Source organism: Podarcis liolepis, assembly GCF_965112155.1.
Source record: "Podarcis liolepis genome assembly, chromosome: 2".
Taxonomy (NCBI): Eukaryota; Metazoa; Chordata; class Lepidosauria; order Squamata; family Lacertidae; genus Podarcis; species Podarcis liolepis.
The window spans coordinates 42,873,735-43,156,600 of NC_139555.1; the positions used below are offsets into that span (position 1 = coordinate 42,873,735).

General features: G+C 45.4%; 12 protein-coding genes and 3 long non-coding RNA genes across 40 annotated transcripts in view; 9 read left to right on the plus strand and 6 right to left on the minus strand.

Annotated features, from left to right (window-relative positions):
- The first annotated feature begins 2,287 nt into the window (after positions 1–2,287).
- On the plus strand, positions 2,288–8,591 carry LOC310700342 (uncharacterized protein). Its single transcript, XM_083489649.1, has 7 exons — positions 2,288–2,996; positions 3,547–3,663; positions 4,277–4,402; positions 5,502–5,579; positions 5,680–5,825; positions 5,978–6,087; positions 6,773–8,591. The coding sequence occupies exons 1-7, from the start codon at positions 2,879–2,881 to the stop codon at positions 6,939–6,941; spliced, it is 864 nt and encodes a 287-aa protein (XP_083345775.1). The 5' UTR covers positions 2,288–2,878; the 3' UTR covers positions 6,942–8,591.
- A 2,029-nt stretch (positions 8,592–10,620) lies between these two features.
- OR10X1 (olfactory receptor family 10 subfamily X member 1) lies at positions 10,621–13,589 on the plus strand. Of its 3 annotated transcripts, none has more exons than XM_083490664.1 (2): positions 10,621–11,104; positions 12,352–13,589. In XM_083490664.1, the coding sequence occupies exon 2, from the start codon at positions 12,368–12,370 to the stop codon at positions 13,307–13,309; it is 942 nt and encodes a 313-aa protein (XP_083346790.1). In that variant the 5' UTR covers positions 10,621–11,104; positions 12,352–12,367; the 3' UTR covers positions 13,310–13,589. The 3 variants fall into 3 exon arrangements, with proteins under 3 accessions (XP_083346790.1, XP_083346791.1, XP_083346792.1); XM_083490665.1 differs by having other exon boundaries at positions 10,625–10,667; XM_083490666.1 differs by lacking the exon at positions 10,621–11,104 and adding an exon at positions 11,212–11,238.
- Positions 13,590–13,769: 180 nt separating this feature from the next.
- Positions 13,770–22,408, minus strand: LOC310700793 (low affinity immunoglobulin epsilon Fc receptor-like). 4 transcript variants are annotated; one of them, XR_014522822.1, is made up of 6 exons: positions 22,258–22,408; positions 19,709–19,831; positions 18,219–18,364; positions 17,537–17,668; positions 15,398–15,507; positions 13,770–14,429 (listed from the first exon to the last, which is right to left on the minus strand). XR_014522822.1 is itself a non-coding variant. In XM_083490667.1 (5 exons), the coding sequence occupies exons 1-5, from the start codon at positions 22,352–22,354 to the stop codon at positions 14,249–14,251; spliced, it is 657 nt and encodes a 218-aa protein (XP_083346793.1). In that variant the 5' UTR covers positions 22,355–22,408; the 3' UTR covers positions 13,770–14,248. The 4 variants fall into 4 exon arrangements, 3 of the variants coding, with proteins under 3 accessions (XP_083346793.1, XP_083346794.1, XP_083346795.1); XM_083490667.1 differs by lacking the exon at positions 17,537–17,668; XM_083490668.1 differs by lacking the exons at positions 17,537–17,668; positions 22,258–22,408 and adding an exon at positions 21,695–22,238.
- Positions 22,409–30,657: 8,249 nt separating this feature from the next.
- On the minus strand, positions 30,658–48,106 carry LOC310700301 (C-type lectin domain family 4 member G-like). Its single transcript, XM_083489564.1, has 9 exons — positions 47,882–48,106; positions 42,832–42,954; positions 41,291–41,353; positions 39,661–39,714; positions 38,574–38,636; positions 37,806–37,895; positions 35,609–35,760; positions 33,267–33,373; positions 30,658–32,708 (listed from the first exon to the last, which is right to left on the minus strand). Exons 1-9 carry the CDS (start codon positions 47,970–47,972, stop codon positions 32,570–32,572), a joined length of 882 nt encoding a protein of 293 aa, XP_083345690.1. The 5' UTR covers positions 47,973–48,106; the 3' UTR covers positions 30,658–32,569.
- Positions 48,107–51,009: 2,903 nt separating this feature from the next.
- LOC310700300 (uncharacterized protein) lies at positions 51,010–68,593 on the plus strand. Its single transcript, XM_083489563.1, has 8 exons — positions 51,010–51,290; positions 60,736–61,006; positions 61,407–61,499; positions 62,117–62,251; positions 63,424–63,648; positions 64,024–64,175; positions 65,660–65,766; positions 66,784–68,593. Exons 2-8 carry the CDS (start codon positions 60,901–60,903, stop codon positions 66,923–66,925), a joined length of 960 nt encoding a protein of 319 aa, XP_083345689.1. The 5' UTR covers positions 51,010–51,290; positions 60,736–60,900; the 3' UTR covers positions 66,926–68,593.
- A 1,603-nt stretch (positions 68,594–70,196) lies between these two features.
- On the plus strand, positions 70,197–74,512 carry NDUFB7 (NADH:ubiquinone oxidoreductase subunit B7). Its single transcript, XM_083489550.1, has 3 exons — positions 70,197–70,386; positions 73,529–73,697; positions 74,314–74,512. The coding sequence occupies exons 1-3, from the start codon at positions 70,272–70,274 to the stop codon at positions 74,417–74,419; spliced, it is 390 nt and encodes a 129-aa protein (XP_083345676.1). The 5' UTR covers positions 70,197–70,271; the 3' UTR covers positions 74,420–74,512.
- Positions 74,513–76,311: 1,799 nt separating this feature from the next.
- On the minus strand, positions 76,312–113,583 carry TECR (trans-2,3-enoyl-CoA reductase). Of its 2 annotated transcripts, XM_083489555.1 has the most exons (13): positions 113,399–113,583; positions 97,732–97,782; positions 84,693–84,744; positions 84,061–84,105; positions 83,509–83,612; positions 83,299–83,414; positions 82,540–82,645; positions 82,195–82,267; positions 81,742–81,785; positions 80,542–80,599; positions 78,891–78,979; positions 78,415–78,460; positions 76,312–77,950 (listed from the first exon to the last, which is right to left on the minus strand). In XM_083489555.1, the coding sequence occupies exons 1-13, from the start codon at positions 113,411–113,413 to the stop codon at positions 77,823–77,825; spliced, it is 927 nt and encodes a 308-aa protein (XP_083345681.1). In that variant the 5' UTR covers positions 113,414–113,583; the 3' UTR covers positions 76,312–77,822. The 2 variants fall into 2 exon arrangements, with proteins under 2 accessions (XP_083345681.1, XP_083345680.1); XM_083489554.1 differs by lacking the exon at positions 113,399–113,583 and having other exon boundaries at positions 97,732–97,908.
- DNAJB1 (DnaJ heat shock protein family (Hsp40) member B1) lies at positions 101,924–137,767 on the plus strand. The gene is made up of 7 exons (XM_083489556.1): positions 101,924–102,244; positions 103,207–103,305; positions 123,232–123,300; positions 127,601–129,365; positions 129,843–133,952; positions 135,925–136,493; positions 137,139–137,767. Exons 5-7 carry the CDS (start codon positions 133,742–133,744, stop codon positions 137,367–137,369), a joined length of 1,011 nt encoding a protein of 336 aa, XP_083345682.1. The 5' UTR covers positions 101,924–102,244; positions 103,207–103,305; positions 123,232–123,300; positions 127,601–129,365; positions 129,843–133,741; the 3' UTR covers positions 137,370–137,767.
- LOC310700304 lies at positions 110,511–113,361 on the minus strand. The gene is made up of 3 exons (XR_014522560.1): positions 113,094–113,361; positions 112,693–112,793; positions 110,511–112,661 (listed from the first exon to the last, which is right to left on the minus strand). It is a non-coding gene; the product is annotated as an uncharacterized lncRNA (long non-coding RNA).
- Positions 137,768–143,240: 5,473 nt separating the features above from the next.
- Positions 143,241–172,646, plus strand: GIPC1 (GIPC PDZ domain containing family member 1). 4 transcript variants are annotated; one of them, XM_083489560.1, is made up of 8 exons: positions 143,482–143,681; positions 144,443–144,534; positions 151,524–151,859; positions 152,153–152,338; positions 156,203–156,383; positions 169,565–169,677; positions 170,276–170,357; positions 170,604–172,646. In XM_083489560.1, exons 3-8 carry the CDS (start codon positions 151,575–151,577, stop codon positions 170,753–170,755), a joined length of 999 nt encoding a protein of 332 aa, XP_083345686.1. In that variant the 5' UTR covers positions 143,482–143,681; positions 144,443–144,534; positions 151,524–151,574; the 3' UTR covers positions 170,756–172,646. The 4 variants fall into 4 exon arrangements, with proteins under 4 accessions (XP_083345685.1, XP_083345683.1, XP_083345686.1 ...); XM_083489558.1 differs by lacking the exon at positions 144,443–144,534 and adding an exon at positions 145,352–145,456; XM_083489559.1 differs by lacking the exons at positions 143,482–143,681; positions 144,443–144,534 and adding an exon at positions 143,241–143,390.
- A 21,447-nt stretch (positions 172,647–194,093) lies between these two features.
- On the plus strand, positions 194,094–215,632 carry PTGER1 (prostaglandin E receptor 1). Of its 9 annotated transcripts, XM_083490760.1 has the most exons (8): positions 194,094–194,864; positions 196,236–196,351; positions 200,300–200,410; positions 203,202–203,271; positions 204,079–204,239; positions 206,399–206,683; positions 212,129–212,984; positions 213,780–215,632. In XM_083490760.1, the coding sequence occupies exons 7-8, from the start codon at positions 212,157–212,159 to the stop codon at positions 214,062–214,064; spliced, it is 1,113 nt and encodes a 370-aa protein (XP_083346886.1). In that variant the 5' UTR covers positions 194,094–194,864; positions 196,236–196,351; positions 200,300–200,410; positions 203,202–203,271; positions 204,079–204,239; positions 206,399–206,683; positions 212,129–212,156; the 3' UTR covers positions 214,065–215,632. The 9 variants fall into 9 exon arrangements, with proteins under 9 accessions (XP_083346886.1, XP_083346887.1, XP_083346890.1 ...); XM_083490761.1 differs by lacking the exon at positions 204,079–204,239; XM_083490764.1 differs by lacking the exons at positions 203,202–203,271; positions 204,079–204,239.
- A 433-nt stretch (positions 215,633–216,065) lies between these two features.
- LOC310700832 (transitional endoplasmic reticulum ATPase-like) lies at positions 216,066–234,739 on the minus strand. Of its 3 annotated transcripts, none has more exons than XM_083490756.1 (18): positions 234,600–234,739; positions 231,338–231,449; positions 229,847–230,019; positions 229,277–229,419; positions 227,531–227,661; positions 226,893–227,024; positions 225,869–225,971; positions 225,409–225,542; positions 223,870–224,005; positions 223,394–223,506; positions 222,414–222,578; positions 221,644–221,766; positions 221,268–221,480; positions 220,191–220,369; positions 218,494–218,623; positions 218,104–218,262; positions 217,709–217,860; positions 216,066–216,849 (listed from the first exon to the last, which is right to left on the minus strand). In XM_083490756.1, exons 3-18 carry the CDS (start codon positions 230,011–230,013, stop codon positions 216,744–216,746), a joined length of 2,286 nt encoding a protein of 761 aa, XP_083346882.1. In that variant the 5' UTR covers positions 230,014–230,019; positions 231,338–231,449; positions 234,600–234,739; the 3' UTR covers positions 216,066–216,743. The 3 variants fall into 3 exon arrangements, with proteins under 3 accessions (XP_083346882.1, XP_083346880.1, XP_083346881.1); XM_083490754.1 differs by lacking the exon at positions 234,600–234,739 and adding an exon at positions 233,784–234,109; XM_083490755.1 differs by lacking the exon at positions 234,600–234,739 and adding an exon at positions 233,540–233,963.
- Positions 234,740–234,757: 18 nt separating this feature from the next.
- Positions 234,758–237,645, plus strand: LOC310700834. The gene is made up of 2 exons (XR_014522864.1): positions 234,758–234,882; positions 236,665–237,645. It is a non-coding gene; the product is annotated as an uncharacterized lncRNA (long non-coding RNA).
- A 7,882-nt stretch (positions 237,646–245,527) lies between these two features.
- The window catches only part of PKN1 (protein kinase N1), a 68,569-nt gene continuing 31,230 nt past the window's right edge, over positions 245,528–282,866 (plus strand). Inside the window, exon 1 of one of the 7 annotated variants that reach the window (XM_083490780.1) lies at positions 245,528–246,387. In XM_083490780.1, the coding sequence (XP_083346906.1) occupies positions 246,367–246,387 (21 nt within the window). In that variant the 5' untranslated portion in view covers positions 245,528–246,366. Of the gene's footprint in view, positions 246,388–249,411; positions 249,461–275,172; positions 275,279–280,763; positions 282,085–282,866 lie in introns of those variants that run through there. The other 6 variants (XM_083490781.1, XM_083490782.1, XM_083490776.1 and 3 more) reach the window with 6 other exon arrangements.
- LOC310700846 lies at positions 245,948–251,388 on the minus strand. The gene is made up of 3 exons (XR_014522870.1): positions 250,086–251,388; positions 247,276–249,993; positions 245,948–247,123 (listed from the first exon to the last, which is right to left on the minus strand). It is a non-coding gene; the product is annotated as an uncharacterized lncRNA (long non-coding RNA).

The following is a 282,866-nucleotide window of genomic DNA, read 5'->3' on the forward strand; positions in this document are numbered from 1 at the left end:
AAGAGCAGGTACAGATAACAGGCAACAATGTATCTCCGGCACAATGTAGCACTCCAGCTCCGCCTGCAAAAAAGAAACATAAATATTTGCAACGTTAGAAACTGGCTTTTGGGCTCCATTAGCAAACGTAACAGTTGTCCCAGCTGAAACAGCCCTGCAGTTCCGCAGCCCCCCAGCAGGTGGCGTTCCAATCAGGTGATGACTGGCACCGGAATCCACCACCCACTGCAACATTCTGTCCTTGCTGGAGTTGTTCTTTAGCGTTGCCATGGCAACAAACGTCCCGCTGCCCCTGTCCTTGGCAGCCTCCGTAACCGCAACTCCTTCCGTTGCCCTGAAGACTGGACTTATCTCAGCGTTCCCAGACAGCTCTGCAGCCGTTATCTCCCTCTGCAGCAGATGGCTGGCCTTGAAGCCTCTAGCTCTGTCCGGCTTCCCAGGCTTCGGCTTACGACGCAAAAAACTCTTGGCAGCCTTTGGAAAAAGAGGCTTCTCTGAGCTTTTACTGCTCACTGTCCCCCCACTTCTCACAGGGCTCCCAGGACGCTTTCCTGCACCCCCTCTGATGGGTAAAGGGCTCCCAGCAGCTTGCCTCTTTCCAGGCTCCTCACGCAGACATAGTGCAGCAACCACGCAGCTTTTAGACTCTGCAAAACTGGCAGCAACAGCAGCAGTGGCAATAGTCCCTTTGCCCCCCTCCGGGGCCTCCCAGCTTTTCCCAGCTGTGCACCGGCTCTCACGAAGGTGGTCAGCGCCATCTTGCCTTTCCTGTTCTGATGCAGCCATCTCCCGACCCTTGCTTCCGCCTCCAGCCTCACAAGCTTCCTGGAGCGCTAGCCAAGCGGCCTCTGGCTTCCTGGCACCCAGAACAATAGGCTTCAGATCAGCAGCCACGTTCTCAGCCAAAAACGCAAGCACACGCTTCTCAGCTTCATGTTGGCCTGCAACCGTCCCAGCTGCCTTAGACATCGGCTGGACCATTTCCCACAGCCTGGCTCCGACTAAGGACAACTCTGCTAAATAGCTCCACTCCAGCCACGTTTGGCTGGTCAACTTCGCACATGGCAGCTTAAGCTCAAAGCCATGTTCCTGGGACTGAGCCATTTCCTCCCTCGGGGTAAGCGTACTCACGACTGGCATCAGCTTCCTCCGGCTCCCGGCAGATTGGCCTCTCCTCCCAGTGAGCTCCTCTCAGCCTCAGAAAGCTCTAGCTGGCCCCAGCGTCTTCTCAGCTGGCTTTCCCCCACACGTGGGACGTTCCTGCAACAGCTTCAAAGCGTCGGCCAAGAGGTCCAAGAGGGCCAAACATGGAGTCCGGCACTCTTCCGTTGCACAGCTTGCAAACTGTCTGTGCCGATCCAAACGTCCTTCCTCCGCCTTGGCCGGTTAGCAGAGCGATCACAGCGGTTAGAAGCAATTGCAGTGTGTGGGTAATAATTCAGAACAAACACAAGGCGTTCCTTATCTTCTTAGCCTTTAATCATGTAGTATAACAGCATAAATCAGCCCAGCGAAACCTCGCACATTCTTCCTCTCGCATAGCTTACGAGACACAGACAGACTGAAACACTCAGAGTAAACCACTCCCGTAAAAGTCTGTGACCACGCCTCAGGAATGTGAGACGTCACTCAGAACTCTTTAACCCTGTGAGTTCTGAAACCCTTAACAGAATCTAACTGAGTTTTAATGTGCTTTGTAGCAATCGGCCTATCTCTGCGAGGAGAGAGGAAGAATCTCTTCCCCAAACTTCTATTTCCAACATCACATCTTAGTATGCCATTTAAATATAAGCAGATGGTGCCATGCACACATCTAAAAGGTAGGGATTCCAATAGTCAAGAGGTCACCACAGAGAAGGCTCTGTTGCATACCACTGTCCCAGAGAGCACCCCAAAATTACAAACTTACCCTTTCTAGAGGAGTGCCCATCCCAATACACAAGGAGGCTCACTTCCTAGACTCAACAACTTGGCACACACATTTATCTTCCTCTTCCAACAAGCTTTATCCAAGTTTTCATCTGTATTAAAACTATTTAAACTACTTGTATGTATGCAATTGTTTTTCATTGTTTTATAGATGAAGCTGTTTTTTCCTGTTTCCTGTTTTGTGGTTGCAATTGTTTTATAACTGCATGTATTAATTTTGAAAACCACCCTGACACCTAGCAGAAGAGAGATCTGATAAATAAAATGGACCTCTGTCTTGTCTGGATTTGATTTCAGTTTATAGGACCACCCACCCCACCCCCCACCCCACCCCACACCCAGCCCATTGTTGAACAAATGGGTGACAAAATGGAGCCCTGTGGGACACTGTGGATAATTTCTCAATGTAAATCAATAAGATAAAAAAACAAATACTTAAAAATAACAACAGCAAGGAAAATAATACAGATGAAATTACTTTTCCAGAAAAATGCTGTGCACAGATGGAGTCTTGCTAGTGTTAGGGCAAATGAAAATTTTGGCAGATACCTGGGTGATCAACCTTCTTTCAGACACCTCCAGACATTTCTTATGATAATTTGAACCTTTGTTTTGCGGTCCCTTTCTTTTCTCAAATAACATGAAGCCTGATCACTTGCTCTTTCATTAAGAGCCCACTCATAGTTGTCTGAACCTTTTGTAACGAATCAGCTTCAGTCTCTTTCACAGTTCAGCCATAATTAGCTAGGACCATCCCATCCTGCTTTGCTACATTCAGCCATGACAGTTGCACTCCCCTTCCTGAGCATTAGGAGTGGGGCAAGCGCCTGACATTTCTGTGGTTTGTTAGACAGAAAGGAAGCTGATAGTGATAGACAGCAAGCACAAGCATCCGGTTACTGAGCTTAGCTGCTCTGAGAGGCATTCGAGGAGAAGAATCAAACCCATCATGGATGACGGCTATCAGAATGAAGACTATTGGAATGAAGATTACCAGAATGACATTCTTTCAGACAAATTTTCTCAGAATGCTGAAGTTTCCTCAGAGTCAGAACCTGGAAGTGCAGGTAAATCAGGGTGGCAGTGGAAGGAAGCAGGAAGGGAGGAGAACGGGAAATTCTCAAAAGGCTGTTCTAGTTCTGCTGCTGTTGTGTCCACATCACATATAAAACACACAATTCCCTATGTGAGTGATCTAACAAGGTTATCATTCCTAACTGTAATTCTCCTCTATACTCATGACTCCTCTATACTCTAGTAATTCTCCTCTATACTCTATACTCATTAGGACTAGATCATGCTGCCACAGTTATCCAGTCTTGGGAGGCTGTTTAGTAAGATTGCAATAAACAGTCACAGTTGCTGCAGCAGTTGCAGCATGGTCACATTAACATGTTAGCCTCTTACTTGCTATCAGCACAAGCATTCTTAATATTTACATTTGCTAATAAGCTTCTTTTGCCCCAGTTTTGGCTCTTTGATATATTATTCCACAATGAGTGACACAGCTGGACGTGCCCACTTCCAGTGGGTAGAAAGACCATGAAATCTGGAAAGTCACAACGGAGAGCCAAGTAGGTAATCTCTTTAAAAAAACAACACCTTTTCTGTCTCTAGAATCAGTGGTTTTGGACCAGCAGGGATATGAGAATGCTGCACAGGAATATGAGTACATCGGGTTTTCTGGCGTCCGGCTGAGAAGGCTACCAGAGAAGGGAGAGGAAAGAGAACCAGGTGAAAAGAGTTAACATACTTCCACAAATGGCACAAATAAATGTTTTTAGTCTCTCTATTGTACTGCAGTCTGAAGAGGAGCACAAATAATATCCCCCTTCCTCATTAGACTTTAAAAAGCCTTTGTTGCCCAATTCAGACACCAGTTACACTTTCCATCTACTTCCCTGTCCCGCTTTGGGCTCTGATGTATTGGAGGACCACATGAACATTGTTGTTGTTCTCATTCCTTCCGTTTCCAAAATTCAGAGGAGTCTCATGTAGCTAAAATGGCACCGTCCACACACAAGAGGGAGGTATCAGAAGCTTTGGGGAAACCTCAAGGTTTTCCAGAAGGACAAAAAATATTTTGAAACCCAGAATGAGCATGCTCAGTAGGCATGGAACGCTTGCTGTACTTTGGCAGGGGGGAAGAGGGAAACCTGGATGGAAGGGAGACTAGCCAATCCCTCTTCCCTGTGAATCCTGGGAATTGTAGCTCTCTGAAGAGAACCCTTAACAAATCAAAGAGGCCATGATTCTCTGAGGGAAGCCTTCTTTATTCTCAATAGTCCTGCTCCTGAAATCCTGTGGTCCTCCTTGAGCTTCCAGGTTTATTCTTCTTTATTTGCAGCACTGTTTACATCTGAGGATGGCAAGTGGGGACCCTTTGGCAGGAAACCCTTCATGATCTTCTCAGTTCTGTTGCTCTGCTCCTTAATCATAACAACAGCTACTCTCATAATGGCATGTCTTAGATGTAAGTTCAGATCTGAAGAAGGTAAAATCTTCTGGATATTACTTCTGTGTAGTTCCACCTGCCCCACCCCACCCCCAGAAGTACATAGTGCTGAAGGAGGAAGTAGAGAGAGCGACACTCTGTCCCATTTCTTCTTTCAGCTCTATGTATTCAGCTCTATGTATTCCTCTTTCAGTTTATATGTATTGTTGCACACCACTCCAATCTCCGAGAAGTGCCTGGATTCCAGGGGTTTCAGATGTTTCCTTCTGGAAATGAGGCACAGCAGAGACTGTGGTGTCTTTATGATGTATTTACCCATATATGCAACCTGAGCCTATGATGGAGGGGTTCACAGTATCAACACCCCCAAAAGTTCTTGCTTCTCCCATAGTTGCAGCCTTGGATTGAAGCAGAAATCAACTATGGCCCACTCTCTGCCTTTCCAGCCTGCAGCTTTTTCTCCAGCTTCTAGTTCACATCGCAGCAAACTCTGCCCTCAAACTCAGGCTTTGCCCTTCTATCTATCTGAGAGCTGAAGGAGGAGCCCTCCCATTTGCCATTGGACACAGAGCCCTCTTTCCTTTATTCTCTTAATGGCCCATCACCTTTCTTTTGTTATCTGAATGGCCCCTCACCCAGGCAGTTAGCCTGACTTGATTAAATTCTAACATTTGCTGGATCCAGTGAATGAAGAGGTCTGGCAACCACAAACTAATAACATTGCTTTTCAAGGCTCAAATCAGCAGCTGAAAAGAAAGAAAACTGACAAGAGAGAATATGAGGGAAAGGAGGAGCAGTTTGAGAGACTAGGGGGAGGAAAATGGAGTCCCTGTGAGGAGGCAGGGTGAGAACAAAGACAGAGATCAAGAGGGACACACAGAGAGGAGGGGATGGAATGCTGGAGCAAGAGAGATGAGAAGTTTCTCTCTCTCTCTCTCTCTCTCTCTCTCTCACACACACACACACACACACACACACACACACGAACTGGTAAAAGAGATCCTCTTGGAATTACATGTTTTTTTCACATATCTCCCCAGCACACACAGCCAAAGTCAAATCACAGATCACATCTTTCTCCGTTAACTGAACCCAGATTTTTATGGTTCGCCCTTAGGTGATGATATTTCACACACACACCATCTGGATAAGGCAAAGGGACTGGTTTTGAAATGTGTGTTTATTGGCAATTATGGTAGTGTATGACTCCAGGCACAATAACATCCTTTGACCAGCAAAACATCTAAGATATATTAATGCTGGGTAGCATTAATCAACATTTCCATATATTGCAGGCTTTCCAAAGTGTGCAGATGACTGGTATAAGTTTCAGGAAAAATGCTACTACTATTCCACAGAAAAAATGCAACAGAATACAGCTAGAAGTTTCTGCCAAGCCCTAGGTGCAGATCTAATAGTGATTGACAGTGAAAATGAACAGGTAATTCTATCTAAGGAATAAATAAAATATAATTGAGTGTGTTACTTTCACTAATATATTCATTTCTGTGAACACTTGCCTAATATGTGCAATTTTGCAAATATTATATGGCTAGAGAACTGCAAATTCATGTTATTTTCATTTTCTATGAGGACTTTCTGAAAGATGAACTGCCGATAAGCAAGAACACTTGGATTGGACTGACTTACATAGAGGCTGAAAGAAAGTGGATGTGGCAAGACTTCAAAAATCATTCCTACACGTGAGTAGCATTATTGAGTTGAAAATTCTCTACCATATCATAGCACTGATTTGCAATGACTCCTTGTCCACCCCTGTTTACTATGTGCATTAGCTACAGTTAGATCTGCTCCCTAGTGCTTATAGTGCATTAGCAACGTCTCTCCCCTCCAAACTTGACAGCTAAAGCTGAACCATTTTCCTCCTCTGAGTACCTCTCCTCTTAGAATATGGTAGCAGATCTTCCCAAACTCTCGAAAGGTCAGATTCATGTACTTTTCCATACAGCAGTCAGAAAACACAGGTTGTAAACCTGGGCTTTGTTTCAGTGGTGAAAGTTTCTAAATTATTGGTATAGGAACACAAGAATGGCTTGTAGGATCAATCAGCTCAGACCTCTTTACACACTGAGTTTCTCAGATAAACTGGAGGGGAACAGCAATGGGCTTGATTCCCTCCTTACCAAAGTGAGGGAGAATGACCTAGCTAAGCCTGACAGGGCAGCTTTCTCTCTGTCTGTGGAATTAACTCATTCATGCATTAATTAGACTTAAGCATGTTGGTTATATGAGACTAGTTATCCCACACAAAAAAGTTGAGGCCAGCATCTGCTTACCACCCCTGCTCCCAAGTTCATGATCCTGCCCCATATACTGGATTCCCCTGATAGCATGCAATTCAGACAAATTTGTGTTTCTCATTTTCAGAAACTGGGATGGAAGGACAGAACCAATCAGTTCCCGATGCTGTGTGATTTTGGACCCCAAGTATGAACTAAAATGGAAGAACACAGAGTGCCTAAGACGCTTTGGCTTCATTTGTGAAAAGAGCAGGCACATTGCCTGTGCCCTGCAGTCCCCATTCTTACCTCATTGAAACTTGGCTAATTTGTGTGCGTGTACAAGCAGAATTGATTCATAGGAGTGTTTTTTTTAAAGGTTGCAAGAACTTTCAGGGTTAGAACAATGTCTTTCTGGTCCTCTAGAGACTGTGAGTCAAAAGCCAGTCAGGAAATAAGCCTGGCTGAATGTACGTGGTGTCATGGGGAGGAACGAAGCACATGGGTTTCCCTCAGCATCTCCCTCTCCATGCCTCTGCCCTGGTTTTTGGAGCTAGCAGTGACCAGTTTGATGCCACCAGCAAGGCTCTCCCTGCTATCTGTCTCCAAGATCTGTATTCCGAAGTATACCTCCCCTAAACACGGCTGTCCAATTTAATGGTTATGCCTGGTCAAACTGGGCCCGTGCACAGGTATTTCTTTACATTTTATTATCATTAAAGGAATACCCAGGAAGGGTGCGAGAGCCAAATCCTACCAGCATATTCCACAATAGGCAAAACAGACATCCTTCTGTGATGAATGCAGATTCCTGCAAAAGACCCCCATTGGATCTGTCACTGGTAAAGAAAAGCCAGTCTAGGAAATCTTCTTGCCTGCTCTCCTCCCTCCCTCCCTCCTATCCTATGCTCGCAGCTTTCAGCAGAGGGTGGCTTTCTGAATAAGCCATGATGTCACCTAAGCATTTTGCAAATATTAAAAACCTCGGAGAAGGTTCAAAAAGGCTTCCCCCCTCCTTGAGCTTTGAAATGGAAAAGATTCTGTCCAGTTTCAGGTAGCTTAAATAATGTTGTCGGCTCCTGTGGAGGCAGCTAGCGGAGGGAAGAATCAGCTCCATTTCCCTTCACTCTGAATTTATGTTTACATATTGTAGCTTTCAGTTCCTGTCCATATTCATTCAATACAAATCTGCTGTTGTGTAAAACATCTGTATTAAAAACATTTTAAGCAAGCAACTGTAGCAGGAAACCGCCCCCCCAATCATTCAGTTTCTACAAACTTCACACACACTCACACACTACATACACTACGCTTCTGTTATAAATTCATAGAAAATCAACCATACATCGGATTTGCACTGTTCCACTTTTATTTTACTCCATGAAGGAAAGACTACAAAATGGGGAAGGTTTGATACAGGCCACCATAATCCCTTGAGCATACCAGCACATCCACAGGAGCCCTGCCCAGTTGCTATGCCAACCCTGATGGTCTCAGACAGAAGACCATCAACAACACAACCGACTGCATACACGAGTGGATTCAACATGGACTATAACAAAAGAACAGTGATTGGATTCCCCCTCAGGGGGCAGGAAACTAAAACTACCTTTTGTCTTCTGAAAATGACTCATGGGGAGGGGGAGAAGGGAACCAGCCAGGTGACAGGACACTCAGGTTACCACCACCACCCCTCCCTCAACCCCTCCTTTCTGTGATGTAGGCATGATGTTTCTTGGGGTGGGCTTGACCTACAGGATGGGAATTTCAAAAGTTTTTATAAGGCCTTACACACCATTTTTCTGTGTCTTTCCTCTCTCCTGCAAGTGAGGGGAGCACCCTGTTGCAACAGTTCAATAAAGGCCAAGCCTACAGGCTGCTGATTTGCTCCAATTTACTCTGGTTGGTGTCTTTACTTTTTGTCCAAGGGAGCCCTCGGATTTTTCCGGTAACACAATTAAAAGACTGATTTAAGACCTGCAAATGTGCTTACATTCCCATGTCTCCTAAGTCCCAATTCCGGTATTAGTATTACTACTAGTAGTAGTAGTACTAGTAGTAATACTAATACTAATAATACTAATTACCCCTAAACATATTGTGAATCTAAGTTTGACCTCATTAAGAGCAGTATTTCAATATGAGCAGGAAAATGAGAGTACCCCTAAACATTTTTTTTTAGAAAAAAGCACTAGTAAAATGTAGTCATTTAAAACACATGGCTTGTCCTTCTACAGTTAATGTGTATGTATTTTTCAGATGTTTGGGCGTGCCTGACAGTATCAGACCATCTAGTCTAGCATCCTGTTTTGAACTGAAGCCTATTTTATCCGTCTCCAGCATCTATAATAGATAAACTATCTCTCAGCATTTAGTTTCCATTTACCGGTAGCTGTCATGGCTTGCAACTGTTGGTAGAATTGTCCTCCATTAACTACATGCTGGAGCAGATGACTATGTATTAGTTTGCAATCAGGCCATGGTACTTCATTCTGTGTTCACAACACTTCATTACCTATTAATTTTTGCATTTTACGTGACACAACATAAAAGCCACTTCAGGAAATTTAGTGGAACTTAATGCAAGTTTAGTGTTCATTTCCATGTTGTCTCTAGAAAAAATTCATTGCAACCCCATTTACTCAGAAAATTGCAGGAGTTTTGCACTGCAATTTCACGTGATGACATTTGGGGCCGTATCCTGGCATATAGTCCTTTCCCACTACATATCATGGCTGTGGAGTTTCTGTGATTGGTCTGTGGCTACATTCACAACAGGGCTAATGTTCTGAAAGCCAATCCTTGACTTGTTAACCATGTAACCATTGGACAACTCCCTTTCCCAGCCAGCTGCTGTTCCTATTAGCTCTTGCCCTTTAACCTTAGGAAAATATTGCTTGAGTCTTCTGTTAAACAATAAATCTTACTATTTACCAACTCTTAATTAGTGTTTTTGCAGCTTGATTGTATTCTGTAATTTGTATGGTCAGTATGACCTTTGCTCCCAGCCTGTAATTTCCTTTTACAACTTTGAGAAACGTGTCTCCTGCTACTGCTATAAATCAGGGGGGCCCTGTTCAAGAGGATAAACAACTGCCAAAGCACCCAGCCAGCTGCTTTATGCCTGGCATGAAACACACAAGCATCTGCAAATACATCTTTAAGCTCATTTTAAAATACAGGTCTTGATCAGATGCCTCACAAGGTCTCTTCCAACTGCACTATTCTATGATTCTGTAAAAACAACAACACCTCAGACAACTGTTTATGTGGTCTACAAAAGAATCTCAACTAAATTTTATAGATATTTAAAGAGTGTAGCCATATTAGTCTCTTGCAGCAAAAACAGCCCGACTCTTTTGGTGCATTTCGCAAAGTGGGCTTGAGTCAGCAGCAGTTCTGGACCATTTTTATTCTTGAAAGGTTAGTCCTTAAGAAGGATTCAAGAAGTGAACCAAGCATGGCTCAATGGACAGACAGGATCCAAAAACATAGAGTGCTTTTTCATATCTCAGCTATGCATGTAAGAAATAGCTGTGCGTGTAGATGAAGAAATATGACTAATTAGAAATATGACTAATTAGTATTTTTTTAAACTAAAAAACATTGGCCCATTGAGTTTCTGAAACTTGAACTTAATTTTGTTTTTCTGGAGTAAATAACAAATGATGAAATATCTGATATGCTTTCCTTTACTAAACATCTCCTGAGCCAAATTAGTGTAATTTCCCCACAGGCCTCGCTCTCCACGAATGTCTCTTGGATCTTGACACTGAATCCCCACAACCTGTGAACAGGGTTAAGCTACCTTTCTCTTTTAGTTTTTGGAATGGAATGTTAAACTTATTGCATAGTTAGGGGATGACATGTTCTCCACCCATTCCTTTGCAACAGGACCACAGATTTCAGTGGAAATTGTGGCAAGACGTTTTGGTCCTTACTTGAGTTTACTCTCTCTCTCTCTTTTTTGGTTTGTTTTGTTTGGCCAGTTGTAGTTTCCTCCTTCTCTTTTTCTTTTTGCAGCTCCAGATCAGAAACGGAAGGTAAGCCGCCTGTTATTGGGATCATTCTGACAATCAGAAAGTGTGCTTTGTTTGAGAACTCATTTAAGCCATTGGCTTAGTTTTCAAACAATGTTTCAGGGAACTCCAACATTCTTTAGGGTTCTTCAATGAGATCAACAGAGATGGCAACCAAGCATCCTTGAACTTTTCACTTGTTTCCATCACTACTGATCTTCTCTCACATTCTGGAGTGCCAAAGCATTATTGCATGACCTCTAATGGTGCTGAATTACCTGGGAAACTAGCTGTTGACCAGCTCAGGTATATGGCAATGTCCTTAAATATATATATCATTTTTTGCCTTCTTGATCCACACAGCGGTGTGCAGTTGGAAAGTATATAAATTTCAACCACTGCAGTTAGTGGAAGTGATCTGGGAATGGAGAAGAATGCCTCAGGCGATGAACTTAATAGAGGTATGGTGCCGGAGAGGAAAGGGGCAGTGTCACTCTCCTCAACAAACCTACTGCAGTTAGATCTCACCAACCCTCTGTCCAGGTTGGGTGGTATTCAACTAAGTAAGCTTCTGCCCACTTTGAGTGATATTCAAGTAAGTATTACCCCACTGAAATTATGAAACAACCTAAGTTAGGTGCTCTGAATAGAACTTAGTTAAATACCATCCTTTATATAGTAAAAGTGTGGACCCGTAAATGATAGGCGCTCCTTGAATCAAAAATGCATTTGAACACTTAGCCACTAAACTAATTGCTTCAGAATAAAATCCAAACTGCAATTGCAGCTAGTTTTTCCATGTATTTTTATGGAGGGCCAGTTTTGTGCAAATAGGCAGAGAAAACTAAAAATGCTTTGATCCTGGCAAAGAAATTAAGCTTGCAGAAAGAAGCATCATTTAAATCCTTGGAGTCAGACAAGATGCTAGGTAGATCTGTCTTTTAATCCTTTTCTTTGAGCCAGTCGGTTATTGTTTTTTATTATTATTATTAATTGAATTTATATACCGCCCTATATCTGGAGGTCTCAGGGCAGTTGACAGGTGTAGACAATCATAAGACAGATGAACCAATTGTAAAATGGATGAAGTCAGAACTTTTGAAGGTTGGGCCCTGCGGTACATATTTTGCTGGTAAAAAAGGCAAAGAGGTTATAATTGGTTTATTAAACTTTGTAATTATTAAACTATAATATATCAGATGGTTAAGAAGGGATTCTGACGCAATCTAGGTGTACTCATAGGTAAAGGCAAAGGGACCCCTGACCATTAGGTCCAGTCGTGACCGACTCTGGGGTTGCGGCGCTCATCTCGCTTTATTGGCAGAGGGAGCCGGTGTACAGCTTCCGGGTCATGTGGCCAGCATGACTAAGCCATTTCTGGTGAACCAGAGCAGCGCACGGAAACACCGTTTACCTTCCCGCCGGAGTGGTACCTATTTATCTACTTGCACTTTGACGTGCTTTCGAACTGCTAGGTTGGCAGGAGCAGGGACTGTGCAACGGGAACTCACCCCATCGCAGGGATTCGAATCGCCGACCTTCTGATCGGCAAGTCCTAGGCTCTGTGGTTTAACCCACAGCGCCACCCGCATCCTGGTACGCTCATAGTGATCTTTTAATAACTAGTAACAATGTGAAAGATCCATGCTGCTCATTGTCCATAAGAGTGAGCCTTGTGTTTGGTAACTGTGATCTTCTTCTTTCTAAGGTGCTGGTACAACACAATGAAGAAGAATCACACACAAGTGACAGAATTTATCCTGCTTGGGTTCTCTGTGCCTCCAGAGGTACAGATTGCATTTTTCATCCTGTTCCTGCTCATGTACCTCCTAACCCTGATAGGAAATCTGCTGATAATGTCCGTTGTTTATTCTGAACGGAGCCTCCATTTTCCCATGTACATCTTCCTCTTTGCTTTGTCTTGCTCTGAAACCTGTTACAGTTTAGTCATTGTCCCCAAAATGCTGGTTGATTTGCTAGCAAAAGTCAGAACAATCTCTTTTGCAGGGTGCGCTGCACAAATGTTTCTTTTCCTTGGACTGGGTGCAACAAACTGTCTCATTCTTACATGTATGGGCTATGATCGGTACCTAGCAATATGCCACCCCTTGCGCTATCCTGTCCTTATGAATATGCGGGTAATTCTTTGGTTCATAGTCATTTCCTGGATTGCGGGATTCCTCATATCTCTAAGTGAGGCTGCTCAGATCCTTAGGTTGCCCTTTTGTGGCCCCAATGCCATCCGGCACTTCTTTTGTCACATGAGGGCAGTGGTTAGGTTAGCCTGCACTGCCGACAATACAACTGAAGTGTCTATCTCTACTATTGGCATGCTGGGTTTGGCTGGCAGCCTTCTGTTCATCATGTTGACTTACATCTTAATTCTCTCCACCATCCTGCGCATCCCCTCCACGGAGGGCCGCCAGAAAGCTTTCTCCACCTGTGCCGCCCACCTCATTGTGGTAAGTGTGCACTATACATTTGCCTCCATCATTTATTTCAAATCGAGCTCAGCTGACACATTAGAGGATGACACACTGATTTCCATACCCTACACCATAATTACTCCATTTCTCAGTCCCATTATCTTTACTTTGAGAAACAAAGAGATCAAGGTTGCGGTAAGGAAGGTAATCACTAAAAAGGTACTTTCCCAAAAGATATGAATACAATAAATTCAAACAAATTCCATTCAAACCAAATTGCATTTGTGGTTGTTTCAGTGTATCACTAGGTTGTGTAGCGAATGTCTTCATGTTAGAGGATAGCCCAAAGGGTATGAGTCCTGGGTCTTTCATATTTGACCCTGGGTGCCCTGCCTAATCCTCTTCTTGGCTTATTGGGTGGCTGGTGGCCTTACAAAGTAGAGTACTGGTGAGATCCCACTCACACACCATCTTAAATTTCCCAGAGGAATCTATCCATATAAATCATCATATGAAAATTTTATAAAAGTTTCTATGATGGGCCTGTGGTCTGAGTCTGTCCATTGTTCTCTATCGCTAACACTTTGTTCTTAAGTTATAAATTGTCATATAAGAAGAAAACAAAAGCAATGTATTCTCAAAAGAGTTGAAATTATTGGAAAATATTTACAATAACAAGTCATAAAGAAGCGCTTAAGATAACATCCTGCTATTTATTGGCTAATGAACATCTGTAGAGGGTTCAAACCCCATGACCTTAATACAGACCAGATGAAATACACTTGAATTTCCTGATAAGTGTTCATTCAGCAAGTTCATGATGAAGTTCCCCTCCTTTGGTTCATGAATAGCCACCTTGAGGTCTGTGTTGGGGTGTCCTGGAAGTCTGCTAGTTTCAGAGTATGGCCCTTTCTGATGTGACTCATTTTTCCTTTGGGGCAAAGTCACACCTATGTAGGAGATCATGGCTGTGTGGGCTCCATGTTTGTGTCTCTGTTGTGTGGCCTGTTGTTGCTGCAATAATAGATGGCTGTGTGTTTTGGAGTACCCTTCTGGAAGGAGTCTCATGAGTGGGCACACACCCACACCAGATCCAGAGCAATAAACTGATCTAGAGCATCTGTGCATAGCATTCTGTAACTGACTGAGGATGTACACCAATACCAAACAGAAGATTGTTCAGTGAGAACTATGAAAAGCCTGCCAGACACAGGCAAGCTGCATGCTCTTTTCACAAATAAACAGACTGGTGGAGTTGCACGAGCCATTACGCCACTTATGGTTCTCTCCTTTATTCATGACAACACAGTCTTTTGGATTACGGCCAGCTTTGCTAGTCGGTTCAGAAGGCCCCCATCGTCTGAAAAAGAAAAAGAAAAGCAAACATTTGCCTGGTGATGAACTTGCCAAACTGTCAGTTCTCACTCGCCTCCTTCTTTCTAGTCACGTGTGGTTACTCTTCACATGCTCATCTCCTTCCCCACCCACCGAGAAATGCCCTTTGCCCCTTCGGTGCCATTTCTGATGCTTTTCTTTCAGGTGCTGATTTTGATTTAGTATTTGCATGCTGCTCTCCCAACAACAAAGCTGAACAACGAAGTACACGGGACCGTATTTCCATCCATAGAACCAGAGCTAAAAAACATAGTGGCATATCAGTCAAGTAGAAAACAAACCGTTCAATGAAGAGTTAATGCAGTTCAATACAAACTCATTAATAATAATACTAATAATAATTTACCAGAAATGTTTGCTGAGATAGGAAAGGGGCTGTTTCCTTACCCAGTGCAACAGCACAATCCAGGCAGCAGCTTTTTTTTATAATTTCTGCCGCAAACTAAGGCAAGCCAGCTGGTCTCACTCAGCTCTGGACAGAGCACAAGCAATCCCTTGCAAACTTTGCTGCCACTACTATAACCAGTGACATTACCGAAGTTGGAGTCCAAGCTCACCTCCATACCCCAACAATGTTGTAGCATGTGGCTGGGAGACCAGGGGAGCTGAGCTTTTTGGGGTCAAGGAGGATGAGTCCTCACTTTCTGAAGTCTTGTGATGAGATACTGAATTCCATAACAAGGCATCGTGTGACACGGTTCCGGGGGTTGGAGGGGGAGGCGAGAAACAGAGGGAGTGATGTGAATTCTGACTGAATGCTTTCTTTTGGCCACTTACTAAAAACCCGGATGTGCTGCTACCCCAACACAGATAGAAACAGTAATGCACATGGCAGTTTTCAGCTCAAAACTGCCCATTTAACATGGTTAGCCAGCTGTGCTTTTGAAACATCATGAGAGATCTGAGATAAATCGACTGAAAAGCAACACTCACGTGTAAGAGGCAGTTGTGCCATCCACCCACTTCCATGCCATTTCTGTTGTCATGTATCTTAAGCCAATCCACTGTGAGGTCTTCTTTTTCATGTTATAAACGAGGAAATCCTAGAAAAAGATAGAGAATTGATGGATTTTCTCCTCACCCGGTCCTCAGTGTTCCCAGCAGTGGGACTGGGGACCGCACCCCACGTTTATTTGTACAAATGTGAGTAAATCATATGCACAAATATGAGTAAATCATGTTCACATAGCTAAGAAGTAGAGCACACACTTAGCACGCTGAGGGGTGGGCAAACCTCTGCCTTCTTGTTTTTCTTGTCCTTTCAGGCCTCACATGGACAACTTAAAACGTAGCTAGGTTGTTCTTTTTCGCGACTGAAATTGAAGATGGTTTGGATGGGGTGTGTGTGTGTGGATACATTGACACGTGGTGCTTCATAAGAAACAACAAGATAGATATGAATTTTTTCTAACATCACGTGCTCACTGCTTCCCAAACTGAATACAAAGCAAACAGGAATGTGCTCACACAGCCAGAGATTTCTTGTCTCCAAGCCCCAACTTTGGGACAGGGAATTTTAACTCTTGCGAAACGGTTACCGTATTTTTCCATCTATAAAACGCCCCCATGTATAATACTTCCCACCCCCATTTGGGGGGACTCAGTTTTAAGAAAATGAGGGGAGATGGCCCAAAGTTATTGAGCCTCTCACCCCACACAGCTGCGGGCAGGCAACACTGCCTAGATCATTTCCCGCACGCAGTGGCATCAGGGGAAGTTGCTCTCCTGCCAAAGAGCTGGCTGGCGGTGCACAGCTTCTCCCCCCCCCAACACAGCTGTTTGCAGGAACCCCCCCCCCCAGATTGCTCCCCACTCGCTCCAGGATCGGGGGAAGCCACACTCCAGCCAGCAATGTGCCACTCCCCCCCCCCGCCCAACATGCCACTATCCATGTATTGGACAATCCCAGGTTTTTTACATGATTTTAGAGTCAAAAAACCTTTTCCAATACATGGAAAAAACTGAATCTTCTTGCAACAATTTAGAACATAGAAAGCTGACATTAGAAGAACATCTTTATTTACTTCTTTTATATATTTATTGAATCCACATCCCGCCTTCCTCCTGAAGCAGCCCAGGGTGGCAAACACAACAACATTTCAAAAACTAAACAGGCAAACAAAGCATTCTAAAAATAATTACAATTGAAAACATCTAAAAGCAGTTACAGGTAGAAACATTGCTAAAGACCTCATTCCCTCCAGTGCTCCCAGGGTTGCCTTTTACGTTATGTCTTTTTATGACTGTGGATTTAAGCCGACAGCTTTAAATGTTCTGTTGTGCTACCATTTACTGGTTGGTTTTGTGATCATTTTTCTTTTGCCACTGGAATAAACAAGAAACAAAGGCCTTTGGGGGGCAGGTGGAAACAAGCAGTACAATTTTGGAGGTCCTGCTTTAGCTTTTTGCCGCTTCGCAGGTAAGATTCACCTTCTGTTGTGTGGGCAGGACGGTCCCTCCCCTTACCTGGCCAATACCCTGGCAATGCCTCCCCAGGCGGCACTGGGCAATTGGCTGAGGTAGGCGGAGACCTCCAGGTATCCAGCCTGGGGAGGATGAAGCCAGCCCGAACTACCAGGAGTCAGACTGGGATCCAGGGGGCTGTGCGCAACCATGCAAAAGGCACCCCCATTTAATGTGGGGAGTGGTCATTAGGAAGTATGCAAGGAGCAGCTTACTTGTACTGCAGACTCTCCAGAAGCACATCTGGGAGAGACCTCAGCTTGAGAGACCTCAAAGAGCCTCTGCCAGGAGGACCAAAGACACCTCCATAGGAGGCATTTTTGTTTCGTTTGTTTACATTTGATATAAAAGAACCAAAGTACAAGTTTGGCCCATGTGAAGAGTGTCTTAGGGGTGTGACACTGCTTTCTTATTGAACTTTCTTTACTGCAATAAACTTTTGTTCGATCATAATGAAAAACAAATTGTTATAGATTTGTGGAGGGGGACCTCTTCTAAACCCTAGAAATTAATAAATGGTAGGAATTTGATTATTTAGAGTACTGAAGGGAAGATTGCAAGCCAGTGGGGGAAAACAGGCTAAGCTTCCTTTCCAAGGCAGCTCTTCACCTGGGCATTAAACATGACAAAAGTTGTTGATGGCTCAAAACGGATTCTTGGGCTTGGGCACACAGAGGTTGCCATGGTGATGGGGTGTGTGCTTAAGGTGTCAGGAAAGGAGAGTCTTCAGAGCAAGGTGAGCTGGGAAGGAGAAGGGGAAGAAAAAAGAGTGAGTTCCATCTTGGGCAGGCTGGCTGAAGACTGGCTGGGAGAGATGTCTTTGACTCCTGTGTTGCACTGGCTCTGGGAAACAAGTCCTGCTTGAGATCACCATGTTGTAAGATTGGGACTCCCAACATGCAGACTGAAGGTGTAAGTAGGTGAATAAACTATATTTCTTAAAGTCTCTGCCATTTCTCAATTCTCCAAAGGAACACAGACCCTGGGTGGGTGCCAGGAACTCCTTGGAATCTTGTTACCACTCGGGGGTCGCACCCAACTTTTTTAGCAATATAAAAGAGACAATTTCATTTGAGAAGAAAGTAAAATTAATTGGAATAGCTGTTATTCGGGGTTCCCCAAGCTGATCTTTAACTACACCTTTCCATGAGGTTATACCTAGCAGGTGTTTTTGTGTGCTGCCCTCCTTATTGTTCTGATTGGGAAGATTCAAGGTAGGTTGCAATCATAACATTCCTGGTAGCAGAAGAGGAGCTTCTTGTGCAAGATGTCCATCACAGGGAAAACTCACCTGTTCCTTTTCACTATCTATAATCACCAGATCTGCACTCAGGTCTTGGCAGGTGCTCCTGGCCTTTTCCCAAAAGACTTGTTTTCTGGAGTAGTAGTAGCATTTGTCCTGGAATTCATGCCATTTGAATGCACATATTGGAAAGCCTGCAATACACAGATTTGAGAAATAATGCAGCACAGAATGAATGCCTCTTTGTTTACAGGATGTTTTTGTGACTGGCACCACATACCACTACAGACGGACACTTAGCAAATGCACACATGTGGCCTGTAGGTCTTTTCTGTTTATCCATATTGTAGTGCACAATGCCTCCACCAGTGTCTTCCCCATTGGTAGTGTGGCCTCTAGACTATTACTGGACTGGCAAAAAAAACTCTTTAGCATTCTGACTGATGCTAATTGATTCATACAGTAGCTTGAGCATTACATAACATTAGAACATAAGAAGAGCCTGCTGGACCAATGGCCCATCTAGTCCAGTGCTCTATTCTCACAGTGGCCAACCAGATGTCTTTAGAAAACCCACAAACAGGATTGGAGCACAAGAGTAGCCTCCCTGCTGTCCTGCGGTTTTGAGCAACTGTAGAGGCAGATAAGAGCCATCATGCTAAGCAGCCATTGATAGCTTTGTCCTCCATGAATTTGTCCAATCCTCTTTTAAAGCCATCCAAGTTGGGGGCCACCATTGCCTCCACTGGGCGCGAATGCCATGGTTAAACTATGTGCTACATGAAGTACTTTTTTCTTCTCTCTGTCCTGAAACCTCCACGATTCCACTTCATTGGATATCCGGGAGTTCTAGGGTTATAAGAAAGGGAGAACAATTTTTCTCTACACACTTCGTCCATGCCATGCATAATACTATGAATGTCTATCATGTGACCACTCGCTTGCCTTTTCTCTAAGCTAAAAAGTCCCAAGCGCTGCAGCCTTTCCGCAGAGGGGAGTCACTCCATCCTCTTGATCATTTTGGTTGCCCTTTTCTGAACTTTTTCCAACTCTAAAGCATCGGAATCCAGGCTCAACATATGCACGTGTGCTTGCCGGTCCTTGCCAGTTTTTGACATAGCAGGATGGGAGCTTGTTTCCTCCATGGCTCTTCTTCAAGAACAGAACTGGTGAGCAGAGCTCAGTCCTCTTGGAAAGGCACCATCAAGTTTAAGAGATCACTGTAACCAACCACAGGCCTTCAGTATTAGGGCTCCTATACAGTACAGTGAATGCCTGGGTACAATTTCAGCAGCTAAGTCACGCCTTGCCACAAGTCTGCAGAGGTCTGAAAATCTATGAAACCCTAAGGGACAGGAGTTTTAATATTGAAAGGAAGGCCAGACCATGTCACGTTCTTTTCTGCAACTTCTGTAAGACTTAGTCAGTGAACCCACAAACATAAACCCAGCGGATCCAGCCCTGGAGCAGTCATTGCCCATGGCCTGCTATGGAGGATGCAGACTCAAGCTAGCAATTAGCTTCAAACCTGGACTTACATCTGAGAAATGCAATCACAAAGGCAGCATTTGCCATTATCAGGGAAAAGATTGTCAGAAGGTAGATTACGAAAAAGGTTATCCTGTGGCGGTCCCATTTGCCAAAACTGGATGCAAACAGAGCTAGAAAGAAATGAGAAGACATTCACAAAAGTTACTGCAGGAACAGCTTGTTTCAATTGCCAGGCTACTAGGCAAGGGAAAGGCATCTGTACAGTATCTGGGAGATTATCAATAGGATTATCAATAGGAACACATGCAGCTCCTTTCCAATCATTCCCATATGATCAGTTTCTAAAATAATGTTGGTTGGCTTATTGTGCAAATGTATTTAACAGAGGCGTGTGTTGTTTTTTTAAAAAAGAAAGGCTTGGAAGCTGAAGCTAACCCACAAACCAACATCTATCTCATTCACATATCAACAGCATTGCTTTAAAAGTTAAAATAAAATATGTCCCCTTGGTAAAGAACAAAAGGTTCTGTACCTACAGTTATTCATTGTCAGAAGGATGGCTTTGGATTCTAAGTTTACATTGTGAGAGGAGGTTTCATGGCTGCCTTGTGCAGGAGGAAGGAGAGAGAGCAGAAGGAAGGAGTGGAGCTTAGGTGGTTAATGGGAAACCACAAAGTGGATTTTCCCTGACTGTCTGTTAGTGTCATCCCTGCCCTCTACAGACTGGGGGCATGCAAGCTTACTGATACCCACTACTATATTCCATATAGACCAGAGTTTGCCAGCTTCTGGGGGCCAGTGGACACATTTGGAATTTTGAGAATGTGCCGTGGGTAAGTAAGGTGGAACAACACAAAATGGCCACCATAGGGTGGGGCAGTATACAAAATGGTTCCATGTCTTTAAAAAAGAGCAGAAAAAGAGAAAGAAACACAAAAATGGTGCAGGCCCATCAATGGAAGAAAGGCACCTACACCAGCCACCACCATCCTTGCTCACAGAGAAAAGTTATTTGCACTTCGGCTCAGAATAGAAGGGAGAGAGGGTGTCCATCCTATCACCCAATGAAATGTGGGCATGTTTTAAGGGAGTGTGTTCAGTGTAGGAGAGGCCAAGCCAGTGCAAACAGTATCTTATGAATCGTGGATTTCTGAGGGGATATTCACTGACAAATTTCACAAGCCCTGTAGAAGACACTGTGCGTGCCATGCCGTCAAACCCTGAGACAGACAATAGTGCAGATCCTACCATTTCCAGATCTGCATTGTGCACATTCGAATATGAACGGTGGTCATGCAACTCTAATGCTCCTGGGCCATAATTTCCAAGGGCAACATATGTGATGCTCCTTGAAAGGGCAGCCCATATTCTATGTTTTTCTGTCATTAACATTTTGATCTTGAGGGATGGGTAGAAGGTAGACTGGGGTCTACTGTTGGCTCTGTTTGTTATTTGCATTAGATTGGCAAAGGGCTTCTGATTCCCAATTGTTTAACAAAAGCAAACACACACACACACACACACACACACACACACACACACACACACACGAAGACACAACCTTCAAATTAGGCAGGTAACTGAGGAGGACAGAGAGTGGATTTTTGTGGGATAGGAATATGTGCTCAGTTATACCACCTTGAAAACAAATACCTGGGCTGAGCATGTACTCATCCTGTTTCCAGATCATCTGGAATTCAATTGAATTCCCACCTGCAAAATAGTCTGGAAGTGGTCTAAGTATATGTCTGTCCCCAACATAGGTTTTACTCCTGTCTTCAATTGGTATGTCTTAGGGCTGAAATCTGCCCTCTCCTGTTTAGGAACACAAGAACAAGGAGGGAGGGAATTGCCTTTATCAATAAGTTAATACTCACCACATTTCTGAGGAGCATAAGTCAACTTAAAAACTGTTGTTTTCAGTATTGCACACTCCATTAGACATGTTTACATTTTTTTTTAACATGTAAGAGGCAGATCATCTTAATATAATTATATAATCTTAATATATAATTATAATCTATATTTCTCACCTTGCTCTATTTCCAGTTCTTTCTCTGGTAGTTTTATCATCAGCATGTCCTTGTCTACAATGTAGTCATAGCCCTGGTTGTTATTGTCATATACAATGGTCGCTCTCCCTCCGTCGCACCTCACATATTTTATCGAGTTTTTATTTTTAGTTAATGCACCTATGGAGGCATTCTTCCAAACACAGACCCATTTTTCTTGAGAGATGTTACTAGATCTCCCTCCCTTTAATTTTGTACAAGCTGTTCTTGAGCTGGCTAGCACCTTGGTATCAAGATCTGTTCCTCCATGCAGCCTTGGACAGAGCTACTTGGCGAGGCCACCTAAAGGTGAGGCAGAGCCCAGAAGGAAGGAAGCAGTAGCCACCCTTACATTACTCAACTTGACAATTGTACATGCTGGGAACTGTCAGGGGACCTACACAAATATTTTGAGGCTAAGGTGTTGCTAAAGCTTATGCTTTGGGAATGTAGAGTCTGTTCCTTTGAGCACATGATCAGCTCAGGAGAAATGAGGAAGCCACGGAACTGAAATTAGGGGAAAGGAAGCCAATGTCAATGTTTACCTGTTCCTCCATGTTTTGAGGACATTTCCGAAGCATGGGACAGTTTCTCTGAAACAATTTCATTCTGATACTCTTCATTCTCATAGCCGTCATCCATGGTGGCCTCAAATCTTCTTCTGTAATGGTTTCCAAAGTAATCGGCAACCGGATACTTCTGCTTTCTTTCTATCACTATCAGCTTCCTCTATGTAATAAACCACAGGAAAGCCAGGCACCCTGATGCTTGACTAATGCCTCACTGCTCAAGGGTGGGGGGAATATATATTATTGTTAACTAGATAAGCCACTGGGAAAGTGCCATTCTCGCAGTCAAATCACCACCTCAGGAAAGGGGCAAGGGATAGCCCTTCCCTAGCTAAGGATGGCTGAACTGCTTAGTTGTGTACAGTCTAACTGTGTATGTGTACATTTGTGAATGGAATTGTTGCAGAGACAAAGAGCTAAAGCCTTCTTTTGCCATTAACAGTCCTGAGCGAGCTGCCCCCTCAAAAGATGGGTACACATATTTCTTTAATAAGAAAAAAAGACAGCTATGCAGTGGCAAAGTACATGACAAGCATCATCACTGTAGGAGGCAGTAGGCCCTATGAGGGGACATATTGTTTAGTTATTATCCTTCCTTGCTTACGTAAGTGAGATCAGCAGAGTACCATCATTTGCAGCTTAAACTTGGAAACTAAGACAAGGTTGATTAAACCTTCTATAAACAATAATCCAGGATGCTTTAAACAGATTGGGTTTTCCTGCTATTACACTTTCTCCTCCTTAACACAAACTCACATTAGAGTTGTTGTTTTTTAATATTTATTTATACAACAAGAAAAACACACACACAAAAACACAAATACCAAATTACACACAAATTACAAAAATAACCATAGACACACAATTTTCTTGACAAACAATAAAACATCTATTGGTCTTAACACTAAAAACCCAACTTCCTGTCTATTCCATATTTCAAATTCATATTACTTATTGCCAATACACATTTTTTTCCTAATTAAACTTATTCTCAATAAATCTAATTTCTTCTATCTACCTAGCAACTATTACTGAAGTTCCTCGAATGCTGCAACATAATTTAAACTACTATATTTATTTTTCAGATATTCTTTGAAAACCTCCCATTTAGAAACAAATTCCTGATATTCTTTATTTTTTCTGATAAACCATCTAATTCGGCATATTCTGTCAGCTTTTGGGTCCAATCTTGTATAGAGGGGATTTCATTACTTTTCCATTTTGCTGCGATCAAAACTCTTGCTGCTGCCGTCGCATATAAAAAGATACCCTTCCTCTTTTGTGGAATATCCAAATCTGTTATTCCCAGGAGGTAGGCCTCTGGTTTTTTATTGAAAGAGATCTTTAGCATTTTTTGCAGTTCTGCATGTATACTCTCCCAGAATACCTGTATTTTCCTACATATCCACCAAATATGGTAGAATGTTCCTGAGTCTCCGCATCTCCAACAATTACTTGACACATTTTTATACATTTTTGAAAGTTTCCATGGTGTTAGATACCATCGATGTTGTATTTTTTGAAAGTTCTCTCTAATCGTGTAACAGTTTGTGAATTTCCAATTGATCTTCCATAAATTTTCCCATTAGGCCATGGTTATTGAATGGCCAAAATCCTGGGACCACCTCACCATTGCCACTGTTACCTCCTCCTCCTTGACTGTCCAGTCAAGAAGGAGTCGGTAAGTTTTGGAAAGAGTTTTTCTTTTAGAATTTACAAGATCAGATTCGAATCGGGAAATTTCTGTTGAGAACCCCTTTTGTTTGTCAGATTTAAATTTTTCAAATAACTGATGGTATTGGAACCAGTGTGAAATGTGTTCTCTTATTTCCTCAAAGTTTTTTTAATTTTATTTGGTTATCTTCATTTTTTAGAAGTATTTTATATGTTGGCCAGCTTTCCTGAGTATTTTTCCGTTTTACTCCTATAGCTTCTACTGGAGAAGTCCACCACGGGACTTTAGGCTCCATCAGGTCTTTATATTTTTCCCATACAGCAAAGAGTGACTTTCTTATTATATGGTTGGTAAAATTTTTATGAATTTTCACTTTTCCATATATTAGATAGGCGTGCCATCCCCAACGGTTGTCAAAACCTTCCAGGTCCAGGAGGTCCGGATCCTGCAACGTGCACCAATCTTTTAGCCAGGTGAAACAGGCTGCCTCGTATTAAAGTTTTAGGTCGGGTAGGGAAAAGCCTCCTCTCTCTTTTATGTCTATTAAGATCAGGTGTTTAACCCTAGGTTTCTTCCCTTCCCACAGGAATTTGGATATTTCTCTTTGCCATATCTTGAGTCAACCTGCTTCACCCAGTATTGGAATCATTTGAAATAAAAAGATTAATTTTCGAAGCACATTCATCTTTATAATGGAAATCTTACCCAGAAATGTTAATTTTAGTTTACTCCAGGTACCAAGTTTTTTCTAATCTCTAACCAAGTTTTGGTGTAATTATCCTGAAATAAGTTTATGTTCTTGGGGGTGATCCAAATACCCAAGTATTTCGCTTTTGAAGAGATTTTCAGGCCCAATATTTTTTCTAAGTCGTCCTTTTCTTCTGTGGTTACATTTTTAACAAGCATTTTTGGTTTTGTTATATTCAGCTTAAAGCCTGCCACTTCTCCAAATTCTTTAATCAGTTCCAGCACTCTTTTCAGACTTTCTTTAGGGTTTTCAGTCATAACAAGTAAATCGTCTGTGAAAGCTTTAATTTTATATGTTTTGTTTCCCAGAGTGATGCCTTTAACAAGCTGATCCTTTCTTATCTGATTGTTCAAGACTTCCATCACCAAGATAAATATCAGTGGAGACAGTGGACAGCCCTGTCTGGTTCCCTTGTTTATTTTGCACTCCTCAGTAATTCTTCCGTTGATTATCAATTTTGCATATTGTTCCGAATAGATGGTATTTATTCCTTTACAAATATTTTCTCCCAGTCCGATTTCTTCCATTAATTTTTTCATAAACTTCCAGGACACGTTATCAAAAGCTTTTTCAGCGTCCACCAGCATAATAGCTGCTGGTTTATCAATTTTAATATCCAAATATTCTAATACATTAATCACACATCTAATATTGGACTGCATAAATCATCCGGGAAGAAATCCGGTTTGATCTTTATGAATTATCTCTTTCAGCACCATTTTTAATCTATTTGCAAGAATGTCTGCGAATATCTTGTAATCGTTATTTAGCAGTGCAATGGGTCTGTAACTGGCCATGTTTGAAGCATCTGTTCCCTGTTTATGGATAAGAGTAATAAAGCTGTCCTTCCAGGTTTTCGGAAGCTTTCCATTTGTCAGAATATTAGGTCTTTCGTGGGAAGAAATAAAGCGTGTTCTAACTTTTTATCGTAATTAGCTGGAAGACCATCTACGCCCGGTGTCTTTCCTAATTTTGATCTCTGTATAGCTTGTTGCACCTTCATAGTTGTTATTGGTGAGTTCAAGATTTCAGTTTTTTCCTTAGGTATTATTGGTAGTTTATTTTTGCCCAAATAATCAATTATTTTTTCTAGAGTCTCTGGACCTTCTTTATATAGTTTTCCGAAAAAACTAGCAAAGTTTTTACTAATTTTCTTTGGTTCTTGAATCCATTTGTCTTCAATTTTAATTTTATTGATAATTCTATCTTCCTTTTTCTTCTTTAATTGCCAGGCCAGAAGTTTGCCAGGTTTATTTGCAAACTCAAAATTTCTATGTCTCAACCATTTTATCTTCCATTCTATCTCTTCATTTATTATCATGGAGAATTGCATCTGTAAAATTTTTATACTTTGCTTAATTAGTTCATCATCTGGTTTTTGGAAAAGGATCCTTTCCTTTTTTCTAATTTCCTCCCAGATCTCCATTTTCTTCTTCTCCTTTATTTTCCTTTGGAATGTGTTTTATTGTATAAAGAAGCCTCTTATGATGGCTTTACCTGCGTCCCAAACCGTCTCTAGATCTACTCCTTGATTTAAATTGAACTTAAAATATTCTTCTAAGATTTGCTTGGCCTTCTGTACAATTTTTTTCATCGTTTAGCATACTCTCATTAAGTCGCCACCTTTTAACCTTTTCTTCTTTTCCTTTAAAGTTAACCCAGACCGCGCTGTGATCTAAAATTGTCCTTGGATGGATTTCTGCTTTTGTAATATTATTTAATAAATCCTTTGTTGTCCAGATCACGACGATTCGTCCCGCCGATTTATGTGGTTCTGAATAATGTGTAAATTCTTTCTCTGTTGGATTCTTAAACCTCCAAGCGTCGAACAAATTCAGGAGTTTTATTAATTGGGAAAATGTAGTTGGGAGTTTTTTCTGCCTCTTTTCTTTCTTCTTTATTGTTCTGTCCATGTTTGGCTTGACTACTCCATTAAAATCTCCTAATAATATAATTTCCCCCCTAAATATTCTATGACTTTTTCTTCCAGGAATTGATAGAATTCGGATTTTCTTTCATTTGGTGCATAAATTCCAATAACTATCACTTTTTCATTATTGATCTTAACCTCTATAATCATTGTTCGGCCTTTTTCATCATTGTAAAGCAGTTTTGGCTCCAGCTGAGGTTTTACATAGATTACCACCCCTCTCTTGCAATAAACTCAAGCCCCAATCTCTTATTTATTAATACTCTTTTATGTTTTTCCACTACATGAGTTTCTTGCAGACAGATTAGATCATATTTTTGCTTAACCAGAATATGTTCCACCTTGTTCCTTTTTGATTTTTCATTTAAACCATTTATGTTCCAAGTAATAAATTTATAATCCATATTTTATTTCTTATGAACAGGTTAAAATAATAATAAAAAATTACACATTCAAGGTCTCAGTATACATTTAATAAATTCCCTTCTTAGATCTGTCTCCTAACTCTCAACTGTTTGTTCAGTTTCCTCTGATTCTCCCAACAATTGCCTTTTTCCTCCAAGGTCTTTCCGGTACTTTCTCCAGAACTTGTCCGCATCTAATGCCAACAAGCACTTTCTACGTTTCCCTTTAAAGAAAAAGGAGATGCCTTCAGGGTACTCCCACCTATAGTCCACTGCCTTTGCCTTTAGTGCCTCGGCCAGAGGTCTATAAGCTTCTCTCTTTTTTATCAACCGATTTGGAATAATCTTGTGGACAATAATATCATTTCCTTCCTTCCTTCCTTCCGATTGGAATTTCTTCTTGTTACTAGCTTGTAAAATTCTATTTCTGAAATCCATAGAGTTAAAAGAGACTAAACAATCAGCCGGCCAGTTGTTTGCTTTTGCTACATTAGATTTGACTCTGAATGCTTTTTCTATTTTTTGTGCTACTTCTGCTTCTTCTAGGTCTAACCAAGCTGCTAGCTCTTTTGAGAATTTTTTCTCAGTTATTTCCTCTGCGTCCTCTGTTAGTCCTCTGAATCTTAGGGTATTCTCCCTTCTCTGCATTTGCAACATCGCAATAGAGTCCAAAGTTGAATCCTGCTGTGCTTTCAGATCTGCTGTTTCTTTCCTTATCTTACCGCATTCCCTTTTCAACTCTCTATTATCATTTTGTAATTTTTTCTGAGCTTCCTCTAGGTTCTGTGTTTTACCTTTAAGGTCTAGCACTATTTTCATCAGATTTGAATTTTTTTGTACTAAATTGTTGACCTGGGTTGATAACTCAGCTGCTATTTTCACATTTTCATCTATTTTAACTCCCATTGAAATAAGTTTTTCTTCTGTTGCTTTTGCCTTTAGAGTTTAAAGTGCTAAACAGCTTAGCCCCCAAATGTCTAAAAGGCCATCTCCTTCTCTACACCCTTTATTGGGTCTTAAGATCAGTAGAAGGGGCCTGGATTGTGATTTGTTTTTAACTGTTTTTAACATTTTGTTTTAAGTGCTGTGACCCACCCTGGGACCTTAGGGTGAGGGAAGATAAGAAATAAATTATTATCAGTACAGTAGTATTATTACTGAAGAAGAAGAAAGAGTTCTGCCAAGCAAGCTGTGCACTGAGTTTAGTGAATGGGGACTAGTTGTGGCGTGTAGGGATTTCTCATTGTTTTGAGGTTTCTCTTAGGCCCTTCTGTGTATACAGCATACTGTCCCACTGCCTTGTCTCTGCTTTACACTTTGCTCACTGTTAAGGGAGCTCATTGTGTCATCAACACAGGGAATTGTGGGATTTTGTCTGCTGGGAATGTTTGTTTGGATCTAGTTTTTTTTAATGACACCCCAGGGATTCACACCCAAGGGGTTCTGTAACAAGCAAATGATGCTCAAAGAGGCAAAATACCCTTGTGGTGGCTTGTTTGCAACTTTCCTAACTGCACATTATTATTTCTGCCCAACTTTTTTGAATAGCTTCCAGTGCAGCTTGTTAAGCCACAAGTCAAGAACCGCCAAACTGCAGCACCTTGTCAATTTTGTTTGCTAGTTTGCTTTAGCAAATGCCAAACCTGATTTCTTCACAATCCGACTCAAGGCTTCCCATTCCCCTTTTGGACAAAGCCACTTCCGACATAAGGAGGAGGTGGGGTTTCGGGCTTCATGCCCCCAATCTTGCGCGCGGAGGCTGTTTCCAGCCGCAGCGCAATCAGGGGAATCCTCGGGCCGCGTCATCCCCCGAGCCAGCCAATCGTCTGGCTCGGGGTGTGTGGTTTGCCTCACTTAAGGCAAGCGCGGCCCCGGGATCTCCCTCTTTTAATGGTTGGTCGCTGTTAAGGGGCCTGGTAGGAATTTTTTCCACTTGGTAAATTGGCACCAGCCATTTGGTTTTTCACCTACCTCGTAGCAAATCGTCACAACTCCTTTGGTTTTGGCGGTTAGGCATTGGTAGTGGTATTGTTATGCAGATGGAGGGAGGGAGTGCCATCACCTCCCTCGTTTACTGAAGGGTAGTCCGGTAAAGGATTCTGCGGGGCATTGCCTCCTCCGAAGGCTATGGAGGTCAGGGCCTAAAGCGTGCCCCCGAGCCGTGACCCCGGGGGAGTACCTAGTTGATGTGCATCAGCAGCGCTCCCCCTGCTGGTGTTAACCCTTCCCGGTCTTCATGCAAACAGGCTGAAGCTGGATAGTCTGATAGGACCAGTGCCTAAGCCAATACTGCTCTTACCTGTAACCAATAAAGTTGTGGCCAATTTTAGCCCATTAACCTAATTCAATGTTGTCACGTGTCTTTATTTCCATTGGGGGGAGGCGGGAACTCACCACGCAAACATCCAGTATATCTGGATGTACATGGTGACCAAACTAGATGAGATGTAGGGAAATATGTGGAGATGGGAGAGGGGTTGTTAACTCTTTGCCCCAGGCCCAGTTAGGGATGTAAGCAGGCACTGTTTTCCATCCTGCCCTGAATTCATCACATGCATCACTGGTTCCGTTTCACTGCAGTTCACCTTCCACCCAAAACTATGTTATTCATTTCACCGTCCACTGTGGTGAAATTACATTATTCCACCTCATTCATTTCAATGCAGAGGAAACACAATGGAAACGGAGGAAAAAGCATACTCCATATCATTTGTAGACTGAAAACAACAACAGCAAATACCAATTGTATTCCCTGGATTGACTTCCATTCCAGAATGGGATCCATAAGTGAACATCAGCAATTTCTGTTCCTGTTTTCATTTTTGTTAGAATTCTCCAACACTCCTAGTCCCAATTCCACATGATCCCAAATCTATGGTGAGTTACCTACAGTGCACCTACAGTTTTCCAATGAATGGGCAATCAGTAGAGGGCCAGAGAGATAACAAACTTTCTTCACCCTACACACACACACACACACACACACACACACACACACAAAAGGAAAAGTGGTCAGGAGTTCCAGTTTGCCTCTCAGAGGAGAGTAAAGCCAGGTGAAGCAGAAATGAGGCAATCATAAGATGTGGGCATATTGTGGAACAGCACAAATGGGGGCTCTTGTAGATTTTAAAAACCACGATTTAGGATAACAGTCATAGCCGATTGCCCAAACTATATCCAAACAGAATTGCCCCTTGCTGAGCATGGCTTTGTCATTTCCTATGTCCATCTGCCAACAGCTGTCACCTTGACCCTCCATGCTGCAGTTTCGGTTCAGCAAAACACTCATTGGACACCCATTGAACATCATTGAAATTAAAGCCCAAGAAGGGCCTCAAATGTGCATTTGAATTGAGGATATACAGGCACACACACCCTCCCGATTTGCATGAGGGTTGTGTCCCTGGGCACCGCACATAGGCCTGCCCTGGTCTACCCCATTCTCCCCCCCCCCCCCCATTTCCCCATTTCCCAGGTCTAAAATGACCTGCCATGCGCCAATCAAATGCATAAAATGGCCGCTGCCTGTCCCACCTGTGCAACATTATCCATGACAGTTCTTTATTTTGATTTTTTATTTGAATTTATAGCAACCTCTGTCTTAGAGATTCAAAGCATGTAAACACATTAGTCACTTTTTATTTTATTTTATACAGGACCATTTGTACAAACCGTTGAGCAACGTTAGACCTCTTTGTGGTCCAACCACAGAAACCAAATGCCAGCTGAAAAAGAAGGAACTTAGTTTCCTCTAAGAAAGCCTCAGATTTGAGTTTGGTGAAGCATCAAAGGAGATTTCATAACTGCCGAAGAACACTTGCGCACTTGAGTGCTCCTGAACCTTGCTTTCCCACAATCCACAGCAAATGAAAGAATAGAGAATTACAAAGATCCTCATCTACTATTATACATAAGTTAAAACCCATTTTGCAAAGGCTAGTGGCAACATCAACTGGAGGATTATTTATTACAAATCCATTGCATTTTATTATTTTCTAGCAATCCTGGTGGGAGAATTACAAATAGCCTTCTATTTGCTCCTATAGGCTCTCCTGTTTACTGTAATGTCAGTTTCTGTTCCCATGGAATGAGGAGCTTTAAATACTAAGTTTTGCACACATAGAGATGAATGGATGGATGGATAGATGGATGGATGAGGAGCTATGGCCCTTCTTCCACTGCTTGTCACCCCCACCAAACTGCAGCTTGTTTTTTGTTTTGTTCTGTTTCATTTTTTGTTTTGTTTTTTGTTTTTAACATGTAGGCTTCCTTCTCTTCATGGCAACAGCAGCCATGGAGGACATTGCCTAGAGAAGGTAGCCTAAATTTTAAAACACTGGCTTTCTTTTCTTGGTGGCAGCCATGGGTTAAAGTCAGAAAAAACATGAAAGTAGTTTATTGTAGTACCATTTCACTATTTTAAAGAGAAAAGCAAACAAACGAAGAACAAAACAAGAGAAAGATCCAATAATTAAAGGGATCTTTCCTCTTGCAGGAACAGAAACTGACATGAAGAGAGAGATTACTCAAGGGGCAGTTAACAAGCTATTCTTCGTTAACCTAGTAGTTGGCATCAACAGAAGGCAATAAAAAGGGACTAGTGTGCAAATTAAAAGTGTTTAAAGACGCAGATGCCTTGTAATACCTTAAATAAATTTTCATGTCCACACCTTGTATTTTATTGTAAAAATTAAAATTAAGGGCTAGTGTGGCAACAACCCAGAAGATAAAGTTTTTTAAAAAAAGCAAAAGGATCTGAAATCTTAGAAGAGCATCATAAGAGCTTCATGAGGGAATTCAGATTTTAAAACCTAGGAAAATAGAGAAAAAGATCTGCTAGCAATGAAATAATAAAAATGTAGGGATCAAATAGACCTCTCTGGAGGCATGGGCGTAGCCAGGATTTTTGTTAGAGGGTCAGGACTTTTGTTAGTGTAGGGAAGAACCAATGTGATTGGTCAGTTAGTTAAGTATTTCTATTGTTTTATTTGATCTAGAGGGGGCAGCTGTCCCCCATCCCCCACCCCCTGGCTCATGCCTGGAAATGCCACTCCCAAGAAGGCCCTGTCTCAGATATCATCCTCTCCTTTTCATATGCTGGGGGGGGGGGAGAACTTGCTAAATTATTGGGCTTTTCAATGAATGTTTCATTAGGTTTTGAATTTGTGAATGTGAGAACTAGGTTAATCTAGCATGTTATTATAGAAGGAAGAGGGGCTAGGATGGAAGACAAGAACTCTGGCTTTTATCCCCAGCTATTTTCCCAGTTTTTATTCCCAGGGAAGACAGTGAGTTCTAGTGGGTTATGGACAAGAGCTAAAAATCGTATGGCGAGTCCTAGCTTTCTGCTGACTCACTGATGTAATACTGGCTGGATTTCATCACCTCAGTTTTAATGAACCGGTACTGGCGATTGCTACGCCCACCCATTAGCCAGAAGTGACTGTTGGAAGGTCTGTGAGAATGAAGAGCAGAGCGAGGGAGTCATGATGATTGGCTCATGTCGAGTTCTCTTCCTGCTGGCCACACAGCTAGCAGCTCCATGGCTTTTCACAGATCCATCCATCTACGTCGTTCCCACATGGAATATCATTCCACCAGCCTCTAGGTGTCATCTCAACACAGTCCTCCCCCTGGCCATAATTGTTCGGCTCCCCTGCACCCCACTTGCTGCATATGGAAATATAACAAATAAACAAATGGCAGAGTTAATCAGTTCTAGTGAGATAGATTCTTAGACCTTAGCGAACCCTCCCTGATGCCCAGCAGTGAATGACCAAGCCCCCTTGGATCAAAGAAGAGAAGAAATGTGTCATCTTGTGTTTGGAGACTTTATGCTAGCCTCTTACTGGTCCCAGTTAGTCTTTGACGAGTTTTTAATGAAAACCAGTGTAGCCTCGCTAGCTGAATTTCTGACCCTGACTCCCAGCAGGGAGACCCACACAGGGAATAGTTCTTTCAATGGGATGTCAATGTGTCCACCTTCCAAAAGCAGCCTGTCAGCAAACTCCTTCACCCATAGGCACAGAAGTAGCTAGAACTCAGCTATACAGCTGCAAATAAAATGTTTTAAGTGTATTTTAAGTGCAATATACAATGTGACACTAAATGGAGATGGTGAGCCTTATGGAAAAAATTTTTTAAAGCATTTTCAGAATGGTTTTTATATGTGTGTAGATTCCACCCAGGTTGGGTTTAAAAATGGAATAAAGTTGATGCTAGACTTACGTATAAGTTACAGTACTTCTATCCACCCAGGTAAATTTGTTTTCTGTTTCAATGTCTTGGAGACCAATCCAGTAGTATTTTTCTTTTAGGTGTAATCTGAGAAAACTCTGAAACACAAACCACATTTAATTCTCGGAGTTGAAATGTACAATATGGAATATACATCCTACCACAACTAGTAACACAGTGTTCTCTCAAAATGTAAGGCTGAGATGCAACATCAAGCTCACACTGCCAGAAACATGACTGACTACACGCCTCTGTATCAAACACAAGCTTTACAGGTACAAAGGCCCATGTTCAATGCCTCATTTAAAAAGCTTAAAGATACTGTGTAACTAACAGTGCTGGGAACTACCTCTCCTTGAAATCTTAATGAATCACTGCAACATAAACGTTTTAAGAAACACCAAAAGAGGGCAAATCCTCCCACAAAACAACAACAACAACAACAAGCCCAGTGACGTTCAAGCACCAAAATCACAGCAAGTTGGGTGCCAGCTGCGAAAGAAAAATTCAAAGTTGGTGAGCGGGATAGTGACTTGGCCTGCCTGAGCCTTTAAAAGCTTACAGTATCCCAGCGGAAGGCACGGCTGGATGGCTGTCTGAAGAGCAGCACCCCTGTGAAGAGGCAAGGATATACCGCAACATTTTGTTGTGAGTCCTACTTGTGTGTATGTAAAAGCCAGTTCTGAGTGTTCCATCCTACTCTTTACTTACATTTATTCAATGACATCTGGGATATAGCTGAGATTGGCAAAATCTATCACTCACCCTAAGCATAGGGCTCACCAGAAGTAGGTGGGTAGGTTTAGCCTCCCTCAGCATCCCCGAGTTGCCATTTTTGTATATGGGGAAAATAAAAGCACAGCATTTGGAGATTGCTATGGTATAAGAAAAACCCACCCTCTTTCCCAAACACTGGCCAGCAGATAGACTTCTTGCACAGGGCGCAGTATGCTTTTGTGTGCAGAGACGCACTGCAGCTCCAGGGGGCCTTAAATATATGGCTCACATCTCTTGACATCCTCCCTAGTTGCCATAATGATGGACCATTTGATCATATGCAATAAGAGGTAACACTCAAGTAAGCCCCTAAGGAAGAATAGCGTTGACATCACAAACAGTATCCAAGAGGTCCCCCGACACTTAATTTATCACATTCTACACAGCAATCACAACACTCTCAGTGGGAAATACCACAACCTCTCAGGAACAAAATGCACTTGGCTCAAGAGCCAAGATGTCCCTTGCCACAAAAGGATGGAAGATGTGTGGATTGTGCTTGATAAATGGGAAACAGTTGTTCATGTACTGATGTGAAGCAGCTGGACTTTACTGTCCTGAAGTGTCTGAATATTGGATGGGAACGCGTATGTTTACTTGTATATAGTGTATGTCTAGCTTGTATGTCTTGTTGCAACTTATTTGGGGAGTCTAAGGTTAACATAAAGTCCTAGCAAATGCCACTGAGGCATCGGCCATGGCATATGCACAGGCAGAAAATTTAAAAGGTCTATATCAGTAAGTTATTTAAATCAAAGTGATCTCAGCATAATAACAGGTGTTTTGAAGCCTGAGGTGGAGGCTTCAGTGAACAAAGAACTATTCATGAGTAGGGATTCTACATTTTATGGTTTGCGGAAACCAGGGAGAGAGGATTAAGTTTACTCAGTTGTGGGTTGTTTTTATCCCAAAGGGAATACTTTGGGTTTCTGTATTATTTTCTTATTATACCTTTTCCTTATAACTCCTTAATTTTCTTTCATTTTAGTCCACATCTGCACCATACATTTAAAGCAGTAACTTGTTAGAAGACCCCTGTTCCGCTCACAGAATTGCAATACCCAGCAATTCCTGGGTAGAAGGATTTATTGTTATACCACTCTGGGAACTGAAGTCCTCCTGAGGCAAATAGGAGGTCTCCTAACTCACAGCACCCTTGGCAAACTATAGCTCCCATGATTCTTTGCAGGAAGCCATGGTTGTTTAAAGTTGTATGCTGCTGCTTTATATGTACAGTATAGTGTGGATGTGGCTGAAGCAAGTGCTTTTTTCCCTTAAACATTGTGGTCTCAACTTAATGTAAACACCCTGACACCTAAATGCCTTAACCTCCCTCTAGATAAAGAGGCTTCAGAGAGACCCCAGGGAACTTTTGGAGGCTATTTGGTAAGGGGCAGCCTTGCAAACAGGTACTCAAGTACCTCAAACATGGAAAGGATGGGTGCAAGCAAAAGAGCAGACACTGTTGTGCCCTGGTCTCCTCCTCCTCAGATGCCAAGGGACCCAGAGAGTGGCTAGGATGGGGCTGTCACAATTCCACAAAAACCTTGAATTACCTGCTCTTCGTCATCATTGATAACAACCAAAAGGGCACGTTCATCCTCACACGCCTTCCTGGCATGAGACCAAGGTCCAGGCTTTACTTGAAAACTGTAGCATGATCCTTTGTTGAACAACCAGCCATTTGGACAAACTTGGCAGGTTGAAACTATAATGTAATAGCAGAGACATTAAAACAACCAGATCACAAACAGAACACCCTTCTACGGATGTTTATGTTCCTTATTAGCAGTGCTGCCAAAAATTGTAATCGCACAGTCCATACTACATCCTTCCTAACTCTGATCCATCAAAATCGTAGAACTGTTTGTATTTGTAATTAAAATTGAGATTTATTATCAGTCCTTTTCTCTTTTCTGCACCTTTGCAGCTTATGTGGTTAAAACATGCTCAGATGATGCTTCCTTTAATTACTCAAAGAAAAGAAAAATTAATTTGTCTGCATATGCTCAGAATACTTTTACTAGAACTCTGTAATGCTTTGCCATAGGAACCTTTCCATTTAAGTTTGGATACAAAACTATGGAACAACAATCACATTGAAAGAATCTGACATGTTAATTTGTATCCACCACATTAATTTGTGTTACGACCAATCAGAGGATGGGTCATGCCCAATTCTGAATCACAACAGGGTCACTTTGTCCCTCACTAATTACTGTACTTTTCGCTCCATAACACACATTTTTTTTCCTCCTAGAAAGAAAGGGGAAATGTCTGTGCGTGTTATGGAGCGAATGCCTACGGGTGGCGGGGGGGATCTGCTGCAGTCGTGAGCAGAGGATCCATGGTTCCCCTTCCTTCCCTCCTCCGTGGCTCGCTTTGAAACAGCAAAGCGGGAGAAGAGCCGCTGAGTGGGGAGAGCCTGCTAAATAGCAGGAAAGATTTTCAGCTCGCTAAGCCGGGGGGGGGGGAGGGAGAGAAGCAGAGCCTGCTTGCTTTAAAGGAGCAAAGCGGGAGAGGAGAGGAGCCTTCTCCCCTTAAACCCCTCTTCTGCATTATTAGCAGCATCCTTCTCCACCCACCCCACACGTGCTCCTTGTCCCTTGAGTGCTTTTCCTTCCTTCCCCACTTAAAACGTGGTTACAAAGCACAGATCCACATGGATCCTCAGGATTTTTGCACTGGGTCACCCCAAATTCACCATCAGATCACATAGCATGTCCATGGCTACAGTTTGCACCAAAAAAATCATGTTGCCTGGGGCCGCAGTGGTGCAAAAACGTGGTTACAAACATGGATCCACATGGATCCTCAGGATTTTTGCATTGGGCTACCCCAAACTCACCGTCAGATCACATGTCTGTGGCCACAGCATGAACCACAAAAATCATACATCCACTGTTTCATTTAGAATTTTTTTTTCTTGTTTTCCTCCTCTAAAAACTACGTGCGTGTTATGGTCGGGAGCGTGTTATAGAGCGAAAAGTACTGTATCATCACATCATATGGGTCCCAAGGCCAATATGATCTTTCTGTCCCTGGTTTTCCACAGCATAGGAGTGAGCACTGTATCTGAAGGAGTAAGACATTGGAAGTCCTTCCACCAGCTCCCAGGGATCTATTATCTCCCTAAGCCACTAGTTTTTCCTTTGTGGCCATCTTGCACATTCCCTTCTGTTGCGCTGCTTTTCTCTGTCTCAGTGCCCTCCTTGCTCTTCTTGCTTTCTTTCTCAGTCTCTATGCCCACTTTCTTACCTCTGGCTGTGTACACATCATACATTCAAAGCACATAATGTCCCTCAAATAATCCTGAGAACTGTAGCTTACACCTCGCAGAGCTACTATTCCCAGCACCCTTATCATATGACAGTTCCCAGAATTCTTTGGGAGATGTCAAGTGGTTTACATGTGTGGTGTGTACACAGCCTCTCCCTCTATCCTCCTGTTGCCTGCAGTCACGTTCACGTCTTTGCCTTGATTCTTCCCCTCTTCCCCTTCTATCAGTGTTTCTTTCTGGCTCCACCCTGCTTTAGACTCCCTTCTGGCTGTGTTTCAGTTTTTCTCACATCTCTCCTCACTTGCCCACCGTGGGACCACCTGTTGCTCCTTCACCTCCACTGCCTTTATTAGGCTGCAGATTGGGCATCTCCGCATCTTCTGAAGTGTTGCTCTGTCCAGCCCACAGCAGTCTGCCCCGCTTGCCTCCCTGACTTACATTAGCTCAGGGGCAGAAGAAGTCTCGTGTCTTACCATTAATCTTCAGTAGTGCATTCTCTATCTTATCAATTTCAGCCAAGGAACGGCTGCTGTCTCTAGATAGTTCACGCAGCTTTTCATTCCCTAGGGGGAAAAGATTAGAAAGGGGAGTTAAATGAGAGGTGAATTTGGTCTGGAAAAGGAAAAGTTGTAGAAACAGTCATTCAGAAAGAATGATCATTGAGAAGTATGGCAAGTAGAGCTCAGGTTACTGACTTGACACAGGGAAAACACCATAAATTTAAGTAGGAGAAATTCAAACTCTGTAAGAACTCCTGCTTTTGAGATTCCCTAAGGGTAGGGATGTCAGAGAATTCTGATGATAAATGAAATAAGAGCAGAAATTGCCAATATTTACTACTTATTCATCCCATGTCCCGAATGGCAACCAATCCAGCAAATACAACTGGCACTCTTGTTGTTTCTTTCAGTCTGCAGACAATATGTAAATGATTACACCCAGCCTCCTGCATTTGGTTTGTGTTTACTTTACACTAAAAATAATAGTGGGGAATAATGCAATGGTAATGTCACTTACATAATTTACATGATTACTTAAATTATGAAAAGTACATAATGTTGCCTAGTGGACATCGGGACAAGTAATATAGCTTTTGGCAGAAAATGAACTGCAGTGGAACAGAAGCAGTGCTGTGTGCAAGGAATACAGCATGGAATCGAAAATGTTGCTTTCTTATATCCCTGCCTGAAGACAGTTCCACCCATTCCCTTCTTTTCCCGGCAGAAACAAAGAATACTTACCATTCTTCTGTGACTCCTCATATTTAGCTTCCAGTGTCTTCAGGGCCTTACTTAGCTCAGATTCTAAAAGAAAGCCACAGATAACAGCTACTTTCCAATCTCTGCATTTGGCAAAAGGGTACTGTTAAGTTCTCTACACTTTCCTGAGAAAGAAGTCCTATAGAATTGAGTTCAATCACATAAGAAAATATTGGGAAATTACTGTATCTTTTTCGGGACGCGGGTTGCACTGTGGGTAAAACCTCAGCGCCTAGGACTTTTGCTGATCGCATGGTCGGTGGTTCGAATCCCCGCGGCGGGGTGCTGCCGTTGCTCGGTCCCAGCGCCTGCCAACCTAGCAGTTCGAAAGCACCCTCGGGTGCAAGTAGATAAATAGGGACCGCTTACCAGCGGGAAGGTAAACGGTGTTTCCGTGTGTGGCTCTGGCTCGCCAGAGCAGCTTCGTCATGCTGGCCACGTGACCTGGAAGTGTCTGCGGACAGCGCTGGCTCTCGGCCTCTTAAGTGAGATGAGCGCACAACTCTAGAGTCTGTCAAGACTGGTCGGTATGGGCAGGGGTACCTTTACCTTACTGTATCTTTGTAAGCAGAACTGATATTACAAATATATGAAAAGAGCCTAGTGGAAGCAAATCAACTGCTGAAGCAAGCAGCACAACCATTGTCCCTTCTTCAGGTCACCCAAAGCAACAGCATCAATGCCTCTGTCTGTCCCAAACTCAGCAAGGTCAGCAACTCTCTCCAACATACATCCCTGCAGAACCCTGATTTCAGATACCACCTTACAAGCGAATTTCCCAGACAGCAAAACTATCAAACTTAAGAAACACATATTAAGGTAGCATTAGCTTCTGCTGAGAAAAATATTTTTATGAGTTATGTTAGGGATTTATACCATGCCCTTCAGGAAATTTCACCAATTATCTCTAACTATCAAGCAATCAGTCTAATGAAGGATGGTCACCTGACATCCGTAACAGTACTTAGTGAGGATTGGAGGAAGGAAAGTCAGTAGCAACTAGAGACTGTTGAGAAGAGAGGGAGAAAATAGGAACACCAGCAGGGGTGACAGCCAAGTCAATGCATACCAGATGAAGAGTGACTAGAATGAATCTCCTCTAGCCGTTTCTCCATCTTGGAGCCTAGAAAAGACAGAATTCAGTTACTCAGGAGGCACTCATTCAGTTTCTATGTGCTGAGCAACATGGCCATGCTTCTGAGTTGAACAGTTCTTCTGGGGTATCAGGAGGTACATAGGAGGAACATGCAGGTTTTTTGAAGAGGTGAGAAGTTTCGATTTGTCAAAAGGATCAGAGAGTAAAAGAGATCTGCTTCTCTAGTAATACATTCTTAGGAGATCCAGACTACCTGAGTTCAAGGTGGGCAGAGTAGCGCAGAAGGCCTAACTAACTTGCCTCCTCTGTGCATTATGAGTTCCTAGTACCTTGCATGACCATGGTACACTGCTCTTATGCCAATGCACTCTTTTGTCAATGAAGTCAACTAGCAAAGACCATAAGGTATGAAGCACTCTGCAGGCTTTAGATGGAGTGCAAGGACTGGAAGTACTAAAACTGCTCCCGTTCCGGCTGATTCACACAGGTGCATGTGCATCGCTCAGTGACTGGTTGCGGATGAACATACTAACTGCCTCCATTGACAGAGGCATTGTGTCTGAAGTGAAGGGCAATTGCATTAAAACTCCACCTCTGATGTTTCCTAGAGTATTTGTTTCACACAAGCAAGTTGCCACTTGACGTTGCAGTTTGGGTGTGATGAGCCTGCATGCATGAATGCGCCCACTGAGATGTCCAGAAGGGCTCAGCTTAGAAAAAGTTTTGTTGCTCCACTTAGAAATTCCTTTTTAAGACAGCGCCCCCCCCCCCAAATGAACATTAATATAGTCCTCCCCTCACAGAAAGGGTCATAACCTTTTATTATGGATAACATTTTTACTGCTATCTCTCCCTACCCCCGCCCAATACAATTTTGTATTGGGAGTTTGTCAAGTTCTACTTCATTATTGATAGACTGAATTACGGTACCGTATTTTTCGCTCTATAAGACGCACCAGACCACAAGACGCACTTAGTTTTTGGAGGAGGAAAACAAGAAAAAAAATATTCTGAATCTCAGAAGCCAGAACAGCAAGAGGGATCGCTGCGCAGGGAAAGCAGCAATCCCTCTTGCTGTTCTGGCTTCTGGGATAGCTGCGCAGCCTGCATTCGCTCCATAAGACGCACACACATTTCCCCTTACTTTTTAGGAGGTAAAAAGTGAGTCTTATAGAGCAAAAAATACAGTAATTAAAGAATGAAGTGGGGTACGGGGGTGTTCTGAAAAACCATAACTGTGGAAAGTAAAACCTTAGGTTTCAAATACAGAGGAACTAAAGTAATAATTGTGGGTTGTATCCAATGTGAATTCTACTCAGAGTAGACCCTATGAAATTAATGGGCATGACTCACTTATAACCTCTGGTCTCCATGGGTCTGAATAGGACTGAATGCTATGCAAGCCTGAATTTTAGAACCCCTTACCTATTTCCTCTCCTTCAGCCATTCCATCCTGAACGTGTTTTATCTGGATGGCTAGAGAGCCAACTGTACGTACAAGTCATTATAGCCGCCGCCCCCTTTAAAAGCTGACTCCTAGATATAGGGGTAGGAATGAGACAGAAGCAATTAACCATTTGAAAAAGCGAAACTGAATGGTTACCGTTTGTTATCACCGTGGACTGATTGGCACGCAGCTGTTCTAGTTGCGTGGACATCTCCAAATCTGAAACAATACGAAGGTCTGGTCACTGTCATTGAACCTAAGGAGTTTATAGAAAGAGCAGTCTTTATCGTCACTTAGGCACAGCCAGCATTACCATTTAGCAACGGTAGGTGGCTATTTCCTGGAGAAGATAGGAAAGACCACACTGCTTGGGGACTTTTCTTTTTCAAAAAGAGATTGCTCCCAACTAGTGCTAGTAAATAGACATTTATTGTAGAGTGGAGTATACTGAGCACATTCCAACTGATTGTCTTCTTCAGGAACAAGCCAGTTTTCTGGCGAGATCTTACCAGAAGCTGCCACCACACTACCCTGGTGGCAGCAGGTGTGGGCAGGGCAGCCTCACAGCGCCACCCTGCAAGTTTCCGCTGCCTGAGGTGGTTGCTTCAGTCTGCCTTATGGCCGGGCCAGCCCTGATGATACAAATATTGGGCGTATTTGATAGCATAATAAACTTCTGGTTTCTAGCACCAGTTTAAAGTCATCTCTGTTTCTGGTGTGTGGTTTTTTCATGGTGCTGGGGAGAGGTCAGAGGGCTTGGTGGGGAGGCTCAGCCAACTGGAAACTCCTCATCCTTGTCATAAACAAAAGAGAGAGTTCATTCACCACACCTCAGTTACATTAGGAGGTTATCAGGTTCATCAATGAAGCAACACTTTGCCTCACAAAAGTCCTGCTTCCTGGACCTCTGAAGAGCAATATCTCCTATGCATGCTTCAGGATGTTTTGGGCATATCAGTGCATAAGCAGCTTTCCCTTACATCAAACTGATCAACAGTTTTCAGTCAAGGATTTAAAAAGTAAGCATTTTTTTAAAATTGCAATGTTTCCACAATGTTCTAACAAACATTAAAGGTAAAGGGACCCCTGACAGTTAAGTCCAGTCGCGAACGACTCTGGGGTTGCGGCGCTCATCTCGCTTTAACAAACATTACTGAAACACTATAATTTAGGGGTTTGGTTTCCATGATTTGGGAATATTTTGAAAGTAAAATTCAAGGGAGAGTGTGGTTCTAAATAGTAACCCAAACATATTTTGACAATCAGGAGATAAATTCAATGATTTTAAAAGTGCTCCAGGGCAAGGGCTTTCTAACTGTGGCCCGCAGGCCAAATGAGGTCCATATGCTTAATTCAGGTGGTCTGTGGCATGTTTGTGAAGAACACTTACAATTTGAATTCTCTGGAATTCAATCTGTAATATAGTAAAATACAATTAAAAATCATACAGCATCTAGTACTGTGTATTACAATGGCCACAAAAGGTGGAACAGTCATCTAGTGGTCCACCAAGAACTCCGACAATCTTCAAGTGGCCTGTGACCAGGGGGAGAGTTTGGGAACCACTGTTGCAAACTCTAGTTTATCCCACTACTGCTCTCTGTGCTCTCCCTGCCTCCTTCCCCCCCCAACCCTCGGCCTGGCCTGTCTTTCAGACTTCACATAAACAAAGCAGTCATTGACTGCAGAATTCATACTTTTTGAAATCAAAACAGCAGAGATTATGGTCCACAGCAGAAATGAGGCAGCAGTCACAATGAAAAGGACGGATATGGATGTTTCGTTTGAACCACACCTGCAATGTTGCAGCAGGAAACCACCTGTGGACAGCAAAAACACATCATGTGAATTATTTGTGGTGGTGGGAAGTGAAAATTCATAAGGGTGGAGCTAGGCAGGGCAGTTTGCTGCCTGAGGCAAGGGACAAAATGGCACCACCACCTGACTGAGAAAGCAGTGATAAAATATGCAGGCAAGGACAAAGGGTATTGGAAACACAATGTGATAGCAAATGCTCCTAAATAGTCACACAGTCACAGGCTGTTTATGTGAATCCAAAGTTTACTGCATTTTGGGTGGCCCAACACGCTGAATGATGAATGAGAGTCCCTTATATTTTTCTGGAAGTCCTGTGAGAAATTCAATGGTGTCCCTGACCATCCCTCACAAGTCCTAATACTTTCCTTGGAGACGCTTTATGCATCTTTTCAAACATCAAATTCTCTCCAGGAGTAACTTCTCTGGTAAAGTACTTCACTTCTGGAAGACGGGCATTCTGACTTTTCTAAAACGGCACTGCTCAGTCCGACAGATTTAGCTATGCTGTGTTCCATTTCACACTGATTATCTCTTTCAAACTTCTGAGGTGGGGAAACATTGGCAATGGCCGCTAATCTTTGAGCAATACATTTACAGCCCACAGTGCTGCTGGTCAAATATTAAACAAGAGCAACAGAAATCTACCATTGTTACATTTCACTGTCAGATTACAGTTCTTTCATTTGTACTTCTGCAGCTCTTCAGCCTAGCTCCTTCTAACTTCCTTGTAAACAGTATTTCTGAGCCGCAGAAGATGCAGGTGCACACAAGGCCTAATTCTACATGCCTAACCAGGGGGAGGGGGGGGAATGAGTTCTTGGTTTTTGAATAGCACGAGTTAGTACTAAACCAGTTATACACATCTGGTTTCACTGAGCCACAAATAGCTATCTTGCTTCAAGCACAAAATGCTGCTGTGAATATAAGGTCAAGGGAAGCTGCCTCACACTGGGGTCAGGCTCTTTGGGATACTGTAGACTACTCAGAGAATCTACAATATTGGGCAGCATATAAATATCTTAAATGAGACTGTCAGGCTGTGTGCACATTATACCTGTAATGAAGCTATACCTTCAAAGCATATCTGTAGCACATTCTTTCCCTCAAAGAATTCTGGGTACTGTAGTTTACCCCCAAACAGAGTTACAAATCCCAGCAACCCTTAAGAAATGGCAGTGCCCAGAATTCTTTGAGAGAAAGAATGTGCTTTAAATATACACTACATACACAGTCAAAGTCCCTCTCCCCAGGAAAAAAAAGTCTGGAGATCTTCAGTTTGAAGGTGAGGTGAGTAGGATGAGGCAAGGATATAGATGTCAAATAGATCATTCTCAGCACCTTCATCAAACTTCAATTCCCAGTGTGCACCACATTCAGCACCCTCCTAAATCTTGTTGATTCCAGTCAAAGAGCTTCCTTCTGCCTGTCCTCTGGCCCTTTCCCCCAAGCTGTTGAAATCAGGAAGCAGCTGTTTCCCCCCACAACATGAAACTCTCTCTCTAGGAGCAAAACTGCAAAAGGAAGGGAAGAGCAGGAAGCCAGCTGTGCACCCAGCGACTGGCTCATGCAATAGCCAGGCCTCTGCCTCTGTGAGCCATTGCGCAAGGAACTGCCATCCGGGTGCAATCACAAGATACTGCTGTGGGCAGAGGAAAACAGGAAGCAGCCTTGAGGTCTAGTCCAGCATCATCTAGCACCCAGGAGCATTCCTGGGTCCTGGCAGAGGTTGTTTTCCCCATCGCCTGCAAACAGATCCTTTAAAAGAAGGATACAGTGGTACCTCGCAAGACGAAAAACACGCAAGACGAAAGAGTTTTCCGTTTTTTGAGTTGTTCCGCAAGACGAATTTCCCTATGGGCTTGCTTCGCAAGACGAAATGTCTTGCGAGTTCTTGCGAGTTTGTTTCCTTTTTCTTAAAGCCGCTAAGCCGTTAATAGCCGCTAAGCCGTTAATAGCCGCTAAGCCGCTAATAGCTGCTAAGCCGCTAATAGCTGTGCTTCGCAAGACGAAAAAACTGCAAGACGAAGAGACTCGCGGAACGGATTAATTTCATCTTGCGAGGCACCACTGTACTAGAAATGGTCCACTGAGCCATGGTGCCTCCCTCATACGACCATCCTCTAGAATTCAGCAGTTCTCAACCTGTGGGTCCCCATATGTTGTTGGACTACAACTCCCATCATCCCTGAGCTCTGGCCTTGCTAGCTAGGGGCGATGGATGTTGTAGTTCAACAATATATAGGGACCCACAGGTTGAGAAAGGCTGCTCTAGATGCTCAGCCAGCCTCTGGTACACCCTTTGCTGGTCATAGATAGCTCAGTTGGTAGAGCATGAGACTCCTAATCTCAGTGTTGTGGGTTAGAGCCCCACGTTGAGCAAAAGATTCCTGCAATGCAAGGGGTTGGACTAGATGAACCTCGTGGTCCCTTCCAACTCTACAATTCTATGCTTTATATGCTTCCAGTGCTTTTTTTCTTTTAAAAAAAACATTTAGGGATACTCTCATTTTGACTCAAGAAAATCACCATTTTATAGTTCATTTTATAGTTCAGGTGCTGTGCCTGAAAAAAAAGCACCTTTGGGGGGGGGAGGAAGAACTGTGGTGTGAAATCACGCAAGATCACAGCAACCAAAATGGCCGCCATGCTCCCGCAATAAAAAACGGGAAGATGGCGGCCTGGATTTTGGCTTCAAAATGTTAGCGGCTATGATATGCCATACATTTAAAGCCCATTTGAAGTCCATGGCTCCTCCCTCAAAGAATCCTAGGAACCATTAGTTTACCCACACAGAGCAACAATTCCCAACACTCTTAACAAACTACAGATACCAGAATTCTTTGGCGAAGGCCCTGTGACTGAAATGTATGCTATGTGTACAGTCCTTCCTTCTAGCAAGGTTAGAGGCTTAATTTAAAAGACAAAGAAAGTTCAGAGTCTTGGCCCGTTGCAGGCACCGTTACGAATCCAGCCATCCCCATGGGCACTAAGCTGGTGTCTGAACTATCCTACAAATGGTGGCTCACATTATTTAATGTTCTTCCATACTAATAAATAAATAACCCCCCCCCCCCCAAGGAGAACTCAGCCACATGAATCCCTTCTGCAGTCTGAAGATGCACAAGTTTACCACCACAAGGAGAACGAGGCCAACATGGAGAAGATAGAATCAAGGTTTGTAAAGCACTTTGAAGAACTGGTTTTTTAGCTGCAGCTACGTAATGCAAGCTCCAGGTGCCCTTGACAGGTGCATGCCCTCCAGAGGGATTTACATGCATGCCAGGGAGTGGGTGCATGCACCAGAGGTGGTTGGGCACGTCGGGGAGCAGAGCGTGGAAGTGGCACCCCAGTGGCACCCCAACCTTCGCTGCCGGCACCACCGGAGTGACCCCGCCCCTCCATGGAGCCAAGCTGGGCCATTCTGCACCACCTGCCTGCCTGCACAGGAGGGAGTCCAACCAGTCGACATGGCACTTTAGGTGCTCCTCTCTATGAGCATTGCTTTCTCCAATGTCAGGAGAGAAGCACCGGGCCAGACTGAGCTGGAGACGCCTGCCGGGGGCATCTGCTTCATGCCCCCTCAAAAATCCATGCCTGGGGCCACAGATTGCTGCCACCCCAAAGAATGCACCCCTGTTTAGCTGAGGATTTCTCAGACCATGAATGCCCACTCTCACAGCATGGGCAGCTTGCAAGTGGCTATTTGGACGCTTATACAGTGGCATCTCGGGTTACATATGCTTCAGGTTACTTACGCTTCAGGTTACAGACTCCGCTAACCCAGAAATATTACCATGTCGGCTACGCCTATATTAAAGGATAATATCAGCTGAAAGAAGGTACACGTCAGACCACATTGGTCACCTAGAGAAGGAAAAGCACAGGTCCAGGAGGTTTTGCCATTGCAACCCATTATTCAGCTCTAAATCAGGATAAACATCATTCCACAGAAAACCCACTTGACTTTGCTCTGATCCAGAGGTAAACAGTGGGTTCCCCCCTGGGGAAAGTGGTGGGTCAAGTGGTTGAGCCCCAAGTCAACCCTAAGTCATGGAGATGCAATCATTGCTCACTCAACCATTTTAGCCAAAACTGTTGGATTTGAAACTGGTCTGTAATTCCCACTGTAATTCCCACTGGAATTACACCACTGTAATTCCCAAAATCACCAAGCTGAGAGGGGGCTTCTTCAGTAAAGGTGTAACTACTGCCCCTCTCAAAACAGATTTCTTGCAATGTCCTTCTTGCAGAGAAGCACTGACCACAACTAAGATAAAATCTGAATAATTTGTCCTGCAAGAGAAAACTATAATTCTAAATTTTTGGAGCTGGTTGGCTAGAGGTACTGATACTGATTTTGGAGGCTGAACTTGCTTGGGAACTAGTAGTACCTGATGGCTTTATTTCGTGTGTGCATCCACCTTCTGCTTATTATCTTCATAAAAGCTAACATCATAAATAACTATCTGCCTCTTACCTGCTTGGCCCATCTGTTTTAAATTGTGGCATGGGGGGGAGCTGGTTGGTGGACATGCAACTCCCCCCAATGCCACTGTGGGTGGCACACACTCTAGGGAGCGTTTCCCGCTCACAGCAGTGTCGGGGTGGGTGTGTGCAACTCTCCCCGACGCCGCTGTGGGCAGCGGACACTCTAGGGAGCATTTCCCACCTGCAGCAACGTGGGGGGGGGAGCAGCTGCCCACTTTGCCAGCCCCCAGCAACAACCCTGCTGGGGCAATGGCACGCGTGCCCACAGAGAGGGCTCTGAGTGCCCACTCTGGCATGTGTGCCATAGGTTCACCACCACTGCTATAGAGGCTGGCAGTCACTTCCTCTCTATCTCCAACAAATCAATCCCTTTCCCCAAAAAGTCAGGTTTTTAATCAGAGTGGTGATGATTCCTGAGCCCATTCTGCAGCTGGTAATCACCTGATTTTCTTGATGAGAAGCTTTCCATTTTCTCGTTGATTTCCAGGTTCTCGGGTTCTTCGCACCTCCTGTAGATTCCACCTTGTGCCATCCCCTGTTGGTCTCTGTCTCAATCTCTGCTGTTGGCTACTTTAATACCATCTAAGATTTTGTTGACTTTTCTCAGGAAAGGAAATGCATGTATGCAACCACCCTTCCTCTTTTTACTTCTCTTGGCTGTCACTTCTGCATTGAAATTCTTGGAAATCTTCATGTAAGGATCTGCACTGTAAGGCACTGATTCACAGGGCATCCTCAGAAATGATGGTTAAGCTCATCCATTGTAAGTGATGCCAACCCAATATTGTCCTGAACAACTCCTGCAGCTAAAGAGGCCTGTCTATAAAGATCCTCCAGCCACTGGTATTCCGTAGGGATGGTGATCCTATAGTTGGGGACTGGCATGCTGATTCAGACACCTACAAACCACAGGCAGATGACGACTGTAGGCGTGTCCATTCTGATTATTGCTAGTCCAAAATGCTCCAGCAGTATCTACAACAAGAGGGGAACCTTTGGCTCCCTGACGTTGCATGACTTTAACTCCCATCATTCCCAGCCAACAAGACCAATGGTCAGGGTTGGTGGGAGTTACAACCTCCATAACCTGAAGGCCATAAGGAAGTCACCTGGTGTCATGGTTTTCTTGCCTTTGGGGATGCGGGTGAGGACTCTGGAGCAGAAAGGGAATGGACCTCAAGGCCAGCCCCAGAAATACATTGTCAGGAGCTGGAGTCACGGGTCCAGCAATAAAACAAAGAAACCAAAATAGCCTAGTGATCACAGCAACTCTTCCCAGTAGGTCTTGTCCCAATGAAGCAGTTGTGAGGACTGAGGGTCCTCCCCTTCCCACCGCTCTCTAAGGCTCCGCTCCCGAGTCCTTCCCCATCAGCCTAAGACTCTGTTGTCTTGTCTCTTGTTGCTCTTCCCTCTTTATTTCTCTGCGTGGTCTGGGAGACCAGGGGGAGGGGAGTTGGTCGCAGCAGGAGAGAGAAACTAGGGAGTTTCTTCAGCAGCCTGCCCCCACTCTGCCTCTTGATCCTGCCCAGCTTCTGCCTCTGCTTCTGGGCTGCTCTCTGCTACAGCCTCTTCCTGCTCACTAACCCTGCTACCTCTTCAGTTTCTGACACCTTCTTCTCCCAGTCTGCCTCCTCTTCTTCCTCTGACCTCTTATCATCATCCCACCACCAATCCCCTGGCTCTGAGCTTCCTTCCCATCAGGGTTCCTTTGGGAGCTCCCCAGCTGGTGATACCTCCCACCCCTTCTCTACATCCAGACAGTCCATGACACATATGCAGTCTTGGATTCCATCTGACCTTAAACATCATCACACCAAGTCTCTTTGATCCATTGTACTCTTAATGGCCCATCGCTCAGGCTATCGTCTCACATAGGAAACTAGCCTGGTTTAAGCAGCTTTGAACCATGCTAATTCCAGGGATTACGTGTCTAGCACACAATTTAGCACCCCAAGCCTTAATTAAATGCTAACACATGTTAGGTCCAGAGATTATAGTGGTCTAGCACCCACAAGCTCATAACAGTTAGCAGTGGGTTTTCCCAGGGGGAAGTGGCTGGGCAAATGGAAATGTAGTTTTGGCAGATTAACATGTCCCAGCCTAAGGATGTAGCATCCTTGGATTCTGAGGACCCCAGTGCTGAACAGCCAATCAGAGGTCCCCGTGTTCTTCAGTAGGAGGTTACTGGAGAAGGCTGGGCTCCTCCAAGTGAAGCAGCATCTTGCAGCGCAGCACCTAATCAGCCAGATATACCCCTGTTGGTTACCAGGTATACAGGAGGTATTCAATTCAGTTTGCATTTAAATGCAAACCAACCTGATTTGCACTTTTCAAAACAATATGTAAACCAAAACACAGGAATACTTAAAAAGTTCACACTGCTCTGAATTTTGCAGTGCAGATCTCCAGCCAAGTAATATGTACTAATATATATATGTACATACACTAGACTAAGGTGTGCATAAAAAATGCATGTGTTGGTGAAAATAACAGGCAATGGTGCATTATATTATAGAAAATGGCTTTGCAAAAAAAGTATATTAGACTAAATTGCACACAAGAATGTGTATATTAGGTGAAATTTGTGCTAAAATGCTGGTGATTTTCATGAGGGCTTTAAAAAAGTAAATCACTAACTAATGTGGAAATATGGTGGATTGAATTTAAAATTATAAAAATGAGAAACTGAGAAACCAAAATTGATAGATTTGCCCATCCACTCACCCATTTGACCTTACATAGATCTCCTTCATATAAGGGGGATCTTGATAGGCCCACAATTGTTCCCAGCATGGAGGAGCAGTGCTTTGGGTGTCTGGGAGGCCTTCTCACTCTTGCCAAATGGCTTTTCAGTGGGAGCTGCAGCATTTGCCCTCATGGCCTGTATCTCATGTGCCTTGAACAACCAAGGGGCTTTATGTGTCCTCCTTAGGTAATATTTCCATTGAGGCATTTCGTATTTTGCTTCACTAGAGAGGTAACAAATGGCAAAAAGACTATTTTTGTGTGATGGTGCTCTGTTTATGGAATTCCCACTCCAGACTGGATCCACCTGACACCTTCATTGTTAAGCTTTGATATACATAGCTGTAGGTTTTATCTGTCACCAAATTTGGGTTTTGTTTTAGTTACTACGCAGCATAACACAATGCGCAGCATAACACAATGATTGTGAAAGTATACAATGTCAATGGATGCTTTCATTATCATACTGTATGTGCTGAAAAGCTGTTCAGTTGGGGGGGGGGAGAGAAGACTATATATTCTGAAAATATTTTTTTCTTTACGCTTTCACACCTTGTCCTGCTGTCCTTCACATTCTTTCCAATTTGGTGAACGTGAAGCTCTCAGGACACGTTTTTTCTCAAAGATCCACTGTGTCGTGTGAGTCACTGTTGTCAAAGAGGGATTTGGAGGAAAAGAGGTTGTGAAACGAATGTGGGCAGGCTGTTTGCCAAAAATGTACGCGCCTCTCAGATTTCTTAATAAAAGGCATTTTAATTCTTTAGAAAAGTCTGACACAGACTTGAGTCTGATACTTTCTTCGCTTCCTGCCTCTAGGCAGAAAAGCATGGATCTGAACAACTTTGAAGCCTCACCTACACATTACACACAAATGTATGTTCGTGTTCATTCCTTGGTTTGTTTCGTTTAAAGAAAAACAACTTTGGAAGAAGGGAATTCAGAGTGGAGAAGCACCAAGGGTGCTCAAATCTTTTCCTCCTGCTGCTTTTCAGATCACCTCAGCAGTGGCTGTTCCTCCTCTAGCCTTCAAAATGTGAGTTCCATTTGGAAACCACATAAATAAAAGCCACTGGAATTGGAACAGCCAATGGCTGATGAGGAAAGGGTAAGCACCCTCAACTGCTTCTCTATGACAAATGCCTTCATGATCTGTCTAATGTTTCTTTAGAGACTTGCCTCTGAGCACATCCAACTTCTTATGACACAGGTAGTCCTAGGATAGAGGAATCTCTTCAGTAAAAGGTCTGTAAAGGTTTCCCTAGGGAGTTGCACAAAGAAGTCAGTGCCCCATGGTATAGTCTGAAGGCACATGAGACCACCACTTTGCTAAAGCCGCCAAGAAGGTCTGGGTCTGGTCAGTTCCTGGATGCATAACTGCCTGCAAGCAACTTGTATGGTGCCTTAAGCTCTGTGGCAGTACTCTCCTTTCAAAACTATGCCGCCAAGGCAGGGAATACAAGCTTTCACTGAGGTGGCGGCGATGGGACATCGTGCTGGGGGCGGGGTGGGGTGGGGCGCAAAAGATCAGGAGCACACAGGCGATCACTGTTTGTAATCCCGTGATCAACCTGGAGCACCCAAGCGATCTACCTGCCGATCACAGTCAACCGGTTGAAGATGTCTGCGCTAGGCCTTTTAGATTTAAATCTGTGGTGTCGATTTTCATTGTTCTGTTCTTCATATACTTGTTATTTCAAAGTACATTTTATTGATTTTATGGTTTGTATTCTTCCTTCATTAGTAGCTGCTCTGGGATTTTTGATATGGAAGGGCAGGGTGGAAATTTTGTTTAAAGCAAAAGAAAAGCAGCATTAGTTTTGGTTAGCCCTGAGGAGATGACACAGCAGGACTCCATCTGTGATATCCTGAATCACGACACCACAACTTCTCTTTTTGCTCTTCTGTTCGTGTCAGCATTCCATTTCCTGGGCTGGAGATAGAAAACGTTTTTAAGAGAGTTGGGAAAGGCCTTCCATTTCACTGGTCCACATGAAAATTTAGCTCACATTTTAAAAATAACAGAGCAGTAACATTTGTGCTCAAATTAAACAGAGAGATAGTTCCCCGCCATGCACACACCTTTTTGTGATGGTTCTTTTTGCGGGTTGCCATATTTCAAACAGTGAAAATCCAGAAAGAAAAGTTGTTAAGCTTCTTTGGGCAAAATCACACAAAAAAATATGCCATTTTTGAGCTATTTTTATAAAGAAATGGCCCCAGGAAAGTTTGCCATTATACACTTTTAGGCTCCAGGCAAAAATGTTCCTTTTTAACCAGGCCTTTGGTTGACTTGATTGACATCCTATGCCCTTTTAAAATGTGGCTTTGGGGGAAGTTATTGGGTTATTTTTTATTTTTTTTATTATATATCTTGTGGTTTTATATTTTGATTTTGTTCTGTGAACCGGCCTGAGACCTCTGGGTATAAGGGCAGTATATTTATCAAATAAATAAATAAATAAATAACGGCACTGCCGACATGGGCTGCCATACATCTGGATTTTCTCAGACATTTTCCCTGATTTCTGCTCAGACACTGCTAGAGACAGCTGGATTCTTTATATGTCCGGGAAATTCTGGACTTATGGCAACCCTATTTTTGCCATTGTTTTTAAAGATACTGTTTTTAAAGATGAGGTGAGACCTTTAACACACACAGGGCACTGGAATACCAAAGCAATCTGTATGTTTTGTAATGACAGCAAGGACACTCAGGGGCGATCATGTCAGTGACTATGTGTCAGCAGAGAAATTTCCCAGAGCATCAGATTCCATCAGTCTCCAAAGACGGACCAACTCAAGGGTTCCCTACTCTTGCAGAGGGGAGTAGCTATATCCAGCCCAAACCTCATCAGGGAATGGTTCATCTGTGAGAACGAACTCACAGTGAATCCACCTATCAATGGAGTATTACCAGTCCACTCTGAGGTGAAGATCAGGGAAAAGGGATCCCTGATTACATGTGTTGAACTGCTGATGTACTGAGACATCCGCATGGAGGTTGTGAAGTCCCATCAAATCCCATCCACTAATGTGGATGGGAAACATTGCGAGTAATTCAATGCTGGAATCTTCTGATTGTTCCATCAGTGCAAACACATCAGATCTGATGTGCTGATGAATATGTAAATGATATTGTATAAAAATGGGAGTAAGCATATGATAGTATGTATGGTGTTAGATGTGTGGGTAAGTATATTAGGTGACTGGGGGCAAGTGTGGAAATCTAGGTCACCTCCAGCATCTTTGTGCTGAAGCCTCAGTGACAACTGGAGAGGCCTCCTCAGGGCCCTCACAAAAGATTAAACTGTAAAGTGAGGTTTGAGAAAGTTAAAACCCTTGACACTGAGCTAAGTGAGGAGCTTTTAATGAACAGCATGTACTGGACCACACTAGATATACTGGTCTCAGAGATTATCCCTTCCAAACAACAAACCTAGAAGGTGCTTATGGAAGGTGCAGTTGAGATCCTGATAGCTGAGGTAAAGTTTTCTTGGAGTGGAAAGAAGGAAGCTATGAAGTTAGTTGCACATCGAGGCCTCGCACCCCCTCCTTTGATGAATAAAAACATGTGGACACCAGTATTTTAGGTTAATGGGCAAAAAAGGCCACAACTTTTATTGGTTACAGAATGTGAGTGGTGTTGGCTTTAGGCACTGGACCCAAAACGACTATATCTGACTCCTGCCTGCCATGCAGGAAGTCTCACAAGGGTTAACTACCTGTAGGGGGAACCCTGTTGATGTACATCACCTCAGAGCTCCCCTGGGGTCACTGGAAAGGTCATGCCACGGCCCTAGCCACCACCCAGGCTTTGGACAGTAACCATGACCCCAGGATTCCTTTAACGGAACACCCTTAAAGGGGAGGGGCAGGTGATAGCCACAACCTCCCCTCTCATAAACCAAGCTTTTCCAGTGCCTAACCGCCAAATCTTACAAAGTTGTGATGATTTGCTACAAGGTAGGTGAAAACCAAGTGGCTGGTGCCAGTTTGCCAAGTGGAAAAAGTCTACCAGGCCCCTCAACGGCACCCAACCAAGGTCCAAAGCACAAGAAGGAGCTCCCGGCTGTGCAGCCGCTTAAATGCGACAAGCCATGCACCCAGCCAGCCAGATTGGCCTGCTGCAGACATGACACATGCCGGGACTCCCCTGTGACACGGGGGCCCAGACACTGCTTAGGGCAGGAAGCGCAAGGCCTGTGCGCAACCCCACCCATCCCTGAAGATGAGCAGCTTTGTAAACTCTGATCAAGATGAGCCAAAAATTTTAGGCAATGATGGGAGCAGGAGAGAAGGTCAAAGCTGCAGAGGCAAACCTGGACACAGTATTCCAGGTACAGTCTGAAGAAAGCAAAATAAAGCAGTACTCTTACTTCCCTTGATCTGGACACTATACTTCTGTTGATGCAGCCTGGAACAGCATTACCGTAGCTTTTTTTTTTACTGCTGCATTACTTACGTTGAGCTTGTGGTCTACTAAGACCCCTAGATCCTTTTCACAGGTGTCCCACATCTTATATTTGTGCTGCTGGTTCTTCCTAAGTGTAGAACCTTACATTTGTCCGTGTTGAAATTTGTTAAGTCGTGGGTTGACATAGCAGCCGGCACAGCGATTTCTTCAAGTAGCTCTTTATTATGGTAAACTGGAATAGAACTGCCTGCGAACAGCTCAGCCGGCCTGTATTTATAGGCAGCCGGCTGTCAACATTGTAACCACAACAGCCCAGAGTTCCCGCCTAAAATAACAGACGCGGACCTGAGTGAAAACTATCTACAGACCTGAGTGAAAACTATATACAGTATCCCCCTGTTGGCCCAGGGTGAAAGTACACTACATAACACCCCTCCCCACCGAGATAAGGCGTTAGTTACAATCGTAATGGTTTCCTTATATACAGCACTACGCGTAATGGTTCAATTAAGCACAAAAGCATATCGGTTACATTTCCCATACTTAGACCAACAGTGATACCTGTCCAACAACATAGTCCTTTAAATAAGTTGGGCGCTTGGAAACTCTGCCAGACCGCCGGGGACTGGTAGCCAAGTCCGGAGGGCCACACAGTTCTCGCTGAGGCTGTGGTGCGACCCTAGGTGGTGTTGGAACCAACTCCCCTGGATCCGCTGCTGTGGGTGGAGCCTCCGCAAGTGGAGTGGTCTGAGTCTGTTCTGAAACGGCTTGGTTCGGCTCCACGCTGGCAGCTTGCGAGGGAGGTGTAGGTGGGGCCTCGCCATCTGTACGTGTCTCTTCTGGAGCCGCAAGCGCAGTTGGGGGCACCTCGGTAGTGTCCAAGTCCCCAACCCTGCGCCTAAGCTGGTCTATGTGCCGTCGCCACAAGCGTCCGTCTTCGAGTGCCACCTGGTACGAGCGAGGTCCAGTGACTCCCACTACTGTGGCTGGCACCCAAGGGATGTCCCCCACATAGTTCCGGGCAAAGACCTGGTTTCCTGGGACAAATGACCGTGGTGCGTTGGCACAGCCTGGGGGTTCAGCCACGGCAAAGTCTGGGTGTAGCCGGTCGAGCGGTGACCTGAGGCGGCGGCCCATAAGCAGTTCAGCAGGACTCCTCCCTGTGGCCGTATGAGGGGTGATGTGTTGCACGAACAAGTATTCGGCAACCCGCTCATGCCAGTCTCCCCGGTCCAGGCGCGCCAGTGCCTCTTTTGTCGAGCGCACCATTCTTTCCGCTTGCCCGTTGCTGGATGGATGAAAGGGTGCCGTTAGGGCATGGCGGATGCCCAGTCCCAAAAGATACCGCTCAAACGTGCCTGACGTGAACTGCGGTCCGTTGTCAGAGACAAGGACATCAGGACACCCATGCGTTGCAAACAGGCCTCGCAGCACCCGGATGACAGCTTCGGTAGTGGTGGAGGGCATCAGGGCGACCTCCAGCCATTTGGAATAGGCGTCCACCACTACCATAAAGGTCCGGCCGTGAAAGGGGCCAGCCAGATCGATGTGCACCCTCGACCAGGGTGTCTTTGGCGTCTCCCAGGTGTGTCCCTTAGCTGCCGGTGGTGCAGGCCTCGACTCCTGGCACGCTTGACAGGCGGACACCCAGGCAGTGATGGCATCGTCCATCTTAGGCCACCAGACGTAACACCGAGCCAACGCCTTCATTTTGACAATTCCCGGGTGGCCAACGTGCAGAGCCTCCAGGACGCGCTGACGGAGTCCCTGGGGAATCACGACGTGGTCTCCCCACAGCAGGCAGCCGCGATGAGCTGAGAGTTCATGTTGTCTGGTTGCGAAGGGCTGAAACTCCGATGCAAAAGGCCCTTGTGGCCACCCCCTCCACACCCAGTTGAGCACCCGGCTGATGGTGCGATCCTGGGCAGATGCGGAGGCCACAGTGGCAGCCGATACAGGCGCTGCCGGAAGATCCTCAATCAGAAGGAGCGATGAAGCTGGAGCCGGGTCTTCCACAAATGCTGGAAGAGGGCAACGGCTGAGGGCGTCGGCATGGCCCATCGATTTCCCCGGGCGATGGATGAGCCGGTAGTGGTAGGCAGCCAGGAAAACAGTCCATCGCAGCATGCGTGGTGAGAGGACCGGTGGAGTTGGACGATCACCGGCGAGGAGGCCCAGGAGTGGCTTGTGGTCAGTGATGAGGTCAAAAGTCCTGCCATAGAGGTATTCATGGAACCTCTTCACTCCAGCCACAAGTGCCAATGCCTCCTTGTCGAGCTGGCTGTAATTCCGTTCCGTCGGAGATAGTGTCCTGGAAAAGTAGGCGAGCGGTGCTTCTCTTCCATCTGGAAAACGGTGACTAAGGACAGCACCAATGCCAAAAGGTGAGGCGTCGCAGGCAAGGACCAGCGGCCTGGATTCACTGTACTGTACCAGCACACTGTCTGAAGAAAGGAGAGCCTTGACCGCGTTGAAGGCCGCCGTCTCCCGATGACCCCAGGCCCAAGGCGTCTTAGTGCTAAGGAGTCGGTGAAGAGGCTCAGCCACTGTGGCTTTGTGGGGCAGGAACATGTTATAAAAGTTCAGCAGCCCCAGGAATGCCTGCAACTCCGTTTTGTTCTTTGGGGTGGGGGCCTGCTGGATAGCGCGGATCTTGGATGTGGTTGGATGAAGACCGGAGGCATCGATAAGATAGCCCAGGAACTCTACCTGTGGAACGGCGATCTGGCACTTGTCCCTCTTTACCTTGAGCCCGGCCTCCTGGAACCTGGTCAGCACGGCACGGAGGCGCTCGAACAGCTGCTGGTGTGAGTCTGCAGACACCAAGACGTCATCAAAATATGGTACCACGCCCGGAAGCCCTTGCAGGAGACGCTCCATAAGGCTTTGGAAGATGCCAGGAGCCACACTCACCCCGAACTGCAACCGGCGGCAACGGAAAGCCCCCCGGTGGGTGACGATCGTCTGGGCTTCAGCAGTGGCATCATCGACTGGCAGTTGTTGATAGGCTTGGGCAAGGTCCAGCTTAGCGAAGACCTTACCCTCACCCAGGGAATGCAGCAGGTGTTGGACAACAGGAACCGGATAAGCGTGCTGCTGAAGTGCCTTGTTGATCGTGCACTTGTAGTCAGCGCAGATTCTCACCGACCCATCTGGCTTGACAGGCGTGACGATGGGGGTTTCCCACTTTGCGTGGTCAACCGGCTCCAAAACTCCTTGGGCGATCAGTTTGTCCAGTTGTTCGTCCACCTTAGCCTTGAGAGCAAAGGGAACCCGGCGTGGCTTTAGCTTGATGGGGGCGACTTGTGGATCAAGGCTAAAGGAGATGGGCGTACCTGTATATTGGCCCAAGGTGCCGTCAAAAACCTCGGCAAAGTCTTTGACCAGACCCTCAGTCTCTGCGTTAGAGATGCAGTTGATGCCGGTGACTTCCAGGCCGAGGGCATCAAACCAGTCTAGCCCTAGGAGGCTTGGCCGCTGACCTTCGACCACCACCAACCGGAGCAGGCCCGAAAAATCCTTGAAGGCGATCCGGAACCGGCCAACGCCTACCACGGGAATGTCGTTTCCCTGGTAGTCTCTCAGGTGTACGCGGTGAGAGTCGAGTTGCCTTTTGGACACTCTGGGTACCAGTCTTTTGATGGTGCTCCATGACACGATGGACAGGGCAGACCCGGTGTCGATCTCCATGTCACATGGAGCTCCTTCAATGACCACCGTGACGTTCAGCTTGCGTCGCGTAGGCGAGTCGGTTTGGCCAATCGTGGTTCCAGACGGGCAGCGGCAGTTGGTGAGAGCGAAACAACTTTCCTTGGCAGACTGGAGTGAAGACTTGGACTTGCGAGTCGATGAAGGGGGGGTGTCAGACGGAGCCGATCGGCAGACCTTAGCGATGTGGCCCCTTCTGGAACACTTCCTACAGATGGCGTCTCTGAATCGACACTTGGCACGGGAATGGTTGCCTCCGCAGCCAGCACATTCCGGTTGGCCCTTGGACTTCTGTTGGAACTTCCTGCGCTCCCGCTTTGTCTGGTGCACGTCATCGTCTTCACTGGAGGATGCCTCCTCACTGCTGGCCTCTTCATGATGCACCGGAACTGGCTCCCTAGCAAGACGCGGGCTGCTGGACTTGCGGATCTCCTGGGCGGAGCGTTCAGCAGCTTCTGAGGCCACAGCCTCCTCAATGGCTTTCTGTAGCGTGAGGTCTGGCTTGGCTAGGAGACGCCGTTGCAGATGGATGTCCCGGACCCCGCAGACGATTCGATCCATCAGGGCATCGTCTAAGTCTCGGAACTCACAGTGCATTGCAGCCTGTCGCAGGGCGGTGGTGTAGTTGTTGATTGACTCCCCCTCTGCCTGGTTCCGGTGGTAGAACGCATGGCGGGCAGCAATCTTGGACGGCTTTGGTGCGTAGTGGTTGCGGAGCTTCTCTTGGATCGTGTCCCATGGTGTTGCCTGGACTGCTTCAGGCGCAACCAACGCTCGGGCCGTCTCAAACACCTCAGGCCCACAGAGGCTGAGGAATAGGCCCCGCTTCCGCTCCTGTGATACTTCTGTCAGCTCGTTGGCTTGGAGGTAGCAGTCGAACCGAGCGAGGTAGGAGTCCCATGATTCAGAGGCTGGCGCAAAAGGCGGTAGAGGCACAAGTGAAGCCATGATTCCGATGCCGGCGTGAAGGGCGAGGGATGGAACACAGTGCTCTAGCCAGAACAGTCAGCTCTGAATTGGTTCTGCCCAGTGATTTCGCTCAGTGATTTTGCTCTGTGATTCAGCTCAGTGATTCAGCTCAGTTCAGAGGCTGGCCGCATCTGGCTGTGCTCTGATGTCCATCCATCCCACCTTCGTCGCCAGTGTTAAGTCGTGGGTTGACATAGCAGCCGGCACAGCGATTTCTTCAAGTAGCTCTTTATTATGGTAAACTGGAATAGAACTGCCTGCGAACAGCTCAGCCGGCCTGTATTTATAGGCAGCCGGCTGTCAACATTGTAACCACAACAGCCCAGAGTTCCCGCCTAAAATAACAGACGCGGACCTGAGTGAAAACTATCTACAGACCTGAGTGAAAACTATATACAGTATCCCCCTGTTGGCCCAGGGTGAAAGTACACTACATAACAAAATTAATCTTGTAAGGGACCAGTTCGCCAATCTGTTAAGGTCATCTTGAATCCCAATTTTGTCCTCCCAGTTTGATGTCATCTGTAAATTTGATGAGCATCCCTTCAATTCTTTCATCCAAGTCATTTATAAATGATGACGAGGAACCATTAATGAGCACTTTTTGGATTCATTCAGTCAACCAGCTACAAATCCACCTAAGTTACCTTGTCCAGTCCACATTTTACCAGCTTTTCTGCAAGAATATCATGGGGGATAATTAGGCATGGTATGTTTGAAGAAGAGTGGTTTCCCTTTTTTACGTTTATTAATAAAGGCCTGTACTTTTTTAAACCACAAGGAACTCAGAAATAATTTGGGAAGAACTTGATGAACTGAAAAGCTGGCTATGCAACTTCCTGTTCAGGAAGCCACAGGATGAAATGTGACTCTTGAGTGGGGTTCACATCATACATTTAAAGCATAGTTGGTTGATTGGCACCCGTCTGTCTCGGGGCGCAATGGAAAAGTGTACCTTCAGGGGTGAAGTCAAACCAGTCGTGGCTTCCCCCAAAGACTCTTGAGAGCTCTGGCTTGTTAAGACCCCTCTTCCTCTCCTAGGGCTACAGTTCTCACAGTGGCTTAACAATCACTGCCTCTTTGCAGGGAACTCTGGGAACTGTAGCTCTGGAAGGCAAATAGAGATTTACTAACAACCCTTAGCACCTTTAACAAACAACTCCCAGAATTCTTTGGGGGAAGAAGCCGTGACTGTTTAAAGTGGCATAAAAGTACTTTAAATGTGTGGTGTGAATGTGGCCTAGATTGCTTTCTACTCCTACACTTCATGGAGAACTATGTATTGTTTAGTCACTGTTGTTTTTTATTATCATAAATAAAATTACAATAAATAAAATAAATGTTAATGGACTGCTATTGCTTATCTTAGGTTCTATGTTCTATGTTTCAATATTTATATATGACTAGAAGTATGTTTATTAATAAAAATAGAAAATTAACTCTCACTAATTTTGCTCAGGTGTAACCCAAACACAGCTGATGTTCCCTTATATACCAAGATATTGAATCTGCCACAAACCATTTTAAAAGGAAGAGAAACCAAAGAAAATAGATGAAATGAAACCTGAGAGCAGGAGGAAGATTTGTATTTCAAGTGAGCATCTCACTTTCTTCAGTGTAGACCATGTATGATGACACAGGAGTATCAAGCAGAGGAGAAGATCTCCAGCTGTATGGGTCTTGCCGTCCCCTACCCCAACAACCCGTAAGGAAAACTGGAATTGTAGAAGGTATTTTTTTTTGCTAAAATATGGTCAGCAGGGGAGCAAGAGAGGTGCTATGTATTATTAAGTTACTCCTTCCACCCACCCATGCCTTCTGGGATAGAAGTGTCTCAAGCTTAGCAAATGGACAGTTGAGGTTTGCTTTAAAGCATAAGCTGCTGGACTAAAGTTAATTAGATAAACTTGGGATGTGTTTTGGGGTGGGGGGAAGCGACAGCCCACCTTCTGAAGCATGGGTGGAGAGGCGAAGAAGAAATAGGCGTGGACTCAGATTCAAGAGCAGCAAAAAAAAAAATTGTGGGAAGCAGAGCTCACCTGCTACAACTGGGAAGAGGAGCGTACCAGCTCCCGTTGATATCCGTATTGGTACATTCCAAAAGTTAACTCTGTCCACCCCCCTGTCTAGACGAATATGAAGACTTTGACAAAGAGAGCGACTATGACAGCATCTCGGTGCCTCAGGAAATGGAGGAGCCAAAGGCACTGCCTGAACCACCAGGTATGAGAAGAACGGACCCTTGCTTGCTTCAGTGTTGCTGCCCTCTGTTGGCTATTATGCATAAGGGAAGACTGGGATGGCAGCTATGCGTACACTGTGGCCTTGTAACAGTGGCCTTGTTAATTATAGCTAACCATAGTTTATAAGCCATGGTTAATAGGGCTGCCATATTTCAAAAAGTGAAAATTCGGACACTAACTTCTTCTTTTTTTGCAAAATTGCAAATAAATATGACAACACTGCTGACATGGGTTGCCATACTTCTGGATTTTCCTAGACATTTTGCTGATTTCCACCGGGACACTGCTTCCGGTTGCAGTATTCCAGATATGTCTGTGAAATTCCAGACGTATGGCAACCCTACTGGTTAACATATTGCAGACAATCACTCAGACCATGCCTTTTTTGTATCCACAGCATAGCTTATATCACCCTTACAATTACCCCAGCTTCTCCACAGCTCCAGCATGCTATCCTGAATGCCTTTGCGGCACCCTTACACTGGCAATGCCTCACCATGGCAGCAGCCTGCTTGCTATTGGTTTCTCTTTTTTCCTGAAGTTGCCATTCTGAGCTGTTTCAAATCTCTCCCTCCCTCTTTCTCTCTCTCCACCCAGCCACAGCTCAATGCACCTTAACTCTAGCCCGATGGACCTTAACTCCAGCCCAATGGAAAGGCTGTTGGAGAAACTGCCTGGTTCTGCTCCTGGCTCTTGTGGGTCTCCTGATCGGCATCATTCTCCTTGTACAGCGTGAGTGCAAGAAGTAGGAGGGGTGTTCATGTGTGTCAAGACACACTGTGGAGCACCCCAGCTTCAAGAGATAAAAGCAGTGAGGGACTGGGACTCAAAAGGGAAAGAAGATTTATATGTACACGTATATGGTGTACTGTGGTGCTGCAGCAAGGAAGGAAAGGAAGGGCTGCGTACAAACAAATGAGCTTCATGGCTCTCTGTGGTTTGGCTGGCATCTCCCAAGACTGTCATCTTCGCAAGTTTCAGATCTCAGTAATTACACTGGAAAGTTGTGGGGGGGGGGGGTAGGTCAATCCCTTTGGCTGAGCCTTGGTAAGTGCAAGGCCAGTCACAGTACCATTGGAGGGGCTCTGTGCCTCACAGAACCCAGCAGTCCCACTCCCAAGTCAGAGAGTGTGACCAACAGAGGGAAATGGGGAATTCCTGACTGAATCCACTGTATTCTGTCACAGGCTGTGGCTATAGGGCGAGCTGCGTGGGCAGGGCTGGGCTCTTCACATATATTCTAGCTCCCCACCTTGAATATTTAGCTTTCATTTGAAAAGAAGCATCTAGTATTTTTACTACAGAAGTTATAAGGAAGGCCATGCATGCAGTATGCTACTTAAATGTTCAGGAAGAAGTGAACTGGGAAGACGTAAACTGGCCTGTGAATGCAAAGGCACTGGGATAACTGACCCATATTTTTCTCTCTCTAAAATATGAAATTACATTTCATTTTATTGGTATTTAATACAGTGGTACCTCAGGTTACAAACACCTCAGGTGTTTGTAATACTTTGGGTTACAAACTCCGCTAACCTGGAAGTAGTACCTCGGTTTAAGAACTTTGCCCCAGGATGAGAACAGAAATTACGCGGTGGCGGCGGCGTGGCAGCAGAGGGAGGCCCCCTTAGCTAAAGTGGGACCTCAGGTTAAGAACGGTTTCAGGTTAAGAACAGACCTCAGGAATGAATTAAGCTCATAACCCGAGGTACCACTGTAATGTTAAATAACTTTACACATATTGGCTTTGCATTCCTGTTGTTCTGTAATGATCCCTTCCCTGTATGCTTAGGTTCCTTCCCCATAAAATGTCTGACTGAAGACCTGCCTCTGGAGGAAACAGCAACAATGGGATGGGGCTCCAGGGTGGCTCATGCAATGATGCCCATCTCTTGCCCTTCTAGATGCTGCCATCTTCTCTGAGCTTGGGAAGCTGAATACCAGCTGCCCACAGGAAAGCTGTGATGTTTCAATCATCCCTCTAACAGCTGACAAATTGAAGACCGCTTTTCTGAAAGAACTTAAAGCTTTAGAAGAAAGTAATTACAAGAGGAGTGAAACAACTGATAGAAGAGTGGAGGAACAAATATCTAAATTGGATGGAAAAATAAATGCATTGGAAAATAGAGGTATGTGCGAGAGGAACAAGATGTAAGCAACTGATATAGAAAAGCAAAAAGCATCACTGAACAGAATTTATCCACGGAAACCTCTGGTCAAATCTATTTGACAAACTGGGGCTCTATGCAGGGATAGTAGAGGGGGGAACATCCCAACCTCCATGTTTTAGACCACATTATGACAGTTCCTAACCCTGAGATGTGTCTTGCCATCTTAGTGGTTCTAATCCCAAATAGCGATGTATAAAGAGACATCCTATCTTTGTTGCAATCAGAACTGTTTCTGTTCTGCTACAGTTCAGCTTGCACTCCAGTTAATCAATCTTCCCTTTACTGCCACTATTCTTATTGATAGTTTCCATATAAAACTTTTCCCTCTTTCAGAAATCTGCAGGAGGACTGACCCTTTATCCTGGCATGAGTTTCTAGGAAGTTGCTACTACTACTCAGAAGACGAAAAACAATGGGAAGATGCCAGAAAATTCTGCATTACTATCAGTTCCCACCTGGTCATTATTAACAGCAAGCGTGAGCAGGTCTGAGCAGCACCTTTGGTCGTAAGGCGCATTTGCTCTGTTCATTCATAAAACTGTCTTTTGCTTGGCCCTGTAATTATACTCTATCCAAACCAGATTTTCCTAAGAATTCAAGCAGCTTCCAGTTCCTAGCTGTTGCTTTCCTGGACCTAGGCAATATATGGGTAGAGAAGAGGATAGGGAAACCTAAGAAAATACATCACCACTCTGGTAATTCATTTTTAATTTTTAAAATCAGCTAACATATTGTCATACATATATAAGTTCTGAGTGGGCAGGTTTTACAGGTCTTGCACTTATTCTGTCTGTCACGGTCCAGTCTATGGGTCAGAGTCCTGGCAGAGGACGTCAGGACCGGAGGCAAAATGGCGGGGTGGGAGCAGGAATGAGAGTCCAGAAACCAGGGGTCCGAGGGTCAGGAAGCAGGGAGTCACAAAGTCAAGGGTCCAAGGGTCGAGAAGCTGAGGTCCGAGGATCAGGAAACAAGGACTCAAGAAGCTGAGGTCCGAGGATCAGGAAGCAAGAAACCGAATGCAGCAAGGCAGGAAACAAGTTGCTGTGGCAAAGAGCCAAAGGGAAATGCTGACCTTATATCCCTTCCTGGCTCTTGCGACCAGGTGCAGTGAGTTACCAAGCGGTCTCACCTGTGCGGCCGCACCTTGCCTCTCCAGAACAAACTTAGGAAGGCCCCAGTCTTGTGAAGCCCTACTGGTCACAGGGCCTAGCTCCTGCATGCACTCCTGACACTATCTGTGTACTGCTATCTGTTTATATCCCACCTTCCCTCCAAGTAGCCTAAGGCCACATAGATGTTTCTCTCCCCTACCCACCCACAAATTGATAGCATCATCCTCTGCAGGGAGCACAAATGGAGGCAAAAGGCCAGTCATTCAGGGTGCCTCCAGATGGTCCCTATTTTGTGGGAGAGATTCAAGTATACACCAGAAATTTAGGTGTGCACCATTAAGGTTGATTAAAGCCCTTTGTCACCCTAGTGCAACAAATCCACCCTAGTGCAAGAAAAAACAGGCTTTTGTAGTTCTCAAAGAGAATGTGTAGGCCCTACAAACCAGAATAAATGCTGAATAAAGACTAGACATAGCCTAATCTCCATGTAAGCTGTGTGCAAGCAAATCATGAATGCTCAGTAAACTGGTCATGTGGAGGAGACCCTCGGGCCATCAGTGACAATCCTTAGAACAAACAGGAATATGCAAGTATAGGCATAGAATCATAGAAATTTAGACTTGAAATGGACCACTAGGATCATCAAGTCCAACCCCCTGCAATACAGGAACCTTTTCGCCCAACGAGGGTCTCGAACCCATGACCGAGTGACAGGATTGGGGTGGCGGAATTCTTGAGCAATCATTCAGGCCAATCTCCTGAATGCATTTTTATCACAGCAACATATTGCAGCTAGGCAGACTATGGATTTCATGTGCTACAGCATTTGTGAAGGTGCTACATGTTTTTCTTCCTAGAATTTTGTGGTTACAAAAATAAAGCTCACCTCGGTCTGGATTGGCATAAGTGATGCAGTGAACGAGGGAGCGTGGCAGTGGGTTGATGGAACAGCACCAACAGAAAGGTATGTGGATGATACCTATCTCTTCTTTCTGGACCCCTTACAGGGAAAAGGCAGGGGGCAGAACGGTGTCAGGAATTCCCAGGAGCCACATAGCCATTCCTCTTTTACCCTGCAGCCTCCTGCGCCCCTGAAAGCTTCTCAAGGGGGTTCATGGGGTGTGGGGCAGGGGAATAACAATGTGGAATGCAGCTCAGGGGACTGTTGTGGGAAGAGAGGATTGCATAACCCTGGCCAGAGCAACATCCCACATTGTTTATTACTCTGGAGCAGCTTTTCTGGGAGGCAGAAGGATGGAGAGGAAAGAAACTTTCTTTCTGTTATGCTCCTTCCATAGGATTCAATCCCTTGACTTGATCTAGTGGAGCAGCTCAAGCAGCTGAATCAACTATTCTAGCTGCTTTCCTAGATACAGGGCTCATCCAGACTTTTGTGCTGTGTTTCTAGGCACAGGTCTGGGCTATAAAGCTCTGGGTCCAAAAGTCTTGCTTGTTTGTTCTTTGTTCTGGCGCTTTCCCTGAGGAAACCCACATTTTACCGCTGAATTGGAGCAAACGGCAAGCAGGTTTTTATCAGTTTGCCGTTTGCCCCAATTCAGAGGTAAAACGTGGGTTGTCCCAGAGACTGACACCCCTCCCCCGTGCTCAGACACAGAGCTTTCAAGTGTGAAGCTGAAATATGGCATGAAAGGAAGTCTGAAAGAGCTGCAGTTTCAGGTTAAGAACGGACCTCCAGAACGAATTAAGTTCTTAACCCGAGGTACCACTGTACATGGTTATCATTCACTGCCACTTTGAGGCATTACCCCTCCTCCTGTTTTTTCACTCTCCCATGTCATCCCTCCCTTTTTGACCAGCTTTGTATAGTATATTTGCTCTCCAGAGCACAACGAGGTGTGATTTGTGATCAGGCGGTCCCCAACTTTGGTTCCCTACAAACGTAGAAGGCATCCACATAATTCAGCAAGTCTCTTCTGCAGTGATTTCACAATTCTGTACTAACTGTGCTTCTCTGTTACAGATTCTGGAGGCAAGGAGAGCCCAACAATAATGATGGTGTGGAAAATTGTGCTGTCCTTTATAAGGAGGGTAATTGGAATGACATTGACTGTAATTTAAAAGTCCACTTTGTCTGTGAGAAGCCAACAGGTTGCAATTGCTAAAAAAAAATAAAAATGAAGAAGGAGATCTTTCTATATGGGATCCTTGACACAAGCTTCAAGGAGTTCACATCTCTTGAATATAGCTGGATATTCCCTAAATGACCAAAGCTTTGTGGATGTTTGGGACCATCATTAGTGTGGCATGTGTTGTCTAGATGTCTTTGGGCAACAGCCACCTCCAACCATTGTCCAAATACATGGAACTCTTGGCTAACCTATCAAATGAAAATGGTTGCAAGCCCTCAGTTAGGGTGTTCCACAGCAGGGTTGTCTTAACACTATGCAAAGGTGTTCCCACCTTGGCTGCAGATGAATTAGGAGTGACTAAAAGCATCCAACTGGGATGAAGCTGATTTAAGAAACAACACATTAGGATGTGTTCGCCATCCCATTTACTGCGGCACTCACTTCATTTCCAGTGCTGGGTTTTAAATCCATTTTAACACAATGTTATCCAACATGCATATGTATCTTGTACTTTGTTACAGTTTGAAGCATTGTTTCCTAAAGCAGCTTCACACTGATTGGAGTGCTGTTCTGAGGGTTCGCCCAACTTCCAGAGCCAATATCAGAGGGGCACAAGAGGGGAGGAGGGGAAACCCCATTGCACACATGGAAGTCCTTGCACAGGGCAAGGACAAGACCCTTAGGTGAATACCTCCTCTGGTAAGAAAGTACAGGAAACATAAGCACTTGGATAATGTTATATGAACACAGATAAATACCGGTAACTTAGCACTGGAAATGCAGTGAGTGCACCATAAACGGGAGTGTGAAAACAGGCTTAGTTTGCAGTTATGTCTTTCACAAACAAACTGTTCAGTCTGCTTTATATCATCCCTTCCTGAGAAGATAGCTTTCCCTGTTCTACCTATTGTACCTATTGTTCTTTTCAGGGTCCTACCTGCTACCTTGCTAGCATATGGGTAAAAGCACCAGGGATGGACTTACTAAATGTATAATAGCAATTGCAGTTCTTGTGGTCACATCCACACCATAGCACTCATTTACCACTCCCCACAGAAGTATGGGAGCTGTAGTTTGTTAAACTTTCTGGAAACTCCTAATTAATCTCTTCACCCTTAACAAACTACAGTTCCCAGGATTCTTTGGGGGAAGCCATGGTGTTAAAGTGGTATTGTATGTAGAATTCCTTATCATTGTTTATAATCCTCAGAACCTTTTCAACAGTACAGTTTCTAAGTGAGTGCTTTCCCACTTTATTCCTGGGCCATTGGGCTCTAACCTTATCTTCCAATTTGTACCCCACAAATCCCATCCAATTTGTGTTAATCTGCAAATTTGTGGAATGCTTTCCACTCAAAATTCTTATTCCTAAAAATAGCAAAACCACCCACAAAGCCTCGCTGAAGCACTCCTCCCAATTGATCACTCAAGTAAGCACCTACCTGGAGATAGTCCCAGGAGTTTGTTCTAGCCCACATTAGAATAGGTCATCCAAAGGACATGTAAGTGGTCCTTTTAATCTAGTGCATAACTGGCAGCATTATAACAATGTCTGAAGCAGCTGTGATGCTAATCCGAGGTATCAACTCTTTCTTAAAGTCTTTGATGTCCTATATAACCTATATCTAGGAGTGTGTCTCACTTATTTTGAGCATTATGTTCAGAGTTTGATGTCAAAATTAAAAATCACAATGGGGAAAATCTGAGTTTTTGGAGTCTTTTTTAGAACTGCTTACAGGGATCACCAGCCTCTTTGAACTGATGGGTACACAAGACACCCAAGCACACTCAACAATCTATTCTAACAGATTCCTTCAAAATCAATTTTCAGCCCTTCAGCCTACTGATTCAATCTATTCATTCAAGTCAAATTTCAGCTGGGGGAGGGGACCCTGTGAGTATCAGGAAATGTCTCAGTAGACACTGAGCGTGCCAGTACTGTGTTGGTAACTCCTAGTGTAGCACTATCTAAGAGTATACAAGCAGGGCTCCTGTATTCAGAGCTTGTGGCTGAGGTAGATTAAAGAAAAGTTAGTATCAAAGACATAAGCCCCTACTCTAACTTGGGCCTTACTTCATGCATTTAAAAAAAATGTTTTGAACATTTAAAAATGCAGCCAGCCTGCACACATTGCATCAGTATGCAATGGTGTGATTGACCTGCTGGGAGGAGGTCTGCCCCCCCCCCATTAAAAGTAAAATGACTTTTGCTGCAAACTGAGAGGCACAGGGGATTCCCCCCCTTCAAATCCAAACTGGATTCCAACCTCACCTCTGCCCTACAATGTTAACATTGGACCACATTGCAGAGCTGCTATATGCTACTGTACTCTTATCTGCAAAATCCTTCAAACTGCATTGGGAATATAACAGTGAACTACACTTCCAGGATTGTTTACTACTTTCCCAGCCCTACTGCAGTGTGAGGACAAAAGTAATGGATGGCATTGCTGAGGTGTTTGCTGTGTTGCACTGAGTTAATTATAATACATGTTAAAATGACTACAGTTCCAAAACTACTTTTTAAAATCTAAGGTGTTAAGTTCCACATTTTGCAGCACAATATACTCCCAGCTGAAAATGTTAAAAGCAGAGGCATGCGTTTTGGCTACTCTTCCCACTGTAATGGCTGTAGAGCTAGAAAAAAATTAGACATGTATATATAAGTCTCCAGTTTTTTTTTATTTGGGATCGCCATTTTACACGGGGGAGGGGCATACTATGTCTGCCACAAAGATTAAAAAAGAAAAAAACTCAGCACCACATGCCTTGAAATTCTAGCTTCAGCCCAATTCCCAATCTACAGTAGAAGTGTAACCACTGGACTCCATTATACGGTTGTTGCAAACTAGACTTTCGCATAACCCTCAGTTTGCAATAGTCACTTGGGAGGTTCCTATCTCCAAGCCACAGCTTGCAATTGCTGCAATATGGCGGTATTGTGCGGCGTTTTCTGCATTGGGATTTGCAATAGCGAGGCGGATGTTGGAAAACCATTTTTTAAAAAAGTTCCACACGCTAGCAAGAAATAAGTTTAGAAGAGAAATAAAACCGCCCTCTTTGGTGGTACATCATTCATTCACTGGACAGCATGCTGGTGTCCAGCAACAGCCACGTTTTAAAAGTGTGGTTTTTCTCCATTTATTTTTCAGGTCAGCTGCCCAGGAATATTTTAAAATGGCGCCTCACGCAGAACCAGGAAATGGCATCATCAGAGACGATGCTTCTCTCTAACCGTTTCGTAGCTCTGCGACAGCGGCATGCATTTGTTACCGGAAGCCTTTTTTTAAAGGGGGTTTACTTCCGCTTCCGGAATGGTGGAAAGGCGGGGCGGGAAATAGCGAGAGCAACCTCAGGAGGCGGGTTGGAGGCGGCCAAGATGGGGGCTCATCTGGCTCGGCGGTATTTATGGGACGCGGAGGTGGAGCCGGACCCGGTCAAGATGCCCACCTTCGACCCCCACTTCGGCTTCCCCGAGGAGCGCAAAGAACGCGGTGAGCCGAGCTGAGCTGAGCGGGGAGGGAGGGAAGGAGACGGGGAAGGCGAAGGTCACCCAGCGCTTGGCTCCGCCTCTTCCCGGAGCCTTCGCCTGGCGCAGCCCTCAAGCCCAGCCTGGCCCCCCAGGCAGGCCTCGCCACCGCACTGCGAGGTAGGTTCTCTCTCCCGGGGTGGGTGCGGGTGCGAGGGCCGGCCCAGGAGCCAAGGGGAGGCGACCCCCTCGGGCGGCAGAAGATCCGGAGTGACGCTGGACACAGACACCCTTTCCCGAGCTGGGCTCTCTCTGCTTATCTGCCAGCATCGCCGGAGAGCCACGTTTGAGGCAGTGTTATTTAAGGACAGCTGTTTGTCGCGTTGCCATGGTTTAAATCAGGCATAGGCAAACTCCGGCCCTCCAGATGTTTGGGACTACAATTCCCGTCATCCCTGGCCACTGGTCCTGTTAGCTAGGGATGGTGGGAATTGTAGTCGCAAACATCTGGAGGGCCGGAGTTTGCCTATGCCTGGTTTAAATCCTTCCTTTTCTCACTCTTGCATGAGAACACTTTCACAGAGACATCCATTACAGGGCATTATGTAAAAATGCTTTGGGTTGAAAGGTGTTGCACAACTGTAAAATATAGTAATAATCCAGAGGTGGCTGTGAAGCTCGCCGGATGATCCCGGGCTAGTGCCTACCTCCAGGGTGGTTGCGAGGATGAAAATGAAGGGGGCATGTTTGCCTCCTGGAATAAAAAATAAAAAAGCTTTGCTTAGTGCTTTGCTTACGAAATTGCTTAGATCTGTTCTGACTTAGGATGCTATAGTTGATAGCAGGCCCGGTGGGTATAACTTTGGCCCCTGCTTGTTCAGTGTTAATGGATACTTTTCATTTTGTACAGCCTCCTGAGGATGTGGACGTGAGAAATGTGAGAGGTACCACGTGTGTGCTAGATCCGATACCCTTCTGGGCCGCTTTGCTGGGATAGGACTGTTCATTCCTGGAGGGGTGAACTCAGAAGTTGGTGTTGGGGGACCTCAGTTCCACGCATTAGCTGCAGGCCTGTGGTGCCCCTTGGGTTCTGTTCTGTCTCCCATGCTATTTAACAATTATATGAAACTGCTGGGAGAGTTTGTCTATAGAGCAGGGGTGTCAAACTCAAATTCATCGGGGGGCCACATCAGCAGTTTGGTCACCCTCCAAGGGCCGGTTGTATCTGTAGGACTTTATCAAAGTTATTTTTCCTTAGGCACTGGTGTGTGTTGTCTTGAACCTATACACTATTTAATATACCTATTCCAGTACGATTTTAAATAAGAATAGAAGAAGAAATAATAATGATTTTTTAAAAAGATGACGAGATGGGCTTCCAGGCAGACTGGAGCTCCAACGGGGAGGAGACAGGAGCCTGTCCCAACAGAGCAGAGCAGAAGCAAATCTTGCCTCCCCCCGCCCTGCCGCCGCACTCAGGAGTCGGAGGATACGGAGCTGCAGTTTGGACAGCAGCAGTTTCTTCCTTGCAAGGGAGCCCCAGCGGCACTGCGGGCGCGGGTGGCCAGGATGTCCTGCTGGGGCCCCGAGCTGCTGCAGTTGCTCCTGGGGAGGGGGCTATCCACCAAGTCCTCCGGCCCGGAGAAAGCCGATGTGTTGGCGTGGGGAGGGGGGCGGTGTTTCGTAGCCAGGCTCCCGCAGCCAAGTTGCTGGCAGGCTCCCACTTTGCTCCAGCCGCCCAGATGCTGGCGCGGTCCTCTTCGGGGTGGGAGGCGCCCCTGCTTTGCGGTGTGGCACACCGCCCGCCCGCCCGGCTCCCTCCACCCCACTCTGCGCAGCTGAACCGGCAGCAGCTTCGCCTCTCCCAGCCCAGCCAGGGCGCGCCGCCTGCGGCAAGACCTGCGCCGGGTCCCCACTCTCCACTTGCCTCCGCGTTCCCTTCCCTGCCTGCCAGCCCCGCCCACCAGGGCGACCCCAGCCAGCCCCGCCGCCCGCGCCCCCGGCCATCTCCTCGCCAGCTGCAGCGCCGCAGTGGCCTCTTCTTGCGGCCCGAGCGAGCGGCGTCCCAAGCGTGGCTCTCGCTCCCTGCCCTCGCTGCCAGCCTCCGCAGCTCCCTCAGGCTCCAAAAGTTGCCACGCACGCGACCCGCCCCCTCGAGCAGCCGCGCCTGGGAGGCTCCGAGGGGTGGAGGCAGCCGGCTCCGAGCTCGGCTTCGCAGGACCGCCTCCTCCGCAGCGAGCCCCGGACTGCACCGAGCGAGCAGAAAGCCTCTTTGCCCGGCCCGCGAGGCAGGCGAAAGTTGAGGGACCAGCCGGTAGGCAGGGCCGACGGGGTGCGTCGATTGGAGCCCTGTCTGCAAGCAGGCAGGGAAGGCTTCCTCGCCCTTGATGCCACGGGCCACATGACGAGGTCTGGCGGGCCGGATTCGGCCCGCGGGCCTTGTGTTTGACACCCATGCTATAGAGTTTCGGGGTTTGGTGTCTGCAGCATGCTGATGACACTCAGCTCTATTTCTCCTTTTCAGCTAAATCCAGGGAAGCTTCTTTGGTTCAAAACCATCATCTGTCATTAGTAATGGATTGGATGAAAGTGAACAAATTGAAAGTTAATCCCAACAAGGCAGAGGTGCTCGTGGTCGGTTAGAAGGCAGACCAGGCAATAGGGATTCAGCCTTTGTTGGATGTGGTAACACTTCTGAAGTCACAGCTTTGCAATTTGGACTTCGCCTGGGCTCAGCCCCGAGCACAGATGTTCAGGTTTCTGCAGTGGCCAGAGTGCATTCGTACAGTTAGAGCTAGTGTGCGATCTGCGCCTGGTCCTTGAGATGTCTGATTTGAGGGTGACTGTGTTGTCTCTACAGAAAGGTCATGCATTTGTTTAAAATATGCTTAAATAAGATTTAAGGCACAGCTCTAAGTGCAGGGCAGGAACTCTGAATTCTTTCACTGGTATTGACTAGCTAGGATTACTGTGAGGATGTAGCACTTGGATTTATACTGGAATGGTCTATCAACTTTAATAGCTAATCTAATTTGCAGATCAGGTTTCCAAAGGCCATAAGCCACTACAGAGGTTTCAAACGAGTTGATGACAGTTGATCAGGTTGACCCTGCCTGGATCCTGACCTCACTTTTGTTCATTTTATCCCCTTCCATTTTCCCATGCAGTGATGATAGCAACAGAGCAGCAGATGAATGAAGCTCAGCTTCCTCTTGACATGCGAGACTATTGTGCACACTACTTCCTTAAGTGGGCGAAGTGCAAACGTGACAAATTTCCAAATATCTTTGCGTGCAAACACGAGCGTCATGACTGGGATTACTGTGAGCACCTGGAGTAAGTCAGAGCTATGCCTCCCTTCCTGTAAATCAGCCTTCCAAGTTAGCTTGTTGCTAACACTCCTGTATCACTTTTTCTCTGTCCACCATAAGAATTTAGCAAGACTAACAGGTAGCATATGGGCAGGGGAAGTTATTGTGTCACAACCCCTTCAGTGGTGTGGGTAAGGTGAACTCTTATATACCGATCTGTTAACTATTCTTCCTTAATGCTGAGTGAGCTTTGATTTGGCTTTTTGAGTTCCTTCACTCAAAGCATCTCACCAGTCTTTATACAAGTCTTTCCAGGTTCAAGAGACTTCTAAACTGGCAAATATTTTTGACAGTATTCTCTCCTGATAGGAAAGCTAAATAGAATGTAGGGTATCTCACTGATCCCATATCAGCAGATGACAACTTGGGGAAAGGTGCATTAGGTAGATATCCATATACATGCTACAGATGTCTCTGCAGAATAGAAGAATGTTCAAGTGGGGAGGGAGAAAACTTTTATGAGGGATTCAAGCCAGCTAGTATCTTTTGGCCTGGAAACCACAGAATGCGAGGGTGGGTTGGGGGGGGGGAAGAAGTATCGGTTGCTCTGACCTGACCTGCACTTGTGTGCTTTCCTGTAGCTATGTCATGCGCATGAAAGAATTTGAACGGGAGAGGCGCTTGCTGGCTCGGAAGAAGCGCATTGAACAAAAGGCAAAAGCGGCGGCGGCAGCATCAGCATCCTAGCTGGCTTTGGTGTGCCTCCTGGCTCCTTCAACAAGAGGATTGCAGAATCCACTAGGTCTGTTATGTTGAAAACAATAAAGACATTATCCTGTGGTTCTGTCTAAAACAATCACTGTGCGGTTCCTGAGATGAAATGGATTGCAGTTGAACATTTAGAGCTAATGAAGACTTCTTAGCCTTCAAGAAGCCTCTCTTATATAAAAAATCCCCACCCCTGCCCCTCAAGTCTCTTCTGTAGTTGGTATTTTAAAGGAAGGGGTGGTAATGTCCCTTTTGTGGGTTGCTGGAAGTATTAACTAGTATTGTATTAAAGCGCAGAGAGACAGACAAAGACAAAATACCAACCATTACGTGTTTTAGCTGCCAGTCTTGACTGTGCAGACAGCCGTTTTCACTTCTCACTCTTTTCCTGAATGCAGTTGTGGGGGGTAGGTCTCCACTGCATAAACTTTGTTTATTTTTGCCTAGTAATGACGACAACTTCTTTTAGGTGTCTTGTTCTACATACAGTCATAAAGAGCTACTGCTCCTCCAGTGTGACAGGAGGTGGGCAGGGATCAAAGGGAGCCAGTATCTGTGGGGCAGGGTGTGAATTTACCTACACCTGGGAGGAGCTGGTAGGTCCCAGGCCAACCTAGAGAAGTCAGACTTTGTGGCACCGATACTGTATCAAACTTTCCCCAGCCAGCTGCTGCACTCCAAATGTTTTGAACTACAACTATCCCCAGCCATTTGCCATGCTGTCTGCTGGGAGTTGAAGTCCAGGGCAACTGGAAGTCACCAAGTTACGGTTCAGGCTATAATGGATTCTGGTTGAAATGTGGATAGAGTTTCCTCTGGCTCAGCTGAAGTGCAGGTGGGAAATCTGTAATCCTCCAAATGTTGCCAGACTCCAGTAATTCCTACCTGTTGTCCAGCAAACTTCTGTAGGACCACAGGCATCTTATAACTGTAGCTTACGACCCTCACCCTAGCTGGGGAAATGAGAAAGATGACTGCCCCAAAAGCCACACTTCCAATGCCACCTGCTTAGTGCAGGAATCTATAGCAGGAAGCATTTGCCCTCTGGTATTTTAGGGTAGATTTAGCAAACAGAATTGTGAACAAGTTCTCAACTTTTTTGTTGTTGCTGCTGAAACAACACTTCGGGAGTTCTAAATTGTAATCAGCTTTCAAAATACAACTCTTTTCCAAGTAGCTCAGAATTTAAAGAGTACAAACTTGTTTCTCTCATAAAATCCTGTTTCTAGTGTCCTTGTGTCACTAGACAAAATGCACTTTGCTCTAATTTGAGAAAATACTTGCATATTTTCACCTTAACCTCAAATAGTGTTTAATGTTTAGTAAAGTAATACTAAATCAAAATATATACTGTTTGTGTGTGGCCTGAGAAACCTTTTTTTAAAAAAAGGATTAGATATGTTCATGGAAGATCCAGGAACACTGGTTGGCCACAGTTGCTGAAACGGTACCTGTTAACAGATGCTAGAGGCAAGAAAGCAGGGATGTTCCATATGCTTGTGAGCTTCCAAAATCACATTGCTAATTTTTTTTCCTGACTCGGCAAGCCAACTGTGACTATTTAACTACTAAATGTGATGCCCAAGTGGTGAATACACTTTCTAGAAATTCCATTGGTTAATTTATAATTCCAACCCTTTGACCTATATTGAATTTTAGCAAGCTGTAGGAGTGCAGTTGCCATTTCAAGGTTAGCTTCTGATTTTAAACAACTTGTCTCCTTTGGTGGCAGGATAATCCAATATGATTTGAAGCTCTGTTCTTCCTTTTTGCTAGGCTTGCCTTGCACACAACCCTCCAGCGGGTGACGCAAGGTTCCATTCCTTCTGTGTTTAATTCCATGGCACCCTACAAAGAAAAACCTACTACAGTCCATTGGATGGATTAGTTTTATTTCTGTAAATCGAAGAAGGAAGATAGTTCCATATGAAACAGACCATAACAAGTCAGTGGCTCATTTTAACAGCTGCCATGGAGCCTAGCAGGTTTCCAGTATGTCACTGCTCACATGCAGCATAAACTAAGACTATTGCAAACTTTCAACCTGATCCTAGGCATGTTTATTTGGAAGTAAGTTCCACTGAGTTGAATGGGGCTCGCTTCCAAATAAGCGTACGTAGAATTGCAACCTTAGTGACATTAAGACTAACCAGGAAAGGAGAAGTAAATTCCTCTCAGGGAAGCTGTCAAAATTTCTGTAATGTTGAATTTCCCCCAAAGTAAAATTAAAAGCCTTTCCTTCCTTCTTTAGGGACTACAAATAGCTACAAGCTATTGAAGTATTCCCCCTCCCCAAATAACTTCAGTGCAGCTGTTTTCCCTTGCAGAAGGTTCCAAAAGCAGCTCTGATACCACTTACACAAACAGGAGTGGGCCTAAAGTCCAGGAAAAAATTGTAGCATGACTGAGAACAAAATATATAGCAGCCTTGTTTTTCATACCCTCATTTCAAGGCTCTGCCAGCTGTTCAAGATGAAACCTACCATCCTAAACAGTTCATGCTTAGCATATTGGGTCAGGAAGGAGGTGCTGGCTTGCACTGTAGATGGTACTAAAGTGCTACAGCTGCTCCCCAGTCACACCTGATCTGTCCCCTTTGCTTCATAGCAGCAGTTTCTGCAAACACTTCCCCATAGCACCTTGCTACCTGCCCTGTGTGTCTAGAATTAACATCCTCTGCATTGGAAGAGAAGAACACAATTTGGCTGCTCAGAGCATACTTATCAGCCTCCAGGAACTGGCATTTATTTTTTGACCAAGAGCCTGGAGATGAAGACAGCCTCGCCTGTATCGGTCTCATGCCCTTCAGAAAGGTACTACTAGCTTTTAGAATGGGGAAGCATCCCAGAAAGAGCACAGAAGATTTATGCTATGCCAGTATTTGGCACTTGAGGGCTCACTTAGTCAAGGAGAATGCACAAAGCTGAGCTAGGAGACTTAACTCCTAAATTGTATTGATGAACCATAGAGCTGAGGAGACCTCTCCTAAAGTACTATGTGGAGCAAAAAGTATTCAGTTTAGGCCAGGCTCCAGCTGCCTAGATTTAGCTTTCGGCACCTGCTCCTGCAGACTTAGGGCTCAGTCACTGCTTCGTTCTCTTTAAAATTGGATCGTTCCCTTCGCTGTAGCTTTTGACTTAATGGGCGCTTGGTAGGGAAGGCTGCTCCCAGCCTCAGAAAGGCTTTGGAATGGGATATGGTCAAAGATTCTGTAGGGAGGGACAGTAACTTACAAAAGGAAGGAAATCCCTACAGCTTCCCTCAGATTACAGTGTAGACAGCAAGAGAAAATCTCATTTTAGACTCCAATAACACTCGCTCACAAGGTAAAAAACAAAAACAGAACTATCGGCCCAGACAAAAGAAGGCAGAGGCTTCCAGCTCAAAGCAGGAAAGGGACAATGGGGGAACGCAGTGGTGGGTAATCCCGGAACTCCTTTAGGTAACTTCGGTGTTTCCCCTTTGCCCAGATGGTCATTTGGATGAATCCAACCAAGGAAAACAGAGCCACTATTGACAAGGGAAGAGAGAGTTGCATGTCATTAGGCATCTACACAGATCTCTATAATTTCCATGCCCCAAACGCCTGTAAACACACATTGGCATAAGTAACTACTCAAGCTGATGGGAAATTACAGGCAACAAACATGCCCCATGGGTACGTTCAAGCTGGACTTTCAAGCCACTCTACAACAATCTAGGATTTTTGAGACAGCAAGACCTGTCTTGGACTACATTATCTAGAACAGTTATGGGACCATGCAGGCCTGCAACATCTGGAGGGTCAGAGCATGCATCATCCAAGACTGCTGGGGCTGATGGGAGTCCAAAAACATTTCCACATCCCTGACCAAGAACTGGAGGGAGGCTTGCAGGCAACCAACCAACCAACCCTGATTCATAACCCTACTGTTATCCCCTGCAAACCATTATTTAAGACCTGACGTCTTTGTTCAGAGCAGACTAGGACTTACCTGGAAGGCACTGAGTCATAATGGCAAAGCCAATCCAGGATCCCACCTGGAAGAGAAGAACACCAGCTCAGGATTGTGGCACGCAAGGTGGGTAAGACCCTTCAGCGCAACTGACCCTTCACAACAACCTAAATTAAAAAACAACAACCCAGTAGCCTTTTGGCTTGGGGGGGCACAGTGACTGGGCCCACAATAAACAAATTTTGTGTTGAGTTCCCCCACCTTTCCCCCCAGAAAAAAAGCAATGGTATAGAATGTTAATCAGCCAAAGGCCTGGATGAAGAATGTTTCTGCCTGGTGCCTAAAGGTGCATAATGAAGGCACTAGCCAAACCTCACTGGGGAGAGCATTCCACAAATGGGGAGACACTTCAGAAAAGGCCCATACATGTGAAAACATGTTCAGAACAAGACACATGAGGCACCTTCCAGATTCAAGACGCTCTAATCTGCTGTGGAGTTCTATCCTGTTCTCACCTCGTAGGTGTAATTAGGGCAGGAGACAAGCAAGAAAAGCCATGTGAAGGGGTTCTTGGTAGGAAATGGGATCTTCCTGGCTTTAGAACCTAGGGGGAGAATTAAGAGTTTGATTCATTTCATAAAGACGGCAATATACACATACACCCTTTTAAATGGTACTATTTTCTGTACTTAAAGGCACTTTGTCTCTAGTATAGCAGGGAGCTTTTTGGTGGAACCAACTTGCACAGCAAGAACATCATTCTGCCTCCTTCTCACAGTTTTTCTCCAAGAAAAACTGCCACCGCCGCCACCATCCTCAGCTCCATCCTAGCTTGAGGCATCTGCAGACACCACTGCATGGGGTCCTGCTTATCCAACTATGCATTTCACCAGGCAGAGAGTTGAGCCAGGGACACCAAGCTACTACAACTCAATTGAGAGCTGCTTTGGCACAGCCCGCCTATGGCAAGCGGCATGTAAATAAACTTCATTTGGCACCTCTCTCAGACATTATGTTCTGTCTGAAGCCCACAGAATAAGCTTACAAAAATACAGTCACTAACAAGATCTGTCAAGGTGTTTCTGGTCTAAGATCTTCTGCAGCAAAACCCCAGTTGGACTATGTGTATATGTGTGTATGCCTAGACACACAGAATCCAGAATGCCAAAAAGTATTGATGCTACATAAAGACATATGTGGCCTCCACAACCCCAGCAAAAGTGAGAGAGCACGTGTGCAGGTGTATGCATGCATGCATGAGATTGAAAGGAGGAAGAGAGGAGAGTACAGTGGTACTTTGGGTTACAAACACTTTGGGTTACAGACTCCGCTAACACAGAAGTAGTACCTCGGGTTAAGAACTTTACCTCAGGATGAGAACAGAAATCACGTGCTGGCGGCAGCAGGAGGCCCCATTAGCTAAAGTGGTACCTCAGGTTAAGAACGGTTTCAGGTTACGAACGGACCTCTAGAACGAATTAAGTTCTTAACCAGAGGTACCACTGTACTTTAATAAAAGGCACAGAAGCAAGGTTCTAACCAACATAACTCCTTGTTCCTCTTGGTTGTTCCTCATAGGAACATAAGGAAAGCCCTGCGGGATCAAGTCAGTGGCCTATCTAGTCCAGCATCCTGTTCCTACAGGGTTCATAGCCGCCAATAACCTTATCCTGCATGAATTTGTCTAATCCTCTTCTAAGGGCATCTAAGTCAGCAGCCACCACTGCCTCTTAAGGGAGCCAATTCCATAGCTTATGCACTGTGCAAAGTAGTATTTTCTTTCGTCTCTCTTCCACCCGTATCTGCATCTATCCTAACCTCTTTAACTCAATGTCCTTCTGCTTTCCTGCTCAACTCTTTTTCTCAAAGGTTATTCGAAACACAGCGTAGTCTCTGCAAAACCCACCAATGTTGGACAAATGAATCATGCACATTTACACAGGCCCTAAGTTCGCTGTTCATAGTGTTTTCAGGACTGTTCAAATCTCAGCAATACTTTCCCTTTGTTGAAGAGCAATTGCACAGGGTTTCACCAGATCTGGGCTGCCAGTACCTTATGGTACGTGTCCCTTCAGCCAAACAGCCTTAAGACAGACCCATAGTAGGTCCTTGCCATGCACCTATACTAGCTAGGGAGGCACTCCAAAAGGCTCCCCCTGTACTCACCAGCAGGGCGCAGGTTCCGTAGAGCAATATGAATTGAGAAGTTTCCCAGCTGGCAGAACTACAAGAGGAAACAGTCAGTTTCAACATAGGCATGTGAAGAGACCAAGCACTGACCTCTCACAGGTCCCTGCCCCCCCCATCACAAGTGACATTTCTGCCTGTGAGGACACATTTTTGCAAAAATCTTAGGAATCGGCTTGAAGGGATCCTGCTCCCTCAGTGCAGGATATCCTCTTCCTCCATAAACGCACAGCCACTTTTTTTTTGTACCACTGTTTCATATTTTCCAGAGCTGAGCCCTAGAAATGTGCACCAGTAAGCAAGTGCTCAAATCAAGGAAGTCGGGATTAAGATGCACAACCCCCTAGACCCATTTCCTACTGCAGCCTCTGCTAGCCTGATGCCTTCCAGGAGTTTTGGTCTACACCTCCCATCAGCCCCAGGGATGTAGTTCAAAACAACTGGAGGGCACCAAGTTGGCAAAGGCTGTCCTACTGTAACTAAGTCAAAGCATGGGCAACTGAAGTCACTCTTCCCCATTTATCCTGGCACCATTTCCATTCCCTTCCTCTTTTTGTTCCCCCTCGTGGATATTTTTAGATTGTAAGCCCCATTGGGGAAGCAACCTGCCCTCTCATTCTCTGGCAAGTGCCGTGTGAGCAGACGGTGTTAACATCAACAACCAGAAGGTGGCAGCTTGGTTTTAAACACAATAGCACCCATAGGAAAATGAGGAACTAGTCTTTATCTTCATCAGCCCAGGCACTAGTTATCAAGACCTCATTTTTTCCAGTCACCACTGGCAATCTTAGTCCTCACCCATACAGCAGAGTTCTGACCTAGTTACTGATCCAATCTCACCCCACTCCCCTCAAAGCTCTTTTTACCCCCATGACTCCACAGTGCAACACCAGCTTTCTGTTACGTGGGGGGAATCATTTCAGTTCATGAAAAATCCAGCACTTATTCAGCACTGAAAATCCCCACTCTGCATAGGGCCTGGTCTCACAACGTAAACGGCTGTGTTTCTGTAGAAATTATCTCCTCTACTTTACACGTTTGCCTCTGCGTGACTGAGCTTTCACCCCAAGTTCACCTCTAGCCTCATGCCCCATGGCTCCTGCCCCATTTTCTAACACATACATATTTATCTACTTCAATTCCACATGGGGCTATTACACTCCATCCTTAAGTTCTTACCAGAAAAATGATAAGTGCCAGTTTCACTTGTTCATGTCCATATGCTGAAGGGATGACAAAACAGAAAATGTTAGGGCAGAGAGTGTGACTGGCTCAAGGTCATCTGGTGAATTTAACAGCTGAGGGGGGAATCTGAACCTCGACTACCCCAGTCTTTTTGCATTTCCTGGACACAAGAGTCACATACAGTCATGATCATACACCTATTAATATGTCAAGTTGGCCAATTAGCACCTAACTGAGTCTGCAGGACATTATCTCCCATGCCAAGAGCTGACAGTGAGTTGTGTGAACACAGCCTGAGACTTCCTCCCAGACATTCTCCTGCTAAATTACAAGGCAAGAAAGATAAACCCCATTAATATCCATCTGCTTTAAAAACCATTAGGGATCCTTGTCCAGCACTAACCACCAAAATCTCCTCCCCAGCTTCCTTTTCGTTTTTTGGCTCACCTGGTGGAGTATACAACGGGTGATTGATGTAGTATGCCATCCAGGCAGCAAAACCCCAATAGTAAGTACAGTTCTGGAGAGAAAGAAACAAACACATTAAGAAACAGTTATCCAGTGAAGTTGTAGCAAAATGGAGATGTGCTGAATATGCCAACTTCACAGCCTGGGAAAGGCTCAAGCAGAGGAGGAAGCCAGACCCCGCCCTCTCATTCCTAGGAAAATGCCTAATACCGTTTACTTCTTGAAAACCACAGTAAGGAATTCTGAGGGTTGCCCTCCACAGCTGTCTTATTGCTTGCCCCTTCCTGATCCTCCTCCTTTAGCCTCATTCCCAGCACCACTCACCTTAAAGATGTTACGTAAGGGCATTGTCCCATGGGAGAACCTATGGACAAAGAGGGTCTCCAAGAGGCGCTTGACGTAGTGGAAAGAGTGGCAGATGCAGGCCAGGCTGGAAAGGAGAAACAGAGCAGGCAGAATAAGAGGCTACTGTAGCAGTGAACTCTAGTAGAGAAATGCAAAAGACCCTTCTGCCCCATTTCAAGAGCAAGACCAGTGAACACAGTTATAACCAGTTCTCTGAAGTCCTCCTGCAATTCTGCTTTGAGCTTCCACATTCTGGGCTTCCTTGATCAGAAGGATTACTTGGAGACCTTTGTGGAAGTCTTCCTTAAATTTGCTGCAGCAAATGGTTTAAACTAGCAAAGTTGGGTCAACTGACCTAAAAAAAATTGAACTAAAATCCTGCCAGAAGAACCAATACTTAAGGAAGCTATGGAACACTGTAATATCCCATCTACACCCAACAGCCACAGATAATCCTTTTATTTCCTGCCAGCTCAAACCCTGTTTCCAGAAATGCTGACAATAGTGCAGGGAATCTAGGACAGATTTTAAGGATTAAGAGTTCCTTTGTGTATCCTGTTCTTGAGACAGGGTGAGAGGGAGGCGGGTGGGGGGGGGGAGGGATGGGACACATATTCTACTCATTGACCTGGTGTGGGCTCAGATCACAGCAAAACTAGTGCGTAGTATTCCAATACAAGCTAAACACACAGAAAAATGGCCTGTAGGTACTTTGTACCTTGGCCTGTAGGTACTTACTGTACAACAGAATACTTGCTGGAGGTGAAGTCATACTTATGGCCGTAGATGAAGGGCACCCGGAAATAGAAGAGCAAGTAAATGAGCAGGGGCCCAGCATACTCCGTGAGGAAGACCTAAAATGAAGAAGGCAGGATGAGGGAAGGGGAGAAAAACCAAGGGCATGGGAAGGCCGTGTGGTTGTTGTGGGGAAGGAAGAGGTGCACTTACGGTCACCCAGCTGATTTGTGCTCCCAGGTCTCGAAAATACAGCGTTGCTGTGGTGCCCACCGGCAAGTTCTGAAGGATGTCTTCATCCTTTAGGGACTTCCCCTCTGAAAGAAAGGAGGAATCACAATACAGCTGCCATGGACACCTTGGCTGGGATACCAAACTGAAGTGGCTACTTCATTGGTCACACGTCTGAGAAGCTCTGGCTGCCTAATATTCAGAGAGGGGAAGCCATGACCAAGGAGGGGCAGCGAGGCTCCAAGGGAGATGATGGATGCTTTAATTATGTCCTCACCAAACCCATGAATCTGGATGTCCAAGAAATGACAGCTTCTTGCAGAATTATATAGCCTTTCATGTATGCCCCTCATAAGAATTCCCAAGGCCAGAAATTCCTGTGTCTGTTGCATCCTCTGGTCAAAGACTCGGTAACTCTTATCAGTATAGTCTACCAGCCCCACTTCCTTCCCCCATAACTTCCTAGCTAAGACAATCTGCCTGCAAAATTGAGGCATGAAAAATATCAGAAGACTTTGTAATATACCAACTTACTGGGATCCAGTCGCAGAGACTGCCGAGCTGGATACCACTGAGGATCTGCAAAGAGAAAAAGGGGAAAGAAAGCTGCACATTGCTTCATCTGGCTCAGCGCTGTGTATGTACACTGACTGGCCCTGCCTTCTCAGGGTTTCAGAAAGGAGACTTATTCCTGACTGGAGAAAGTTCCTCCATTTTCCGCAGCAGGTAAAATAGTCTATTTTTTACTGCTACTTTGTTGTATTTTGTATGCTGCTGTTGCTTAGCTGCCTTACAGCACCATCGGAAATACAACAAATCAAGAAACAAGCCAACATGGGTAAAAGCAAAGAGCTTCCTTTCTCCAAAGTCCACAGAGATAAAAATGGAAGTTCAGAATCAGAACCTCCAGAAGTTGTTTTCAATTACAGGGAAAACGCATGACAATAGAAGTTTTGGGGATATATTATTAAAATGGCATGACGAGGGTGTCAGGAGGCAAGCTTTACTCATGAAGCAAGCAGCTCAGCACTTTCAACGCTCCCTCCCTCCAAGGGCCAGTCCTACTGCAGGAGTGAGGAAACGACAAGGGGCAAAACCAATAAAAGGTCTGCTTTGATATGTGTGTTCAGGCAGGAGTCACAGAAGGATACATGCGCCATACATACGGGACTTAGTGAAGAGGTTCTTTATCTCTATTACGGTGGCATTGGGCTCAACCTGAAAAGAAAGCAGAGGAAGGAAATCAGGGAACCAGAGCACAACATCGTATATGATTAAAGAGTGAATAAAGCCCATCTATCTAAGCACCTTCTACCCAGGGAACAAGGCCAGGAGAATACAGCCTCAGGCAGAGCAGTCCTATACTTGCATCTTAAGTGGGTGGAACAGCTTATGTTTTACATGCTTGAGGAAACTGGTTTGATTCCAGGGTACAACCTCACCAGTGTTAGACAGATGGAAAAGGGATAGAAAAGCTAGGAGCCATGTGGCTCCTGGGTCCTGAGTTGTGGATGCCAAAAATATGTCTAGTCGCCAGGAGGGGTGTGTCAGCAACACTTTTAAGTTATTATTTTGATAAGCATGAACTACTACGCAATTCACATAAGTGACATATTGTTAATATCACATTTTTAACAGAAATGTAAATACATGTTTAATTTGCTGTTTTCAATAAAAATATTGGTACCAAACCTCCGTTTTCAAAACACACTACGCTTTATTGTTAAACTCCTTAACATATTGCCTATCCTTAACATATACTTCAAGGCTTCAAAGCACGTACATTTCAGTAATCCTCGAGTGTCAACCAGGCATGAAAAATTACACCCAGACTTTTTGAGGTGTTTGCACCCTGGCAATTTTGAACCCTGAACCTCACACTAGGAAAGAGAGAAGCTTTCCACCCAGGGACACCTGAGTCAATCAAGAGAAGTGTTGCATGCAGCACCAGACCCTTAATTCAAAAAACTGTTTCAACAGAATCTCAGTCCCTCACTTCACAGAAGCGGCAACAGCAGCAACCTGGTCATTATACAGCCATTTCTGGCCATAAAAGACTAGGTCTGCATTCTCTTTGCCAGCAAATCTGCTTTCCCACATGATATATCTAGCCACTGGAAGCCTTACATCACCTTGACAATGGAAGTAAAAGTGAGCTGTCTCTGTCCTACATCTGTGCACACGTGTGTACGCGCACACACACACACTTCGCTTCCAGCAATGGAGATGTTGCAGGAAGAAGCCATTGGACTGTCCCTCAGACAGCTGATGTGTGAGCTTGAGAGCACCCAACTCAGCTTTCAAATTAAAGCAAGAGAAATGTATGAGGATTCCAGAGCAGTTGCCAAGCATGGATCAGCACCTCCAGAAGCTTCAAAAAGCAACACAACCTGGGAAGCGACGCTCAGGTCTTGGGTTACGTCTAAGTAAGCAGCATGAGCTGGGACTCAGACAGTCTGAACTCTCTTTGTAGCAGGTTGTTCTCAGTGCTGGCTGTCACTTCTTAGGGAGCCGCCTCCTCTTGCTTTTGCCCCAACAATATTAATTATCTACGGAGACTTGTAAGGTGGTCTGCCACTTGCCTTGTGAAGAAGGTCCACAGAGAGGAGAGCAGAGCAGTAGAAGATAGCACTGTAACAGAAGTGGCCACAGAGACAGACATAGGAGGGGCCTCCCCAATCGGCAGACTAAGCCAATCCTGTCTAATAAAATGTATACAGAGTGTACGTGTTTCTCTCTTTGTGTTGTCACTTGTTTTGCACAGAGGATAAGCCTTTTCCAGCCACTTTCAGGCCCCCTTTTCTTTTCTTTTTTTCTTTTTAAAATAATTTTTATTAACCGACCAATCAAATCAAATCAAATCACATCACATAAATTCCGAATTACAAAGCCGAATTTTAAATTTTTGTTGGGGTGACCCATATTTCAAGTTCCGAAGGGGGATTCCGATCATCTTCTTGCTGCTGCGTTAATATCCACAAATCTGTCCAAATAATGTTCATAATTCTATCCAGTCTTATCTTGCTGTTTCCACATCTCATCTTGTTCGTATATGTCAGGGCTGCCGCCCAGTCCCAGCTCACATAGGACCAAGTCAGCCAGCGTTCAGTTTCAAAGAGTCTTTATTGGATTACAGGTTCCATTTCCAAACTGCAACGTGCAGCCCTACTTCTTCTAGGTCAGAACGACGAAGACCCGTCTGAGTCTCCACCTCTAGCGCACCAGCTTAATACCCTAGCCTTGCTCCACCTCCTGCGCCTTTCCTTCCGTCTCTGGGTCCTTCTGCCCCCCTGGGTCTCTCCTTTCCTACTCTCTTCTGACGCGGACCCCCCTGACCCTTCCGCCTCCTTGCGGCGGGCTTTGGGACTCGGTTCACTCTCTGGGCTGCTGGCTGCGCCAGCTTCCGTTACATTTGAACTTGGCGCGCGCGCCCAACTCTCCACTTTCCTCTTGATCGTTTCCTCGCTCCCCGAGGTGGGCGTGACTACTCCTGACTCATGCCCTCCCTCCTTCTGAAAGTCTCCAGAGCCCGATATCTGGTCCCCTTTCTCCCCGCTGCTCCCGGCTGGGAACGTGGGTCCCGATCTCCAACTGCTGCTTTCTGATCCCTCTCTGGACCCTTCTTCCTGGGGTGTCCCCCTGCTCTCCCCCCTTGCTCTGGCTGCTGGCGCTCCCTTCTGGGAATCCTCGGACTCGCTAGACAGGCTCGGTGATCTCGGGTCGTCATCCCCACTCATCCTTCCTTCGTATTCCTCCCCCTCGCTCTCTGTCTCCTCCCTTCTCTGCGTCTCTGCTCCTGAACCCCTGACATCCATCCCCCCCTCGAAGCCCCCCCTTCCCCCCTCCCCGCTTTCAAGGGTGGTTGGTGGGTGCTCCGTCATCACGGGAGTGAATGTCGGATACAGTTCGCTCCCCGTTGCTGGCCGCCAACTGAAGACCTCCGAGTCTTCCTCCCCGCGTTCGTCAACAGTGGTCTCCTCCGCCTCCATCTCGGTGCCGCCGTGCTCGAAACCAAGGTCCTCCCCGCAAACGTCCATGTCCGTCTCTGCGTCTGTCGCTGGACCTGGTGTCTCCTGCCACTTCCGGCGCCACTGCTCCTCTGGCCGATCGTCCCACCAATACGAGTTGTCGGACGCCGAACCCTCCGGTGACCCCTCTGGGGAACGTGTGCGCGGTGCGGGTTCCCCTTCCGAGTCGAAGCCATGGAACGTGCTGGAGGAAAGCGTGGGCGTGAACAACCAGTCGTCGAAGAAGCCCGCTGGCATAGGTCTGTGTGGGAAAAGGGCATGAAACTCATCCTTGAGCAGGGGTTCCTCCAAGGCGTAGTCCGGCACCCAGCTATTAGTACTGGCCCGGGTGCCCTCCCTTGCTAGTAGATATTCTACTCCGTCTTCCCCCCATCTGGAGTCCAAAATCTCCGTGACTTCGTTGATGGGGTCCTGCTGTGGCAATCTTCCCACCTCCGTCCGCTCTGGAGACTGACTCGGTGCCGTTCCTGGTTCCTGGAACCTGTGCGGTGCCCTGTAGGGAGTGAGCACCGACCTGTGGAACACCGGATGCATCCTGGAACCCTCTGGTAGCACCAGCCGGAAAGCCACCGGGTTGATCTGCGCTTCGACTCGGTATGGACCGAGTTGCTTGTGCCCTAGCTTCCTCTTGGCTAACGATCGGGTCGGCACCGCGTGGGCTGCCAACCAGACCCAGTCTCCCACTCGGATCTCCTCGCCAACTCGCCTGTGCTTGTCAGCTTGGACCTTGTATGCGTGCTTCGCCAGCTCCAGCTGCCGTCTGAGTTGATCGTGGACCTCTTGCAACTCAGATGCGAAAGCGTCCGCCGTCTGTGGTTCCCCTTCCCCCACTCTGTCCAGTCCCGGGAAGGTTCTGGGATTCCTCCCATTGTTGGCGAAGAACGGCGTCACCCCTGTGGATACGTGTTTCGTGTTGTTGTAGGCGAATTCGGCGAGCGGCAGGTAATCCACCCACGTCGCCGGCTGTTGATTGGCATAGCATCTCAGGTACTGCTGCATGATGGCATTGACCCTCTCCGCTTGCCCGTTGGTCTGCGGGTGCCTTGCCGATGTCAGGTTGATCTTGACGTTCAGGAAGCCCATCAGCTTTTGCCAGAAATTCGAGATGAACTGGCGTCCGCGGTCGGACAGTATAGACCGTGGCAGCCCGTGCACTTTGAACACGTGATCTATGAACAATTTGGCTGTTTGTTCTGCCGTGGCCACCTTCGCACACGGTATGAAATGTGCCATCTTGGTGAACAAGTCCACCACCACTAGTACAGCTGTCTTGCCTCTCGAGCTGGGTAGATCCGTGACAAAGTCCAGGGCCACCCTCTCCCATGGTTCAAACGGCGTTTGCAGCGGTTCCAGCAGTCCCGCCGGTGGTTTGTGCACCGCCTTGGCCCTCTGGCAGGTGTCGCACCTCGCGACGTAGTCCGCGACTTCCCCCCTCAGTCTGGGCCACCAAAAGTCTCTTGCGACCAATTCCACCGTTTTTTCTGTGCCAAAGTGCCCGGCCGTGGGTGCGTCGTGCAGCTGCTGCAGTACCCGGGCGCGAAGTTCGTCTCCCGGCACGTAGACGGCCCCTTTACGTAAGAGCAAGCCGTCTCGTATCTGGAACTCGTCGCCCTTCGCCGTGCCCTTGTGCACCTCTGCCATCTTCGCCTGCGCGAATGAGTCGTCCGTCAACGCCCTTCGCACCGCATCCAGGTCTACTGTGGCTGAAGCGCACGCCCACGCTGTTGGCGCGAAGATGTGCATGGCCGCCGCTGGCGTCGCCTCTTCGAGGTACTGCGGTTTTCGGGACAGGGCATCCGCCATGATGATGGTGTCGCCCGGGACGTACTCAATTCGGAAATTGAAGTCAGCAAAGAACTCCGCCCAACGGATCTGCCTCTGGTTCAGGAACCGAGCCGTGCGCCAGTGCTCCAGATTCTTGTGGTCCGTGCAGACCTGCACCGTGTGCTTGGCGCCGATCAGGAAGTGCCTCCACGCCTTGAAAGCTGCATGAATGGCAAGCAGCTCCCTATCCCAGATGGTGTAGTTCTGCTCCGACTTGCTGAGCTTTCTGGAGTAGAACGCCCCCGGCCTCCAGACCCCCTGCGGGTCCTTCTGCAGCAGTACCGCTCCCACTGCTCTATCGGACGCGTCTGTCTCCACCCTCAGCGGTCTGCTGGGGTCGATATGCAGCAGTTGCTCTTCCGACGCGAAGAGACGCTTGAGTGTCTGAAAGGACCGCTCCGCCTGCTCCGTCCAGATGAATTTCTTTTTCTTGGAGCTTAGCGTGTCCGTAATAGCTGCCGTCTGCATCGCGAACCCCTTGATGAACTTGCGATAGAAATTGGCAAATCCGACAAACCTCTGGACCTCTTTCCGGTTGCGCGGGCTCTTCCAATCCAACACCGCACGAACCTTGGCGCTGTCCATGGCTAGCCCCTTGTCCGACAGCTTGTAACCCAAGAAATCCACCTCCGTCGTGTCGAACTGGCACTTCTCCAGTTTGGCGTACAGTCTATGCTGCTGCAGCCTCTTCAGCACCTCCCGAACGTCCTGGTCGTGTGCTTGCTGCGAGTCAGAGAATATCAGGATGTCATCCAGAAAGCAGACGTAACTTCTTGTAGAGGAGTCCCGCCGACACGTGATGCATAAAAGCTTGAAAAACGTGGGAGCCATTTTGCAATCCAAAAGGCATAACTCTATATTCGTAGGTGCCCAGAGGCGTGAACATGGCTGTCTTCCACTCATCGCCCTCCCTCATACGGATGAGATTGTACGCTCCTCGCAGGTCCAACTTGGTGAACACGCGTCCCTTGCGCACCGTCGCCAGCAGGTCGTCAATCCTGGGCATAGGGAAATCGGAGGGCTTGGTCATTCTGTTTAAGAGGCGGTAATCCACGACCAATCTTTTTTGGGGCGTGTCCTTTTTCTTCACGAAGAAAACAGGACTGCCCCCTACTGCGCTGGACTCCCGGATGAAACCGCGCTGCAAATTGTGATCGATGAACTGTTTGAGTTCCTGTAGTTCGTCCTCAGACATGGAATATAGCTTCCCCTTCGGCAGCGTCGCCCCTGGCAGGAGGTCAATCTTGCAGTCATATTGCCTGTGCGGTGGTAGCTTGTCTGCCTCTTTCTCGCAGAAGACCTCCAGAAAGTCCGCGTATTTGTGGGGAACTGCTTGCAACGTTCCCAACTGCAGTTGTGAGTCCTCCTCCTCCCCCTCCTGCCTGGGCAGGATGCAGTGTTCTGCGCAGTAAGAGGAGCCGAAGATCAGCTGTCTCTGGTACCAAGCCAGCGTTGGACTGTGCCTGTCCAGCCAACTCATGCCCAACACAATGGGCGTGTCCGACAGTCGGGTGACATTAAAACTGATGACTTCCCTGTGGTTACCAAGTTGCATCACCATTGGTGGCGTCTGCTTCACCACCTGCCCCCCTAGCAACTCTCTGCCATCCACTGTGACGACTTGCAGGGGCAGAGTGGCAGGCAGCAGCTTTATAGCGTGCTGCTCCACAAAATCCTGTGCTATAAAGTCTGCGTTGCTTCCAGAATCCACAGAAAGCGGCACTTCGATGGTGACTCCATTGGGTAGCTGGAGAGACGCTGTGAGTTGCACTACTGGTTTGGGTGGGAGGGGGTCCGTGGGTTGCAATATCGCTGGGGACTGCTTCACTGATGCGTCTGGCTGGGCCCCAGTGCCTCTGTCTCCAGCCAGACATCGTCGTTTCCCTGCTGGGCTTCGCTGCATTGTGTGGCCACTTTCACCGTTGCGGAGGCTGCAGTGTGCTTGGAGCTCCTCTGGGGACACTCTTTCGCCAAGTGTTGAGGGCTCTCGCATATGTAACACTTCCTGGTCCCTCTAGGAGGTTTAGTCTTGACTGCTGTCGGTGCAGAGGCTCTGCTAGCTGACTGAGCCCTGGCGCCTCCCACTTCCATAGGTTCCACTCCCCCTCCTGGCGGAGGTGTGGATTGCGCACGCGCTGCTTCCCTTGGAACGAAAGAGAAACTTCTCGCTGCTTCGCGCCCTCCACGTCCTTCATCTCTGCACCATGGACGTTCTTCCAGCCTCACCCCCACAGTCAGCGCCCTTTGGACCACCTCCTGCGTGCTTCGGGGCCTCTCCCCCCTCGCAATTTCATCCTTCACAGCAGAGCTGAGACCCTCCCAGAACAGGTCCCTGACTGGGGGCGAGTCCCGGTCCCATTCCAATGCACTGACCAGCGCAAAAAAGCGGGCGTGGTACTGTCGGACGCTCGCCCTCCCTTGTTTCAGTCCATGAATCTCCCGTCGGGCAAGATCCACATCAATGGTAGACAAAAAACATGCATCCATCGCTTTGATAAAGGCATCTGCACTCTGAAGCGCCGGATCTTTATCCCTCCACAAATTGTGCAGCCACGCCTTCGCATCCCCATGCAAATGGGACAGTATAAACCCCACTTTCTCTTGCTCATCTCTAAAGTCTTTTGCCAGCAGTTGCAGTGCGCACATCACATCTGCTCGAAAGTTGGGGTACTGTTGTAAATTCCCATCGAAGTGAGCCACCAGCCCTCCTGCTCTCCGTGCCAACCCAACCCCCTCCGGTCTGGGTCCTGGCTGCCCATGCTTAACCCATGCTTCAAACCTGGCGTGGAGATCTCGGTAGGCGGCTGCCACATCCTCCTCCCTTTTCTTGGATGCCAGTACCTCCGCATTCAATTGGGTAACTGCCTGTTGCAGCGCTGAAACTTTCTCTGCTTCCGTCATCTTTGCCAACCGTCGTGAGCTTGCTCCCACACACCGATCCCCTCCTCCACCTGCTTCTGTCTCCGCTGCGAGGTATCAGGTGTCAGAAGCTTGTGAGACGGGTCTTACTGTCAGGGCTGCCGCCCAGTCCCAGCTCACATAGGACCAAGTCAGCCAGCGTTCAGTTTCAAAGAGTCTTTATTGGATTACAGGTTCCATTTCCAAACTGCAACGTGCAGCCCTACTTCTTCTAGGTCAGAACGACGAAGACCCGTCTGAGTCTCCGCCTCTAGCGCACCAGCTTAATACCCTAGCCTTGCTCCACCTCCTGCGCCTTTCCTTCCGTCTCTGGGTCCTTCTGCCCCCCTGGGTCTCTCCTTTCCTACTCTCTTCTGACGCGGACCCCCCTGACCCTTCCGCCTCCTTGCGGCGGGCTTTGGGACTCGGTTCACTCTCTGGGCTGCTGGCTGCGCCAGCTTCCGTTACATTTGAACTTGGCGCGCGCGCCCAACTCTCCACTTTCCTCTTGATCGTTTCCTCGCTCCCCGAGGTGGGCGTGACTACTCCTGACTCATGCCCTCCCTCCTTCTGAAAGTCTCCAGAGCCCGATATCTGGTCCCCTTTCTCCCCGCTGCTCCCGGCTGGGAACGTGGGTCCCGATCTCCAACTGCTGCTTTCTGATCCCTCTCTGGACCCTTCTTCCTGGGGTGTCCCCCTGCTCTCCCCCCTTGCTCTGGCTGCTGGCGCTCCCTTCTGGGAATCCTCGGACTCGCTAGACAGGCTCGGTGATCTCGGGTCGTCATCCCCACTCATCCTTCCTTCGTATTCCTCCCCCTCGCTCTCTGTCTCCTCCCTTCTCTGCGTCTCTGCTCCTGAACCCCTGACAGTATATTTTTCTTTTTTTCTTTATGATATCTTCTGATAATCTCCTTAAGCAAGTAAACACCAATTATAATCCTGTGTGAATTTTTCCGTTCGTCCAATCATCATGTCAAGATGGTTTCCATATATCATCACTTTCATAAATAACAGCACTCTTTCCATCATTAATCTCGCAAGTCTGTCGCATTTTAGTCCCACTGAGGAGGATCACCCACAATATGAAAACAGACCTTTCCTCCTCCCAGACATAAGTTTTTCGACGGAACTTGCCAAGATGGCGACGATATTTTTTTGCTGCGTCATTCCAAAGCTCTTATGCTTTCCACGGTCTTCTTAGATGCAAGTTTTTCCCCCCTCCCCCATCCAGTCCCGTTGCTGAACATACCAAGCGTTAGTGTGTCTTCTCATGATTTATTCTTGTTCCTCCGACCCGTCTTGTTTATCAGAGATCTCTTCAGTTAGCAGTCTTTACTCCCCCTTCTTCCTTGAAATATGTGCATTAGCTTCCTCCTAATTGTTTCTTTTGAAGTTCCTGCAGCTAGGGGCGCGGATCAGAGACAGAGTCCAGGAGCACCGAAATCCACACAAGGGCTTTCTGCCTAGTGCCCCCACCCCCACAAAATTCGGGGGTGGTATAGGGCACAGCAGGCAAGGGCAGTCCCCCCCCCACACCCTTGGGGGGGCTGGGAGGCTGTTTACTCCCATCACAGCCTCTTAATTACCTCGCGTGGGTCGGAGAGATGTTATTGTCAGCCATCTTCCGATGCACCCATAGTGGCCACCCCCCAGGCCCCCTTTTCTTTAGCTTTGTTACACAGCTTTGATAGCAGCTTATTGGCTAGCACCTGTGACATCATTTCTGATATGAGGCAGCTTCAGCTAGAGGGATGTAATCACACTGAGAATTTCTGCAAAGGCTTAGAACCAAGAAGTGGAGCTTGCATCAAACCAGGGAATGAAACTTCTTCCCGCCTTACAGTTCCCTAAACTGACCCCATTGTGTCTTTACAAAAGGGGACACAAGGATTCAGTGAGTGCCCTAGTCCTGAGAGTATTTCCAAATTCAAAAGCTCCAGATGTCACAGTAAGAATTATGTTGCAGAAATTCACCGAACACATGAACGAGGAATGGCTTTTACAATCTTTTGTTTATAATAAGCCCAAAATTCCAGTCCACATGTGCAACAAAGTGCATATAAGCTTACAGCTGGCAGTATAGAGACCCCTGCAATTTCCTCGTGTTCTTTCCCTCTGTCCCAGAAGGAATCTCACACTCAGCTCAAAACAAACACAGTGTTCCTCTTTCCTTCCTTGTGCAGAAAGCCTCCTAGTATGCAAGGAATTGAGAGAGGTGAAGGAGGAGATGATGACATTTCAGAAGGGCGTGTCCACCATCATAGCCAATCCAAGCAGGTGCTGGTGTAGGGTGTCTATGGCAGCTGAAGTCCAACTCCCAGTGGGGAGGTATGGTTCTCTTCTGCCTTACAAGGCCGATTCTCAGAGCCAGCACAACTATGCAAGAACTTAACAAATGCCCTAGGGGCTATGAAAACTGACCTGTTAAAGCACTAGTAAGGTTAACAGCAGTAGCTGTTTAGACTGGTTTGGAGAATGGCAGGACAGGAGGCTACAGCCAGTGTGGCTGACTACAAGCCAGCCAACCCAAGAGCTTGGATGGGATTAATTGGATCCAGTCTAATGAAATTTACAAGTCAGCTATGCAATATGATCCTTCTTGCATGACAGACACTTAGCACATCAGTGATCATTTTATAGGCCTCTATGGCCATAACAGACCGCTCTGCTGTCGATTCTTACAGTACATTATGTGGCCCAAATAGATGGGTGCAGGCATTCTGCAGCAGAGATTTCTGGAGACCCAACACTGGAGTCCTGTCATTCAGCAATCAAAGCAAGAAGCAGCCCAAACTGCTGCATCTTGAACAGCAGCCCAAACCCATTGGTAAATGAGGCAATACTTAGGGGGGTAGTCATGGCTGCTGCTAGGTGCCACATTAACCAGGGGTGGGCAACCTGTTTCCTGCCTGGGGTTACATTCCCTCATGGGTGAGCTGCCAGGGGCCTCATGCTGACCATGCGTGGGGTCAAAAGAAGCAGAGAGCAGAGTCAGAGGGAAACATGGGTGGGGTCTCATTGTAGTCTCTCTACTGTGGTTTATGCGGGGCAAATCTATAAACTGATTTCATCAGCAAAGTGAAGGCATCTATGAGTAGCAACCACATATGAGAGAGATCTTGCCTTATTGACAAATGTATGCACATGCATGCTAAAGAACAGTTGATTCTGCCAGCTTCCAAAACATGTTTGTAAAACTAATCTGGTTGAAAACAAATTTTGTTATGATGTTATATTTTAATAAAAGAAATCTCATTGGCTTTTGTTCATCCTAGCCAGCCAACTTATTTAGCACATGGCACAGGTGTGCACACCCACTTACATATTTGATCCTGTTATCTCAAAAATTAACTTCCCCAACTCATTCAGTGGTTTTGACACCATGTGAGAGTGGGAGCATTTAGCTGCAGTGACAAAAGCTGTTCAAGCTAGCAAAGTTCTTTCTTCCTGCAACATTAGCAACTCAAGTCAGTGACATACCAAGTGTCAATAGTAAGAATGGAAACTTATTTAAATAAACAGCCTGATATGAAGAGAAGGCTTAAGGCCCTCCTCTCCCAGCTACAGCGGATATCAACCTCCCTGCAGCTGCTGTCAGTGAGGATTTAAAGGCGTGAACATTTGTACAGTGGTGTGTGTCACACTTGCTGGCCTCCTGAAAAACTCCAGCTCATTTAGTAACAGCCAGCTAGCAATACTCTTTAAGACCCCCCTACAGAAACATCTGACAACAGATCAGGCTTAAAGGATCCTTAACACATCCAGCTCAAGCCTTTCTAGCTATGCCTCATGACTGCAGAGAAAACTGGGAGCCAGCTTGTTATATATTGTTTTTATATGTATTGGAATTCGCTCAGATCGGCTGGGGCAGCTCACCCAGATGGGCAGGGTGGTATTCTTATGAATAAGAGTAAGAATCTTGTACTTTGCAGCAAATGTGGGCAACCGTTTGTCCTAGCAGGCCACATGTGAGGATGGACGGGCAACTTGGCCACTTGCCAGTGGGTGTGACCCAAGCCAGGAGAGGTGTGATCTGGTGGTGGCTGGGCCTCTCACTCATGTCCTATAACAATGATGCTCCCCTCTAGCCTGACTGCCAGGTAGCTGTTTGGCAGGCAAGGGGGAAAGCAATTTACATGGAAGGATGGCTGGCAGGAACAATTCTTCCAGTAACCCCCATCCCCACATACACTGCATTCTTCACAGCCCCACCACACATTTTTTGGGTGAGCTGGGAAGAGCATAACTCACATGCCTCCCAGAGCAGGGAGAGCAAAATTCATTTGGGGGTGGGGTGGGCACCCATGGGTGTCACACTGAAGGCCTCCATGAGAAGCATCCACAACTGTGCTCCCCAGAAGTGGCTGGGCTCCAGCTGCCATCATCCCTGACTATTGGCCATGCTTGGTGGAGGCTGTAGCCCAACAACATCTGGGGACTCAAGGTGAGGAAGGATGCCCCACAGGACCACAAGTCATGCAGAAGTACCACATATTTATAATAATGATAAATGTCACATTCATCATCATCATCATAATTTATTTATACCCTGCCCATCTGGCTGGGTTTCTCCAGCCACTCTGGGTGGCTTCCAACTGGATATTAAAAACACAATACAACATCAAACATTAAAAACGTCCTTAAACAGATGTCTTTTAAAAGTAAGATAGTTGCTTATCGCTGGGAGGGGATTCCACAGGGCAGGTGCCACTACCAAGAAGGCCCTCTGCCCGGTTCCCTGTAACCTCACTTCTCAGAGCGAGGGAACCGTCAGAAGGCACTTGGTACTGGACCTCAGTGTCCAGGCTGAATGATGGGGGTGGAGACGCTCCTTCAGATATACAGGACCGAGGCTGTTTAGGGCTTTAAAGGTCAGCACCAACACTTTGAATTGTGCTTGGAAACGTACTAGGAGTCAATGCAGATATCTCAGGACCAGTGTTATATGGTATCAGTGGCCACTCCCAGTCACCAGTCTAGCTGCTGCTAGTTAAATATTAAAATTGGGAGGTAGAAATGGGGACTTCTAGTCATTCTTTCTAGCAGAAAAGAGAGGACATCTACTTTTCAATGCACTGGGAAATGTGGACAAATGAAAGAAATGCCAGCAGTCATTTATCTCTTTTTTGGATGCATATGTAGTTGAAAGGAAACATTTTAATGGATCAATTCTGAGAAATATCTAAACATGAAGCCTCTTCCAATTGATCATCCTCTCCAATCAATGCTAACTACTGCCTCTCTCACAGTTATCAGAAGTCATCCAAAAGACAGGACAGCCAGTTAGTTTTCCTGTCTTAATATATATTTACACTCTAGCTGGTAATACAGGTCTTTGGTAGATTTTAGTATTAAACAAGGGGGCAACTCCTGCTTTACCCCCTGAGATCCCAGTGCCTTCCCCAGTTATTTATCAAGTTATAAAGTTCAGTGAGAGCAATTAGAGAGACCTTACCTTGTCCAGGAAGCACAGCTTTTCCCGGGTCTTGGCATCCAGAATCTCCACCTCAAAAAAAAGAACACCCCTTTTAGATTTCTTATGTGGCTTGGCTCCTATTTCATTGAAACTTCTTTGAAGGGGTGGACACCCCTCAACATGAACCAAAGTCCCGTCCATGCCTCTTTACACAGCAGGAAATCCTCAGGGGCGTGGACAATCAAGAGCTGGAATCACCACCACAGGTTTCTCTCCTAGCTACATGTGGACCTTCTCCCGGTCAGCAAACAAACTTGTTTCTCAAGAGGAGCTAATTGCCCAGTATTCTTTTTATTTTTTAAAAAAGTCAAGACTAAAGTTCCAGACTCAGCCCTTCAAGTAAGATCCAGCTCAGCACACACTAGAAGGGGTTCCCTTCTAGTCTGTTCTGCAGGATGCGTTCCAAGGCGTAAGCCGATAAGTGCTGGGAGTTGAACTGCTACCATTCCCAGCTAAATATAAAACTGAGTCCAGCATATAACTCCTCACAAGCAGCCTTTTGACCAGTCAACTCATACCAGGAAGTTTTTGAAAACATCTCTCTCTCTCTCTCTCCCCCCCAAAAGACTGCACCACTCAGTTCATCTCATTTATACAGGGAGTCCACTATAGCACTTAAGAGATGATCCATGTCCAAGTTGACTTTAGAGACATATATGAGCCCTGCCCCTCAGAATAATTAGCAGGAGTTGTCATCTTTGGGAATTTGTGATGATTCGTGTTTATAAATGCATAACAAGCATTCTGACCCCCTGTATTGTAAAGGGTGTGACTACTGGGAATCCAAGGGTTGTAGCCAACGAAGTCGTCCTGTTCCTGCAAGGACATCCACCTGTACAATGAGTCTTCCTCTCCCAACTCCAAATCTGCTCTGGAAGGATCCCCAAGAGAGATTGGGCGGGCACACAGGGAGAGGAAAGGAAGTCCCACTGCACAGGTGGAAGTCCTTGTGCTAACAGGACAACTTGGTTGTATTCTTTGAAGCATGACTTTTAAAACTTATTTTTAATCTAAAATATTTTTTTTACAACTGATTTATGTATTTGCTGACTTGTTGCTTCAGTTTTAAACTGTGTTGTTCTCATTAGTTTTCAGTTTTGACATTATAGCTGATTTTCACTGTTCACTGTGTTAATTGTCATAACTACCTGTAAGCCACCTTGTGAGATCTTTTTTCAAAGAGACTGCATATAAACCTGTTACCTAGAATATTTTTTTACTAGGAGACTCATGAATTGAACTAACTAACTAAATACAACACAAATAGGCATCATTTCCTGAGTCCCCCCAAAAAAAACCCTCATTCAATGTGAGTCTGTTTTAAATAAGTTTACCCAAATTATTACATATGCACCTGTTAGAATCATAGAATTGTAGAGCTGAAAGGGACTTCAAAGGTCATCTACTCCAACTTCCTGCAACGTAGGAATCTCAACTAGATCTTACATGACAAATGGCCATCCAGGCTCTGCTTAAAAACTTCCAAGGAAGGAGATAGAATTGCACAAAAGACTCTGAAGCATTTGTCTTCAACTGGTGGGTCAAGGCCTACTAGTGGATTGTGGTCTGATTCAAGGTGGGTGCAACAAGAGCACTACCATCATGCAAACATATCAAGAAACTGGTCCCCAAATGCATGTTTGGGTTAAAAGTGGTTCCTGGGTCTGAAAGCATGTATGTTTACAACATTATTCAACTTTTTCAGCTCCCTCTTCGACAACATTATTCTGAGCTTTTCCGCTAAGGTTAAATTGTTTTGAGCATTTTTTAAGTTTAGAGAATGGGCAGCAAAGTATGGCTGTGATGGAATGAATGCTGTGGCTAGAAAGGGTTTTCTTCCTGTCAAATTACAAACATTCAGTCTCACTCAACAAATCTGATAGGCACAGACAAAAGAGAGTATCATTTTACAACATGCATTGTTAAGTTATAAAATTTCCTGCCACGGGATGTGAGTGACACTAATCTAGGTGGCTTTTAAAAAGCGATAGGTTCATGAAGGATAGGTCTATCCATGATGCTCAGATCTTCTTGGACAAATGGCAGATAGCAAGGCAGGCCCTCTGTGATTCCTTTGTCAGGCACGCAATGCCCAAAAGGATGCAGTTATCTCTTAACAATATCGGAGAACAGAGAGTATCTATTGAATATGAAGAAGTGCAAATCCTCTCCCAGTTTAAATTCTGGGAAGAATTGTCATAATACATTTCATAACCAGAAGTGAATTAAGAGGCTTTGATTTCCTTCAACTGCCATATCAGATTGCACGAAAACATATTTCGGTCTATCCTTAAATTGAGCCTGGAACACAACTGGCTTGTAATCTGTAAGTTTGAATTAAACAGACTGTTTTCTTATAGCAGGGATAGCCAACATAATGCTCTCCAGATCTTGAGGAGAGCTACAACTCCCAACATCCCTGACCGCTGGCTATGCTGGCTGAGTTGATGGGGGTTGTTGCTGGATCCCCACTTCTGCAGCATACCATATTGGCTACCCCATATTGTTTTCACCACTTTGCTCTTGCAGCCAAAATTTAGGAAGGTTACCAGGCTGCAGAGATCATATTTTACTCAAAAATATTAAAAGTGCACAACTGGACTGCTCAACAAGGTGGTCATTTGAAAGCTGATGATGATGCTCCTGAGCCTTAGGATGCAGTTTCACATCCCCCCCCCCCCCCATGTCTGGGTCAAGGTAATCTAGCCTTTGTGCTATCAAAGCAATAGCATTAAGAGACACAGAGAACACAAAAGCCCGTGTGTGCTGGTGTCCAATGTATCATTGTGTGGGTTCAAACACATTTGTGACCCAATGGCATGATAGGCCCCTTTGTAAGTTAGTTATGAAAATATTGCTTCTCATCAGACTAGAAGCAGTGATAGAAACTCAGATATAAGCTAATCACCAAATGGCACCTTAAACCTAAGTTGCGGTTGCCACAATGGTTGTCTAGGCACCATTTTTTCCCTGGTGAGATTTGTTGCTATTATTACTATTTTCCAATTCATTTCAATACTGCTTTATATTTTAAAGCAAAAAATCTCAAAGTGGTTTACAAAACATTAAAACCAGAATAAAACAAATTCATGCTTCAAGGAAAATATTTCAGATCCTTCCCCAAGTGAAATTTTGTTTCCCCCATATTTATTTACCAACTTAATTTATATAGAAGAAGAAGAAGAAGAAGAGTTTGGATTTGATATCCCGCCTTTCACTCCCCTTCAGGAGTCTCAAAGCGGCTAACATTCTCCTTTCCCTTCCTCCCCCACAACAAACACTCTGTGAGGTGAGTGGGGCTGAGAGACTTTACAGAAGTGTGACTGGCCCAAGGTCACCCAGCAGCTGCATGTGGAGGAGCGGAGACACGAACCCGGTTTCCCAGATTACGTGACTACCGCTCTTAACCACTACACCACACTGGCTCTCGCCAGCTACCCCATAGCAGAAGTACTATTGGAAGACAGTGTGGTATAGTAGTTAGAGTGTCAGACTAGGACCTGGGAGATCAGGGTTCAAATTTCCACTCAGTCATGAAGCTCACTGGGTGGCCTTGCACCAGTCACAACTTCTTAACCTACCTCACAGGGTCGTTGTAGGGATTAACTGAGGAGGGGATGGGCCATGTACTCCTTGGAGAAAAAGGTGGGATATATATGAAATAAATAAGCTATTCTGCTTACCTGCTTAAGAGAGCTGGAGGGGCCAGATGGGTGGAGATGTCAGTTGCCAACCTGGCATCCAAAGATCTCCACATGGTTGCAACTGAAACCATACCAGATGCAAAATGTGTCTGGTGCCCGGGGAATTTCTAACACTAGCTAGAAGTGGTGATAACCAGGGACCAAAATACACCAATAGTGCCTTGTGGTATTCTATACTTCCAGAACAGGTCATTGATGGTGGCCAGATTCTGGACTAGATAAGCTACAAACCTAACACAGTAGACTTTTCCATAGGTTACATTCTCCACAGATAGATTCAAAAGTGCCATCCCCTCCAGCCTCCTACTCAGTTTAGAAGTTCGTGGCCTCTGTGAAGTTAGAAGCTGTCTCGAGTGGGACAAGAAGAATTTGGAGTCTGTTCAGCACTTTCAACAGATAGTAAGGGCCAGTTCCAAACAGAGGTATTAATAGAACTGTGCCTCAGAGCCTGGAATGGTCACTCTCATGCCTCAGAGCTTCTAGAACAAAGAATTTCTCCCAGGGGAAGCAGCACACAGATCACGCTGACCATATTAAGCTGTTGTGAACAACAATCAGTTGCACAGGGAGAATGCACGGTGTCGTGATGGACTATTCACAGTAGAAGCAGCGTTCCAGAGAAGAATCAGGATGTCAAAGAAATGGTGAAAAGTTTCAAAGCAACACACTGCAGCCTTCAAATGCAGCAGGACTGCAGACCTCCCAGATACCACTGATGGGGAAGCAAACAGATTGCCATCAAACCAGGAAAGAAGGAAGAAGAACCCCACCAACATGAATAAGCCCTGGTAAGTAACTAAGGACTGGGGGGGGGGATGGGGGGCAACGGAAAGCAATATCTGAACAGCTAGTATAAACCAGGTTGGCTTATGCCACAGACTACTGCTTTATGCAAGAGCCTTTGCAAACAAGGATGGAGTTTGCTGAAATCTCCTCTCAGATCATTCTTTATAAATTGCTTGAGATTAAGAATGCAGTGGAAAGCAAAATGAATGTATGAACAGGCGTGTAACATATGTAGGGGAGGGCATTTCCCCAGTGTGTGGCTCAGAGGCTAGTACTTAATTCATATCAGTGTGTATCCCAGAAAACATAAGATAATCTTTAAAGCATCCCTTCCATGGATGGGTTGAATGTGCAAACTTGTCAAGCTTATGTGAAATCTGTCCATAGAGGCTGTTTGGGGCTGAAGAGTTCTCTAGCTCAGCATGAGGAAAAGTATATTTTTTTTTTGGGGGGGGGGAATCTTCTCACAAGAAAAAAGGCATATTATATTTGCCTGGAAAATCACCAGGAATTAACTGGTTAAGATGTTAACAGATCACCAAACTTAATCTCTGAGCCCGAATAGTCACAACCATGTAATAGACTTTTAAGTTTCAGGACGGAGAGAGGTTTAAAAGATGACTTTTGGAGGCTATATAGCGGCACTGTTTGCCCAAGGTAACAGAGAACTTGAAAGCTATTTAATGCATTACTGTAATTGTCTATTACCTCCCTCTCTGGAATGGATTGAACCCATGTATGGCAAAATAGCCTACTTGCCACATTCACTGGCAAGGGGCGTAGAGAGACCATGGCAAATGAAATCACCCCAGAAAGGTCAGCAGCTATCTCCAGCTCTGCATTTCATTGGACACACAGCAACAATGATTTTGCTGTGGTGCAATATGAAGTAGAGCAACTGGCAGTCAACTCATAGCTTACTTACTATGAAATCTCTCTCATACTTTTACATGTGCATTCACAGCTGCCCAAGTTGAGCAAGAAGAGAATCAGAGCAGGGAAATTAAGGGGTTTCCCCCTTCCCCCTTCCCTTCAGTGTAACTGAAGACAGTGAAAAAATGTGGTAATTGCATCCCTTAATCCCCACTGATTGAAAATATTAACAACTCCAATGTGTGTCATACTGTTTGCTTGCTGTTTCTGTCCCTTCTAATGACTCCTAAGGCACAAGAAATGGGTGTACAGTGGTACCTTGGTTTACAAACTTAATCTGTTCCAGAAGTCCATTCTTAAACCAAAACCGTTCTTAAACCGAGGCACACTTTCCCTAATGAGGCCTCCCGCTGCCGGTGCCCTTCCACCGTTCGGCTTCTGTTCTTAGACTGAGGTAAAGTTCGCAAACCAGGACACTACTTCTGGTTTTGCGGAGTTTGTAAACCAAATAGTTCGTAAACAGGGCTGTTCAGAAACCCAAGGTACCACTATATTTATGCCAGACAAGGTAAATGATTGATACAGTTTTGCCACATGGTCTACTTCAGCTTCAAAGAATACAAAATTACTGCCCATAGTTGTTATATTTCATTGTTTTATTTGTTGCTAGCAGGGGGTGCCCGGAGCTGCCCAGGTATTTTTAGGAACCAAAAAAGATTGTGATTTTTAAATTGATAGTGCAATTTGTGAGTTTGGATCTGTCACGCCAAAAACTGGGTGACATCAATGCAAAGTCATGTTTTGGTCTGCCAGCTTGATTCAAAATGGCACCTGGCATCCAAACACTGATGAAGACCGCCGCCCCAACTCGGAAACCCTTGTGCCATGTTCAAGAATAATCTCTCAAGAGGTGTCTGAATATACAGAGAACAAACCAGCAAACCTCTTTCCAAAAATATAGCAGATGCTATTTCAGGCTCATTACAGATCTCCCAGGTAGTTTATCCTGGAAATACAGCCATAAAATTCCTGATCACCATGAAAAGACAACACATGCACATTTCACACCTGAGTGGCATGTCAGTATTGTGTTACTCCTATAATGCACCCAGTTACAAAAATAACCCCTATGAAGTTATCTATTTAAGTATCTTGACAGCTTGGCAGGTTTACAATGAAAGCATTCCAAACTGCTACAATTCTATTAATGGAGCTGTAAGGAAAAGAGGGTCTGGAGAAGTATGGAACTCCCTTAACAATGCAGTCAACATGTGACAATACAGACAAGTACTAATGGAAGATGTGGAAATAAGTTAGTGGTGGCCTCCCAGTTTCAAGACTTGTAAGCTGCAGGGCAAACAGCCAAGAAGGCCTAGGAAATATTTAACAGCTTTCAGATGGGTGCATCACTGAGATGCAGTGAGGTGGTGCCTGCCATTCATTTAGGTTATCACAGTCACAGCAGGATGGCCTGGGACAGAAGTCAAATAGGAGAGAAAATTGGAGGGAGGGGAGAAACGAATGCTTTAGACTTAATGTAAAACACAGCACTGTACTTGCTTCATATGTTAAGCAAAATTGAAATCAGTACCCTCTGTGCTTCTAGTAATATAGCCACTCTTGTTAGCCACTCTTGACACACTGGTTAGAATGAGTTATAATTAAAGTTTTAAAAAGACTAAGTAAGAAGTATGGTTCATATGAGGATCAAAGTTTTAACTGGTGATGGTATCTGCAACACAATTCTGGCTTTAGAATTATTACAGAAGCAGATATAGGAGTTGAATATACAGAAGTAGCTGAAAGTTGAAATTAGCCTAAGAACACAAAGAACCCTCTTGGATCACACAAAAGGACCATCTATAGTCCAGCATCCTGCTCTTGCATTGCCACAGCCCAACTAGTGCCTTCATAGTGAAGTTTTAGATTTCTGCCTGCATTTCAAAAGGACAAAGACTTGGATGATAATAAAAGCAGCAGCAGCAGCTCCTATACTGAAGCAGCAGACATTCACACAGCATCTAGACTGACATCTGCTCCATAAATGTAAAGCACATGGCTTCCCCCAAATAATCCTGGGAACTGTAGTTTACTCCTCACAGAGCTACAATTCCCAGCCCACTTAAACTTCAGTCCCCAGGATTTTTTGGGGAGAAGGCACGTGCTTTAAATATGCTTTAAATCGCAGAATCAGAGACTTGTAGAGTTGGAAGGGACCATGAGTTAACTGGTCCAACCTTCTACAATTCAAGAATCTTTCACCCAATATGGGGCTCAAACCCACAACCCCAAGATTAAGAGTCTCATGTTCTACCAACTGGGCTATTCATGTATGATATGGGTGTGACCTCTACATCCACATAGGCCTGAATGCTGTCATTTAGACCAGACATTTTGTAGCTTTGTCATCAGATGCAGAAAACTGGCACAATTTCATTTCTGATGAAACAAAAAGCAAACCAAAGTTGCACTGACCGACTTGGCAAAGGTCCCAACTACATTAACTAGAGTGGGACAGACATTTTAAATGCACAGTGACCACAGCCTAAGGACTATTGTCTCTTTAGTTTATGTAAATGCATCCATCTGCAGCGGAGCTGCTGCTGCTGCTGAATACCAGGCTAAGCAACTGAAGAAAAAAAAAAGGGAGAACCCTGGAAGGAAATCAAAACTAGCACACATCTACTCAAAACACTAAGCTGAGAGCACCCTCTGGTGTACACATAAAACCTGAACAGCTAAAATAGACTAAGGAAGGACCTCAAGTGGATGTAAAAAGCCACCCTTGCTTGGGCTTACAGTGTTAAGTTACCATCACACACTAAGAACACCCATTGCAGAGCATGTCATATACAAAATATTTCAGCCAAAAACTCAAAACACATCAAGCAGAGGTACTGAATAAAACAGCATTAAATACTCAAAAGATGAAGAATGGAGAAGTAGCTGAAGAAAATAAATGTGTGCTAACCACACATGTGTGCTAAGAGGCAATTCTGACCTCCCAGATTTAATCCTACTGCTTCAGGCATTGTAAGCCTGGGTTTTCTTTTAAACTGAGTGCATTGCAACATGCCTAAACAAACTCAACAGGTTGCAAAATACACACAAATGGCAGCTTGTGCAAGCCAACCACTTCCAAAGTACAGTGCTCCCTGGTTATGAACTTAATTCATTCTGGAGGTCAGTTCTTAACCTGAGGTACCACTTTAGCTAATGGGACCTCCCGCTGCCGCTGCGTGATTTCTGTTCTCATTCTGGGGCAAAGTTCTTAACCCGAGGTACTACTTCCGGGTTAGCGGAGTCTGTAACCCGAAGTGTTTGTAACCCGAGGTTCCACTGTACCAGCTTCTACACAAATAGGGTAACCTTTGAGGACCCAGAGATTCACACCCATTCAATGTACCTGGAACAAAGCATACTGAATTGTATTCTGCTTCTTTAAAATGTAGGCATAGGCAACTCTTAAGACTGAAGTGAAAAGTGAACCTTAATCAAAACTATCAGCATTAATCAAAAGACAACTGAAGGCAGCCCTGTTTCGGAAAGTTGTTAATGTTTAATGCTGTATTGCTTTTGGCACTTGATTGGGAGCCGCCCAGAGTGGCTGGGGAAGCTCAGCCAGATGGGCGGTGAATAAATAATAAATTATTATTATTATTTATTATTAATTATTATTAATTATTATTAATTATTATTAATTATTATTAATTATTATTATATCATATTCAGATTCCAAAATGACAATGCTTCAATAAGCTCTTGATCTCACTCAGGGAAAGCCAGGCTCATTAATTTTAAAACCTCTTGCACAAACACCTAAGAGGAGGGCACTCCTGCTCAAATGTCTAACAGTTGCTGTTTTCAGGCTCAGAAAACAAAATCATACTAAAATGGTTGAGGCTCAACAGCAGAGCCACGGAAGCCTCCAGGTGGTACTTCCAAAAGCATCCTAAAGTTTTGATTAACGTTCACTTAACACTTCAGTCTTAAGCGTTCCCTATGCCTACATTTTAGGGACGCGGGTGGCACTGTGGGTAAAACCTCAGCGCCTAAGACTTGCCGATCGCATGGTCGGTGGTTCGAATCCCCGCGGTGGGGTGAGCTCCCGTCTTTCGGTCCCAGCTCCTGCCTACCTAGCAGTTGGAAAGCACCCTTAAGTGCAAGTAGATAAATAGGTACCGCTTTATAGTGGGAAGGTAAACGGCGTTTCCGTGTGCTGCGCTGGTGCAGGCTCGCCAGAGCAGCTTCGTCACGCTGGCCACGTGACCCGGAAGTGTCTCCGGACAGCGCTGGCCCCTGGCCTCTTAAGTGAGATGGGCGCGCAACCCCAGAGTCGGACACAACTGGCCCGTACGGGCAGGGGTACCTTTACCTTTACCTTTTATGCCTACATTTTAAAGAAGCAGAATACACTTGCCCTGCCACTTCTGCCAGCAGCACTGATTTGGGGCAGGATCGCATCCATTTTAGTGAGTTCTCACCCAAAATTGGCACAATCTTGCCTGAAATCATTGCTGCCCAGCAGGGCCCATGACAGTGGCAGAGTGGGCAGGGCTGGTGGCAGCAGCAGCAGGTATGGTGGGGAGGGAGCTCTGCCCCAATAAACAGAGTTCAAACTGTTAGCTTGAAGTGGCATGTAAGTCTCCCAGCCTTCCTACATTACAGGGGTGAGGAACCTTTGGCCCTCCAGATGTTGATAAACCACAACTCCCATCATCCATGGCAATTGACAATGCTTGCTGGGGCTGATGGGAGTTGTTGTTCACCAACATCTGGAGGGCTGAAAGTTCCCCACTCCTGCTGTCTGCTAAACACTGAAAAAGCACAACCCATCTCTGTCCTGATCTGTGCAGGATCAAATACTACCTCCAACCACTGTGGTACATTAAAAGTTTGATCTTTACACTAGTCATTATCAAACCATATGTTGCATCGCAGATGAAAGAACAACTAATGAAATCAATTAAGTCATTCAAAGCTCTCATGAGGCCCTGACCACTTTTTCAGTGAGCCTCCTACAAGGGCAGTTCTGTGCTGACTGGACAAGAAGTGATCTAATTATGTCATCATACCGGATACACGGATGTATGTTAGAATTACCTGCCTTCAAAGGAGGTCAGTTGTGGCAACTCTGTACAAGTCACTATTCTGGGCTGACCCCATTCTATCCAATCTTTTCAGAGTTAGGTTTTCCACCCATTTCAGTTCAGAAAAAGAGTGTGGCTCGACTCAGAAATCTGAGGAAAAGCTAACCTACCCACTGAAATGCAGAATTAATATGCCATTATTGCTGCCAACACTATCCTAAGAATCTGCAGGTTGCTGCAAGATGTAGGACTGTTATCTTTCAAATGCAAACGAAGTATGCTCCTAACTTCACCAACCCACTCAGAGAACTTATCCTTCCACCTCCAAGGAAGGAAAAGTTGCACAGGTTACCTATAGAAACTCCTCTCCCAAGTTTTCAAAGCTGGTCAGACATATCCAAAAGATGGGTTGTCCTTGGTAAAGAACATAGAATCATAGAGTTGGAAGGTACCATCTTGAAAGGAAGGAAGATAGGTAGCTAATGGATCAGAAACAGCAATCCAGTGGGATGGGCAGGAGTTACACCATGATCTGCTTACGCATTTCTGGTGTACTACTTAAAGCTTTCTGATTGCTGGAAATCTTGTAAAGAATGTTGTACTAAGTCCAGCAAGGGACTTAAGCCAGGGTACATACCCAGCATCACTGAGCACAGATTAGTTATATGCTGTAATTGTTAACATAGGAATTCTAGATCATTGAGAAGCAGGTCTATTTGTATTCTAGTCACAGCCTAACTTAAAACATCCTGTATCAGGGATTTGGAACCTGTGACTCTCTAGATGCTGTAGGACTATAACTGATCATTCCTGGCCATTGACCAAGTTGCCTGCAACTGAAGGAAGTTAGATCCAACATCTGGAGGGTAGCAGCTTCCCCATCCTGACCTATGCAGTGTACATGATGTGTGTAGCTCCAGTTAGCTGAGACACTTAATCCCCACTCATCAGCCTAATAATCCAGCTCTGTTTGCCTGCAAATCTCATAATGTCCCACCCAACCTGTGCTAATCAAAAAGCAAGAGCTAGGCCCTTGGCTGGACCTTGTGTATGGGGGTCCCCAGCTGCCTCCAATGCAAACAGCTCTTGGTCTTCTTTACCTTAATATTGTAGGCGGAATTTATTTTGCATGTGCAACAAAGATCCTTTATCAAGATTCCAGTCTCTGAATTGACAGCTTTTAAAAAGTTCTGCATAAATATCAAGGAGCTGTAACTGAAGACTAAGCAGTGGTAGTTAAGATGGCTTAAATGCAAGCGGTTGTTAATTGGACAAGGTATTTAATACCAGGCATACACAAGTACACTGCCTAGACCCAAAGTCTAAGGAGACAAGCATACAGCTTCCTACATATTCCAGCCTGAAACAGACCTTGAATCCTCTCCCCATCCCACTTTCTTAAAAGATAACAAACAGGTGTCATGTACAACATAAATAATATCTTATTCAATGCGGTGTGTAACACCCTAGGCAAGCCTTCCCTTTCGATAAAGCAGGTTGAATCAGATTTATATTTTAATTATGAAAGGCTCAACTTGATACTGACAGCAGGAATAGAATCATAATGTAGAGACAAATGCTTGAACTTATCTCCCCTGCATGATGTAACTAGATCTGTTCATGCTGTTAACTAGAGACAGGAGGGCTGAGCCCATTTGTCTATTTAGAAAAAAAAACATATCCCAAGTTTGTCCTGGGGAGGGGTGTTCCTCTATTCCACATCAATATATTAGAATGAGATTAAACATTCTCCTGCTCACTTCCCAGACAAGACCATTCACCATACAGTATATCTGATAAACTGCTGAGCTGGTTGGGCAGGCAGTACATATAGCCAATCTTAGTAAGTGCTGCACTGCTAGGCATATATCCATTTACAGAACAGGTGCAAAGGCTTCTCTGACCTCATGGCGAAGAGACAGACTTAGCTGCTCAGGTCATTCTCCAGATTGCAGCAGAACATTTGCTCTCTTGCCTTACAAGCTTCAGTTACTTTCAAGTTACAAATGCTCAGAACGGTTAAAAAAGAAACCATGTAAGTAAAATCTGAAAGCACGTAAATATTTTTTTTTAAAAATGCACTGTCTCCTAGGCAGGAACTCAGACATGTTATCATGGTCTCAGAACAATATAAACACAAAACGACAAATGCTCCACTTCAAACTTATTCTGCAGACAAGACTTTAATTCTCTTCAAATCTTCTACCTTCTGGGAAGCCTTTCTATACAGATATGTCTGCCAAGGGACCCCTTACGTATTGGCCATGGAACTCCAATATGCTACAAAGGACTCTGAGGTGTGTTCTAGGGTTCTACTTGGTATACACTTGGTTCATTTGGTCACTAAGCTGGTTGGGTGTTGCCATTACCACAAAACAAGCACAACCTACGAACACAGTATTATTTCATGTTTACATGATGTATGGGAAGAATAGTAGTGGTTGGTTAACTATATTTCAGGAAATCTCGTCTATGGATCTTTTCACTGATAACCTCATAAGAGTCCAAGGAAACTCAGAATTTCCCAGAATGCAATTTGAAAACCACTAGGACACAGTTATCGGATTGCTAGCAGTCAAAACAATGAAGTACATGGGCCTAAATGTCTTCCAGGTCAGGTCAGATTAACAAGGGACCCTAATACCAAGTCAAAAGCCCTGCTGGCAATTCCCCTCCTCTACCTCCATGAACTGGCTCAACTCCACTCATAACTCCATTAGCTAATACTGTACAAAATTAAAGTACATAGACAACTGGTCTGATGTATCTCTGAATAACAGAAAACTGTAATCAAAGCCAGTTTTTTTCTACCCAGCTCCAGGCTGGACATTTCATGCCCAAGGAGGGCTTACATTGTTGAACAGTGATGATACACAAAGTGATTATTATATGTTTATATGCTGGACAGTTAGTTGGCCTCCTAACAGAACCTGCAGAACCTTTCAGCCATTAGTACTAAGTGCAGTAAAGAAAAAACATAACCCTGCTCTTCATACAACTAAGTTAGTTTACTCTTTTTTTCTGGTGTCTCAATACATTACACCACTGTGCAAATGCATGTAGGATCAAAGGGCAGAACTTCAATGCATCCCACACACTGTGCCTGAAGCATGAATTGCAGGTGTTTCTGATAAGGATGTTGGGAAACAGACAACTACAGTAATTTTCTGGCTGGAAACAGTCCTATGGTCTCACTTGCTCAACAGCCAATCTCCAAGAAGAGACAACAATCAGCACCATGGAAGATACCTCAAATTCATGCATCAAGCATAGTTTAAAATTTGTCTCAGAAAGTCCTATTTCTAACTACCAGGTGCCAGTTCTGTTTGAACAGCTTTCTGAATATTCCAATTTATCTTACAAAATTAGAGACTTATTGATTAAATGGCTCGTTCACACTTCCACTTGTCCTGTGCTTAGAAAGCATAGGTCTGAGCAGTTTTCCTCTTGACCAGTGCTTTCTAGGCACAGGTCTGAGCATCTCTGCCCTTGCCATGCTCCTTTCCCAGAGAAAATCTGCTCTTTAGTTCTAAAATGGAGCAAACATCAATCCTGGAAAAAACTGAATTACTGTTTGCTCCAACTGAGCACTAAAGAGTGGTATTCCCTGGGGGAAAGCAGTGGGACAAGAGGAAGTGTGGGTAAGTCCTAACATATAAAAGCAGCAAGTTATTCAGGCACCTTGCGGGTGCACATACTTCCCACTTTCAGGATGAAACATAAAAGCCCTTGAGCAATCCTGAACTGAGATGTTCAATGGACTACAGTAACTCATAAACTGAACCATACACATTCCACTCTCTATAGGATTATTAGAAATCACACAGTGGCAGTACAAAGAAGCCAGACTTATTGGTAAATCCCACATAGACACCTGTCTAAAAAGGGGGGGAAAGCCAGCCAGGAGGATCCACATTCATACTGATGGATAGAAAAGTGCTTTGCACATTCACTCACTTAGCAAACCAAGTTACACTGTTCACATTTTCAAGAGACTTTATTAAGTTTCAGTTATTATACAGTATTCCATGCTTGCATCAGTACACCAGACCCATTTAAATAAAATCTTGTGAAGGTGAAGAAGTTTTGCAACACATAATACTGCTAGACAAGCCAGAACATTATCACATCAAGGCAGACTTGCACAATGAGAATAAGATGGGGTTGAACCAGGTTCTCTTGAGCAATCAAAAATACGTTGTGTGCCAAAGAACAGCATGATAAAGTAGCAGTATCAGGTGAAACAAGCATCTTTATCTGAAATGATCTAAACAAAATTTACACATCACTGTACTAAGAGGCATATGTTGCAATTTCAAGAATGAGGGAAGATTTCTAATGATGGTTATTGCATTTTAAACATCCTTCCTCTCCGACCGCTCATTGAGCTTCTTCCTGGAACATCTCGGAGCCGAGGATTTTTTATTATTATGGTAAGAGTATATGTGCAGAAAACCTGAGATGGTAAGAGTATATGTGCAGAAAACCACCACTTATCTAAAATTCTAATGGCAGTATGGTTATCGAAACACATCTCACCAAAGAGAAACAATGGCTTGGAATATCTCTGAACAGCAGCACTTAGCCACTTCATATTTTAAGAACAAGAAAAATGAGACAGGAAGTCATTATGTCAAGTGTGAAAGAATTAAGTACTGCAACAGAGCACACTATGCAAGGAAACACCCACGAAAAAGACCATCTAAATAATAAATAATAATGGCAGTACTTTATATATTTTAACTGGAGCAACTGAGGCTGGCGTCCTATGCCAACTTGCAGGTATCACAGAACTCCCCCTTAGGCACGGCAGCAGTTTGAGAGGCTTAAGGCTGCACGCCCTGCATAGAAATGGTGAAAAGTACGTGCCACCAAAGGACTGCCCTACCCTGGAGCCGATTCAATGAGAAAGCTTATCCCCTTCCTGCTCTCCTATAGCCAACGCGCGCCCATCCTACTGTGGACCCATTCGCTGTACGCACACGCGTGCCTTCACTCGCGCGCCCCTGGGCGCAAATCCCCGCGCATGCGCCCCCCGCGAGCCACAGTCCCACGCGTGCGTCGTACCCACCAACCTCCCCTCAGGTCAGAGCGCAAGGGGCAGAATTTCCCACGGGGCAAGAGGGCGGCCACCGGAGTGCAACCGCTTCCCCCTCCCGGCCGCTCTCCCCGGCCTCCGCTCGCCCCCCTCACCTCATAGTACTTCATGGCTCCGCACTCGGCGCTGCCACAGCCTGGCACCCTTTCTCTTCACGTGACACCCTAACATCATTGAAAGGGGCGCGGCAGGAGGATCAGGACGGCGAATCACAGGGATTCGGGCTCAAGTGCCCAACCAATCAGGGGAATAGGACGGCCCCACCCGCCTACATACCCGCCCCAAGCGTCCCTATGGAAACACGTGGCGCGTGACAGCAACCGAGCCAATCAACGGGCAGGGTGATAAGAGTGGCAGGCTACTGAAGCTGTTACAAAATTCGATGGGGGGGAGGTGGGTGAGACATGAGCCAATCACAATAGGCCATAGAAATACAATAACCCTTTTGCGACTACTGTACTGCTGTAGGTGATAGGCTGAGCTGCGGAAAGCCTTGCATAGGAGTAAGCCTTACTGAACTCAGTGGAACTCGGAGATCATAGAATCATAGAAATGTACAGTTGGAAGGGATCCTGAGGGTTATCAAGTCCAATCCTTGCAATGCAAGACTCTCAACTGCATAATACATGCGAGATGGCCATCCAACCTCTGCTTAAAAAACCCCTAGGAAGGAGAGTCCACCAGCTTCCAAGAGAGCCTGTTCCACTGTCAAACAGCTCTTCTGCCAGAAAGTTCTTCCTGATGTTTTGTCTTAATTTCCTTTCTGGGTACCTGAATACCGTGGTACCTCGGGTTACAGACACTCCAGCTTACAGGCGCTTCAGGTTACATACGCTTCAGGTTACAGACTCGGCTAACCCAGAAATAGTACCTTGGGTTAAGAACTTTGCTCCAGGATGAGAACAGAAATCATGCGGTGGTGTGGCGGCAGCAGGAGGCCCCATTAGCTAAAGTGGTACCTTGGGTTAAGAACAGTTTCAGGTTAAGAATGGACCTCCGGAATGAATTAAGTTCTTAACCCGAGGTAACACTGTACATTGGTTAAGATCCTACCTCCGGAGCAGGAGAGGAAGAGGGAGAAGCAAACCAGCATTCTGGCTGTTGCTCCCTCTGGAGGAAAGCAAGCGTTCATTAGAAATACCTTTATGCAGCAGCAGCAGCAGCAGCAGCAGCAGCAGCAGCAGAAGAAGAAGAAGAAGAAGAAGAAGAAGAAGAAGAAGAATTTGGATTTGATATCCCGCCTTTCACTCCCTTTAAGGAGTCTCAAAGCGGCTAACATTCTCCTTTCCCTTCCTCCCCCACAACAAACACTCTGTGAGGTGAGTGGGGCTGAGAGACTTCACAGAAGTGTGACTGGCCCAAGGTCACCCAGCAGCTGCATGTGGAGGAGCGGAGACACGAACCCAGTTTCCCAGATTACAAGACTACCGCTCTTAACCACTACACCACAGCAGCTCCAAGCCATCCCGGTTTCTGATTCGATCCCAGAATTTCCTAGGGATCGAAAGGTAAAGGGACCCCTGACCATTAGGTCCAGTCCCCTAAGGTAAAGGAACCCCTGACCATTAGGTCCAGTCGTGACTGACTCTGGGGTTGCGGCGCTCATCTCGCTTTATTGGCCGAGTGAACCGGCGTACAGCTTCCGGGTCATGTGGCCAGCACGACTAAGCCGCTTCTGGTGAACCAGAGCAGCACACGGAAATGCCGTTTACCTTCTCGCCGGTAGTGGTACCTATTTATCTACTTGCACTTTGACGTGCTTTCGAACTGCTAGGTTGGCAGGAGCTGGGACCGAGCAACAGGAGCTCACCCCATCACGGGGATTTGAACCGCCAACCTTCTGATCAGCAAGTCCTAGGCTCTGTGGTTTAACCCACAGCGCCACCCGAGTCCCTCACTTTTCCTTAGGACGTCCCTATTTTTATTGGCAAAATGTTGGATGGCATTCCTTTATGGCAGACATAGGCAAACTCCGGCCCTCCAGATGTTTTGAGACTACAATTCCCATCATCCCTGGCCACTGGTCCTGTTAGCTAGGGATGATGGGAATTGTAGTTCCAAAACATCTGGAGGCCCGGAGTTTGCCTATGCCTGCTTTATGGCCTACAAAGTTATTGGCAGGCTAACATTATAGGCAGTATATTGCGAGAAGACCACTGGGCCGAAACTGACAATAAAAGTCTACTGGTGCAGTCTTTCTCTAATCTCTAATAATAATAGGTTCGAAACTTAATCCCACAACAGTCAGATGGAATGTAGTTTCCTCTAGTTTAATGGCATAGCAAGGCCAGAAACGAAGGGCCCTGCTACTGCCACCTAGTGGCTATAACATTACTACTTCTTAATTACAGTCCACCACAAATCCTGGTAAACCATAAAAGCTTCCACAATATTGCCAGCACTGAACCTCAAAGAGTTCTATTGCAAAGTACAATCCCTACAGCTCAAAACACAACATCCTATTCAACTTGCAGAGAAGAAATTCCTTCTCATCCCTGTACCACAGGCCGCGACATAATAACACATGATCAGCAGTCTCCTCCACTGCACGTACTTCACAGGAATCAAGGTTGGTCTTCTCAATGTTAAACAAATTACTCTGAAGAATGCAGTGCCCTGTCAAACCATAAACAGACTAATCTGTCTCATCTGTTTGCTGACTAAAGATCCAGAGGAAAAAAGTAAACCCTCCTACCAGCCTCATCTTTTTCAATGTCTTCAAGCATTATGCTCCTGCTTAACCCAACACTTCTAGGAAAGACAAAGGTAATACATTGTCCATTTATATGTGTCCCAAAGCATATTTGTCAGTCTGAACCTCAGTCTCCTTATATATAATTCCCATGTGGACTGAAACCCAATAAAAACCAGACCCAGAGACCTTTTCATTGTCGTTAAAAATCATGGACAGCACAGCACATTTAACCTCCGTACAAACAAACCAAAATAAATGCTCATTAAATAGCCAACTTCATCTAATTCCCCTGCAAAGAAACCAGAATGAATGCTCAATAAACAGGTCATCTGGAAGAGCCCTCTGTTTGCACAGTGCAAGATGCAGTTATCTAGTACAGTTTCATCATAAATACAACATGGTCGATAGTGGCAAGGAAGACAAATATGGGAAGGAAGCCTAATAGTCTCATAAAGTTGCTGAGACAAGCCAACAGAAGTACAACACAAGAGAAGAAGGAAATTATTACAGATCTCAAGTCTCTGTGTGGTTGAGGAAGAGCCTCCCATTTATTTTAGCTCCTTTGCTTAATCCTCTTTCCTTAGCAAATGCCCTTCATATGTACTGTGCATACTGCAAGGCTATTTCAAGCACAGGTTCTATTAATATAGCCTCTGGAAAACAGTGCAAGCAAATGAATAATTGGAGGAAATAACTTAAAAGGCCAACACTGTCTGAGGCTTCACTTTTCTATTTGTAATCTCCCCTGCCCTGAAAAAGTCATTATTTCTAGGACAGCATTTCAAATTAAAAGCAGTGGTTTTTTTCTGGGGGGATGCAGGGGTACACATACCCGAAAAATTTTGTGAATCTTTGTACTTTTGTCCATATATTGTGTTTATTTTTCCCAATTTGAACTATAAAATGATGATTTTCTTGAGTCAAAATGCGAGTACCCCTAAACATTTTTTTAGGGGGAAAAGCACTGATTAAAAGAATCTCCTTCAGATTAATAATTCAGCTAACGTGTAGCAAACAGAGATGCTTATGCCTAGATTTCCAGCATTGGGAGGGGATATGAAGAGCTATAGCTCCTCAAATGGCTTTAAAAGGCTGGATTCATCCCCCGTATATCCCCCTGATGCTTTTAAATCACTATATTCCTCAGACAGTGGAAACTTTACCTCACCCAGGCAGACAAATTCTGGAAGAAATGGTTGCAGTCCTAGGTAGCCAGAGGATAGCAGTGAAGAAGTATACACATAGCTGCAGATGTTGCCTCTTGCTGTTCCGGCTTTTGAGATTCAGAATTTTTTTTTTCTTGTTTTCCTCCTCCAAAAACTAGGTGCGTCTTGTGGTCTGGTGCGTCTTATAGAGCGAAAAATACGGTAGTTGAACAGGCAAGCCGGATTTAAAACAGGAGAGTCCCTTTTGCCCCTTTCACCAAGTGACTAGCTGTCGCAAAGACTCCTGCGCTTGTTCTTCTCCCCTGCCCACCTGCATTATGGCTGTCTGTGACCGTGGCCTTGTCTGTGTTCAAGTACAGTGGTGCCTCGCAAGACGAAAAGAATCCGTTCTGTGATTCTCTTCGTCTAGCGGTTTTTTTCGTCTTGCGAAGCAAGCCCATTGAAGGATCATCGCTATTAGCGGCTTTTAGAGGCTTTTAGCGGCTTATCTGCTGATCGGATCAGCTGATAAGCGGCTTAGCAGCTTAGAAAAAGGGGGGGAGGGGGGGAAAACCAGCAGGAACTCGCAAGACATTGTCGTCTTGCGAAGCAAGCCCATAGGAGATTCGTTTTGCGAAGCACCTCCAAAACGGAAAACTCTTTCATCTAGCGAGTTTTCCGTCTTGCGAGGCATTCGTCTTGCGGGGCACAACTGTAGACTCCTAAGGCTTTTTGAGCTTTGAGGGCAAAAGTCAACTGAAGTGGGCAAAAGTGATGATCTTGCTCTATAAATTAGTGAGAATTATACCTCAGAAGATGTAGGCATGCAGAAAGTCCCGGGGTGGAATTCAATGCAGCACTAAGTGGGGTAAGCATGTATGGAACAACATCTGCTTATATGATGAGATTTTCCCCCTGCACCCCAAAAACCTTTATTTGGGAACAAATTTGTGGGATTTGGGTGGAGGAGAGGAGAGAAAAGTCCTGTTGCACAGGTAGGCATCATTCCATGCACACAACAACTTAGTTGACTCCTGCCCCAGGTTCTTTCCCAGCCATTCCCAGTTAAAATGTTGTGTGATGGAACAGCGTCATTTTCACACCATATATTTAAAGCACATGACTTCCCTCAAATAACCATGGGTTTTCACCTCACAAAACTAGCATCTTTAACAAACTACAGTTCGAAGGATTCTTTGCAGGAAGCCTCGTGCTTTAAATGTATGGTGTGGATGTGACATGTTGGAAACAATCTCGGCTGCAGACCTTGAAGAATTGCTGCTTATTACCGTAAGTAATACAGTGGTACCTCGGGTTACATATGCTTCAGGTTACAGATGCTTTAGGTTACAGACTCCGCTAACCCAGAAATAGTACCTCAGGTTAAGAACTTTGCTTCAGGATGAGAACAGAAATTGCACGGCGGCGGCGCAACAGCAGCAGGAGGCCCCATTAGCTAAAGTGGTACCTCAGCTTAAGAACAGTTTCAGGTTAAGAACGGACCTCCAGAACAAATTAAGTTCTTAACCCGAGGTACCACTGTACTGGGCTAAATGTTCTCCACGGTCTGATTCCATATAAAATAGCTTCATATTCTCACATGTACTTCCAAGTAAACATGCAAAGGATTGTGCTGTAAATCTGTTAGTGGTCATTTATTACAGCCGCTGAGTTTTCAATCCACATGTATATACAGCTATATTATCAGTCCACTTCACCTTAATTGTGGAGCAAATTATGCACATTCATGGCTCAACAAATAAGTCTTCCACCTCACCTTAAGGTTTAGAGGCATAGGAGGACCTGGGAGAATTTTCATTCCTTTTTCCTGCTGTGAAATATTTCCCCCTTTGCCAGTTTCAAGGCCTTGAGCTATGTGCAAAATATGTTCTGGTGTCACTTTTGTCTGAACATGTTGAGTGACTAGAAGACACTTCTGTTGCACAACCTTTTGTAATACTATACTAACCTTAAACTGGTTTGTGCCTGATCAGCAGTTTGCCTGCAGAAGGGTGTTCACCCATGGAATTTAGCACTGTTGCCCAATGTCTGCATCTGGCAAAATACAGGTGGATGTGATTAACTGTACACACTGCATTACTTATACTTTCTCTTTGTTCGTCATGTAGCTAAGAACTGGATTCACTCCTGCCTGAACTAAACACACACACACACACACACACACACACACACACACTAATTTGAGAGGGAGAATAGGTTCATTGACATCCAAGGCCAGAGGCTTCTTTCACACAACTTATGGTACTGTTCAGACATTTAATAGCTTGAGAGGCTTGGTGCAGACTTATAGGTTTTTTTGTGACCCCTTTAATCTTTTTAATGAATCACGCATTTAATTATTTGCCAAGGATGTTACCTTCTTACCACATTCTCCCACAAAATGAGGCTAAAAATATATTAATGAGTCATTGCCTAGGATCTCCTCCTGGCACACCCACACAGAAAGTTGGCTCTAAACATGCCAGCACATTTGCTCATCAATGGAATCCACTGTGATTTTACACAATTCGCTACTCAGCCGTTTCTTGTCTGTTACTAAATTGCAGCATTCTCTGCAATAAAAGGCAGCTAACAAAAGGCAGTGAAGACTATCATAGCTTCTGTTTGAGGTCAAAGCAGCAGGAATTCCATTATAGACACCAGCTACCCTATGAACTTCCATTTTGTATTAATCACATTTGCATCCCAGCCTTCTCTGATGAAGTCAGGGAGGCATACATGGGACGTTATTCCACTTTTTCCTTACAAAAACCCTATGAGCAACTTATGCTAGGAAATGTTGAGTGGCCCAGGATCATCATCCAATGAGGGGTTTTTTTAGTTGTGCTCGAATTTGAACTCAGCTCTCCCAGTCCCAAGCAAGGATTACTTTGGGCCACCTTCCCTGCTCTGTCACTGTTGCCATCATACCTACTGCCTCCCCAACCACTTCTACCACTGGCAGAGAAGCAGTGCTTGCATTGGCACTAACGTAAGGTGAGATATCACCAAAATTGCATGAGATCTTGTACGCGCCACAAGATATTGAGCCATTTTTTATATAATTTCAGCCAATACTGGTGCCGCTTCTGCATTGGCAGTGGAGGCTGCTGCCTTGGGGGCTTCAGCTGCCTGAGGCAGCTGTCTCAGACTACCTAATAACTGAGTCGGCTCTGCTTTTGGCACTCCAGTAGTTGTTGGACTTCAGCTCTCATAAGTCCTAACCAGAATGGCCATTCATGAGGAATGATGGGCATTCTAGTTCAGCAACATCTGGAGGACCAAAGGTTCCTCATCCCAGCTCTGGCCACTGCATTATTGTACATCAGCTCCAGTGCTGCTGAGGTACCTAAATCTGTCTTCACACCGACAGTGTCATTAAAGCTCCATTATCTTGCAGACCATGATACGGAAGACAACTGCCATTCTATTCATTACACACTGGAAGGTTCCCTATAAACTTCATGTCGTCCCCCTAAAATGATGATTTCTCTGTAAATGCAGTACCAGTTAGTGGGTGGGGCTGTCCGAGATCTTGCAAGAGCCTCGTAGAGTCTAGTAAACAAGTCTGATAGCTTAAATACTATTTCCACACCAGGAAAACCCTGCACAAAAAGAGTTCTCCATTTAATTTGTGTAATTTGAATTGGCCAGCCTTCAACCGCACAAAGTTGAAACTGCACATATTAAACACACTGTACTAAGTTGCTGGCCATTCATTGTTTGTAGTCAGGTTGCAAATGTATGCTCTCAGTTAACAATGTATACTAATAACTTGGGGGGGGGCTCTCAGCCACAGGGGGCCCTAATTCTGTACATGCCTATAACTCCACCATTGACACTTCAATGGTACTTCTAGCATAAGGAAGTCCTAGTTGCTGGTGGTGATGAGAGATTCTACAAGACCTCCAAATTGAATAATCAGTGTTACTGCTACTAGTTGAAGTGCTCCACCTGCTGTTCACCGACAGCCCTGCCTATCCAGGGCTCTACTGATATAAAATTAAATATGTACAGTACTTTAGGTTGGAGACCTGCGACTAGTTGCAGCACATGAATGCCAAAATATTAGCTGACACGGGCCACTAGGGCTTTTTGAATTTTTCAGCTTTCGAATTCCCAAAATGAGGGGTACTAAAAAGTTGTAAGATGACTTGGGAATTCAAACTATATTTTGGTTAAATTAATATAATTTAGTTTTGTTTGGTAAGTAAAATGTGTGAAAATTTCATAGAAATAATGAAAAATGATTGCCAAGTATTCAGAGCTATATGTTAATAATAATATTATTAATTTTATAGGAATTCTAAGGTCTTATATATATATATATATATATATATATAATAAATGTTCATAAATGTACAAGGCAAACACATAAATAAGTATATAAACCACATGGCTGAAATAGTACAGAATAATCCTGAAGCCATTTTTACTTTCCCAAATTGACCTCAAATATTTCTCTGCAAGGAGGAAGGAAATGGGAAAAGTCCAATTGTCTTTGGACTGTAGGGGCCTATGCCTCCCTGTAACTACAGTCTGGCAAGTATCTGTTAAGCTGAGCATACTATTAATATGAGTAAGAGATTCATGAACTAAGTATTTACCATTTCAAAGGAATGACCAGGCTACCCAGAAAAGGCAATCAGATAAGGCAGGGATGTCCAACCAGTAGATCGTTCTCTACCAGTAGATCCCTGTGGCTGATCCTGGTAGATCACGGGATCCTTATCGTGTACAAAAAGTTGCAGGGGAAAAGCTAAAAAAAACTGTGCAATCGTCCCCCCAAAAAGCTCAACAACTCTGGGCAATCCACCCACCCCACACATGCTCCTCTTCCCTCCAATGACAACGGGTAAATCACTGCCAGTTTTTTATACTGGGAGTAGATCACAGTCTCTTAGGAGTTGGACATGCCTGAGATAAGGCATTATCAGGTACCGTATTTTTCGCTCTATAAGACGCACATTTCCCCCTCCAAAAATTACAGGGAAATGTGTGTGTGTGTATGCAGCGAATGCAGGCTCTTTGGCTTCAGCGATAGCAATGCGAAGCCTCCAAAGCGCAGTGGGAGCACTCCCGCCGCACTCCTGAGGCTTCGGGTTGCCTTCACTGAAGGCGAAGGCAAAGTGGAAAAGGGAGAGCTGCACAGCACCCCTTCAGCTAAGCGGGAGGAGAAATGGAAGGGGCTCCATTTCTCCTGCCGCTTCGCTAAAGGGGCACTGTGCAGAGAGGGGGAGAATTTTTTTCCCTAGTTCTTCCCCTCTAAAACAAGGTGTGTCCTATGGTGTGTCCTATAGAGCGAAAAATACGTATCCTGGCAGACAGGAGAGAAGCAACACACTAAATCTTTCTGTGATGTATGTGTGATGTTTTGAGGGGTGGTCTTGAGCTACAGGGGAGGCAATTTCTAATGTCTGTATGTATAAGAGCTTGGACACCATTGTTCTGGTTTCCTCTCCTCCCTCCTTGCGTGGGGTAAGCGGGGGACTCTGTTGCAACAGTTTAATAAAGATCATGCTTACTAGCTGCTTTGCTTCTCAATATTCTCAGTGGCCTCTTTTATTTTCTCCTACTGATAGTAGACTTACATAAGGACTCTATACAGGCTCTTGGATACCCCATAAGAGACAAAGAAGCAGTTTTTTCTAATAACAGTATTATTATTATTTAGAATTACCTGCCATTTTCAGTAGGTAAAATTAAAATTATTTGGTTTTCCAAAAGCAGTTTATGTGTATTTCCATCAAACATAGACTTACTAAGCCAGATGTAAATAATGACAGATTTGGATTCCTGACACCCAAAAAAACACTTTTTTAAGACCCCTCAGGGAAGAAATTTGGAGGGGGAAAAAAGTTTCACCCCCCAAATTGACACGCCCTAACGTATAGGTATTGCTAACAAGTCTGCACATTGCAAGTTTGTACATGCAATGCAGCCTTGGTTTTTAAATTAAATTACTAACCTAGTGAGCTGGACAATCCTTGTGTGCTTTCCTCTGCGTCACTCCCAGCACCACACCCAACTGACTCACTCTAATAGGTTTTCAGTATTTAAACACTCCACTTTTAATCCTTCCTCTCAGCTCTCCCGCAGTCATCAGCTCATGTATGAGGAAACCTGATTCACAAAGAGGCCAAGGGACTCACCGAAGGTCAGATGGGGGGAAATCAATTGAAAGAGCTTAGCACAAGTTTAGGAGTGCAATGACTCGAATTAAGACCCCAGCACAGACACAACAAAGATTTCGCATTGACACACTTAACCTCCTTCCCTCCTAAAACTAAAGAGAACCCCCAAACCCTGTCCCATTAACTGAACACATTCCTAAAAATGGAATTTGAAATCCAAAGCCAGAAGCAAAATCATATTTAGAACAATCCAGACATCAACACATGCTAGCAGTGCATGTCAATACAGTGGTACCTTGGGTTAAGAACTTAATTCGTTCTGGAGGTCCGTTCTTAACCTGAAACTGTTCTTAACCTGAGGTACCACTTTAGCTAATGGGGCCTCCCGCTGCTGCTGCCACCGCACGATTTCTGTTCTCATCCTGAAGCAAAGTTCTTAACCCGAGGTACTATTTCTGGGTTAGCGGAGTCTGTAACCTGAAGCGTCTGTAACCTGAAGCATCTGTAACCTGAGTTACCACTGTACTGTGGGCTGGGAGCTACAGCTTTGCCCAGTGCTCCTCCTCACTTCCTTTTTTGCCCCCTAGTTGTGCCATAGCCCTTTGGTTGGACCAATCCCAGCACCAGCAACCAGGGTTGGATTAACCATTAAGCAAAATAAACATGTGCTTAGTGTGTCAAGGGAAGGGGGGCACCACAAATATTTCCCATTGCTGGATTTTTAACATTAATGGTCACACATTGGTCAGCTGAGTGTTCATTCTCTTAGTTGAAGTATATTAAAAAATCCCAACAGAACAACTATGCAACAAGGCAGATCTGATGTCTTGTCTCTACTAAGTATGGAAGCTGATGTGTTACGTAAATTAGTTTTGAGGATCTGATGAAAGACTTTGCAATGAGAAAATGTAGGAGATTCCCCCCCAAAATATAAATAAAGTGGAAGTACAGTCATACCTTGGAAGTAAACGCTCCGGTTTTCTAATGTTTTTTGGAAGCTGAACATCTGACATGGCTTGAGTGCAGGAAGCTCCTGCAACCAATCAGAAGTCGTGCCTTGGTTGTCAAACGTTTTGGAAGCCAAACGGACTGCTGGAACAGATGTTTGACAACCGAGGTTTGACTGTATTCTTAAAGTCCTAACAATAGCTTTCTGGTGTAAATTTTGTTGAAGGGCTGGTCTGGGGAACCTGCGGTCCTCAAAATGTTGTTGGACTCCAGCTGGCATCAGTCCCAGCAAGCATAGTCAGGGATGTTGGGAGTTGTAGTCCAGCAACAACTTGATGGCCAAATGTTCCCCATCATCCCTGGGCACAAGGTTTCCTGAAATATACTCAGAGTCGCAAAGTGATTTCATGCTCTTTATTCAGCTCATAGTGGTGAGGAGGAATGAATGAATGTCCCCTCACAGTATCTGCTTTATATACATTATTTACACAATGGGCTGCACATGATTGGCTAATTCCGGAATTCTACTGTAAGCCAATCAGGTTGTGGATTCACTTCTATCTGGAGCAGGATTGGGTGGTTCCTGCCAACCAATCATACTGCTGCATTGTTCTAGGACCAATCAGACTGCTGCATTCTGAATCCTATTGTTCTAGGACTAATCAGACTGCTGCAATTTGGATCCTATTGTTCTCAGTACATAACATTTCCTAATGCAAGATTCCGACAAGGAATTGAGTAGTAAAAGTAACTCCCTTGAAATTAGGATTTGAGCCATACTTAGTACCAGGACAATGTCCTTTGCCTGCTGTTTGAGCTACTGCTGTGTCAGATCTTCTGTGACATAAATAAAACCAGTCACACTTAGAATAGGAGCTGCTTCACACATACAGTGGTACCTCTAGTTATGAACTTAATTCGTTCTGGAGGTCCGTTCTTAACTTGAAACTGTTCTTAACTAGAGGCATGCTTTTGCTAATGGGGCCTCTTGCTGCCACTGCGCCGCTGGCACACGATTTCCATTCTCATCCTGGGGCAAAGTTCTCAACTCAAGGTAACTCTTCCAGGTTAGCGGAGTTTGTAACCTGAAGCGTTTGTAACCTGAGACGTTTGTAACTCGAGGTACCACTGTACCTGGAAATCATGGTATTCTGCTAGTTAAGGAGTTTCCACAAGCCTTGAACCCATACACTGCCCCTCCTTTTTTCCTGTCCCTCCTTTTTCCCTGTAAAGAAAGTGGAAAGTGGAAAATTTTAAACTAATCACAGTTCCTTGGTACGTTTGAACTCAGGGAACCGTAGTATATTTAAACTACTGGAGAACAAGCCAGAATCAAGATGGTTTCAGATCCTGGCTTATTCTCAAACCCTACTTAAAAATTTAAAAATTGGACAAGTCTTTTTCTTCTTCCTCCTACCATATGCTAGTATGTGTGCCATCCTAACCATGGAACCACACGAACCAACAGTATTGGCTGAGGGAAACTCAAGGGTGGAGATAACTACCTGTGGGTTACTAAACTCAGTTTCACCCTCTCGCACCTTGCTGAATGAGCTGGCAGCAGCTCCCATCCTGTGACACATCTCATAAAGACTGAACTATCCTTCAGAAAGAGGCCAGCTAGTTATACTTCTGCTAGGTAATCTATGTGCACATCAAAGGCTGCTTTAGCAGGCCTCTTATCCATTTATACCCAGTAGCATCCAAAACAACTGTCTAAAAGAAGTAGAGGGAGGGATGAACTTGATTCCAATGGAGTCCAGAGTCCATTGGGACACTTTTCTTATATTTTGCCCTTGCAAAGTTGATGTTTTTAAAAAGAAATAGCCAGGGTGTGTGGGCCCAAGTCAGATATGGCCCATAGCTGGGGGGAAGGGAGCCATACTGCTATACAGTCATACCTCGGGATAAATACACTTCAGGATAAGTATTTTCGGGTTGCGCTCGGCGGCGACCCGGAAGTAACGGAATGCATTACTTCTGGGTTTTGCCGCTCGCGCATGCGCAGACGGTCAAAATGACATCACACGAATGCACGGAAGCAACGAAACACGACCCGTGCATGCGCAGACACGCAGACACGTCTTACATTCTGTTCAGGATGGGAACGGGGCTTCGGAACGGATCCCTTTCACATCCCGAGGTACCACTGTGGTCTCCTCTCCACCATGGTCCCAACTGGATTTCCATCCATGTACACTACTCTGAATGGGAATAAAGCACCTACTGACGCCAATGGTAGCTTTCAGTAGGTATGATGGGCCATTTCAATCGGGAGCAGAGCAGGGATGAAGGGTCCTGATTCAGCTCAGTTGCCACCCCCAGCCCATTTATCTTTTTAAAGTCAACAACACAAAAACATCACATGTAGTTTAGCCCTTATCTCTTCTTAATACTAGCTTCTTAGGACAACGTGAACAGGTCACAGGATGGACATGGGTTAGATCCCTGTCATTATTTATCATCATCCTTGTTATGAGTTGTGACTATTGTTGTGACCATTTCCTTTAACACCTGGCTTCTCTCTTAACTTCTCAGAGGACTCAGAGGTTGCAGAATCTCAGAGTCCTAGCAAAATTACTCTATTTGTTGTAGTGAAATCACTAATCACAAAATGCCTAGTTTGTTGCCGGATTTCACTGGTTTTTAAAAATAGCCCCCTTTTTCTAGCCTAGTGATATTTTAAAAGCTTGTATTCCGTGAGCAGAAAGATCAGTTCAATTCTCTGTGCCTATGCCTACTCAGAACCCTTTTTCAAGTAAAATCTATACCCAAGGCTAGGTAATAAACACAAGTTTTCATTTTTCATTGTTAATGGGAATCATGCAAATACTTTAATGAAAGTCTCAACAACTGATTCAGTCCTTCACTCAGAACAGAGGCTGCACAATTTGAATTGGCTAATGCTACACTGATCACAGGGTCAGAAATGTCACAAGTGAATGAACAGAAGAGATGAAATGGAGAGATAAACTACAGTATTTAATTGTTCATTTCAAACCCCTCTCCTGCTGCTTTTCTACCCCCACTCTGCAAACGCAAACACACACACACCCCGAAGTGTTCCATGTTATTAAAAAAGATGATGCAGGGAAAGAAACCATGGAGTGTAATTCAACACTGAGGTTCACTAGGATGTAGGGAAACAAAGAAGCTGGCCATTGCAGCGCTCAGGAAAATAATACACTGTTTTGATAACACTAGGCGTTTCCAGACAACCTGATTATTGAGCATTCATTCTGATTTGTTTGTGGGTTGGCCGGGCAATGTTAGGGCAAAGCAAGTGTTGCTCCACAATTTCCACTGCATTTCCTCATCACTTTCATTATTGCAAGAACTTATAGTGAATTACAATTCTGCAACTTGAATTTGCAGGCATGTGACTAAATCCCACCCCAAAGTAGTGACCATCTGGAAGTGCCTGCCGCTTAGGAGATCACCACACTCAACATTTGTATGCGGTATATTTAGGGATGCAATAAAAACAAAGTAAAACAGAAATAACTCCTTCATTTTTATGCAACAAACTAATTCCAATATTCACCTGTGAGCTTACACATTTTATGTTTTGGACACCATGTGGTTTCTAACTTATTGCATCAACGCAATGATTTATGCTTGGGCAACAAAATGTTTCCCACTCTGCTCGCCTCTCTTCCCCCATGCATGCTGCATGCCCTTCCCAAATCTTCTCTGAAAGGTTTGGAAAACCCCAAATAAGATTTGGGAGGAGAGTGGGAGAACATTCCATTGCACATCAATCCTTGCTCCAACTGCACTTAGTTGGAGAAGCTTTTTAAACAATTATGAGTGATATCCAAGAGAACAAGGAAAGCAAACCAATGGAAGGCTGGATAGACTCCAGAGTTCCCATAATCCAACTTAACATGTGAATCCTTACCTTTAATTGCTTAAAAGTAAAATGATGCTATGTTGTGGTCCCTAGCGCTACTCTAAAAACACCTGTCATGTGCAGGAGTTGCTCTGTGGTTCCTTTTTTCAGCCTTCTATCATGCTGAAGACCTTTTAGTTAGAAACTGTTTTCCCTTATACTGGCAGCAGCCAGAGTTGGTGACATAAACAGGGCACTTTTATGGCTGCCATGCGAAATAATGGCCAGTAAACAAAGCCAACCTACCACAACTATTATCTCCAAGCAATCCTAAACACTGGCAGTTTCCATTTAGCACACAAATGTGTACCTTCTGGATCCAACAGAGCAGTCATATTGCTCCTGAATGGACATAAAAATCATTTGCAAAGCTATTTTATATCTAAATTTTATCTAATGAAATGCCATAGAAATCTTAAGTGATGATGATAGTCAAACTGTTTATACACTTGATTATCTTATCTTTTCCAGGTTCAGGTACCTGGGTTTAGAGTTAGCACATATTTCTTGAGATGTCTCCATGAACACCAGTTCTCCATCTCTTCTCCCTCCTTGGCTGCATGCTGTGATTCACACTAATAGATGATCTCCGGATATCCGATGCACTTTCTATATTTTAAACCTCACCCTTTTGGAAAGGATCTCAGTTCTAATAATAATGGTATTAGAACCTGGGATGCTCTGATGCTCTACAGAATTTCCAATTTGTTTTTCTTCTCCTTTATATCTGTCAGGCAAAGTGCCCAGTACGCATCTTGAATGTCATTCAATTCATGCTTATTTATCTTTTAGCTCATCCTATTCTGTTCAGCGTCTGGGTGGGTATTTTTGTTGTGGCTTCTGGCTGTTTTTTTAACAAAATCATTTATTTTTCTCCTTGACAATTCCTTCTCATGTTTGCTGTAGCACGCAATCAGTTGAAAAGATGCCTGGTGCTTTTTTTGGACTTTCCTGTTATGTCACATGTGCCATCAAAATGTTTAAGAGGTTAATCGTCAATAATGATGGGGTGAATAACAGTAGAAGGTATACATTTCCTTTCCCGTTTCGTCCAAGAGCCAACAGTGTATTTAGGATTTACGGGTCTTGCTGTGCAAGGGAGAGCAACAGAGACTGGTCTGGATTGGTGAAGATCAGGTGCCTGTTTGTAATTTGGGAGAAGTGAAACTGAAATACTGTACATCATGAGGTCTCTCCTCCTCTTTCCAATTGACTGGAGGCAGGAGCTTTGAGGTTGGATGTGTAAGAGTACCGTATTTTTCGCCCTATAGGACGCACTTTTTCCCCTCCAAAAATGAAGGGGAAATCTGGGTGCGTCCTATGGGGCGAATGCAGGCTTTTGCTGAAGCTTGGAGAGCGAGAGGGGTCGGTGCGCACCGACCCCTCTCGCTCTCCAGGCTTCAGGCAGACATCCGCAGCGTGGGGAGCCTTGCAGGAGCTCCCCGCAGGGCTCCCCACGCTGCGGATAGCAGCCTGCCGCCCCGCGGGGGGGGCGGCGCCCTGATACAGAGCGCCCCTCGCACGGGGCAGACATCGGCCAGCCCCACAAGCTCGGGGGACAGCAGGGAGGCGCAGCGCCACCATCCCGCTGTTCCTCGACCTGGTTCTGTTTCCCCGACCTGCTTTTGGGGGGGAAATAAAGGGATTTTTTTTTTCCTTTATTCCCCCCCAAAAAAACTAGGTGCGTCCTATGGGACAGAGCGTCCTATGGGACGAAAAATACAGTATTTAACCATGACTAACCCTCAGCCCCAGTTACAATGCGTTCATATTAGTCCCTTACAGTTTTATGCTATTTTGTTGTGAAATCAATCTCGGTCATCTGCTCCAGAGCCCATCGAGTTCAGCATCCTATTACCCACAATGTCCGCTCAAGGTGCCTTATGGAAACTCACAGGACTTCCTTGTTCTTTCTTCCTAACAATTAGTATTTAGTAATATACTGCCTCTGAACACGGAGGTCAGATTTAACTATCATGTCTAAGCCCTGTCCTCTACAATGCATGGGGTTAGAGATGTGAAGGCCCAGGGAATGGGAAATTGTGTGTATGGTGTTTTTCTTCCAATTTTCTTCCTGCCCCCCCAAACTTCAGATCTTTAGGGAGTCTCTGCAAATACAAGAGGCTCCTTACTTTAGAGGTTAGTGCTCCCACTCAAGGAGGAGATCCAGAATGGCAATGGTGGGTTTTTTTGGTTCATTTTCACAGGTCTCCTTGTGTGTTAACACTGTTGAAACACACCTGAAGTGGCTTCTGTGTTTAATCATTCTAGCTTTAATAAGATTATCAGCACTTTACCAAGGCTACTGGATTTGTGACAACCTGTCTCCCCTTATAATTCCTTTATAAACAATAGGGAGTGTGCAAGTTAAAAAAAACTATTAAAACATTATCAGCATTTGTAAGCATTAGCATATTCTTAGCAGATAATAAATGCTATCAGTGTAGTAAGGGTGTTAGCCTTTATGTTGGTTTTAGACTGTAAGCCTACAGCCCACTTTGAAATACTGAAGGGCAGAACAGCAGATAAAATCTGCACTTTGATATTTAAAAATAATGAAATTATTAATATTTGTATGATCTTATTCATTAGCTACATATATACATTGTACAGGAGGCAGGACAACAGGGAAGCCTGGGAACAATCTAAAGTGATGATAAACAAGCATGATGTCAACCATACTCTGGGACCTCTTTGATGGGAAAAAGTAGAACTTAACACTTCCTACGTCTTGTGGTCATGCCACCAAGGATGTATTTAGAGGAGGTTTAAGAGAAGACTCTGCTTTTTAAAAACCCCATGGAGGTTCCCCACCCTGCTTTTGACAGATGTTCTTATCATTAAATTGAGTGCTAAATGAGTTGTATATCTTGCATAACCTCCCATGCTTCAGGCAGGTTATGAAGTGCTGCTTGCAAATGCATCTGGTTTTGTTCTGTGCCTGATTATGAAGATGGTTATGAACACTAATTTTTAAAAAGTTGAAAAGCAGCTCCTAAGAAAATAGAGGAACTGCTTTTGTGATTCACACTCACACATAAAAGAATGTTTTCTCCAAAATTTGAGTTTTTCAGTACCAAAATTTTAATCATCCACTTCTTCTAGAGAGAATGCTTATCTGAAAGCAGAACATCCCAGAGGTAACATATGCTAATGCTTTCTTATCAGGCTTATGAGGGCTGTTACTCTCCAGTTAGAAGTTATTTCAATTTGCATTTATCTAACAACCACTAACCTGCAATTATCTCCTGAATTTCACATTGTAGGGAATTGCTAACACAACACTTTAAAATTACTGCATGCCTAACATAATGATCTACTGTCTGGTCTTTGTTGTAACTACCTTAATTCAGAATGAAGTCAGGGCGTGGGCCTGAATAAGAGTTCAAAGGGTTTCAGGAGCAGGCAAGTTCAAGACTAGGGTGCAATCCTATGCACTTACTGGGTAGTAAGCCCCACTGAATATAGTGAGATTGACTTCTGAGTAAATACACAGGGGAGCAGTATTGTGGATTACATACCATCTTCCTCTATTTTATGAACAAAAGTTATTCACTGAACCATAGAACACAGAGCAGAAACTGATAATCTGCCTCTTAAATTTATCATGCCTTTCCCTGTCTTCAAGTCCAATGGTATCAGTGTGCCATGGAATGCACACTGGTAGGAGAAAAATGATCTTATACAACTTTTAGAACAGAACAGGAAATCTTTTTAAAAGTTAACACTCACAATTCTAAAACTTATAACTGGAATTTTTTAAAGACTAATGCACCATAGACTGAAGATTTGTTCTTTATAATCTAACAATAAATAAAACTGTTCATGGGCCATCCAGTAATGTGTTCACAGTCTTTGTAGACCTAACTAGTGCTTTTGATTCCATAAATAAGCTTCAACTTAGTATGCCTATTGATTGTTGTGGCTACTTCAAAAGTTCCAGCAAAGAAAGCATTACATATGCCAACAAGTCAAAGTTACATTTTTGTCCCTTTTTATTTAATTGCTTATTAACAACATAATACAAGAGGTGCAATCTCCTGCCTTTTTCCTCCTGTTCAGATTCTGATACATACTAATGATTTAGATCTGTTGTCTGTTCACTGAACTGGTTTGAGGTCAATGCTAGTCAATTTCAACTCCTTTTTGCAATAAGTAACACCACAACACTATTTTAAAATGTGGGGTTGCGGGGGGGGGGATTCTAAGTGGACAATGGATGACTGCTCCACAAATAGCAGGGGATCCGTTCATTCGAAACCCTGTTTTGAAACTATTACAACATGCTATTTTTACAGAATGGGATGAATTGGTGTAGCCTGCCCTTAGTATCTGAAAGGAAAGCAGTTGCCCTGAACTCTGGAGCAAGAGTAATACAGCTCTGCTGGAATTATGCTGGAACAGGTTTTTAGAGAAGCTCTTAGCATTATCCTCAGGTACCTCACCAACCCCGCTGGCAGAAGAGACGGACATACCCTCTATTGAATCAAGGTTTAAGAGGAGTGTAATAATCTGGTATTAATGCAGACTAAATAAAACCAATAATTAAAAAAAATGTTTGTATGGAACAGAAGAGACAAGGGAGTAGGGCACATACCCATCAGGGCAGAAGGAAGCAATATTCACTTCTCATAGAATACAACAGATGACCAGTGGTGTCCAATCTGGACTATGTGAGCAGATTACAAACTTCCACACATTAACGGACGGGGAAGTGATGGATGATAACCACTCTTCTCAGTGGATGGCGTGATGCCACTGAAAAGGAGCCACACACGCTGCTTGCCTTGGAGTCCTTTAAAAAATGCTAGAAAAATCTGTGAAATGGGAAGACGAACATCGCTGCCCCCAGACACCTTAAGAAAGGGATCTGCAGGGCTACAGGTCCTAAGGGACCTTCACTTCAGCATCTATTCAGCATCACTTCAGCATCAATTCAGCCGCCCTCATTCCTGACCAATGGCCCTACAGTGACCGAGGGACGCAGAACCCTGGCGTCCGACAATCTGTAAAGGGCCACAGGTTCCCTCTCGCTGAATTAGTTATATGAGGGCCCTCTGCGGATTGGCTGCTTTAGATAACAACAAAACGGGGGCGTGGCTTGTGGGCGGAGTTTCTGCTCGCAGGTGATGGCGCACCAGCGAGGGCGGGGCCTCGGCAGGATCGTTTTCATTGGACGGCCCGTAGCTTCTCATCCCGACGCGGGCAACGCGCATCCCGCAGCTTCGCCGGATTCGTCCGCGCCCGGCGGGCGGCCACCGCGGCATCCAGAACTCTGGAGAATGAGAGCCGTTGGTGTTGTAGAGAATGCTCTTCACCTCCGCAATTAGGGCCGGGGAGGGGGGGGCGAGATCTCGGCAACCGTTACTTTCCCCACCATGTGTGACGCAAACCCCGTTGCCATTGGTGGAGCGTAAGGGCCTGTGGGCCGCGATTGGCGAGGGCAGAAGGGGTGGGCGGGTTTGGGGCGGAGAACGTTGTGGCAAGCTCTGGAAGATTCCTCCGCCCGCCGTATAAATAGGGAGGGGGAAGCGGCTGCCGCCGAGCTATAGCCTGGGCCGCCGAACGAGGAGAGAGCTAATTGAGCCAGTGACTGTGAGAGCGAGGGCACTCGGCGACTGGCGATGGGGAAGGACTATTACCGGATCTTGGGCCTGACCCGCGGGGCGACTGAGGACGACATTAAGAAGGCGTATCGCAAGCAGGCGCTGCGCTACCACCCGGACAAGAACAAGGACCCGGGCGCCGAGGAGCGCTTCAAAGAGATCGCCGAGGCGTACGACGTGCTGAGCGACCCCAAGAAGCGCGAGATCTTCGACAAGTTCGGCGAGGAAGGTGCGTGCTTGGGGGGCTGTGGAGGGAGAGGATGCTTGGGAGGAAAGGGTAGAAGCGGGGCTCTCGGGACCGGCGCGAAATCGGCCCCCCTGCACCTTCACACGGCTCCGAAGTCCCGCAGTGGGCTCGCAGCCGTTTGCTCTAGACCGGGTTCCCGAGTGTCTTGCGTATTGTATATACCGCCTCTTAGCTGTTTATTATTCTTTTATATGCGGGAAGAGAATGGGCGATGAGGTGGAGGGGATCTGCTTGTAGTGTAAAGGACGGATGCAAAATAAGCCCCGCTTTTTGAGGCGTCATGGAGTCAGGATTAACGCCAAACTGACAGTTTTTCATGTGTTGGAGCAAATGGAAAGTTGAAGTTGAAACTGTGTGGTGTATATACTTTATGCGGTATACAAAAAGCACAGGGCAGTCGAGCCATTGTCCTTGAATGGGACGAGATAATTAGAATATTATTTTTTTGCACTTACGTAAGCTAAGCGTTTTTTCCTCCCGCAGAAGTTGGTTTGATTAGACTAGAGAGTACAGTCGTACAGTCAAATAGTGTCATTCCCCCCCCGTCGTAACTTTCCTCCTCTCTCCCTCCTGCCCCACCCTTGAGCGATAACATCTTCTAAAAATCTCTGCTTTTATAACTGATCAACTCTGCCATTTAGCGCTGTTAGGAAGCATTTCCCTGTGGAGTGGCTTTTGGAATGACTGTTCAGCAACTAATCTACCAGGACTGGTTTTCCAAGATAGGTGAAGGGAGGGAAAAGTAGGTGAGAAGAAAGAACAAGTTATTTTACTCTGTCGTCCTGGAAACTAGCCAGATGAGTTGCCATCTTTGAATTGTTCATATAGCATTAAGGTCACTCCTTAAAAATCCACCATTACCTTTCAGGTTCTTCCTGTTTGAGAAACCTACTTTGAAACAAAGTGGAAATCATTTAGGCAGGGAAGAAAGTGAAAAAACAACTTTATGTAGGATTTAGCTCTATTGCTTTTCTGAGGATCTCACAGTTTTTCAATAAACTTGTTCCGAGTACATGCTTTCCAGCAACTTAGTATGCTTTTTTTGAATTGTTTATTATTTTTAGAAGGAACTAAACACAATACTGTTACTTTTGTGATCTATTAAGGCATGTAGCACATAGGATTGAAGTATTTAAATTTAGCTACAAGTATATTAGGTTTGTGTAATTTTTCTGGTATTCTATTGCCTGCATTCATAGTAAAAGGCTTAGCAGTTTCCTGTAACATTGTTGGTAACATGTATTGACAGGATAAATTGGGCTGCATGACAGGCTTTCTAAGATAGGTGGAGCCTTTGCTACAAAAAGTCTTCTAGTACTTGCTAGAAGATTCTAGCATACTCGTCATGCTAACCTTTTCTTTACAATGTTAGTTTTTATTTGTGGGTCTGTTCCCAATAATATTTATTAATGTCATGTTAAAGACCTATTTGTTTATACAGGCTAAGGTGAAATGCATTCAAAGTGGTGCTGTGTTTGTGTAGCAGCATGGATTCAGTTATAATCTCTGCGAAGTGTGAAGGTTAGCCAATGTAGGGCCTTCCAGATATTGTTGGATAGCAGTACACATCAGCCCCAACCAGCATGACCAACATTGAGAGGTGATGGGAGTTATAACATGGTGGAGGACACGGCATTAGCTACTCCTGAATGGTAGGGTTCTCAACACACTGCACTTGAGAAAATGGAGAGAAAGAAGGCTGCAACAGTTCTGATAAAATCTTTATTTGGCATTTCTTTGCTAGCACGTGCTTGGCCTTTTGATACAGGACTTCCTTAGAAGTATTTGATTAAATTCAGTGGTGTTCTCAGAGTTTAGTAAATCTTCATATCACAGTAAAAGAGGCACTGAGGAAGAAGTTTTGAAGATTAGGAGTCCTAATATAAATCATGACAGAGCATAGTTCAGTAATTGCTGAAAGAGATTAATTTGTGTGTCCTTGTATGTATTTCAGGACTAAAGGGAGGTGGTCCCAGCAGCAGTGGAGGAGGAGGTCCCAATGGCACTTCATTCACATACACCTTTCATGGAGATCCTCATGCCATGTTTGCAGAATTCTTTGGTGGGAGGAATCCTTTTGATACCTTTTTTGTCCAGAGGAATGGCGATGAAGACATGGATGTTGATGACCCCTTCACAAGCTTTCAGAACTTTGGTAACATTGGCTTTTCCCGTTCTCGTGGGGGCGCTGAACATATACGCAAGAAACAAGACCCACCCATCACTCATGAGTTGAGAGTATCCTTGGAGGAGATTTACTCTGGATGCACCAAGAAAATGAAAATTTCTCATAAACGTCTCAGTCCAGATGGGAAAAGCACACGCAATGAAGATAAGATTCTAACGATTGAAGTCAAACGTGGCTGGAAAGAAGGAACAAAGATTACATTCCCCAAAGAAGGAGACCAGACACCAAACAACATTCCAGCTGATATTGTATTTGTTTTAAAAGACAAGCCACATAACATTTTTAGAAGAGATGGGTCTGATATTGTATATCCAGCCAAAATCAGCCTCCGTGAGGTAAGTGGAAATTCCTGACTTGTTGCTGATTAATGAAGTGGGGAACAAAGGGTTGGATTCACCGAACATGCCCTGTCAGCAGAAGTCCTAGGCAGGGATTTCTATTTGTACAGTGGGGCTTGCCTCTGAAATTGGCTCGGGGGGGGGGGCATTCAGAGAACTCCAGAGCTTTGTGGGGAGGAAGGGGGGGTCCTTCCATCAGGCGAGCTGTAATTCTTGCACAGATGGATTGTTCATGATAGCACATTGAACTCCATCTGAAGTTTCTAAATTACTAGATTTTGAAATGGGTAAAAATTGAGCATGTTCCAATCTATTTCCTACACATGATTATAGTAAGTGTTGCTATATTGTGGGCAAACTATTAAGAGTATACTTCATCAGAGCCTCATGGGGAGCGCACTGAGGAAGCAGATCATGATACGGTAGCAGCAGCATGATTTCAGGCAGAGTGAAATGTTATGGGATGCTGACTGTATATGTAGCTTCAGTGTTTAGCTCAAGAGTTGTCAGCGTTTCCTCCTGTCTTCATGAACTCATCAGTTGTCATAGGCCCACTAAAAATGCTTGGGTTCAATGGGAATTACAAGAGGGAACTATTTACAGAAAAAGGTATTAACCTCTCTGGCTTGTGTTTGTGTTTAGGCTCTATGTGGCTGCACTGTGAACACACCAACACTAGATGGTAGGAACATACCAATGGTATTCAAGGACATCATTAAACCTGGAATGAAGCGAAGAATTCCTGGAGAAGGTCTTCCATTCCCCAAGAATCCAAGCCAACGAGGGGATCTTATTATTGAGTTTGATATAAGATTCCCAGACAGAATTCCACAGTCTTCAAAAAGTGTCCTAGAACAAATCTTGCCAATATAGTAAGACAGGCAGAACGGGACTGCTGTGCCTCCAAAGCAGAGGAATTGGAACTGGAATCAGGATTTCAGAGTCGCTTTTGGCAGTGGGTAGGGAAGTTAACTTCATGTTGCTAAAAGATTTCCGGGAAATCCATTCTTGCAAGATGAACATAGCACTTCTCAGTGACTTTTGGCCCAGGTTGTCATTGCTCAAAACATTTACAGCAATGCTCAGTTACCCAAGAGAAGGAATTGGCAGAACATCTTTTAATTGAACGTGGAAGACGACAACCAATCATAATTCATGCCTTCACTTAGTTGGCTAACCCTACTTGGGCATGTCACATAGGTCCTCCCATTGGAAGGAGGAGATTACAATCTAAACTGGACTTCAGAAGTAAACACCTCCAATCTCTTGTTTTTGCTGTACTGTGTCTTATTGCATTCTGCACTATCTCATTCCCAGGGGGGGGGGTACCTTTAATGTTCAGTTTTCTAACTTGCTTGTTGCTCTTAAGGATGCCCTTACTAAGCCATTCTAAAATGGTGCCATGTGTTGAAGCTCCTGGAAGGGAAGGCATCCTGAAACTTGGTCATAAATTGCCCTTTTCCAGAAGGTAAATTGGTGGAGTATGGCCTCCCCTGTTAAGCAAGCAGGATGCTGCCTTATAACTTCTGGAAAGCATGTAAGAAGTTTACAGTTTTTTTCAGTGAAATCTTTGACTTCTTGCCATACACTGTTAATATGTCAGACTTGATCCTGGTTGATTGATTGGACTGGCAGAAAAGATGTAAAATGTTCAGTTGAAGACATTCTTTAATAAATAAGTATTTCAATAGGTGATAACTATTGAAACTGAAAAGAGTAAAGCATTAGTCATTTTTCTTAAAGGTATTGTTTCTAGTAAAGGAACATGTATAGCCTCCTGTAAACATTTTTTTAAAAAATATAACTAGTGTAAACAAACCTAGATGTGAGTGTTTATTGGTTCATGGTCATGAAATAAGAAACTTGTCATACTGAGCTTCTTTTTTCAATGTTCTAGGTTTGAAAAATACCAAATTAACATTAATTAGCTTACATTTTATGGGCTTAAAATTATAATGGAATGCGTTCCAAGCTATGAAGAAATGCTCATTAGCTACTACATAAATCCACAGCTTCTGCTGGATCTTGTCACTAAAATATCTGAACAGGCATTCCACTGTGCTATCTGATCCTAAAGAGGGATTAAATGGAAGGAAAATAACTGATTACTGCAGGCAAAGCTACCCATTTCTTCTAGAAATGCAACCTGTTTAATTTCCTCAGCAAGATTGCTTCTTCATTCCTCTGCGTGATCACTACTAGTCTAATGAATAGCAATTGTAAATCAAAGGGCCTCTGTGCCTTGCCATATGGTCTTTACATGTTCACTAAAACTCAGTTAACGTCAGAGGTTCTGTACGGTACCCACCGTGTGTCTGATAGACATGAATTCCAAATAATGGGTCACATACATTAACTCAAACTAAAATTATCTGTCTCTTGTACATAATGCGTATGTGCCAAAAATAGCTTGTGAGCACCTTGTTTCTTAATGGGCAAATGTAAAAGCTTCTACATGAGAAAGAGAATTAATCTTCAGCTGGTGGGTTGGGATCTTATAGACATGCACCAGTAGCATTTCCATCATACGAGTATAAGATAAAGAGATTTAAGATTACTGGGCATATTATTTTAGTTTGGGTCTCCAGGAAACTGAAATTGGTCACCTTTAGGAGGAAACAAGCCAGTTACAGAGCTATGTGTGGGAGTGTTCTCCAATTGATAGGATTTTTTCCTTCAGTGCCTGAGCTGCTGTTATATTTATACCCTGCATTTTCCCGTGATGGGGCTCAAGGCAGCTTAGAGATAAAAACAATCACTTAAAAACAGAGAAACAAATAATTAAAAAACAAACATTAATAGACATAAAACTATACGCATATATAAAATTGGCTTAAAACATACAAATAATTAAAAACAGTACTGCACCAGCCCTTTTAAAAAAAGCAGTCAATTCCCAGAAGCCTGTTGGAACAAGATCTTCACCTGCTGGCAAAAGAACAGGAAGAGAGCCAGTCTAGCTTCTCCAGGGAAGATAAAACCTGACATCATTTAGCTGCATCAAATGCAACACTTCTGAATATTCTATCAGTGCGGTGCTCTAGAACTGCCACATTGGCTACAGCATCCTTTGATTCACATCAGAAAAGGTGGGAACGAATATTTTTATATGATTTATTTGTTTTGTTGCTCACTCTAATACGGTTCAAGCAACAGCTTCCATGTAACTCATGTGAATGTGACAACTGATTGCACAGAATCACAATTTTCATAGTTGGAAGCTGTACAGGATGCACCCCTAACTTTGTGACAGATAGCAAACGAATTCAGGCTACACTACAGATTCTGCAGTTAGCTCTTCTTTGTGAAACGTCTATTCTTCAATTTGGCATAGGTAAGCTAAGGAGATTGATCAGGCAGGGCCTGTCTCAACCTCTTCTGCGTTGGAGTTGCTTCAATTGTGTCCAATTGAAAAAAAACCCATGTGTGGCAAACTTTACACAGGATGATTGAGTACATATCTATTTCAATGGTTAAGCAGGCGTTCACTATAGTTTCCTATGCATATATCCTAATGCAGGAGCAGTGAGTGTAACATATATGTGCAATCATGAACTATACTGTTCATGATATTTCCAACACTTAACTAGTTTGTAGGATTTTTGTCATGATGTCGCTGTCCAAAGACAGGCATCTTACACAGTTGTAATGTCATTAAGTACAAGGGTAAAAATAACTTCAGATTTTTAAAGTATTGGTTTCCATGATTGAGATAGCTGGGTTTTTGAATCTAGGTTAACTTTTTTTAATATTAGGCAGACAAAATTAGTGAGGTATGAGGACCCAAGAAGCAAAATATGATGGATGACCTAAGCTTGGATCTTCCTTTATTGCAAATACAAGCAGAAAAGTGAAAAAAAATTATTGTAAAATAATACATGTGTGGTCTAAGGAGGTGTATCTGCATTCTGGTCAAGACAGTATTGGTACTATATGCATGTAGTCCAATAGGGTTCCTGCAAGAAGTTCAGCAAGAAGAAGAAGAGACTGATCAACACAATTTTAAGGTATCTGCTGCCACCTTCATTTTGATTTTTTTCCTCCTTCCTCTCCATACCATGGATATATTGGCAACAACGCTACCCTAATACACTACTGTTTATGGTCATGCTTCCTATATTCTGTCAGTTCACACAGATTTTTTTCTAGTGACGATTTAAGCTACAAGGGAGTAAAGGCTAAGAACGAAAGCCCTGAAAGCAAACCCTCCAAAGTATTGACTGCCAACTGGTATGTGCTATTGCACCAGCCTCATCCAAATAAGAATTCCTACCGTAAACTTTGCTTACATTTTAAGGTTTTGTTCTGCATTCTAAGAAATCTCTTTATTTGCTTAAACTCAGTATTTAGCTCCCTGTTCACAAAAGTCCCAAAGGAGCCTAGTCTATGTGTGCAGCAGGAAGAGGCGGGTAGATAAGTATGTGCTGGATCACATTTCTAAATTCTTTGCTATGTGAAGAATTCTCAGTTCTCTATAAGTTGAAAAGCAGCATAACAGAGAGCAACAAGCTGTGCTAGTTTTTAACTTGCTGAATATTTTATATGGGGGCAGGAAGCACATTCCAAAGTGATCTGACAGCTGAAGCGATACAGTCTGCTGCATGCGTGAGCCATATGAGCTTGAGCCAAACAAGTTCCAAGAGATTAATTTTAGGAAGCTCAACCAGATAGCAGCCAAGAAGAGTGACGGGCTTGATGCTACACATGCAGAGTATGGAGGTAAAGTGAACTCTTACCAGTTCAGACAGTAGGCCAGGAATCTCATTTATTTTCTATCTGAAGAAAAGCAGTACAGAACAAGTAGAGCACAGGCTTGGGTTGAGCTTCTTTCCCTGGTACGTTAATTCTTAGTGCCTAGCTCATGCGTGGCTCTCCAGATGTTGCCGTCCCACTCTATTGGTCGCAAACAGCACAGCACAGCCAAATGGGAGGGACGATGGGAGCTGCAGTCCAATACTATCTGCAGGGCCATAAGTTCTCCATTCCTGGCCTAGGCTGCTAATCGGTGGTATGGCCAGGGCTGGGCCTGTCCATGCAGAGACTGCTGCCTCAGGTGGTAGAACCCAAGGGGTACCTCTGCAGATGCATGCCCCTGCTCTCAGAGAAGCGGCTGTGGCGGTTTCTGGGTTTTAGAAAGATGTTATTTGAACCTGGAAGTTGCACCTGCACAACCCCAGAAAGCAAGGCTTCAGTTGGGGTGGGCAGTGCATGAAGCATATGCAAGGTGGCAAAACAGGTCAGGCGACACCTGGATATGTCACACAATAATGGCTGGGTAGTTCACAGCCAAACCTATCTAGTACAAATGTTAGGAGTCTACAGGAGTGGACTATGGATGCCATCTTTGGAGGAAGAGCAGGATAATCAGGGCTAGCCCAATACATTTTGCTACCTGAAATAAACCAGAAAATCCCTCCCTTAATTTCAAGGTGTACAGCATCACTGAACATGCACAGAACTGAGATTAAATCAACACCCCCCCAGCAGTATGTAGGCGAAACAATCAACACTACTATGACAACTGTCTTCTCATACAACCAAAGATAGCCCCACCCTGCAAATTCAAAGTATTATGGCAGAGCCCAGGGCTAGCCCAAGGCATTTTGACACCTAAGATGAACCACAAAATGGTGTGTCCCTGCTAGGGAAGATAGGGAGAGTGAAGATATATATCAGGAACAAAGGTGGGAGCAGGAGACCAGCAGTGCTTCCTATTCACAGAGAGGTGGGATCTGCTGCCCCTGTGGATCCTGCCACCCGAGGCAGTTGCCTCACCTTGACTTGTGGGTGGGCTAGCCCTGGAACAGCTACAACTGTATATTATAGGCAGTACTTTTTTCTAAAAAAAATAAATGAGAGGGGTACTCTCATTTTCCTACTCATATTGAAATACTGCCCCTCAATGAAGCCAAACTTAGATTCACAAAATGTTTAGGGGTATGTGTACCCGTGTCCCCCCAGGAAAAAACCACTGATTATATGAAGCAGGGTATTATTATATGACCTATGAATTTGTGAGTGCTTTGCTGAGCTTCCCTGCTGCCTCACTTTGCCTAATGGTAGGACTGGCGCTCGCGATACTTACTCAAAGGCAAGCACCATTATGTTCACAATGGGCCGCCCCAACCTATGAAAATTCTGTCACGCCCAATTGATTCCAATGGCATTTTTAATCCAGATTTCGAAATCACCGAGAATTGGCAGATATTCTCTTCGACGCAGTGAAGGAAAAAGTGGGTGTGGGTGTGACGTGCGTCGTGGTGAGCGAATGTTGACACCCCGTTTCTGAAAGTGGGCAAGACGCCCTCCCTCGGTCACCAGTGGGCTGTGACATGTGGGTCCTTCCCGCCCCCCCCCCCGGAGCCTTGGACGCCACCGCTGCCCTCCAAGAACCGCCTCTCCTACGGCCTAAAGTGGAGGGAGAGGCTTTTGCGGGACGAGGAGCGGGGCTGGTTTCGCGTGAAGGAAAAGCGCAGAGTTCTCCGGCTTTATGTGTTTCGATCCCCTCGAATTCACAACAGGTTCCGGGGCGAGGCCGAAGTAGTGAACTCCGGTCCGCCCCTAACCTAGAGAAAAGGCGTGATCGGAATAGCGCACCTTCCCACCCCGGCGCTCGGCTGCTAAGCGCCAGGCACAGACAAGTCTCCCCCTCCCTCCACCCGGGGCAGCTAATTCGCCTCCGGCTCAGGCCGCGCCCGGCCTCCCGCCTTCCCATTGGTTCCAAGCGCGCTGTAGTGACAGAATTGGCCACTAGAAGGCAATGAGAACACGGACGCGAGCCGGGTGCGGGCGGGAGGAGGAGAGGGCGCTTGGGCGGGTTCAGGGCCGCGGGCAGTTATCCCCAAAGCCCTTCCTGGATGGTTACTATCCTCCTCTCCCCCCACTTCGAGGATGGTATGTTCCACCCGCTCTGCGTTTCTGCTCCGCAACCCCATCCCACCCCTTCCATTGCATCTCGAAGCTGGGGGTGGCGGCGGCGGTTTGTATGGAACTTGATACGAAGGACCCGGAACGTTCTCCTTGCTTTGGGAGGGCAACCTGTGATTAGCGAAGGAAGGAGGCAAAGCGCGCTCCAATTGGCTAGTAGGCGCGGTTTCTAAGTCCCGCCTCCTGCTGAGGGACAGGCCTGGCTGCGCGGGGTTGTAGTTTGGCTGAGGGACGGGCCCGGCGAGGAAAGGGACGCTGGTAAGGAGGAGGAGAAGGGAATGGACGTGCCTTGCCTAAGGAGAGGGGCTCCGGGGGGGGGGAGAGGAGTGTTGGCTGCGCTGCGAGGGAAGGGAGCTGGGGGGGGGGGAGAGAAGTGGGGGCGGCTCCTAAGAGAAAGCGAGATTCAGGGGTGAGGGGGAACCCAGGAGTCCTGGCATCCAGCGCTCTTCCCCCAACCCCCACCCGGCGGGAGGGAGCTTCCTGCCCGTTTGCAGATGCAAAAAGCCCCGCCGGGGTTGCCTGGATACAAAACACGTAGGGAAAGTAGTGCCGTTGCCCCTGAGACAGCCTGCTCTTGAGGGGAGTTGTCAGCTGGAGCGGCAGCCCGGACTCCTGGGTTCTCTGAATGGAGCCCCTGGGTGTGTTGTGACTTGGAATTTCGGGGGGGGGGGGTTCTGCACATGCTGAGAGTTTCTCTTCCCTGACTCTCTGCTCCCCCTTCCATTAGTAAAAGGGGGTAGGCGATTAAATAAACGTCAATGTACGTCCGCTCTGTACTATTAAGTTAGGTGAGGAGTTTTTGAACTATCCTGCTACGTTCAGGGAATATAAAATAAGGTGGTTTAACAAGTGCCTGATAAAGACCCACCTGTTTCAAAGTGTGCCGAGTTCCATGGTTCCTGCTGTTCCTGATGCCAAGTGGGCTTAGGAGAGTGTGTGCGTCGGTGTCTCTGTTATCATTGATGGGAGGATTGAGTTTCACTACCGAAACTGACTTTTCTGTTTTCCTTTTATTGTAGTGTAGGAATTGAGGGAAACTCGGTAGCAACACCCAAATGCCTAGTAGCAGAGGAAACTGGCTTTCCTGTCCATTTAACAGCTCTCCAGTGAGGTCAGCACCCCTGCTTTCTCAGGAGACTTGAGAAGCTGGGGGGGGGGGAGGAATGCAGTTTTGTCAGATCTTTCTCCTAAATTGTGTACTATATGCCATTCTCCTGCATTATGGGCTTCCATCTTCCCTAACTGAAGGCTCTTTTGCTGATTTTAGAAGGTGTTCCTCTATGCTTTTAATGATTGGCTCAGTGGTATAAGGTGTTGGACTTTTGTCCTTTTGTTGCTATAGGTAATCTGTTGAGGGTGTTAACGTTTGAGGAAGTTGGAGAAAAAAGATTTGTGCTCTGTAACCTAGGTGCTATTCAACAACTGGCAAAACTGGCAAGTGCTTCTATTTCACTCTTCAGAGGCATTCAGAAGCTTACTACTCCTTATCTAGGTCAAAAGGGATGCACACAGTGTGTTCCATTACCGTCCCTTACCATTTTAACAAGGAAGGGGTGGGTAGGTGCTTGGCAGGCATAACCTGTCGCCAAAGTTGTGCAAAATCTAACAATACAGCACCATACACATTTATTCCCCCCTGTGGCCACCATGTTCTGTTCCCCTCCTGCTGACCATTTAAGCCTAATCACTGATTCTCTGGCTTTCTACATTTTGCAAAATGCTCCAAATTCTTTGAAATCTTAAATTTTGCAGGTAGAATAACGGTGAAAAAGGAGTAAATGTGGGTGAATGTGCATAATATGTACCAATAACAGGATGTTGGTGACTTTGTATAATGCATTCAGTATACAGTATATTTCAGTTACTGGTGAGATATGAATTGGCCTTTTCATGCAAATGTGTATAATGTAGCCCACCCTTTTCCTCAGGTCTGCCAGTTCACACTCTCTTCCCCACCTGATGTTAGGGACCTTCCTTCACTTACTGCCAAGAGGTCACTGGTTCCTGAAGCAGGAAACTGCGCCCACTGTAGGGTGAGCCATTTGTTATCTTCTCTTGCCTAACCCAGGGAGCAGAAGCAGGGAGGAACCCTGATGATTCTGACCATCTTTCCTTCCCAAATACAGTATTCATCAGAAGAGTAAAACAAAATTGCTGAAAGGTCTCCCCACCCACCTCTGTGTTGATGTTGGTGAAGTAACACTGTCGCTCACATGCTTTCCTGCTGTGGGATGTAGCAACTGTCTGGTATAATGTACTTATAGTATTAGAAAAAGTAGGCTAGCTAGGCTCTAGCTCTGCTGATAAGGATTCAATGGTAATTGTGGATCACAAATTGAATGTGGTCTGTTGCAAGAATAGTAAAGGATTTACTGTGATGCACAAAGTATTCTGTCCAAGTCATTTGAAATAATACTGTGCCTTCATTTTGATCCTGTTAACATGCAGGAGTAATAGTAAATACAACCCTCTCCCACCTGCCCTTTGCTACTCTCTTCCTGTTATCTCCCTTATCTCCCTTCATCTTTGTCCTCCCAGTCTTCCATAGTAAGCCATCTGGGCAGGAGCGGCTTTTATACGTGAGGTCAGTGCAGTGTCTCACACAGACAATAAAAAAGGTTACCGTAAATAGTAGTGATGGTAATAACAGCTAGTGAGGCTGCTGGTAATGAGACGCACTTCAAAGGGAAATACTTCAACTGCAATCCTAACATGGGAGAAAATCCTCTTGAACTCAAGGGGATACCGATGATGATGATGATGATGATGATGAAATTTGTACCCCACCTATCTGCCTGGGTTGCCCCAGCTAAGTAAACGTACACACAGTACTGGAGAACCTGGGGGATAGGTGATGACAGAAATAAATATGTTTAAGTTATAGGGTGTGCAAGCACATGGATTTTGATGTTAAAACGAACAATTAACAGGTGGAAGTCAACCAGTAGTGTTTCTAACAGCAGGAAACGAAGGCTTTGTTAAAAACGTAGAAAGCAAATCCTTAGCTGTAAAAGCAGCAGAGATAGGAGGCTAAGTTAGCTAGTGAATTCACGGCCATCTTCACTGGAGAGTTTAAGAGGAAGTTTGGCAAGCCTCCTCTTGATTGTTTAGGCCTAGGTGAAATAATTCCTATCTTAATACAGAGGCATTACCACAAAAATCCATTTGAGGCCTCCAGTTATTCAAGGCTTAGCATTTTAACGCCTATCCTAGTCAGCTGCAGAGAAATCTCTAGTTCAGTATGGAATGTCAACAAAACTTGAGTAGGATTTATGGATAACTCTGAAGTTATCTGGCCCTCCCCAAAACTATACATTGTGCTTCAAATTTTGAAATCCTTAGGATGCTTCACACTAGTTTAAGTTTAGATGTGTTAGTATTTCAAATGATTTGTTTTATAGGTAAAGATTATAGCTTTAGGGCTTTCAGCCTTTTGCCTTCTGCATTTCTGCCAAGATGGGGCCTTGTCAGCACTTTGTCTCCTGTATGTCTGCTGTCTAGACAAATTAAAATTCAGCACCCATGAGGAGTCTTGTTTAGAGCTAATTCCATGACCTGTAAATGCCTATAGTCTTGGTGGATTTATGCTCTGGAGTGTGTGATTATATTTTTCATAATTGCTTGAAATGAGAATATTGTGAATCAGGAAGACGGGGGAGGCCCACGTTCAAATCAACGTTGAACTGTGAAGCTTACTGGGTTAACTTGGGCAAATCATCATCTTGCAGCCTGACATACCTCAAATGGGTGCTGAGAATAAAAGAGAGGGAGGGAGGGAGGAGTACCAGGGCTTTTTTCAGGGAGAACTCAGAGAAACTCAGTTCTGGCACCTCTCAGGTGGGTTCTGGGCTGGCACCTCTCAGGTGGATGCCATTGCCATTCTAAGAGAATGAGGGAGGTTTTCATGGTGAGTTCCAGCACCCCTTTTCTAGCACAGGGGACCATGTTTATCTCAGTGAGCCCCTTGGAGGAAAGATGGGATATGAATGTTGAAACAGGGATAAGATCTTGTTCTCTGGTAGACTTTGGGAGAGAAGTCAAGGGAGACAGATGCAAGTGCAGAATAGTGTAATGATCTCTGGGAGCTGAAAATGATGGGACAAGCCAGACCACAGTGGAACTTGCAGCATAAAAGGAGACAAAATATTGCTTTGAAAATAGTTACTTTTGGCAGTATTTGAAGGGGAAGTGTTGTTGGCAGAAGTGTTCTGACAATGCTGAAGGCTGTGCTTAGAATGTGGAATGCCTTGCCCTGTAGTTTGCTTTAGCTGTTCTTCAGTGTGGAGCACTCACAGGTTTGGCTGCGTTCCCTTGCTGTCCCACCCTCTAGGGAACACCCTGTAGCCTGTTTCTCTGCTCTGAATCAACTTGCAAAGGCCTGCTCCACCCTGATCCCAGCACAGAGGCGTCAGAGGCTTGCTCCTGCTGTGCCAGTCCCAACACTTGCACGCTCCCAGGGCCTGGTTTGGAGATGCACATAAATTAGCAGAAAGGTTAGGATCTTGTGTCCTGCTGTATTATTCAAGGGCCTTATCCTTTAGGAGAGAGTCATGTTGTTGGACCCAAAGGCTATTTTAGGGTATCTTTGTTATGTGATTTGTCTTCATTATGCAGTTTTTAATTTGGAGCAATAATTTGCCTCCTGTTAATACACAGACACTTCTAAACCAAAGTCTTGACAGTTTGACTTTTTCTTCCCAGTTATTTCTAATCTTTGGTTTACTGTATTTAAATCTTAATCTGATAGTGTTTACCTATTGGTTGTTCTTGTATCAATTAGTTGTTAACTTCCTACAGAAAGGGCGGGTACTTGTATTATTCATTATAAACCTTTGTAACCCACACAAATGTGTACTTGTGTGTTATGGAGTGATGAGCAGTACTGAACATGAACGCAGACCTGAGATTTGACAGTGGCTTCTTGTACTGAATCCAGCTCTGAAATGCCCATTTCATAGCCGAAAGAGAGCAAAGCATGCTCACCTATCAAATCCTGTCACTTTTAGGGAAAGGGCAACCAAAGGGGTCAGGGGCCTGAAGCAACTCCACTACAGAGAAAGAATATAATGCTTGCTTCTTTTAATTTAGAAGAAAGATGCGTAAGGGGAGGAGACATCATAGAAGTTCATCAATCTGATGGGGGGGGAAGCATTTCCCCCCATCTCTACAGCACGCTTATTAGACAGATTCATGGAGGGCAGAGTTATCATTGACTATTAATCATGGTTGCTGTATATTACCCTCCAGGATCAGAGGCAATATACCTCTGAGTACAAGTTGCTGAGGATCAAGCATAGAAGAGGGCTAGTGCCCTCATACCATCATATCCTGTTTGTGGGTTTCCCAGAGGCATCCAGCTGGCCACTATTGAAAATGGTATGTTGGACTTGATCAGTCTTTGGTCTGATCTATCAGGGCTCTTCTTGTGGTCACAGCCATTGTAATTGCTGTGTGGAATATCATGTGAGCATTTCAGGTGCCTGTTGGATATAGCCTGTGGTGAGAAAGATGAGAGACAACACCCCTCTTCTTGCCCCACCTCTAAATAAACCTGGCTTGTACTGTTGTATGGCCTTGTTATTCGATTTTTTTAAAAAACACATTTTAGTGGTGAGCTTCTCCCTAGTGTACTGCTTCAACATGGGAACATTGTCTTGCCTTTTAAAAGTGGTGAATGTTAGAATGCTTAATCTCCCACTGTTTGCTTTTACTTCATTTTCTTTCATTCTGAGGATGTGCTCTTCCCCTCTTGCATGCTGCAAGTGTGTTTTGCTGGGAGTCGGGGTTTAACAGCAGCAAATGGCTGTGCAACTAGACTGCTGCCCAGAGCCCAATCTCTACAACCTTAGTAGTTCATGGCAGATAATTAATATGTCCCAATTCCATTTCATAGATAAAAACCTCTTTTGGTTTATGGAGGCAGTTAAACAAGTACGCATAAACAAACAGCTAAAAGGTGTTTGGCCAGTATTCACCTCTGGACAATCATGGAATGATAAAATCCAGGTGATGCAACATTGACATCATCTATCTAAAATGGGATTTATTTTCTACTTATTAACCCCTTTCCCTGGTTAATAGAAAATGTGCATCATCTCTGTGAGCATTTTCTGGAGTAAGCGACATATGCAGTGGTTGACCAAGGCATCTTTAAATTACAGTTTCAATGTTAAAACAAAAAACCCAATTCATATATAGCCTCAGTGCAGCCTGTCACTGGTAACTTCGAACAACTGGAATGTCATCTCTTCAGCAGACAGCAAAATCTTGTCTCTGTGATGCAGCCTCCCAACTTGAATTCAACAATAGGCTTTCTGTGTTTCACAACATTTCAGGATCTTATAAGCCTTTCAGCAAGCAAGACTAGAAACCTCTTGCTTCAGGTGAAACTCAAAAGTCAGGAGATAAAGTCAGATATAACATGGCAAAGGGATTAAAGTCTAGATCCATGCTCCTATATTCCCCATTTTGTTTCCTGTTTGTGTGTCCACTCACCAAATAGAGTTCCTGTAGTCAGACAACCACAAACAGAATAGGCATACATATCTAGAAAGCTTGAGCTGTGACTTACTGAGATGTGGGGCAGAAAATCTTGCAAAATGGAGAACTTTCCTGTGATACGCTTCTCTGTGGAAAATTTTCCATTTCATAAGTTCATTTGTGACAACTAATGGATGTCAGTTGCAAGTAAATATTAGGTAAGATTGGCAATATCAGAGTTTGTAACTTCATTTATTAAATACAAGTTAAGCAAACATGCTAATTAGATCATTTTCTAGGGAAAATTTCCTGATGCAAACTGAAATTTCCCTATGCAAATTTGCATAGGAAAAACCACTGGAAAAATTCCAATACATTTTTTTTTTGAAAACTTGCATTGTGACTGAGTTAATTGTACATGTTAGGAGTATGCTAGTAATTCTTCTTCTTTGGCGATCACTCATAGCCAAGTAAGATTGTCTTCCATGAACACGGTCTTAACAGTGAGTCTGTTAGTGACTGTGGAGGTCAATTCTGGATCCACACGTCCTTCCACAGTGGGGATATAGGTTTTCAGACAGGAGTTTATCATGGTGAGAATTTCCCAAACATGCTTTCCTCTTAGCTTGTTTCTCCTTTTTGTCCAGAGATTGTGCTTCTTCAAAGTCCATGACACCTTTGGTAAAGGCTGTTCTCTAATTAGAACGCAAGGCCAGTGTTTCCCAGTTATCAGTGCTTATACTGCATTTTTAAAGATTTGCCTTGAGAGTGTCTTTAAACTTCTTTTGTTGTCCACCGGTATTTCACTTTCCATTGTTATGTTGGGAATAGAGTAGTTGCTTTGGAAGACAATAATCAGGCATCCAAACAACATGACCAGTTTAACAAAGTTGATGTTGAAGAATAATTTCTGCAAGCTGCGAGTCTTTCCCATCCCTGCCTTCCACATACAGAGCAGATGTTCTGCCACTGAGCTACAGCCTTCCCTTTTTTTCTAAGTAATGGCCAGTGGGATACAGAACTCCCATGGTAGTTGTTTGCCATCTCGTACCTTTGAGTTGGAACTTGTCGCGCTCCTGTGCAAAAGCCATGATGTGGTTGGGATCTGCGTACATACATAGATTGCCTGGATAAAACCCTAGTTTCCACAACAAGGCAAAACGTCCCCAAGAAACACATATCCCAAAGCCATTTGCCAAACTGAGAAATCATAGAGTTGGAATGGAGCCAAAGGGTCTTCTAGTCCAACTCTCTGCTGCGCAGGAATATTGAAATGCTTATAAATGGGGGAAAGCTTTGTTTCCTTCCTTGCTCTTCACTCTTTTCAGGCTACCACAAGGGGTTACCACAGATATGTGTGAGCAGGCAAGCCAGTAATATTTTGTGGTGGTCTTATTTGCAAGACTACTTTACTTATAAACTGAGTCTACCCGACCTGATGGCACAAATAGAGAACTGCTGTTGTCTAGTGATATTAAGTTCTATACCTGTTTCTGGTCCAGCTTCCTTTCCTCCTTGTTGGAAAAGTGCTCCCTAGAATTCAAGATAATGCGTCTTTCTAGAGGCTTGCCTGTCCTTTTCCATTTCCTTCTTTTCACCTTGTGCCCCCTCCATTTCTAGGTCCATACCTTGGGCGACTGACCCTCGCTGCTGACTGGCCACATCTCCCTCATGCCGCTTGGACTAGGCCGACGGAAGAAGGCCCCACCGCTGGTGGAGAATGAGGAAGCCGAGCCCATTCGCAGTGGCCTGGGCGGGCTGGGGGTAGGCAGTGTTGGTGTGGTTGGCGGGGCACTTCAGCCTGGCCTCCCCCCACCCCCTGCCAGTCTCCGCCCTCGACTTGTGTTCCACACCCAGCTGGCCCACGGAAGCCCCACTGGCCGGATCGAGGGCTTTACCAATGTCAAAGAACTGTATAGTAAAATTGCCGAGGCCTTTAAAATCTCACCAGCCGAGGTAGGTACAATCATCATGTTTTCCTGGGAATGCCCATTTAGTGTTGGGGATGGCATGGCTAACTCAGCTTGGGTGGGGCAGGTGCAAGGGTCAACCACAGTTTGGATTGCATGGGGCTGTGTTTAAGTAAATATCTGGGAGCGTATGCTGCAAGTCTGTGGCCAAAAGCTTCCAGGTCTCTTACCTCTAGAACTGAAGGAGCAGACCCCACTGGTGCACTTTGAGTACTATCTCTAAAAGCAGTTAGGATGCCTGTAGCGTCAAGTGCTCATGCCTCCTTTCCCATTATCTAGGTGATGTTCTGCACCTTAAATACCCACAAAGTGGACATGGAAAAACTGTTGGGTGGCCAGATTGGCCTAGAAGATTTCATCTTCGCCCACACAAAGGGCCAGAGGAAGGAGGTTGAGGTGTTCAAATCTGAGGAAGCCCTGGGCCTGACCATCACAGACAACGGAGCTGGCTATGCTTTTATCAAGGTATCTTTGGGTAGGCTCAGCTTGTGCTGCTCTCCTACTGAATTCTTGCTGCTGTTGAAGGAGGGTGTATGGGGCTTCCATTTTGTGGGTGTGGTTTTTTGTTTGGTCCACTGTGTTGCTTCCATTGTTCTTTCTAATCTATCAGCTTCAGGGAGGCTATTTTATCTTTCAGAGGTTTCTACCCAAGAGGCCACTAAGCCCAGTGCTTACACTAATCCTCATACTGTGAGCTACGAATCCTCCCTGATCTGAACCTTTCTGGGAGCTAATGTGTCTTACAGGAGCTAGGGAGTCCAACCCACCCATTCCTAACAATTACCCTTTTTTCCTTCCCACTCTGGCTGAGAATGTCTTATTTTACTGTACCAAGTGATTGTATAATGCACAAGGCTCCCTAAAACACCTGCTGGCCTTTTCTACATGAAACATGATAACCAGGTTATCTTCTAGGGTCTGAACAGAAAAATCCTGATAAACCAAGTAGTCTAGAAATGCTAAGCATTTGGGGTGGGGGTTTTTAAGGGGAAAAAGATGACCACAGAGCCTAGGGCTTGCCAATCAGAAGGTCAGTGGTTCAAATCCCCACGACGGGGTGAGCTCCCATTGTTCAGTCCCAGCTCCTGCCCACCTAGCAGTTCGAAAGCACATAAAAGTGCAAGTAGATAAATAGGTACCGCTCCGGTGGGTAAACGGCGTTTCCGTGCGCTGCTCTGGTTTGCCAGAAGTGGCTTAATCATGCTGGCCACATGACCCGGAAGCTGTCTGCAGACAAACGCCGGCTCCCTTGGCCTATAGAGCAAGATGAGCGCGCAACCCCAGAGTCATTCACGACTGGACCTAACAGTCAGGGGTACCTTTACCTAAGAAGGATATGATACAGAGATTTTTAGTTATATAAAAGTTTGAGGAAGCAGATAAGAATTTCTTTTATAGATGCTTTGGGGCACCCAGTTAAATTAATTGTAAGTAGATTTAAGTGAGAGAAGAAAATGATACAGATCATTCATTCAGTTTGCTGTCACAAGATAGGCTGATGGCCACTGACTTGGATGGCTTTAAAATGAGATGGGACAACACAAGTCTATTAGCCACAATAGCAAAATGGAACCTCCAGTTACTGAGGCAGTGTATCCTTGAATATCAGTTGATGGAGCTAACAGAGGTTTATTACTATTATAGTTGGAAAAGAAGTTGTACTAGCTAAATCTTTGCTCTTGTCCAGCATTTGTGTTCTTACTTTCTTTAAAGTCTGTGCTAAAATTATTTGAGTAATAAGATAAGAAACCATAAATTCTGCTATGTGGAAATATATCCAATCTAACTGAATTAATGTATTTTCTTACATAGTGGACAAGTTAGCACATAATGCTTATGGTTTATAAAAGCATGGATTAGCATTATGCGTGAATCCTGATCAGTGGCTTAACAGTAGTTCATTTACTGCCAACATACCATGAGCTAGGTGAAACTATAGTTGGTTTGGTTTGGTTTGGTTTGCAAACCTTAGTTCGCTGTTACTTAAAAAATAATAATAATTCAGTTTTCAAAAATTTACAAACAGACACACTACAAACATATACATCCAATACAATTACATATTTGACTCTCTCCCCCCCCCCACTTTTGTGGTTTCTTAATTTTAGTTTTTTACACTGCATTTTCTACTTTATTCCATTTTTATGATAATCTTCTGTTTTTTTCAATAATATTTTTAACTGCTTGTTTTAAGTTAATCCTACAAATGAACTTACTTGCATACCTATATTTTTCAAATATTCAACAAATTTTCCCCAGTACTACAGAATACAGAAGCTTGTCCACCTGACTACACTAACCCAACCCCACTCCATTTTCTAACTACCAGTAAAATAGTTATTCTGTTCTTCCTTCTTTAAAAGTGCATGTGGTGTTGTTGCTGTTTTTGTGTGTGTGTGATTCCTCAGATTCTGCAGGAATATTGGATTCCACTTTTCAGGTTATATGTTCCTAGACGCTTGGAACAGAACTATACCTCTGATGCAAGAGCCTCAATCCTCTTTGTACACTTGCTTATGTTCCCTTCATACGGTTGGTTCATAAACTAGGGATTAGCTAGTTACGTTCTGGAAAATACTGGAGCCTGCTCTACTTTCACAGTTCTGAGCATGTGCAAGAGCATGAGATTGCAACACTCATTCTCTCCTGGAGTAGATAAGTTTAGACCACCTGCCACATGGCCCTGTTCCAGCTTTCTTGTGGAAAATAAGTTGTGGTTCTGCTTGAGATGGGTGTTTTCTCTTGGAGCGGTTGGAACTTCCTGGGAGCATCACAACCTGTGCTTTCTCAAGGAGCTGTAAGGCTAGTGGCAGTTTGGTATCTTTGGATAGAGAAGGAAATATTCACATGGCATTGGGCAGAGCTGCCACAGTACCTGCTATGTAGTTAATAAACAGTTGCTGTCTCCACCCAGGGTTCATCAGCTTCTCAGTCCTGGAGGAAGTGACTGTGTATTATCACAAGATGATCTGAGGGAGTCCCTGCCCTTTTAAAAACAGCACAACACTGCAGTGTTTGTTTTTAATGTGAAGGTTTGCTGTTGCAGTTCTTTAAGCAGCTTTAAAACAGAAATTTGTTCACCATTACCTAAATACCCTGTGAAACAGTATTCAGAACCTCTCCAGGCCAGTACTGGCCTGCTTCGGTTTCAGAAGCAGTCAAAGTCTGTTCTCCTTAGCAATACTCTCCCTTGTTCTGTTCTCCTCCCCCTTTTCTACTTCTCTTCAGGAGGCTACACTTCCTGATAGGTTCCTTGTATCATAAATAACGTGTAACCTCTCTCCATGCTTAATCCAGAGTGATTCTGCTGCACACTTCCAGTACAAACATGCACAGGCAACGTCTCACACTAGGCTTGTAGTTCTGGGCATTCTCCACTCTTGCAAGGCAAAACCTGCAAGGAAAGGAATGCTTCCACCCTGTTGCAGTGCAATACAGGCAGTCTGTCTAGGAACCATGGATCAGGGAAGAGAGAGACTCAGGGTGCTTATTACTTGCAGGTTTGTGTGAAGAAGGCTCTTATTCCTTGGACTAGATGTGTGGGATATTTGGTGATCCAGAAGCACTATTCCTTTTTCTAAACTGCTTCCAGAAGTATAACTTTGCTTGGTGAGGTGGGGTTATACCTCCTTCCAAGGTATTTGACAATTGCTTCTGCTGGAAACAGGATGCCAGACTGGTTAGGCTACTGTTTGCATCCACCATGAGTCAATTAAATATATAAGTGTAATTATGAGTCACAATCCTCAGGAAAAATAGCTGCAGGTTCAGCACTGGAGCAGAATGGAGCAGGGTGAGCATTGTATGTACATAGTTTAGGGCTGTGGTGGATCCCAAGGCTGGAAGGTCGTGAGACAGGGAAGTTAAAACATGCTGAACACAAAGTTGGGCTTCTTACTCCTCAGAGGTACATGGTCTTCTCTACTCAGAGGCCTGACAGTGGAGATTTTCCCACATGCTTAAAAGGCACATGATACATGTGGCAAAATACCAAGGAATTGGTCTTGGCACACTAGTTGTCTAACAGGTGTTAAAAAAACATCAATGAAAATGATTCTTCCATTGGCTTGCTTTATTATGAGCTTCACTCTTTCTCTCACCAACTTGCTTCCTTCCCTGTAGAAATGCTGACAGTTGTCCATCATAAAGGTATGATTGTGAAGCTAGAATGGATGGGTGAACCTCGGTCAGCTTAGAATTAGAGCCTGCCTCTATTGCTGTATAGTTTGTTACTTGATTTCTGGACACAATGTCTTCTTGAGGTGGGAAGTGTCAGGAAATGGTTGGGTCTGTATTTACATCTTGACTGTTCCCATCTGTTGTTGGCAGAGAATCAAGGAAGGGAGTGTTATTGACCGGATCCAAGTCATCAATGTGGGGGACATGATCGAGTCTATCAATGGACAGAGTCTTATCGGCTGCCGGCATTATGAGGTCGCTAAAATGCTCAAGGACCTGCCCAAAGGCCGCACTTTTACACTGAAGCTTACTGAGCCTCGGAAGGCTTTTGGTAAGTATATTCTGCACACTCTGAATTGCTAGGAAGTTGGGGGGGGGGAGATAAAAATACATCATTCAAGAAGTGGGGAGTTGGCAGCCTGCTGTTTCTCAAAGCAACCGTAGCTGAACTTTATTTTCACAAGACTAGAGGTAATTGAGGTGGCTTTTGCCCTCTTTTAGACTCTGCCCTTCTGGTTACTAATAGGAGATTCAGTTAGTCCCAGGGGCATGTTTCCATTACAAGCCAATCCACAAGTTAAAGGGGAGGTAAAACTAGGGACTCCATAATTGCTGGAGGAAAATCTGTGCCTTCCCTTGCTTGAGGAGAGCAATTTCTTAGACTGCCTCTCAGTTATAATAACCTGGGGCGGGACATCTTTTTTGCTCAACATTCCCTCTTGACCAACCCTCTGTACACCAGCCATGGGCATCACCATCCCACAGACTGTTGCATGTAATCTTCCATGCATGCAGTGCTCAAGCAAAATGTCAAGGGTACTTCAGCTAACCTGTTGATGTCTTACTTTACAATAAGGTGGCAGGTGCAGATTAGGCATAGAAAATGAAGGTGCAAGCTAATATCTGGCTTTGCCCTCGGTATTGCATCAAGTTAAAAAGAATTTGATTACCTTTGTACTGGAGCTTTAAAGCCAATTTCCATATCAGATTCCCAGCCAAAAGTAAGGGTATATCTGACTTCGTTTTCAAGAGCACAGCATGAATAACATTTGTACACTTTGGCTAATGACACAGACTTGTTTTTCGGCTTTCCCTGTGGCAATCAAAGATTCTTTCAGTGGCATACATTCCAAACACTTTCTTCAGGAACTCACACATTGGAGTAGGAAACAGGATCTAAGTTTCTACATTGCACACGTTTAAGAGTAGAAAATTCATCAAAAAGAACCTCTGGTTTCTGTGCACCTTTTATAGGCAGGTTTATAGACTCTTCCTCTAAGGAAGAAGTGTTTTAATACTTGGCAACCACCTGGTGTAATAGGAGAAGGTTGACAAAGGGTGTGTTTGAATTCTCTGCTTGCAGCAGGCTGGTTTCCTGTTAGCTTCTAAACTGAACTTTGAGCAAAACATGGTTTACATTTTGCTCATGACATGCAAGACAAAATTGTACGTTTTGCACCCAATACAGACACACAGAGAAGTTTCCATGATGTGTATGAGCCTAGCTGAGGGAAACACAGAACCTTTCTTCTATTCAAAATGCAGTTTGTTTGTGTCAAAGAATTAGCGAAGAGGATGGGCTCTGTTTCAGTTGGGAGCAGACTCACCTGAGCTTAGAATTAAGGGAAGTTTGCCCTCTTGCAGTGTGTGCTATTTTTGAAGGTGTACTCTATGTCTGTCTTCAACTTCCTGAGGACCTTTTTAAAAGAAAAAAGGGATAAAAGCAATTTTCTATTTCTTATGGATGGGTGGCTATTCTCAATAATGTGTGGATCACACCCGCTGAAATCTAAATCAAGATAGGTGGCAGAATAAGATTTTGAGTAGCTGGAGAGGACTTTGATGCCCTGCCTCCTCCTCCTCCTCCTCTTCTCTCTTCCTCCCCTTCCCATCCCCTGCCACTCCAAATGACTATCAAAACCAGAATACATTGTGCAAGATTGCATTATTTATACAGCCCATTTTTCTTGCCACAGAATTTAAATTGTGTGCATGCAGAATTATTTTTCAAGTACTGTGAGTGTATACAGCCCAGAAAACAAGTTTATTTATTTAATATATTTTTTATTAAATTTTCAAATTTTGCATTTCAAATTAAACATCTTTTATTATACCATACATTCATTGACCTCTCTCTCCTTCCAAGGGTCATTTAACTTATCCACCATTTCTGCATATTTTGATCTATGCCTCTAATTCTATTTTCCTATCTTACATTATTTCAATAGATATTATACTGTTGAATTTACTTTAATACTGCCAGTGTTTTCAACTGTGCACAATTGTTTTCAATATACTTTGACAAAAATTTTCCACTCCTCTTTAAATACCTGTTCTTCTTGCTCCCTTATTCTACTTATTAGACCTGCTAACTCCATATTCTATCATCATAAGTTGCTAGTCCTCCTTGCTAAGGACCTCCCTCGCTTTCCATTTTTGGGCTAGCAAAATCCGAGCCACTGTTGTTACATATATACAGTAAAATAATTTTTTCCTGACTCTTGGAAACCTCTGTCTGAAAAATTCCTAAGAGAAATGCTTCTGTTTCGGGGGGGGGGGGGGAGTTGTTTTGAACATTTTTTTCATCTCATTAAATATAATTTCCCAATATACTTTTAACTTTTTTGCATGCCCATCACATATGGAAAAAAGGTTCCCTCTACTTCTTTACATTTCCAACACAAATCAGATTTTGCATTATACATCTTAGCCAATCTATTCAGAGTTAAATACCATCTATGGATCATTTTCATATAGTTCTCTTTCCGTGTGTAGCATGCAGTAAATTTCAAATCATTCTTCCAAGTTTCTCCCAGAGGTTTAGTTTTATATTGTACCCTATATCCATTGCCCAATAGGTCATTGACGCTTTAACCACCTCATCTTTTGTTTCCCATTCCAATAATAATTTATACATTTTAGACAGTAGTTTTCCCTTATTCAGCAATAACTCTCTTTCAAACTGTGAGCTTTCATCCAAAAAGCCATTTTTCTTATTTGATGATACTGTGCTGTAACCCAATCAGTAACCTGGCTCTTTACTTCTTCCATTGGTTTCAATCTGGGTTCTCTCCCCGAAAAGTCCAACAAGTCTCAAAAGGACCCCCACTGTCTATCCATATTTATTGTCTTAATTGTAATTGCTTTGGTTGGCGATAACCATAAGGGTGTTTTTCTTTCCAACAAATTTTTACATTTCTCCCAGACTCTATACAAATTTCTCCCAATGACATGGTTCATGAAACTTTTATATATTTTGGCTTTCCCATCCCAGAGACATGCATGCCAGCCAAATTTCATATCGTGAAATAGGATAATGATAAGAAAAGAAGTTTATGGCACTGGTTGACAGTTGTGCTGTAGCGCAGCCAACAGATGGCGCTGGTGCTACAGCACCAGCCTTGCACAGTCTTCAGCAGGTTGGACATACTATTTTTGTAGAAAGGACTCTTATTCAAATTAGCTGTGGCCTTATGCCCAGGCAGTTGTTAGTAATTGACCTAATTTGCACATTGGTTTCATGAGCATGGTGAAGGCTCAGGCCACAGCTGAGACATAAATTGCACTGATTTTGTATTAACAAAACAAAACATGGGATACTTTTCAGTAAAGTTCTTCAGAAAATGAGTAAGTTTGGGCTTCATATTACTTGCCTCCTTTCATCTTTACTTATCTTGAGCAACTACTGTTTTCAAATATCTCTTCCAACTATATTATTATTTATTAGGCTTATATCTTCACCTCCCTCCCAAAGGAACCCAGGGTGGCAAATGTGTCGGTAGTGGTGGTGTGGTGTAGTGGTTAAGAGCAATAGACTCGTAATCTGGTGAACCGGGTTCACATCTCCGCTCCTCCACATGCAGCTGCTGGGTGACCTTGGGCTAGTCACACTGAAGTCTCTCAGCCTCACTCACCTCAGAGAGTGTTTGTTGTGGGGGAGGAAGGGAAAGGAGAATGTTAGCCGCTTTGAGACTCCTTCGGGTAGTGATAAAGCGGGATATCAAATCCAAACTCCAAACTCTTAAACAATACAGTTAAGAGTTTCTAAAAAATAGTTTAAAACAATCACCTACTCTCGCAGCTCATAATTTCAGGGTTGACACTTTTAGTCATAAAATGCCTGTGTAAAAAGGAACGTTTCTAAAATTCCTCCTGAAAGTTAATAATGAAGGAGGCAGATGCACCTTCCTAGGGAGGGCATTCCACAAATGAGGAACCACCACTGAGAAGGCCCCATTACGAGTCTCTGCCAATCCCCACTAGTGACACTGTCAATCGTAGTCTCCATATAGTTGGTAATTGAAGGTGCTTTTTTTAAGGTACTTGGGTCCCAAGCAGTTTAGGGCTTTGAATGCTAGTATGTTAGACCTGGTAGTTCACACACAGCCCCATGGTCCCATCAGGCTACCCCACTTACCAACCCAAGAGCCACGTTCTGCATGAGCTGCAGCCTCCAGATCATCTTCAGGGGCTGCCCCACATAGAGCCAAGCAGTTGGTCACCAGAGCATAGCAGCTTCCTAATAATGGATAGCTGCAGTTTTCTAACAAGCTTGCACAAATGTGGCACAGGAGCTTTGTTAAGCACCTGCGCCATATAATTTACATTGTGGTTGACGGAGTTTTCACATGTGCAGTTCTGGGATTTGGAATGTGCTGGCAAAACCTGGATATACATTTACTTTAAAATCTCTCTCACATGCATTAACAAAATATATACTGCACACAAGTAACTTCACTATTGGGAGAAACCCTCGTTTGAAATTGTGGTGCTGCAGTCTTCTCTCGCCAGCAGAGGTCAGGGTGACACCAGCTCAATAGCATTCTCTACCCTGAGCCAAATCTCTGCTGGGTGGAAGAAACTCTTTTTACACATCCTCTTCCTAGGCAGGCAGAGAGAGTGGCCCTTGCCATTTAGTAAGGTGGAATAGCTAGCTTTGGGAGAGCAGAACTGGTATCTGAATGGAGCAGCAATTTTTCTCAGTGTTGGCTCAAGTGAGTGCAGAGTGGGGTGGGTTTTCCTTCTCTATCCAGAAGCCTTGCTAGGTCTCTTAGAGGAGGGATCCTGCACTTAGTCAGTATAAGATGGGAAGGTTATCCATGATGGGGTGGGAGAAGCAGGGTAGTCATAAGTGACCCAGAGGAGAACTGAGGAAGTGAGAGGTATGTGGAACAAAACTTGGGGCTGGACTTCCCTGACCCTTGAGAGAAGATGGGCAGGAAGCTCCATGTTGAATACACAAAGCTCAGTTTTTCATTTTATCTCTGCATGGCGAAGACTCCTGCTCTTAACAACTGTGTTCTGGGTAGGATCCAGCTCCCTTTTGGTCAGAGCCTTGTGCTGTCATTATATTCCTCTGTGGCTTGTGCATTAGGCTGGTTGCCATACAGGATGTCTTTGAATCCTGATACTAAGTAACCTCCCTGCGCCTGTAGTGTTCTACTTAGCAGAGAGAGCCTAAGATCACATTGCTGGGTAATAACCGCACCTTGGAGTTCTGTGTCTGCGGTGCATCCGCTATGCTTAATGCTTCTTCGTGTTACCCAGAATAAGTCACGAGCAGTTCCAGTTTCTAAATGCATTGCAACCCCTGCTGTGTTTGCAGCACAGCTTATCCATCATTTCAGTCTGCCTCTGCCACTGCAAGTTTCTTCCTCCTTGAGTGACTCACCAGACAGTTCTGGGAAGGATGATTTTCCACTTTCCAAGTTATTCCTTCCTTGGCTGTGGCTGTTGTGTGTGTGTTTGTTCTTCACTTTCATCTCCTCTGCTGGATTAATATTTGTTAGTGCTTCAGGAATGGTCGCACTGATTCCCTCGTCCCCATCATGCAATACTTGGATGTGAATGATGTTCTTTGCTAAGCTGGCTGGCCAGCGGGGGGTGAGGAGAAGAAACACAGAGAAAGAGAGAAACAGAATTAGCACTTTTCCTGTTAATTTTTGGAACCACCAAGTCATCCCAAAATGGGGCTCCATTTATTGCCTAGACACTGGATCATTTTGCAAGCAACCAATGTTGCTTTTTAACCTGCACAGGTATTTCACAGGTTAGGAGAGCTGAGCTGTGGAATGATTCATTGGTTCCAGAAACAGGGCTTTTGCTTTTGGGATTTGCCAGTGAGACAGCAACTTGGTTCCAACAACTTGGAACCATAGCGAACAAACCGGTTCTTCCCAGTAAGTCTTGGTGCAAGCCGATACTTGCATAGTTCCTAAAAGAGCTTCATTTGAATGTCTGTTAGCCCCTCGTCTCAGTCTGCCTTAGGACAGTGACATTTTATTTTCCTCTTCTTTCTTGCTTTGTTGACTGTTTAGATGAAGAGTTTATGGAGAACTAGAAATTTGACTGCTATCTTGTGATACTTTGCTTGGCCTAATAAAGGTATTGCCTTAATAAGGATTTTGGAATTTTTCTTCAGTACAGCATTGCTACCTATACTTCTTCGGAGAGAGATATCAGTTACCATTTGAACTCATTTTGTTGTCTGCCTTCACATAACTGTATGAGTTAGGGCATAAACTCTTTGACAACCAGCCACATGTCCGGAAAATATATATTTTACAATAATAACACCAAAGTATTTTTGCTGCCGATAATAAATCGGCAGCAAAGTTACTGTCAAGATGGCCTAATAGTATGAATAAGCTCCAGCAAAATTTCATATCCTGACATCTTTATAACTTTCCCCCTAATACTTCTGGGATCTACTTGTTTTGAATTTAATATTGTAAGAGAAATAAACAGGCCACTGACTAGCATTTTGATGTAAAAATAAAATGGCCATTAAAAAAATTATCCAGGTGCCAATTCCTGATGCAGTCGAATGTGTTAGCTGGACCCTTGGTTATGGCTTGGTCTACATTGTGGAATTTTTCATTTCTTTACCAATATGTGGGACTATACGGTCCTCATGGGCCCACCCTGAAGCAGAGGTCTCTTTCCCAGAAATCCACAAGTGTTCTTTCCACTCATGCCGTAAACCGATTTGAGCTATTGCCTGCTAACTGCCAGGTTCCATCCTTGAACACTTTCATCAATCTCACATCACATATTTGTTTAGACATTGACCCTTTATGTTGGAGCAATGAAAGAATCTCCTGGAGTAGCACGTCCCTTGCTCTTTATCTTTCTAGTTGGTCTTTTTGGTAAAGGCCAATGACTGCAGTCCTCCTGCTATAACAGAGATATGATGGAGGGGGCACTGCTAGAATTGTCCCTAGGCGAATAAAATTGGGGTTCAGGGTGAAGAGCCTTAGTCTTGGAAAATCAATACTTTCTCTCCATGCCCTCGTTCTGTGTGTGCACTTTGGTCCTACTGCTTTTCTGTTCCTTTTCATTGGTATTTTAGCTGGCTGGTTAATGCACAGTCTACATTGATGGGCTCCTCTGAATTGCTGTGTGTGTGTCCCCACCCCTTTCAGATTAGCTATTTCACTGGCTCTCCTTGCTTTTCAGAATGAAGGTGATGAAAAAGTTGTTGACGTCTGGACACCTAGCCAAGTCTAAAGGCAGGGGCCAGCCAAGAATACTATGAGGCTTTGTCGCCCAGTTAGGGTTGTATCATTCCGTGGAATGTCCCCACAATGGAGCTGAAAGGGCAGAGGCAGGAAACCTACAAAGAACAGGGCCAGGAACATCTGGGGATAGTACCCAGCTTCTGGCCAAACACATGTCCCTGCCAGACCAGATAGAACAACCGAGCATTTTATGTGTACTTCTTCTGTCTGTGCATTCCCAGCTCCGCCGTAGGGAGCTGTAAGCAGACTCTCAGCAGTTGAGGAGGCCCATGTAGGGTCTGTGTATAACCTCATGCTGGCTGCATGAAGCAGTGGAATTGGACCTGAGTGAATGTTGTTTTTCCCTATTTTGTGTGTGTATGTGTTAGAAACTGATGCTTGTAAATTATGGATAGGAGAGCAGTCTGTGTAAATCCTTTGCCCTTTACTTCTTAACTGAGAGCACCTCTTCTCTGCGGCCAAGTGTACTTCTCAGGAAGGGAATGCAAAGCAAGAGCTGCTGCAGCAGAGAAAAACTCATTCTCATGTCTGGCCCCATGTGAAAGCCAGTGGGGCAGTTTGGAGACCACAGCTCCTGTGCAAGTCCTCCCTAGCATCATAAAACGCAGGGAGGCAGGATATAGAGAGGTCCCATTGGTAGGTCTGCATCCTGGTCTTTCCTACAGGCAGCATGTCGGTTCTCAAAGTTGGTGTTCAAGGTTAGCCTTGCCAGCTATTGTCTGTCGCGTGGCTCTTTAATTGTGCCATATGTTCGAGCTCAGCCCAGTGTCTAAGGGCAGTCTGCCGCCAAGATTACAGCCTTTTCTGATCTTAAACCTGGCACAGCCGCAGCCCATAATGTGCTAATTTGCACTTGGAGGATAGTGGAATGCTGGAGGGATCTGAGGGTGGGTGTGCTGGAGGCTTGGAGGAGCCAGGCAGCTGCTGCTGGGGATGGTGCCAGGATGTCGTGAGCAGGCAGTTGTTTTTCTCTGGATTACTGAACTCTGCAAACCCCAGCTTGCTGGACATGGGGCTCCTCTGTCCTTGTTAACTAGAGAGTGGTTGCCTAGATTGTACAATTTGTACCATGCCTCCTTGCAGCTCTGACATTGGGATTATGTGATAAGGCATAGGAGAAGGCTGACTTCACTGATGGCAGGGGCAGAGTATTGGGTTCCTCTTCTTGCAGTTTGCCAATTGATCTGTAGAGCCTATTCCCAGTGAACATGTCTGTCAATACAATCAAGAAGTGTAGTTTCAGAAAAGCACTGTTAATCTGTCTTGCCAGTGCTGTCGCCACCTTAGGGTGGCCAGGCTTAGGGTGGCCATGAGGAGCCAAGGCCGCTGGAGATGAGGCACCTCAGGAAAATACGTATCAGCCATCTGGCGTTACATGTCTTTAACTGCCCCTGGAGAAAACTGGTTATAATTACAGACAACACCACAGCTGTGTGCACATAAACAAGGAAGGAGCACATGTGTGTGTTGTGGAACAACCTGGCAGGTCCTTGGGAGCAGTGTATTGAAGCACCGGATGAATCACGTCAGTGTGGCACGAGCACGAAGTGTGCTGATGTATGTGGCAAAAAGGGAGGAGTTACTTTCTTGAAGAGAAGAATACTGGCCTGTGCAATCTTCCTCTAGTTTTAGAGAAGGATCTCAGTTTGGTGGTAGACCACAAGATTTGCATGCTTGGGCATCTCCAATGAGGGCTGGGAAGGACCCTTGTTTGCAGCCTTGGAGAACCTCCTCTCAGTCAGCCTAGATCATGGTGAAGAACCAGCAGCCTGCAGTGCAGACGTTTCCAGCAAAGTCTTTGTGACCACATAGGGGTGTGTGATATTAGAGGAGTTGGTAAGAATGGCTCATTCTGCCTTGCCCATTTATGGCATTTGCCCCCTTGTGTGGCCATTAGGAAGAAAAAGTCCCATGAACACAAATTGGATCTTTTTATAAGCCAAATTCCTATACAAGGGAAGAGAGAGAAGCATGGAGTGGAGATGGCTCAGGAGGGAGATCTACATGACTGAGTATGACTGATCAAAAGTAGGTTTGGCTTTGGCTCTGCCAACATTTGGCTTTGGAATGCAGCCCCACAAGATCACCCAAAGGCTGGCTATACAGCCTTTGACCTTAAAAAGGCTCCTTGCTCATGGTGTGGACACTTCTGAGCTAGATGGACCAACCTGCTGCCATCTGTATGTTTTGAGCTGCAGCTCCCATGGCATGAGCCCTGGCCAGTGGTCAGGGATTATGGGAATTGTAGTCCAAAACATGGAGAGCACCTGTTTAGGGAAGGCTGCCATAGAATGCTGGCCTGGCCTCTCATCCAAATCAGGAATTCCTCTACCTGTCTGGCTGATAGAAGAATGACTGCACAATCTCTCATTATGAATGCAGGCAATTATAGTGAACTATAGAAAACCTAAGTTGTTCCTTTGTAATTGAAGAGCTAGGAGCATGTAGAAGAGGTGCTAAGCTATTGCTCCAGAGCTGCCTCTCACTGCCTCTTTTGGAATCTCTATTTCTTACCTGTTAAGTGTCTGAGTTACTGCATTGAAAGTATATGTTGCAATGGCTTCTCACGTCAATAACAAAAGCATTTCTTTCTCCTCTGGCAATTAACTAAAGTTTTCTATAGAAGTGACTGTTGAAGCCTGTCCTCCAGTTGGAAAGACCCGCTCTAGCCTGGAACATGAATGTAGTCCTCATTAAATTAATGGGAGACACTCACACCCTGCTGCCCAAAGCTTGGCCATTTCTTCTTGATTATGCATAATCACACTCGTGCGCGCATCTGCCTTATAAGCTGGCAGACTAATCGTCATGACAAAGGAAGCCAATGCCTCATCCCAGCGACATTCCTAGCATATTGTGTTCTTCCATTCCCAGCCAGGGCTTTAACCTGCCAGTTACTTTTCCAGGACCACACACTGGATTGGAGGCTGCCTCCCACCAATTAGTTGTGTTGGGCACCTGACTTCAGAGAACAAAGCAAATTTGAAAGCCTCAGCACTTGTTTTAATTCCTTTCTCAAAGCTGCCCCCGTGTCATTGCACACTTCTGTTATGACAGAGATTTTAAGCAATGGTTTGAACTAATATGAAGTGATTTTTAGTTCCTTTGGGCAGGAAATCTGCGTGGACTTTTGAGCTTATTCAACTAGGCCAGTGTATACCACAGAATATACGGGGGGGGGGGAATAGCTTGGCAGACGTTTTCCATTTCTAAGCACTACATTCCTGCTGATAGACTCAGATCATATGCTGGGTTTGGGAGGGTATCGCTGCGGTTCTGTATTCTTTTGCACCATTCACCACCCTTCCATTAATTGGTTGTGAAAAAGAGTGGTACTTCCATTTCATGAAAGCCTTCCCCAACCTAGTGCCCTCCAGATGTCTTGGACAAAATTCCCTATTTTCCCCAGCCAGTTTAGTTGGCTAATCCTATTAAGTGCTTCATTAAAGAACCGATGCTTTCCATGTCCCTCCATAAAGTGCCCTGTGTTAATGTCATCAGATTAGCACATCTGCCATAGATCCTCTGTTCATGTAGTTCAACACAATGTTCTGTAGGCAAAAATGCAAAGTGTCTGAGATAAAATATTATCTTATGCATTTCTACTGTAAACTATACAGAAAGGGCCTGCTCTATGCAGTGGCCTTCCTGTTACTGCTTGTAAGTGGCGAGAGTGCTTTGGATAATGTTGCTGATTTAAGGAAAAGGCTCCTACGGCTACAGTCTGCTTGGAGGTTAGAGAATAAGTTTACAAGAAGAAAGCATCCAGATCAGGGAAGAAAGCATCCAGATCAGCAACAGGCCAGATAGTTGCAGCTGTGTAAAGAACTGCTCAGTCAGGCAAACCTTATCAGGTACTCGATGAACCACCACAAACCAGTGATGGCAACAGGGGCCCAAAGCAATTGCAGAAGTCGGGAAACGGCAAGGAGATTAGGACATTGTGGCTGATGGTTTCACCACCCTCATGCACTGTTCAGAGGAAGTGAGCAAAGACTGCTTTCTCAAGCTTGCAGAATTTGTACAAAACCTTGGCAGAGGTAAAATACTGGCGGGGAAAGAAATGCCCATCCTGTTTGTACTGCGGTTGGATGCACAGGGTGGGAGCCACCTAGCAGGTCCCATCAGCAGAAGCCCTGTGCTAGGACTTCGGCTTGTGCAGAGGGGCTTTCCCCTCTCTTCTCCCTGCATAGCCTCTTCAGTTGGCTTGAGAAGGAGGTCAGGAGAACCCCCCAGAACTGTGTGTAGGGGGAGGAGAGGAGGGTCTCATTCCACTTGCCAGCTGTGATGCTTGTGCCAATGGAATGATCAGTTCAGGCAGTGCTGAATTCTTCCACAGTGTCCACTGCAGGCTGCTGAGGGACTGGAGCTGAGGGTGTGTGAGAGAAAGACAGGTGACCGCCTTGCGGTTTTCCTTTCCATGTTTCCAGGTATAATGTGAAGAGAATAGTCTGTATTTTGGATTAGGAGCTCACAGATCTCCTCGTAGGAACTTGTAGAACTTATGCCCCTCTGCCTGCTGCTGCCCTGCAATCCCCATCAGCCATGGCCAGTGTGAGCAGTGGTCAGGGATAGGGATCGGTGAGAGTTGTGATCCATCAACCTCTGGAAAGCTATAGGTCCCCTGCCCCTGCCATAGGCAGTATGTTCAACAATAACCTGAAAGCGTGGAAAGGTCCGCTTGACACACTGGTACAAACCCTGAATTAACTGCTCTTCTGTTACATGTGAAATGGCCCTCTGCATCTCCTCTGCCCAACATAGCTCTGTTATCACTATCTTGTTTTTGATTATGCTTACCTTGTTGGGGTAGAGTTCTTGTAAGTTTGCTCCCCCTGCTCCTGTTCTTGCCCCGCATCTCCCCCTTGGTGTTGACACAGCTGGCTTCTTCCAACATCACTCTTTCTATTCTTGCCTTTAGAAAGAATGTCTAATTCAGACTGTCCTGCAGTGCTAGACTTTACCCCCCTCCACTTCCGCTTTCCCCTTTCCTCTATCTGGGAACTCGGTGCTGCAGAGGCGTTGACCCCTTGGCAAGCCATGGATCTAACAGGACTAATTCCCTCTCCCTAGGGGCTTTAATTGATTCTTCGGCTGAACTTAACAGTGCCTTGAGAGGCACGTAGACTCAGAAGGTGCAGTTCTGGCAAGGGCTATGGAAATGTGACATCTGCAGGCATGGGAGCTGCTGCTGAGAAGATGTCTTTTTTGTTTTATTTGAGCATTGGGATGTGAGAAGGAAATGGGCCTGATGTGTTTTGGGGATATATATATACGTCTTCAGCTACGTAGAATGGCATTTCCTAAGCTTGTTTCACAGTGGTCTGCTTACCATCACTCCCATGTTAGCTTCCACTGTGGAAAGATTGTCCTCACCATTGCTCTTGCCTACACCATTTCTTGAATGTCTCTCTCAATCTCTGCCCTTTCTTTCTCAATCTCTGCCCCACACATCATATCCTCCCCAGTTCCACTGACATCCCGCTTACCTATCTGTGCACTTGGCATACTAAAATGTGTTTCTTCCTAGAGTTCTCCTTTTGAATTATTGCCCTCACCCAACTATTGCTTTTTAAAGTCATATCATTCTTGTACTTTGACAAACAGTCACTGATACTGGCTGGGTGTCACTTGCTTGGAATTGGACTTGAGCGAAATGGTCTTCTCTAGATATGCCAACGGCTTCATGACCGCTTCACAGTGTGTGGTAGTCGTGGAAAACATTTTTGCCTTTGAGCTTGAAGCACTTCTCTGTGAACTTCCCATACATGCATGGACCTTCACCTCTGTGCTTTTGGCATGTGACTGCAAACCGCCTTAAAATGTGGGTCAGTAGTAACATGCTGAAAACTGTGTGTTTCTTTTTCATGCTTCTTTTTCATGCAGTCACTGTGTGTGGAAAACATTCTGTTGGGTTTGTTTCTAAGCTGGGACCACCAGTGTGCAGACTCCGCAAAAAAGCTCACCAGGCTTTTTTCTTGCTCTGTTCCAGATATGATCAGTCAGCGGTCTGCAGGAGGCAAACACAGCGGGAGCGCTCAGCTTGGCACAGGAAGGGGCACCCTGCGGCTTCGGGCCAAAGGACCAGCCACTGTGGAGGAACAGGTGTGTGTTCAGCAAGCCCAGAAATGTAGAGCAGAAGGATGGGCAGCTCTGCTCTGCTCCACTTTTTCCCAAGACTGGTTTAGAGCAGGTGTCCACAAATTCACCCCCCCTCTGGTGAGAGGGATGCCCAGCAGCTTATTTTCCCCTGCCCCATAGCTCTTCCTTGTGGCATGGTTTTAGAGGACGGGGGAGAAGGAGCAGCCATCTCTCCTGTTTCTCTCATCTCCTGCTTCCTGCTTCTCCTTCAAGTTATTGTGCAGACCAGAGAAGTAAAGGGATGTTATGACGGTATTGGTGGCAAGAGGGATAGTCCAGCTGATACACACAGCCCTCGGTTGGTACTCTTCCTCACAGCCTTCATGTGTCTTCTGAAGACATGGAGCCACACGTGGTCCCCGGATAACCAGCTCTAGAGTCTCCCACTCTCCAATCTCTACCAAAATTCTTCAGCCACATTGCAGCCATTTTCTTCTGCATTAGACCCATTGGCCCTGTCAGCTAGTAGCTGTAGCCAAGCCGCAGCTGCCACCCCTCAAGTTAATAGAGAGGAAAACAGACATTGTCGCTGCTTCAGTTGTTGTGTTCTTCCTCTTCACAGCCATCTGCATTTGAGGAAAAGGCCATTGAGAAGGTTGATGATCTTTTGGAGAGTTACATGGGCATCCGTGACACAGAGCTAGGTGAGTTGCTGCTACTTTCCTCTTTTAATCTGGAAATAAACCACCCAAAGCAAACTATTTAAGGAGACTGGAGCCTCCCTGTAGATGCTGGCATCTCCCCTTGATTGGCACACCTTTCCAATGCTGGAATGGGAGCCAATGTGAAGCTCTCCCCGTGCCTCTGTCTCAGTTGTTGTGTTGGCTTGTGAGCTGTTTGGGGTGTGGAGGAGATGCTCACCTCTGGCTTTCTTTCCTTCCCCCGCATAGCTGCTACCATGGTGGAGCTGGGAAAGGACAAACGGAATCCTGACGAATTTGCTGAGTCCCTGGACGAGCAGCTGGGGGACTTTGCCTTCCCCGACGAGTTTGTCTTCGACGTCTGGGGAGCGATTGGCGACGCCAAGGTTGGGCGCTACTAGGACTCTGCGCCCTCTGCTGGACCCTGCAGGCAGGACTACTAGGCAGGCCACTGGTGGGCCTGGCACACCACTGTGCCCTCACTTCGATGCTGGGCCACACCTGCCTCCTTTCCCTAGGGGCTGGAGAGGCCCTCAAGCAATAAGTCACCTGCATTAATGACTGGAGTGTAATGTGAATGGGGCCCAGAATCCCTGCTGCTGACCACCTCTTTGTGCATGAGGCTCCCTCAGACCTGAACACAGTCTGCTAGGAGTCCCTTGCTGCCAGTTCTTGGCTTCTGCCACTCTGCTCATACAGTTTGCTGTTCTCAGGGAGCTGCAGCTGCTCCTTGCTGGTTTCCAGGCCTATCCTTGAATGAGGATGTGCAGGCATCCTGATAGGCAGTTAGTCTGGGGGGAATCTCACATCGGGCGACGGATGAGGCTGGGGTGAGCTCGGATGGGTTTGGACAGCCCTGACACAACCATTTGGGTGGGTGGGTGGGTGAGTGGGCAGGTGCGGCAAAAGCTCCTCACTGTGCATATCTGCTCTGGGTAGGCTAAGAGGGTACACACACGCATCCCTCTTTTCCAGCATGAACATCCTCTGCTGGTCCAGCTCCAATCCATTTTGGTACAATATGCACTGGGAAGCTGCTTCTCTTGCTGCGGGTGGACCTCATTTCATAGCTGTTCTCTCTTGTTTGATCCTCGTAGCTTGGCTTTGGGTAGTATATGCAAGAGAGGCACTCAGAAATCAGAGAGCATCAGATTACAAGGTAAAAAAAAACTGGTGGAGGAAATAAAGTCCCCGACCCCAATCTTGTTTCCTAGAGAGATCCTTTCCTTCCATGTGGCTAGGCAGTCCTTCCAGCTGAGTTTCGGCTGCTGGTCCTACCCTGCCTAACAAAGCCTGCTTCTGCTTCCCGGCCCCATCATCAGCTGTTGAACTTGAATCCATTTTGAGCGGCAGTCTCAAGCTTCCTTTGGTTGGGCATGGCTGAGAATGGCAGCAGAGACACAAGGCTGTATAGCCAGCCACTTCCTCTCCCCCTGAATGGATCTGGCTTGTCCTGCCTCCAACCACTTCCCCAGAGCGAAACGTGGTTTCAAGGCCCACCTCCTCTTTAACCACCACCCTCCACCTGCAGCTGAGCTTCTTGCCCCCAGTCACTCACACTGTGTGGATAGTACAAAGGTGGTCATCCCAAGTGTCTCACTGGTGATGAGCCATTGCTGAGCCTGTCACACCAGTGGCATTCCCCCATCCCAATTACTGCTGGGAATATTCCCTTCCTGGACTGGTTCTGGGGAACTCCTCTGCTCAGGGTGGTGCTGCTTGGCACTGGGGATGTTCCCAGAGGGCAGCAAAACCACAAGCAGCAACAGCAGCAGGTTCTCCTTGCGGTCTGGGTTTGGGCATGTCCTTGTCTTTGACTAATCTGTCCAACTTTGTCATACTGACCTACCTCCCAGGGTGGCCCAGTTAATAATGCCTGAAAAGCTGCCTCTGTTAAATTATTGATATTCTCTCACTGACACTACACGCACGCACACACACACCCAAATGTTGGGCCTCTTCCCTGTACTGTATCCCAATACTGTAGTTCAGGCACTGTCTGGTCACCCTAGGAGCCATGAAGGCCCCCTCCCTCTTCAATTACACCTCACAGCCCCAGTCCACCTACTGTATCTCTTTAAGACACTAACCCCAAGTAGGATGTGGAGCCTAGTTGCCCTCGGGACCCACACCTCATGCTCAGAGTGGGTGAGGTTTCTGCCAAGCCTTGCCTTCCTGTGCCCTGGCACCGGAAGCCTTGTGGGTAGACCAGGCACCACATTCTCCTTGGGCATATTTTTGTATTCTATGTGTAAAGCATCTTTAAGATAAAAATATATTGACATTACTAAATTGCTTTTTGCCTGCATGTGTGCTTAAGGGGCGTGTTGTGGGGAGGGGAGGTGCAGAGTGCCCACAAGTGGAGTTCCGGCTTATCCCATCTCTTGGCCGACACGGACAAAAATTAAAACTTCCTCTGTGGAGGAAATGGTAGGATGCAGGAGTTGGGACCCAGCCAGTTAGGGTGGTGTTGCAGATCTGTGTAAGCAAGACGGTTCTCTGGTTGCTGCTAAGGGAGAAGTGAGCAGGTGCGTGTAGCAACTACCTCAAAAGAGAGGTTGCAGATGGCACATTGGGAAAAATAAACTACCCAGAAAAATACCCAGTAAAACAACTGCAGTACCCTAACTTCATGGCCAGGTGCAACTTTTTCCTTGGGGGTCTCTGCTTGAGCCCTGTCAGAGCAGCAACATAAAAATAATGTGTCTCGTGTGCTAGGGTTCTGCCTCTGGAGTGAGAGCAAATAACCTCAAAGAAGTCGTTCGATTTCTGCCCTGTGATATGTGTGTTTTCTTGGCTCAAATATTTCTAAATTTCCCTGCTTGGAGCAGTCCAAATATTAAACGGGTTGGTGAGGGCTGGGTTGGAAATGGCCCTGCATGTGAAGTGGAACCAGATGCTGCACTGTGTACAGCCAGCAATCTCATTTTAATGGGCACTCTGAGATTCTACAGCTCCTAGTAAGCTGTGTAGGCCCTTGAATGCTCTGGTCATGTGGTATTGGAAGGAGTTGCTCCCCCCTTCCCAGGTACATACCAATTCTCCCCCCACCTTAGAATCAAATTAGCAGGGATGTATCAGATGCCCACCCTTTGAGGGGCCGCAGTGATGCTTATGGCAGTCTTGTCTTCCAGTCTTCTTGCTGCAGCCACTGTACCAGGCCATGCGTAGTCAACAAGGTGGACCTTGAGCTTTCTGTCTCCGCTGCTGGAAGGAGCATCGGGTAGGACTATTGTGGCTATGTTTCTGAGAAGCTACAAGCAGGAACAAACACACCATCCTGCCGGCTGATTGGGGGCTGGGAAATGGGATGGCTTCCCCCCATGGGAGGCAAGGCACAAACAATGAGGGGAAGAAGGCCAACTTGTTCATCCCCTGTCAGGATGCACAAGACAATTAGCTGGGCCATACAGGTCTAAACAGGGATTCAGCAAGCCATTGTAGTAACTGGTCTGCATTTTCATGCATCATGAAACTGGTTCCATACAGGGTGTCTGGGAGCACTCTAGCTGCGATGGTGTTAAGGGTCCAAGTTTGCTCCTAAAATACTGAGAGCAAAGTTACTTGCCCATCCATTCCTTAGCTGCAGCCCTGCTGCCGACATTTTAGTGCAATTGACCCCTGGGAGTGCCTGCATTGAGCTGAATGTGCCACACAAAAGCAATTGGAATGATGCTTGTTTTGAAGCCTGCGTGACGTATATTGCCGACTGTGTTTTATTTACCTTTTGGTAGTTGGACTTGGACCTGTTCCATCCCTTAAAGTTGTTTTAAAGAGCACAGTAAGAAATAATAGGATGTCTGCCAGAGAAAACCAAGACTCCACCCTTGTAAACAGCTGATTCTCCATGTAGGATGATGATGCCCTGGAGAAACTACTCTCCTCATTCCACTCCACCTCACCCCAGAAGCACTTGTAGTCTGCTCTCTCTCTTACACCCACACACTGTTCTGTGGGTTCCCCTGGTGCATGTGCACACACACACCCCGAGTCAATATTTTTTTTGGGGGGAGGAGCCTTGCTCTGCTAGTGGGAACCCTTGTGTGGGCTTCCATTAGTGGAATTCATTATCTGAATCCTGCTCTGTGTGTCGTTCTGGCTTTTTGGGTGGCTTATTTCAGATGTCCAACCTAGCAACTTTATTTCTTGGTATTAAAAACACACTTTTCTGGACCGAGCACTCAGAAGTAGTGCAAAATCCTATTCCCCGTATATCTTTGGGGGAGGTAATTTTGTACATGCTGCAGGAGGGGAGAGGGGGAGAGAATTGGGTGCAAATGCCTTGCTGAATGGTGTGAGAGTCTTCAGGGACCACTATAACATTGCAGCTGTTAGAGGAGTTTTTTAAGACCAGTTTGGCAATCCTGTTGGAATGGTGCAGCAGGGACTACTTAGCCTTTGACTTGAATAGGGAAGGGCGAAAAGACACATGCTTCCTTTCAAGAATATAAGAAAAAGATTTGTAGATGAGAACAAAGCTCCATCTGGTCTGGTCCCAGCATGATTTCTTTGGAAATTCCAGCAGGACATGGAGGCAACAGCCTTCCTTTGTGCGTTTTCAGCATGAGGTACTCCAAAGGATGCGTCAGGGATAGGCGACCTGTGGCCCTCCAGATGTTGTTAGATTACAGTACATCTCTCATAATCCTTAGCTATTGGCTATGCTGGGCTGATGGAAGTTGGAGTCCTACAGCTTCTGGGGGGTCACAGATTCCCCATCCCTAGAGCCTTGGCTTTCCTTGCACTCAGGTGGGGGAGCTACCATGGCCTTTGTAAAGCAATCAAGAGATAGCAGCCAGCAGTGCTTTGTGGGGGAATGAATTCCACAGATTACCGTAATTCTGCATTGTGTGAAGAAGTTCCTTTCATTTAACCTCTGAGGTTTGCTCTTGGAGCACTCGAGTGAAAATATTTCCTTGCAGTCAACACGCTAGCTTGGAAGGTGTTGTCTGGCAATTGAGTCACATTCCTGCTGTAAGCAAGCAAGCAAACAAAAACCCTTTTATTTGGATAAATTTGATGAGCAGCCAGATAGAGCACATAGTATTCAAACATTTATGAGAACTAATTTGACACTTCACCCAGCCATAAGAGTCAGCTTTTTCCAGTCCAGTAGTGCTAGGAAGCTGGTCTACAGATGCTCTTGGCTAGCAGCCTCCCTCTTTACCCAGAACTGGTTAATGGTCTGTCTAACTATGATCACCCCCTGTTCTGCTAAACAGGTTCCCATTCTCAACATCTCCCTTGGCTCCTGCTGTCTGTAGGGCCCAGTACCGTGGTACCTCTAGTTATGTACTCGATCCGTTCCGGGGTGCCGTTTGCACCCTGAAAAGTCCACAACTAGAGTGCCGCTTCTGCGCATGCACGCGGCACAATAGAGCGCTTCTGTGCATGTGTGAGGTGTGCAGAGCTCTTCTGCGCATGCACGAGATGCGCAGAGCACTTCTGCACATGCGCGCAGGGTAAAACCCGGAAGACTGATGTAACAAGAGGTACAACTGTACACACAAGTCCTAGGTATGCACTCAAGTGGAGAGATGTTGTCTGTGGGCCTGAAGATCACTCAAATAGGCAGCAACCAAATTATAGTTCAAACTACTTGCCAAATGTGGAAAAGTGGCCCCGAGCCTTCATCCTTCAGAGTAGCTGGCTCCTGCTTGATCTCTCTGTGTCAGGGTATTATAAAGATAGCAGGAAGCTGGGTGTTGCCAAAGTGGGAAAACTTGCAGCACAGGCAAGACATCCGTTGCAGTAGGTGATACACAAAGAGGTATCCCAAAACACAGTGCTTGTGGCAGCACGCCAGCCTGTCATGCACTCAAAGGGCTGGTATAACTCACCTGCTCCACTTGTGTTCTTGCCTTATAAGCATAACCTGCAATGAACTAGAAAAACTTGTCTCCATGTCAAAGCACCCAGTGTTCTGAGGAGCTGGTCAACATCAACGTAATACCTTGGTAGACCTTCAACCATCAGCACGTCGAGAGCTCCAAGATGCTCAGCAGTGCTGGTGGGAGAACCAGCCTATACATCTGCTGTGAACTCACAGCCAGCTTTACAAAGAGCAAAGTGGCTTTGTGAATCCTTTCTGCGGGCAGAGACCAACACCATGCTTCAATCCGCCTCAGAAATGTGGGCAGTGATGTGCCAGATGGTAATCTGTGGATAGGATTAATGGTTCAGGTGACCAGTTTGTCATGAGCAGGGTTCTATGCAAGGCCTGAAGTGTGGGCTGTGCCATTTGCTAAAAAGCAGCTCTAGCACTTTCATAACCACCATAAACACTGACCTATAGGTGGGGCCACCATGCATGCCTCAAAGCTCCTTACTCAAGAGTAAAGCAGCAAGACACTTAAAAGAAAGTTATAAAGCAAAATGTGCAGGTACGCTTCTAAGCGATTTACACAAAATGAGCCAGCCTAGTTGCTCCTGCTTATCAGTGTTTTTAGCTGATCAGTGAAGTGAGTTGCTTGGACACCAGCTATAGGAATCGCTAGGGTCCTAAAGAACTACTGTTTTCCGTTCCCTTTTATCACACTTTCCCTGCTTCTGTTTTATTTTCTTGGAAATGCCATAGTTCGCCATTCATTTTTTCCTACCAAGCGATGTGCATATTTTGTTATGTGGTGTAAGCCTGAATCCACATGCATATCCACCACCACCCCGTACCCCTACACACATTCCCAATAGGTTTGGGATATTTTGCCAGAATCAATACATGTGACTATTTATGAATATATGTTTCAGCTCTTAACCTTATGCCTGATAAGTTCACCCCAGAGGAATAAAGAAATGTTGTTTTATTATATGAAATAAAGGAGGCAGAATATATAGATGGTGCTTCAGGCAGCCAAGTTACATACATGTGATCAGAAAATCACACAGTACATACACACCTCAATCTTAAAGATAAACAGATCCCCAGCTACCCAAAAGCAATGACAAATTGCCACAGTACACACATTAAGAGAAGAAATGAATGGAAAATATACATGCCCCAAAGCAAGCGGTACCGAAGTCTGGGGTCAGAGATTTGTGTCAATCGTGTGAGAGTTAAGCTTTCCCCATTGGCATCCTATACCTGGCTTCCCATGGTAAGTATGAGCTTGTCCAGGGGAAGGAGGAGCAATGATTGTACTTGCTCTAATTGTGTTACAACACATTGTGTTATCCCTTGCCCCCATGGTAGCCATTTTGTGACTGGAGCCCACAGCACGCTCTCAAAATTTAAAATGTGCCCACTGGTCCAAAAAGATTAGTGACCCCTGCTCTAGGGTGTGAAGATCAGTGGCTAAGTTGGCTAGGGCTGATGGTGATTGGCGTCTGCCAACTGAAGGTCAGCACAACAGTTTTCCCTGGGGTAAAACATTGATGGCTTGGAGAAGGGCCTTCACAGTTGTGGCCTCCAAGTAAAAGACAGTAGGTATGCAGTTCAATTACTTTTAGCAATATTTTTTTCTGAATGCAATCAGTTCTAGCCATAGCAAGATAAAACAGATGACTCTTAAAGAGGCCCTATTTTGTTAGAATTTCCTCTCTGTAGTCAAGCTTGTTGTGCAGTTCATGGCTAGTAAAACTAGACTATGTGTCAATGACGTAAGAAACAATTATATATCAAGACCTACTTGGACCACTATCTGTGTCTCTGGCATAGACTGGCTTTTAACACCCCCCCCCCCCTTTTCAGGATCTACCACATATATGTTATCTGATTCTCTACTTGAGAAGTAGCAGAATGATGCAATTGTGCCACTTTCATGTGTAGCCAGAAATAGCTGCATGTCAGGATCTCACACACAGAACACCACCTGCCTCTCTTGCCATGCTTTATGTACTCTGAGATATGGCCTCTGGCCAAATACAATATGCTGGCTACATGGCTTACTGGAACCCCACAGCATGACTTCTTTGTTGTTGTTTAGTCATTTAGTCGTGTCCGACTCTTCGTGACCCCATGGACCAGAGCACGCCAGGCACTCCTGTCTTCCACTGCCTCCCGCAGTTTGGTCAAACTCATGTTCATAGCTCCGAAAACACTGTCCAACCATCTCGTCCTCTGTCGTCCCCTTCTCCTTGTGCCCTCAGTCTTTCCCAACATCAGGGTCTTTTCCAGGGAGTCTTCTCATGAGGTGGCCAAAGTATTGGAGCCTCAGCTTCAGGATCTGTCCTTCCAGTGAGCACTCAGGGCTGATTTGCTTCAGAATGGATCTTCTTGCAGTCCATGGGAGTCTCAAGAGTCTCCTCCAGCACCATAATTCAAAAGCATCAATTCTTCAGCGATCAGCCTTCTTTATGGTCCACTCTCACTTCCATACATCACTACTGGGAAAAACCATAGCATGACTTCTACTAGGAACAAAAAGAATATTCAACCCAATAAATCCTACCCTCCTCCAAATCTTCCCCTCTGGCCTGCTGGCAAAGTAAGATTGCTGGTTTTCAAAACGCTCAATTTCTTTGGATATACAGCTTCTCATTCTCCCTTGCTGAAGCAGTGAAGTAAAATGATGCCTGGTGGTGTTGCACCAGCTTTGTGCATTGTGATAAATTACAGCAAGTCAGGAATGCAAATCTGGAATGATTATAACAAACTTTGTTTACGTACCTCTTGACCTTCCCAAAGCCAAGACTCTATTGGAATTTTCTTCTCTTCCCACTTGGTGTGGCTTTGGCTTGCCCACCAGTTTCTTAGATCTCCTTGAAGGACACACACACACACACACACACACACACACACCTTAGCAGAGCGATGGAGCACCATTGCACAAACACAAGTGCTCTGCATCTATTGCTCTTGAGAGCAGGATAGAGCGTGGGGCAGATTTAGTAGCAGCTACTTGGTTTATCAAACGTAAAAGAAAAATTGTAGCAAAGGCTAGCAAAGAGCAAAAGCTACAGAACTTTTCTACTGTGCCGAACTCTGCCTGGGGCTGCCATCTGTAAGCTGCAGCCAGTACAGAATGTGGCAGCCTGCCCGCCTCTCAAAGAAAAATATTTTATAAAGTTTATATTGGAATATGTTGGGAGGTGAATGGTGAGAATCAATTCCCCCAGTCTCTTTGGATGCTATAAAAGAGAAAGAACTGACCTATGAGCTCAATATTTTGTGTTGCAATGAGATAGGGTGGGTGAAAAGGGTGTGTTGGGGGGGAATAAGGATCCCATTCCATTTGAGCCCATCCTTTTCATCCCATTCTATCTCTTTGCAATTCATGGACTCAGAGGCCATTCTATAGCAGGCAAGCAAGCAGACATTCTTTGTGTTTGCATCTTCTGAATTAGGGGGTTTCTTGGAGGGGATCTAGGAGGCCTGAGCCCCAGATTGCCTGTCCCTTTCCCCCCTCCTCCATGTTTTTGTATTATTAACAGTCTGTTAGAAATTTCCCATTACATAAAAATATACCACTCCCAGCCTTACACCTTCAATAAAGCCCACCCACCCATCTTTGCCCCTTCCCCCAAACATGTAAGTTCCCCTGCCCATCGAAACATTAGAGGAATTTTGAAATCTTTACAGCGTAAATAAACAGCCGAACACAAGAGATAGAAAGCATTAAGACAAGAATGAATCAACAAGCATAATTATACAATAAGTACTAATCCTAAGGTCAACATGTGCATCTGGCACCTACATTGCACATGTTTTTGGTGACACGCCAAAGCACGCCTTTCCATCCAGGCTTTTGGGAATGGTTGAACGTGAGTTTCCCCTTCTGTATCGTAGAGTGACTTTCCCTATGAAAAGCAGCCCAAAATTGTGTCCGCACATATAAATTAGCACCTGCAAATGGCATGCATTTATTTTATTTTTTGTCATCGGTCTGTGCCCTTTGTCTTTTAAAGATCTAGCAGTGCCTCTCTGCTCCAAGCAACAGCCCAGCTCATGTTCCTCTGTTGTGGGCTGATGCTGGCCCTGCCTAGATCTGTTTAGCATCATTACAGAGAAGCCATGAGAGGGAAACAGCCAGAGCAGTGAGGTGCTGCCTTCCATCAGCTGAGGCCAGGCAGAGCAGAAGCGGCAGGAGAATGATGCAGCGTATAGGTCACCTGCCAGGTTTTTAAAACTTTATTATGGTTGCATTGACTGTTTTGACTAATCTGATGGTTTGTATACTGCTTTGTGAGGTGGTTGTCCTGCAAAACAGCATGGGAGTCTTTAAAATGCATAAATAAATTTTAGAAATTGGGCATTTGGAGCAGCCTGTTCTTTCTACCGGGAGAGGAAAAGCTGAAAGATAAGGATGTGCTCTGCCCACCCCTTCATACCTTTCTTAAAAGATCTGCTCCAGAGACAACCCAATGGCTTGGTTCAATGATTCCGAGACCTGTTCCTCATCAAGACTGACAGCTCTGGGCTCGTTGAAGCATTCGTCTGATTTATAAAGCCTCTCCTATAGCCTCGATGAGGAACATTGCAACATCCTCCCACACTGCCTTGTACTAGAGTCAGATAACAATATATGGGAACACCTGTAGCTTGGTTCAGGGCCTGGGGTGGGGAATGACTACAGACCGAAGAGAGAAAGGCTATGCTCACATCAGCAGCTTGTGAGGTTATTCCACCACCACCACCCTGGCTGCATTTCCATGTCACTTTCTTGCTTCTCACACCAGAGCAGGGGGGTAGATGTCTTCACCAGATGATTCAATGCCCCCACCATGCCAAACTCCAATTCAGTGAGGCTTCTGTTTGCATGTGCGCCATCGTCTGCACATGTGCAAAAGCTGCCCGAACTGTTCACACCAAAATGGAACTGTGGTTTCCATTTTCAAATCCTATGGAAATTGGGTTGAGATAGAACGCATCAAGGAAGAGTATTTCTCTAAAAGCTTCAGAATACATACAGATTGTGGCTAATGGCATATGAACCCACCTTTAAAAACCAGCAGCGGAGTACACTGGAGCTGCAGTAAATGGTAATGTGAGCACATCCTTAAGTTCCTGGCCCAAAGGGGCAGCACCAGAAATAACAGCTTCCCATTACAGCAGCTGACCCTTGCTCACCCCATAATTGCACAGGGAGATGTCTGTCTCCAGGGTGAATTCCTAGTGTATTCCTTCAGTGACTGTCCCAGAGAGAAAAAGAACAACTTTTCCATCCCAAGTAGGAAGAAAATCTGCACTATGGGTGCTGGAATGGACTTGGCTCTTTTGACAGACCTCGACCTTTGGCAATTTGTCAGCTGTTCTTGTTCAGAGAGGGCCATGGTGTTAGGACTAGCCTAAGACATTTGATGGCCTCAGGCAAGCAAGAAGAGGGCAATTCCACTCACCTTCCACAGAAACTGACTGGCCTGGCAGCTGAATCTTAGTTCAACACTGATGCTTCGACATCATCCTCCAGTATTCCTTTGGGAGGAAGAGTGGGATATAATTTGCATTAAAATAAAAAATAAATAAATACTGAAGCATGGCCTAAAATGGTCTTGGTTGAACTTAATATAAATTTAGGAATAAGATTCTCCCTGGTGAATTCCAGCAGTAGACATTGCAGTGTTTTTGAGCATAGAATTTTCCTCCAAAGCGGTCAGGGATGATCTTGCTAATAGAGCTTTTTACCATCCTCAACTCATGTGCCTCAACAGTAGCTTCATCTGCAGAAATTAGAAGCTGGGGTGTTGCTGTGAGTATCTCTACCTACTCAATTTTGCAAATGAAGCTTCTCTCGTAGGTGCAGGAGGAAGCCAGACTGTTTGCTTGCTATTTTTTTTTTTTTTTTGCTGTCCTCCCCATGATTCCAGGGAACCCTGAATTAGCTGGAAATCATCTGGATTTTCCAGTTTGTTCTAAATCAATAGTAAGAACAGATGTGACATTGTTTCCTGAAAAAAGCGTTATCTTCTTAGCTCAGCATTAGCATTAGGCATCTTATCACAAGGGAGCCACAGGCCTCTGCTCAGTTCCAGGTAATGGCAGTGAATGCCGCTGAGGCTATGTCTACAAAGGTAAGCAAAGCAAAACCTAATCTTCAGTGACTACTGTGTCAGATTTTCTTGGTGGAATTTCTGCATGTACAGACAGCTATTTTCAGTCATCAGTAGTCACCCAAAGTTAAGAGCTGGTTCCCACATTCATTTTAAGATAAGATATTGGTTGAGTTCATGTAGTGTGAGAGATTTTTATTTTATGACTAGGAAAGTGATCACATATATGTGTGTGTGTGTGTGTGTGTGTGTGTGTGTGTGTGTGTGTATATATACACACATTCTGCATTTTGCTGCCTTGTTCAACATATTTTCCATATCCTGGTGATGGTACAGGGCACAAAAATTCATTTGTTCATGGTATGCGCAGAAGCAATCACCAGTTATATTTCCAGCCATTGTCCTGGGGCCTGATCCATAAAAGGCTGCTAAGGACACCAGTGGCTGGGCTGTTGATTATCATACATCAGGAATTACTGGCAACAGGCCCAAATGTATTTCCTTTCTGGCTATGAGGTCCAGCAGTATATTGTGTGCGGCAGCCCTTAAGAATGCTGGAGAAGCTCTGCAGGATCCAGCCAACATTGCACTGAATCCAGCCATGTCACACCAGAAGCATCTGGGATCTTCAAGAGCAGGATCATTAGAGGCTATAGTGCAATGTGCTGTAAATGCCACAGAAGATGGCCAATTTACTAGCTTGGCATCTATGCCTTCAAACAACGGCGCAACATGCTGGTGCCTAGTAGGCAGAGTATTCCTCAGCAAGGAGATGAATTGACAGGTAAAAGGTAACAGCTTCATCTCTGCATATCAAGTTAAAGGTATAAAGACAGCAACAAAAATTATTATTTATTAAATTTGTATACTGCCCTTCATTGCTGCTCTGTTCTTGAATAGAGCTGTCTTAAAAATCAGTATTTATTTATTCATGTTATTTCTTAGTCACTTTTCAGGGCCAAGCCCTCACAACTCAAAAGAGAGAGGAGACATTTAGAACATCCGAATGTGAAGAAGCAGTGAGTGAATATCAATGAAAAGATGTGCGAATTAGAGCACCATGTTAAACTCTCTTAAGGAACGGCAACAGTGAAAATGTAAGTTTTAAAGGCTTTCTTGAATGCAAGGACTGCAGGAGCCAAGGAAATGCTTATCGGAAGAGAGTTCTGCAGCTATGAAGCCACCAGCAAAAAATCCCTGTTACGTATTGTCTCACCTGGTTCACACAAGCAGGAACTCGGATGAAGACCTCAAATTACGGGCACGGTCATATGGGTGCAAGCAGTCCTTTAGGTAGCCAGATTTAGGGCCTAAGAGGCCCAAATAAAAAAGACTGCTAGCCCAGGGCCTGCTGTGCCACTAGGCAGTGGGACAGCCACCGCTGGGGCAGTGAAGAGCACCAATGAGGTACTGAAGGACAGATCTGTGTGTGCCCTGCAGCCTGCCCTCTATTATGCTGGCCTGTTGCTCTTAGGTGCAGTGCGGAGAAGCTGTCCTATCACCATGCTGAAAGAAGATTAGATTGGCAGTCCAGTTAGGGTCTGTACATGGAATAGGGCTGGGGTGCCATCTTGTCCTTAACATCAGGCAGCAAAATGTCTTGAGCCAGCACGGTGATAGCCAGGGCAATTCATTTGGAGTCTCTCAGTGAGCAGCTGGGGTGTCACGTGTTCAGATCTCCTGGCCCCATTAGCTGCATTTTGCACTAGCTGAAGTTTCTGAACCATCTTCAAAGGTAGCAGCACCTGAAGCATATTTCAGTACTCCAGTCTCGTAGTTCCAGTTGCCACCTTGCCCACCTTTGACAGAGGTTCTGCGCCTTTAACATCTATACAGAAAGCCAATGAAGGTAGATTGTTCTGACATGCTATGCTAATGAAGGGGAAACCACACCTGCTAATTGTTTTATTGTATTTTATTTTCATAGGAGCTGCTAAAGGCACTGAGGCGTAACACCTCAGGCAGAGAAAGAGTTGCCTACTTTTGCAGCAGCAACCAGAGAGATGTCTACATTCACGTGCGTGTCCGCCTCTGTACATACCAAACATGCAACTGTTGTGAGCTATTTAGCAGGCTCCTTATGTGTGTCAGTAACAGAACAGGCCCGTTTTCTCGTTGCCCTGTGAACGTCTGGTTCTGTGCTAATTCTCAGGCAGAGAAGGGAGCTCTCCGGAAGAGGGAGGCACTGTTTCTTCAGAAAGAGCAACGTGATTGAAAACAACCCAAAAAAGGCTTGCGGGGCCAGTACAAAGCATATTTTCCTAGTAAAGGAATCCACTTTGTGTTATTTGCTGGAAGAGCTTAGAACATATGCCCTGCACGGTCCTCCCACCCACGTACAAGCACACGCTACATCCACATACATATGAAGTCTCTCAGTGCCTGGTTTTGTTTGTAGAGATGATCATTGCTCCTGCATATTAGCAGACATCAGGTCCTGATATGCCAAATATGGTTTGGCACAAGCATTCACTCTTTACAGTTGAAACCATGTTGGATATGCTTCTGTAACTTCAGAATTCACGCTTGCTGCCTCTGTAGTGGTTTGGTTGTCAGGTCAATCATGCACCCTTCTCACTAGCAGTTCTGACAGTAATTTCTTTTTCTTTTTGCACTTTTTAAATATCCATTATACACAATTTTTTTCATCCTATCATATCATATACAGACTTATCTGCCATTGACATCTTATTACACATTCTTTAGTTTTCTACATGTCCACTGATTATCAATTCTGTTCTCCTTCCATTCATGATCCTTTCTTTTGTCTGCAGAAAAATTTGTTCTGCCTGCAATTTCAAGCGTTATTCTGGAATTTTGACTTAGAACTTCTATTTTTCCATGCTGAAATACTTGGCTAGATTCCAAAGCTTCCTTGTCAAACATACATATGTATGCATACCTACACCAACTTCAGGGAAGTACTATGGCACCCCCTACAAATTAAGGATGTAAATCCAAACAAAAGTAAGCATGTTAAAATCTGAATGAGCCCAGTAGAAGAGATTTAAGCACGTGATTAAATCAATGGAACTTAAGTGCTTTAACTTCAACTAGATTAAGCATAGGCAAACTCGGCCCTCCAGATGTTTTTGGACTACAACTCCCATCATCCCTAGCAGCGGTCAGGGATGATGGGAGTTGTAGTCCCAAAACATCTGGAGGGCCGAGTCTGCCTATGCCTGAGCTAGATTGTGCCTAAATGGGGGTTCCCCGAACAATAAATAGAAGACCAAATGAATATAAGGTAGGAATCTATATTGAATAAATATACAGAAAAACAGATTATTGTTAACAAATACAGAGGGTGATAGCCAATGTAACTTTTTAAAAGTCTATTAATTCTGAGTATGCCTTAGCTGGAACTCCCTCAGATAATCTCTCTCTCTCTCTCTCTCTCTCTCTCTCTCTCTCTCCCCCCCCCCCTCTCGCTCTCTTGTGCTGTATTCTTCCACAGTTTATCACTCCCCACAAAATTATGGCTGCAGGCAGCCTAGATCCATTTTATGTACGGCGTACATTTTTTTTCAATTAACTCTTTTTCCTGAATTCTATAGCTACAATTTTATTCACACTTATCTAGGAACAAGCCGTGCTGAACACAGTGGGATTCACTTCTGAATTAACATACCCAGGCAACTGATGTGGCATGCCGGGAGGTTAAGGTGAGGCAATGGTCTCCAAATGGTGAATTTGGGACTCTCTTAATGGCAGGAGACAGCAACCCAGACGTCCTCTCAGACTGAAAGAACCACTGGAATCAATGGGAGCTAACCAAAAAGTTCTAGCATAGATGCTGCTCATTTCAAGAAAGCTTGCACAAGAGAGCTCCCTAGTGGATTATGTTCCGTGTGTGTGTGTGTGTGTGTGTGTGTGTGTGTGTGTGTGTGGTTTGGATTTCCTGCTTCCTAGCTCTACCCAGAGAGGAAAACATGCTGGCAATCCAACAGGCTGCATTTATATGGATTTACCTGATGGTGTGAAATTGAATGTGAACAAAAAAGAAAGCAGGGAGGGAGTCAGAGAAGGGTGGTACCCCAGAATCTAATCTGGCGCATGGCCACCTTTTGCCTACTTCTGCTTCCAGGTACAGATTGCTTGCGGGGTGTCTATAAACAAAATATACAAACCGAGTTACTGTCTTTTGCCAGCTGATACTCCTGATTCTGCTCAGTTCTCAAATCTTTGAACTTGCTCAGCATAACACAGAAGCCTCATCTATAGCTGACCTTTTGCTTATTGGTGAAACACCATTTCCTTGCACTGCAAAAGATTCTGACTATATGGCTTGTGCTGAGGTATCTCCAGAGGTCGCAAGACCAAATGAATATCTCAGGAGTAGCCAACATTGTGTCCTCCAAATGGTGTGGACTACAACTCCCTTCATCTTTGACCATTGGCCATGCTGGGTGGGACTGATGGGAGTTGTAGTCTACAACATCTGGAGAGCACCTGTGCATTAGGACATTGCTCACAAACAAAACGCCTGGACAATATTGGTAATGCTATTATTCAGAGAGCTTAATTTCAATGGCCCAAAATGCTTCCAAAATATTTAGAGCTCATATAAGCTTAAGCGCATATGATAGAAGGAGGTAATTTGGACAGAGCAGGGGAATGGCAAGCTTGTATTAGTTATTAAAAACCTTTGTGACCATTATAACTACATGGTCTTCATCAGTCACAGGAATAAAAATGCAATAAAATTACATCTTGGGATATATTCATGCACAAACTTTTATGATAGAAGGAGGTAATTTGGAGAGAACGAGGGAAACAGGAACATTTATTTGACTAATTAGTAATTAAAACCTTTGTGGGTATCTGAACCGCATAGTCTTCACCAATCACAGAAGTAAAAATACAATAAAATAGAATAAAGTCTTGGAATATAGCCACACTTTAGAAATCCCACTGTGTTCAATGAGATTCTTAAGTAAGCGTGCACTAGAGTGCAGCTGTAGAATAGCACAGGTCTGGGCCAGGCCAGCATTTTCAAGCCCATCAGGGGTAAAGATGAAAATGTTAAATATGCAGGTGTGGAATAAGCAGGGGAATGAACTTAAGCCATTTCACTCTCGCTCCATTTGGATCTCACTAAACGCTTGTGTAAGGCAGAGATTGGACAGCAGCAAAGCCATATTATTATATGTGCTACGTACCTGGGCGTGGAGAAACAACATATACCACACCAGATCTTGCATTGTAACATCTGTCCCAAAGAGGCAATCTGCTTTTAAGCAACTGAACAGTAGCAAACCTCTTCAGCAGCGGTAGCTGTTGTGGTGTTTGCCAGATTCCATGTCTACATTACATCTCACTTCTGGTGTGTGCATTCTGCAGACAATGGATCAATGACCAGCAGCTCTGCCATAATTCATGCAGATGATGAGTTCTGTTGTGAAGCTGGAAGGAAGCAGCTGGATAGTCTTACATTACATTGGTCCTCACCCTGCGTAGTTTGTTGTGTTTACAGTCAAATTACAGAATTTGAGTTTCTAGGCTATAGGATTCTTGAAATGGAGCAGACATCACTGTACGATCAGTCTACTCAAGCAAATAGTGTAATGTGGTCAGAGAGGAGTCTTGAAAGACCAAACCTCCTCCTCCAGGGTTAGAAAACCGGCATCTTCTGAGCAGACTAGACCACTTGCACTAACGATTCTTGTAACAGGCAAGCTAGCTGTACTGGCAGCTTCTCTAGCTCTTGGTTTCTTGGTTCACTGCGAGCAAGTGCCTCTGTTCATAAGCAATATAGCCTGGTTCTCTAATCTCCAGAGGACACCACACAGCATAAACCTTAGGTTGAGAGAATGCATTTCTGTTTATTTTCCTTTGATGTACTATATATACAACTACTGCAATAAAGCCAGTTTTGTTTAAGCCAGTACAAAGCCTGACTTGTGAGGGTTCACGAGGGTGGCAGTATTCCATGCCAAAGCCTCTCCAAGTGAAAGATGAACATATTTTCCCATTCCCTTACCACAGCTCTTGTGACCCACAGTTCTTCCTACTAGTTTTTCCAGCAGACTTCCCTATTGGTGTTTCCATACACTTCCAAGGAATCATGATTCCAAGGTTTGTGGTGCATTTCCTTCAAATCAACCCTTTATCGTACACGTTTCCTAGGTTTATTTTTAGCACAAATCCTGTCTGTGTTTTTCCCAAGAATATCACGTTAAATTAAAAACAGGCCTCCGTTTGCCCCCAGGCTTAGCTCTTGTATTTGGAGGGGCGAGGATCGCTTGGAGTATAGAATGTTAAGGTTAGTGGAAGTTGAAGCAGGTGTGGAATGACCGTTGGGCTATGTGTTTTTTGAAGGTGACAACTGAGGATTAGCTGAGCGGGAAAAGCCTGATGCCGGTATTTGTCAGGATGTTGTTGTTTAGTCGTTGAGTCATGTCTGACTCTTCGTGACCCCATGGACCAGAGCACGCCAGGATACATGCAGGTAAAAATGGGGAGGGGGCACACCCCAACATCTCCACACACGCTGGCTTCAGATTCTATTATCAGGAACTCTGTCTTATCAAGAGTTCCTGATTGCAAAAGGAACTAGGCACACACACATCCTGATGTGCTTAGAACCCCCCTTCAGAACTTCCTTCTTAGCATGGAAAGATCTGAAGTGGAATTGGCGCATGCAGGCTAATGCATTTAGGAGATTAGGCATGAGTTTGGCACCCATTCATTTCAGTTTATTGCAAATTTGTTTTCACTGTGGCTCAAATAAACTTTCAGTTTTATCCAGCAATTATCCTGATATTGCAAGGCTCTCCATCTGTTTGATAGAACTCCCTTTCCTCTCTCCTTGTCCCCCCCTAAATCTGCTCCAGAGGGTTGGGGAACCCCAGAACATATGTGAGGGGTGTTGGGGGAGCATGCAGGAAGAGGAGAAGAAGTCTCATTGTGCAGGCAGATGTCCTTGTGCTTGTGGGGCAACTTTGTTGGATATTGCATTATTAACATTGGGTAAATTCCAGTCTATCCTCTATTCTGCCCTTCATCAGAATCAAGCCTATTTTGACAACCAGCTGAGGTGCTAGGTACGTATTGCTGAGTGGTAAGTAACCAAAGCATGACATACATTTCATACAATCCATAAGAGAACCATGTGAGGTGGTGAACATGACCATTGGAACAGACTGGCCCAATTGTCCTCATAATTTTGACAATATCAAAAGGACAGACAAAGAGTAGTAATGTGAAGGAGCACATTTGTTTTAAACAAATAGTATCTGGGGTTAGATAGCAACCATAATCATGTATTCTCAGAAGCCAGTCCTATTGAATTCAACAGGGCTTACTCCCAGGTATGTTGGGTTAGGATTTTAGCCATCATGCTGGTCCTTCAGAAATCTACACATTTCTGGCCAAAATACCACGAAATGCACCTATGAGGTATTACTACTGAAGATTCATACCACAACCCCATCAGTCATTTACAGACACCGTTTTTTGTACCAGTCTTACTGCTTCAAGGATGACTCATAACCCTTGCCAATAATGTGCATAATAAGTGCATAAGGATGACTCATAACCCTTGCCAATAATGTCCCATATCTGACAGACGATTTTGTGTGGTCCAGCCTGGGCTTTTTTTCAGCCGGAACTTGCCCAACTCAGTTCTGTGACTCTCAGGTGAGGCCATTGCCATTCTAAGAGACCGAGGGAGGTGTTCATGCTGAATTCCGGCACCTCTTTTTCTAGAAAAATAGCACTGGGCTCAGGTATTCAACCATTGTTTATAAATACTGTGCCTTTCTTTTTGTTGACGAGAGACCACCTTTTTCTGGTCTTGTGGAGCTCTGGACTAGACAAGAGAGTGGCTGCTCAAGAGCAAGGTGCTTGGACACTGTGGTGGCTGCCAGCCTTTTGTGTTGAGATCCATAAACCTTCACCACCTTGTTGATAGATCCCATGCCTCAGCGGTTGGCTGTTGCCCAGGCAGACACGTCTGGCATCTGTTATGTTTGAGGGAGGGAAGGAAGGAAGAACCTTGGATCCATTCCAAAGGAAAAAACCTGTACACTGCTTCCTTTCCCTGTCATTCAGGCTGCAAGCAAGCTACTTCACTCATATGAAAGAAACAGGGCCTACTGCACCAGATTGGTCTTCTTGTGACGGAGTTATAACAATTCTGAATGTGTTCCTTTCTTCTTCCTGGCAAAAAGGCAATGAACAGGAGGTTCATCCTGTGGCTGCACAACTCCCAGGATTATCACTCTGTTTCCAGAAATCCACACTGGCTTCTTGTTCTTGGAGTCTGTATTATTTCCCTTTCTCTACATATCTGAGTATCCCTGCTTCGGACACTTTACCCTGAGCTCCTATAGAAAATGACAAAATTTGTTGGCAGGACAAGGACCTAAGACTGGCCCCATGGTGTGGATTATTCCATTATTCCTTGTAATGATTGAGAGAGAAAAAGATGCATTGAAAGAAACTCACCTAAACTCACACCGGAGGGCTGTGACTGAGCCTGATAAGACCTCAGGAATCCTCTTCACCATGCAATGCACCACATTGCAATTTTGATTATTAAAATGGCCTGGAACTTAGCCAAAACTGTAGAGGGACCAAAGCTCAGTGGCAGAACACATGGTTTTCAAGAAGAAAGTTCCAGGTTCAATCCCTAGCATCTTCAGCTAGAAGGAGCAGACAGCATGTGATGTGGAGTCCCTTTGCTGGAGTCCCTGCAGAGCTGTTACCAGTCAAAGTGGCCAATAGTGACATAGAAGGATAAATAGTTTTATTAAGTGTAAGGCAGATTCCTGCGTTGCTTAAAACTCTCCCCCGCCCCCATCCGAAACTATAAGGTCGGCACGCATCTTTCTGCAATGTACCTGCTCTCTGCTTCTGGTACACAGAATTGTGGATTACATGGGGGTGGTCATATTTTTGTTTCCTTCCAATCTCATGGTTCCATAAACACATTTACTTGCCAAATACCAGTGTCCAGGACTTTGCCCTGACACTGAGGTTCTCAAACAAGTCACAACTATTTTTTTAATAGGTTCCCCATAGAAGATATTAGCAACCCCTTGTTCCAAATTTAGGTGCTAGACAAAAACATGGTGGCTTTCCCCACTTGAAGCGATATCAGTGAGGGAAAAGAACATGAGAGGGGGCTGGGTGACATATAAGGATTTATTAACAGAAAAGGACCGTGAACTTATATTAAAGAGGTTTGAAGACTTAGGTCAACAAATAACAGAGTGGTTACAATATTTTCAAATTAATGAAGTATTTAAGGAAGATTAAAAGGATCGGTTTTTCCATATCAAACCTCGCAATTTGAGAATTACTGGGGAATAACAACAAAGTAAGTTCCAGAATGTATAAATTGTTATTAGAACGGGAAACGAAAGACGAGCAGGTGAAGTCAGTGATGATTCACTGGGCAGCTCCTCATTCCTGATGTAGAAGGTTAGCTATAGCATGGATATATAAAGCTGTTGCCTTACACAGAGTCCTGCTATTACTCCTAGTGCTAGCTCGCCGGGATCTTGGCAGAGCTCTTTCCTTGTCTGTTTAACAGGGAATGCTGGGGCTTGATCCGGAGGTCTTCTACATGCAACACATGGGCTCTGTTGCTGAGCTACAGCTCCTGCCCTTCCTGCAACTGACAAATCTGTCTTTAAAATATCTTAGATGAGCCATTTAGGACAGAGCAGCACAGGGAATCAGGTAGATCTGGCAGTGACGCACTGAATGAAGACAAACTGCAGCCAGTGCAGCCCTTTATAAGACATTTAAAAAATGATTACATGGAACCACATGACTTACCAAGAGTGTCTTGACATGTTTACATTCTCTTTCATGCTAGGCATTGCTTTCACAAATGTGATAAGGAAGCCTGTCTGGGGTGTCTCAAACCCTTCTGTGATTTTCACTCTTCCAAACAGTACATAATTCACCTGCTGTCTATCAAGCTGCTAACACAGCCAGAAAAGACATTAACTATGTATTAATTATTGAAATCCACAGGGAAACATCAACATTTCTAGTATGTACTAAATGAAGCTGCGAGGATTAAGCTGTGGAGTTGGGAAGGAAACAAAGGAAGGGCTGTTTATGGGGAAATGAAAGTTTGAGCAAAGATTTGCACTGTTGAGCATCACGTCTGTTCAGTAGTATTAGTTTTCAGAACTAATGTATAAATTAAGAATAAGGAGCTGATGGTCTTCTCAGCTGGAGCTGATGGCAGTTGGGGTCCAGCAATATCTGGAAGGCCACAGGTTCTACTCCTGGTATAAAACTGTATATATGTTATGCAGATAGAACAAAAAACAACTCAACAGTGGTATGTTTGATAAAGCTCTGGATCCTCAGTAACTATGTATAGCTCAGTCCAAAAATCCTGTGTGCGAAAAAGCTCTGTGTATTCACATCTGCCTCAGGATGGAGCTATGCATTTGCCCTGACTATTATTTGGAGAGCTGGTCTTGGAGGACAGACCTAGCCAATGATCAGGGATTACGGGAGTTATAGCCAGTCCAGCAATATGTGGAAGGCCAGAAGTTCTCCTTTCCTTAAAGAAAGGCCATGGACAGGCCCATGCCGAGGTGGGAGGCAGCTAGGTACACTTGCCGTGGGCCTTGGAGGGCTAAGCTGGCTAAGGGGCCTTGCCAGGGGCCTGCTGGACTTAAACTGTCATGCCAAGAAGGCCGCAAGCCTACCAGGCTACGGATATTCTCCTTTAAGGCAATTGGCTACTTTGCAACAGCATAAAGAAAGTTCAGTTTCTTCCTCTCTCTCTTTTTTTTAATGTGCACCCTTCAGCGGCTGATTGTGTGCAATCAAATATAGCTCTACTCAGAAACTCAAGGAACAACCCAATAACCTTGAGAGGAGGAAGTACCTACGTAAGCAAATCTCTGAAAGCATGTTCCACCACAGGTCAACAATGTGCAAAGAAACAGATAGTTAAAGATTGTAACAGGGAGTGCTGCTGCTACAAACAGAACTTTACTCTGGAATGCAATGGATGGAACAATCTTTCCTAACCACCATTTGTCCGAGTTTCCATGAAGATCAATATCTTATAATGCGAGTGGCTGTGATTCCCTGCTGCCTCCAGTTCCATTTCACCATTACGTAGTTGCCCATCCTTCCGCCTTTTGCTGTTTTCACTTTCTCTCTGTTTTTAAGGTATTGATTAATCTTGACATACCCATTCTTTTTTAAAAACGTTGTAATTGACTACCCTATAACTTCATCAAGCCTTGCTGCAGCAACCCTACTCATTCCTGCTTTCGGGTGCTGCGTGAGGGGTGGCCATTTAGAAATCACCAGAAAACAAGAGAAAAGAGGTGGCGATTTGCATAAAATTTGTATAGATGCAAATTTAGAAATAATTGCTATAAATAAAATATAACACAATATATCTGACCATAGTGGGGAAGGCTGTGAGGAAGACCCGTGTGCCTGATTAATCTGCTGTCTGAGGGGCTTGATGGGCAATTTCAAGTCCCCTGGTGCCCCCCCTTCCTAGGGTTCTTGGACTGGAGAGCACTTCAAATAGAGGACACTATTTCACAGAGGACTGCCCTCTGTCCTTCAAATAGTGGACTGTCCTTTGTAAAGGAGGACACATGACCACCCTAGGCTATAGTAGTGCTATAGTGAGTAGATACTAATAGCAATCAAGAAATCAAAGCAAACATCCATAGAGATCAAGAGGTTAAAAGTCTCTAGTCTAGAGGATTCCCAGAGACATCTGGTTAGCTACTGTGAGAACAGGATGTTGGACTTAGATGGGCCATTGGCCTGATCCAGCAGGCTCTTTTTTGTGTCCTTATGTTATTTAGTTTGGGGCTGAATGAAGGATTGCTGCATCAGTGGTAAAAACTTCTCTTAACAAAGGATTCCTGTACAAAAAAGAAAAGAAAAGAAAGAAAGAAAGGTGCCTAGGCTTTACTCTAATTCCTTCCTCTCTTCCGAGCCAGATTTTATGATGGGGCCGGGGATCGCCCGCAGCACAATGTTTATGTGGCATCAGCTCTGAAGTGCCCTTGACAGAAGCAAATAAAGCTTGCATTAATGGACCCCTGGAATACGTTCAGAGCTGGCACTCTTGGCACAAAAGTAAATTACAGAATAATTTTGCCTCATTCCTGGATGGGATTCAAGTACTGCACGGAAGAGAAAACAGCATGAAGCCTGCTCAGGAAAACCTATAATGTAGAAGGAGGATTTTTATTCCGTTGTGCTGGGAATCCTATCCTGCTTCCCCAACCTCCCAAATAATCACTGTCCTCAATTGCCAGAGGGACCAAGGAGTTTTGTTGGAATGAAACACAACACAAATCACTGCCAAGATGCAGAAGCAGAAAGGCAAATTTTGCCCTATGCTGGGTCCTGAGAGAAATGGAATTCCTGCCTAGGCCTGGCCCTCTGAAGAGGCAAGGTGCTGCCTCAAGCAGCAGAAGCCCAAGAAGCAGCACCCGCATTGCCTCTGCTGCACCTTCCCGCTCCCTGCTGCATCTGCTGCCAGTGGAAAAGTGGCACTGGCTTCTGATGAGATCTTGCCAGAAGCTGGCACCACTGCTGGTGCTTTGTGGGCGCTGCTGCGTCATGCAGGTAAGAGAGCTGTGGCGCCAGCGGCGGGGGAGCAGGAGCAGCAAAATGGAATGTGCTGTTCCTGTTCCTGCCCTGAGTTATTCTTACAGTATTGGAAGGCCATGATGAATTTGTGAATATTCCGTTTATCTAATCCTTTTCAAACCTTCCCACCGCACTGTCTGGCCTGCTGCTGTAAGAACACAGAAATAACCCTCTGCTGGCTGGTGGTAGCAAAGGCTGTGTGAAATCAGGAAAGGGCCTCATGTTTCCCCCTGCTTTTACATGCTCTCTGTTCCCTGTGTTTGTTCCACATGCCAACACGATTCCTCAGGCCCAGGAAGAGGTATGCTGTCTCTAGCAGGATTTTAGCTGCTTCGTTCCCTTGGGAGAAGCATGATGCTTTCTCACTGTCCTGTCAACACAACAGGGGCACAAGAGAAAGTGTTTGCACAAGCCTCTTGTTAAGCAATGTATAAGCCTCTTTCGTTGCAAATTGCCTCACAGACCCAACAGAAACAAAACAATCCTTTGGTTAGCTCCTCTGAGTGGACGTTGAAGGAAGGGAAGGATTGAAATACAGCAGATTTTTGAGTTGGTGGTGCCCAGGCTATCACTTTACTATAATATTAGAAGACCAAACCAAATATTAACTAGCATTAACCAGTCCTCCGCAGAATGGACGTTGAAGGTGGGGGGAAGGTTTTTGTGGCTATGCGTGATATTGGCCTGGCAATATCTTGGTGCACAGGTAGTAGCGCTTTGGGTTTCAATATAGGCAAGTGAACTGGCAGAACTTAACAGCTCTGGGCTACATAAATACCTAGACCTTTAAAAACAAACAAACAAACAAGGATCCTCTGGGACAAAGCAGTAATGAAGAATATCAAACACAAAGGGCCCCAAGAGGTGTCAGGCCCAGTCCTACCAATAGGAAGAGTGAGGTGGCTGCCTCAGGCAGCTATTTTGGTTGTCATGAAAGGGCAGCAAAATGTGAGGTGTTTGAATGATTATTGTATTTTTACTCCCAGGGAGAAGTGCTTGTGAGCTTTTCTACTTCAGGTGCCAAAATAACTTGGCCAGCCTTGTATACTATGCTCTTTGCCTTAGGGAGGGAAGCCCCATTTGTTAATCTACCTCAGGCAGCAAAGTTTCTTGAGTCTTTTCAGAGAGGAACCAGTTCCACATTGAGGTCCCTGGGATGGCTGGGGAGGGGGGCATTTGAAAAGTGCTGAAGATCAGTATTATTGCTAATCCAATAAAACAGGGGTCAGCAATGTGGCACATGCAGGTGTACGTGTGTCCAACGGTACCTGCTATGGTGCCCGTGAAAGTCTTAGTAAACATTCCATGAAAAATCCACCGTGTATGAGAAACTGTTTTCCTACTCAGCTCCTGTTTGCACTGGCTCAGTTTCTCCTACATTAAACATGCCCTCTTCAACATGCCCACATTTGACGGGATGCCAGGACTGAATACCCACCCATGCATCAGTTCTGAACCAAGAGGTGAAAAGAGCTTTCACCTGGTGTAGGTGCCTTCCCCCACTGATGTCTGCACTTAGGGTTGCCATATTTCAAGAAGTGAAAATCTGGGCACAAAGTTGAGCTTTTCTTTGCAAAATCTTGAGGGGGGGATTTAGTTTGTAAGCTATTTTTTAGGAGATTCACCAAAATCTACACTTCCAACATGGGCTGCCATACATCTGGATTCACCCACATTTTAAAAGCAATTCTGCCCTGTTTCTGAGGGCCAAATCCCAGCTGTGTCTGATGTATGGCGGCCCTACATTCACTAGTTAGTGTTCCTGTTCCTGCCTCTTTTTCGGTTCTTTTATAAGTGGCAGCCATTTTGTGTTATGTCGTGGCAGCCATTTTGTGACTGCCACCCAACATTCCAAAAGTACCCACTGGCCCCAAACAGTTGGCAAACCCTGTACTAGAAGGAAGCATTAGGTCTTCTCTGCTAGCAAACAATGAAATTGTGCAATAGAGAGCTTGTTTTATCTGCATGTAGTGAAAAGAGGGTTAGGTTACTATTATTTTATTCATGTTGTGAGAAGCAGAACAGGCAAAACTGAGAGCTCCCAATCTATAACCCACCTCTTTCCCCTGATTCTCCTTCACATTACTGAACAAAAACACACAAAATATTTTATTGGCATGACAAGATTATCCCTGAACAGGCGCCAAAATATAAAGGGTATAAAGGAATGAGCTGCTCTGGTTTCTTTCAAATCTTGACCTACTGCTGTTGGAATACAACAATATGAGGTTTCAAGTTACATCAAACCCTTCATTTTTCAGGTGTCACAGTAAATAATTACACTGTGCTTCAGCTATGTAACCATACACGTTTAATCATCCGTGCATCCACACATTTAGCAAAAAATCACTGCAGTCTATGTACAAAACCACAGTGCTTGATTACTAGGGAAGATACAAAATATATGCAAATATTTCCACACATAAGTACATCCTTAGAGCAAACAGTTCGGAAAAAGTTAAACATCGGGTGCTTGCCATTGTTTTAATGATTCATGAAGCTAAGAATCTCTTGTTAATCCACTGTTGTTTAAATCTGGTCCTGAATTTCAGTTCTTAGGACTTGTGTTGAATATAACTGCAAACGTTTGCATATACTGATACCTTTAGCTGAAACACGCAAAATATATTGCAACATCTTACCCTCTCTCTCACTTTCTAGTCTGTACCCCGTAAGGAAATTGGCAGGTTGTTCCTAATCTTGTAGAAACAGGGGCAGGGAGTCGACTCTAAACTGCTGAAGGGATCCATGGGTGAGGAGTGCAGAACTCTCCCCCCCCCCCCCACTTGCCACTTTCCTCCTGTCAGCACTGGATGTCAACTGAGGATAAAAGTGCTCTGTGTGTATGTGTGTGCGTACGCTAAGGTTGCCATATTCCTAAAAAGGGGGTGGGGATTCCCAAAGTTGTTGAGCTTTTTTTGCAAAATCTCAGAAAAACTCAATTTCTGCCCCGATACTGTTTACGAGGGGTGAATACCAGCTGTGTCTGGGAAATTCCAGATATATGGCAACCCTAGTTTGTGCAGATTTTGAATCTATAAACTGTGGGCTGACTGCTACTAACAATGGACTTGTCTTACTATAAACATGCAAATTTGTTATAATCAGTTTATCTGATTACTATAGAACTGGGAATATAGGGACAAAATTTGTGTGTGTGTGCTCAAGTTTCCCAAACTTCTGAGTTTATTTAAAGTCGTAATTGACCCCAACCCAAATTCTTAGGAATGTAAATGAAATAAAGTCAAGAAACAGGAATATATAATCTACATTTATTAATTAGCAACCACCATTCCTAGGAACCATAACATGTAAAAAACAAGGAAGAGAACCAAGAGAAAATAATAATGATACCATATGCATCTGTACATGTCCATGCCTTTTATTTCTAAGGTTCCTAGTTCCTAGTTCTTGGTGTGTGTTTTTGCACTATATCTTGTAAATTTATTTTCCACCCAAGGCCTGCTTTGATTCCTAGGCCTTTATTCACTCCCTGCACAGTCCCATCAATCCCAATGGGTCAGTATTGACCACTTTGGAAACTAGCTGGTTTCTGCATGCATGGTCACCCCTGGAGGATTGCAGCATCAACTGGTGACTTGCATAATACCACAGCTAGAACTTCATTTTCACCTTATATCACACTTTGCCTTTCAGCAGAGTAGCTTCATACAAGCAGCTGTGTTAGCTAAGCTTGAGTAATTAAGTTAAATACGTGTAAGCAGTGCTTATGGATGTGCTAGTACTCCATACCAGTGAGTGCTCTCTCTCTCTCTCTCTCTCTCTCTCTCTCTCTCTCTCTCTCTCTCTCTCACACACACACACACACACACACACGTATATGTGTATGAGCCCTGTGTAAGAGATGTCTTAAGAGGGAGTGGGTAATACAGTTTGTTGTGCCTGCTCTACTGCATTTGCTTTCAGTATCAGAGAAGTCACCATGTTTGATGAACAGTGAAAAGAGACCATAATATATGCCCCTGGACGTCGTAAGAAAGGCATGGTAATAGAAGTCACCTGTGGTTAGCAGGAATTTCTTCAAGGGTACCTAGCCGGTAGTAAAGGAGGGCACCCTACAATCCATGGATGGAACTGAACTGGACTAGCATTTGGATCTTAATTCAACACTGGTAATGGAACAGCATCTTCCACAGCATCTGATGGGCTGGCTTAGGGGGTGGCGCACACCGATCTACCTCCCCACATCTCACTGCTGCTGCCTGCCTCTCAGCATCTGCTGCCTGACCTCACTCTGCCTAACAATAGGGCCAGTCTTGCAACCTAGTGGGGAAGTTCTGTAAACTGGGTCTGTGTTTTGTTCTTACGTCTTGGAATACCTGTAGGCCAAGAATTTGTGGGGGTTGGTGGGGGTTGTAAATAATCTCTTACATGGCAAGTCTTTAGCACAAGCAGTTTTGAGAGAAATGGTTAAACATCAGGAATGTAAAGATTTAATGATTCATGAAGCACAGTATCACTGCCTGCCCGCCCCAATGCATTTGCTTTGCACTTTGATTCTTTAGTGATAGAGGTCTGGCCTGGAACCCAATACCATATTATGTTGTTTGGTTTGTGTCTGAGGCAGTTTATTATTAATAATATAAACAAACCAATTCTGCCTGCAACCTTAGTTGCTAAGCGGAGGAGTGTTTTGTCTGGAGATGAATAAAAGGCCAGGGGAAAAAACAAGAGGGTGAGGGCCAAGAGGAGAGTGGGCCTTAAGGAGTGCTTAGCTAGTGTACTTAGCTGGAGGCCAAGGCCTCAGAAAAAGGAACCATTCTCAAACTAGTGTTCCGGACCAGGCAAATGGTGCTCTCTTTGGGTCATGAAGAAATGGTACTCAGTAGCACTAGACTGGAGGCAGCAACTCCTCACTGCTCCCCCCTTCCCCAAGAGATAGGCCAGGAGTGGGGAATTTGCCACCCCCCCGATGTTGCCAGATTATAAAACCCATCACCTCCGACCATTGGCCATGCTGACAGGGACTGATGGAAGTTGGAATCCAACGGCACCAAGAAGGCCACTGGTTCCCCACTCCTGCAGTGAGATGCTCCATAGGCACTCCTATGAGGGACAATTCCTTGTTAGAAGAAAGCACTGGAGTATTATGCTGCTTTTGTATTAAATCTGTAAGTTTAGAATGAAGGCAAGCCCTTGTCCAACTAGACATGACTAGTCTTTCATTTTGTTTCTATTTTGCTGGTAAAACTAGTTATTTTTAATAGTTACAGATTGTGAAATACAGTGACAATGCAAAAAATACAAAAAAGTGCGGCATTTATAAACACATATACCATTGCAAAGGATTTATATGGTTTGAAGTCTGTGTCATATTTCATCTTCTTAAAATGGATATAAAGAGAAAAAGCTCCCAAATAAAATGGCACCTTTTTCTATCTTGCTTTAAGGCAGGAATGAACGGGATCCTGTTCGCAGGGTGAATTCAAAAATCTCTCACCCACATGGGCCAGCTTTGACAGATGGTCAGGACCACCCACTTGTTAATCACCAGAGATCAGGTTAGTGACACCTGTCAAAGTTCAAAGGAGGTAACTGTAACTGCTGAGCAGCTAACTGGAGGTTACAACAACCTCCTTTGAAGATGCACTTTCAGCATTACAGTAGTCAGCTGACTGGAGGCATTCGTCTTTAAGAGGCTTGCTGTAACTGATCCTGGCTACAGAGAACCCCTTGGAAGCATCTGCAGAAGGGGAAATGCTTCATTTTTCATGGGATGCTGTACTTTGAATCCAAACTGCTTCATCTGGAGAGGAAAAATGCTCTATTTAAATTTTTTTTTAATTCAAATTCAGAATGAGGCACTTTTTGTTTTTACAGTAACCTTTTATTGCTTCTTCATCCCAGAATCCTAGAAGTAACCTAATACCTACAAGCACCTAGAAGACTAAATTCAGTCTACAATCTCCATCTATAGACTAGGACTTGTGCTACAAGTAGAGAAAGTGGGAGACATGTCCTCTTGCCTTATCCTGTTTCCCTTCCTCAATGGCCATAGGGAATCCCTGTGCCTCTAGAAGGAAGGCAGGAGTCATTGAGAGAAAGGGCTTGCCCAATTTCTGTCACTCTGAGTTCCAGGAAAGCCTTTAACAATTCCTGGGAAGCTCGCCATTGCTCTCCTGCTGCTAGGGGGAAGGAGGCCAGAGAGCTGCACTCCCCAAAACCCTGACATGTTCTTGATGGAGAACTGTTGATGGAGAGACTTCATTGCCAAAGTACAAAAATAACACATCATCATCATCAAACCTTTTATTGGCATCACATACAACATCCAAACAAATCAATACAGAATTACCACTTCCCCAGTGGCAAAAAACATTTGCTAAAAGAAAGGAGGCAGAGCAGTCTATCGTCACAAAAAATAACACAACCACAAGTATATTAAACCACAAGTGTAATACAACTTCTTAAATTGTATGTTATTTATGTATTTTCTTTATGTATGTATTTATTTTTAAATATTTGTACATGGAATTTTTTATTGAACTATAAGTCACTTTAAGATTTTTTTTGTATGGCTCAGGCTGCAATATATGTGGAGTTAGAGGCAGGGCTGAGGGGCACTGGAAGAGCTGGCAAATTTTATCCTTGTTCTGCTTCCCCTTCAGAGAGCGGAGGAGTGGGTGCTGGGAACACACCCTAGAGGCCTTCCACAGTCAACCACAATCCCATTATTAAAGCACTCAGCAGCTATGGAGCCATTATCGCTAATGGTGCCACAAAGGACTGGGTTCTGGTGGTAAAGTGGGGGTGGGAAGAGTTGGAGTCAATTCTCAACTGAACAGGAGAGGTAGTTGCATATGCTGAGCAGTTCAAGCAGCCAAAAGTTCCTTCACCAGAGAGTAGTTGAGTTTCCCTTCCCGCAATGACCTTTGGCAAGGTAGATATGTATCAGCATTGCTGAGCTAGGAGTGCGTTTCTAATGTGCTGCTGCATGGAAGCTCATCTTCCTCCATTGTGATTCTTAGGCAAGAATCCCATGCTACCTGGAGCCTGTGGCTCTATAACAAGGGCTGTCTGTCTGGGCAAGAGAGGGTGCTGCCACTATGCCATCTGTTCCACTGCTCCACTAATCAATACCCCCACCCCCTCTCTTCCCAGTAATAACGACATTCATACCCCACTGTTTCTCCAAGGAGCTCAAGGTGGGATGCGTAGTTCTCACCCCTGTCCGTTTTATCCTTGCAAAAACCTGTGAGGTAGGTTAGGCTGAGAGACAATGGCTGTGTACACCTTACAGGCTTAAAACTCAGCTAGGTCATTCTTTATCTCAATTCAGATCGAAGCTAGTTTGAGGGGAAATGCATCAAAGTATTTACTAAGTAATTTTGGGATAGATATGGATTATGGCTAATGTGTACCATGCTTCCTGGTGGGGGGCCACACTGGATGCAGAGTAAACAGTAGTGTGTACACAGCCTATGGGTGGCCCAAGATCACTTAGCAAACTTCATGGCTAAGTAATTGGACCACAACACCACACCAGGGTGACAGAGGACCAGTGTGGATATGGGCAAAGATTAAAAGACAGGTGCATGGGCGTAGCCAGGATTTTTGTTGGGGAGGGGCAGGACTTTTGTGGGGGGGCAGAACCAATGTGATTGGTCAGTTAGTTAAGTATTTCTATTGTTTTATGGCCATGGACAGGTGGTGGGAAAGGACAGGAGGTCCATTAGCTGTATCCTTTTTCTGTCTTCAAAAAAAGGTTCTGCTTCCGAGTTGGCACACCTTTCATGTAATACTAATAATGTTTATTGTATATAAAGTCCTTCAACAAGCTAGCTCCTGCCCAGTACGAAAGAAATGGGCTCTGCCTGCTATCAAGCTTATTATCTACATGTCAACACCTTGAGGACAGGTGAAAGAACAGAAAAGGAATGGCGGGGGAAAGGAAAGGAAAGGCAGAGACTGAAGGACAAAGGCTCAAGGGAAGAGGTGCATTTTCATATGTAGTGTAAACAAGGACAAGAAAGGAAAATTGCAGATGTGAGGGAGGCAGTGAGTGTCAGAGAAAAGGGGCAGCCAGAGAGAAAGAACAAGAAGAGTGTGACATAGAGGAAGCAAACTGGGGCAGAGGTGATGGAGAGAGTAAATAGACAGAACGAGAAGAAGATGTAGATAAAGGGAAGGACAAAGAGATTTGTAAACAAAAACTATAGTAGCTTAAACTAGGCCCCACAAGGAAACAAAAGCCAAAGCGAGAAGTGCATCAAAGAAGAAATGTAGGCAAAGGAAGATATAGCACAAACATACACAGTGATATAAATTCATGTGTTGTTTTAATCCTTACAGCAACCCTGTAGGATAAGTCATGAGACTGAGAGAGATTTTCCAAAGGCCATGCCGTGACTTAATGGCAGAGGTGAGATTTGAATCAGGGTGTCACTCTACTTAGATTTTTTATTACAAGTTTTTATTTCATTTATGGCTGCAAGGTCCCCAACCCTGCACAAAGCTAGAATTGACAAAACTCAATTATTTATTTAAAACTGTGATCAGCAGCATAGCTATCTCTACCCACACCCAAGCAGGAAGGCTATCCCGCATTAGTTACACCCTCCACCAGGAGTGTGGCTTGGAGCTAGCTGGAGCATTGTGTTCCATCTATAATGTGGTTTGAACATACGTATTTCATGGCTTGTTTTGTTTGTGCTGAATGCTCCTAAGCAGAGGAAGCTAGCAAGGAGCCATCTTGTCCTGACCACCCTGACAATGTGTTCCCATTGCCTTTCTCCTCTCGATTCCAACTGAATCTCCTGCCCGTCCCTAAAACCTTGTCACCAACTTTGCTTTGAGCTTGGAAGGGAGGCCCACAAGGTGGATTTTGTTCTAAGAGCATGACTGTAAGAACATAAAAATTGCCCTGCTGGATCAGGCCAAAGGCCCCTCTAGTCCAACATCCCCTTTCCCACAGCAGACAGCCAGATGCCTCTGGGAAGCCCCTAATTTGGATGTGAGTGCCCATCACCCTCTCCTGCTGTTGCTTCCCAGAAGCTGGAATCCGGAGACATGCAACCTCTGATACTGGAGGAGGGAGTACAGAGCCGTAGCAACTAGTAGCCATTAATAACTTTACTCTTCGTGAATTTGTCTAGTAGCTACGCTGTGCAGATGGGAGGAAATGTTTTCTCTTCCGTTCCCTGTCGTATCTCTTCACCCTCCCTAACAGTCCTGCTGCTTTTCTGGGATATGAAATTCTGGGATATGTAAACACTTGAAGCTGCACTTCAAAGAAAGGTCATGGCGTTTCAGCCAGTAGATGAGAGAGCCATATGCCAACACCAACGCCGTCTTGGAGAATGCCAGGTTAGCGGTCGCCAAGTTCCTCCGGTGAGCACTGAGCATTGCCAGAGCAGGAAACTTGTTCTAGGCCCTTCCTGTCCTGCTCATGCTCATGTTTTTATTTACCCTAACCTTGCCTCCTTATCAGATCTCTCTCCCTGCTCTCGCAATCCTCTTAACTACTCAATAGGAACAAGACAAAACAGAAAACACTGGGGTATAGTGGCTGCTAGAGACTTCCTCTCCTGCTCCACATGCAAGTCATAGTTGGGCAGCTAGCCAGGCGATGTCACATGGAAAAAGAAGGTCCCCATCACCACCTGCCTTTCTTCCTTACGAGGGTGTGGTATCTGCCTATTGCCTTGCTGTACCACTTCCCACTGGTGGGCAAAGAGCTGGGTAGAGTCTATTCCTGGCTGTGATATTCAGCTAATTCCTGTCTGCATCTCAATTCCTACAAGGAACTCTGGATGTTAAATCTGTTGTTTTTGCTGGGTGGCGCAGATTAACTGTGTCCCTGCCACACACAATATGCTGGATGGAATGAAGAGATTCCCTCTGCCCGTTCTAATGCACTTACATGATTCCACAGCCTGAGTCCAGCTTTCTGTGCACAAGCTGAAATGAGATAACAGGCTCTTCTGTGATTCTTGCTTTCTTGGGGGTCCTAGTAGTACCCCCCCCCCAGAAAGCAAAGGCTAAACTTGTTGGTGTGTGCTTTTATAACCCACTCACCCTTTTTCAACCCTCTTCCCATACAGCATGTTAGAGGCTGCTGAGCCATTGGGTAACTTTCTCAGAAGTGCTGCATGGAACACAATGTCTCCTTTCAACACTCTGAGGGTTTCATAATTTCTTGGTGAAGAAAAAGTGGCAATGAAGCCTCAGCAGGGGCCCTCTCAGGTGGCAGGCTCCATGGGGGCAGCAGATCCTGATGTAGGTATTCATTATTCCTTTGTTCCTGGTGTAGATCTTCACTCACCCCTTCTTCCCTGGTGGGGAGGAGCACCCTTTGGTGGCTTGCCTCAGGTGCCAAATTGTATTGGGCCAGCTGTGGGCCCTCTTATGGCTTCTGTGCATGAACTAGATTTCCTACATAGAAGTCAGACCTTGCAGGAATCCAGCATCTAGTTCGCTCAGGGACAAACACATATATGTCTGTGAATATGTCTGTGAATGTTTGCTGCGTGTAAGATGTATATCACAGGAGACATCCATAACTTCTCTTTAGAAAACATCATTTTGTGTAATGCAGCCTCTAGGCTCCAAACAATGTGACACTTTGCTAGGTCAAGGCAAGATAGTCCTTCAGCCACTGCTGTCTTCAGGTGCCAAGACAGGGTTCCCAGGCAGGTAGCTTTGTTCTGTCATTGCCCACACAACCACCTTCCATCTGAATCTAAGGAAGTGCTCTGACTGCCTGGTTTGAAGCTGGCCATCGTAGAGTCACTATGGGTGTTGCTGTGCTTTGGCTGATAGCAGGCCTACAAGGCTAATTGATTGGAAGAGTCAGCTATGGAAGAGTCGGAGAGGAGGGGAAGGGGAGTTGAGTTTCTTCACAATGGTCCCATCTTGGGGCCCTTCCATACTGGTGGTGCTTTTTGTGAGCGTATTCAGCAGCATGTCACCACTATAGTAATAGTGGTGGATTTATACTGGACTGCCCACACATCAATTCTGCTTTATTAGTTCTGAGATGCTTTCTCAGTGTTACCACATTATTGCCATCTGGGAGGACAAGCAGCACAAACCCCGTCTCACTCACCTCAAAAAGTTGCAGAATTTCAGCAGAAAGTTACGGTACAGGCACCCATTAGAAATGAAGCCGTATGTCTGCCTTGAAACTTTCGTAGGTGCAAGTGGTATTGAAATTGCAACCACATCTAACCGGCCCAATAACATCATGACCACAAATCAGGATGACTGTCCCAGGTGTGTGTGGTCGGCACCAGGGTAAACATGGCAGAAATTTTTGGTACCCCACCCCACAGGTGCTGGAAGGGTGATGTGTGCATGTAAGAATACTTAAGAGGAATCATGACTCCCTGTGCCAGTAAGTTCTATTCACAAAGAGTCCATCCTCTCTTCCGAACTTTTCCATGCACGTTGAGAGTCTCATACTGCATCAGCAACAGAGGATTTGTGAGTTTCTTATGATCGTGAACTTGTGTCTAGAGCTACAAAATATAACTTTTTTTTCCATGCAGGAGAGTTTTGCTGCGGCGGCTCGTGCGGAACAAATCCTTCTTTGGAAGGCGACCGAGGAGGAGGAGGAGCAGCAGAAGTAGTTCATAGCGTCCCCTAGTGGCAGAAGCGGGCGGTGCCCGTCCTATAAACTCGCACAGGAGCGGGGAAGGGCGAGGCAAAAGCGAGGCGAATGAAGTGTACTTCGGACTGAAGTCAGGGCAGCATCGGCGCCGGGCTCTTCCGTGTCGCCGGACGCAACCGAAGGTGAGACTCGGACGCGTCGAAAGCGCGCAGCCCTGAAGAAGGTGAGTCTCCTGCGCAGCTCCAAGCTCTTAATCCCTCCAACTTCGACGGGACGGGAAGAGGGCGCAGAGCTGGAGAGGGAAGGGAGCAGCACGAGTCGGGGCAAGGGGAAGGTGTGCAGGCTGAAGACCATCAGGGGCTGCTGGGGAGAAATCTGGGACTACACGTGTCCCCTCCCGACTTGAGATAAGCGAATCTCGGGAGGACTCCGATGTGTTGAGAAGGGGCTCTCTTAAGGGGTAGCACTCCCAACATCTCTAAACACAGATTTGCTGCGCTATGCAACCACTCTGGTGCACTGACAGCCAGAACGGCTGCAGACAGCACCAGGGTGTGGGGGGGGGTATTATTTCTTCTGTGTGTAAATTTAGACGTAAGGAGTAGGGAGTAACAAGAATATGGGAGTAACAAGCAGTAGCTGGCAAATTATTTGAGGTAAGGAAAATAGCGTGATCGTGAATAAGGATCTTGCACCAGAGGCAAATACAGCTTGGCTCGCCTACATAAAGTAACTGAGCGCCTGTTATTTCCCGGTAAACACAGCTTAAACTGCTCTGTTATAGTCACACTTAGGATGGGATTTTCACCCCTGTTTGGCATGCTTGCTGATGGGGGCTTGGAGTGGGGATCCTAACCCTTGTAGACAGTTGTGAATGCTGGTTGTTAGTATTCAATAATTAATTGATTTCGGAGCAAAAGGGTGTGGTGGTGGTCTTACTCTCCTGCGTCTGACAATAGTGCCTTGGGAGGCAGCTGGCTCTGAAGAGGGCCTGTCTAAATGTGGAAGAGGGCTTCATCCTCCACCATGGAAGGGATGAAAATGAATGGACTATTGGATTCTCTTCTGTGTTCCAAAGCGGAGTGTTTGCATTAGATAAAGGGTACCAGGATCCTGGTACCACATATTGACTACACGATCATAGATGATTATTTATATGAGTCTTAGTTGATTGATTAAATTTGCATAAGTTGCATACAGCTAAAAGCAATATTTCTGAAGCAAGATGCATCCTCAGTTTTCAGATAATGTGCACACTTTGGATGACAGTCATCAATTTAGAAGGGGCACTCCTTTCTCTACCAGCCTTCTGAAAGAAAAGGTTGAATGCCTCTTTTACAGAGACACTTATCAACTTATATTAGATATCGGGGGATGGAGTCAAACTCAGTCATGTTCAGAATCGACCTATTGAAAACAGTGGAACTTTTTAGTTGTGGCTAATATGAGTACCCTTGATTCCAAGGGGTCTGCTCTAAGCATGACTAAATATGGACCCATCAACATCCACTATTTGATTAATCCAGGACAGCTTTTTAGTCAATGAAATAGTCTTCTAACGGATTAACCAATTAATCAAACTTTACAGCCCTAATATTTTATGCCCCACATTAATTAACTATTTCTAATGTAGTAAATAAATAGAACTCATTTTCCCCCTGATAGTGATTGTGCCCCTCAAATGTTTATTGAAAGAATTAATATATTACCTCCCTTTTACTAACATTACCCTCCTGTTAATACTACTGGGCAGTTAAAGGATGTTAAGGGAGGGGTAAGCAAAACAATTGCTCATTAAGTGTACCTCTCTGGATGCTGTTTCTCATTCACAGAGACAAATGGGAGCTATAGTATATTAGAAGTTATGACTCACTCAATCATCCGGTTCTGAATATAGCCCTAGGTTAGTTGAGCCAGACAACAGGAATAAAACAAAAATAAAGCAGAGTGATTCAGTTATGCTACATATGATTACTACAGAGAGCTCTTGATTTAAACACACACACACCCCTCTGCTGTAAGTGGCAATGATGGCTATAGCTTAATAATAAAACTTACTTCTGGTACTAGTATATTATTTTATACCACTACGCCCCATCCATCATAAGAAAAGCATGTTTCTCTTTCAGACTGTATGCAAATGTTAGGTACATGTGTTGAACTATTAGTAAATATCTAAAATCCACAGCTGCACAGTACTTTTATTAGAACCAACTAAAGTATCGCAAAAAGTGAGCAAGCTTCCTAGTTCCCAGTAATTTTTTTCTCAGGCTAGATGTAAATGGTGAGAGGGGAGTCAAAGAGAAAGCTCTTCTGTTGAAGACTTGAAGTCTGCAGTTGATGTGCAGTCCTACACATACTTACTTACTTATGAGTAAGTTCAACTCAATGCTGTGCTAGGTGATAAACTCATTTTCAGTTACAGACACACCCCATTTTAAGACTGTTATATAACATCAGAAGAGCCCTGCTGTATCAGGCCAATCTGGCCCATCATCCTGTTCTCACAATGACCAATCAGATGCCTGTGAGAAATCAGCAGACAGCATCTGAGCACAAAACACTCTCCCCTCCTGTGGTTTCCAGCAACTAGTATTCAGATGCATAATGCCTCTGACCGTCCTCTGTATCCATGGTACATGAAGGCAGAGCATATCCTCCATTGTGGCTAGTAGCCATTTATAGACTTATCCCCCATTAAATAGTTTAATGCTCCAAGTTGGTGACCATCACTGCCTCCTGCAGGAATCAGCACTTTCTTTTACCTGTCCCGAATCCTCCAATGTTCAGCTTTATTGAATGTCCACGAGTTCTTCTGTTATGAGACAAGGATAAATTATGCACCCATGCCATGCATGCTGTAATGTTATAAAATGTCTATCATGTCACCTCTTACTTGCTTTCCCCCTAAACTAAGAAATCCCAAATACCACCACCTTTCCTCATAGGGGAGTTTGATTACTCTGGTTGCCTTTCTGTGAACCTTTTCCAACTCTACAATATCCTTTTTGAGGTGAAGTGATCAGAACTGTACACAGCATTCCAAATGCTGTCGCACCATAGATTTGTATAACGACGTTATGATGTTAGCAGTTTTATTTTCCTTTTCTATTGATCCCTGACATTTCCCCTTTACTTTCCTATTGATTCCTAACATGGAATACGCCATTTTCACTGCTGCTACACACTGGGTTGACATCTTAATTGAGCTATATACTTATGAGACCAAGGTGTCATTCCTGGACAGTCACTAATGCTGCAAACCCCATGAACGTATACAAGAAATGAGAGGCACAAATGAGAGGCACAAATACAAGATGGGTGACACCTGGCTTGAGAGCAGTACATGTGAAAAGGATCTAGGAGTCTTGGTTGACCACAAACTTGACATGAGCCAACAGTGTGACGCGGCAGCTAAAAAAGCCAATGCAATTCTGGGCTGCATCATTAGGAGTATAGCATCTAGATCAAGGGAAGTAATAGTGCCACTGTATTCTGCTCTGGTTCAGTTCTGGGCACCACAGTTCAAGAAGGACACTGACAAACTGGAACGTGTCCAGAGGAGGGCAACAAAATGGTCAAAGGCCTGGAAACGATGCCTTATGAGGAACGGCTAAGGGAGCTGGGCATGTTTAGCCTGGAGAAGAGGAGGTTAAGGGGTGATATGATAGCCATGTTCAAATATATAAAAGCATGTCACATAGAGGAGGGAGAAAGGTTGTTTTCTGCTGCTCCAGAGAAGCGGACACAGAGCAATGGATCCAAACTACAAGAAAGAAGATTCCACCTAAACATTAGGAAGAACTTCCTGACAGTAAGAGCTGTTCGACAGTGGAATTTGCTGCCAAGGAGTGTGGTGGAGTCTCCTGCTTTGGAGGTCTTTAAGCAGAGGCTTGACAACCATATGTCAGGAGTGCTCTGATGGTGTTTCCTGCTTGGCAGGGGGTTGGACTCGATGGCCCTTGTGGTCTCTTCCAACTCTATGATTCTATGATTCTAAGAAATGAAGGTTTTTTGTCCCACCATTCATACTTTATGCTTGTTTCCACTGAATTGCATCTGCTATTTTACCACCCATTCACTGCATTTGTATAGGTCTTTTGGGAGGTCTTCATGATCTCTTTTTGTTTTTAATTACTCTGGACAATATAATCAGCCACCTCACTGTTCACCCCTACCTCTAGATCATTCATGACCAGGTTAAAAATCACAGGTCCTTGGGGGACTCCACTTTCTACACCCCTCCAGTGGAAGAACTGTCTGTTTATTCCTACTCTCTGCTTTATGCTACTTAACTAATTCCTGTTCAAGAAGTGGAACTCTCTTCTGATGCCATGACTTCTAAACTTACTCAGGAGTCTTTGATGATAGCTTTTTGAAAGTCCAAACACACTATGTCATCCAGATCACCTTTATTTATATGCTTGCTGAAACTCTCGAAGAATTCTAATAGGTTTATGAGACAGGACTTGCCTTTGCAGAAGCCATGCTGGCTCTGCTTCAACAAGGCTTGTTCTTCTATGTGCTTGGTTACTTTAATAATACTTTCTACCAGTTTTCCCAGGGCAGACATTAAATTAACTGGCCTGCAGTCCCCAGGTTTCCACCCCGGATTCCTTATTACAAATTACAGGCTTTTCTGTTTTGTTTTCAGAAAGTTTGAGATCTGATGACCGTTGAGAGAGTAGATCCCAGTTCCCAGGAACAGACCCAACTTGTCCACATCATGTTTTGCTTTTTTGTTTAATTTTGTGATGACGTACAATCCAAAAACTTGATAAAGAATGTGTCGCAGGCTTTGTGTTTGTTATATTAAGCTAAACATGTTTACTTGTAAAATGATAATATAACAAACTAACCAGCATTCCATTTATATTTCTTAGCTGGCAAAAATGTGGTGGGAGAAACAGTAACTTTAAATGACAATTCAAAAAATGTTAGTTAAAATGAGACACAGTATTATAATTCTCCCAATTAGTATTCCCCAATTTTCTCTCATGTGTGGGTCTCCATTCTGTACAATCCCTGATCCAAAACTGCTAGGGGAAGGACCAGCCTAGTGTATTTCTTTACAAAAAGGCCAAGAGTGCTCTAGTTCCTCAGCACTGTAGGAGCAGCACCTTGACTTTCAGTTGCTAAAGTCTTTCAAGGTCTCTCCCTCCCTCCCCCAGGCTCCTTCCTTATCACCACCATCACCATTTAATTAAAGTATCTAAAATGCACATAGTTCTGTCCAGCATTTCCTTGCAAATTTGAGGACATGAAACACAAGGAATGGGAAGGTGGAAAGTCAGGGAAAATCCATCAGATTATATGGCAAGACGAAAGAGGATTTAAGGAGAATCAGTTTGATAGTCAGAAAAGTAATTACTGAGGGGACAGGATAAAAACCGGCTTCTTCTTGCTTTGGATTCTGCAGGAGCTGGGAAGGAGCAGCAATTCTCATCTGCTGGATTTGTAGCTCCCAACGGAAGATTCTGGTGGGCAGGAAGTGCACTTTCAACCTCCTCAGGCATGCTTCTTCCCTCTGCTCCAGAGCAGAAACCAGGGCAAAGGATAATTTTTTAGGGAAATGTGCTGGGTTCCCTAAACAAATGTTTTTAGAGAGACTTCTTACCTTTTAAGGACCTCCTCAGGTTAGTTTCTGACACCTCTTTTCCCCTTGCAGATGCCTGCACCTGGAGGTAGCCATTGACATGATGTCCGGCATCCAGTCTCCCAATGCTTCACAGGCATCACCTGTGAACCACTCCTCATGCTGCACAGAGCCCACAAAGATCCAGAGCTCTGCAAGGGCATCTTCACCTGCCGCCCCCATTTTCTCTATGACCTTGGGTGCTGTCTCCAATGTGGTGGCTTTGGCTATCCTGGTGCAGTCTTACACCCGCTTCCGGCGCCGCTCCAAGGCCACCTTTCTGCTGTACGCTAGCAGCCTGGTTATCACCGACCTTGCAGGCCACGTCATTCCAGGCTCCTTCGTGCTACGTCTTTATGCCACACAGAGCAATTGGGAAAAGATGGATCCTTCCAAATCCCTCTGCCAGTTCTTTGGAGCCTCAATGGTATTCTTCGGACTGTGCCCGCTCTTCCTGGGCTGCATCATGGCAGTGGAGCGCTGTGTGGGCATCACTCGTCCTTTGTTGCATGCTTCCTTGGTGACGCCGGGCCGGACTAAACTTTCCTTGCTGGGACTGTGGGGCACTGCCCTCGCCATTGCCCTGCTGCCTCTCTGCAGCTTCGGGAGCTATGTCGTCCAGGCCCCAGGCACCTGGTGCTTCATCAAGGTGCGAGAGGCAGAAGCTTGGCCTGACGTGGGCTTTGCCCTGCTCTTCTCCACACTGGGCCTGGCCTCGCTGGTGGCCTCCCTCTTCTGCAACACCTTCAGTGGACTCAACCTGGTGCGGGCTCGGCTCCGCAGTCAGCGCAAGTGTGGGCACCGGCGGGCCAAAGCCCATGACATTGAGATGGTTGTGCAGCTGGTGGGGATCATGGTGGTTTCCTGCATCTGCTGGAGCCCCTTACTGGTGAGTGGGGTGGGGTGGGAGGGGAGATTAGTGGAAATCATAGTCCTGCTTTTGCATCCGACTTGTTGTTGTGAGAACAGGATGCTGGTCTAGGTGGACCATTGGGTTCTTAAACGCTGGAATGTCTAAGAGGCAGCGGGGAGGGAGGAGTAGCCGCAATAGAATGAAAGCAGGGCATTCAGTGAAGTCTCCAGCATGGGTGGATAGAATCTTGCGGGGTGTGTGCAGCGCCTTGATGAGGAATGGGATTCAGTTCGCCCAAACTGCATGGCAGTGGCGTGTTGGACAGGGGGCTTTTCCATCCCTATTTGAAGATAGCAGAGATTGAGCTTGGAACCTTTCACATCTAAAGCTATGGCCCTTCACCAAAGTTCTAATGGCACTGATGTAATGTGACTCTGATCCACAGAGGTGCCTTCCTGGGGAAAATTATAACTGGAAGATTTCTGGAGGTCAATACCACCAGGAGGCCAAAGCATCAGCTAATCAAACTGTTGTGGTTCATGGGCCTCCATGAAGCAGATTTGGTAGGTCCTTTCTTCTCTTAAAGTCCAGGCAGCAAACTAAGCAGCCGTCCCCTTAATGAGTCCATGGAGACTGGGAAGCTCTTATCAGGGAACAAATGTAGGCATGTTGAGTGAGGATGGTGCAATGACTATACTGATAGTTTGGTGTGTGCATAGTTCCTATTTCTCTGTTTCCAATTTTCGTTAGGATCACTGAGAGAGTAAGATAAAAGGCCGCAGCAGAATTACTGTCCTCTTAACTGCTATTCTTGCCTCTTTCTGTTCCCAGGTCTTTGTCATCTTGTCAGTGACCAACTCCCATGGAGACCTTAATTATAAGGAACTGCTATTCCTGGGTGTGCGACTAGCCTCCTGGAACCAGATCCTAGACCCCTGGGTATATATCCTGCTTCGGCGTGCTGTGCTACGCAAGCTCCTTGCTCTAGTTATTCGGCGCCCTTATTTCAAGGGAGTCCGCTTTGACCGCTGGGAAGCCAGCTCCTTCCAAAGCTCTGAGCGCAGTATAGGGCTGGCGGGAGCAAGCAGGAGAACCTCTACTCTGAAGACCCCCTAAGGAGCACGTTTTGCACATTCTCTGTTGTTTGCAGAATTATCTCCCCTGGGATTCATCCAGCATCCAGGGCCCTTGGATGGTAGTGCTGTATGCAAGGAGCGGATATGGCATTCTCAGTTTACCCTCTCGGCCAAAAGAGCGATGGGATTCAAGATTGTGGAGAAGAGCATGCTGCTGGGCCCAGTTCCCTACCTAATTGGGACTTTACGGTGGACAAGAGGCACTGGATGTTTTTTGGAGATTTGTGAAGGAATTGTGATCATCTTTTCTTGGCGGGGTGTGTGTTTGTGTGTGTGCCCCACAGCAGTGTTTACAAAAGTGTCTTGGGTTCAGTTCCTGGCACCACCCGTTCTGCAGGGCTGAAGAACTGTGGCTCAGATCCAGGAGTTTCCAGTACTCAAGGCTAGATGAACCAATGGTCTGACTCAGTATAAAACAGCTTCATATGTTCTGGTAATTTTGTTGACGACAGGGAGGAAAGCCATGATTAAGTGCGTTCTGAGTGTACCCAACACTTTCTTGGTACAAGCTATGTGGTATGAATGGAAACCTTGACTTGTTATTAGTGTTCTAGTCCAAAGTGGTGAGTTGTCAGTGCTTCAGAGCACAATGGCATCCATGAATGCCCCCCCCCCATTCCATATTTCAATGATAACCTCTCAGGGGCATAAAGCTTGCTTGTGGATTCATTACTAGGCAAGGAGACAACTTCTGCGATGATAAAAATAGAGGGGGAGACCTTTGGCATCCTTTCTTGGATAATTTGGTTTAGGCATTTTATTATCCAGCTGCAGTTGATATACAGCATTATGTTTAATCCGCGGTGACCTGGACACTCTGGGCCCACAATGTTCTTTCCACATCCCACTCTAGAGGCTGCTGCAGTTCAGTGCCGTGCAAAGGAACACATACATAAATCGGCACCCTTCCTCAGAGGCAGCAGCATATCTGTCCAAGAAAAAAATAATCCCTGCATAATGTCCTTTCCTAAAACAGGAGAGCAGAACTAGGGCACAGGGTAATGATGACTCAGGACAGCATTTAATTTAGATATGAACTTGGTCATTCCAGGGAACCCCTGCATGCAAATGGGGATGCTCAATGGGGTGAGAGTGTTGGAAACGTGATAACCAAAAGCTCTTCCACACAGCTTCCCACCCTCAATGGGAAACAAGGAAGCTCCTCCTGGAACTGAGCACTTATAAGTGAGCTACTTCCATAGACAGGAAAGAGTTGGCGGAGCACCAGACAGATGGAAGCCTATCTGGCTTACCATGAATTCCAATTAGATGGGAGACTGCCAAAGGCCCTGCAGTGTAGTCTACTGTACTGGAGAGGTAGGTGGGACTAGCCAACAGACCATAAGTGGGGTGCCTCCAGCTGCTGTTATGCTCTGGACTTAGGATAATGGTCCTCCGGGGACTTTCAGGGGACAGTGGGAAAATCCTGAGAAGCTTGTTCTGCAGGGATCATGCAGGCAGGGGATCTAGGCTACTGCTTGCTGGTGCTCTGGCCTGAGAGAGCTGTTGATTGGCGCTGACCATTCTACAATAAAGTATTTTTGTGGAGCATTCTGTCCTATTGCACTTTATTGTCTTCATGCCACTGACTAAATCCCAGCATTCCTGCTGTCAGCTGGCTCTGTCAGCCCTACTAATCTGGTAGGCAGAGTTCTCCATTTATCTCATAGTGTGTTTACTCTTTTCCCACTCTGTGATTTCTCTGCTCTGCCTGTCCTTGCCTCTTCCTAGAACTACTTGATGACTATGGGGCATGTGTGATTGGGCCTCTGGAAACCTGGCTGAAATATGGCAAATGTGCACAACAGGAGAAGGGAAAGTTTAACGTTTTCCCAGCATAGATGGGAATTAGTAGCAGAATCATAGGTCTCTCTCTGTCTGCCAACATGTCCTGCCTGTTCAATTCTGGAGCTTGCTGCCCCAAGCCATTCCAGCCCCTGCAGATGTGAAGTCTGCACACACAAGACATTACACTTCAGGCTTTTATAAAATTCCTCCCAGTATAAGGGGCATGCACTTTCAGTTTATTAAGACATCCAGAAATCTGTCAACTGGTATCACAAACTGGAGTTCATTGGCTTCATGCATAACTGCAGACTTCAAAAGCTGTCTTTGCTGTGGAATAAGAAAGGACTAATGGGAGCAGGCTGGGCCGGCTTGCAAAAGGATCCTCCTGTTCCCTGGTTTCTAAAAAAGTGGGAGCCATCAATACATATGCTACAAGGTGCAGGCACCAGCTTGGGACAGTTTGAGATGAGATCAAGGGATAAGTGGGCAGCTTTGCACCCTGTGAGGCATCTGGCTGGTTGGCGGAAACAGAATGCCAGACTAGATGGACCTTTGCCTCTGATCCAGCAGCTGCTTAGGCTTTTGCTGCCCCCTGGTGACTTCCATGGGTATTGCCTTGGACACCCAACAAATGCAAGGGCTGTCGGTGCCATGAGGTTCCTGGTAGTGGCCGAGACAGGCACAAACACTGAAAGAGGCATCTGGCCCCCAAATCAGGGACGAGGAGTTTGCCTCTGGTAGCTCAGATTCCACATACAAGGATGAGGGTAGGAGTTGGGGCTCAAGCACCAGCCCTGACATTAAAGAGCACAATAACTATGAGAATACAGGGTAAATGATGCCAGCAAAAAAGGAGGCATTTCCTGCACAATCAGTTGTAAAGATCATCATCGCCCTCCTCTTGGAAGAGGCTTCCTTGGCCACTGCTGCTTCCACTGTTTCCCTCTCCACTGGTGCTCTGCTTTCCAGATGGAAACCTGTGGAGATAAAGAATGGCCTTGGTTTCATGCAAGAGAAAGTTGGGTCATTCTGTTTTATGAATGTGGGCACTGATCTGGTTGTACTCTACATAAACAAGGTGTTAAAATAATGTGGATGTGATGCAAATCCCAATGCACATAAAAACCCATCCCGTTTAAAGTAATGCAATATGGAGGGACTGTATCCTCACTCAGGTGCTAATTCTAATGTGCATCTGAATGCACATCTAATTTATACCTGCAATTCAGAGTCTGCAGGTACCGCCTGTGGATCTCCATAGCTGGGTCAGGGCAATGCTGTTTTTGAATGGTCTTTTGTTTATTTTAGCTTGTGTGTGTGTGTTTAATTCTATTGCACTTATTTTGAATGGTACCCTTTATTTTGTATATGGAATTTAACATCTTAAACTAACTTGAGAGCCCTCACTGGGTCATACACTTAATAATAAAAAGTATTATTTTCAGTTGGTTGGGATGATGGAATGCAACCCTCGGAAATCTTGATGGTACTGTTATTATTTAATTTATTTAATTTGTTAGTACCTTTATCCTGCCCAAGGCAACCCAAAGCAACTTACAAAAGTTAGCAGAGTGACAAGGTAGATAGTAGAGAGTCAAGCTACATAGTAGAGTCAAGCTGAGGTTCCTGTATCTTGTTTCAAAGAACAAACTTCCCCCTATCCTAGGAAAGGGGAACCTAGGAATGTTGTTGAACTTCAGCCTTCACTAATCCCAGCCATGGGAGTTCTGGTCAAACAACATCTGTGGGGCCAAGTTCCTCACCCAGGCCCTGTCCACTGCACTGAAGTGAAACTCTAGCTTGGGGCAGAGGAAGCAAAAAGTTCTCCAACATTACCTGAAGTTGCCAAAGCCACGGCTTTGCTGTAATGTTTGGGCAAACATCTCATACTTGCGTATGTCATTATCACTGACAGAGCGGCGTGCAAAGCGCATTGCTTCCTCAAAGTGATCGCGTCGGATCTCTGGCACGGGGTCATAATCGTCATCCTATCACAAAAGGGCAGGGGGGGAAATGTTGTTGAGCTGCATCCTTACAAGCTCCAAAGCCCTGTGAGATCAATGCAATCGAGGACACTGTGGCCCCACGATGGGGGGTGGCCATAAAGTTCCCAGAATACTATGCAGAATATGTTACTGAGGAGGGCATGTTACTGAGAAGAGCAGGGCATGAGGCAATGGAAGGAATCCTGCCTGGCCCTGTTGGGATGTGGGGAAGTCTCACTACCATACCATGGCGGCACATTTATGACGCTGACGCTCCCGTTCTGCCTTAATCTCCATCTCGATGGCCTCACGGATGGCCAGTTTGCAGGCACGCTGGCATATTTCAGTGAGGTCAGCACCTGAGAAGCCATGTGTGATCTTGGCCAAGTAATTCAAGTCCACATCCTGTTGGAGAAAGATAACATGGGCTTACTAGAAAGGTCCTGCCAACACAGAAAAAACATTCCATGTTTGAAGAAGATAAACATACCTTTCGTGCAATACATCCTCCTCTGTTGGAAGACTGTGGTGGTGGAGGCCAGGATGTGGTCTCAGAATCCTATCCCCATTTCTACTATCTACTTCCCATGCTGTTTCACCTCCCCTCCCCTGTGTTCAGTCCTGGCTTTCACTGACCTTGGCGATAGGTGACTTTCGCAAGTTGGCTTGGAGAATAGCTATGCGAGACTTGTCATCGGGCAAGGGGATGTAGATGAGCTGATCCAGGCGTCCTGGACGAAGGATGGCTGGGTCAATGATGTCTGGTCTGGAGGCCAAAGAGACAGAGACTATATTCAAGGTATATTGGCTGCTTCACCCTAGATAAGGCACTAGATAATCTCAGCTCAGCTCAGCAACAGCACAGACGGGAGTATCCATTCACAGGTGTCAAGCCAGGGAAAGGGAATATTTTTCACCCAGAGATACGCATTCCTTTGGAGCAAAGGAGTCAGGGTCTGCATGCCAACAATCACTCTTGTTAAAGGTTTCCTCACTTAGCTTCCCTGCTGTGGGCTGAAAAAGGAATATGGATTCACTATGGTCAACGGGAATAGCCATCCCCTTAGAGAACTGTGTTTCTTGATTCCCCCAAGGCAGCGACACATGGCTCTCCTCACTCAAGCTCTTAGTTTCATCGGTAACCAAGCTTAAAGCAAAGAGCAGATTCTATAGTCATGACGGATAAGAATTAGCAAGGAAGGAGGTGTAACTTTGCATGAAGGGAAGCTGTGATACAGAACATTCTCCTTCCAAAGAACCCTCCTTCCAAAGGCTGCTTCTATGGATGTGTGGAGCTCTAACTTTCAGTGCCTGGCAAATGTACACACTGCTGAGCACATCGCCACATAAAGAATGCAGCATTGCTAGCGTTAGTGAAAAGGGCTGCTGCTGGCCTACTGGAATGTGCCATGATCTGTAAATGAGTGGGGAAATGTTGGGATTCATAAGCTAGGACTATGTAGGCTTTGATCTACTGGGCATTGGTGGGACCCATCCTCACCTAGTGAAGTTGGATGGAACAAGACAAAAGACTGTTGGGGTTTCTACAGGTCTCCATCCTCTGAATTTAAGTTTTCCATGCCTTTCTAGCATCCAGTTTATGCCAGGTACACTCTCTGGGGTGTTGAGGGTGAGGTTAAAAGGAGTGTAGGATTAACTCATGCAGCCTGTGTGGAAGGGTGAATTGACATAAGGGCAGGCAAAATACTAAAAATAAACCTGATCACAAAGGCAGAAAAGCGGAAGAGATAAGGAAAACGATAAGAGGAAGCGATAAGGAAAAAATGTCTGACTTGGGTGAAAACTAAAATGAAGCTTGAGTGAGCAGAGGCTATACAAAACTTCAAGCCACATGTCCCTGCCATCAGCGAATCAAGAAACAACAGTTTAAGTGAATACCTCCCATGCCAACCTGAAAAGAGTTTCTCAGCATGAAGCAGGGAAATGAAGCCTCTCTCTCATTCCTTAGTGAGAGACAGAGACACTACTTGGAGTGTCATCAGGTAGTGACATGGTCTGAGGAAGACTGTGTGCCTGGAGATATAACCGCAGTCCGCATTTGGAAGCCTTGAGATTGAGATCCAGTCAAGAGGGCCCTCCCCACTGCCCTAAGAACTCACCTCTAATGACCTGGTTCTGATTTAACTCTTTTCCAAAAAAAGGTCTCCTTGCATTCCCACCCAATGAGGGTAAAACAGAATAGAATTTGGGGGCCAAGTGGCTGAGTTTGCACTGGGACAAACAGAGCAGCTTTCTTTGAGAGGAGACCCCAGCACAGTTCTTATGCATGACTTGGCCACCCAACTGTACCCTCCCTTCCCCACCCTCTTTACCTGTTGGTGGCACCTATGATGAAAACTGTCTTCTTGTTGGTCATGCCATCCATCTCTGTGAGGATCTGGTTGATGACACGGTCAGCTGCACCTCCGCCGTCTCCTGCACTGCCACCACGGGACTTGGCGATGGAATCCAGCTCATCGAAGAAGAGGATGCAGGGAGCAGCCTGCCTGGCCTGGGGGATGCAAAGTACCAGTGTGAGCTGGATGATGGAGAAGAGATGGGGCTGACCAGGGTTGCATCTAGAGCTCAGAGGCTCCGCGTCTACCCTGTGTAGTGCATCCCCAGCAGTGGGTACACCAGCTGCCTGTCCCTATTTATAGGGTGAAGGTGGTGAACTGAGGGCTGGATGGTAGCCACCCACACCTAATGGCAATGAAGAGCTGGATCATTAAGTTTTGTAGCTCAGTGGTTCCCAAGTAATATGTTAGGAAGGACCTAGTTAACGCTGAGTGCTTAGTGGGCAGATCTTCAGGCTGCCAATAAGAATGCAGCAGAGAAACAGTATTCCACAAAGACTATATAGAAACTATATAGATATCTGCTCCCTGTGGAAGACTGATAGGCAAATCTTTATTGAACATACCACCAGGGGCCTCCCTTAACAACAACCAAGTCTCTGGAATCAGTGCCCTAATTTCCTCTGCCATTTTTTAAAATGATAATAAAGTCTGGAGGTTTGCTACAATCTCCTTTGCTTTTGGTTCTTCATATGGGCTACTGGAAAGTAGTTGGAACCTCCAGTTCCTGCCCTCTCATTACTTATTTGCTTACTCACTCAGCCATAAAATATATATCCTGTGCTTTGTTACATGGCCTCAGGACCAGTTGCAACTAAGATACATAAAACAATCCAAAAACTACTTACAGAGCTATAGAATACTGCATTTAGAATTCAATATACATCCCCATTCATTTGACAACACTAAAAAATGGCTTGCTGCTGTGTCTCAAAGGCCTGGTAAGAGAGAAATGCCTTTATCTGAAGCTGAAAGCTATCCAGTGTCAGAGCCCGCCTGCTTTCAAGTGAGGAGGAGAGTGTTCATCTGTCCCACCCTGCATCCATTTTGTACCTTGTCAAAAACGTCACGGACATTGGCCTCACTTTCTCCAAACCACATGGTGAGCAGCTCAGGCCCCTTGATGGAGATAAAATTGGCCTGGCACTCATTCGCAATGGCCTTGGCCAGGAGGGTCTTGCCACAGCCAGGAGGTCCATAGAAGAGCACACCTCGCGATGGCGTCATTCCAAATTTCAGGAACTTGTCGGGATACTCCACTGGGAACTGTTGAGGGTGAGAGGGAATGGGGTGTGTGTTAGAGAACTGGGACTGTTCCCCCCTACTGACCATGTAGTCAGGACACTCTTCTGCTGTACCAGTTTTGAAGCAGCACATTAATGCTTCTCTTTCCTATCTGGGGGCTGAACCACACCATGCTGCTACTGACCTGCACCAGCTCTTGTAGCTCACGCTTGACTTCCTGCAGGCCTCCAATATCTTCCCAGCAGACCTGTGGAACCTCCACTACAGTCTCGCGAAGTGCTGACGGGTTGCTCTGTCCAAGGGCCCACTACAAAGCAGAAGAGAGCATGAAGCATTGAAGTTCTGCGCCTCCCTGGACAGAGGCAGCAGCTTCCTTCCTTGCTTCCCATAGAATCCCCCAAGAGCAACCCAGGAACACCAGGGCACTTTGGCCAAGTGAGCAAGTATGTGGGCGACCAAAGTCAGTGAGGAGGAGGAAACCAGAGGTGCACGAAGGCAGGAAGGCACAGTGGAAAAGGGAAGGTCTAAGTCACTCTGCATTGTGGAAGACAGGAGGGAAAAAGCCTGCATTTTGAAGTGCTATCTTCCTTTTCTGGCTTCCCAACACACCAGCAGTGATGGAGGGAAGAGGGGGAGAGGACAAAGTGGAGAAAGAAGCTTTGCTCTGACACTCACTCACTTTCTCACACACAAGCATACACAAAACCTGCTGCAGCTGAAGAAAGCACAAGAAAGAAGCCCACATCTTCAACGCTGGCTTTTTCCTCCTGTCTCAAGCAGCAGCAGCAACAGTGGGATCAACAGGGAGACTGGGGGTGTAAAGGGAGGGGGGTTAGCAAGGGGGAAGTGGGTTTGGTAGGGCCACTGGGGTTGGCGAACAAAGTGAACAGGGGTGATAGCTATATATATTTAGCTTAAGAGCTCTTGTTATTGGATTGCCAAGAGCTGGCCCACCTGGAAGTCATCCATAGTGACAGCCATGGAATTGAGGATGTCAGCATCAATCGTGTCGTCCTCCAGGTCAATGACGCTCATCTTCTTGCGGATGGCTTGGAGCGCTGCCTCAGAACACAGAGCTGCCAGGTCAGCACCCACGTGCCCATGCGTTTCATTGGCCACCTGTAATCACAAACTGTGTTGGAGGGGGCATTCCATGGGGTGTCATTCCCTAGGACAGTTCCTTAAGGGTTCCTGAAGCAGCTTCTAAGGAAAGTGAGCCTCTCCTAATGATGCAAAGAGCCTTTCCTTGTAGCTAGAGGTGTAATCAGCTGTCCCAAACAATAGACTGCTGGCAAACTTGCTCTTTTAGCACTGAACAAACGCCAATCCGCAGAAAACACGTTTGCCGTCTGCTCCATTTCAGCGCTAAACTGCAGGTTTCCCCAGGGACAAACAGTGGGGCAAATGGAAATGTGGATGAGTCCTCAGTTGACCTCAGGCAAATGTAGAGCACCCTGCATTCTATACAGGGTACTTTCTGGAACTGTCATTCTACTCTTCATACCCAGTCTCTGAGCAAGGATAAGCACGCCCTGACAAGCACACACAGGCAATCCCCAAAGCATGCTGCTGTCTCCTTAGGTTTCCTGCATACCCTGTTATCCACTAGTAGCCTAAGAGCTACTATAATTCATGTGCATCACATCTTTGCACATAGGGCCATGGCTCTTAGCCTCCATCCTCCCACCCAACCTGGGTCACATATGAGGTCAGTGTGGGAAGTGGCATCCTTGAAAGGCATGGCCTGAGGTGAGATGGAGTGTTCCACCTGTTGTGTGTGACCTGTGACAGCTCATTAAGACATGTTGCAGAAATCAAGAGATAAGCGTTCCTGCCTAATGCAGCCCTTACCAAGCTCTAAAGAGCCCATGCATCTCCACGTGTCCCTTGGATCCACCCTGCCTCCCCATGGGCCTCCACTGCCTGCTCCTCACCCTCTCCAGGTCCACATCGTCAGCCAGTTTCATGTTCTTGGTGTGTATCTGCAGGATTTCCAGCCTTCCCACAGAATCTGGGATCCCAATGTCAATTTCTCGGTCAAAGCGCCCTGCAGAGGGTAAAGGAGCACTGAGCCCAGAACTACCAAAAACGACACTCCTTAGCCTTGAGTGTGCTGTTTTCATCCTCATAACTATCATATCTTGCAGATGAGGGAACAATGAATGGGAAGTGGGTCTAAGTAGTTAGGATGTGTCCCTGGAGATGGGTTGGCATCTGGGAAGGTTAAGGCCCCCATGGATTAAACAAGAGAGCTAGAAACTTGTCTCTTGTTACAGCCAGCATCTTTAGGAGCAACTTGTGACAATGGGACTCTGGTGTTTTCCTCAATGGATTTAAGGCTCACAGCCAAGGGAGGAGAAGGAGGAGAGTTCCTAGGGCAGATGGATGAGAATGCAGGACAGTCTCCTACCAAACCGGCGCAGTGCAGGATCGATGCTGTTGGGCCGATTCGTAGCCGCCATGACTATCACATGTGAGCGCTGCTTCAGGCCATCCATGAGTGTGAGCAGCTGGGACACAATGCGGCGTTCCACTTCTCCATGTGTCTGAAACAGGAGCCCAAAGTTGAAAGAAATGCTGGAACAACAACTGGCTCTCATACCTTAGTTTAGGAGTCAAACTAATCCATCCTAGGCATAAAACTTTGGACACGGCTACCCCTAGTGGTGGTAGATGTGCACAAAGAGCAAACTTGGGAGATACAGTGGAACCTTGACTTACATACACCTCATCTCGTGGACATTCCAAGTTGTGTCCGTGGCAAACCCAGAAGTAAACACTGGGTTTGCTGTAATTCGTGCATGCGTGGAAGTGGCTTCTGCCATCTGCGAAAGCGCAGAAGTGCACTACCTCTGAATGTGCACGCGCTCAAGAAACCTCTTCTAGCGTACTATTTCGACCAGTGGATGGACCTCCGGAACGGATTATGTCCGTAAGTAGAGATTCCACTGTACAGCAATGTATGGCTGCCTCCAGATGGTCAGGATTTTGTGGAAAGATTCAAGACCTCACAGGAATTTCAAGTTTGTGCAGTTAAGAGTGGATTAGAGAAGTTTATTGCCCTAGCCCAACAAAATCCACTTTATTTTTTAAAAAGGCTTTCTGCAGTTTGGAAAGTAACATGCATTGAAAAGTATGGGATGAATGATTAAAGGGAAGACATGTAAACACCCCATAAGCAAACATCTGGAGGAGGAGCCCAAGGTGAGCACCACAACAGGGCAAAAGATTGGGGTGCATCTCTTGCACTTGGATCCATAGGACAGGATTTTGCAGCATTCTGAGAAGCAAGAGGAAGGGGGAAGGTATTTGGCAGCACCTTTTCCTCCACCAGCAGTATAATGCCAAGAAAGGATTACTGTATTCTACATTACACAGACTTACCACCAAGTTGAAGATAACTGTGATGGGAATGGAACTGGGCGCTCTCAGCATGGCTCCTGCTAGTGTCAGGCTGGGAGAGAATCACTGTTCTTGGTACAAAACCTAATGATTTCTGTTCCATCACAGCATTAAGCACATCCAGGACTGGGTTTATTCCATTCTGCCATCTCCTCTCTCATTTCATGCTGAACAGCTTTACAGAATGTGCCAGTGCTATCAACAGCCCCAAAGAATATCACACACCAGCATTTCCCAAGTAATACAACTGGGCAACTGGGGAAAGACCAGCATACCTCTGGCTAAATTCAGCCTCTCTCTCTCTCTGCATATGTGTGTGTGTGTTGAGGGAAAACACACAGGCTTCGTTTAAACTAATATTTCACCTAATGGTGAGATATCGTTGCTTTTGACATTTCTGGAGGCAGTTTATTGCATTGAGGATACCTTCCCAACACATCTGAGATGGGAGCAGCCCATCATAGAAGGATCCCAGTTTGAACAGGCAGCTGTCTTTGGGCAAAGTAGGATAACTTTACTATCTGCTCCCAGTAATGCCATCTCTCACCTTCTCCCTCTTAGGGGCAATGGCATCCAGCTCATCAATAAAGATAATGGCTGGAGCATTCTTCTCTGCCTCTTCAAAGGCTTTGCGCAAGTTGCTCTCCGATTCCCCAGCCAGTTTGCTCATGATCTCTGGGCCTGTAGAAGAACAGAAGACAATACTTAAGTCTTAGATTATGAAACAGCCTCTTCTGTACTTCAGAGTAGCTCTAGAGGACGGTTGGAGAATGAAACGGCATGGCATCAAAAATACTATTGCCAGTTCTGCTGTGCCTGCTTTGGTCACAGCCCGGAGTTTATACGTCTCCTGTACACCGGCTTCACTTTAATCATAACCTCCATCTATTTCTGGGTGGCAAGAAGGATTAGAGTGGTTGTCCTCAATGGATGAAGAATGGATGGATAGGTTTTGCTAAAATCACCCACACAACTTCCCTCCCTCCATTTCACACAGTATTTCTCACCGTTGATAAGGAAGAAGAAGGCTCCAGTTTCATTTGCAACAGCACGGGCAACAAGTGTTTTCCCAGTGCCAGGGGGACCATAAAGAAGAATCCCTCGTGGAGGCTAGGGAAAGAAAGGAGGGAAGGCAGAGGAGTCCTATAAGGAGAGTCCGTGCAAAATAATTAGGTCCTCCAACAGTGACAGAGGCAGAGCTGGCCCACCCATGAGGCGGGGTGAAGCAGTCGCCTCAGGCAATGGAAGAGGTGAGGGTGGTACCTTGCCACACTGCTCCCACAACAAACCATGTAAAGGAGGCTTCTGCGGCAGGGGAGCAGCAGTGTGTTGCTTGCTGGTCTCCCCTGCCCCTAGGGGTGGAAACAGACCAGCAGCAAAGCCTTGTGGAAGTCCTCACTTGCCAAGAGTCTTGTCGAGAGGGAGGCATTCCAGTGCAGAGTGTTGCACGCTGCCCCCCCCCCGGTGGTGAGGCTTCCTTGAAGGGGAGCCCTTGCAGAGCCTCATGAGCCACCCCAATGGTGCCAAAATGTCTCGGGCCATCCCTGGTCAACGGGCCAGAAAAGATGCTTTGGCCAATGAAGCCAAGAGAGCCTACGATGTGGGAAACAGTAAAAGGGTTCTTGCTTATTTTAGGAGTGGAAGTATGAATGACACAGAAAATTCTGCTTAGAGAGAAAGGTGGTGGGAACAAAGCAGAAGGAATACTCATCCACGTTTTTGAATGTCTGATGTAGATTTTTTCAATTTTGTTGTTCTGTATGGGACAATGGCAATAAAGATTATTGTATCGATTATCGTATCGCAACCTATGGAAGAATGTTGCAACACAGGGATAGCTAGTATGGTGTTGTGAACTACAACTCCCACCAGTCCCAGCCAGCATGGGCAATGCTCAGGGAGTTGAAGTCTCCAGTTCCTAGAGGGCACAACATCGGCTTCCCCTGTTGTAATACGTTTCATGAACAACAGTGAAGAATGGTGTCCTCTGGAAGCTATTATGCCCTGGCCTTCCCACTTCCCCTGCCGTACCTTCACGCCAATAGCTTTGAAGAGCGCTGGGTGTCTCAGGGGCAGCTCCACCATCTCCTTGATCTGAGCCAGCTGTTTACGGCAGCCCCCAATGTCATCGTAGCCGACATCATTGAGGCTTTCCTCTTCATCCTGACAGAGTGGAGGGGTGAGCAGGAAAGTATCTCAACAACAGAGCACCCTGTCCCACAAAGCTTATATGACACAGTTAACATGCTGAGTAAACTGAGGAGGCAGGATTCGTGCCTTAACTCTTCTGTGGGCCCTGCCAGATGTTGCTGGACTACAAACTCTTGTCAACCTCAACCATTGGCCATGCTGGTTAGAGGTGATAGGAGGTAGCAGTCCAACAACATTGAGAGGTCAGAAGGCTTCCCTTATGCCTCTCTTCAATTTTGTTGAGGTGCATCTTCCACAGAATTATTTTCTAAAAAATAAAATTTTACTGAGGACCACAGTTATTTGCATGTACCAAACAAACTGGACAGTGCTGATCTTGTACAGCATATCCCACCCTCAAAATCCTGTGCCTCTACACTATCCAAATGGCTTGAATGGCTTCTAGTAATAATCGCCCAACCATAATCCAGCTGCCTGCTCTCCCATCCCTGAGGTGCATCTCTTCAGACCATACATACCTCTCGCTTGATGGGCTCCCCCTCGCAGTGGATGATGGTGTCAGGAGCAACGATGCAGTGGGGGCTGGGGTCAACCTCAACCACCTTGAACTCCACAGCCCTCATCCCGCCTCGCACAAGGAAAATGTCACCTGGGAAGACAAGAGGAAGCACCTTGCTAGCTCCAAAGGTTTCGAATTTGGTATGCTAACCTGAGGACCCACAACAAAGGCTGGAAAGTGACAGTTCTGGGACAAAATAGGAAAAGGCAACACCTGCAAGTAAACAAGAGAACTGGGAATATAAATCCCAGTGGGGTTGCCAAACCCAGCCCCAAACTGTTCTCAGACTGAGAAAACAATCTCCCCGGTGCTTAGAAGTAGAACCAGTGCCAAGTTAGTCCCTTGGCATGGTGCCCTCCAGAAGCTCCTCTCCCCAGCACCTTCCTGTCAGCCCTCCCCAAAGTTTTCCGGGAGCAGAAGGGATGGGCAGTGGCACTAGTCCAGCTGGCCAGGTCTCCCTCAGCTCGGTGCTGTAAAGATAAGCTTTGGGTGAGGCAGCTGCAGCAGCCACCACCTTTTTTATCTATAATGCCTCTAGGCTCCACTCCTGTAGTGGCACATGCCAAAGGTGGGGCCCAGAAGTGTGGAGGTGAGTGTGGTGCAGCAGCTAAACTCCTAGACCAGGACCTGGGAGACTGGGGTTCAGATTCCCACTCAGCCACAAAGCTTACTGGGAGACGTTGGGCCACTCACACACTCTCAGCCTATAAGGTTGTTTTGAGGATAAAATGAGGAGGGAGAAAACCATGGGTGCCACCTAGAGCTGTATGGAAAAGTGGGATATAAGAATAGTAATAAATAAAACACAAATCACCAAGGTAGCAGTGGCTTCGGCTACTTAAAGGTAAAGGTAAAGGGAACCCTGACCATTAGGTCCAGTCATGATTGACTCTGGGGTTGCGCACTCATCTCGCTCTATAGGCCGAGGGAGCCGGCGTTTGTCCGCAGACAGCTTCCAGGTCATGTGGCCAGCATGACTAAGCCGCTTGTAGCAAACCAGAGCAGCACACGGAAACGCCATTTACCTTCCCGCCGGAGCGGTCCCTATTTATCTACTTGCACATGACGTGCTTTCGAACTGATAGGTTGGCAGGAGCAGGGACCGAGCAACGGGAGCTCACCCCGTCATGGGGATTTGAACCGCCGACCTTCTGATCAGCAAATCCTAGGCTCTGTGGTTTAACCCACAGCGCCACCCGCGTCCCCTCGGCTACTTAGCCCAGCGCTTTATCTTACAGCAATACAGTGGTACCTCAGGTTAAGAACTTAATTCGTTCCTGAGGTCTGTTCTTAACCTGAAACTGTTCTTAATCTGAAGCACCACTTTAGGTAATGGGGCCTCCTGCTGCCGCTGTGCAGCCACTGAGCGATTTCTGTTCTCATCCTGAAGCAAAGTTCTTAACCTGAGGTAATATTTCTGGGTTAGCAGAGTCTGTAACCTGAAGCATATGTAACCTGAACCGTATATAACCCGAGGTACCACTGTAATTGTGGGAGAGAGCAAGAGCACAAAGAGAGGTCGGCATCAGCTGTGGTGGGGTCTCTGGGGCCCATGGAACCTGGCATTTACCCCACCACGCTGGGTGCTGATGCTGTCTTCACTGCAGCCCCCTTCACCTCCAGGTCGAAGGCCCCTCTTTCCAGCACTGCCTCCCTCCCATTTAGCCTTGTTCCTTATGACAGGCCTAGTGTTGCCCCTCCTCACCTTTGTGCACAGGTCGATAGGCCTCGAGGAAATAGGGTTTGAGGTAAACTTCAAAGAGGTTCCCAGTCAAGCCTGCAATGGTGTCGTCAATGGGCAGGACGTGGATCCGCTTTCCGTACTTCACATCCGGACAAGCCTGCACACTAGACAAGGGAAGGCTCAGCTAGCTTCCGTAATGTAGCAGAGCGCACGCACACATGCACAAACACACTCTTCAGGAACAAGCTGGATCTACTGGGTATGTAACATACTGGGTGTGCAACACAGCAGCTGTTCCCAAGCTCTAGCATTGTCCCTAATTTTAATAAATTCCAATTTAACAGATTCCATGCTGGACAACTTCAAATAAGTATACATATAGATGGATGTGCACATGCAAATTACCAATAACAAGGGCTGATTCCCTCCAAAAGCTTAAAATAGCTCCACTATGAGCCTTTGCTGACTGTGTAGCACAGTTTGCCCTCTGGTGCTCCCTGTAGCAGCGCACACTCACCCTAGCACACTCACAGCACAACTCCCTTTCCTATGCTTTCTTCCTGCCCCTAGTTCCATTCGGACAGGCCTCACCTGACCACGTCTCCGAGGCGCACACGGAGGTTGTTGCGGGTAACGCGATTCATGCGGATCTTCTCGTTCTGGCAGGAGTCATCCGTGAGGACGATGCAGACTGTCTCCCGGCGCTTCTTCCCCTTCAGCAGCACCGTGTCCCCCCGGAACAAGTGCAGCTCTTCCATCTTGGCCTGCGATGAACCAAGAATGGGACTGAGGCAAGGTCACTTTCCAATAGATGACATGCAGCTGTGTGTGTTTTCATGATGTGGTTCTTGCGGGGTCAAATGTGGCGCATCTGTTTGTGCAGGTGGGATGCCTGTGATGTATTTGCAATGTGTGTTTTGTAAGGCATTGTAAGAACGGAAATTGTATACTTTTGCATATCCATTGTGTGTGTTATTGCCTGTCTTTCTGGAGAAAATCAAATCTATGGGGTGTTTCTTTTTTAGTATTTATTTATTTATTTATTTATTTATACATACCCTGCCCTTCTGGCTGGGTTTTCCCAGCCACTCTGGGCAGCTCCCAACAGATTAAAAAATAGAATAAAACATAAAACAGAATAAAACATCATTTAGGTACCTCTGTTGCATATTGGCAAATCTAAGATATGTTTGAATTCAAATCATGTGCTCACATCAGCCTTGGCAAAATTCTGCACACATGGGTTGCTTATGTATATTTCTCAACAGTCTCTGTGTGCTCTTTATGTTAATATTCAAATCACATCATGTTTGTGACACAAAATATATGCGTGCAGTTCTCAGCTATAGATTAGGAAAGGCAGACGAGCAATCATTTTTGAGTCTAATGGACATAAGCAATATTTCTTTATCTTATAGGTTAAAATCAGTTAACCCAACCAAATAATTAACAGTTATAACAAAAAAATAAATACACACACATGACCCAACCCCAAACTACCACTGGTTATTTGGAATTTTATATCTTGCCCTTCTTCCCAAAAAGTTAGACACACACAGAGTGGCTTGACATATTTAGAAGTTTCCCCATAAATTTAGTTTGTAAGCTAAAAAGAAAGGGGAAGGATGGCCCAACATAGACTGAGTGCGCTCACTGCCTTCCAAGAGCCATGGGACACGGGGGGGGGGGGAGGGAGAATGTGGCAGGGGCTGGGGGATTGACCTGCTTGAGTCCCTAACAGCTAAGATTATGTTCAAGAAAGGATTATGATCAGGGGATGTGCACCACGAGACATGCACCCCTTGACCCCAACCTCCTCCCCTTGATTCCACTTCCCCTCCCCACCACTATATGGTAGAACTATCTTCCTCCCCATGCTGTACTGCACTGGTTCTTGGCCTTCAGTGAGATGGGGCCATTATATTCACTGGGTGCAGGATTTGATTTGGCCTGGCCAGACTAGCTAAGGAGCAGAGGGCAACGGTCTAGAATGAAGCAGCAGTGACGACGGCTAAATTGACTGTGGAATGTGGGGCAAAGGACACTATGGGCAGGAAAGGTGAGCAGTAGATTTATTGTTACCTGAGACAGGCTCACAATGCTGTTGTCTTCATTGGCTGCTTCATCTACAATGAGGCGGTTGGGACGATGTTTCTGGCGCAGGATGGCTGTGGAATAATCCTCTCCCTTGGGGCTACAGGACAGAACATCAAAGAGGTCTCTCAGGTGCGTGGATGCTCACATAGAGATAAGTGTCAGAGAAGAGAGGAGGACTACAATGTATAGGGGTTTCATCGTAGATATTGCAGGAAGATACAGTAATGTCACTTTACACCAGCCTTTGGTGCAATCCATGTTTTGGGATGCAGCTCCCATCAGGCCCTGTTGGGTTGATAGGAGTTGTAGTCCAAAACATGTGCAGGGCACCAGGTTCAGGAATGTAGCTCCACATCCACTGAGAATCATGGCCATTTGCAGGTTTCCATTTCTACCAGAAACCCAGGCTGTGTGCTACTAGCTTTTTTTCTAGCAACAGGGTTGCAGTTCTCCCTCTCTCCTGTTAAGTCATCAGTCAGGGTGACCAAGGTTGTTTTCACCCTGAAAACCAGGCCTTCAGTCAGACTCAAATGGATCTAGAAGTTGTTGGGACTTTGACTGCCATCAACCCCAAACAGTATGGCCAATAATCAGGGATGGTGGGAGATGCAGTTGCACAACAGCTGGAGACATTCCCCATCCCTCGTTTAAAATGAAATGGGAACTGGTGGAAGAAGGTGTGCTCTTTCAAGTCACGAGTCACAGCAAACTTCAAAGGCCTGGTCTTGGATACATTCCAGATGGAATTATTAAAATAAATACAAAAAACATCAAAACAATATTATTTTAAGAGCATTTATTGTGGATACTTTTTATATCTCATAATAATAAATATATAGTTTTTCCTGAAGAATAACAATTGGCAATTATTTTACATCAATGAAGGCACCCTGAAATTGTTGAGGAAGAAAACTGAGCTTCCCTCTCTAAATGACATCCTTGTTGCTGATATTGTAGGCATGACACAAGACGATACACTTATTTATTGCACTGGAAGCTGTATTTGGATAGGTGGCCTGAAGGCTGGAGAAATTAGCTATCTGGAGGAAAGACATCTGAATCCTTTGCAACAAATGAGTACAGTAATAATTTTTTGCACATTTTTGTTGGATGTTTCTTTTGTTTTTAGGGGGAGCAACTTCCTTCATACACACTGCAATTCCTGCAAGTTGCCTACTCAGAAACATGCCCTATCAACTTCAGTGGAACTTACTCCCAGATAAGCATGTACAGGATAACAGCCTTCATCAACTTACACCATTGTCCTCTAGTAGACACAACATTTCCGTGGCAAATTCAGGGTAGTGGGGGTGGTACAGCAGTTACTGAGTCTGATGCAGCAAAACCAACCCGAATCTTGTGTCCTGTATTTATTGTATCACGAGAATCCAGACAAAAATCCTCTCAGCGATGCATCTGACAAAGTGAGCTCTCTCGCCCCCCAAAAGCTCATGCCACAATAAACACTGTGGCCTCTATAGGTTTGCCATACGACAAGAAAATTCCTGACTTGTCCTGGTTTTTGGGTGTAAAAATGGTGTGAGGGGGAATTTTGGCAAAATGTCTGGGGAAACCCGGTTGTATGGCAACGCAACGGAAAAAGCAGCGGAAACTGCTCCAAAACCTTTTTTTTAAAATCACTATTTTGAGGGGAGGTTCCCCCCAAAAAGCTCAACAATTTTGGGATCTTCCTAACTAAAGCTCAACAACAAATCTGCTGGTGTCAGGAATTGTACTTTTTGAACTATGGCAACCCTAGGCCTCTAAGGTGCCACCAGACTCTTTGTTGCATTCTGTTGGCACAGCTGATGCTGAGCGACAGAGCAGAAACGCAAATACGGTACCTAGGCAGGGCCAGGAAGGGAGAGGGGAGGGGAAGAGAGGGGGGGCATGTTTTCCCCTCCAGTCTCGCGTCGCGGTCGGATTCCACAACCTATAAATACCCTAGCAACGCTCCCCTCCCCGTCCAGCCATGCCCATGTGGTGCGATCATTGTCGGATATAAACATCAGCTGCCCCCTAGCCCGGCTTCCCAAAACAACCAACTTGGGAAATACGAGAAGAGCGAAGGGCCCGCTCCTGCCAGGCTTCGGGGACGGGGGGGGGGGACCCCGCTATTCACACACGAGAGTAGCGAGAGACAGGCATTAGCAACACCAAAACAAACGCGCCCAAGGCCTTCAGCACCTGCTCAAGCGAGGGAGCGAGCTCCGAACTTGGGGGGAAGTTTCCTCCAAGTGCGAGGCCCAAGGAGAGGCTTCTCCCGCCTGCCTCCCCCCGAGCCCTGCCCCGCTCGGGCCAGAGGTGGGAGCCTCCCCCCCCCCCCGGCTGCGGCGAGTTGGGAGGAGTGCCGAGCCCGAGCCGCCCCTTCGCCGCGCGCTGTCCTCTCGGCGGAGGCGAAGTTGGGTCCTGCCGCGCGAGGCGAACTTACTCCCCTCCGGAGGCGGGCATGCTGGCTGCTCTGCAGGCCCTTCGTGGGGCTTCCCCCGGCCTGGCGTGCCGCTCGCGTCCTCCGCTGCAAGGCCTCGGCTGCTTCGCGTCCCCCGGCTCCGCTGCGGCCACTGCCCGAGTGCCCTGCTTCCCTCCTCGCCTGCCTCGCTCGCGACACTTGGAAAGCCGCCCAGCTCTGCCCCCCGCCCCGCTTGCCGCCTGCCTGCCTGCCTGGCCCGCCCTCTCTCCCCGCACGGCCCTGCCAGGAGTTTCCCAAGCGAAGGAGGCTGCTACCCGCCTCCCCGCCGGGGCCTCCGCGGAGATAAACAGCCAGCCGTTGTTGTTGTTGTTGTTTTGGCGAACGAGGGCAGCTGACACGCTCGTGTGGCTCCACACAACCGGAGTCGTTAGTGGAGGGGTCCCCTCCCTCGTTCACACACTCGTGTCTGCGGCTCGCTCGTTCTTGCTTCATGGATAACAGAAGCAGGGGTGCCAATTGGAATAATTATTTTTGGGGGGCAGGTAAGCCCCGCCCTGCGTAATCGACCACACGCACTCTATTTGAATGGCAATGCCTATTAACTTGGGTGGGGGCTCATATATTTTAGGGGGGGCGAAGGGACCTCAGCCCCTAGGAGTTGGCTGCTATGAACAGAAGAAAGGGTGAGAGTTGATTCCGGACACGCATCTCTCAACCGGTTGTCTGCACAGAGAGAGAGAGAGAGACCAATGAATTTTAGGGACGGTGATAAACTTGCAAGTAATGCCGGATAAACCCCCAGTCCTTCTGCATTTGCCGTTTTCTCTGTTCCCTCACCAGGGCTGCTTTTGACTTGACCGCTATGAATTTTTTGACAGGCGAGATGTTCGTGCATGATGCAGCACAGGAAACCAGGAAGAGAGGCCACCCTCTCCATTCCCAGCAGCAGTTTAGCGTAATTCGATCATGTTGTCGTTAGAACGGAGCCTTGTTTTGCGCCCACTCTTTACGAACCCTGCAGGTGGCGCTATGCTCTGTATAAACGCGGCTGCTTGTCTTGCTCCGCCCCGAAGGCTTGCGCTTTGGTGGCCTTCGATTATGCTTCCCTTATATTTGCGAGGTGTGTGTTGCTTCGCTTTAACCTTGGACCTCTCTTTCTCTAGAATTTAATAAGCGTGTCGGATGAAAGCCTATATCCCGTAATAACAAACTGTGAGATAGCAGGAGTTTGGGATACCTATTTTGCTCTGGCTCTTAGCACGGACGATGGCCTAGCGGAGGCAGAGGGGCAGCTGCCTTCCCCAGATCAAGTAAAACAATAGAAATACTTAACTGACAGTCGGTCCTGCCCCCCTAACAAAAATCCTGGCTACGCCCATGGCTCTTAGCAGCATATACTGTGAAAACCTCTGTGTATGAGTGTATTTTCACGGTTTGCTGTGCAAATTCGACCCATAATATATAGGTAAAAAGAAAGAAAGCTTCGTCTCTATTGGCTCAGTCTTGGGTCAACAGAACTTCCAGCCTATGTAAAGTTTTTTAATGCTTCCGGTTTGGACTTTGAGCATCCAGGTGGAAGGAGTTCCAGAGCTACCAGTCAGCCACACGAGCTAATGTTATGGTTATGAATTATTCAGAAATAAGACCCCTTTTATGTCCTGTTTGTGAATAGGTTTCAGAAACCATGAAGCAGAAATCACATAGAACCCTCCTGGCCTGTGCCATAGAATCTTCATGCTTCATGGGATCAACTCCGATTCTGTTGGGTTACTATCTCTACTAAAAACAACAAATTATTGTGGCACCTTGAAAACTAACAGATTTATTGTGGCATAACTTTTCATAGATTACAGTTCACATAATCAGGTGTATTCAGTGTTGCTCTTAGTTGCAGAGACAGTTGGTGTGGGTTGTAAACAGTGAGGTCAGAAGGAAATAAAATGTGAAAAGTAGAGATGGTGATAATTACCTTATTAACAGTTGTGTTGCTAACAGAAGCTCTGGCATTGGTAAATCAATTAGCATATACAGTGGTACCTCAGGTTAAGTACTTAATTCGTTCCGGAGGTCCGTACTTAACCTGAAACTGTTCTTAACCTGAAGCACCACTTTAGCTAATGGGGCCTCCTGCTGCTGCCGCGCCGCCGGAGCATGATTTCTGTTCTCATCCTGAAGCAAAGTTCTTAACCTGAAGCACTATTTCTGGGTTAGCGGAGTCTGTAACCTGAAGCATATGTAACCTGAAGCGTATGTAACCCGAGGTACCACTGTATTGTGTGATAAAAATCCATTGTGTCCATTCTATCCACAAGTGATAGCACCGAACTTACTGATGAGGCATAATTTATCTGTTTCATGTAGCATTCTCCCTTTGAAGTTCCAATACAGTGGTTCCTCGGGTTACATATGCTTCAGGTTACAGACTCTGCTAACCCAGAAATAGTACCTCGGGTTAAGAACTTTGCTTCAGGATGAGAACAGAAATCATGCTCTGGCGGTGTGGCAGCAGCAGGAGGGCCCATTAGCTAAAGTGGTCTTCAGGTTAAGAATAGTTTCAGGTTAAGAACGGACCTCCGGAATGAATTAAGTACTTAACCTGAGGTACCAATGTATAGCCACCTTAAGGTCAATTATGGAGTGTCCCGGGAGACTGAAATGTGCTCTTGCTGGTTTTCCCAATATTGCCAGTTCTGATGCCAGGATTTCTGTTCATTCATTCTGCTTAGTTTCCAGTGATGTTTTTAATAGTAGCCTTTTTTGTGGTTCAGTAATGATTTTTTCTCTCCCGCCTACCCTCCCTCCCTTTTCTCCTGTGGGGCCAGCCAAAGGTTTGCTGACATTATGTTATCATCTTGTGGTTTGATAACTGATTCCTTCTGCTTACTTTCTGCCATATGCCCAGGATGCCTGCATTGGGGAGGAGGCAGGGGAATGCATCTGGGCACTTGGCACTGAACACAGCCAGATGGAATCCCACAAAAGAAGCTGCACTGAGGAGGCAGCCAAGCCAGCAAGGGCTGCTGAAGATCCTTGTAGCTCGCAGAAACAAGCTGCAGAAGCCCAGGATGACAATCGGCAAAGGTGAACTGGGAACTCGCTGCCTTGGAACGGTGTGACTTCAGGAAGTAATATGCCATCTGAAATGTTTATAAAATGTGCCAGTTCAGGGGAAATGACTTTGCTTCCTCTTATGGTCTATTGCAGTACTATTCACTGGCAAACTGGGGATAATACCATCTATCTTGCCAGCATCAGCACAGATTTCAGGATTGCAAGTGCTCATACAAAGTGACTATTGCTATTGAAATCTTCTGTGAGTACTATTCTAACACGGGGCTGCTGCTTGTACTAAGTGTTTTGTCTGTGCACGTTACAAACATGAGTTGTTTTATAATTATACAGTGTTGTAAAATACATGTACCATGGCTGCGAGAGAGCCATGATTGGCCAGGACATTGGTCACTTATAATGTGTGAAGCAGAGCACATGGTAGCTGCTGAAACTAGGAAATGCTGTGGTACCAGGCAGTGTTGCAGAAAGCACAGTATATAGCATGCCCTTTTTGACAGTGCAGCTACATAAGATGCTATATACTTGTTTGTCAGCTGACATCAACAGCCTAGATGGGTTTTCTTTCCACCCAGTACTCAAGGCCAGATTAAGGTGGTTGAGGACCCTGGTGCAGTTCCCAAAATTGGAACCACCTTCCCCTCAAAAGGATCAAATAAGATACCACTAAATAAAGCAATCTGTTATGGCACGAGAAAGGTTTTGAGCATGTGTAGTTTTATAACTCTTTTGTTTGCAAATATATATATATACTGCCAGCTTTGATAAATAATAAATAAATATGCTCTGAGCATGTGGGGTTTCACATTATAAACTTGCTTAATTCATCCTTGCTTTTGCTCAGTTTCTACCTTGTTCCAGTCACCAACTCTCAGCCTAAACTAGCTCACATGGCTGTTCAGAGGCTATAGGAGGCAGTATACAATAGCTGCCAAAGGGGATTAAGTGCTTGTATCATAGGCATAAAAGCGTGGTTCCTTTAACCAGAATAAAGCATCTTTGTAGTATAAAGGACCATGTTTTTCTGCATTTCCCCAGCAAATTAGCACAGCTCCAAGGCTTCCACCAATCTTCATTTGACCTGATTATTGTGTGTTTTAGATGCATAAATTCCACTGAGTCTACTCCCAGGTTAGTGTGCATAAGTGATTGATTCCTAAGAGGAGTTATCTTAGGCCTGTAGCCTAAGATAACAAAGTAATATTTCATTTTACAAGTGACTTCAAAAAAAAACCCATTTAATAGGTAAAATAGTAAGGAAAAGCATACCATCATTATTTTTCCTAACTGAGCAGTGAAAAAAATAAAAACTGCTCTCCCTTTCCAATGTTCTGCCCCAGTGACAAAACTACTAAGATAACCAACAGCCTTTTAATATGTTATAGAATAATCCTATATCCACTTAGCTGGAAGTAAGTCACGTTTATTGTGTAGTAGTATTTGCAGAAATTAACTTCTAGGGAGAACTTGATAGCAGATCAACTTATCTTAGGAAAGATGCATCCTGGTTGCTAGGAATTATTATTATTGTTATTATTGTTATTATTAATTAATTAATTTAATTAAATTTCTGTGCTGCCCTTCTGAGGATCACAGGGCAGTTTACAAAAATATAGCACAGAAACAAACAATACCCCTCCCCAATTTAAAAGGCCATAGGTTTGTTTACTTAGCCATCGGGTTGGGAGAAGAGGAATGTTTTTGACTGGCGCCTAAAGATATGTAATGAAGGTGCCAAGCGAGCCTCCCTTGGGGAGAGCATTCCACAAACAGGGAGCCACCACAGAAAAGGCCTGTTCTCATGCTACTGCCCTCTGGACTTCTTGCAGAAGAGGCACACAAAGAAGAGCCTCTGTTGATGATTGCAGGATTCAGGTCAGTTCATATGGGGAGAAGCAGTTCTTGAGGTTTAGCTGTCGTGAGCCTATAACCTTAGGCTATAGTTACCGGTACTTTGGGGCTAGAACTGGCGAGCTGTAGTTTGAGCTTAGACCCCCCCCCCATAGGATTTCAGCACTAAACCATGGTAGTATTAGCTTGGAAGGCAAGTGCAAGCCAGTTTTCTGCTTCAAGCGTAATGACAAACTGAGGTTTGAACTGAAAAGGTAGTAACTAATTGAAATGGAGCAGTCAAAGGGAGGAGGCAGTACATGAGCACAAGACTTGCTAACAATCTGAAATCAGTGTTTCTGAGGGATAAATTCCAATTTCTGGTAGCTGAAGTTGTGAAGAAGTTGAGGACTACTTGAATCTAATCCATCCTAACTATTATTATTTTTAAAAATTTCATATTGTAACAGAAGAAATTGACTTGGGAAATGCTCACACCACTTTTCAAGACCATAGCAGTAGGATGTGGCCATTAAGGGGCGCTACCACACAAAGAGAAGCTGGAACAATCTCCTTGGCTGTTTTCCAGGGGTTATTAGCCTCTGCCCCAATGAGCCTCCTTAAGGACTCCTTCCCATATTGGTACATTTGGATCTCAATATAAGCCATTGTAACTAACCTACTATGAATGTGTTGATGGCACCTACTTTGCTGCTCTCTGCTAGCATATGGAAGAAAGAAGCCATGCTCCCTGACTTAATATTAGCATTCAAACTGGGAACCATGGTTTGTTTGAACCATAATCAGTAAGCCAAGAACAAGCCTTCGCTACAGATTATTTGGACCAGGGTTTATAATCTCTGTGCCTCTTGCTAGTACGAAAGGAGACCCGGATGAGTACGATGTCATATTAACATTTCCATGTTTTCAACAGGGCCCGAATTGGCTAAAGGAATCATAAGGATCCTCCTGTGGATCAGAAATTGCTTAAGTACAGTGGTACCTCTGGTTAAGAACTTAACTTGTTCCGGAGGTCCGTTCTCAACCTGAAACTGTTCTTAACCTGAGGTACCACTTTAGCTAATGGGGCCTCCCGCTGCCGCTGCGCCACCACAGCACGATTTCTGTTCTCATCCTGAAGCAAAGTTCTTAACCTGAAGCACTACAGTATTTCTGGGTTAGTGGAGTCTGTAACTTGAAGCGTCTGTAACCCGAGGTACTACTGAAGCAGCAAGCAGAGAGCAGGAATAAATGGATAGTTCTCCGAAGGAAGAGATGTCAATAGTGAAGTCCCCCAAGGATTAGTTTGGGACCTGTGCTTTTTAACTTGTTCCTAAAAGATGTAAAGCTAGAGGTGAGCATTGCTGTGAAGGGATGCAGGGTTATGATTGAACCTACCAGAAGGGAAGGTGCTGTGATTCTTCCCTGTACCGTCAAGAGGTCTGAATAGATGGGGTGATTTTATTATAGAATGGAAAAGATAGTTGGCATGCTCAGGAACTGAAACGAAGAGCTTTCTTCTATTTGTTATTTTTAAGTCAACCATCATCTTTGTGCTCCCCATGCCATGCTACCTCACAAAATTAATCTCCTCTTTAACGCTTAGCATAAGTAGGCAACGATGGAAATGAGCCTGAGGGAAATGTATCTCTTTGTTAACCATAGATTTGGAAAGAAGGAAAAGTTCTTGCATACCTACAACGAAAACAGAGAGAACCTCGTGCAGTGGAAACTTTTTTGGCAGCTCAAGAGTGCAGGTGAAGGAAGGTGACGCTAACCCTAGACTTCCTAACCAACAATACCTCTGTACTCCTGAAGTTCTAAATTTACTATTACACCACCAGCTTGGATCGTAACTATGACCATTAGGAGGAATGTAATGTAGTGCTTAGGAGACTTCTGCTTGCTTGATGGAACAATCTCCCCTCTCCACATGCTGTTATGGGGGTCCCCTGAACTCCACCAGCCAATTTGGGAGGGGCGGGGTGGGGAAACCCTATTGTGCTGGCTGTCCTTGGATAGGTTTCTGCTAGGGAGACCGGTTAGTTGAATCTGGCCTACTGTCTTTATGTGATCAAATAATATCAGTGGTTTCCTTTTATGTGATGGTTACAGTATATGCAGCTTCAGGGGTAATTGCAGAAGTGGCTTTGGAATACTGTAGAATGTAATGTTGTTGGCTGGGTGGGTATCCTGCAATTCTCGCCGTGCCTGATTTTATTTGGTTGGAAGAGGGCTTGATTCTGACCATTTCTGGTGTTTAACATGTTTTAAGTAACTTATAAGGCATTGTGTGAAGGCATAGATTTGTATGCCTCTCGTACACTGATGAAATCCAGAGCTAAGCAATTGGGCTGGGGCTTATTGGGTTGACTTACAAAGATGCCAGCCTGCATGACATTAGCTTCTGCCCAGATGATTCCTGATTAGAACAAGCAATGGGCCACTGATTGCTGCACACAGATATCTTGTACATATATGAGTCTGCAGAAGCTTTTAAAGTGCATTTAAAAAAGGAAGACTACTCAAACATCTGCAGTGGTAGTTCCAAATAAGAAACTGTCCTTGGCAGACTGTTGCCTTTTATCAGAGCTGCTCTTCAAGGGTAAAATGAGACAAATTGCTTTCAAAAATGGATATTTGCCTAGGGACACTTTGAACAAAGCTATTTTTATTCTGAAGGTAGGCTAATATTCTAGTTGTTCTTTGCTCCCCTGGATGGGGCTTTTAACCTCAATAGTTTTGAAATGGTAGCAGTAACCATATGATGAAAAAATAAATAAATAAAATCAGATCTGCAGTCTCTGATAAACTAGATATTTTCAGAAGCTGGATATATGGTATCCCCTTTGATCTTTCCATACCTCTGACTAGGAAAGATGGATAGCTACCCCTCTGCTTTTCTTTCTTTACAGATAGAAAGGTGGGGAAGCTTTCCTTTCAGAAATATGTGAAGTACTGTCCTTCATCTTACGGGGCTGAAGATCTTTAACCTTGCAGTTGTTCCGTACCACAAGCCCCTTCTTACCTCTTTTATGCACCCCAAATACTGAACATGTGGTGAAACATGGAGCAAGGCATTGTATGTTGAATGCAATGTCTGAGCAGTTTCACATGGGAGGAGGTGGTCATTCAGATGACAAGGTTACAAGCTATTAAGGACTTTATAGAAAATAACCCGCACTATTGAATTGTACTAGGAAATTAAATGGGAGCCAGCACAGATGAAAAAGAACTGCTGCAATGTGTTCTGAAAAGCGAGCACCGCCAGAAACCACTCTGTCAGCTGCATTTTACACCTGGTAGAGTTTCTGAACACTTTTCAAGGGTGACTCCCCATAGAACATGTTCCAGGAATGAAATCTGGATGCAACCAGTGCAAGACTGGATCTACATGGTCTAGGAAAGGGCATAACTGGTCCACAAGCCAAGGCTGTGCAAAGACACTCCTGGCCACATCTGGACTTCTAGGAACAAGGCTGGGTCCAGGAACACTCTCAAACAGCCCACCTGATCCTAAGGGGAGTACAGCCCCAGCTGACACATGTCAAATTTCCAAGCCAGGACCAACTCTTCTGTTGACCATTGTCTGGATTAAGCCTCTGCTTATTAGTCCACAATCAAACCATCACTTTAATCAGAACTGTGGAGGTGAAAGAGACCTTGAGGGCCATCCATTCTAACCCCCGGCATACTGTTTATGCTGCATTACTGTTTGTTGCTTTGTTGTGAGCAGCTTAAAGCACCTCCAGCCCATGGACCTAATTGGACCTGCCAAGCCACGCCCACCTTCCCCGCACCTGATGTCATTGATGGCATGAGTCCCAGAAAGGTTCAAGCTGCAGCAAAGGAAGAACAGGATTCTTCCTTTGCTGCCGTGGACTGAAGTTAAAATCACCTGACACATCGGGTGCCTGACAGGTGGATGGCCATGTCCACCCATCAAAATTGCCCACAGAGGGCTGGCCACTTCTGGGTCCGTTCCTCTAGCTGGATCCAATTCCCTACCCCTGGCTTGGAGCATATGGAAATACAGTAAGGTGTGATATAAGTTATTGTAATAAATCAAATCAAATCTGAGATTACTTTGTGTTTGAAGGCCAGTCCAGTATCTAGGAGTGCACATCTGGATCCTCTGTTTCTCCTGACTGCATAGTTCACTCTGAGTTGTGTTTTTGTTTTTAAATTAGGTTGGGGGAAATCCTACTATGCGTTTCAAACCATTTACTGCAGAATAGCTGCACTGGAGGATATTGCTCTGGAGCAAAATGGAATGAGGCCAGTATGACTCATCCAAAGACTGAAGTCGCATGACTATTGTGTGCAGCAGAGGATCACATTTCTGGTGAACCGGTTGCCAGATTGGTCTGTTGGTGGCAAATAGTGCAGGTCAGCAGAGTTAAGTTCGCTGCCTGACACTTCGTGTTTTGTGCTTGCGACAAAAAGATTTCAGTTCTACGCTGTTCCATCTTCCTCATAAGTGCCCACCCATTCCCAGGCCGAGCCTTATATGTGTATTGTATCAACAGGTGTATTGTAACAACAGGGACGTGGGTGGTGCTGTGGTCTAAACCACTGAGCCTCTTGGGCTTACCGGTCAGAAGGTCGGCACTTCAAATCCCTGTGACAGGGTGAGCTCCCGTTGCTTGGTCCAAGCTCCTGCCAACCTAGCAGTTTGAAACCACGCCAAAAAGTGCAAGTAGATAAATAGGTACTGCTTTGGTGGGAAGGTAAATGGTGTTTCCATGCGCTGCTCTGGTTTCAGTGTTCCATTGCGCCAGAAGTGGCTTAGTCATGCTGGCCACATGACCCGGAAAAACTGTCAGCGGACAAACACCGGCTCCCTCAGCCAGTAAAGCGAGATGAGCGCCACAACCCGAGTTGTCTGTGACTGGACTTAACTTAACTGTCAGGGGTCCTTTACCTTTAACAGCAGGCTGATCCTGTCCAGGGTTAGGTATGCCCAAACACATCACATTGGCTTGTAATCTAACTCAGTCTTGTCTTGGAACAGTATGCAGGAATCCAATAGCCAAGGTACATAGGAAACTGCCTTACATTGAGTCAAGCCATTGGCCCATCTAACTTAGGGGACATTCTCAATCCTACCTGGAGATGCCGGGGAATGAACCTAGGACCTTCTGCTTGCAGAGCAAATGCTCTACCACTGAGCAGATGGATTGCCCTCAGTACTTAGCAGATCAGTGCTGTACTCTGATGTTGAACACACACACTCCCCCTTGGTAATAAAGACTGTTTGGAATCTCAGTCTGTTTTACTGATAGCTCCCTGCTGAGAAATGACCCTGCAGGTGGCAAAGCCAGGCTGTGTGAAGGATGTACATTTTGTAGTTTTCCCCATTGGGCTTGTGGAGAAAGTAAGAATCATCACTGGGGAAGAAAATGTGTGCTTTGTACAAGACATTGGGTTTAGGGCTCAAAACCAACCTGATGTAGCAGGTTGTGTGCAGGAGGAGCAGAATTCTAAACTTGAGTCTTGCGCAATTTGTAAGGTGTTAAATGTTACATTTCTTACTAGTAATCTTACCAATAAAACGTTAACTGTAGACTAAGCTTGCATTTGAGATTGAAATTACATGTTACCTTTTAAAATAGCAATTCTGGTCTTCTTTTTCCTTGCAGATCGTCCCTTTCTAAATGAATGTTTGTTTATTACTGTAATAGGGATGTTGTTGCACTGAGTTTAATTACCTCCGCCTTTGTTGTCTTCCAAGAGGGAACTTGTAGTTCCATGTGTATGATCACTGCTGCAGGAGAAACTTATGCCGGGTCCTGTGATGGCTAACAGCTGCACTGCAACTCTGCGAGTGCTTACATGGGAGTAAAAAATAGACAAAACAGACTTCCCCATTAACGTAGCTTCTCTTTCCTTCACTATACCGGTAATTTCCCTTGTTTTGGAGTGCAGAGAGACTACTTGAGGGGACAGTGGGATCTTGCCACATAGGGCTGGAACTAAGCCACAGAATGATGGTCAAGCAGGTGTGATTAGTCATAAGACTGTTCTTGTTATCACAGGCCAATGCTGAAAACAAGATGTATTAACCATATTAAATTACAGGAAGGGCAGAGAGGTCTGCCCCTTAACCTCTTCTGATGGACTCAAAACAGCTACCAGTTTTTTGTTTTTACTGCGTTTTTGTTTTTACTGTTCTGTTTTTGTTTTTAGAAATCTTCTCCCAGCATGACTCAGCTAAAACTGGGAGGAGTCAGGTGGGTGTAGGGCTTATACATTTCAGGAAGTCTGCCCCTTCTCCGTTATTCAAGCCCTGCCTGAACTGCCTTCAGACTCATTTTCCAGTAACTTCAAATGTACATTTGGATTGTTCAGGTATGCATTGCCAAAAGAGGAAATGTATCACTGGGAACAGATGACACAGAACTGCATACAATTTGAATACCGTATTTTAAATGCATAGATGCAAATTTAGAAAATTGCTATAACCGAAACAGAAATGCACGCACGGTAGTGGGGAGCTTGTGTGCCTGCGAGTCTTAGATCATATCAATTTGAGTGGGACAGCCCTCTAAGTAGACTCTGGACTTCTACTGCCACCCCCAATAAAGTAGGACACACAGTCACCTCTCGTCCCCTCCGCCCCCCTTAAGCCCACGAGTAGACGCGATAACCAGAACATCAGGGTCTGCACCAAGACCCGGGCGACCCTCTCCTGGCCGTGTATGACAACAATATGAGTTCTACAAGCACCCCACATAAGTTGTGAAGTGTAATGGGGGTGGGAGTGGGGAGAAGGCGACGAGGCGAGAACAGGCAGCGCTTGCTGGGCAAGAAGAGCAGCCGCTTGAGCGAGGGGACGGGCGGAGGGAGGGGCTTCTGAATGAAAGCCAGGCCGGCCTCTCAAATAATGGCAGCGTCCAAACGAGCCTTCTCCGTGTCCTTCCTCCCGGCTGCAACAAACCCGGCGCTGTTCTGGCTTCTGGAAGCCAGGCGGGGCGGCGGAGGGGAGCTGGCCCTCCCACCCCCCTCCACCCCGATCCCCCCAGCCTGGCCTTTGTTGCTAATCTTTTAATCTGCTCCGGAAAGGGGGAAACCTAGGGAGGGTTGGAAGCAGCAGCTGCAAGCTACCCCCGCAAATCTCCGGCTTCGGCCAACGGCCTCCTCCCCGCCCCCCTCCCCTGGAGCTTGCGGCGGCGGCTGCAGCGATGTCTCCGTCTCCTCCTCTCTCACACACACACCCCAACTCACCCCCCCAGCTCACGTGACCAGCAACCCGGCCAGTTGAGCACCGTGAGGGAGAGAGCGAACGAGCCCGCGGAACCGACGCTGCAGCAACAATAAAGAGCGGCAAAAAAATAAAATAAAGGGAGGCCGGCGCGCGGACAGAACGTTCGGCGGGCAAAAAGTGGCGCGCGCGGCGGTATCGGCCGCTGCAAGGCGAGCTGCCTGCAGGAGAGAGAGGGAGAGAGGAAAAAAAAACCTCAACTCCTCCTTCTTTTTCGTCCGCTCGTCTGTTCCTGGGCGGGTGGGCCGCCCCCTTTCGGGGCTCGACGGCTCCCTCCACACACGCCCCACCAACCAGAGGATGGCGGATCGACGACGGCTCTTGCTGCTTCTTCTGCTGCTGCTGTTGTAAGGGCAGCCCTGGGGAGCAGCAGAGGCTGCCCCAGGAACAGCAGCAGCAGCGAGAAGGCGGGGAGGAAGCCAGCCGGGGCTTGGCGGGAAGATGGCCAACGAGTCGCTTCAGGTAAAAAGGAAAACAAACCCCCACCCGAGCCCTCGCTTTTCCTGCGCGGGGTGGCGCGCAGCCTGAGGAGGGTTCGGTGGTTGGGATGCTGGGGGGAAAGGAGAGAGAGCCGCCGGTCTCTGCGCGCCTCGGGAGTTCAGCTGAGGAGGGGCTGCGCGAGCTCCCCCACCTCCTGCTCGCTTCTCCCCCCCCCCCCCATCGTGGTCCAGATGGTGGCGAGAGTCGCAGCTGCTGCCTGTGCTCCCGAGGCCGGATCCCGGCGCTGGTTTGGCTAACCAAAAGCGGGGCGGCTGAGTGGGGACGGACTCAGATGAGCCATGCTTCCTAGATATGGGTCGGATGGGTTTGCACCTCGACAGAGCCGGTTTCTGATTCCTGGTTAGCCACCAGCTTGTAGGGTGGACTTGGGCAAGTCGTCGTATCTCTCTCATCAGTTCTATTTTTTAAAAAAGAAAGTAATACTGTAACTTGGGATACTTCATGATCACGTGGTGTTAGCCGCCGACAGTGAAGCTCTTGCGCATGAAGTACTACTAAACATTTAAATAACAATGAATCTTTTCATCTTTTCGGTGTGGATGGGGAAACCAATCCAGGACTTTAATGTGCTCTTCTTCTGCATCCTATCACTCATCAGTTTAAGTCTCTCAAGATGCCCAATGAGTAAACCACTGGGTTAGATAGGCTTTCTTTCTTGGGTGCAGTGTGCGTGTGTGTCCCTCTCCATTTATTTAACCTAGCCCCAGTGGCGTAGCGTGGGTTGTCAGGACCCGGGGCAAGGCAAGTAATTTGCGCCCCCTAACCCGTGGATTTGCGCCCCCTAACCCTAACCCCCAGATATTGTGCCCGGTGCGGCCGGCCCCCCCTGCACCCCCCACGCTACGCCACTGCCTAGCCCCTCTTATGAGCCTGCCTTCAAAATTGGGAACCCTGGCCCCTTCTTGATGGTGATCCCAATGTGGTGAAAGAGATTGCCTCCTAGTTGTGAACCTTCAAAAAGTCCTTTCTTCCAGGTCATTCTAGAAATCTTGGACCCTTCCAGGTCTTTCAGAAGTTGTTTAAACTTGGCAGTGAGGTGGCCAAGTTTGCTGGTGGTAGTAAATCATTCAGCATTGTCATAACAAAAAGAGATTATGAAGAGCTCCGAAATGACCTTTCCAAAACAAAAAGAATAGGCAGTAATATGGCAAATGCAATTCAGTGTAAATAAGTGTAAAGCAATACATGTCAGAACAAAATAAACAAACAAACAAATCCCTAATTTCACATATATGCTCATGTGGTATGTACTGATGGTGACTATTGGGGTCTATTGTGGTTGTATTGTAGTTCTATGTACATGTACATGTCCACCCGACGTGTGGCAGCTATGAAAAAGGCAAATTTCATGTTAGGGATCATTAGGGAAAGGAATGGAAAATAAACCTGCAGGTGTCCCAATGTCATTATAGAAATCTGTGCTTTGGCCACATTTGGAATGGTGTGTACAATTATAGTTGTCTTGCCTCAAAAAAAAGATATTTTAGAGTTGGGGAAATGGTTCAAAAAAGGGGAACCAAAATGATAAAGGGGATGGAATGACTGTCCTATTAGGAAAGGTTGTAGTGTTTGGGACTCATTAGTTTGGAGAAAAGGTCACCTGATAGAAGTTTATGCAATTATGCCTATTGTGCAGAAAGTGGTTAGGGAAAAGTTTTTCTCCTTCTCTCCTAACACTAGAACTTATGGCCATCCAGTGGAGCTGAATGTTGGAAGATTCAGGACAGATAACAGAAAATACTTTTTCATGCAGCACATTATTAAACTATGGAATTCTCTCCCATAAGATTTAGCGAAGGCCACCAACTTGGATGGCTTTTAAAAAGGATTGAACACCTGCGTTGAAGAGAAGACTATCAGTGGCTGTTTCCTATCATGGGTTGATTCTGCCTTCACAGTCGGAGGCAATAATGCAGCCTTTCTCAACCTGTGGGTCCACAGGTGTTGTTGAACTACAACTCCCATCACTCCTAGCTAGCAAGGCCAGAGCTCAGGGATGATGGGAGTTGTAGTCCCAACAACATCTGGAGACCCGCAAGTTGAGAACCGCTGCAATAATGCTTCTGAATACCAGGTGCTGGAAACTCCCGTGGAGTCACAGGGCTCTTATGCTCAGGTCTTGCTTGTGGGTTTCTGACAGGCATATGGTTGGCCACTGTGAGAACAGGATTGTAGACTAGATGGGCCATTGATTCTTAGCCTGTGCTAGCTAGGTTATGTCCAAGAACCTTTACATGTCTCACTCTCTCACATTTTGTGGTTGTTGGCCTTGGTGCCAGCTTCTTTCCCTGTTACCTCACTTGTCTGTTTGGATTTATTGTTTCTGTCTGTGTGCCCATGGGAGCCCTCTTCAGATGAGAGTTGTACAATCATAAAGAAATGCCGAAGTGATACTTTTAATCAGGGAGGCATGCAGCAGAGCTCTGTGGGAGGAAGCACTTTGCTTAAAGGGAATTCTGCTTGCCAGGCAAGCGTCCTTCGGGGCTTTGTGATCCTGTGCTGAATCCATGGAATTGAGCCTGCCAAGGAGTTCCAGGGGACTCTGCCTGTGAGGCTACCTGTTGACTGGTATGTTGAAGGGCTTTCTGGAACTGCAGGCTGGAGACCCTGTTCCCTGGCAGAGATTGTCTGGCATTAGGTTGTTTTGGAAATAAAGTAAATTGCAAGATAAGGAGGACTCTGGCCAATATATGATTTTGCTGCTTGTTTGTTTAAATGATCATTGCCAGCTTAAAAGATCAATGCACTAAAACCAATCCTCCTTGCCTGTGCAGCTAACAACTTTTCAATTATTAAAGATACAGTGCTGATAATAAAATCCATTACTGTCAGCCCCCTTACCTTGCACTGTCAACAAAGTCCGTTGAGCTAAAAGGGATAAAAAGATCAGATTAAGCTTTTGCCCTGACATTGCATTTTGTATTTTGTTCAGCTTGGATGCTTGAAATGAAGAACAAACAATTATTTTCCCCCCTCTCAGGTAGCACATTTCAATAGGTCACAGGGCAGAGTGAGTTCTTGCAGGTGACAAACGGTAGGGAAACAGCAATAAAAGTGTTGAGTTATAAGATGATTTTCAGTCCCTTAAAATGTTGCACCCGTGCAAAAGGACATGTGAGAATATACTCAGTTGATGGCAAAACTGGATGCATGTAACAGTTGCCGTTTCTTAAAATGAAAAGCAGCTTCAAAGTGCTGTAACTGGGAGTTGGGGAATGGGAGGAGACTAGAAAGGGGAAGGGGCTGCTTAAACTTTTTTAGTCTGTGGGCAAAATAGTCAGCTGTGAAAGTTAAATACCCTCTTTCCCTTTCTGCCCCTCTCCTCTCCACTCCCAGTTGTGGTACCCTTGGATTGCTTTTCACTTTACCATGTCAGGAAAATTGTTCATATGTACATCTAGTTTTGCCCATAGCCTTTAAATGAGTTAAGGTAGAAGGCATCCCAGATTTCCACTTTACAACATGATGGAAGTATATTCCATATTTGTAATTTTTCAAAAAGTTTTAACTCATGCTACAGTTTGGATGTACAGATTTGGATGTAATACATGTTCACTTATTTCGCAACTAAAAATTAGTGGTATCTGAAGAAAGCTCATACCAAGAACTAACTTAGTTGGTCTTTAAGGTGCTACTGGAAGGAATTTTTTTATTTTAACTAAAAATTATGTATAACATATTTCAGCTAGAAAACCTGACTTCCTTCTATATTGTCTGTGAGCATATTATGCACACTGTGAAGCATTGGGATAAGACATTGCTTAATTCCGGGTCAAATGTCAGCTCTTCTGCAGATTCAGATCTTAGCTCTTTGGTCTTCCATAATGTACTTGTTCAGTAACAAATCCCAGGCTTAGAGTGAAACATGAAAGTTTAGGGGATTTAAAGGGTTTTGATTTTTTTTTTGCAAGAGTTTGAAATTGTTTAATTTTATTTACAGAATTCAGTGTTTCAGAAGCTTGAAGACTGGTTGGTGAGATGGCAGGCTATAGTTTAATAACCAGACTACATTGCTATGCATACATGGGATTAAGGCTGCCGTGCATGTGTACTTTACCTGCCTACCTACATAATTTAATTTGTATACCACCTTTCCACAGTTCAATCCATGATCAAGGTGGCTTACAACATGAAAAAATACATAACTCCAACATAGCAAAAATAACAATAAACAACAAATAAAACATACTTTTTTAAAAAAACAACAACACCCCACAACTAAACTGAACAATTGCCACATATATCACGAGAGGATCTATAATAAAGATACAAAAAACCAGTCACAACAACCCCCAAACAACACCCCAGCCCAACAGTCTGTTCAGCAGCCTCAGCTTTTGTACCTAGGAGTATGGCCCCACTGAACACAGACGGCCTTGTTTCTAAGAAACATGGATAGGATATCATAAACCGGAAAACAAAACTGAGAAACAAAATGATAACTGATCTTACTGACACTGACTGATTTTTCAAGAAGAGAGGTAAAAATCAAAAAGCAGAAAGTAGCTGGGAGCCTTTAAAAGCTATTTCAGGATTTTGAGCCTGCAAGTGCTTATGCACTCTCTTATTTTGCCCATTTGAGGAAGTTCTGCTGACTGAGGCCATCATGTGAGTTGAAGTGAGGGACATGGCTAAATACACATGGGACTTCTAAGATATCAGGCTTGAACTAGTGCTATATATGTTAGAGGCAGGGTCAGGGTGGTGGAGGAGATAAAAAGTACGAGTTGATTTAATAAGACGAGAATCTGAACTGTGCTGACTATCCTTGAAACTCCCCCAAATCCTATCAGAACCGGTTGAGGAGATTAGTTACAGAAACAAACTGGGAATCTTTGATGCAATCTTGTTTCCATGTTGCCTTTTTAAAAAGTTAGTGTGACATTAATTGTTTGGATTGCAATGTAAATTTTAAGCTTGATGTAGAGCCCTTGGGAGCCTGGGAAAGGGTGAATTATCTGTTCATTTTTCACTCTGTTGTGAGAGCAGGGGGTGGGGAGGGACTGCAATCCTAATCTAATAGGGTCTGGGGAGTGTCATAATGCTTGGCATGTATACAGTACTTTAAAAGTGTTCAAAGTGCTTCACATGCTTTGTCAATAATCCTTAGCTTGCAGCAGGGGATGGGGGAACTTATGACTCAGTGCAGAACAGCCTATCTGCTGAATTCATGGCTAAGGAAAGGTTGGAACAGGAGCAGTTTGCACTGCTAGCCACTATGCTATGCCAGCTGTCAGATATAATGAAACACTGCATGGATTTGTATGTCCTTCTTCTGCACGGGTATGCCAATCTTCTCTGCTGTGTTCTAGCTTCAGCATATGTGCTAAAACAGGAAAGCATGCGTCAGTGGGCAGAATTGTGTGTGGAGGACTTATGTACCAGTGTGCCTCCATTAGGAAGTCCCCAGTTTATTTCAGAGGCAAACCTGACTCAAAGTACATGGACACCTGTGCAAGCACACATTCTTCATCCCTAAAACTGCAGTCTGAATAGATATATATTTACATCATTTGACAAATGAGCTACCAGAATGAGCGGGGAGTGGAAGGAGGATAATTTCCCTCAGATGTACCTTCTGCTGGTGTCTTTAGGCCAATTTACAATAGCTAAGCCAACTACGATTTTGTTTCTTTGGGTGTGGGTATATCAGTGTTCTCTTTGTCATATACATGTGCAGACATATGGTAAATTATCTCTCCTTTAAAACTGACTTAAATCAGAGTAACTTGGCTAGAGATTACACCCTAAATTGGAGTACCTTCTGTATGAATCTTAGACTTCTCATTCTTGTTTGAGGAGGATACTTGGGACTCCTGATTATAAAAGGCACTGTCGATACCCACAATTTCTTGGAAAACATACCTTTACCTTCACCTACTCATGATGAGAAAACTTTTTTAGATAGCCCCATCTCCCTAGAAGAAATTGACAATGTTCTTTAAAAATTGAAACCACATAAAGCCCCTGGACCTGATGACTTTGCTGTCTGAGTTTTATAAACAATTAAAAAAAACTTTATTATCATACGGTATATGGTCTGCCTATTGAATGATCTAATGAGAGTAGCACCCCTCCCCGTTACAATCTTGGTACGACTTCAAGTAACTATCCCAAAACTATTTAAAGACCACCAAAAGGTAGAATATTTTTAGCCAATCTCTCATATTAATCAGTATTATAAAATTTTTATGTCAGTGCTAGTCAACAGGATTCAGATATTTTTACACAAACTAATAGCCCCAGTCCAAGCTGGTTTTGTCCTCCATCAAAACACTACTGAACCAATCAGAAAACTTTAAAACATAATCATACATAGTAAATAGACAACCACCTCAACCTCCCAGTAGTCATGGCCTTTGGCCATGTGGGACTACTTGCTGGCAGTCCTATCTTATCTGGATGATCTAAATTTAAATTTAAACATAAATTATTATCTTCACTTTGAACCCCACTCCCAAATTCCACTCCAAATTATTCAATATACCAACACTTTATATTGTTTCATTGGTAACATAAAATAGGAAAATGACTATTACTCATACTAAATCTAAGTGCAACCACAGGGACTCCTGTCTAACTAGCTATGTGATGTTGAATGTTATCTGTTAACTCTTTTCTATCCTGTTTCACAATTGTTTTCGTGTGAACCAATTCACGAACCAAGAACTTCTACGCTGACCTCTAATAATGCACCACATGTTGTAAACGCAACTGCAAATTTATTGTGCTGTTTTTGTCATATACAAGTGACATGAGAAGACTTGGTCTATTTATTTGTATCTGTTATCATTCTAGTTTATTATCCTTGTTTATAAAACCCAATCAAAAGTTCTTCTAAAAACAAAAGGCACTGTTTGCTGGTTGATATTGGAGCGAGAAAAGCACTGCGAGTGACCACAGAATCATTGCTTTAGAAAAACCATACAGTGTTGCAGAATGCAATGCTGTACAGAATGTTCCTAGACGTAGAGCTACTAAGCTTGAGTGCATTTGCTTAATGGAAGTGCAGTCAGGTGCATACGTATGGCCTTTCTTTGGTGTACTCCGTGTTTGGTTTATTGTATCAATAAACTTACACAAAGCTGTGCGTATATATTTTTCTTCCACCCTCAGCCAAATTGCATTAATGGTACTGCTCTTCTTATGAGTCCCTCCTGGTGTGGATGGAAACGGAAAAGCTACTCTGTCCAGCAGGTGCATGTTGCTACATAATGTTCAAGCATGTCCCTTCATGTTCCCACAGAAGAAGGAAATGTGACCTCTAAGCTGCTGCACCTTATCCAGTGCAGCTGCTGGGTAGCCAGGTGGATTTACAGAATACTTCAGAGGAGTAGTTTTGTGTTTTGCCAGTGTTGTTGCTAATTAATTCACTAATACAGCCAGAGCGCAGTGTCTTTATGAGAGCCACGTGGGTCTCACCTATTGCATCCTTCGAAGCCTTCTCTTCTGTGGTGACTGACATGTGAACTAAACCTAAGAATGTGTTTGGTCTGGTTTATTGGAGCCAAACCTCCTCTTGATTTGGAGGGAAAGTTAAATTACTGCTTTCCTTCCATGGCTGGTTGTGCATTCGGAAGTGGTGGCTGCTAGGTGCTTATTAGTGTCACAGTTGCGTGGTGACTGCTGCCATGGATAGAGGCTGAACTCTGTCTGGAGCTCTCACTGGGGAGGCTGAGCAGAACCAGTGTGTGTAATTGCTGGGAATGGCACTGAATCTATCTTTAATTCACTGAGGGGAGAAAAATAGGTTTGTATGTGAATAATTCAGATTGAAATAATGGAGAGAATCGAAACGTTCTTCTGTGGGGCTCCATAATCCTTTGTTTCCCCAGATTTCTTCTTCAAAATATGCAGTATTGTGGCTTAGGAGGAAAGAGGTGTGTGAAAACACTTGGAACAATGGTTCTCAGGGTGTGTGTCTGTGTGTGTGTGTGTGTGTGAGAGAGAGAGAGAAACTGAAAAGCAGTCCAAATGGGGCTGCCCTAGGGTGCAAACATTGGCAGAAGTCCAGCAAGTGGTGTTCAATCTGCTCCTGTTCTGATGAAAGCTCCTGGATAAACCTCGCACAAATCAGTTCACATATTTCTATAATATACATTTAAACCAGTTTGAAAATGGTTTCGTTGTTGTAGTTACCTCCCACGGAACCCTGGAAATTGTAATTTTGTGGAAGTACTAGGATTTATTTGTTACAGCACAGAATAGCCTGTACATTTTCAGGGTCCTTTGGGTGGAAGCCATTATGATTAAATTTCGCTTGAAATTGGCTTACATGTAACCCTTGCAATGCAATTCTTCACATATCTACTTGGAAGTAATTCCCAGGGAGATAATTGGGACTTACTGTCAGGTAAATGGGAAAGGGATTGCATCCTTTATCTTTTAGGCCACAGGGAACCTGATAGACATGCTCCTTTTTTCTAATACCATGCAATAAGGAGATACCTACCTCAGCAGTTGCCCACATTTAACTGAATTTCTTTGCAATTTTTTTAATTGAAAAAACACATTCAGCTTTATTAGTGTTGGTGCTGTTTTTCTCCCTTTGTTTTCTAGGGTTACTTAGAAGCCTGGGACTTGAAAGTCCTCTGGATAGTTCCCTAACAAGTGCCTCCCATTGGGCTTAACCATGCACTTTTCTCAAGTTTGCTACTCTTAAGTAGTTTTAAAAGGTGGCTGAATGAAAAGCATGCATGGTGTGATGTTAAATTCTTGAGAATAATCTTTTGGAGAATATTCTCAAGAATATTCTTGATTAATGAGGTGTTTGTACATTTAAAGCAGCTGTGTAGATGACACAGAATTTACAGTTTGTGGAGAATATTCTCTGGAGAATTTTCTAGCAGAGAATATTCTGCGGAGAATATTTTCACCTCACATCACTACATGTATGTACTGTTGAGGCTGACCAGTGAAAAACTGAATTGGCAGCAGCAATAGATCATCTACTACCTGCCTGAAGAGGAAAGGCAAAATATTCAGGTCCCTTCTGAGTCTCAGTTAAAATACTGCATGGCTGTGCAAGTATACAATGTCCCTTTTATCTCAGGCCCAAACTTTATTTGGCAGTGACATGCATCTGCCTCCTCCCAACATTTGTTTGTCTTTCACGAAGAGTGCCCCCCTCCCTGCATAGATGTGAAAGCAGCTGGGAAGGGGATATTAAAAAGAAACTCAGACGCACCATTCCTGAGATTTAAAACAAATAAGAAATGGTGGGGTGGGGGGAAAGAGGCATGTAACTCCACCTGTCCTTCATTTAGGCCTTGGTCAGAGGCATAACTTAACTCCTGGGTCTTTAAAACTAACCTGGATTATTTTCTTTTTCGAAGCAAGGGCAGAAGAGTCTGAACGTAATGTATGCAAATAACGAATGCTTGGAAGTGCTCCTCTAAAGTGTACAGCGTAAAGGAAACCATGCATTTAAGGGACTCATTGAAGGTCATACATCTCTATGGCAGCATCCGCAGGGTATGGGTGGAGTTCCTGGTAAGGACCAACTGAGTTGTACTTATGCTAAGAAGCTGTAAGTTCCTACTGTGTACTTGCACGCAACTTTTTGCAAGTCCTACATGAGAATATTTTCAGTCTTTTCGTTCAGGCGGTTCTTGATCTGAAGCAGGCCGTTCAGGATAAACTTGGCTTTGCTATTCCTTTACCAGATCCCTTCAGGAATTTCCCCCCCTGGAATGTGGGACTAAAAAGTATGTCCCTATATTGTAGTTTCATTCCATGTAATGCAAATTGTAAAATAATAAAATGACAATATGTAATTAAAGATGCAATTTAAAAATCATATAGCACCTAGCACAGCACATTACAGTTTCTACAATGGGCAGAAAAATAATTAATTAGCTTTCAAAACCACCAGCAATTTTCAGGCAGGCCATGGGGAAAAGGTTGGGGATCTAGTGTTCTGGGGAGTGAACACCATTGAAGACAATGTCGTTGAAGATGGTAGGATTTGTTTCCAAGTAAATATGCATAGGATTGTGTGGCACAGCATCTGAAAGCTGCCACAGAGAAGAATGTGGTTGTTTTTAACCAGTAAGCAGGCCAGGTGACATGTCTCAAGACAACTTTAATCAGTCAGGAAGTGACCTTATTAGTCACCTTCCTTGTTAAGCAGTGGGCTCTGATTTCCATCAAGAAATTTCACTTCTTAAAGAACCAGCTTTTGGTTCTTGTTTAGACCTTTTATCTTGTGGAACTATTTCTTAGTTTCTTTTCATCTTTATAGAGAAATTGATTGGACTTGAATTTCAGGTCCTCTGCACATTGTCAGGCTTAGCATTGCTTATGTACAGAGGGATCTTAGACTTTGCATGTGATAATGGCCTATAATGCAGAAGGCCAATGTTCATGGAAACAAAATAGTGATTTGCCATTCTAGTTCTGAAGAAATGTCAAGTGATGGTCTGTCTTCACTTAAAAGCTTTGAGGACTAGACTTTGGTTAGGAGTCTAGTGGCTTGGATTTTTGGGGAGTGGGATTTCAGCACCGCTACTGATACATCTGTGTAGCACCCTGTTCATCTTTCCTTTTGTTTATCTGTTGCTCCTCAGGTCCAAGGATCCCCAAGCTACTACAGTGGTACCTCTGGTTACATACGCTTCAGGTTACATATGCTTCAGGTTACAGACTCCACTAACCCAGAAATATTACCTCAGGTTAAGAACTTTGCTTCAGGATGAGAACAGAAATCGTGCTCCAGTGGCGCAGCGGCAGCAGGAGGCCCCATTAGCTAAAGTGGTGCTTCAGGTTAAGTACAGTTTCAAGTTAAGAACGGACCTCCGGAACAAATTAAGTACTTAACCCAAGGTACCACTGTACTTCCTCAGTGTCTAACAAAAGAGAAAATAGAAAATAGAACAAGTATAAAATCTATGTCGGTGTGGGCAAATCTACATAGTGTTAATAACTTTTTTCAGTCACCAATAATAAATTCCCATGTCACATATTTTGCATACTCCCACCTGTGTCAGTGTATGAGGTTGTCAGTATTTTTCCTAAAATGGAAAAACAGGTCACTTAAGTGTGACCGTGTCATGCCTCCATCTTCATGCCACATTCCCAGAACCTGCTTGTTAACAAAGGTTCACCCACGTATTTGTTTTCACATTAGAAAACATACCAAATCCTTGTACACAAAAAGAGAAGGAAGATAATGCGAACTAGCAGAACCTTTCCTGTATGACCCTTAAAACCTCTGCCACCAGATCTCCCAGTTACTTTTTTAAGCTTGAGGGAGTCTGAAGAGCTCTTTCGGGATGGGGAGCAATTGTTAGAAGGAAAGTTTAGGTGGGGTGGGGGAGGATAGGCAGCGAATGAATGCAGGATTGAGCCTGCTATGTTGGCTTGAAATTCAAGGGTCTGGGGCAGTTTAAAAACTACCAGCAGGGTAACTAAGCCCTTTGCACCTGATTCAGTCTCTTCCATTAATTGGAACTGAAACCAGAAACCTGGTATCTTGTAATGCTACACCAGGGCTGTGAAAAAAACTGGTGCTGGGAGCTTAAGCAATTCAGAGAGAGGGAGAATAGGGAGCATATGTGCCCACAAAGGGCCTTGCCTGTATGCATGTTTTGAATATACATGCTTAGTGCAGAACCTTGCCTGCGTATGCAGAGAGCTGTGTACATGGTGTACAGTATGCTCAAAGCTTTGTAATGCTTCCCGCAATAGGGCAGAGAGAGAAGTAGCTGGGGTCTGGGGGTGTGTGTCTGTGTAGGTAGGGATGAGACTCTTCCTTGAATACAAAGTACTTCTTGTTGCTAGGGTTGCCTCTGTTCTTAGGGAGTCATTTTGGTGGCCCAGTAGCAAAACCAGGCTAAAACTTTCCAAGGCGATTGCTGTTGTGCAGACAGGTGGTTCTCTCTTGAGTGTCTAGACCTTCTAATAACCCTGGTCTCATACAGGCTGACAATTCCTTGTTGTTCTGAATATCTTCTACCTGAGGATCTCTGTGGTCGGGCTGAGTGTTGTCTTTATGCCTGTGCACTTTTGAAGTGCTTTGCACTTTGAGAACCCAGTGAGCATGAGCAGTTTTTCCTGCCCAACATTTCATGGACGAGGTTCTAATCGAAGTACAGTACTTTTCCATGTATAAGACTAGGGTTTTTTTTTTTACTTTAAAATAAGGTTAAAAATCTGGGAGCGTCTTATACACGGATAGTGCATATGCCCATTTTCTAAATTTGGGGTCCCCCAAAGCAGGGGACATCCTATACATGGGGGCATCTTATACACGGAAAAATATGGTAATTACATTCTTCAATCCCTGGACTAGGATTTATTCAGTTGTGTGCTGGATAAGAGGAATAGGAGGCAGTTTTGGGCTCCCCATCTGAAGAGATTCAATATTGCCAGCCCGTCTATAATGTTGAAGAAATGCAGGCCAAAGGAGAAACCTTTGATATATTCTGTGTTGCTATAATGTGTGCCTGGCATGCTCTGGTCCATGGGGTCACGAAGAGTCGGACACGACTAAACAACAAATAATGTGGTATGATCTGTGGTTAAGCAAGAGCCCTAAATTGTGCCAGAACACATGAGTTTCCAATCTGGGTATCAGGATTATTATGAATTATTTCGAAAGCTAGTCCATGCATGCTACATTTTACCATCTAATTTGGGAGATCATTATATTCTATACAGTGGTACCTCGGGTTAAGTACTTAATTCGTTCTGGAGGCCCGTTCTTAACCTGAAACTGTTCTTAACCTGAAGCACCACTTTAGCTAATGGGGGCCTCCTGCTGCTGCCGCGCCGCCGGAGCACAATTTCTGTTCACATCCTAAAGCAAAGTTCTTAACCCGAGGTACTATTTCTGAGTTAGCGGAGTCTGTAACCTGAAGCGTCTGTAACCTGAAGCATCTGTAACCTGTGGTACCACTGTACTTTGAAGAAGCATTCACAAATTCATTCACTTTTCCCGAAGAAGTAATTCCTTCCCTAATCTCTGACTCCCATATTGTACTTCAGGAGTTCTCAGAATACCTTGGAAGTGCAGCATGAAGTTGGATTTTATGACCTTCTGTGCATACCAAGGAACTCAGGGAAGGGGCAATGAGAAAAGGGCAGCTTGTGTGATGACCATTAATGGTGGCTTGCTTGCAAGACCTACTAACATTTGTAGACCCTGTTGAAGACTTATTTTGAGAGGTATACATTGAAAGGCATTCCTTATGTCAGTCTAGGAAATGTATAAACCTCCCAGTTTGAGAAGGGGGACTGTCCTATTGAACCAAATGCAACAATTTGCATGAGGCAGCTGAGGAAATAATAAATACTAAGCTTGATTTTGCTAATACCCCACTGGCTGATGTTGGATGATCTGAATACAAGCATATGTAAAGTGGCTGTGGATTTAACCAGGGTTAGCGTTGAGGTTACTTTCATCTTTTAACCTGTCCCTAGAGGCATGATTCCTTTATGTCTGCTTTAATTTGTTCTTCATCAAGAACAGGCTACTGCTAGGGTGCTGTGATTTTACTGAGACCTGGGCTTTGGTTAGGGATAACTCCACTTTGGCTGACTCCAGAGTAGAGAGGAGAGTTCTTTTCCATTGGCTGGTAGTCACAGTTTCTTTTGGTCAGAGGGGAATTCACTTTGCTGCTGTGACAAGCTGGATTCCAAACTGCTTTCCCTCCATATCCTTAGCAAGTAAAAAGCTAAAAGCTTTCAGCTTTCCAGGGCTAGCACTACTCCAATAGCAATTCTTCCTGTTAATTTCTGAAACTTTCCACAAAAATATGGCCCCAGTGACTTGCAGGCTATAATTTAAAATTATTAAACCAGGAATACCCGATTTTTGTTTATGAACAGGACCTATCCTAATTGCCACAGCTTTCCAGTGTAACATGGATAGTAAAATTGGCTCCTGTAGCACCAGGCAGATGCTCCTTACTGCTTCTGATGTTGGCCATCATGGTCCAGATTGATGGCTGCTTCATTTTCTGTTGCCTCGGTGGCTGGAATTTTTCGTTCTGTTGCTAATGCATTCCTTTTCTTCTGCAGTGTCTCTGTATTAGCGCACGCATGAAAATGTTAATCTTTCACCACATTGTGGAATACGGGTCAGCCGTAGGAGACAGTGACTGTTTTTCTGTTGGAAGGAGATTAACACACTGCCTTTGTTTAGGGCTTTTGCCACTTCCTGCCCTTTGAGCTCCAGAAAGGATTCCCTGTTGTCAGTTGTCCCTACACAGGGTTCAGAAGAGTATAATCTTGTTTGAAGAAGGTGAGCTTTGCCTTTACACTGGTCAGGAGGTGCTTTCTAATTCTCTCCCTCCTTGCTGTCCCTAATTCTTGGGTCACACTGAGTCAGGGCCCAGTGAGGGCTGCCTCACCTGGATACAGAAAACTCAAATCCTTTTCTTCCCAAGAGCAGCAGCATCTTTTTGAGTTTAAGCCCCATCACTGATTTTCCTTTGCTGAGATGTTGCTGATTACAGAGTTCTTTGGTGGAAATGTCTGGGACGCCAGCACCAAAGACTGCTGCGCATTTCATTGTGGGATCCTTTGCAGGCCTGTATGAGCTCCCTTGCAAAGATAGCCAAGAGCCTTGAATTCCATAACCTTGTTTGCCCATTCTTTTGAGTCATGTGGTTAGCAAACAGACAAATGCTCATGTCTCTGGGTGGTGAGAGCACTTGTCCCACAAGCAACTGGAACCACTCAGCATGTTTCATAGGGAGGGGAAATCAGGTGCAGGAGAAGGGGAGGGAAGTATTGCTGTCTTTGATCATGGCCACTTGCGGGGGGGGGGGGCTAGAGGAGATAAGGACTTTGGCCCTTATCAGAATGGCTGCTGGAGGCAACCAAAAAGCCTGCATTTCAGAGCTTAAGCTTTACTTTTACCAAGAGGCAAGTTCTGTCTTTATGGCATCAGGTGATCAATTCAAAGGGGTGCATCTCTGATCAGAGCTGAGAGTAAGCCCTGTTGGCTGCAGTAGTGACACCTGATTGCCAAGGTACAACTAGGAGCACATTCTGAGTTCTTGATTGCAGCCACGTCTTTGCCTACCTCGCATCACATATGTAGGGCAGGTGGGTGTGATCTGAAGAAAGCAGCCTCACAGGCATAGTTGGATCTGTAGACTGGAGTTTCTTCCCAGCCAGTGTGCTTTTGCCGTAGGACCTAGGTGAACTTTCTCTTATTCTAAATGCACTGGTGCCCATGGCAGACAAGGGCAGATGCAATTCTAACTCCACTAAATGCATCCTGGTGCTACCAGGAAGGGTGGGTTCGAGTGGCTCCCATGTTAACCTTAAAATAACGTGGACATAGTCCTTAATGTGCAAGTTTAGTGGCTGGTTCCTTACCCCGGGTTCCTGTTGAGAGATGAATCAGCTGCGCAGCTAGCTCTCCTCTAATTTGCAGTGCAAATCTTCCTGAAGGCTGTGCTGGACAAAAGGCAACAATTTCCCTTGGTTCCCAGCATCTGAGTCACTTTCTCCGATTTGGCCCACGTCCAGGACAGAGTTGGGGAGAGGGGTGGGAGAAAGTACAGCCTGCTTCATTAATCTGTGGCTTTTAGAGATGGAGCTGCTCAGCAAATAATGCTCCTTACATTTCCTCTCCACGACTGCTGCAGGTTGTAGCCGAATTCCATTTGGCAATGCTTAGAGTCTCCTCCACCCCTTTTGCAAGTGAAGAAGCGCTTTCTCCTGTACTTTCAGCTTATGGATACTAATAGCAAGAATGTCTCCCTCCCCCCTCCACCCTCCCGGGAACATTTATTATAATCTCTTCTGAACTGTAGTGACCCTTGTATGGAGAGCTTGCTGGCAGGATCTTAGGTGGCTTGGCTGCCATCAACTTTCCTCCAAGTCCCCACTATGTTTGTAGTGCAGGATTCGCTCTTAGCTGCTTGTCCTCTGTTGTTCAGGGTGGTTTGGGCCTTCATCTGCAGTTCTGTATCTCTTCAACGCAACCTAGTTTGGCCTCCTTGTGACCTCTGTGTGCAATAGTTGGGTGTCCTGGATAGCACACAGAGGGTAAGCGGACAGGGAGCTTCTATGGGAAGGACAAAGCCAGCTGGGTCAAACAGAGAGATCTCTTGTGCTTCTTTGGCCCTGAGAATGGCTAACGTGGGAATTGGCCTAGATTTGCAGAGGCTGACACCAGCAGTCAGCCACACATAGCAAATGTGCCAAGCTGACGCGGATCCCTGAAATCTGTCTCCTCCTCATAACAGCTTTGGATTGCTCAAGTACCCGTTCTCTACAAGATTGCAACCCTTTGCTGGGGAAAAGAGGGGCCAAATATTGAGGCAAAAGCAGCCTACTCTGCAGTAGCCAAGGGAATAAAGGCTGCCTTGTACAAAGATGGCTGAAACAGCACTCTGCTAGAGAGGGAAAAGAGCACTAATGTCTTATTCGGTCATAATATGTCAGGCAGTTGCTAGACCAGATCCCGTGTAAGCACAGATAAGCAGTGAAGCCCTCCTTGCTGGATTGCTGCATTCTTTAAAAAGAACGCAAACAAGCCCTGCCAAATACCATGGTGGCAAGGAACTGGACTGCAGCAATAATATTCCCCTGGCAGCTCCTCCTTGACCCCAAAGTGCATGAGAGCACCTTGGACTTTCCAGGCAAGAAAAAAGCAATATTTATCAGGAGTCTCTCTAGAAATACAGTGGTGCCCCGCAAGACGAATGCCCCGCAAGACGAATGCCTCGCAAGACGAAAAACTCGCTAAACAAAGGGGTTTTTCGGTTTTTGCGTTGCTTCGCTAGACGAATTTCCCTATGGGCTTGCTTCGCAAGACAAAAACGTCTTGCGCTTTTTTCTTAAAGCCGCTTGAAGAGGCGCAGTTGCGACAGACCGTGCTTCGCAAGACGAAAAACATCGCAAGACGAAAAGACTCGTGGAACGAATTAATTTCGTCTTGCAAGGCACCACTGTAGAAGGATCCTTTCTGCCTCTGAATAGTGCCTGTTGATGTGCTGCTCTCTTCGGCAGCCCATATACTAATAGGGACTGTTGATGTTGGATGATGCACTGGGTGGGTGGGGGTGCGGATCTAGGGAAATGGGTACTCCTTAGTTTCACTTGAATCTTTTCTGATGGAAAATCTGGTTCAACTGAAAGTGTAACTTTCCATAAGCAAGCCAGAATTCTCCTGGGGAAAGTCAGAGCAAGATGAAGAAGGTGGGGGAGCTCCTGTCCTGCCTGTTTTCCAACATTTGGGAGGAAGGAAGGGCAGTTTTTTCCATTCTTTGTTGCAGTAAAAGTACTTGTGTAGAATACATTTGCATTCTCTTAATAAGCCTGGAATTCTGGAAACCAAGGTGGTGACTTGAGACTTGTTTGCTGCCATCCCATCCCTCCCTCAGACACACACTAGATACACAATTCCTGGCAAGTCTGAGAGATTGTGTATATATATATATATATATATATATATATGCTTGACCATATTATCAAGGGGAATCATGTGAGGTATGAATTATAAAATTCAAGATCAAGGAATATATAGTATTTACACAGAATTCCTAAGTGCATAATTAATTTTAAAATATGGGATTATCTTAGGTGTTCAGGTCTTGTAAGAAAAGGAGCACAGTATCAGTGGAACAACAACAAAAAATTAAATATCAAGAACAAAGTCCCAAAGAATAATTTTTATTAAAACAAAACAAGCAGTCTGCAAATTCATCATCCAAGCAGAAGGAGGAAGGGATTTTGTCTTTGCTTCTAATCCGTGCTGCAGTTGGGGATGAATTGAGCAAGGGTTCTCCTGGGATGCTTTTCAGATTGTACAAAAGCTAGAATGAAAGGAAGATCTGTCAGAATGACTAGTAGAAGCCTCCTTGCCAGAGAGCAAACAACTTACAATGCCTAAATAAATGATTGGTGTAGAGGGGAAAACGGGGTCTGGAAATCTGCCTTGTTCCTTGTTTTTTTTTTTTGTTTTTTTTTTTTTTGTTCTTCCAGGAAAGTGGGGGTCAGCTATTAAAATAAAAATTATTGGGGGTTGGGGCTCCATGGTCCCATTTTCTCCCTGCACACCCTTTCCTGCTAATGGTCTATAACAGAGGTGAGGAATTCCAGCCCATGGAAATAATTAGACCACCCCTCCCAGATCTTGGAGGTTGGACCGTCAAGCCATTTCTGACAAGCTACACCCACCTTTCTCGTACCTAACTTCATATGTGACAGCAGCCACAGGAAAGTTGACACTGTAGCTGCTGCATAGGAAGATTCAATGAGGGCGCTCTCAGGCGAGGCCAGCACTGCAAGGCAGCAGGGCCAACACAAACGATTCATTTTCACTTTCTCGCAAACATGTGTGTGTATCTTCCACTTATATTCTCCCCCCCCCCATTCATTCAGTTGAATCAGTGTGTGTCCCCCCCCCCCAATCCTATCCCACTCTCCACAGTTGCAGCATGCTAGCCACAGAGATATATCACGATATCTGCTATATCACGCCGATGAAACATGGTGTTTCTGTCATTGCTTCCTTAGCCCAGTCAGCTTCCATACTTGATGTCAGCCCGATATAGCTGGCTGTGGGTAAAGAAATAGCTTTCTACCCTGCAGTAACAAGCACACTATGATTGTGGAGGAAGTAGAATGGGACTGGATGGGGGTGGGGTGGGGTGGGGCGTGTATTCTTGGGAATGCTGGGAGGGGGTGGATTCAGAGGCCTGCCAGACTGGATTCGGCCCCCAGGCAGGTGGTTTGCTCATGCCTGGTGTGTATGTCTAGCGTGTAGATTGTGGCTCGTGGAGAGTTTGTCTGCAGCTTGCTTACTGCATTGAAATTTGCATCTCACCTTTTCTGCCTGGTGACAGGCCTCTAAAGTGGCTGTCGGTGTGATAATCAATACATGAGAAACTTAAAAGGGTATTCTTTAAGGCAGTGGTGAATTGTGAAGGCTGGGGGTGGCAGATAATAGAAAATGCCCACTCCACAGGCTTTAGGCGCTGCTGCTGAGCCTCTTTCAAGGGATGCTTTTCAAAGGTTCCATGGTGACCATGACAATGAGAGTTGGGGGAGATGAGGTCATACGACAGCTAGAATTATGGACAAGATGGATGGTAGGGGGAAAGTGAGGCTGCTGCCCAAAATGGCAGCCAGGCACAATGGATCTCTTCCCTTCCATAATATGTGGAAATGTAATTTTGTTCCACCTCATAACATTCTAGATTCACCTAATCAGCTGCTGCTTGGCATGGGGGACGGACACTGGAGAGAAATCCAGGACATTGTGACACCATGACACAAGTTAAGATCTATTCGATGTGCAGTTGCCGTTTCGTGGCAACAGCCACAAACTTGCCCTCGCATCTTGTTTGGCCCTCTGTGCCTGTTTCGTTGCTGCTGTTGATTTAAAAATAATAATAATAATAATTCCAGAAATCATTACACATAACCCCAGCATTGGAGTTTGGAGTGTTGAGAGAATTGAGCATTATTTGTGTAGGAGTAGGGAGCTTGCAGCATTTAGAATTGCTGCTTGATAGCCTTGGAAATCTAAGGCTTTCCTAACTGCAGCAAGAGCATTGCCTCGTCCTGCTGCTGCTGCTTCTCCACCACCCCCTCCCCGCTTCCAAATGCTGAGTGCAGAAATCCTGGCAGTAAAGTTAACATCTTTGTGCCCGTTGCTCGTGGCTTTGTGTGGGCTCTTTGCCAAGCTGCATGAATTATTTATTGCACTGCTGCATCGGCAGCTGGTTAATGCCCGGTGGGGTATATTATAAAACTGCCAGTGCCTTAGTGCCTGGGGATCTCAGATATGCATAGTGGGTAGTGCAGGATAGAATCTGCTCCCCTCATTTCGAACTCTGCTCCACTCCATGAAACAACGAAGAACAAAATCCTCTGGTTTCCATGACCTCGAATTGAAGCACTGTTGTTGTGACAAGTGATGCTTGCTGTCAGAGCTGCTTGAAGATCCTAGCTCACAGAGGATCACGCTAGCCAGCGATCATTAAGTAAAAGTCTTTATTGAATTACAGTTTCCATTCTCACGCTGCTGCGCGCAACTCTACGTCTAGTAGCTAGATCGGCGAAGCTCCGTCTGAGTCTCCGCCCCGTGTGCACCAACTTAATATCCTAGCCTTGCTCCACCTTTTCCGCCTGACTGTCCTCCTCTGGGTCCCTCTACCCCCCGGGGCTTCTTCCTTCCGGGATTCTTCTGACGCTGACCCGGACCCTCCTGCCTCCTTGCGCCGGGCTTTAGGACCTGGTTCCCTTTCGGGGCTGCTTACTGCGCCGCCTTCCTCTGCATTTGAACTTGGCGCGCGCGCCCAACCTTCCACTTTCCTCTTAACCGTTTCTTCGCTCCCCGATGGAGGTGTGGCCACTCCTGACTCATGCCCTCCCTCCTGTGGTGAGCTGCCAGCGCTTCCCCCCTGGCTCCTTTCCTCTTCCCTGCTTCCTGGCGGTGACGCTGGTCCCGATTTCCAGCTGCTCCCCCCTGAGTCCCCTCTGGCTCTATCTTCCTGGGGTGCCCCCCTAGACTCCCCCCTTGCCCTGGCCACTGGTGCTCCTTTCTGTGAATCCTCTGATTCACTGGAAAGACTAGGAGATCTCGGGTCATCGTCATCACTCATCTTTTCTTCTGCCTCCTCCCCTTCGCTCTCTGTTTCCTCCCTTGCCCGTGCCTCTGCTCCTAAACCCCTGACATCCATCCCCCCCTCGAAGCCCCCCATTCCCCCCTCCCCTCCTTCCGGTGCTGGAGCTGGGGGCTGCTGTTGCAAAGGGACGAACGTCGGATATCGGTCGCTTCCCGTGGCGGGTCTCCATCTGAAGTCTCGCGGGTCTTCCTCCCTGCTCTCGTCGACAACGGTCACCTCCGCTTCCATCTCTGTGCCGCCGTGCTCGAAACCAGGGTCGTCCCCGAAAACGTCCATGTCCGTCTCTCCCTCACTTCCTCCTGGCGGTGTTGCTCGTCCTGGGCCTTCCAGCCACCGTCTGCGGAACTGCTCCTCTGGTCTATCGTCCCACCAATACGAGGGTTCTGATGCAGATCCCGAGGGTGACCCCTCCGGGGAACGGACGTCTTGTGTCGGGTCCTCGTCCGAGTCGAACCCCCGGAAAGTGCTGGCCGAAAGCGTGGGCGTGAAAAGCCAGTCGTCGAAAAAGTCTGCTGGCATAGGTCTATGGGGGAAGAGGGCATGAAACTCGTCTTTGAGGAGAGGTTCGTCCAAGGCGTAGCCCGGCACCCAGCTGTTCGCACTGGCCGGGGTGCCCTCCTTGGCGAGAAAGTATTCTACCCCCTCTTCCCCCCATCTGGAGTCCAAAATCTCCGTGACTTCGTTGATGCGCTCCTTCTGTGCCACTCCCGCGTGCCCTGTTCTGTCTCTGACCGGACTCGGCGCCGTTCCGGGTTCCTGGAACCTGTGCGGTGCCCTGTAGGGAGTGAGCACCGATCTGTGGAATACCGGATGCATTCTGGAACCCTCCGGAAGTGCCAGTCTGAACGCTACCGGGTTGACCTGCTCTTCGACTTGGTAGGGCCCCAGTTGTTTATGCCCTAGTTTCTTCTTGGCCAACGACCTGGCCGGCACTGCGTGGGCTGCTAACCAAACCCAGTCTCCCACGTGGAGCTCTTCGCCAACCCTTCTGTGCTTGTCCGCTTGTACCTTGTATGCGTGCTTGGCCAGCTCCAGGTGGCGCCTCAGCTGATCGTGGACTTCCTGCAGCTCCGACGCGAACGCATCTGCTGTCTGCGGCTCCCCCTCTCCCATTCTTTCCAGTCCCGGGAAGGTTCTGGGGTGCCTCCCGTTGTTGGCGAAGAACGGCGTGACCCCCGTGGACACGTGCTTCGTGTTGTTGTAGGCGAACTCGGCAAGCGGCAGGTAATCCACCCACGTCGCAGGCTGTTGATTTGCATAACATCTCAGGTACTGCTGCATGATGGCATTGACCCGCTCCGCTTGCCCGTTGGTCTGCGGGTGTCTCGCCGACGCCAGGTTGATCTTGACGTTCAGGAAGCCCATCAGCTTCTGCCAGAAATTCGAGATGAACTGCCGCCCCCGGTCGGACAGAATAGACCGTGGCAGACCGTGAACCTTGAACACGTGGTCTATGAACAGTTTGGCGGTTTGCTCCGCCGTGGCCACCTTAGCACACGGAATGAAATGCGCCATCTTGGAAAACAGGTCTACCACCACCAGCACTGCCGTCTTGCCCCTCGAGCTGGGCAGATCCGTGACAAAGTCCAGGGCCACCCTTTCCCAAGGTTCGACCGGAGTTTGCAGCGGTTCCAACAGTCCGGCCGGCGGTTTGTGCACTGGTTTGGCCCTCTGGCAGGTGTCACACCTCGCCACGTAGTCTGCGACCTCCCCTCTCATTCCAGGCCACCAGAAATCCCTGGCTACTAATTCCACCGTCTTCTCCTTGCCAAAGTGCCCGGCCGTGGGCGCGTCGTGCAGCTGCTGCAGCACCTTGGCGCGAAGGTCGTCTCCCGGCACGTAGATGGCCCCTTTACGGATGAGCAATCCATCTCGTAGCTGGAAACCGTCGGCCGCAGCCTTGCCCCTTTGCACCTCTGCCATCTTTGCTTGCGCGAAGGAGTCATCCTGCAACGCTCGTCGCACCGCCTCCAGGTCCACGGTGGCCGCGGCGCACGCCCATACTGTTGGTGCGAAGATGTGCATGGCGGCCGCTGGCGTTGCGTCCTCCAGATACTGTGGCTTACGGGAGAGGGCGTCCGCCATGATGTTAGTGTCCCCCGGGACATACTCTATGCGGAAGTCGAAGTTCGCAAAAAACTCAGCCCAACGTATCTGCCTCTGGTTTAGGAACTGTGCCGTGCGCCAGTGCTCCAGATTCTTGTGGTCCGTGCAAACCTGCACCGTGTGCTTGGCGCCGATCAGGAAGTGCCTCCACGCTTTGAACGCTGCATGAATGGCCAGCAACTCCCTGTCCCAGATGGTGTAGTTCTGCTCGGACTTGCTGAGCTTCCTGGAGTAGAACGCTGCCGGTCGCCACACCCCCTGCTGGTCCTTTTGCAGCAGGACCGCCCCCACGGCTCTGTCCGAGGCGTCTGTCTCCACCCTCATCGGCCTGCTGGGGTTGACGTGAAGCAGCTGCTCTTCCGACGCGAAGAGACGCTTGAGTGCCTGAAAGGACTGCTCCGCCTCCTCTGTCCAAACGAACTTCTTTTTCTTGGAGCTAAGCGTGTCTGTGATGGCCGCTGTCTGCATAGCGAAGCCCTTGATAAACTTGCGATAGAAGTTCGCAAAGCCGACAAACCTCTGGACCTCCTTCCGGTTGCGTGGACTCTTCCAATCCAATACCGCGCGAACCTTGGCGCTGTCCATGGCGAGCCCCTTGTCAGACAACTTGTAGCCCAGAAAATCCACCTCCGTCACGTCAAATTGGCACTTCTCCAGCTTGGCGTAGAGCCTATGTTGCTTTAGTCTGGTCAGCACTTCCTTGACGTGTCTGTCATGCTCCTGCTGCGATTCCGAAAAGATCAGGATGTCATCTAAGAAACAGACGCACGTCTTGTAGAGAAGTCCCGCCAACACGTGATGCATGAAAGCTTGAAAAACGTGGGAGCCATTTTGCAATCCAAAGGGCATAACTCTGTATTCGTAGGTACCCAGTGGCGTGAACATGGCCGTCTTCCACTCATCTCCCTCCCGCATACGAATGAGGTTGTACGCCCCTCGCAGGTCTAACTTGGTGAACACTTTCCCCTTCCGCACCTTCGCCAGGAGGTCGTCGATTCGGGGCATGGGGAAGTCCGACGGCTTGGTCCCATTGTTTAAAATGCGATAGTCCACGACCAGTCTTTTTTGGGGCGTGTCTCGCTTTTTAACAAAGAATACTGGACTGCCCCCCGCTGCCTTGGACTCTCGGATGAAACCGCGCTCCAAATTATGATCTATGAACTGTTTGAGTTCCTGCAGCTCGTCCTCTGACATGGAATACAGTTTCCCCTTAGGCAGCGCCACCCCCGGCAGCAGGTCAATCTTGCAGTCATATGGTCTGTGAGGGGGTAGCCTGTCTGCCTCCTTCTCGCAGAAAACTTCCAAAAATTCTGCGTACTTGTGGGGAATCGCTTGCAGCGTGCCTAGCAGCAGCTGTGACTCCTCTTCCTCTCCTTCCTGCCGGGGCACGATGCAGTGTTCAGCACAAAAGGAAGAGCCGAAGATCAGCTGCCTCTGGTACCAAGCCAGCGTTGGGCTGTGCTTGTCCAGCCAACTCATTCCCAATACAATGGGCGTATCCGATAGTTGAGTGACATTGAAGCTGATGATTTCTTTGTGATTTCCAAGTCGCATCGCCATGGGCGGCGTCTGCTTCACCACTTGCCCCCCTAGCAACTCCCTGCCATCCACCGTGACAACCTGCAGGGGCAGTGTGGCCGGCAGCAACTGTATAGCGTGCTTGTCGACAAAGTCCTGCCCTATAAAGTCCGCGTTGCTGCCCGAGTCAACTGTGATGGGCACGTCAGTGGTGATTCCATTGGGCAGCTGGAGAGATGCGGTGAGCCTCACCACTGGTTTGGGCGGGAGGGGGTTCACGGGCTGTAAAACCTCTGGGGACTGCGTCACTAACACGTCTGGCTGGGCCCCAGGGCCTCTTCCTCCAGCCAGACTGCGTCGTTTCCCTGCTGTGGTCCCCCTTGCTGCGTTGCTGCAGTCACCATTGCCGAGGCTGCAGTAAGCTTGTGGAGCCTCTGGGGACACTCTTTTGCCATATGCCCTGGCTCCTCACAGACGTAACACTTCCTGTTCCCTCTAGGAGGCTTCGCTTTCACTGCTGCCGGTGCTAGGGCTCTGGTTGCTGACTGAGCCCTTGCACCTCCAACCTCCATAGGTTCGGCTCCTCCTCCTGGCGGAGGCGTGGATTGCGCCCGCGCTGCTTCTCTGGGAAGGAAGGAGGGGCCCCTGGCTGGTTCGCGCCCTCCACGCCCTTCGTCCCTGCTCCACGGACGTCCTTCCAGCCTCACCCCCACTGCCAGTGCCCTCTGAACGACCTCCTGGGTGGTTCGGGGTCTCTCCCCCCTCGCGATCTCATCTTTAATCGAGTTGTGCAGCCCCTCCCAAAAGAGGTCTCTTACAGGAGCCGAATCTCTGTCCCATTCCAGGGCACTGACCAAGGCGAAAAAGCGGGCATGATACTGCCTGACGCTGGCCCTCCCTTGTCTCAGCCCATGCACCTCCTTCCGTGCAAGATCCACGTCAATACTTGATAAAAAACACCCATCCATCGCTTTAATAAAGGCATCTGCATTCTGGAGCGCCGGATCCTTATCTCTCCATAAATTGCGTAGCCATGCTCTAGCATCCCCATGCAAATGGGACATGATGAATCCCACTCTCTCTTGCTCATCTCTAAAGTCTTTATGCAGCAGTTGCAGTGCGCACAGTACGTCGGCTCTAAAGTTGGGATACTGTTGCAGGTTCCCATCGAAGTGAGAGACCAGCCCGCCTGTCCGTCTCGCCAACCCAATTCCCTCCTGCCGGGGTGTCTGCTTTGTCAGCACGTCTAACCTGACCTGGAGATCCCTGCAGGCGGCAGCTGCCTCCTCCTCTCTCTTCCTGGATGCGAGAGCCTCGGCATTCAGTTGTGCCACTGCTTTTCTGAGTTCCTCTATCTGCTGCTCAGCCGTCATGTCGTCTGCCGTTCGTGAGCTCGCTAGTAGGCACCTGTTTCTCTCCCCTCCTCGAGGCTGTAGATGCCCACAATCGTGAGACGGAGCTTACTGTCAGAGCTGCTTGAAGATCCTAGCTCACAGAGGATCACGCTAGCCAGCGATCATTAAGTAAAAGTCTTTATTGAATTACAGTTTCCATTCTCACGCTGCTGCGCGCAACTCTACGTCTAGTAGCTAGATCGGCGAAGCTCCGTCTGAGTCTCCGCCCCGTGTGCACCAACTTAATATCCTAGCCTTGCTCCACCTTTTCCGCCTGACTGTCCTCCTCTGGGTCCCTCTACCCCCCGGGGCTTCTTGCTTCCGGGATTCTTCTGACGCTGACCCGGACCCTCCTGCCTCCTTGCGCCGGGCTTTAGGACCTGGTTCCCTTTCGGGGCTGCTTACTGCGCCGCCTTCCTCTGCATTTGAACTTGGCGCGCGCGCCCAACCTTCCACTTTCCTCTTAACCGTTTCTTCGCTCCCCGATGGAGGTGTGGCCACTCCTGACTCATGCCCTCCCTCCTGTGGTGAGCTGCCAGCGCTTCCCCCCTGGCTCCTTTCCTCTTCCCTGCTTCCTGGCGGTGACGCTGGTCCCGATTTCCAGCTGCTCCCCCCTGAGTCCCCTCTGGCTCTATCTTCCTGGGGTGCCCCCCTAGACTCCCCCCTTGCCCTGGCCACTGGTGCTCCTTTCTGTGAATCCTCTGATTCACTGGAAAGACTAGGAGATCTCGGGTCGTCGTCATCACTCATCTTTTCTTCTGCCTCCTCCCCTTCGCTCTCTGTTTCCTCCCTTGCCCGTGCCTCTGCTCCTAAACCCCTGACACTTGTGATTAGATTTTAAATGTCCACAAAGGTTGAAGTTCTGAAGGCCCAATCTTTCCTCCCTAGGGAAACAAAGTACAGTAAATAATATTTTGGAGAAAAGCAAAAGAAATATAGTACTTCCTTTTCAAACTTAAACTCATTTTACTGCTTTAATAACGTAAAGTGTATCATTTATGACCTAAGCCAGGAAGAGTTAGAGTGTATTTTTTTTGGCATATTTATAAAATTTTAAAGTGAATGTGCTGATTTTGTATGTGCAAAAATTGCAAAATTGCCCAATTGTAGCTCATTTCCTTCTTTGGATCTTGGATAAGTTGTCACCCAAAATTTCACTTTCCCCTCTGATGCTTTGGCACTCATGCCAGAACTCCTGCAGTTTCAGCCCCATCTTCTGACTCTTTCTCTTACCCTCCAACATGACAGGGTAACATGCTGCTCCTTTCACAGTCTTGCACCAGGATGTCTTTTCACAGATATTTGAGGGGAGACATGGAAAGTCTGGCCACAAGGGTAGAGCCAGGTCAAAAGGACAGCAGAAACAGGATATTGTTTCTCACATCACCAAATTAGACTAAAGGTCACCAAAAGAAGGCAAGCAGCAATTCCCAAGTACTGTAATGAAGATCCTGTGTGTTCCTCTCCTGAAGAGGGCAGCACTCGCCAGGTGAAAAATGCATCTTGGCTTTGAGTGTTCTATACGTCATAATTATTATTCTCTAGTGCTGTAGGTTATCTTCCAAAAAAAAAAAAAAAATGAATAACAGCATTTCATTCATTCTAAAAAAGGAATGTTTTACAGTGTTTCCCAAAATTTCATTTTTTCCCCTGTTGGACGATTTGAGATGGTGTAGTAGCCAACTTTTGTGGTCACTGAGGTTTTGCCTCAGAAGCAAAGAATAAATATGCATCCCTTTTGTACTCACTGTCTGTCATTGAGCTTTTACTGAGGGGCAGCATCAGGCTGTGTTGGTGTGTGTTTGAACCACCCCTTCCTCTTCCCCCCTTTTGTACAGATCTCTTGGCCATAGTACTCCTTGCTCTGGTAATTTCCAGATTGGATTACTGCAATATGCTTTATGTGGGCTGCCCTTGAAGACAACTCAGAAACTTCAACTGGTCCACAATGCAGTGGCCAGATTGCTGGCTGGGCTTGCCTTTAGAATAACTATAACCCTGTTCTAAAACAGTTGCATTGGCTTCCAGTTCATTTCCAGGCCCAACGTGCTCAGGATAGTAGTTTTTCAAACCTTAAATAACTTGGGTCCCAAATACCTGCAAGACTGTGTTCTTCCCTACAGACCCTCCCAGGTGACCTTGATAGTTCCACCTCCCTCAGAGGTTTGTGGGGGCAGGAAAGGGCATTCACTGTGGCAGCCCCTAAGTTGTGGGGTTCCTTCTCTACAGTTGTGTGTCTAGCTTCTTCACTACCATATTTTTCACTCTATAAGACACACCAGACCACAAAACGCAATTAGTTTTTGGAGGAGGAAAACAAGAAAAAAAATATTCTGAATCTCAGAAACCAGAACAGAAAGAGGGATTGTTGCACAGTGAAAGCAGCAATCCCTCTTGCTGTTCTGGCTTCTGTGACAGCTGTGCAGCCTGCATTCGCTCCATAAGACGCACACACATTTCCCCTTACTTTTTAGGAGGGAAAAAGTGAGTCTTATAGAGCAAAAAATACGGTATATGGTTTTCAGCAAATGCTGACAAGGCATAGGGAGATTCCTATGATGCTAGGTTGGAGAGAACGTGATGTGTTTGTGCTCAGATTAAGCTTCACTTAAGTGCCCTTCTTGCATGTTAGGATCTCATTTCCTTGTAGTCTTAGCAGCAGTTGTGGCCATTCCCATTTATGTTACTGAAGCGGGTGGTGGCAGGTATTTTGAGCTGGCATGACATAAGTTAGCACATTGACCTTCGCACGGGTGCAGATGCAAATCATTGCAGTCACATTGCCTATGGTGCTGGTGCAGATTTAAATCTATAAATCTAGATCAAAGGCAACTCCCCTGCCTGCCCCCACCGTACAGATATTCTCTTGCAAATTTAAAACCGATTCTGATCTTAGATGACCTGCAAAGAGAGGAGGTGAGAAATTGAGAAAACCAAGGAGGCATCTGGGCATGGATTCAAGAGATTTAGAGAGGGGCCTAGCGGAGCTTACTCCTTTACAGAGAACTCTTGCATTGTGAGGCGTTTATGTAACAGAATACATGAGCTTAGGTCATGCTTGAGTTTCTGTAGTCCCTGCTTTCAGGAAATTGACTACAATTGTGAGCGGGGTGGAGAAAAGGAGCCAGAGCCAGTGTTTGTAGGAAGGCTTCTTGTTGACACTTTATTTTGGTGGTGAGGATGTTGTTGCCTCTGTGTGGGGCAGGCCTGCCTTCGTCTTGGAGCTCACAACACAAGGTTGGTAGAGACTGGCTGTTTGCGTTCTGAAATCTCAACCCTCATTGTGTTTAAAAATTAAAAGCCCAGTATATCCTGTCATTGCCTTTCCGGATCAATAGCAGCAGCAAAGGTGTCTGAATTGTATCTGCTAAAGTCGTGCTAGTTCCAACCGGTACTAGTGGTAGTCTATTTCTGACCCCACAATATGGAGGACAGAGCTGGGGGAGGCTAGCCTTGTGGCTGGAGAATAATCAGCAAAAATGTAACATACTAGGAACAGATGCTTTTGCCTGAGGGAACGTTAGTTGTATCCTGGTTAAGAAATGGCCAGTTTCCAGAGGGAAACTGCTGACACGCACCATTTTTTCTTCTTGTCCCTGCTCCAATTAAGGAATAACTTCCGTAATCCTTTGGAATGCCTCTTCTCTCTGTATACTGCATGAGACCTGAGCAGGTTCCCAGTGACTGCTTGGTTACAGGCTCCTTACGCATTCAGTCGCTGAGATTTGTCTAGGAGGGTGCTGGATGTCGCTTAAGGTGTGTGCACTTCAGGCAGCTGGGTACTTTTGCTGTGTCAAGGTCACATGGTCAATTCCTATGGGGCCTTTAGATTGTTCAGCAGTTCTTGACTCCCTAAAGACCTGGTGACACATGTAGAGCCTGAAATTTGAATTACTTTGCAGAAGAGAGAGAGAGAGAGAGTATGCATGTGCACACAGAGACACACACACACAGTTTTACTTAGGTCCTAGCAAATTTATGTGCAGAGAATTGTAAGACTCCTTAGTCCTCCAGAGTTGTTCCTCAGAAAGTAGGGCACTGGATTAGAACTCTGGAGGCCTTCCTTCCTTTCCAGCTGCTACTCTTTTGCTGTGCTGGGTAATGAAAAACCAAGTTTCTGCCTAGTTCTAAGCCATTAGACAGACACTATGGAATATCACTCCTTTTTCATGGGGAGGGACATGGTTTCAATAATGAATTAGACTCTGGAGTGCAGCATAGCTTAAGGGGGTGATTAATTGATGTAAACTAGCACATTCTGGTTTCTATGACTTGTCAAAGAACCCTAAATAATTATGGCTTAAATTGAAGGTTCCAGTTATGTCATCAGTTGATCAACTCCAGAGAGCAGGAGTTTAAATGGACTTGGATTAAATTCCAGACATGGATGTTTGGCTTGCTCACACTCGGACCAGAGCACAGAAGGTCTGCTTTCAGGAGACCAAAAATAACACACGAGTTTTGCTTAGATTGTACTGCGGTTAAGAACACCCTCTAATCCTCTGTCAGGTTACTTTTGGGCACTACCATAAAACACCCAGCACTAACTGTGTTGAGTCCAAGTTGCATGTTACATTTCAAAGCCATGGGGTCATTCTTGCAAGTGGTCCCATGCCTTGATGATAACAATGGGGAAGATGCAATCCACGTGCATGGGATCCAGACAGCAGCCCAATTCATGAGCATGATCCTCTTGACCGGAAAGCATCATAACAAGGCAGGGCTGACACCTGTGCTGCCTCCATGTTCTCGGAGCAGCTTGGTGCACACATTTCGGCCTGAAGCCATCTGGGCTGTGTTACTGAGCTCCCATTGTGTTTCTTGACTTGGGATGAAGTGAATGGCTACATTGTGATGTCCAGGTTCTCAGCTGTTGTGTTGCTCAGGCCAAGGGGGATCAGTGTCTGCCAGATGGAGGGGTGAGTGGGTGGGGACAGTGCTCTTGGAGGAGTCAGGAAGTCCAGCAAAACCCTGCTGTGCTACATTAAGGAGTGCTCCACTGAGCGTTCAGCATGGACTTTGAACTTGGCACCATGGACTTAAATCCAGGCTGTTCCTCAAGCAACAACATAGAAGCCTGTTTCTAATAATATGGGTCTTTATTATCAGCTGTGTGTGTGTGTGTGTGTGTGGTGTGCCTGCATTTCCTGTGGTATTGTGGGAAGCCTGGTATGAGGGCCCATGAGAACATAAGCATAGTGGTCCTAGCATAGGGGCTAGTGATATTCTGAGGGTACTCCATCATGTGATGCTTAAGGAGGAACTGGCTCAGAATCTGTGGGTCACATGAGGCTTCTTCTCACTCTAGCCATGCTCAGAATCATTGGAGCAGGCAGGCTCACTCAGGTTCCGTTTTGATTTCTGGCCCTGGCAGCACTCAGTCTTTACAAAGAGCCAGATGTGAGATGGAGCAACTGGGGGGGGGGGGTCTGGCCGTAGGAAAGACGGAATCCCATCTTCTGCCTGGCCTGCAGAGGAAAAAAACAGGTTACATTGGGGAGAAAAGACTTGTTCTAAAACTCCAAGGTCTGCCTACCAAGAGTGCAGAATTAACCTTGGAGCGCAAGGGCTTGCTGCCCTCCCTTCGTATCAGCAGCACACGCCATTCTACATTCCTGTGCCCTGTAGCAATGTCTGCTTGGGTTCCTGGCCCTGTTCCCATTGTGCAGTGGTGAGTCTGTTGCTTGGAAAGAGCCGGGGCTTGCAAGCCAGGATATCTTGGTTTTGTTTTTAGAAGAGGAATACATAGGGGAGGCAGCGCTGCCCAAGCATTAGAGCAAGGAAGTAGTGAAAGATTAGAAATTGCTATCTGAACATTTGCCCCTCGCCTTCCAGTTCTGGTATATGAAAGCTATAGGCAGCCTCTTTGATCTAGTGTCCTCAAAAAGGAAGGCTAGAGAAGGATTCTTTTGTGTGCCAGCTGGCTGGCTTGTCTCCGGCCTTTGGGCATTCTTAGAGCTATTGTGTGGAAGATAGTTGCTTTCCTTTTATAGTTGTTTGCTGGTCCCAGAGGGGAAAGTCCTAGCGTAGAGCAAATCTGGGAGCAATTGTGATTTCATAGAATTGTAGAGTTGGAAGGGACCCTGAGGGTCATCTATTCTTAAGGCTGTTTTTATATAGAGACTGTGGGTCCTGTTATTGACTCGAGAGTTGATACATGAAATATTTCCCCCCACAAATCTGTGCTAAAGATTATCCCCCCCCCCCGATAGCTTTCCTGTAATACATTAATTTGGTTGAGAGGACTACAGTCCATACACGTTTATACCAAGCCTCTGCAGAATTCAGTGCAAAATCCATAAAGCAATCTTTTGGGAAATGGGTGCAAGATGTTGGGGAGATGGTTCGTTTGATTTCACGGGCACCCCTGTATTCCAGTACAGAGCTGCTTGCTCTCAATCCAAGGCATATGAAAGAGCACGTAGGATAGTGATGAGTGTTGTGCCCTCTGTCCTTACAGTATAATACTTGCCCCAGTCATGCTACTACTCCAGTGCTGGCTAGAGAAGTCTCCTCTCCCTGGTGTTGACCTTTGCATCGCTGGGGCTGCTGCACTGTGTTAGGGTCAGCGCTGACTTCTGTGAAGGAAGCGGGTGAGTCAGCAGCTCCATTTCCTGCATTGCGTCAGGAGGTGTCCAGAACAAGTACTGAGGCTCTCTGGGCTGTGACCTGGCCTGATTCCAACTCACAGCTGAGTGAACTGGCTCTGCACACGTGCTCCAGGCTGCAAGAAGGCAGAGCTGCAAGTGTAGGTTCAGTGAGGCCCGTTGGTCAAGCCAAACTGCTGGGTTCATTCCCACATCTCCGCAAGACAGTTGACTCTGTAGGAACTTTGTTATACACCTGCCTCTCAGAGAAAGAACTCTCGGCTGGTCTTTGACTCTCAAAGCGGCTTTTTCTTAGAGCTCCTTGCTTGCTTCACTTATAGTCCACACTGCAGATTTTCTGGGCAAATTATTGCAGCCACTTCTCTGGCTGCTATGGCCAAGACTGCTGTAAACTCACAACCAGACTACATGTACAGTGGTACCTCAGGTTAAGAACTTAATTCGTTTTGGAGGTCCGTTCTTAACCTGAAACTGTTCTTAACTTGAGGTACCACTTTAGCTAATGGGGCCTCCCACTCCCGCGCCACTGCCACACAATTTCTGTTCTCATTCTGAAGCAAAGTTCTTAACCTGAAGCACTATTTCTGGGTTAGCAGAGTCTGTAACCTGAAGCGTCTGTAACCTGAAGCATCTGTAACCCAAGGTAACACTGTAATGTTCAATTAAAATGTGTGTTTTAATTATGCTACTGTTACTTAAAGCAGTCATGTGGGTCCCTGATCCTGAATGTCCTTCTGGTCTAGATCAGGACCCTGCACCGATTTCTTGCTGCATCTGCTCCCACCGTCCCAACTGCTATTTGCCTGCACACTGTACAAATAATAGCTGGGAGGGGGGAAGACTTTTAGCAGGCACCTGGTGCAGCGGCCCCAGTCTGGATTGGGAACACCTTATGCATCAGGCTATCACACAGCTCCTTTTCCTTTGAAGATACAGTGCCCAGTGTGAGTAATGTAAATTTGCATTATAGCTGCTCTGATGCAAAAATAACTACTACTTCTTTTTTGGCATGTATGAGTTTACAGCAGATCTGGTCAGCTTTGTGCAGAAGGCATTAGTCTTTGCTACTGAGTGTCTTCTGTTATCAAAAATACCAATTTCTTTCTCTGTCTTCAATCCATAACTTTAGTAGTAGTTTTCAGCGCATTAAAACATCAAATAAAACAGTCCAGAATAAAACAAATTCAAGCTTTAAGGAAAATATTTCAGATCCTTCTCTAAGTGACATTTTGCTTTCCCCATATTTATTTACCTTTTTAATTTATATAGCTGCCCCATAGCAGAAGTACTCTAGGAAGCCAATGTGGTGTAGTGGTTTGAGTGTTAGACGAGAACCTGGGAGATCAGGGTTCAAATCCCCATTCATTCATTCATTCATCATCATCATAATTTATTACGGTCAAAGACCAGCTCGAAAAGCACAACTGGGACAGCTTTCACAAGAATAGAATATGCATGTAAAGCAGTGTACAACAACAGCTTAAAGATTAAAATCATTCATGAAACTCACTGGGTGACCTTGGGCCAGTCACAACCTCCTAGCCAACCTCACAGGGTCAATATAAGGATTAACTGAGATGGGGAGTGAACCATGTACTCCTTGGGGGGAAAGGTGGGATATAAATGCAATAAATAAGCAAAATGTTCCTGGTGCCTGAGTACCGTATTTTTCGCTCTATAACACGCACATAGTTTTTAGAGGAGGAAAATCCGTAGGCATGCCACCCGTAGGCATTCCCTCCATAACACGCACAGACATTTCCCCTTACTTTTTAGGAAGAAAAAAGTGAGTGTTATGGTGCAAAAAACACGGTAAGTTTAAACACTGCTTTTTACTTCACCCTGTTTTTTTCTGTTTGAAAATCATTTTAACCAGTTTTTATATTGTTGGCAGTATGCAACTAAGTTCAAAGCAGAGTAGACCCACTGAAATTAAGGAACCTAAGTTAGGACATTTTTATTTATTTAGATTAGTATCTTGTTTTTCCACTAGATGGTATTTGAAGCGCCTTACAGTAAACGTGCAGTTTTGAAAAGGGATTCACCACTGATAGAAAAACTTTGGTTTTTCCTATTCCTTCATGCTGACAGTTTTTTTAAAAAATCAGTGGGGGGTGGATGGGACTAAAATGTGCTCTTGCAAATTCTGAGCTAGAAACCATCGTGTTGAAGGTTGAAATTGGTAAGCTGAAAGCTTCAAATGACAAAAGGCACATGTGCAGTTAATGTAACTTGAGAAAGAGAGTGAAAAATGGGAATATGCTTTCTAGTCCATTGTTGCTAAAATGAGGCAGCATGAAAAGGCTACAAATAATCAGGGCACAAAATGTCCCATTTTTAAAAAATAAAAAATGACAAAGGGAGGATTGTGCTGAATCCTGGGAGAGAAGGAATACTTCAGAGAAAGTCTTCCTTTTTCTTTCATTTTTTGTAATGTCAAGGGCAAAAGCCTCAGTAGTGCATAGCTCTGACAACGGGATCTGTGCTGCTCTTGCAAAACTGTTCCGCAATTTGCCTGCTCAGTGTAAGGATCCAACTGCTGTAGATCCTGTAGCAGTGTGTTTGTCTTGTCTTGTGCTAATTAAGAAGAGAGAGAGAGAGAGAGAGAGAGAGATGCTTTTCTGCCATTGGTCACTGTTGTGTGGATGGTTGCATGGCGTTTACTATCTTACAGTAGCATTGCTGATAGAAAGATTACAGCATTTGTCTTCACTTCTGCTTTCTGCCACACAGGGGACCTGTGTTTTCAAGTCTGTGTTGGACACAGATCCAAATAACTACATAGATTTTATATTGCCAAAATAAGGAGAAATTGCTAGTGGTTGGTCAGTTGGCTGGTTGTCCTAATAAGCCTGTGGTGCATCCTTAAATTCTTTTGCACCCAGCTAAGTCTATAATAAAGTTTGCCCACCCCATTCTGCATTAAGGCTTACAAACTGTGAACTTTTGGGCTCCAAAATCATGCCTAGCTTTCCCTCCCTCCCTCCCTCCCTCTCTCCCTCCTCTGCTCTGCTCTGCATTTTGCTTGAACATCCAGCCAGAAGCAGAGTTCTAGATGACTTGAAAGCTTGCTTGCTGTTTCGGGGTATTTTACCTCATAAAAGTATCGCCCTACTGCAGTTCTGGGGATTTCCTGGCCCTCTAGAAAGTTCACTCAGAAGGGAAGGCAAGTGGCAAAGCAGCAGGGGAACATGTAGGCCCCACCATTGCTCCCTTCAGCCGTGGCCTGTGTTCCGGTATTGCCAGCGAATACAGGAACTCTGTTAGGAAGTGGTTTGTTTGCTCACAGGCTGGAAGAGCCGTTTGAATCAACAGGCAGGAAATGAGGGTGTAGCCAGCGCACAGTTCGAAGCAGACGGGCGGCCTGGTGTGCCTCTCCTGGGGCCCGGGATGTCTCTTTCGGAGCCGGACACAAACTCTGAGCATGACCAAGAGGTACAGTCGTTTGAAGGGGGGTGGTATCAGGATACTTCCTCCCCCCTTTTTTTAATGATAACCAAACAACTGGGGAGTGTAGAAATCAGTAGGCCAGTATCAGTGCGAGGGAGCAGGAATCCTAGTCTAAGAGTACTGCGTGTGTTGTGAAAGTGGCTTGGGAACTGCACTGCCTTATCTACAAGTGGCTCTGCATGTTACAATATACCCTGATGTTCATCTGTGTGTGCATTTGCTGCTCTGCACATCAGAGAAACGGACATGAAAGGCAAAAAAGCACAATGGGGTACAAGTAGCAGGAAGTGTTAACATTTGTGGTGCATCTGTGGGCAATGTGCCTCGGTCTGGAACACATAGACACACGTGAGAGCAGCAGAATATGTGTTTGAGGAATAAATGTTATCTTTTACGCGTTGGAGAAAGGAGGGACTGCAGTACTTACAGTGGTACCTCGGGTTACAGACGCTTCAGGTTACAGACTCCGCTAACCCAGAAATAGTACCTCAGGTTAAGAACTTTGCTTCAGGATGAGAACAGAAATTGTGCGGCGGCGGCAGGAGGCCCCATTAGCTAAAGTGGTGCTTCAGGTTAAGAACAGTTTCAGGTTAAGAATGGACCTCCGGAACGAATTGCCGTATTTTTCGCTCTATAACACGCACCTGACCATAACACGCACATCGTTTTTAGAGGAGGAAAACAAGAAAAAAAATTCTGAATGAAACAGTGGATGTATCGTTTTTGTGCTTCATGCTGTGGCCACAGACATGTGATCTGATGGTGAA

Coding starts and splice junctions, on each gene's coding strand:
- LOC310700342 (XM_083489649.1), top strand. CDS start 2,879: ATGGATGACGGCTATCAGAATGAAGACTATTGGAATGAAGATTACCAG. Junction 3,664..4,276: donor GGGAGAGGAAAGAGAACCAG/GTGAAAAGAGTT, acceptor CTTTATTTGCAG/CACTGTTTACATCTGAGGAT. Junction 5,580..5,679: donor TGTGTTTATTGGCAATTATG/GTAGTGTATGAC, acceptor CATATATTGCAG/GCTTTCCAAAGTGTGCAGAT.
- OR10X1 (XM_083490664.1), top strand. CDS start 12,368: ATGAAGAAGAATCACACACAAGTGACAGAATTTATCCTGCTTGGGTTC.
- LOC310700793 (XM_083490667.1), bottom strand. CDS start 22,354: ATGGATGACGGCTATGAGAATGAAGAGTATCAGAATGAAATTGTTTCA. Junction 15,508..18,218: donor TAGATAGTGAAAAGGAACAG/GTGAGTTTTCCC, acceptor ATCTTTTTCTAG/GATTTCCTCGTTTATAACAT. Junction 14,430..15,397: donor GGCACAACTGCCTCTTACAC/GTGAGTGTTGCT, acceptor TTTCTTTTTCAG/ACGATGGGGGCCTTCTGAAC.
- LOC310700301 (XM_083489564.1), bottom strand. CDS start 47,972: ATGGCACAAGGTGGAATCTACAGGAGGTGCGAAGAACCCGAGAACCTG. Junction 42,955..47,881: donor CTTCTCATCAAGAAAATCAG/GTGATTACCAGC, acceptor TGCTGTCCACAG/GTGGTTTCCTGCTGCAACAT. Junction 33,374..35,608: donor TCAATGATGACGAAGAGCAG/GTAATTCAAGGT, acceptor TTTGTGTTTCAG/AGTTTTCTCAGATTACACCT.
- LOC310700300 (XM_083489563.1), top strand. CDS start 60,901: ATGTATGATGACACAGGAGTATCAAGCAGAGGAGAAGATCTCCAGCTG. Junction 64,176..65,659: donor TTAACAGCAAGCGTGAGCAG/GTCTGAGCAGCA, acceptor TTTTCTTCCTAG/AATTTTGTGGTTACAAAAAT. Junction 65,767..66,783: donor GGAACAGCACCAACAGAAAG/GTATGTGGATGA, acceptor TCTCTGTTACAG/ATTCTGGAGGCAAGGAGAGC.
- NDUFB7 (XM_083489550.1), top strand. CDS start 70,272: ATGGGGGCTCATCTGGCTCGGCGGTATTTATGGGACGCGGAGGTGGAG. Junction 70,387..73,528: donor CGAGGAGCGCAAAGAACGCG/GTGAGCCGAGCT, acceptor TTTCCCATGCAG/TGATGATAGCAACAGAGCAG. Junction 73,698..74,313: donor GATTACTGTGAGCACCTGGA/GTAAGTCAGAGC, acceptor GCTTTCCTGTAG/CTATGTCATGCGCATGAAAG.
- TECR (XM_083489554.1), bottom strand. CDS start 97,893: ATGGACGGGACTTTGGTTCATGTTGAGGGGTGTCCACCCCTTCAAAGA. Junction 82,268..82,539: donor CCTTACGTAACATCTTTAAG/GTGAGTGGTGCT, acceptor CTTTCTCTCCAG/AACTGTACTTACTATTGGGG. Junction 80,600..81,741: donor TGGCACTTATCATTTTTCTG/GTAAGAACTTAA, acceptor TTCCTCTTGTAG/TTCTGCCAGCTGGGAAACTT.
- DNAJB1 (XM_083489556.1), top strand. CDS start 133,742: ATGGGGAAGGACTATTACCGGATCTTGGGCCTGACCCGCGGGGCGACT. Junction 133,953..135,924: donor CGACAAGTTCGGCGAGGAAG/GTGCGTGCTTGG, acceptor TATGTATTTCAG/GACTAAAGGGAGGTGGTCCC. Junction 136,494..137,138: donor CCAAAATCAGCCTCCGTGAG/GTAAGTGGAAAT, acceptor GTTTGTGTTTAG/GCTCTATGTGGCTGCACTGT.
- GIPC1 (XM_083489559.1), top strand. CDS start 151,575: ATGCCGCTTGGACTAGGCCGACGGAAGAAGGCCCCACCGCTGGTGGAG. Junction 152,339..156,202: donor CTGGCTATGCTTTTATCAAG/GTATCTTTGGGT, acceptor TGTTGTTGGCAG/AGAATCAAGGAAGGGAGTGT. Junction 169,678..170,275: donor CAGCCACTGTGGAGGAACAG/GTGTGTGTTCAG, acceptor TCCTCTTCACAG/CCATCTGCATTTGAGGAAAA.
- PTGER1 (XM_083490760.1), top strand. CDS start 212,157: ATGATGTCCGGCATCCAGTCTCCCAATGCTTCACAGGCATCACCTGTG. Junction 212,985..213,779: donor TCTGCTGGAGCCCCTTACTG/GTGAGTGGGGTG, acceptor TTCTGTTCCCAG/GTCTTTGTCATCTTGTCAGT.
- LOC310700832 (XM_083490754.1), bottom strand. CDS start 233,803: ATGCCCGCCTCCGGAGGGGA. Junction 224,006..225,408: donor TTGCCCCTAAGAGGGAGAAG/GTGAGAGATGGC, acceptor CTCCTGTTTCAG/ACACATGGAGAAGTGGAACG. Junction 218,624..220,190: donor ATCATAGGTGCCACCAACAG/GTAAAGAGGGTG, acceptor TTTGGCCTCCAG/ACCAGACATCATTGACCCAG.